The 288358-nt window shown below is 39.2% G+C and overlaps 8 protein-coding genes, 1 non-coding gene and 1 pseudogene across 15 annotated transcripts in view; 6 read left to right on the forward strand and 4 right to left on the reverse strand.

Annotated features, from left to right (window-relative positions):
* NUTM1 (NUT midline carcinoma family member 1) overlaps positions 1–7357 on the reverse strand; it is a 9685-nt gene extending 2328 nt beyond the window's left edge. Inside the window, exons 1-6 of the mRNA XM_060003539.2 lie at positions 7342–7357; positions 4638–5346; positions 2463–2591; positions 1204–1343; positions 405–691; positions 8–121 (exon numbers count right to left, since the gene is read on the reverse strand). Coding sequence (XP_059859522.1) covers positions 8–121; positions 405–691; positions 1204–1343; positions 2463–2591; positions 4638–5346; positions 7342–7357 — 1395 coding nt within the window. The remainder of the gene's footprint in view (positions 1–7; positions 122–404; positions 692–1203; positions 1344–2462; positions 2592–4637; positions 5347–7341) is intronic.
* A 1975-nt stretch (positions 7358–9332) lies between these two features.
* On the forward strand, positions 9333–12611 carry NOP10 (NOP10 ribonucleoprotein). Its single transcript, XM_060004933.1, has 2 exons — positions 9333–9475; positions 9776–12611. Exons 1-2 carry the CDS (start codon positions 9422–9424, stop codon positions 9914–9916), a joined length of 195 nt encoding a protein of 64 aa, XP_059860916.1. The 5' UTR covers positions 9333–9421; the 3' UTR covers positions 9917–12611.
* A 1343-nt stretch (positions 12612–13954) lies between these two features.
* Positions 13955–102465, forward strand: SLC12A6 (solute carrier family 12 member 6). 2 transcript variants are annotated; one of them, XM_060004934.1, is made up of 25 exons: positions 13955–15053; positions 58874–58918; positions 75372–75466; positions 76488–76619; positions 77386–77532; positions 78913–78967; positions 79456–79586; positions 80586–80827; positions 82919–83133; positions 84081–84239; positions 84416–84514; positions 84786–84843; positions 87652–87826; positions 88127–88245; positions 89461–89559; positions 91757–91876; positions 92883–92987; positions 93395–93563; positions 94880–95075; positions 95654–95823; positions 96749–96880; positions 97461–97568; positions 97769–97953; positions 98357–98490; positions 99720–102465. In XM_060004934.1, the coding sequence occupies exons 1-25, from the start codon at positions 14783–14785 to the stop codon at positions 99809–99811; spliced, it is 3453 nt and encodes a 1150-aa protein (XP_059860917.1). In that variant the 5' UTR covers positions 13955–14782; the 3' UTR covers positions 99812–102465. The 2 variants fall into 2 exon arrangements, with proteins under 2 accessions (XP_059860917.1, XP_059860918.1); XM_060004935.1 differs by lacking the exon at positions 13955–15053 and adding an exon at positions 32578–32906.
* LOC132419644 (retinitis pigmentosa 9 protein pseudogene) lies at positions 64731–66018 on the forward strand (annotated as a pseudogene).
* LOC132421368 (U4 spliceosomal RNA) lies at positions 81310–81445 on the reverse strand. The gene has a single exon (XR_009518630.1). It is a non-coding gene; the product is annotated as a U4 spliceosomal RNA (small nuclear RNA).
* Positions 102466–102467: 2 nt separating the features above from the next.
* EMC4 (ER membrane protein complex subunit 4) lies at positions 102468–107564 on the reverse strand. Of its 2 annotated transcripts, XM_060004940.1 has the most exons (5): positions 107368–107564; positions 106917–107031; positions 103763–103916; positions 103282–103442; positions 102474–103025 (listed from the first exon to the last, which is right to left on the reverse strand). In XM_060004940.1, the coding sequence occupies exons 1-5, from the start codon at positions 107451–107453 to the stop codon at positions 102990–102992; spliced, it is 552 nt and encodes a 183-aa protein (XP_059860923.1). In that variant the 5' UTR covers positions 107454–107564; the 3' UTR covers positions 102474–102989. The 2 variants fall into 2 exon arrangements, with proteins under 2 accessions (XP_059860924.1, XP_059860923.1); XM_060004941.1 differs by lacking the exon at positions 103282–103442 and having other exon boundaries at positions 102468–103025.
* Positions 107565–107609: 45 nt separating this feature from the next.
* KATNBL1 (katanin regulatory subunit B1 like 1) lies at positions 107610–171593 on the forward strand. 4 transcript variants are annotated; one of them, XM_060004936.1, is made up of 13 exons: positions 107612–107737; positions 108482–108562; positions 117666–117790; positions 158610–158740; positions 159675–159715; positions 161150–161429; positions 162602–162649; positions 165323–165441; positions 166176–166226; positions 166321–166410; positions 166754–166843; positions 167652–167745; positions 169520–171593. In XM_060004936.1, exons 4-13 carry the CDS (start codon positions 158624–158626, stop codon positions 169550–169552), a joined length of 963 nt encoding a protein of 320 aa, XP_059860919.1. In that variant the 5' UTR covers positions 107612–107737; positions 108482–108562; positions 117666–117790; positions 158610–158623; the 3' UTR covers positions 169553–171593. The 4 variants fall into 4 exon arrangements, with proteins under 4 accessions (XP_059860921.1, XP_059860919.1, XP_059860922.1 ...); XM_060004939.1 differs by lacking the exon at positions 162602–162649; XM_060004938.1 differs by lacking the exons at positions 108482–108562; positions 117666–117790 and having other exon boundaries at positions 107610–107666.
* A 31217-nt stretch (positions 171594–202810) lies between these two features.
* On the forward strand, positions 202811–214797 carry EMC7 (ER membrane protein complex subunit 7). 2 transcript variants are annotated; one of them, XM_060004942.1, is made up of 5 exons: positions 202811–203095; positions 206634–206753; positions 210579–210717; positions 212015–212095; positions 214310–214797. In XM_060004942.1, the coding sequence occupies exons 1-5, from the start codon at positions 202863–202865 to the stop codon at positions 214460–214462; spliced, it is 726 nt and encodes a 241-aa protein (XP_059860925.1). In that variant the 5' UTR covers positions 202811–202862; the 3' UTR covers positions 214463–214797. The 2 variants fall into 2 exon arrangements, with proteins under 2 accessions (XP_059860925.1, XP_059860926.1); XM_060004943.1 differs by lacking the exon at positions 206634–206753.
* A 14965-nt stretch (positions 214798–229762) lies between these two features.
* On the reverse strand, positions 229763–231364 carry CHRM5 (cholinergic receptor muscarinic 5). The gene has a single exon (XM_060003540.1). It carries the CDS (start codon positions 231362–231364, stop codon positions 229763–229765), a length of 1602 nt encoding a protein of 533 aa, XP_059859523.1.
* Positions 231365–244729: 13365 nt separating this feature from the next.
* AVEN (apoptosis and caspase activation inhibitor) overlaps positions 244730–288358 on the forward strand; it is a 193775-nt gene continuing 150146 nt past the window's right edge. Inside the window, exons 1-2 of the mRNA XM_060004945.1 lie at positions 244730–245341; positions 283845–284022. Of these exons, the coding sequence (XP_059860928.1) occupies positions 245096–245341; positions 283845–284022 (424 nt within the window). The 5' untranslated portion in view covers positions 244730–245095. The remainder of the gene's footprint in view (positions 245342–283844; positions 284023–288358) is intronic.

Here is a 288358-nt window from a genome sequence, read left to right on the forward strand (position 1 = left end):
GGTTTACCTGGACAAGACCGAGTCCTTCTTGTTCCAGCTCCTCAGTTAAGGCCAAGGGATCCCTCTGTTGTTCTGGGGACAGCAGATCTGCCAAAAATTGAGGGTGAATGACGGCCTCCACCTGGGGAAATGGAAGGAAAAGTGATGGGAGTTCTTGACAGGAGATAACGGGAGCCAAGAGGCTCTAGAGAAGCAGCGATGCACCTCCCTACTCACCACCCTCTCCCTGGGCTTTTAGAAAACACCAGCTTCACGCATCCACGTGTGTGTACCCATGCACACATATTCCTCAGCACGGAAGACAGTCGAGTCGCCCACTGCCTCGGGCAGAACCCTAGATTTTTGATTCCCTGGAGTTCCCACCCCAGGATCTGCTAGAAACCAGACACCCAGGGCCAGCCCACCTTGGAGACAAAGGCCTCCTGAGAACACAGTTCATCGATGTAACTCAGGAGATCCGCATCTGGATACATCCCTTCCTCCTGCCGCTGCTGCTCCTCCTCTTCCTGTTTTCCATCCGACTCCTCGGTGGCCAGGTGGCTCGCCAGCAGCCCTTCCATGATGTCGGTGTACTCCTTCGCCGCCTCTGGTGGGATCTCCTTGGGTGCCTCAGGAGCCGGAGGCCTCTGGGTCTTGCGCTGCCGCCGGCGGGGCCCCCGCGCCTTGGAGGCCGCCTTCTTGGGAATGTACACTGAGGGGGTGAAGCAGGAAGGAGAAATGGGAAGCGGCACCGAGGCCTCGGCTTCTGCCTCTCACCAGCATTTGTAACGGCAACCTGGGCACGTTGAGACGGTTCCAGACTGGAGCAGGCAGACCTGACACACGGTACCAGCCAGGGGAGGATATTTAGGAGCTGGAGGGTCTGAGAGAGAATCTGGATGAGGAATCTCAGAACCCCTGAAACTCCAAAGAGCCCCCTGATCCAGCCCCCATTTCTTGGGTGGATGAAGTATCATGTGCCTCAATTACAGTCTCTGAGAGAGAGTAGTTGGTTTACTTAGCCAAGATCAATACCTAGCTTAGGACAAAGGGAACCTGAGAACTCAGTCTCCTATGTATGTCCTGTTTGGAACATCAAATGCCCCTGCCTGGAGGGAAACTGGTAGAAGCACAGGCAATGCCTCCCCTGATCCGTGACTGGTTTCTGCACACCTCCCTTTGAGCTTCTGGCCCACGGTTCCTGTTGGAATTGGGCGGCCTTACCTGCCTGCTGGCAAACCTCGGGGGCTGGGGTCCCTGGAGGATCAAGCTTCAGAGGGGCTTCAGGAGGCACGCCCTGGGACCCATTCATTAGCTGCGTGTTCTGAACCTGCACCTCCTCCGCGGCCTCAAACTCCATGAACCTGCAGAGGGTGCCGAAGGCCCAGGCAGTGCTGAGAAGACCAAGATCCATTCGAAACTCAGACACAAGACCCCAGGGTATCTACTCACAGAGGGCCGAATAACAGTTCTGGGGAAAACTCACAAGGTCTCCACATAGCCCCCCTACCTGCAATCGTCACTTAGGAAGCTTGTTAAGAAAACAATCTAGAGCTTGTAGGCTTCACAGGACAGAGCCACGCATGGCTTTTTCATACGCTATCTCACCCAGCATCGGTGAGGGTATACAGCAGCGATTAATACAGGTTTGTTGAATTCAGTCAGGCCTATGCCACAACCTGGCAAGATCCCACACGTGGGCCGCTCCTCAAGGCCTCCTCTGCCCCTGCCTACAACCATAAAGGATGCCTGAAATCCCAAAGCAGGGCCTGGGTTGCAATTTAAGGCAGGTTCCCAGCAAGAAGCAGCGCTGAGATCCAGGAGTCCTGAGGCTGGGACTGGGGTCCTGGAAGGGTAAATCTAGGAGGTATGGGTCCAGATTTGGGGGAGAAAGTGATAGTTAAGCTCGGAGGGAAGGGTTCATTTTCCTGAGTTACTTTTTTAACCGAGGAGATTATCATGGAGAAATGGGGGATATGAACCAGAAGACCACTCTGGGCATCCAGGACCTTGCCCTGACAAACCTCTTCGAGAACCAGCCCCTCCCTAAGATGACGGGCTAAACTCTTTCCAGAGGAGTGGTGGCCCCAAGGTCTGCATCAGTAGTCACTTGCTACCTGGTCAGCGAGACAGGAAAGAACCTGCCTAGTAGGGCTTACCTCCTCATTGCTAGGTTCCCTTCAGCATGGACTTTTGACACCAACCGGGCTCCAATCCCATCCTAAGAGCTTCAATATCAAGGCCCCTATACAACTCAAGGTCTGGAGAAGGGAGAGCTTCCAAGAGGAGATAGGATAGAAAAGCCCAAGAGTCAAGATGGTGGAAGAAGCAGTGAGGATCCAGGAGACCCTATGCTAGTCTACACCTCTCCTCCAGCATCCCTTATAGTAACCATCCACAGCCCAGACCCAAGCCTCTCTTACCTGCTCCCACCCCTCAGCCACACAGCCCCCCTGGGGAGGATGAGGGTTGGTGGGACTCACTTTTCTGCCATCTCATAAAAGATCATCCGGTTAAAGTTGCTGGTACGTTCCCACTCCTGCACAGCCCTTGGCAGTCCCTCCTCCATGGTCATAGTGGGCTTCCGCCGGGCCGGGGAACGAAGCACTGGGCTAAAACCCCCATTGGGTCAGTCACAGTCTACAAGTGTACCCCCCCTCCCACCTGCCCTGACACCCACCTCAGTGCACACCCCCGGCCCCTCATCAGATCAAACATGCCCCACAGTCCCTGTCACATCCCACTGCTGATTAGATCCCAGACCCCCAACCTCACATCCATCCATTCACCACACTGGCCCTTCTTCCCACTGAAATTTACAAACCTCGCACAAAATCAGACTGTTTGTCTCCCCACCCTTTAAAATCAACTACCCTGAATTCTCACAGTGCTGTCCTCAACAAAACATGAGGAAGAAAGCGCTCATGTTACTCAATTAATGGGATTCATTGTAAAGTAGGCTGAACCCTGCCCAATGGCTCTTACATTTTTAAAAAGGCACTCCCTAACCCAAATGAATCTAATTAAAGGCTGTGTGGTGTTTTTATGTGTTGGTTTTTAAGTGTTTTTTTGCCTCTGGGATACCCGTCACAGGCAAATATCAATACTCTTTGAGCTCTTTATGATGCATTTTTGCCTTTCTGACTTCCCATGAGTCCTCAATCATTATTGTGTAGAATCACCTGGGGAAGCTTGTTATAACCATGGATGCCAGCGCCCCAGAATCCCAGTTCTGAGCGTCTTACCAGCCTCGCGGGTGACTGTGGCAGAGGGTCTGGACTGCACTTTGGGGGAGACCCTGCCCAGAGCCCCTGAACGTGGAGAATAGAAATAGGCCAGGAGTTAGCAATTCAGCCTGCCAGCCTCCAAGAGAGAACCCAGAGCTGTCTGCAGAAAGCGGGAAGTCGGTACGGTGATCTACACCAAGGACTTTGGGGGAGCCTTTCGATTTATTCACTCCAGAGTCAGGATGGAAGGGGGGATTCCTTTAGGGGTTCAGCCACTGGAGGAACAACAGGTACAGTTGTTTTTTTTTTTTAAGTCCAGTAAGATGTGGCATGCGTTATATGGTGGTTTACACAAAATGCTGAGAGTACAGTGCAGTTGAGAGAGACGGAGGGTCTTGGTGGGAAGAAAATTCCCCAGATGGTCAATGACTTTGCTTTATAAACATAACAGCCTATGACTCTGGGCTCCCAGGCCAAGCATCCGCTCACACAGACATTTTGGCCCTTTGTGAGTTCTTCTCCTCTTCTAGATTGCCTTTTAATGATAACAATAGCAGCTACCACTTAATGAAGCATTCTCTGTGCCAGGCGCTCTGCTGAGCATTTCACATACATTAACTCATTTCATCTTTTCAGCAACGTTCTGAGGAGGGTATAATCATCCCCTTTCTAGATGAGAAAACTGAGGGCAAAGAGAGTAAATGCCAGGGCCCAGGATGACAAATCTAGTGAGTGGTGGGGCCTTGGTCCTCGACCACTAAGCAAGCTCTACCGCCTCCCTATTTCAACTTGAATTCTCCTGAATAAAACAGGGGGCAGTGTGGGGGATTCTCTGGCGGTCCAGTGGTTAGGACTCGGTGCTTTCACTGCCATGGGCCCGGGTTCGATCCCTGGTTGAGAAAATAAGATCCTGCAAGCTGCGAAGCGTGGCCAAAACAACAAAAACAAAAATCGGGGGGCGGTAGAGAGGGTGGCACACAAGCTCCTCAGCCCGGCCGCACGCCATTCTCCCCTCCCAGTGCTCCTCATCCTGGCCAGTTTGGACAGCTCAACTCCATGCCAAAAGGTAGTAAAATAGAACGGGAGGGCCCTGGCACTCGGTATCAGAGACCCGAGTTCCAATCACTGCTCTGAGCTGCAGTCTTCTCATCCGTAAATGAGGATGACCATAAAAATGCCTGCCTGAACTCACAGGGTTGTGAAGATCACTTGAGAGGAGACACCTGAAAGCTCGTTATCATCTGGCACGTGGGTAAAGAGGCTTGTTATGGTTGTGGCCCTCGTCGTTATTATTTTCATTATCATAGCATCTCCAGCACCCTCATCACCTGCCCTCAAGTATTCCTAACTAGCCTAACCTCTTTTGTCCATCCCCAAATCCTCCTTATTTAAAAGCCTCTAGAATAATGAATCTCAGGTCTCTCCACTTACATAAGAAAGCAGGAAAGGGCCTCTGCATCAGGACTTTGGGATGAGTGCCTCCTTGCCAACGCTCTGTAGCGCTGCCAGCATTGGAAATTCTCATAAACACCCTTGGAGGTATAAGAGAGGTCATCCAGTGAGGGCTTGGATCGGGTAGCCGCAGGACCTCCTTCCCCAGTTGCCCCATGCGGCCCTGGCGAAGCCTTTTCCGGGGGCACGATGGGGGCCAGTTGGGCAGCTGGTAATGGAGCCTGAGTAGGAAGGCCTGGGAGGCCCTCCTGGCTCACCCCAACTGCCTTCGGGGGCAGAAGGGTCTTCACATTAGAGACTGTCAGGAATCCGGGGGCAGGACTCTCAGGGCCCCCGAAGGGAGCGCCTGAGGCAGTCCTGTTGAGGGCGGCCTGAGTAAGGATAAAGTTCTGAGTTTGGGAGGGCTCAGCTGGCCCTCCTTCTGTCTTGACTTTGACAGTGACCTTGCCAGCTCCAGCTCCACTGGGGCCAGGGCCCCCATCCCCTGTCACCAACAATGGGCAGGGGAAAGCAGAGAGCACCAGAGGGTTGCCTGCAGAGAGTGCTGAAGGCATGGGGTGCTGCAAGGGCGGCCCCCAGGGTGGTTGGTCTGATGGGCCAGGACCAGGCTGTGGGAAGGGAAGTGCAGTGAAAGGAGACAGGGCAGCGCCAGGTTTCAGGATCATGTCGTGTCCTGGCAATGGCGACGCTGCAGAGACAAAGAAAACGAGTGGCTGGAGAAGGAGAAGAGGAGACCAGAAGCTAGGTCATCTGAGTTCCACTCTAGTCCCTGAAGAATCAGAGCCCTGATTCTCAACAGGTGAGGGAGGGGGGACATGTAGAGTTTGCAAATGTCCCCCAAGTATTTCTGATGTCCCTTACTCCCTGCTGAGAATTAGTGCGCTAGGGAAGCAAGTTGCAAGGACCCTTAGGCCCACGAGTTCATACCCCATAACACATGTCACCCAGCATACGGGTACATTCCAAACACCCTCACGCCACCTGGATTCTGCTCTCAGCTGCTCTGTGGTCCCTGCCACCAGACGCAGAAGCACTGTTCCCAGGAAGGGGGTGTGTGTGCATTAGATGTTTTGTTCCCAGGAATTTTGTTACATAACAGCCAGGAATGACTAGAGATAAGAGCCAGGAAATGGGTAAGGGGAAGGCGGTGTGGGGAGGAGGTTTCCAGAGCTTTAAGGAGATGCGGGACCTATTAAAACGTTATCTGTGATCCTTCTGCTTGGAACACCTAATATCAGAAATTTAGGGTCCACTTTTGAACAAGGCACTGACAATGAAGTCTGAAACACAGTTCAGGGGCTATGTGGACTCTAGTCAAAGACACCAGGGATAAATACATAAAACGTGTACTTAATTAATCAGGATGTGTATCTCCTAGGACTTTATTTTTTTACGTTTTTTTTATTTTTTAAGATGTTGGGGGTAGGAGTTTATTAATTAATTAATTAATTTATTTTTGCTGTGTTGGGTCTTCATTTCTGTGCCAGGGCTTTCTCTAGTTGTGGCAAGCGGGGACCACTCTTCATCTCGGTGCGCGGACCTCTCACTATCGCGGCCTCTCTTGTTGCGGAGCACAGGCTCCTGAAGCGCAGGCTCAGTAGTTGTGGCTCATGGGCCTAGCCGCTCCGCGGCATGTGAGATCCTCCCAGACCAGGGCTCGAACCCGTGTACCCTGCATTAGCAGGCAGATTCTCAACCACTGCGCCACCAGGGAAGCCCAGGACTTTTAATAATAGTAGCAGAAGATCATCTGCCTAATTTCATGCTACTCTCCTCCCCCTCTTATAAAGAATATTCCACTGGTAAACTAACAACATTCAGCTTCCGCTGCTTCCTGATCATGAAGGAGACATGGAATACGAGCAAACCCTTCACCTCAACCACAGAGCAGAGGGCCAGGAATACTCCCCGAAGTATGGAACACAGTGAAATGGGTCTGAAGGCCTGAGTTCCACAAAAGGTAGAAAGACACAGCATCTCAGGGAAGCCCCAGTTCTCATCCCTGCTGGAGTGACCCACTTCCCCTGGCCCTGGGAAAGCAAGGAAAACTGCTCCCTGAACTAGAAGAGAAGCCCTCGCTGGGGCTGCAAGGAGCCAAGAGGCTCTAAGCAGAGGCACTTACAGCACCTTCTGGTCTAGCTTCCGAGAGGACATTTCTCTACAGACTTGGCAACAGATGACCCCACTGAACAGTTTTCTAGCAAAGGCTTCCACTCGCCCCCACCCGATAAGAGCGAGAGCAGCCCCAGCTCAGTTCTCTCAGGGCAAAATTCTAGAGCAGCCTCCAATTGCCTAAAGAAGACACCAGAACTTGGGTCTTCCCTTTGAAACCCTCTGTGTCCCTCGTAACACACACCCCTGCCCGTGCCACACAAACACATGTTGAAGGAATCCCTCTTCCAGAGAAGTAAGTTGCTAACTACCATCCCTTCTCTCTACTCAGCACTTTCTTCGGAGGCACTTTGATCTGCCACCCAGGGGGCCCTCTTCCTTCCCCAACCCATAGTCTTAATGGCACGATCTCCTTCCCCAGCCTCCCCAAGTGTGATGCCTTTGACGGGGTCTAGTGTTCTCACATCCCTCGAGGTCAGCCCAGAGAGCTGGTCCCCACGTAAAGTGTCAAGTTTTGAATCTCCAAGGGGGGAGCAGGTGGCAGGGACCTTCCCCCCACCTGCAGACTCACCTCCATCGGAAGACATCCTCTCAGGTTTGGGCACTAACCGCGGCTGTCTGGAAGCCTCCAGAATGAGACAGGCAGGTACAGGACCCAGAGAGTAACCTGGCTCCAGTAGATACACAAGGATCCAAGGAAGGGAGGGTAAAGATCAGATCAAAACAGAACTAGAATCTAGGACTCAAGGCATTCTGCAGTGGGGGAGGGGAGGGGGGATATAGGGTGAGGTTAGGGAGATATTCCATGAAGGGCTCTGGTATGTAGGCAGTAACCAGGAATTCCCTCCAAACCAGAGTATGGCAACCCAATTGTTGTGTATCTCTTTAGGACAACTTGCAAATTCTTTCTCAGATTCCCAACCGCATAGTTTTACATCCCTGTTCCCTATACAATTCTTTACCAATATATCTAGTTTTGTGCCTTTCAATTACACCCAGTTCTGGTAGCTGACTTCCTATTAATAGCAGGTTGTGGCGAACTCTTGACAATTCAATGTTGGCTGTATTTTCTAAACCAAATTCAGAGTACCTAGTCTGTATATTTAAGGATCAAGGGAACAGAATGCTTGAAATTAGGGTTGTCTCAGAAGATCAAGGGTGTTGAATTACTGTATGCATATCATTTCCTTGGAAAGCTGTCCTGCAGTTCCCAAATAAACCACTACCATCAGCTCTGCAGTCCATAGAAGGCTTAGCCTTACCCTTGGCTGAAAAGCCTCCCCCACTTTATCAAAAACTGCCATTCAGCCTAAAATTTCAAGACCAAAATGTCCTTCTTTTCATCTGTTAAATTATTTTTGTTGTTTTAAATTTTTGTTAAATATTTTTTTTCTTTCTTTCTTTTTTTTTTTTTTTGCGTTACTTGGGCCTCTCACTGTTGTGGCTTCTCCCGTTGCGGAGCACAGGCTCCGGACGCGCAGGCTCAGCGGCCATGGCTCACGTGCCCAGCCGCTCCGCGGCATGTGGGATCTTCCCAGACTGGGGCACGAACCCGTGTCCCCTGCATTGGCAGGCGGACTCTCAACCGCTGCGCCACCAGGGGAGCCCAATAATTTTAATTTTTTAAACGGGTAATAATACATCAGCACGGTTAAAAAGTCAAACTATGCAAAATGGCATACACAGCAAGTCTCCCTCCACTCCTTTCCTCTGGAACCGAGTTCTTTATCCCAGAGGAAACCAAATTTCTTCTGAATCCTTGCAGAGGTATTTTATGCAACTACAAGTAAACAGAAGCTATACTCTTTAAAAAAAAACAGCTTTCCGGTTTTTCTGTTAATAAAATTAATATATGTTACAATGTTTTTGCCGTTATAAATAGTACGGCAATGATCACCTTTCTAATGATATCTGGGTTCCAATTTTCATTTCTTTAAACTAGAGTCCTATAAGGAGAAATTGTACGTTCTTTTAAAAATTCGCAATACCTCTAGGAGGTGCATCTTATGCTATTATTAGCTACTCACCACTATAAGAAAGAACGTTGAATTTGTGGTAGAGACCTGAGTTTGAATCCTGGGTCGACCACTAAAACATACTTCACGAGTTTCATAAAATAACTTCACGCTTTCTTCGTACAGAATATTGAATACCCATCATGCACTCTTTGCCGCCAATACTTTGAAATAGGGCGAGGGAACCGGATGTAAAAACGGGGAGGGAAGAAAACCTTCTTTCTTCCCTGAGGTAAAAGGGGCTCTGGATCCTGGAGTCCTGGTTTCTCCAGGTGCTAGAAACCCATTGCCTCTGAAATGGGTGTGAATTTTGAGATAAAGACAGGATTCTATTCATTAATGTTCAATCTGTGTCCATCCCCACCCCCCTCCAATGCCTAGAAGAGTCTGGCACACAGTGGGCACACTCCACGTGTCTTAGAACGCCCGCCCGCAAGGTTGCGACTGGGTTGCAACGGGCCAAGTCCTGCGCTAGTGCGCCCCCATTCTGGCCTGCTGGAGAAAGGCATAAACTGGACTACATTTCCCGGCGCGCTTTGAGAGCGAGACTTCCCGGCTATCCCGGAAGGAAATTGACACGTGAGGCCTTCAGTTAAGAGGCGCTGCAGACTGAGAAGCCCACGCTTCTGTGTGGTCATGTTTCTCCAGTATTACCTCAACGAGCAAGGAGACCGGGTCTACACGCTGAAGGTGAGAGGAGGAAACAGGTTGTATATGGACATGGCGAGAAATGTCGTTGGGAGGAACGGTCGAGACGAGCCCGTCAGTTGCCGAGGTGGGTGGGGGGACCGGAAAGCCCAGAAGCCTGGCGTGGTAGAGGCAGGAGTGTGTGGCTTCTTGATCTGAGCAGTCGCGGCTCCTGTCTTCATGTTTACCCTTTTCGCGCGGCCTCCTCCCCATCCCAGCCTCCATTTCCCTCACGACGCCAGTGATTGGGTTTTCCCACGACTCCAGTACTGAGATTATGTTCTGTCTTTCCTCCTCGAGCAGAAGCTTGACCCCATGGGACAGCAGACCTGCTCGGCCCACCCTGCTCGGTTCTCCCCAGACGACAAATACTCTCGACACCGAGTCACCATCAAGAAACGCTTCAAGGTGCTCATGACCCAGCAACCGCGCCCCGTCCTCTGAGGATCTCTTGAAATTTCACGTCTCTTCTGCCGCCTGCTAGCTCTCAGGAGACTTTCTGAAACCAAGCTCTTCCATCTGTGAGCCTTGAAGTCTTGCTACGACCCTTGCTCCTTGCATCCGGTCTCATCCTTGCCTTTGATCATGCTTGTGGTGAGGCCATCATGGTAGCATCCCCTTTAAAGGGAAGATATTTGAATCTTCTTTGCATACTTTGAATCACTGCCAGGTTATTAAAATGATTTGAAAGAGCTCTTATTTTGTATGTTGTGGGAAGAAAGGAGTGGTTTAAAAACGAAAACGAGGGAGATGAGAGGGAAGAGTGCCCCAGGGGTACAAAAGACCACTTGGAAGAGAAACTTTGGTAGCTTCTGTAACAGGAGCAGTGCTGTGCTTTGAGTCTTAGAAGCGTGCTGGGGATGGGGAAGAGACCTTGAGAAAGACTCCTGTGCAGCTGTCAGCATCCACTGAAAAATACCCGTGTGCTCACTTAAGTAATTTTTTTGTCCATTGAAATGACATCTGACTGAAAATGGAAGAGTTGCTTGAAAAATAACAGCAGCTATATTGTAGAGAAAAGGCATTGAATTGGAAGCCAGGAGACCAGGATTCTCCCCTCTCTGTATACCTTTGAGAAAGTCAACCTGTTTAGTTCCATTTTTCTCATCATTTCTAATTGCTCTTCTAACTCTAATATTGATAGGGTTCAGTGGTGGAGCTTAATGTACCTACAGTGTTTGTCCAACCGTTGTGAATAGGAATGCCTTTATTTACCGCCCCTCTGGAAATATTCCCAGGCTTTTAGTTCTCTCTTCTTACATACACCTAACTTTATATTCTTTCTGGTAGCTAGCTGGTATGTGGAACTCTACATGGATTTTAATTTAGAAGATGAGGTATGAGAGATTCGAGCAGGGATTTTTGTTGTTTTTCAAGCTACTCTTGGGGGTTAATTTTTTTTTTTTTTTTTTAAATCCTGGAAGATTTCTTAGGACTTGAGCTTCTATTATGGGGCAACCATAAATTTTTAATCCAATTACTTCATATTAGAGGGATGATGAGGCAAAATATCGTATATAGGCATTCAAGAAATGCTAGCTTCTTCCTTTCCTTATCAAGTTAATCAAGTCAGTATTTCCCAATCTTCTCATTCATGGCCTTTGACATTGAATTTGAATGTTTGCTTAGTGCCACTGATTTTAAAATTGCTTTGTGAAGTTTGCATTCCAGTGATACAATCTTCTTTTTCTACAATATCAAAGATTCTAGACTCCAGAAGCAGATGTAACTTAAATCAGCACAAATTTGATTTATCAAGACTGGCCCTGGAAAGGAGTAAATATGTTTCTCATGGACTCTGATGTCTGACTGTCCCGGCAGAAAAGTTCAGGATAGTTGTTGACTGCTGAGAAAAAAACATCTCTAGACTTGGGTCATAGTTAATAGAAGACATGATTTTCAATCAGTTACTTAAATTTATGAGAATGGTGAAATGAGATAATTATTTCCTGTCAAGCAATTTTTTATTTCTTAGCCTGTTCACTGAACAAGGTTCTTAGCATAGAATCTGAGGGATTTTAAAGAGTCGTCCTATCCTATTAGGGGTTAATGATCGAAGAAATGTTAGAAATTCTGCAAATGACTAGGAAAAGTATCTGCTATGGAAGTTTTTTTTAAGAACTAAAGTCAGGGGAGTTCCCTGGCAGTCCAGTGGTTAGGACTCTGAGCTTCCACTGTTGGGGGGTTCAGGTTCGATCCCTGGTCGGGGAGCTAAGATCTGGCATGGCCAAAATAAAAAAGAAAAGAACCAAAGTCAGTAAACGAATGCTATCATTTTTTTAAAATGTTGACTGTGATTCTGTCTTTATAAGTTACCCCCCCCACCAAAAAAAGGATTAGCATTTTCCATGCTACTTACTGTGTAGACTGTAATGGAAAGGCAAATTGGTGTGAATATACCAAAAATTTTTTTCCTTAAGAGATCTCCTAGGTCTGAGCACATTGTGTGATGTGCTCAGAAATGGGAGAAGAGTCTTAAGAAGTATAGTATAAAGTGAATGAAAATCCACTGTGGTATGAAACAAAATTCGATGTTGTAGAAATCCAGGATTTTTTTTTTAAATGAAGGGAAAGTCTGTAAGATTTGAATGAACAGCAGGCATGCCTGAGGAGAAAACTGATCCCTCAGTAAATTTCTTCCTTGCTCAAGTAAGAAAGCTGTAAGCCTGAATGAATAATCACAGGCTTTATAAAGAATCAAGCTTTGAGGAGATTTACATTTTAAATAGGAATTTAGTTTCCATTCTGTTACCTGGATCTTTTAAACCGGACATTGGACTTTGTGTATCATTTGATAAAAGGGAATTTACTGGCTCACATCTTAAATACAGTTGTGATCTATTACTAGGGATGATCTTAAACATTTCCACTTGTGCTGAGCAAGGACCCAGACAAAGCCAGGGCCCAGACTGTTGAATTTAAATGTCTGGGTAAATAACAAGGTCCTGTGGTATAGCACAGGGAACTATATTCAACATCCTGTGATAAACTATAATGGAAAAGAATATTAAAAAAAGGATGTCTCTATGTGTATAACTGAGTCACTTTGCTGTACCGCAGAGATTGGCACAGCCTTGTAAATCAACTGTACTTCAATGAAAAAATAAAATTAATGTCTTGATCAAAGCTCTAGGAAATAATTTTCAGACAAAACATTGATGAGTCAAATTTATTGAACACCTATTCCTGCATTAAATAAACATTCTAAGAAAAATATTCTGGTGGCAGTAGTAGGGAAAACACTGAATGGAGTCAAGAGAAAGTATCTCAATGGCTTCTCCAGGTCTAAAATTAAAGATGCTTTCTTTAATGAAGCTTTCAGTCTGACTAGAAAATGAATACAGCATTTTTTTTTCCAGTTTTACTGAGGTAAAACTGACAAAACTGTATATATTTAAGGTGTACAACTGTGATGATTTGATAGATGTATACATTGTAAAAAAAACAGCACTTTTTTAAAGGACAAGAAAAAAAAAGGTAGCCCAAACTATGTATAAATTTGAGCATACAATGCTTTATAATAGACCACTACGTAAAAACTCCAATGAGGGTCATACCCAATGTATACCATATATTGGAGATATATGGTATTGAGAGGTTTGTAATTTTTAAAGAAATTATGAGTGGTATTTTCAGGGACACTCTTAGTAAAGAGAGATGGTTTCTGAGGGTCTGAGGGGCATCGCCTACCTCCAGAATGAGTTTGTGCAACACAGCAGGACCACAACTCAGCAGGACCAAGAGCGAAAAGCGTTTGTTTTCTCAGATGCAGGCAGCTCAGGACCCCACACCCAACTACAATTCCCGTCATGCTCCGGGCCTCCCACGCTCGGCCCCGCCCCTTGTCCGCCAGTCCCGCTGCGACCCGGGCGAGCGCATGCGCGGAGCCCTCTCCGCCACTTCGCGGGCTGCAGAGACTGGGCGGGGCTTTCGGGTGCTCGTGGGACTGTGACGCCCTCCGGCCGCTCCCCCAGGTTTCTCTTCGGACCGTTAACCTCGAATGAGGAACGAGCGGGGAGGAAAGGGAGGGGCTGCGGCGCCGCCGGCACAGCCCGCCGGGCCCGGGGCCGGGGGCGGCGAGGTCACGTAACTGCTGCTCTGGCATCTGACCGGGGAGGAGGCTCCCTCCCCGGCAACCCAAGCCCCCCGGCGCCCGCCGCGGCTCGGAAACAGTTACCCGCTGGTAAACAACAGCTGCGCGCGCATCCGAATCAGCTGGCGCCGGGATCCCGCACCTGCGACCTCCTCCTACCCTCATCCTCGCCGCTCCCTCCTGCTCAGCCAGGGCCAGCCTGCGAGGCCGTCTCCTCTTCTGTTAGGGCCCGAAGGAAGAACAGCGAAGGGGCTGACCTTGCGCCGGGGCCCTGGTAGGGGAGGAAAGCGTCTCCGGCAAAGGGGTGGCTCGTCCTGTCACACGCAGGAGAAACCCAGCAAACCGATCGGGGGCTCGATGGACTAGCAGCTACCTGCCACGACCCTGAACTGCAGTCCGCGGAGTCTCGATCCGCTAGCCGCCTCCTCCCAGATCCCAGGGACCTTTCTGCCAGAAGAGCGGGAGGGCCACCCCCGCAGACCTCTCGGAGGCAGAAATCCGCTTTGCCCCTGCAACCTCCTCTCCTCACCCTTGTCTCATTCTCCTCCATCCATAGTGTGCGATATTTTTCCCGTTATGCATGCTCACCTCTCCCACCAGACCCAAGTGGATTATCGGCCTCAAAAACATCGGGTGGCTCTACACACATCTCCTCCCAGCCAGACCTGTGGGGTATTCACCTGATACACAACAGGTGGTCGGGTGTACACCGTTTCGCAATCTGATCTATACTGTCTATATTCGCTTGATAAGGGTGGGCCTCTGCGCACTTTGCTCATCTAGCCGTGGGACATTTACAATTAAGGGACTAACTACCTCGGCAGAAACCTTAAGGTCGAGGAGAGAAAGGCTTCGTCACCTGCTTCTCTGAGACCATGGCTGTCTGCCCGCATCCCTGGACCAGGGGAGATGACTAAGATAGCTCTTCATTCTGAAGGAACGAAGTTACACGAGATTGTCATCGTTTGTCTTTTTTTTTTTTTTTCCTTAAATATTTTTCAGCTGCTGGTAGTGCACTTTTTAGGACAGGCGGCTTGAATTCTGAGTAGAAGGATTCTTATATATAGTGGCTTTTTGTGTGGTGTAAATCAAGGTAATTGAGAGGTTTTTTTTTTTTTTTAAGTTATCTTTTCTATTTTTGCAACCAAAATTGCTAGCGTAGGAGGAAGGGTTTTGCAGGGTTTTTTCTTTGTCCTTATAAAGGAAAAGAAAGAAAAATGCATCCTTCAGAAAACACCACCAAGATGGCTTCAGTTCGGTTCATGGTGACACCAACAAAGATCGATGACATTCCAGGTTTGTCAGACACCAGCCCGGACCTCAGTTCTCGATCCAGTTCCCGGGTAAGATTTAGCTCCCGGGAAAGTGTACCTGAAACAAGCCGTAGTGAGCCTATAAGTGAGATGTCTGGAGCCACCAGTTCACTGGCGACTGTTGCACTGGATCCAGCTAGTGACCGGACTTCTAACCCCCAGGATGTTTCTGAGGGTAAGTAGAAACACAGACAACAAAATATTTCCGTTACTGGCTTATTTGTCCAGGATGACAATATACTGGGAAATCATTTTTCCATTATAGAATAATCATCAGGAACCAAGGTACCTCTTTTTGAGATGCTTAGGAACGCTTTGGAATAATGGTTAGCATAGTGGATCTCTGCAATAGTAATTTGGCGTGTGCGAAGGTATATGACAAGAAGGAAAGTAGATGTATGTTTTGACTTCCTCATTCTTGTATTCTTAGAATTGAAATGGGTATTTTGGTTAAGGATGAATATCAAAGAATTTAACAATTTTCCAGCATGGAGAATCCTAAATTGTAAAATTTAGTGGAGAGTTGTCTTTGGGGCTCCAACTGTTACAGTTTGCTTTTAAGGCCAGTTATGAGGAGTAGTTATTGATCATATCTTAGTTACTGGCTTTCCTGTAAAGACTTCAGATACTGTATCACAAAATTCTTTTTAAAAAATTATATTTTACAGAGACAGTGGTTAGAGTAACACAGCTTACTCAGGGTGAGGCTGGGTAGATCTGAGGGGGCTATCCTGTCAAATGGAGATTTCTGATTCCCACATAATTTCTTCACTTTGAAGTTTAGATGGAATGTACTGAGTGCTGAGACTTTGTAGTCAGGAAGTAGCACACAAGCTACTTCTGACTTATATTGACCACTGCAGACGTTCAGCTTCCTAAACCAATTTGTGTCTGCGGGCTTGGAGGTTTTCATTGGGTTTAGTGAGAAAGAGGTGATGAGATAAAACAGAGAGGTCATAACATTTTTCGGACTCTGAAGTAGAAAAGTTTGAGAAGTGCCGTACTGCTTTATATATTTAGTTTTATGCTATGTTCTAACTAACGTAGATCTGTCAGGTAATGAAAACTTCTCTTAAGAATCTTCAAGATTCTTACAATGATATTCTATCCACATTTGAAAACCGTAGCTTCAGCCACTGAATTGCCATTTTCCGGTGTCAGGAAATATTGTTCCTCCTAACCTAAAGCGTGCAGGAAACCAGAATGATTTTAGTTCCTTATTTCTGTTTTTTAATGTCTGGAGACAAGGTAGATTTGGTAAAGTTTATAGTCCTGGAATTCACTTATCCTTGACTAATCTTTTTTTTTATGAAGACATTACAGGTCGATTCTTGGACTTTTAACAATTTTCAACTTCTTGACAGACTTTACACTATGTACCATGGTGTTAAAATTACATTATGGAATAAAAAATAATTCATCATTTTCTCTTCTTACAAATTAATTCTAAATTGTAGTTTTAGTTTTTACACATCATACTCTATTTAGGTTGTAAAAATACCAGATAAGACTGTAAGTGTTAATTTTTTTAATGCTGTAATTGTCATTAGGTAATTTATAGTTAAATGTTGTTGGGTTTGTGACTTATATATTATGGAATTGTATTTTTATTCTGTTTTTAAAAGTGGACTTATTTCAGTAATGTGTTAGTTAGCCTTGCAGAAACGGGATCCTTGTCCAGGCTTCTGTCCTTATCTATAAGCATTCTTTAAGGTCTAGAGTGGTATTGCTTTACACCATAAGGTAAAACTGGGGATGTGTGTAGGTAAAATCTATCTCATTTAGCTGGGTACAGAAGTTAAAGCTTGGTTCTCTACCTAACATCTTCCTTAATGTTTAAATAGTCTCTGGTACTAGAGAAAGGGAAATTAACAATCCAGCCATTAGATCGCACTTTTCCCTAGAGTATTCTTGGGAATCGAGTTTCCTACTTTCCCAATGACCTATTTTTCTCTTATTGTCTTTTAAAAAATTTCTTATGATGATCATCCTGTGATATATTTTCCACACCATCAGAGGGAACTGGTTAGAAATGTAATTATTTCACCTTTGGCCTTGTAATATGCAGATACCCTTACTGGACTTAGATGTTGATCTTCAAAGGATGCTGTTGTCAAGAAAATCAAGGACGTGCTAATCTACATTTGTCTCTGGGTTGGATTTAGTATAGGAAAACAACTACTTCCTCTTCTACAGTGGACTCTATCCTTAAGTTCATAATGTATTTCAGAATTGTGTTTGCTATTTTACCATTTAGAATTTTGTGATTTTTTTTTTTTTTGGTGGGGGGACCCTTTTTACATCCTTCAGTGATTGTGACATTGGTATCATTCTCTCTCCTTTCCCCACAATTCCCATGCCTCCCACATTTCTTCCCACCTTAAGTTTCTTATCGTGTCATATACCTTTTATTCACATTACATTGCACAACCAAGGTGGGGTGACACACCAAATTTTAAATATTTATTTCTATCTGTGTTTTAATTTTTTTCTACTGTTGGCCTTTTGAGTAGTAATTATCTTTCTGCTATCAAAGTGTTTATAGTTCTTTTTCATTTTGTCAAGGTTCCATTAGAACTTATGGGACTGTCAAGTTGGTAAATAAAATCAGCGATCTTAGCACTGTACTTGCTTATGCGTGAAGAATGCCTTAAAGGTACAGAAGGAACTGCTGAGAGTGGATACCTCTGGACAGTTATGAAAATAGGGTGGAGACTGGGAATTTTCCTTTATCTAAACAATTCAGTAGGGCATGTACAATCTTTTATATTGAGAGTGTATCACTTTTGTAATTAAAAAAATTTTATGAGCCATAGCATGTTAGTTAGGGAACCTCAGATGATCAAGAATCAAATTCTGGTCAAAGCCCATTTTAATAAGTGAGGAAACTAAGGCTTACAGAGATAGTTATTTGTAGATCATGAGTGGCAGAGCCAAGACTGAAATGCAGGCCTCCTGACTTCTGTCCAGGGCTTTCCATTACATCATTTTGCCTCTGCCATGATGAACATTGTTTACATTTGCCTCATCACCATTTGGTTAACTTAAATGATTGTTAAAATAATAATACCAAAATAGAGAAGAGGACATATTTTTATATGTCTTATACATTTTCTAATAACATTTCAACCTTTTACAATTCAACAAATGCTCCCTGAGGCTCTGATGTGTGTGAGGCACTCCAGTAGGAACTATAGGAAATGCTCAGGTAAAATATAGGTTCTGCCTTTGGAGCGCTCATGGCAATAGTGGTGAAAATGACAAGAACACTTGCACCAACATTTACTGATCAATTATTATGGGCCAGGCTCTGTTCTGGGTGCTAAGGATGCAGGACTGAGAAAAAGAATCCAATTACTGTTCTAAGGAAAGTTATGATCTAATAGAGAAAGCAAACAAATTTTCATATAAATTATAATGCTGTATGATAAATGCAGGAATAGAAGTATACATCAAAATACAAAAAAAAATACAGCAAATTTTAGAATAATACAGTAGAAAAATATAGTTAAGGAAAATGATGAACTGAGGTAAAATGGAGACACCGAGAGACTGGAGGACTTGATGAGGTAAAAGTGATAGTGAGTGATGTAGAGGGATTGAAGACTGTGATCAGATAGATGAATGTTAGGGTTAATGGATTCAGAGGTGGGGCAGTTCCAGTGTTAACATGATCGAGTGTGCAGCCTTGGGAGTGGGTTTCTGAAGTGGAGTAAAAATAAAAGCCAGTTGAGTCAGGACCTCTAAGTGTACCAACTTGGAGGCTGGCTGTCACCAAGTTTTACTGAGGGATGTTAGCTGGTAGAGATGCAAAAATTATTTAGATAAGCCCCTCCTTCATGGAGCCACCTCTGAAACCTTTTCTCATTCAACCCGACACCCAGATAGATCAGATCAGTTCTTTAAGTCCCTGTATCTCTTATACAGACTACTACTAGAGCACCTATTTCACTGAATTTTGTTTTTTTATTTGTTTGTTTACATATTATCTTCCTTGGTTAGGCTGTAGGTTCTTGAGGACAGGGACCTGAAGAGCATAATGCTGTCGACTGAAAAAAATGCACAACCTAAAAGTTGAGAATTACATTTTACTTGACAGACTTACTGAGGACTTAAACCCTCAGTAAGACAACCTCTCATACAGCTCTGAGGGACTGTTGTGAAGATGTAAGGGAGGAGCCAGGATATACAGGAGTTTTTGCAAAAAAAACCAAGTCGTGGAAACATCAAAAGATTACTGCTAATTAAAGAAAACCAGACATCTCAAGTTATTGAATTTAGTGCTGTTCTGTGTATGAGAAGATTCAGGACTCCGGGCTTATTGAAATTATTCCTTTGAGATGAGCCTTAGCTATCTAGGGCCAGTATCCTGTTTTTCTCCATCTTGAATCCCCTCAGGGTGCACCATTGGGGGTGGCTGCAGTGACTGATGGCTCTATGGCCTCAACATCCTTTGTTCACTGATATGGCAGGCAACATTCTTTGTCCACAGTATTTAAAAGCTCTTCAGCCAGAGTTGGAGACCATAGCTCAGAAGGGAAGAGGGATTAATCTTATATGCATGGGAAGAACTTTCCTACCTGAGGTGGGCTGCGAAGGGTAAGCAGAAGTTCACCAAGTGGACAAGGCCCAGCAGGCTTTTCCTTAAATGCCAGTAGGTCTTCCAGAGTATTTATCTGCACTTGGTGCCATTATATTACACATGGACGTTTAGCCCACTCTGCTGGTCTACCAATTCTGTGTGTTATTCGTAGGTCACATCAATCTCTCATGCTAGGGTTAAATAACGTTTGACTAAGAATCAGAATAATGTTGCAAAGCTATCTTTTTATTTTTCATAAGAGCATGTTTCAAAGTACCAAGCAATCTTTTTATACTTTTGGAAAAAAATTCTAGTTTTTTGCCCCAAGCAAAAATAAGTGAATTACATTGTATTGCCAATTGCAGGTGACTATTACCTTTCTTTTAAATATACCTTTCATATTATATGGTTATTGAATACTACCATTTCACTTTGACACACTAACAGAGAGCTGTAACTAACATTGTGTAACATAGTAAAATGGATAGTTTTGTAAAAACACTTCTTAGCTTTCCTGATAGCATCCTCTGATAGATTTTTTTTTTCCAAGCTCGATTCCTCCCCCCACTTTTTTTTAAAGACAAGTAGCACTTGTGTGAAACGTTTTGGTTACAGACCACCTCTGTTTTTTCCCCCTCTCCTCCATACTGCAAAGCCAATGATTAAACTTTATAATATACTACTTTACACCACAAGTAGCAATCAGCTAAATCCAGAATGTGGGAAATTTTATTGAATAACTAGACTTTTCAACAAATAAATGGCGTGGAGTGGAGGAGGAGAGAACAAAGGGGTGGGGTGGGGAGCTGTTACAGATAAAAAGCTGTCAACCAAATGCAATGTGTGGACTTTCTTTGGATCCAGATGTGAACAAAACAACTGTAAAAAGCCACTTTTGAGAAAATCAGGGAAATTTGACCACGTACTTGGTGTTAAAAAATACTAAGGAATTATTGTGAATTTTCTTAGGTATATTTATGACATTGTGGTACTATAAAGCCCTTATCTGTAGAGATACATATTGACATATTTACAGGTGAAACGAAGTGTACTCCACCCTCCCTCCCCCCACGCCACAAAACAGTTGAGGAGAGATAGATACGATTGGCAAACATTTATAATTGGTTGAATTGGATTAATGAGGATTCATTTTACTGTTTTCTCTGACTTTGTGTATATTTGAAAATATCTGTAATACAAGCTTTTAAAAGGTTGGACTGCAATCCAGAAAGTTACGTTATTTATTTATTTAAATAAATTTTATTTATTTATTAATTTTGGGCTGCATTGGGTCTTTGTTGCTGCACGCCGGCTTTCGCTGATTGCAGCGAGCAGGGGCTACTCTTCGTTGCGGTGCGCGGGCTTCTCATTGAGGTGGCTTCTGTTGTTGCAGAGCATGGGCTCTAGGCGCGTGGGCTTCAGTAGTTGTGGCATGTGGGCTCAGTAGTTGTGGCTCGTGGGCTCTAGAGCGCAGGCTCAGTAGTTGTGGCGCACGGACTTAGTTGCTCCGCGGCATGTGGGATCTTCCCGGACCGGGGCTCGAACCCGTGTTCCCTGCATTGGCAGGTGGATTCTTAACCACTGCGCCACCAGGGAAGCCCCAGAAAGCTACTTTAATAGAAAGGACTTTCTTTTATAGATTCTGTCCTAGAATACTCTAGATATTTGATTAAATATTAGTGATTGGAAGAGTGATTGCTTCAACTTATTGTCTTTTATCTTGGGTGGTCTCTTCTGTATCCTCACTAATTCTTTCCGTGCGGGGCCTCATTCTTTTCCTGTCAGAGGCATGTTTCTTGATTCCAGATTCTCATAAACTTTGCTTTGATATTACCTGTACTGGAATGGAAAAGAAGAAAGAGGACACTCCTGGGTACCTAAGAATCTTATAAAAGTCATGCTTTTCTAATGTTAAGGCTCTTAGAATAAGGGGAATGTTTCTAATGCTGACGTTTAAGGCAATTTGTACTGACCTAGAAGGATGATATTTGCTGTAAACTTTTGAATCGTGGTGCTCCTTTTGCCTCCTCTGCGTAATAAATACTTCTGGACTAGCCAGACCCCTTGCAAGCTTCACTGGAGACGGGCAAACTGGATTTCAGTCCCCCCAACGCCCTTGCCCTTTTGGCGTGATGTAATCTGCACAGCTGCACTTGGTGGGCTTGTTGACTCAGAATAGTGCAGATTTTATGTGTTTAAGTTCTTGGTGATGTGTTTCTTAGCAGTAGGTATGAAAATTTGGAGAGCCGTATTGTAGGAATTATGAAAGCATTTTATTTTGTGATTGTGTAAAACAATGTATTATTTTAATGAAATTTTATAAGTAAATGGAAAACCAAGAAGATATTCCCCATTAAAACCCTGTAATTAATGCTTTGGTGTACTTTGTAGAATCCCTGCAATTATGTATAAAGATATGAGCACAAGACTGCAGAACATACAATACCACACACACACACACAGCACCTTGCTTTAACTGCAGAAGTTTAATAGTTGATTAATAGGTAATATTATTACCATATTTGCTCAGTTCTAAGGTGTACATTTGTCATATTTTTAACATTTCTGATATTCAAGTGCATTTTACTTTTGAAGAATTTTAAGCTACTGTTAAATCATGAGTGGAATTCACAGTTAACAAGATTTCAGAATCAAACCAATATTGTACAATTAATAAGTCAATCTGAGAGGCTATGCAAAACTTGAAATTACCACTGGATGTTTTAACTGAAAAAATGTAAGGTCTAAAACTTTTTTTTGTTTTTCCTTAAAATTTAAGTTTTTGTACTTGGAAAGGACAGAAATAGAAAACAAAAGCTGTATTAAGTTGTTAGGAAATGGCAGGTATACTTAGGTCTTAATCCTAACTTTAGTTTTTTGTTTTTTTCTTTTTAAAATTTCGTATTATTTAACTGAGAGCTGGGTTTCGGTCTTCTGCTTTGTATTTTTGTTACTGCATTGCTAAGCCTTATTACATTTCATATGGCCTTGAGAAATCCGTGCAAGATATTCAGTTGATAGCATTCATCTGTTTACAGTTGGAACCATTTGGTAGATAGCTTTAATTTTTGGCAAAGTGGCGCCTAAATTTCTTCCATTTTACCAGACAAGGCTGTTTTTCCTTTTGGGGTAAGGGTATTCATTTTTCATATTGCTGATTTTACAAAAAGAAAACACTAAGAAGTTTAAAACTCTTGTATACACATGTACATTTTCACTTCGAGGAGCTATGATAATTGAATCCAATTGAAATTTATCTTTATTTTGAGAGCATTTGCTTTTAATATTTAAGCTCGTTTTTTTATATCCAGAAATAATACTTATTTTCACAACAGTTAATTTACATCCCAAGGTGCATGTAAAAAATTCTGCTTTTGATTTTTATTTTTTTAAATAAATTTATTTATTTATTTATTTTTATTTTTGGCTGTGTTGGGTCTTTGTTCTGTGCGCCGGCTTTCTCTAGTTGCAGCGAGTGGTGTGCGGGCTTCTCATTGTTGTGGCTTTACTTGTTGCAGAGCACCGGCTCTAGGCGCGCGGGCTCAGTAGTTGTGGCACATGGGCTTAGTTGCTCCGTGGCATGTGGGAATCTTCCCAGGCCAGGGATCGAACCCGTGTCCCCTGCATTGGCAGGCAGATTCCCACCCACTGCGCCAGCAGGGAAGCCCCCTGATTTATTTTTTTTCTAATTTAGCAGTGTTCTAATTTCCAAATAAAATTTTAGGAATTAATAGGAAATAGAGAACAGGCTTTCCTATTAGATGAGGTTAATTCTTTCCTTTGCTGAAAAATCATCAGTTCTGATACTTTTTCATTAAAAAAAAAAGTCATTTTCTTCTGAGCTAAGGTGGATTTCTTCTCCAGGAAAAAGCAGAAGCTGATAAGGTTAAGTAACCTGCCCAGGGTCATACAAGTAATAAATTGAAGAATAGTGATTCGAACCCAGTGTTTGTGATTCTAACACCAGTATTATTGTCATTACACTTCCTCTGCTAATGGTGGCTGGCTCTGTTGAAACATTTATTCAGCTTCAAATGTATAATAGAGCAAGCATAAGGAAATGCAGTCTTTATCTTCTGGGTACATTTTTGCAATTATTTTGCCTGGGATTGGGGGCATGAAAGGAAATGGTTTTTTAAAAAAGTAGTAAAATGACATGTTTCCAGAATAACTTAAGGTTCTGTGTTCCTAACAAGAAATCTGGCCTAACAATATGTATTTTACTGTCTTTTACACAAATGATCTCAGATAACTAGGGCAGTATAATAGTGCTGAATTACATGAACAGTTACTGATTTAGTTACATTAGTCCATCTAAAGTTAATGAATATTCATATTTTGACCCCTGTCTCGGTAGATCTATTTTAAAATGGAGTTTTGTTTCAGGGGAGGAGGGAAGCAATAACTTATAAAAACACTTGTTCTCTGAGGTGAAAATTAACAAGGAAATTTTGTTTCAAATTATGTTTTCATTTTCCTTTCTTTACATTTTTAGAAATATGTCCTAAGTTTTGACAGTATGGTGCTCAACATCAGTTTTATTTTCTATACAGTATTGGTAGCCTTGACTAGAATCCCATATAGCGTATTTCATAGTAAAAGAATGAAATGTCATACATCAGAAATGAGATTCTGAGTTACTGAGTAGTCCATGTTAGTAGCTGCCAGTGCTTACCTCTGGTTGGTGATTCTTGGGTCCTATCATACCTAGGGTATGATGACATTGAGATGAGCAGTCTTATACAGGGAATTGCAATATTGTGAAAAAGTTAGCAGTAGAAGCTGAGGGCTCTAAGTACTCAGAGGCTTTTGATAATGCCTTCTTTAGAGTTTGGATCAGTAACCAAAATGGAAGGCGTAGCTAGCAAATTAGCTAGCCATCAACTATCCTACTACATTCTTTCCTCTAGTGAAGACTCACAACTTTAGGTCCCCGTAGAAGTAACTGGGCAAGGTAGTGCTGTGTTGTGCTCTCAAGATTCTTTCTATGCTTATACTGTATTACAGTATATTGTTTTATATTGCCTTTTATTGTGTAGTTAATTGGATAACAAGACTGCGAACTCCTTGAGGGCAGGAGCAGTGTCTTGTTCTCCATTGTATTCCTGTTTCCTGGCACATAGTGAACACTCAAATATATATTGAATAAATGCATGATTCCTTCAGCCTCAGTAAAGAACAGATTTTTTCTGATGTTTTGATTTGGAGAACTCTTTGTCATCCTTACCCAACAATATTACGAATCCATCAGAAAATAATGTCTTTTATGTATTTACTGTCTTTCAGTCGTTAGCCCCAAAATACATTATTCATCATTCATGCCATTTTATAAAAATCTATTCATAGACAATTTTATGTAATTTTGAGATTTAGAAGTTTTAAGTCCTTACTATCCATGATAGTTGGTCCTCATCAAAGTAATTGATTCATTTAAGTCTTTTTATAATTGTCTACATAGTAAGGCAAGATTTAGTTTGTGATCATTTTTATATTTTAAATTAATATTTATTGTCCCAGTGTCTGAAGGAGAAAAAGGTTTTGCTGAGTACGGTAAATAGGAAATTTGTATATACATAATGAGAATCTGTATACTTTTCAGACTCCAACTATATCTCTAAATTTAGGTAGTGAACTGCTCATTCTCTTCTAGCAGAATGTTTAGATCATTCTCTAACAGAGCCATTCAGAGTGTTGTACGCAGACGGTGCTGGACCATGAGCTATTTATTATGTCTGTGAGGAGATGAGTTCAGAAATTCAGAGTTTTTAGAAACTTGCATAGCAGTTTGTTAAAGCAGGTTTATGTCTATTGAATCTAATAATAAAAATTGGAATTTGTGTTTTGTATATTTTTCATTTTCTAGTAATTTTTATTATTATTGGGATTTTTTTTCAAAATTTTTAGCCCACAATGAACTGGAAATTTAGAGGAAAATAGTCCTTTACCAGAGATAATTTGTAATGAGATTGTGTGGTTCTAGATAATTTGCATAACTTTTGTACAATACAGTTCTCAGTTTCTGCAAACCAAGAGGAAATACATATATGATTTGCTTTAAAATTGAATGGTTTTTAGTGATGGCATATAACAAAATATTAAAAACTGATAGAGAATCCTTATGTCGAAAATAATTTCCCACTGACTTTCCCTTGTTTCAGTCTTTTCACTGAACCTAATTTGATAAATGGGCTGAATAAAATAAAATGCTGGTTATCATGAATTGTTAGCCATGATGAAAAATTGAATTGTTAGCCATGATAATAGAATAGGGTAGAATGGTAAATTTTACTTTCAAAATATTACCCAAAGTAGACACATTCTTTTAAAGAATGGGCATGCTTTTTTAAAAATACAGACATAATATAGTCACAAGTGTTTTAGTGAAACTAATAAAATAAATATAATATGTATAATATTTAGCCTAATGTATAAAGCACTGTGGAAGTAATACCATAAGAAATGCCCTTTTTGCTGTAGCCTGGCCTTATATCTTACTGCTTCAAAATACCATAGATTTTTTTTTAAATTTATTTTATTTAAGTATAGCTGATTTACAATGTCGTGTTAATTTCTGCTGGACAGCAAAGTGATTCAGTTATATTATATATATATTCTTTTTCATATTCTTTTCCATTATGGTTTATGACAGGATATTGAATATATTAATAGTTCCCTGTGCTACACAGTAGGACCTTGTTTATCCATTCTGTATATAGTAGTTTGCATCTGCTAATCCCAAACTCCCAATCAACCCCTCTCTCACCCTCTCTCCCCACTGGCAAGCACAAGTCTGTTCTCCCATGGATATTGCTGTTGTGGTGGTGGGGTTTTTTGTTTTGTTTTTTGTTTTTGTTTGCTTCTTTGGCCATATGCCATGCAGGATCTCAGTTCTCCGACCAGGGATCGAACCTGGGAACCTGGGCCCCTGGCAGTAGAAGCGTGGACTCCCAACTGCTGGACCGCCAGGGAATTCCTTGGGTTTTTTTTTTTTTTTTAATGTGAAACTATAAATATTTCAAGCCTGTATGATGACTCTCATTTCAAACAATATTCAACACTCTAGAATCAGGAAAAGCATTTATGCAGCTGCCTGAATTTTATGTGAAATGAAATTTGACCATAAGTGACTTGTTTTATACTCAGATCCAAAGTTTTTTAGATTTCAGTAAACTTCATTCAGTTCATTATATTTTTTTCTGACATTTTTTTAATGAAAAATTTCAAACATATACAGAAGTTTAAAGACTGTATGATGAACACCCATATCCATATCCTCCAGATGCTACAATTAACATTGTGCTATATTTGTTTTTTTTTAAAAAAAACACATTTTAATTAATTTATTTAATTTATTTGGTTGCACCGGGTCTTAGTTTAGTTGCAGCCGGCGGGCTTCCTTAGTTGAGGCATGAATGTGGGATCTAGTTCCCTGACCAGGGATCATCAAACCCAGGCCCCCTGCATTGGGAGCACCACGTCTTAACCACTGCACCACCAGGGAAATCCATGCTGTATTTGTTTTATCACATATTCATCCCTTCCATTGATCCATCCATCTTTGAAGCATTTCAAAATGAGTTGCAGACATCAATGTGCTTCACACCTAAACACTAAAGTGTGCGTATAATTAATGTGTGATGTATAATTTCTAATGTTTTTAAGATTCAGCCATGTTGTTGAATGTATCAGTAGTTCATTCCTGGTTATTGTTGGGTAATAGTCTATTGTATGAATATACTATAGGTTGTTTATCTTGTGATGGATACCTAGGCTCTTTCCTGTTTGGGCTGTTATGAATAAAGCTGCTAAAAACATACATGTTCAAAAGTTTTTTTTGTGGATTTAGCTTTTATTTCTCTTGGATAGATACCTATAAAAGGAATTGCTGGGACTTCCCTGGTGGCGCAGTGGTTGAGAGTCTGCCTGCCGATGCAGGGGACGCGGGTTCGTGCTCCGGTCCGGGAAGATCCCACATGCTACGGAGTGGCTGGGCCCGTGAGCCATGGCCGCTGAGTTCCGCAACGGGAGAGGCCACAACAGTGAGAGGCCCACATACCGCAGAAACCAAAAAACAAACAAACAAAAAGGAATTGCTGGGTCATAGGGTAAGTGTATGTTTAAACTTATTAAAAAACTGCCAGGGCTTCCCTGGTGGCGCAGTGGTTGAGAGTCCGCCTGCCGATGCAGGGGACGCAGGTTCGTGCCTCGGTCTGGGAAGATCCCACATGCCGCGGAGCCGCTGGGCCCGTGAGCCATGGCCGCTGAGCCTGTGCGTCCGGAGCCTGTGCTCCGCAACGGGAGAGGCCACAACAGTGAGAGGCCTGCGAGAGGCCACAACAGTGAGAGGCCTGCGTACTGCAAAAAAACCCCACAAAACTGCCAGACATTCTTCCAAAGTCATCACACCAACATTCACATCAACATTTGCTCTACATCCTTGCCAACAGTTTTTTTTTTTATAGATTTATTTATTTTATTTATTTATTTTTGGCTGTGTTGGGTCTTTGTTGCTGTGCGCAGGCTTTCTCTAGTGGTGGCAAGTGGGGGCCGCACTTCTTTGTGTTGCGTGGGCTTCTCATTGCAGTGGCTTCTCTTGTTGCGGAGCACGGGCTCTAGGCATGCGGCCTTCAGTAGTTGTAGCACGTGGGGTCAGTAGCTGTGGCTTGCCAACTCTAGAGCGCAGGCTCAGTAGTTATGGTGTATGGACTTATTTGCTCCACTGCATGTGGGATCTTCCCGGACCAGAGCTCTAACCCATGTCCCCTGCATTGGCAGGCGGATTCTTAACCACTGCACCACCAGGGAAGCCCCTTGCCAACAGTTTTAATTGTGATTTTTTTTGTGTGTGTGTGTGTGTGTGTGTGTGGTACACGGGCCTCTCACTGTTGTGGCCTCTCCCGTTGCGGAACACAGGCTCCGGACGCTCAGGCTCAGCGGCCATGGCTCACGGGCCCAGCCGCTCCGCGGCATGTGGGATCTTCCCGGACCGGGGCACGAACCCGTGTCCCCTGCATCGGCAGGCGGACTCTCAACCACTGCGCCACCAGGGAAGCCCTTTAATTGTGATTTTAATTTGCATTTCCTTGATGGCCACTGAGCAGTTTTTCAAGTGCTATTAGCCATGTGTATAGCTTCCTTTGTGAATTGTCTGTTTGAATCTTTTGTTCATTTTCTTTTTTAAAAATTTATTTTATTTATTTATTTTTGGCTGCATTGGGTCTTCATTGCTGCGCACAGGCTTTCTGTAGTTGTGGCGAGCAGGGGCTACTCTTTGTTGCGGTGTGCAGGCTTCTCATTGTGGTGGCTTCTTGTTGTGGAGCATGGGCTCTAGGTGCACGGGCTTCAGTAGTTGTGGCATGCGAGCTCAGTAGTTGTGGCCCCCAGGCTCAGTAGTTGTGGCCCATGGGCTCTAGATCTCAGGCTCAGTAGTTGTGGTGCACGGGCTTAGTTGCTCCGCGGCATGTGGGATCTTCCCGGACGAGGGCTCGAACCTGTGTCCCCTACATTGGCAGGCAGATTCTTAACCTCTGTTCCACCAGGGAAGCCCTTGCTCATTTTCTGTTGAGTTGTCTTTTTATTATTAAGTTGTAGGGGATTTTTGTATACTCAAAATACAAGTCCTTTGTCAAGCATATGTTTTTTTGTTTTTTGTTTTTTTTTGGCGGTACGCGGGCCTCTCACTGTTGTGGCCTCTCCCGTTGTGGAGCACAGGCTCTGGATGCACAGGCTCAGCGGACATGGCTCACGGGCCCAGCCGCTTCGCGGCATGTGGGATCTTCCTGGACCAGGGCACAAACCCGCGTCCCCTGCATCGGCAGGCGGACTCTCAACCACTGCGCCGCCAGGGAAGCCCAAGCATATGTTTTATGAATATTTTCTCCCAGTCTTTGACTTGCCTATTCATTTTCATAATGGTGTCAGTTTATTGTATTTTTTCAACATTTTATTATGAAAAATTTCAAAAATACAGAAAATTGCAAGACTTAGAGTGAACACTTGTATACTCACCACCCAGAATCTATCATTAGTATTTTATAGTACTTTTCCTGTCATATGTCTATCCATTTATCTTAGTATATGCATTTCAAGGTTTCAAGGTTCAAATTGCAGATATCAGTTCATTTTTCCCAAATACTTCAAAATCAGATTGTTAGTTAGAATTCAGTATCTGTTTGCAGCTTTTTTTCTTTTGAGTTAAACTTTTCATACCATGAAATACACAATTTTTTTTTTTTTTTTTTTTTTGCGGTATGCGGGGCTCTCACTGTTGCAGCCTCTCCCGTTGCGGAGCACAGGCTCCGGACGCACAGGCCCAGCGGCCATGGCTCACGGGCCCAGCCGCTCCGCGGCAGGTGGGATCTTCCCGGGCCGGGGCATGAACCTGTGTCCCCTGCATCGGCAGGGGGACTCTCAACCACTGCGCCACCAGGGAAGCCCAAATACACAAATTTTAAGTGAAGATTGACTGAATTTTGACAAATGCATATACCTGTGGAACTTTAAACTCTATCAAGATGTGGAATATTACCATCACTCTGCGAAGTTCTCTCTTGCCCCGTCTCCACTTCCATTCCCCCAAAGGCAACCATTGTCCTGTTGGTTTTGCACCACATTACTTTTGCCAGCTCTAAAACTTCCTATTAGTGGCTCCATATATTAGGTACTCTTTTGTTTAAGTACTCTTAACAAAAAAAACATAAACAAAAACTTTTGTTTATGTACTCTTCTTTCACCTAGCATAATGTTTCTGAGATTCACCTATATTGTTGTAGGTATCACACTGGTTCATTCCTTTTTATAGCTGAATAGTAATCCTTTGTATGAATATATCAGAGTTTATCCATTCTCCTGTGGATATACACTTGGGTTTCCAGTTTTGGCCTATTGTTAATAAACTGCTGTGAACATTCTTATACTGTTTTCATTCAGGGGGGTAAATACCGAGGAGTGCAATTGTTGGATTATAGGGGAAAGTACCAGACCCCTTTCCAAAGTGGGTGAACCAATTTACACTCCAGTAACAATGTATGAAAGTTCCTTTCATTCCACATTCTCACCAAAATTGTCAGTCTTACCAGTTTTAGCCATCATGGTGGCTGTGGAATGGTATACTCTTTGTGGTAGTTTGTTGTACTTTAAATAGCTGTTTCTTACATCCCACCTTCTCTAACCACTGTTCCTATATAGCACTTACACGTCTCTTCTTTGCCACTTTCCCCGCCCGCAACGTTTTCTATATTACTTTAACCTTGCCTTGAATATTTTATGCCCCTGCACTGTTATCTACAGTCCAGTCTAGGAGAGAACTATTGGTAAGTTAGCTTTCTCTCAAGTTGGTAAATAAATTACTCATCGTTTTAACAGGAATTTGTTACATTCCTACTTGTTTAGTTTGGGGTTTTTTTTTAGAGGGGAGAGGTGACAGGATAACATTTGTACATAGGCTTATGTGTACAAGCTGTACATAGATTTATAAACATGAGTCATTGTTTCTGTCCACTGACTATAAAAGATTAGCCACAGTTCAACTCTCTTAATAAATTAAATATGAAAAGTAAGATCCCATTGGAAATATCCAATGGCACTAAGGTATTAATAAATTTGGAACCTAGAATATAATGTTGAACTCTGACAATTTGGTAGTTCCTTTGAGTAAATCAGCAGAGTAGCTACCTGAGTTGTAAATATGGAAAAATCACCAAGGGCGCTACCACACCTGATTTAGTTTCTATCAGAGATAAAAAGCAGTTTCAAAGGCTTCTCAAGTGACAAACGTTTCTCTTGTAGTATTGATAGTTCTCAACCTTGGCTGCCTGTTAGAACCACCTGCAGGAACTTTTACAGGTCCTTTTGCCCAGGTTCTACTCCAGAGGAATTATATCAGAATAGCTGGGATGGGACCAGGCATTAGTTGTTCTAAAATCTCCCCAGCTGATACCAATGGTGCTGCCAAGATTACAAACCAGTGTTAAACAGGAGCCCATGAAATAAAATGAGGTAAGTGTATATGAGTTTTCTTTCTATGAAACTTCTATGCTGCCTACCAACAAGAGTATTAGAGGTTTTTAAGTGGGGCTTCACCATTTACAAACTCTGTGACTTTGGGCAAGTTCCTAGCCTAATGTTTCTGTTGCTGTGATGATTAAATGAGATCATAACAGAAAGTTTCTAGTGCAATGCAGAGCACAGAGTAGGTCTTTAACAACTATTGGCTTCATTCTCTTTTAGAAGTGGTATATACTGGAATAAATGGGGATTATAAACCATCATTCTTCTTTAAATTTAGTACAGTCTTGTTTGTCAGGTGTTACTAACAACAAAGCCCTCATATTACATCATTAATGGAAAATAGCACAGAGCTCAAGTTACTGAACTCCCTTGTCTAGGTGCAGAGATAGGGCCTTATACTCTGTAGTTAAAGTCATCAACTGAGAACACAGTTATCTGATAAAGTTAAGTATGTTATTTTAAGTGTGTACTGAAGGAACTGTACACCTCTTAATCAGGGATTTTCTTGTTTTTTTTCTTTAAAACACAATGTTTAAACTCTGTACAGTACAAAAAATTCTGAACTCTTCCCTTTAAAAATATTTTGCTCTTTTAAACAACTTGGAGTTTCGGGAAAGTTAATGTCTCTTCTTGGATGTCCTTGTATACACTATAGCATCTAGAACTATATCTTGTATAAAATATATAGATATTCATTAAATACTTGCCAAGTGAATGTTCTTATCTGAAAGATAAGAAAAAACTTTTATTGATTTGTATGAGTAGTTTCAGTATGCTTTGAAATAAAGCAACAACAGAAGCTTACAAATAGTTTGATTTTCTAAATTAATGTAAGTGTAAGTCTTTCTTTAAAACGAAAAGTTTACAAAATGAACTGTTCCCTAATCTTCTTTCTCCTGTGAGATATGAGAGCAGAGGTTGAGATCCTGACGTGCAAATAACTTAAGGAAACAGGAGGGTGAGCACACAGTGGGCGGAGTTCCATGCATTCTGCCCACTCTCCAGCCATTGGCAGCTCTGGGAAAGCAGCCTAAACAGTTCTTGGGATTCTTAGAGTTTAATAACAATAAGCAAGAGGTGGAGTGCTTAATCCTTTTAAGTGAATGGTAAACACTGTGGAAGGCGTGTCTTCTAGGTTCCACTCCCTTGGGGCTGTAGGTCACGTGAGCTGAAAGTACTTCCCGATTCCCAGGCTAGGTCTCCTGTGGGCAGTGATCGGAGTCGGAAAGGGCACAGCAAGGAAGAGGTAGGCAGGGAAGGTAGACTGGAAGGAAGCTTAAATATAGGGAGGGCACGGGTTCCTAACTACAGCAATGCCGCACTTCACCGTGACTAAGGTAGAGGATACAGAGGAGGGGGCAGCAGCATCGGTCTCCCAAGAGGGGGAGCCCAGCTTAGCAGAAATAAAAGCCCGGATTCAGCCTTCAGATGAATCAGGTGAGTACTCAATGTGGGAGCATTGGGAAACGGGGGGTTTTCGTGAAAGAAATAGTAACTAAAATATTCAAAATGCCTCTTTTAAGAATGGAGAAAAGGTATTGTGGTTAAAGTACTTTTCAATCAACTGTTTCACTCCCTTGTATATCTGATAACTTATCTTACTTTTTTCACATTCTGGTTTGTTTTTCCCCACAATGAGTTCTGTGTTCATTACCTACAGGTGAAACTGAATCGGTGGCAATGTATGAAAAGCGTTTTCAAGCAAAAAGAAAGGCACAGTTAGAGGCAATTTATGCGGAATTTAGAATTCATCTTTTGCTCAGTTTAAATTATATCTGGAAGAGTACATAAACAGGGAGCCTGGTTCAGTAGTTTTGTACAGTGGACTTTGCACTTGTGACTTTGCAAGTTATTCAGTATTTTGCCTCAGTTTACCAGTTAAACAGTAACTCAATAGTGAATGGTCTGAGAATTCTTTAATGAAAGAACAAAAGTACAGTAGGTCATTATGGTGACTAACATAGCTTCAGGTTAAATAAATTTGACAAATGTGATTATCCCTATTATTTTCTCTAAATGGTAATGGTTACATTTACTGGGGGGAATTGTGGTTTTGAATTTTTAACATGCCATTAAAATCTGAGTTAACATTATGGTATTAAATACAGCCATAGTTTGAAGCCCTTTATATTTTAAGTCTGTAAGTTTCATAAATTGTCGAAAACTCTTCTAGTGCGTGAATAAAGGTTAAGGGAATAAAAATCTCTTACAATTCCTTTGGATTTCATGATTGTAACTGTCCCCTGTAGCAAGTAACATCACAGTTCTTTGCTGTAAACTGCTGTTGACCCTCTCTTGTCCTAGCAAGCATTCATGAATTTTTAAAAATCTCTAACTTAAAGATAAGGCTTATCAAGAAAAGTTCCGTTTGTTTATCTTTTCCTTTTAGTGAGAGAATTTACTAGGGGAAGATAAGAAAGGTTTGGTGGAAACTCTTTGCCCACCAGGTTATTTTTTTTCCCCACCAGGTTATTTTTCATTTTGCTAAATAAATAGGGTGATAAGTTGAAAGTAAGGTTAACCTCAACAAGGACCTAAGGTGTAGCACAGAGAATTATACTCAATATTTTGTAATAACCTATAAGGGAAAAGAATCTGAAAAAGAATACACATAAAAGTGTGTGTGTATATATATATATATAAACTGAATCGTGCTGTACAGATGAAAATAACACATTGTAAATCAACTATACTTCAATTAAAAAAAGACAAGAAGGTTAACCTACTTTGTACTTGAACCCGATTCTCTGCAAACTCTAGGTTAAAGAAGTTAGGTTCTCTTTTGTGATTGTGTGTTGGAAGCTGCACTTTCTTGATTGTTTGTGTTTGCTGTCCTTAGATTTTAATCCCATTAAGCTTTTGTTTTTGCTGTTGTCTCACTAATCCCACAAAACGCAAACAAGTGCATTCCTTATCACCTCTACTTTATTTTATTATTTCATCCTTACTGGTCCCATAATGTTTGGGGAAATCTGCTTTCTTCAGATTAGAACAGTGTTGAAATCATTTAATCTATTAGTAACCACCTAGAAAACTGGTAAAAAATTTTTTATAGCAACCAACATTGTAATAAGTGACAGTGCTAGGCTTAATTTATTTTCTTTCATAGTAATTGTTTTGGACAAGGAAGAAGTGACAGATATAATCTAACTCGAATTTAATAAGGCATTTTATTTTGGCGTTTTCCATGACAGCCCAGAAAGTATCCACTTGAATGAACTATTGTTTGGTTAAGTGAACAACTGATGGAAATCCATTATCTAAATTGTATACCATTATTGTAGGGTTAAATTAGAAGGGGGGGCGGGGGGGCGGAAGGAAGGAAACGTATATGGGGAAAACCTCAGTTTTTTTTGTTTGTGTTTTTTTGTTTTTGTTTTGTTTTGGTTTGGTTTTTGCTTAGTAAAATGTTCTTGAGGATAGATAGTGGTTTTGGAGCAGTTACTTGAGATGTGATAAGTTGTAGCCACTTGTTCTTCTGAGTTAAAATCCTAAATGGATTGTGGTTTTGTTGCAAGCACTTCTCATACTAAACAGTTATGGAACCAGTCCCTTTTTTTTAATTGTTTTTCCTTTGTGAGGAGAGAAAAATATGATGTACTGTCATATAAATTGAACATATTTAGAAAGCAGATCATCCTTTAAAATGTGTTTTTTTAGAAGATGGTATTTATTTGAACTAGACAGGTAATTTGATATAAAATAGAAATATAAATGTAGACATAATCTAAACTAATTTTAAAAAGATGTACGTTGTGGTGATCCTTTTGTAATGTATAAAAATATCACATCACTATGTTGTACACCTGAAACTAATATAATATTGTAAGTCAACTATACTTCAGTTTTAACAAAAAGTACATTCATCCCTGCCATGCCAGCTACTAGAATGCCAGTCTAGTAAAATCCTACTTAATTTTGGTTTTGAAGGGAAAAGCAGAAACTCAGACTTAACCTAACAACTTTCTTGACTATATTCCTCCTCCCATCCAGTTTAGGTGCCCTCTCCTATGTTTTCTCTGAAGCCTGTCCATAGAAATAGCATGTACCACACTGTATTGCAATCACCAGTTCACTAGTCTCTCTCCCAGATAGACTGACTGTAGGCTGCTTGAGGGTAGAGATTTTGTTGGATAATTTTGTACCTCCACGTCCAGGTGAATTACACACAATAGGCAATTCAGTGTACAGACTTGTTCTTTTCCTTTTTTTACTCACTAAACACATGTTCATGCCAGGTGTACTTTTTTCCTAAGGCTACAAAGGCAAAGGAAGTATAAGTTCCCCACCAAAGGCAGCAGAATGGCTTTGGAGCCATGCACCTGGCTTTGAATCCCAGTTCTACTAATTATTACTAATTAGGAGCAGTGCTAATATGTATTAATTATTACTTGAGTGACTTTGGGCAAGTTATTTAACTTTTCTAAGGCTTACTTTACTCATTGATAAAGGGAATAACAGTACTACTTACTTCACAGGGTGGTTGTGAATTAATGGGAAAATGAACATAAAGCACTTAACATGTGTGTGACACAACACTCAAAAATAAAAGCTACCATTTACTTATTATATTGTGATTAATGGTTTAATAAAAACAAAAAGAAACCACTTTGGATCACAAATTCTGGAGAGGATTATAATATTGCCCAGAGGGGACCCTGGACAGGTACCTCAGAGGACAGGACACAACTGATTCTTGAAGGCAGGTCTAGACAAGGAGATTGCAAGCAGTAGGAACAATTAGAAAGAATAAGAGGAAGGTGTAGAGCAAGAGGGAAACAGAAGTTTAAAGTAGTTAGCACATTGGTCATGTGGTAAAAAGAGCTAAGGGATGAAGCTACTTAGTGAAGTGTTAATCAATTTTATCCTCTCCCCATTCTGTGGGATAGTGGGTGTTATTGCCTTTTTTTTTTTTAAATCCCTGTTGTGGTGGTTTTATTTTTTTTAATATTTATTTTATTTATTTGGTTGTGCCGGCTGCAAGTGGCGGCATGAAGGCTTCTTAGTTGTGGGATCGAACCCCGGCCCTCTGCATTGGGAGCTGGGGATCGAACCCCGGCCCTCTGCATTGGGAGCTGGGGGGTCTTAACCACTGCGCCACCAGGGAAGTCCCTGTTATTACCTTTTCAGAGATAACGAAACTGAGGCTGTTGACAGCAACTTGCCTAAAGCTACGTGGTGAGTACTAGCAGAGCCTGTGTTCAAAATTACTAAATTTTATGTGCTTCCCATCTCACCATGATGCCAAGTCCTGGCTTTTGAAAAATAAGAGAACGTTGCTTTATCTCTTAATGTGCATGGGTCATAGGGTTTGATGTAAACATTATGCAATCTGTGATGTTTTTTTTTTTTTTACGGTACGCGGGCCTCTCACTGTTGTGGCCTCTCCCATTGCGGAGCACAGGCTCCGGACGCGCAGGCTCAGCGGCCATGGCTCACGTGCCCAACCGCTCCGTGGCATGTGGGATCTTCCCGGACCGGGGCACGAACCTGTGTCCCCTGCATCGGCAGGCGGACTCTCAACTACTGCGCCACCAGGGAAGCCCTGTGATTTTTTTTTTTACAGGAATAATGCAAGAGTTTTACTGTTTATTGCGTTTACTTAATCAGGTATAAATGTTACATTCATTCATTTATTTAAATATTTATTGAGCTTAAATATTTCTGTGTAATAATTGTTCCAGATCTCCCTCACTCATCAGATTTTTTTTTTTTTTTTTTAACACTGCACTGTGCAGCTTCTGGGATTTTAGTCCCCCGACCAGGGGTTGAACCTGGGCCTCTGCAGTGAAAGTGCCGAGTCCTAACCACTAGACCACCAGGGAATTCCCTCATCAGATCTTATAGTGTCTATGGATTGGGCAGATTTTAACTGCTGGACTTGCCTTCACGTGATACAGATAGTAGATTGAAAGATTTATAGGGAAATTTTCAGAGACGAACCTATAACAGAAAAGAAGGGAACTTTATATTGGTATTGAACAGCATCTCCAAACATTAACTCTTAGTAATCCAAATGGCATGAGTGCATATTATGGAGAGAGATTTCATGTTAAATGGAGTTTAAATTTTATTAAGAACCCTCAAGATGTTAAACTGTTACCTAAACATTAGTTCTGCTTGTTACCCGTGAAAGTTTATGTCCTAAGGAAGGTGATATGTCTACCTTTTTATTTACTAATATTAAAATAAGTTGAAATAGACAACTGAAGAGCTTCTTTGTATTGACAAAAAAATCTTTTCTGTAGTAAAGATTTAAAAGCTTTTTAACTATTCACATGGGTTTTTTTTTTTTTTGTCAACACAACTAACAGAAATTCAGATCTGCATATTTTAAAATCTCAGGGTCAAAAGTTTATCCTTAAACTCAGCTTCATGAGGCATGTTTTTCTGCCCCCTGCCCCGCCCCCCAATTTTCCATCATTGTCAGAGAGATTAACATCTCCTGAAATATCTTCCCAATTCTTTTCACCATGTTTTTTTTTTAAACTCTATCTAAGACTTTAATACAATACAAATTTGAGACTGATTGCCTTCAGTTCTGTACATCGTAAAACTTTGTTTAGATCGTTAACCCTTCTTTGTCATATTCATGTTATGCACAGACAATGAAAGTGACAACACTTTCGTTCCCCATTTCAATACTGTTGTCACCAATTTTTTGTTTATTTAGGGTTTTTTGGTTGAAGTATAGTTGAGGTACAATATTACATAAGTTACAGGTGTACAGTATAGTGATTCACAATTTATCACCGATTTTTTTAGAATCTCTCACTCCCCAGATTTTTCTTGCTTAACATACTGACCCTCTGTGTACTCAGCTACTTGTGCCGCATAGAAAATATACCAGGGATTTCCCTGGCGGCCCAGTGATTAACACTACATGCTTTTGAGCTGAAGTTCATCTTAGTCAGGCTGGATAAACCTTAATTATTTTCCTGTATTTTCAGAATAAATAGTTATGGAGTAGGTGCCACAGTAGTGACCAAGGAGGTTTTTTGTTTTGTTTTAATTCTTCCTTGTTTTTGAGTATCATTATGGGTTTAAGGTTTTTATTTATGTTTTGTATTACAATTAGTTAGGATAATGATTACTTTCAATATTCAGATTGTTCCTAATTTGTCCAGTGGAAGACAAGAGGTTTTTGTTTTGTTTTTTTAAAGAATGGGAGAAAATAAAAGTATGTTTGTATTCTTTTTTAAAAAATAAATTTATTTATTTTATTTATCAAAAAAAAAAAAAGACTCCATGCTTTGCCCCACAGGAAATATACCAGGGACTTCCCTGGCAGTCCGCTGGTTAAGACTTCACACTTCCAATGCAAGGGGCGCGGTTTCCATCCCTGGTCAGGGAACTAAGATCCCACATTCAGTGTGGTGTGGCCAAAAAAAAAAAAAAAAAGGAAATATACCAGAGTAGAACTGGTTTAAATTGATAAAGATAAAATTTCTCCAAAATATATACACATACATATTGCTTAATATTTTTATATTCTATACTCAAAGCAACATTTAGTTTAGGATTATAAAAACTTATTGAGTGTAATTTTAGCATATTGTAAAGTATTCAAAAGGTTTTCAAATTTCCAACTGAATTTGGACATACAGCATAGGTTACAAAATTGATTATAAGCTGGTAAGTTTAAAGACTGTAGCATCTCTTGATTTTGCCAGGTTGAAAGAGGAAACAAGTAAAAATGTCATCAGTACTATAGTAATAATTGTTGACCACCTACAAATGCTTTACAAACATTGGCTTATTTAATCCTCACAACAACCAGGACAGGTAACTATTATCATCATTTTAGAGATGAAGAAAGCGAAGTGCCAAGAAATTTAAGTAGTTTGTTTAAGTGGTAAATGTGGAATTCAAAGTAAGGTCTCTGTGACCTTAAAACAGTTTTTCTTGTCATCACACCACACTGTCTCTCTACTTTAAACACACGTTTAAACATGTTATGTTTTCTGAAGTAGGCTGCTCTGTTTTCTCAGTAGTTACTAATGCTTCTTAGGTTCTATTTCTTTTGTCTTTGTGGATTTTTCAAAATTAATTGAAAGTTACTTGTTGCTTCTAAGTTTCATGTGTTGGATTGCTTTTTTATTTGGTGTAGAATATTTCCAAATGTAGGATATCCTATCAAACGATGCTAAAAATTGAGAGATATGAACAGGTAAGGAACCTGGCTCAATCTGACAGTCTTTTAGTAGCCCTCCACTCCTTGACTTTCAGGGGAGATGCACCTAAGGGTTATTGGTGGGGAGAAAAACGAGCATATGGAATAAGTGAAAGAATTAAATTTTAATATAACTTTAAGAATAAATATGCTGCTAAAGGCATGAAAGATGTGTTTATTTTAGTGTATTAGAAAAAATTGTAATATTTCATTTCGTGGATCTTATTTAGAATGAATCTAGGTAAAAACACAAGTCTGTTTAAAGAAAAATACTAATATAGGTAGAGCATAGACATGGCAAAGATTGAATGTGGTACATAAATAACATAAATGATTTTGATCCATTCCAAACCCTCATACACTGAACTGGATCTCATTTCCTTTCCTGTGTGTTCTTTACACTGCATCATATAACCTTTTTGTGACAAGAGATTTCCATGGTTGTATTAGAAATGGTGAACCGAGTCCTTTTCAGAAACTATCTTCATTTTCTACCACCACATTGCCTTTGTCCATATATTTTTCTTCATATGAACTCTCTTCTGCTTTCTACTCCCTCTCTGCCATTAAAAAATTACACAAACCCACATTACCTCAAGACTAGGCTCATACTCATTTCCTCCAGGATGACTTGCCTGATCCTCTACCCCAGCTTTGATCATTTCATCATTCAGTATTCATCACCACTCAAATATACGTTGCAGTGTGCTCCAAACGTGTGATAGCTTTGTAAGTATATTTGTATCTCTTCAATTGTATTGTGTATTGTATGAGGGTGAGGGAAGGTGTTTTAATATTTTTTTGAAAATTATATGTATTTTTTATTATGGAAAATTTCAAACTCTCAAAAGCTCAGTAACTTTCTGTTCATTTCTCTTACCTGTTAGTGTTTTTCTTTATTTTTAGATTTTCTTTATATTTAGGGATATCAGCCCTTAGTGATGTAAATTACAAATGTTTTTCCCAGTCAGTACTTCTTTTGGGAATTCCCTGGTGGCCCAGTGGTTGGGACTCTGCGCTTCCACTGCAGGGAACACGGATTCGATCCCTGGTTGGGGAACTAAGATTCTGCAAGCCACAGGGCATGGCCAAAAAAAGCCCAAAAAACAAACAAACAAAAAAAACACTTCTTTTAAAGTTTTATTGAGGTATAATTGACATAAAATAAACTGCACATATTTAAAGTGTACAGTTTGATGAGTTTTAACATAACGCTCCTGTAACAATTATCATAGTCAAGATAACATTTTCATCACCTCCAGAAGTTTCCTCTTACCCTTTTATAACCCACTCACCTAATTCCCTGGCCCCCAGGCAACCACTGATCTGCTTTCTGTCACTATAGTACATTAGTTTTCATTTTCCATAATTTTATATGAATGGAATCATACAGTATGCACTTTCTTTTGTCTGATTGCTTTTATAAAACATAATTGAGATTCATCCATTTAGTCAATATCCTTTAAATCCAACTAACATTAAGGTCTTCCTTATTTCTCAGAGTTTAACATTTAGGACAGTAGCTGAACATGATACAACCCTCTGGACCTCACAGAGGCTTTTTAAAATGTTGACTTCTTTGCCAAGATTTGAATGTTTTTAGGATTAGTCTGTAACCAGGACTTACTTTTCAGAGAGGGTTCTGGGAAGGTGAAATCTCCCTATCCTTCTGTTACTAATTCCAGCCTGTATCTGCCACTCTTGAGCCAGATGACCCCTGGACCTGATGAACAAGTGAGGCCTGAGCTCTGTGGGAGCTCTATCAGGGAGAGCTGACCCAGGGCTTGTTCCTCAAGGGCTGGAAGACCCTCAGAGTGAGGATAAGAATGGCAGATCCAGAAAAGAGCTTGGCTTGGTCGAGATCCATGGACTCCCCTAGTGGGGAAAAAGGGAAAGAGGCAGGGTCTGCTATCTCCCTATCCCTGAGGATGGGAGATGTAAGGAGACCTGAGAGCCGGGAGCCTTCCTCCTGGGCCTCCACAGGGCTGGCAGCTGGCCTGCTGCCCTGCCCATCTACAGGGGTAGAGGCTGCTTTGCCTTTCTGTTCTCTTGAGACTGCTCCTACCGGTGGTCCTCCAACAATGAAACCTAAGCCCCTCTGAAGTAACAAAGAAAAAGTAGTCATCTGGGGAAGCCAGGCAACCAGAAAGAGAAAAAGCACTTAAACAATGCAGTAGACCAACTAAATAGAAATGCCAGAGGAGACAGTAACTTGAATATGAAAATAATAAACAATAGGAGCACTTAAGGAAGTTCAAGTGAAGTAAAAAAAAAAATTATGGAGCAAAAGCATGATTTCCCATCTAAATACTTATTACCACCTGACTTTCAATCCATGCACATACACTTAAAAAAAAAATCTCCACTAAAATGTAAGCACAATAAGAGCAGGAATATTTTCTCTTGTATACCTGCTGACCTTTTGTCAATGCCCAATGTCTAGAACACAGTCTTGTACATGGTAAGCACCCAGTACATGATTATTGAATAAAGGAATGAATATGATCATTTAATGGCCTGGAAGAGTCAAAGCCCAGAGCCAAAAATACAAATAGATTGAAAAAAAGTAAGAGACTTGGAGAATAGATTCAGGACACCTAACGTGGCTAATATAATTTACAGAAAAAGGAACAAATGGAAGAGAAGCAGTAATTAAATAAATAAATAAATTTTTCCTGAGCTAAAAACAGAGTTCATTATGCAGATTGATGTTCCAGGAAAGACGTCAGTGTTGGAAAAAACACACCTAGGCTTATCCTGGTAAGGTTTTTGAACTCCAGGGATTCATTTTGGAGGCTTCCAGACAGAACATGGTATACCTATAAAGTATAAGGCTCACATCAGAATTCTAATCCACAACACTGGGAATTAGGAGACAGTGGAAGAGTATCCACAGATTACCAAGAGAAAAAGGCTATAATCAGAAATCCCTATTTCCAGTGAAGATATCATCCCCTCTGCAAGGGGGAACCATATCATAAATGTAACTTTAGAGAGTGTATTACCCGCTTAACCTCTCTGAGAATATTTAAGAAAGGTTTTTAACCAAATAAAAATGAAAGGGATAGAAAAAGTGGAAAATGACAGACTCTTTGGGAATGTTATATGAATGCTAAGTAAGGACTCTAATCAAAAGGGACATACTTCAGGGAACAATTCAGTAATATTTATGATGTAAAAGTACTAAATAAGTCAAAGCAAAACCTCAAAATTGTGGGAGGAAAAAGAGGTAAGAGCTTTCCAAATGGGGGTGAGAGGAAAAAGTGCCAGTAAGCACATTTAAGCACATTAGTCATCAGGGAAATGCACATCAAAACCACAATGAGGTGCCACTTCACATCCACTAGGATGGTTCTGATAAAAAAAATGGACAATAAAAAGTGTTGACAAGGATGTGGAAAAATCGAGACCCTTATATACTTAGGTGGGAACATAAAATGGTGCAACCACTTTGAAAAACAGTTTGGCAGTCCTTCAAGAAGTTAAATATAGAGTTACCATATGATCTTGCAGTTCCACTTCTAGGTATATACTCAAAATGAGAATATATGTCCACACAAGAAATAGTACAGGAATGTTCACTGCAGCATTATCCATGATAGCCCCAATGATAGAAACAACCCAAATGTCCACTAAGTGATAAATAGATAAATAAAATGTGGTATATCCATATAATGGGGTATTATCTGGCAGTAAAAACAAATGAAATACAGATGCATTGCTACTATATAGAAGAACCTTGAAAATGTTATGCAAAATGAAAGAAGCCAGTCACAAAAGACCACATATGATTTCATTTATATGAAATGTCCAGAATAGGCAAATTTATGGAGACAAAAAAAGTAGATTCGTGGTTGCTGTGGACTGGGCAAGGTGGGAGTGAAATGGAGATTGACTGCTAATGGGTACAGGCATTCTTGGAAGGGGACAGGGGAACTAAAATGTAAAATTAGATTGTGGTGATAGTTGCACAACAATGTGAATATATTAAGAAACATTGAATTGAACACTAAGTGGGTGAATTATATGGTATGTAAAGTGTATCTCAATAAAATGTTTTTAAATAAAGGGACTAAGTACTGGTACATGAAACAACTTGCATGAATCTCCAAGGCCTTATGCTGAATGAAAGCAGCCAGTCTCAAAATAAAAGGTTACATACTGTAAGATTCCATATTTATATATATTTTTTAAATTATAGAAGATCATTACACATTTACTAATCAAAACACATATATGTATGTGTTCATGTGTATATTCACATACATACACACTAGAAACAGACTTTTTAAATTGCAGCGTGTACAGTAGTTTCTATTTTAATTTCTCTGTACGTTTGAAAATCTAGAAAATGTTAAATTCAGCTTGCATTAAGCAGTTGTCCTTTTACCAATGACATAAAATCAATAAAGACTCTTAAAATATCAGAAATGTTTACCATGTCCTCTTAGTCCCCATAATGCAAAGCTTCAGCTTCTTAATTCCTTAGCTCTGTAGCTCCTTAGAATTTGAATGTTTGGGTCAATTCCTTTCCCTTTTTGTTAAGGAGGTAGTCTATATGGTCAGGCCTTATTCTTCCCAAACCATCTTTTATTGTAAAATGAAGAAAACATGAAATATGTTTGTCTACAGGGCGTGAAAAATAATTTGGATCATCCATAAAGTCAAAGAAGGACGTAAGGTATCAACGATCTCTTGAATGTTTGCAACAATCCCCAAACAATCTTTTCCTCTTTGTACTTCGTGGTGAGGTTTTTCTATGATTTTTAACCCTCTTCTGTCATTTATACTTTTCTTGGCTAATCAGTTTGTGGATTTGGTCTAAGAAACTGTCTTTATCTTTATACTGTGAGCTTCATTAAATCTGCTTTTTGCTATTATTCTTGCTATCTTCCAAGTGTTATAGACTGCGTTAAAATCACAATCATGTTCATTTCACATGAGCTCTTCAACTTCCAGTGGATTTACTCCCATATATTTTAGAAGAGCTTTAACAAAACTTATTTGTTGAATTAATAGGTTTGTTAATTAAAAGACAATACAAGGCAGTATATACCCAACAGTTCAGAGGAAGATTAAACCTCAGGGTGGGGCTAAGGAAGAAGAAGCATTTGAATTGAGCCTTTGAAAGATATAGCAGTCAGGTAAGTGGAGACAAAAGAGAGGGAAATTTTCAATGAAAAAGTGATACAAACAAAAATGCATGCGTCTAGAATCAAGGCTCAAAGCATTCCAGAGAGTGTGGAGCAGAGAGTTCATGACTAAAAACAGCAAATGATAAGGTTAGAGAGGAGTAAACTAGTGCTAGATTATAAAGGGACTTGAAAGCCAGGATTAGGTTTTTGCAGTTCATCCTATAAGCCAAGGGATTCAAACAAGTAAACCGGGATCTATTTATGGCTGTTTAAGCCATTAGCCTCTGCTACCACCACCATTACCACTACTACTCCCAGCCTGAAAACTGACAGTAGGAGCGGAGACAGAGCCTGCAAAGGCAACCCTTTCCTTTCCGTGGAGGGACTTGAATCAGTACCCCACACATGATGTCACGATATATATAAACAAGAAGTGAGAATGATCGTCTCTTCACAAAATGGTTGGGCACTCCTGGCACTTTAACTTGGAGATCTTTGAAAGTGTTTATTTTTAAAACAATAAAGCAACCTGATAAAGGCAGAATTAATAGGGAGGAAAATGCAGGATTGTTTGACGATAGGAGAATCAGTGGCAGGGAGAATAATTGACTATTTTAGTGGTCCAAGGTGTGAAGAATGAGACTCTAAATGGTGGCAGGGTAATGGAAAGAAGAGTTGGTGTGGAAGCCACAATTGACTGGATTTGATGAATGAGACAGGGGAAGAATCAAAAGTTGGAAACATATATGCTGACTGGTTCTGCTTCTTATCTTACCCACTTTTTAAATCAATTTTAAAAATCTCCTTTCCTATCAATTAGGTATATATTATATGTTAGGTACAATACATTTATTTATATGTATGGTATTATAGACTAATATAACATTATATACTATTATATATTAGGTATAATATATACCTAGTATTGTATACAGGTATATTATTATGTGTATATTTCCTATGTTATCTCCAGAACTTCTCAATTAGCTATGTCCTCATTGTCAATCCCTCTGACTAAAACGTCTCCCCTTGTCCATTTTCTCTCACCCTTTCTGCTTTTTGATAAACTACCCATCCTTCAAGATTTAGCTCAGTTATCCCCTTGACATCATCCCTGATCACCACTTTATTTTGTTTAACTTCCTTTTTGATTCCCACAGTATTTGTACCTATACTATAACAATTATTTTTATTTTCATAATTATTTACATATTTCCTCTAGAAATTCTTGAGAACAAAGGGTTACTCTTTTGGTATCTGTAGTGCCTAGCACAGCACCTGACATAGAGTAGGCTTTCAGAGTATTGGTTGAACTAATACTAATAATAACAACCACCTAGAGACAGACCATGCTAGAGATGCGTGTTAGCACATGGAAAAACTACAGTGGCCTAGCAATGATCATGCCTGCTGATCTCTGATAAATCTGGAATTCATTTCATTTGCATATTACACTCTTATTTTCTTACCTAAAATACCACTTTTATTTTTAGACTTCCACACAGAGAATTTTAGTTGTTTTTCATCTCCCTTAGATGTCAAGACTTTTCCTGATAGGACCCAACCCTTCCAAGACGATCCCAGACATGTGCCGTGTTTATTCCTCTCCTATGATTTTGAGTTCTCCATGATTTTTAAGGTTTTTAAAAGTTTTACTTAAAGCTCCTACTGTCTCAGTCCATGTTACTCTTCTCCTTTGGACCCTTGCAGCACTAAAGGCAATACCACAGGTTATCAGCTCTACTACCTTGGGCAAATCATTTCCGTTTTCTGAGCTAGTTTCTTCTGGAACATGGGAATAATTCTTCCTCACAAGGTTGTTGTACAGGTTTGGTATGATGATAGTAGGAAAATTTCCCTAAATTGAGCCACTTAGAGACTATCTTTATAATCTTTCCATTTTTATGTATCATTTTTGCATTCTTTTTTTCCCTACACTGTCAGTGCTTTTCTGCTTTCTTTTATATAAGAAACTTTGTCACCAAATGAAATACCAGCAGTGCTTGCCACTCTATAAATAAAATATAAACTAAAAATAGATGTAATATAAATGATTTTAATCTTGCTAGATACTGTTGCCAAGCAGAGGCTCTGAGCCTGTTAAAAAAGAGATCATTGAATTTTGAAGAGATGTTACAGATATTCTAGACCAGACATAAGAAAATTCTATTTGATAAACTGCTTCAACTCCCAGGTAACAGGGTTAGTGGTAGGGGTGTAGGGAGAAGGTGGAATCACGTCCTGATAATCTAAAATCACAGTTATAAAAACTTACCAAGAGGGCTTCCCTGGTGGCGCAGTGGTTGAGAGTCCGCCTGCTCATGCAGGGGACACGGGTTCGTGCCCCGGTCCGGGAAGGTCCCACATGCCGTGGAGTGGCTGGGCCCGTGAGCCATGGCCGCTGAGCTTGCGCGTCTGGAGCCTGTGCTCCGCAACGGGAGAGGTCACAACAGTGAGAGGCCCGCGTATCACAAAACAAACAAACAAACAAAACCTGCCAAGATGTTTAGAACAAATGATTTTAATAAACTTTTAGTGTAAAATTATGATAAATATTTATGAATGCTTGTATTCTTACAGAAGTAATCAAAATATAAAAATAACGAAAGTGAAATAGTGTGGTTACTAAACGTTTTCAAATAGTAAAAATGGAACCATATTTACCATCCTAGGTAGGTGATCTTTATCTCTTCCTAATATCTCTACCCTTTCAGCCCTGACTCTGTCCATAACTGCATGGGCTTCTCTTTACTTTCTCATGCCCAGAGTGGGGGAGGGGTTCTTTTATAGTATTTTTATTTAATTAATTAATTTATTTTTAGCTGTGTTGGGTCTTCCTTGCTGCACACGGGCTTTCTCTAGTTGTGGCGAGTGGGGGCTACTCTTCGTTGCAGTGCGCGGGCTTCTCATGGCGGTGGCTTCTCTTGTTACGGAGCGCAGACTCTACGTGTGCAGGCTTCAGTAGTTGTGGCATGAGGGCTCAGTAGTTGTGGCTCAGAGGCTCTTGAGTGCAGGCTCAGTAGTTGTGGTGCGCAGGCTTAGTTGCTCTGCGGCATGTGGGATCTTCCTGGACTAGGGATCGAACCCATGTGCCCTGCATTGGCAGGCAGATTCTTAACCACTGTGCCACCAGGGAAGTCCCTCTTTCATAGTTTTTTATGTTGAATTTGACTCTTCCACCAGATTATGAGCGTCTTAATGTCAGGAAATATACTCATTCTTTTATTCCTCACAGTATCTAACAGTTTTAGGTATCTTTAAAACTTACTGAATTAAATTATTATTGTTTGAGTTGATGTCATTAATAAACTTGTACGGGGAATGTAGTACAGGCACTCTTGGATAATTACTATTGTACTTATCTAAAAATCTCAAATCATGTGTTAATGCATATTTAGTCCAAACTATAAATGTATCCAATTTTGAAATAAGTTGGGTGAATCAAACGATTAATACCATGTGCCCATACAATTTTAAGCCAGTGAACCCAAGGGTTCACCCGCATTACTTCTATATTTTCCTCAGTACTATTGTACAATTGAAAAATGTTTAAAGTTCCAAGAAATATCTCCAGCTACCTAAATTCTCATTTTTACCGTGATTATTTGCAGCATTACAATTTTTATTATTTCTCTTGAGGATCATTCCATGGCTCATCTCAGTTACCTTTATAGTTAGAATTTAATGCGTATCTACCGTCTCTAATCCTCACAGTGATTTTCTGTGGTGTAGTTTTATTCCTGTTGCATAGATAGTAAATTAAGGCTAAGAAATTATATCATTTTCCCAGAGTTACGTGAATAACATGTGGTAGAGCTGGGATCTCACCTGAGCTTTATCTGCTTCCAAATCCTGTGTTGTCTTTTCTTTATGCCTCGTGTTTTCTCCGGAACAGCTGCACAGCTATCACAGAGGACCTCCTTTCACCACCTGCATTCCTCGTCACCAGCACTGCTCTTCTCCCAGTCTTCCACAGCTCAGAAAATGGCATCTCTGTTCATCTAATTGCTTTGGAAAAAACTTTGACTCCTATCTTTCTCCTCTACCCCATATCCAATCCATCAGCATACTAATCTTGTGAATCCTTCCATTGAAACATACTCAGCATCTAATCACTTCTCAGCACCTCCACTACCACTGAGTTGATCCATGCTACCATTATCTTTTCTGGGACCATTGTGAAAGCCTTCTAACTATTTTCTACCTCCTCACTTGCCTCCTGCAATCTATTCTCCAGACAGCAGCTAGAGTGGTCATATTAAAATATAAATCAAAACCTTCCAGTGGCTTTTTAGCTCACTCAGAGGAAAATGGTAAGTCCCTACTATGTCCTACAAGGCCCCATATGATCTGTGCCCCTCCGCCAACACACACATTCATCTCTTATCCCACATCTTATCACTTTTATCTTGCTCTTCTGTTTGGTAACTTAGCTTCCTTGCTGTTTATTGAACAGGCCAACATGTACCTGCCCCAGGGTCTTTGCACTAACTGTTCCCTCTACCCGCAATGTTCTTCCTACAGATATTTGTATGGCTAGAGGCCTCACTTCAAGTTTCTGGTCAAATTATCACATGAGCTGAGAGATCTTTTTTAGATTCGGTGTCTAAACTATAAATAGGCACACAAACCATGCCCCCACTAATCCTCTGTCTTCTTACTCTGCTTTTCTTTTTCTGTTTTATAACTCTTATTACTCTTGACACGTATGTTGTTTGTTTATTGTTTGTCTCTTCCCCACTAGCATGTAAGCTCTTTGATGGCAGGGATATTGTTACTACATTTCTAGTAATTAGAACAGTGTTCCACATGTAGAAGGTGCTCAAAAAATATTTATTGAGTAAAAAAATGAAAAGAACTACAAATTTTAAAGTAAAATGGATATTAGCTTCGAAGACTAACTCATGAGCTCTCGTTCCAGAAGATATCATCAACCTCTCAGCTTTCACCATCTTCACTACAGTCATGATCATATCTTTCTAAGATTTCTGCAGTAGACTCCTGCTTGTTTCCCCCATTTCTGCTCTCGCTCCCTCCACAATCCACTCTTCAGCCAACAGTCTCCATCTTCTAAAAGGTTAATCAGACCTATCATACTGCTTTTGAAAACCTTCCAACTATTTCATATCATTTTTAGGATAAACTTCACACTCTTTACCATGGTCTGCAATACTGCAAGATGTATCTGCTACCTAATTTGCTAACCTTTCTTTCTTTCTTTTTTTTTTTGAAACCGCTTTCCTACTCACTGTGTTTTAGCCATGTTAATGTTTCCCAAACACGCCAAGCTTATTCCCATTCTAGGGCCTTTGTGTAGCTACTCTTATGCCCTGATCAGTCTCTGTCGAGATCCTCACATGTTTGTCTCCTTTATATACAAGTCTCATCTTAAAGGTTACCTCGTCAGAAAGATCTTCCCTGTGTACCCAATCCAAAATAGCCTCTCCAAAAAGAAAAAAATAAATAAATAAACAAAATAGCCTCTCCATTCACTCTCCTTAATTTTGGACTAGTGTTATAAAGAAAATAATCTTGTTTATTAATTTTCTTTTATTCTTTTTCTAAAATTAATTTTTATTGGCATATAGTTGATTGAAATGTTGTTAGTTGCAGGTGTACAGCAAATTGAATCAGTTATACGTATACATATACCCACTCTTTTTTGGATTCTTTTCCCATATAGGTCATTGCAGAGTATTGAGTAGAGTTACCTGTGCTATACAGTAGGTTCTTATTAGTTATTTATTTTATATATAGTAGTGTGTCTATGTCAATCCCAAGCCCCCAATTTATCCCTCCCCCGCTTTCCCACTTGGTAACTGTAAGTTTGTTTTCTACATCTGTGACTCTATTTCTGTTTTGTAAATAAGTTCATTTTAATTTTCTTTTATACTTTATCTTCCCATATCTGCGTGAGAAAGGACATTTGTCTTTTTTTACTTACTGCTCTATCCCTAGCACATAGAACAATGCCTGGGACTTATTAATCACTCAAATATTTGAACTGATGGATGGTTGAATGAATGAATGAAGCTTTCTACTAGTCATCTGGGGCCCTTCATAAATCTGCAGAATCTCAGCCTCCTCCCATGAGATCAAGTCATTAGGGTTAGTTATGTGACCCAGGGATTTGTAGTTTAACAAATATTCTAGATGATTCTTTTAACTAGGCAAATCTGGAAAATACTGATTTAATGGGAGTATTACGGAGTGAATGAATGAGTAAATGGGAGTGATGGTTCAGGGAGTTATATATATATATATTTTTTTTGGCGGTACGCGGGCCTCTCACTGTTGTGGCCTCTCCCGTTGAGGAGCACAGACTCCGGACGCGCAGGCTCAGTGGCCATGGTTCACGGGCCCAGCCGCTCTGCCGCATGTGGGATCTTCTCGGACTAGGGCACGAACCCGTGTCCCCTGCATCAGGAGGCGGACTCTCAACCACTGCGCCACCAGGGAAGCCCGGGGGTTCTCTTTTAACCTTAGTATATTGATATGAATTAGTTGAACATTTCCCAAAGTGTATACCGTAGAACACTAATTACACAAGATGTTTGATGAAAAGCAGGGTATCTCTTCTGATATATTTAGGAATGATGAATATTATATTCTTCTTTGGAGATAGGTAGCCTTTAGCATATTGGAGGGTCTGAGAAATTAAACATAGAAATCTACTTGACTATTAAATAGATTTGCCAAATTTATTTAACATTCCTGCTCCAAATCATTTTCTCCCCAAACCCCTATTAATAATAAGGAATATGCACCATACATGAAGTACAGTCCATGGTTCAGTGCTGCTACCCCTGCTTATTCTCTCCATGGTTAGCTGTCTACACAAATCATTTACATGGCAGATAGTTTGGACTAAACTATAAATTCCAGCAGAAACTATCTTTTTTTGACAGATACTTCTAAATACCTTTTAAAAATTATATTCCTATTAAAAGTTCAAATAAGGATCTTTTGACTTTCCTTTATGGCGTAGGCTTGAAGCATAAATAACTAATGATTTAATAACTTTTTGTATGCAGTGCTTTACATTTCCTTCTTATTGCTTAATTACTTTGCCTCAAATTACCTGATTTTTTTTCACCCGTATCTATTTACTTAAACCCAGCTACTCACATGTAAATTTTCTTAGGTCTGTCTAGTCTCATTGCAGTCAGTTCAAAATCTATGTAAAGAGGATAAGCTTTTCCGATTTTACCTTATTTCAACTTGTTTTCCCTCTTAAGTTTCCCACCAAAATTAAAACCTACTCATAATAGAGAGGCAGAATCTAATAAATGTGAATGTTAGAGTAATTGTCTTTTGTTCCATCTTTAATCATCTTTGCCTAATTCCAAGTCACAGTGGCTTCTTATGATGATGCTGCTTTGGTTTTTTTTTAAAAGTTGGAGTCCAGAAAATTAGAAATGTGTTAAGACTGGTGATTTCAGGTATTTGGTATCTTTATTTCTTTCTTTCTAAACTTTATTTATTTATTTATTTATTGGTTGTGTTGGTTCTTCGTTGCTGCACGCGGGCTTTCTCTAGTTGTGGCTCGCAGGCTCTAGAGCGCAGGCTTAGTAGTTGTGGCGCACCGGCTTATTTGCTCCACAGCATGTGGGATCTTTCCGGACCAGGGCTCAAACCCGTGTCCCCTGCATTGGCAGGCGGATTCTTAACCACTGCACCACCAGGGAAGACCTGGTATCTTTAAATAGTTTTTGTGGTATGTCTAGATAATATAGACAGTAGCATAATAAGCTAATTGTCCTGATGTATATGCCCTTGGTCATGCCTACTTCTTTTTCTAAATGTTTAGGCAACAGTTTCCACTATTGATTGCATTATTTTAATGAAATTACTGATCTATCTTTAATGAAGACTTAAACCTTTTACACTGAGTTTTAGATGCAAGATATAGGCTAGCTTTATTTGCTTCTAATTCTCTGCCAAGAGTAGTAGATGAAGCGATTATCAAAGGAAATTCAGAAAAAGACTATTGCTATGGGGAAACTAAGGGAGATAATAAGGCTCTTCAGAAAAACTATTTATAGAGGCAGTTTTGCAAGTGAATACCACCCACAATCATTTTTTTCTCTCTGTGCTCCAAGGCACATGGCAAGAAATTAAATAAAATCTCTGTTCTTTACCGTTTGCCCAGGATAAACTAAATATATTGAGCAAGTGCCCATTTTGTAAAACTACCATATCATTACTGTTACGAGGAATAGTTTCAGTTCATTTTTCTGATGGCATTTACCTGTTGTGAAAAGGTGTATGTTTCTATTTTTAATTTGAACTACCATTTTGCCTGTAGAGTATCACAGGCTTTTGTATATAATCTGGTTGTATTATGACCTAGGAGTGGCTTAATTTAGGAAGGCCATCAAAGGGTTAAAATAGTCACATTATCGGCCCATTGTTCCCATTACAGGAAGTAATTTGGTTAAAACAAGTATCCTTTTGAGTAATATTTAGGACAACACCCAGTATTAGGCAAACTTGGGTGTGCCCTCATTAGTGACACAGGCAGGAAAAATGTTAAATGGGAGAGTTCAAACATAGGACGATAGGGAGGTGCCCAGACACATCTCAGAGCACTGTTATCATGTTGAATACACAATTTGGATTTCGGCCCAGAAACGCCCTTCAACTTAAACCCATTTACCAATTGTGATTTTTTTTTACAGGCATGGCTAGTTTCATCCTGGTGGGTTCATGAGCTTAAATTTGCCCTTGTTTCAGCTTTTACATGTATTAATGAAGCATTTATTTGCAGGTCCTTGAGGTTAGTCTTCATATAACCAAATAAGTATCAGGTAAAGATTGCCCTGCGTTCCTTTAATTATAATAAATGAAAAAACTTGTGAGGAACTATACAGTAGACTTATTTCTACTCATCTCAAATACAGTCGCCCCTCGGAATCCAGGTGGGTTTGGTTCCAGGACCGCCCCCCACCCTTGAATACCAAAATCCGCAGATGCTCAAATCCCTTATATAAAATGGCGTAGTACGGTAGGCCCTCCAAATCCATGGGTTCCACTTCCCTGGAAACAGAGGACTGACTGTATAGGAGGGTGTTCAAGGAAGAGTCCTGGCTTGACTAGAAAATGCACATACATCATGTATGCACAGCTCAGAAGACAAGGAAATATACAGTAAAGAAGGTGGTAATTCTGGGCTTCCGTGGTGGCGCAGTGGTTAAGAATCTGCCTGCCAATGCAGGGGACATGGGTTCGAGTCCTGGTCCGGGAAGATCCCACATGCCACAGAGTAAGCCCATGTGCCACAACTACTGAGCTTGTGCTCTGGAGCCCGTGAGCCACAACTACTGAGCCCGCATGCCACGACTACTGAAGCCCATGCTCCTAGAGCCTGTGCTCTGCAACAAGAGAAGCCACCGCAATGAGAAGCCCGCGCGCCGCAACTAGAGAAAAGCCCTCGCGCAGTGATGAAGACCCAATGCAGCCAAAAATAAATAACCAAAAATTTTAAAAAACAATAGCCCTGAAAAAGTTATTAAAAGAAAGAAAAAAAGATGGTAATTCTTTTTAAGAAAAATAGTCATTTATATACCCCCCTCTAAAATCATACCTATTCTGTCTGAGTTATCTGAGATGTTTTTCTATTTTTTTTCATAGATACATTCCCTGGCAATTCCAGATAACTTGTTTTAGGCTATTGTATTTTAGAGCAAGAAAAATTAGAATTACAGAGTATTGAGAAACACGAACATAGGTTCTTAAACATGAAGACTGTATCTCCAACCTTTCTCTTTTGTCAGTAGTGTGAGATGTCTTTGGTCACTCATTAACCCAAGCATTCTTCTCAACTTTAGATGTTAAAATCCAAGGTTCTCAACTTTGTTCTGAAAGCACACCTGAGAGATAAAGGCATTCCCATTAGTGACAGTATCTGGGAATCAGAATCTTGAGAAGGGTATAGTTTTAGGGAGAATAGATGATGCTGATAACTCTTCTGCAACTTTGCCTTTGGAATCACTGGAGTAGATCTAGATGATGACCAAGTTTCTTCTGGTTTTGAAATTATATGATTCTTTCTGTGCTCTTCCTTTCATGTTATTATGTACCTGTTTCTCTATAATGATAGGGCCCAATTTTCCCCCTACATGAGGGGACGGGGAGAGAGAGAGAGAGAGAGCGATCTAATACATTAACATGCTATAGAACTGTTAGTCCTACTTTTGTCTTACGTACAAGAACAACCTATATTCTTTATTTAGATAGGAAATAAAACTAGTTTAAATTAAAAACTGAGAATTCACTTTCCTAGTATATTGGCAAAAATATCTTTTAAAAATTTGGAATTTCTCTTTTTTAAAACCAAATTAAGATGAAGAAAATCTTCTAAAAATATATCATTAAATGTTCACATAGCATTTAAAACTTTAGTTATAGGAATCAGGTTTTTACCTTATTTCTTCCACTATAATATAGACTATATACATCAGAAATCAGAATTTGTTTAGTATTCTGATTGGTTCTTTCTGTCTGGGATGCTTAAAGTGTTAGATTTAATTATATATATTTTATATTTAGAAATACCACGGAAAATGTTATTTGAATTTTGTTTCAAATAGTAATTTTTTATTTTATTTTAATTTTATTTTTTTTGTGGTACGCGGGCCTCTCACTGTTGTGGCCTCTCCCTTGGCGGAGCACAGGCTCCAGACGCGCAGCCTCAGCGGCCATGGCTTACGGGCCCAGCCACTCCGCGGCATATGGGATCTTCCCGGACCGGGGCACGAACCCGTGTCCCCTGCATCGGCAGGCGGACTCTCAACCACTGCGCCACCAGGGAAGCCCTCAAGTAGTAATTTTTAATCTTTTTTATATTTTGGACCTCTTTGGCAGTCTTTAAACCTGCTTAAAGCTAGCAGCCCCTCTAATAACTACCATAATTTCAAAATAGTGTGGAACCTAAAAGATATTATGAGATATATGCAACAACTATAATGTGATAGGAAAATATCAGATATTTGTTGTTGACAAAATCACCGGTACTTTTATGTAATTTGTTGCCTACATCATATTTGGAGAAAATACTAAACTTCAATTAGAGGTTAGTGAAAATGAGAATGTAATTTTTTTTTCTATTGTTCATAGACCCCCAGTCTAAAATTATTTTTATTCCTTAAACGCATTCAAGGAATCCAGATGTAATCCTCAGTATCTCAAGAGATCTACTCTTTTTTTAAAAATTTATTTATTTATTCATTTATTTTTGGCTGCGTTGGGTCTTTGTTGCTGCGCATGGGCTTTCTCTAGTTGCGGCGAGTGGGGGCTACTCTTCGTTGCATTGCGTGGGCTTCTCATTACGGTGGTTCCTCTTGTTGAGGAACACGGGCTCTAGGCGTGTGGGTTTCAGTAGTTGTGGCACACGGGCTCAGTAGTTGTGGTTCACGGGCTGTAGAGCACAGGCTCAGTAGTTGTGGCGCACGGACTTAGCTGCTCCGTGGCATGTGGGATCTTCCTGGACCAGGGCTTGAACCGTGTCCCCTGCATTGGCAGGTGGATTCTTAACCACTGCGCCACCAGGGAAGACCGAGATTTACTCTTTGAGGAAAGTGCAGCTCAGAGTCTTTTCCATATTTAGCCCTTAATGGTTTCCAAGCCTTTAAAATAAGCAAGTGATTGGTCGTTAAATGGCGACTGTCAGTATCTCTTGGATTAGGAACTTGGTTTATTGTCACTAATTTTATTATAGATTGCTGAAGAAAGAGATATTTATAAAAGCCAGTTTAGTCATTTTATCTGAAAGTCAAATCATAACATATCTGCTAGTAGTAATGAGTGCTTTACTTATGTCTTGACTTGCAACTGCTCTGGCCACATGTTCCTTTGTCATTAAAAACAAAATGTAATTCATGTCATAGGCCCTGAATCATCCTTCTACTTTATGGAACTAATATTGCTTGGCCAAATTTATGTGATTATTTGTTTAACTTTATATTGTAATAAAATATATATAACACAAAATTTGCCATTTTAACCACTTTTTAGTGCACAATTCAGTGACAGTAATTATATTCACAATGTTGTACAACCATTACCACTATTTCCAAAATTTCTCATCACCCCAAACTGAAACTCTGTTCTCTGTTGACCTAAATAAAGAGGTAAACTGAGGCAAGCTGGAAAAGATGAATTTATTCAGGAATAGCAGAGGAATTGCAATTTGGGACAAGCAAACTGTAGCAAGCTACAGGTGAGTCCGGTGAAAGTTTGGGGTAGGTTGTATTTATGGGCAGGGAATGTAAAGTAGGGAGAGTTCAGTCTGAGTCAGTTAAAATAAAAAACAAACAGAGACCAGCCTTGAAAACTTCCTGAGCAGACAGAATCAGTCTAGTCACACAAACAAAGCTCATTTCAGCCCACTTTGTGAGACTAACCCAACCTGGGCCATCTCTTGTTCATGCTTCTGGCGAAACTTACCAAGTTTGATAGGAGGCAACCTCAGATCAACCCCCATCATCTGAGAAAATTTTGTTTCTATAAATCAGGCATTTATGGGAAATCAGCCTCTTAGTTCAGTTTTGTCTTCCTGAGGGCACATGGATGAGACTCGCCATTTTATATCCTCCAGTTCTATTTGAGAAATTTTTTTACAACTTATTAAGCAATAACATCCCACTCCCCATTTCCCCCCCACACTCCCCAGCCCCTGGTAACCTCTGACCTACTTTCTGTCTCTATAAGTTTGCCCATTTGCCTTTTCTAGATATTTCATATAAATGGAATCATACAGTATTTGTTCTGCTTCTGGCTTATTTCCCGTAGTGTGATATTTTCAAGGTTTATGCATGTTGTAGCATGTATCCGAACTTGATGCCTTTTTATGGCTGAATAATATCCCATTGTATGTATATATAGATCTTCTTCGACTTACAGTAGGGTTACGTCCTGATAAACCCTTCCTAAATTGAAAATATTAAGTCGAAGTGCATTTACTATACGTAACCTACTGAACTTCATAGCTTAGTCTAGCCTACCTTAAACATGCTCAGAACACTTATATTAGCCTACAGTTGAGCAAAATCATCTAACACAAAGACTATTTTATAACAAAGTGTTGAATATCTCATGTAACTTATTGAATACTGAAATTAGAGAACAGAATGGTTGTATGGGTACAGAACGGTTTTAATGGTTGTTTATCCTCCTGATTGCGTGGCTGACTGGGAGCTGCGGCTCGCTGCGCTGCCCAGCATCACAAGAGAGTATTGTACTGCAAATCACTAACCTAGGAAAAGATCAAAATTCAAAATCCAGGGACTTCCCTGGTGGTCCAGTGATTAAGACTGCGCTTCCACTGCAGGGTGCAAGGGTTCGATCCCTGGTTGGAGAAATGAGATACCTCATGCTGTGCGGCGCAGCCAAAAAAAAAAAGTATATATGTGTATATATATGTGTATACATATATATGTGTGTGTGTATATATATATATATATATGTGTGTGTATATGTGTATATATATATATGTGTGTGTATATATATATATGTGTGTGTGTATATATATATATATGTGTGTGTATATGTGTATATATATATATGTGTGTGTATATATATATATGTGTGTGTATATATATATATATACACATATATGTGTGTGTATATATTCACAATCCAAAGTATGGTTTCAGCTGAATGCATATTGCTTTTTCACCATCATAAAACCGAAAAATCTTAAGTCAAACCATCATAAGTCAGAGACCATCTGTACCACATTTTGTTTATCCATTCATCTTTGGAGGACACTTGGATTATTTCCACCTTTTGACTATTGTGAATAATGCTGCTGTAAACATTGTTGTACAAGTATCTGAGTCCCTGTTAGCAATTCTTTTGGGTGTATACCATGGGTCACATGGTAATTCTGTTGTTTAATTTTTTGAGGAAGTTGTGGAATTATTTTTTATAATAGTTCTATTTTTAATATCCTTATGTTAATGTTTCTTGAGCATCATACTTTTTTTTTTTTTTTTTTTTGCTTATTTCCTTGGTTGACTTTTGCTGCTGATTCTTAAGAAATTATTTGTTTTGGTCATTCATTTTTCTTTTCTTTTCAATTGTTTGTTTTTCAGACCCGAGTCAGAACTCCATCACAGGGGAACACAGCCAGCTGTTAGGTATAGTATTCCTGTGGGAACTGACTCTCTCTAAAGTCACCCTTTTCCTGCTTATACTAAGAGACATTACTCCCTTCTCTAAGTCTATTTTCTGTACCCATTTTCTACTTTTTACTCCTCAGCTTTTTTTCTTGCTGTTTCTATTCCCAACTTGGTAAGTTTTAGGAATCTACTTCTGCAGTTGATTGTGAAGATTCAATTTAGTTACATTAAAAAGTAATTTTACATGGTCTATGGTTTAAAAAAAGGTCTGTAAGAGTTAGAGCTTCTTTTTTCCAGATAATTTTGAAAAGAAGATATAATATTCTATAATATCTTATGATCACCTTCGTTTTCATTCTTGAAAGTACTTCATAAACAGCACAACGTTCAGCGAGCCAAAGAAATTGATGTTCCAGTCCTTATCTGTGAAATAAGTTATGGAAATGAATTGATTTCTTCTAGGTATCATTTATTTAAATTGCACTAAGCTTGTAATTTGACAAGAATTCCACATCTCAGAACTGATGAGTTTTTTAAATATAAAAATAAAACATATGCTGGTGAGGAATTCAGACAATACAAAAAGTACATATAAAAAAAAGGAAAGGTCTTCTAAAGTATGTCTTCTCCCCACGACCTCACTTCTACTCCCCCAAGGTACTTGCTATTGACACTTTTTTGTGAATTCTTATAGAAATTTTTTATTACACATTTTTATATTATATACTATGACTATCTTTCTTCCTTTTTCTATCAGTGGAGTTATACTATACAGACTGTTCTGTGATTTCCTTTTTTTTCACTTAATATTTTATCTTGGACATCCCATATCAGTACATAAAGTTTTGCCTCATGTCTTTGTTTGTAGTAGAATAGAATTTCATTTATTCCTACACTGTAATTTTATTCATGAGCATTTAAGTTATTTCAAGGTGTTTTACTGTTACAGATTATGTTGCAATGAACATCTTGTGCATATATCCTTGCATTCTCATTGCCAGTATATTTTTAGGATAAATTCCTAACAGTGGGATTCCCTGGTCAAAAGGTATATATATTTTCAAGAAGATATATCAACTTATACCCACCAATGAAGAATGTGGAAGCATACGCAGGTCCCTATCATCAAAAGTAGATATTATCAATCTTAAAATTTTTTCTTTAACTAGTAGGTGGAAGTGGCATCTCTAGTTCTTATTTGTACCTCTTTAATTATGAGTGGATTAAGTACTTTTAAATATATTAACAGCTATTTTATGTGTCTGTCTTTTGATTTGAAGTTTATTTTGATTTATTCATTGTTGAACTTTTGACGGTTAGAATATATGCAAAGCAGCTGTGGGAAATATAAGGTATCAAAAAGTCCAAAATAGAGAAAGTACTTGACTTGTTTGCTTATTATAGGTTCAGAGTATTAGTTGAAGAAACTGGGATATTCCTTTTTTGCTCTTTGTATGTTAAGGACTTAAGTTTCTGGTCTTAATTCTCATTCCTTTGAGTGAGTTTATGTGCTGGAACACTGACACCTTAGGCACTCAATAAATATTTGTTAAGTAAATGGTTTGACATGAACATGTAGCTAGAATTGTGATCACCAGGGTCTTAGCTTTGTGGTATTGAGGCTGTCACTATTCTCTTTTTTATATTTTTATATTGGATAGTTTATTTAAACTGTTCAAAATTCGTCTTCTCTGTATAAAAATTTCATATTTGGACCAGGAATGGTTAAGATTTAATCGAAAGATTTTGGTAGATTTCCCCCTAAACTGTTAAATTGCTTCTGTCTCTGATACATGCCTGATAGGTAGAGATGTTTGGAGAGTGGTTCATCGTCTGAGCAGGAACACGTGTGTAATGGAGGGAGGGAAGGACTTAGTTAATGAAATGGACAGTGAGGGGAGTTGGTACTGTTCCAGTGTTACTAAGCTGGGTTTTGTTTCCAATTAAGCACTTGTAGTAAAAGATAGTAGATTAACTAATTGTGGGCAAAAAGAAATAGTATGTGATCGTGAAGAATTCTCTCAGTCAGTATTAGCTAAAAACCCTAGTATTTACGAAAAGACTACTCCAGACATTAATCTCATTTGGCAACCTACAATTGCGTTCAATTTTAAATAAACCTGGGGATTTATCCAGTTTAGGTAAGTTCATCCTGCTACCCTGTCTGTCTCCTAGGTTCATTAAGTCAAATTATATTCTTCTTTTTTCTCATGCTGTTAATAACTGTGATCCTCTGTCTCCCATCCTAAGTACATTTAACTACAGCCTCAAAATCCTTACTGGTTTATTTTTATTTTAATTAATTAATTTATTTTTGGCCACGCCACGCTGCTTGTGGGATCTTAGTTCCCCCACCAGGGGTTGAACCTGTGCCCTCAGCAATGAACGTGAGGAGTCCTAACCACTGGAACTCCAGGGAATTCCCCTTACTGGTTTATTTTTAAAAATATGGAGTTTGCAAAAGAGTGAAAGATAATTTTTGTTATATTTTCTAATCATCTTGTAGTTCCTCAGAAAAAGCTGTGGTAGCTTGAATTAAAATCTTGCCAGATTCTGTAAAAACCTCATTTAGGATAATTTGGCCCAGTAGTTGAAAAACGGCTTCAGTTGCCTTGCCTGCTGAAGGGAGTTTATAATAGGATCTTTTAAACCTTCTAAATGCTTTTCTTTTCCTGTCAGCAGAGTGAAGTTATTTTAATGTATCTACTGTTCCCACTGACTCATCAGATCTCTTGCAAAACTCAGGGTCAGGCTGAGGAGATGTATAGAAGGGTGAAACTCAGTCATGATAAAGAATTAAGCTGTAGGCTTATGATTTATGAACCCTTATGTGTGTACGTGTGTATAATTTTCAATTTAAAACATTTTAGAAAGCAAGCAAGCAAATGAACAGTGGGCCCTGGCATTTTTACAGTTTTTACCAGACATTCAAGGAAAAACCATTTCACTCTTCTACAGCTTCTCTCAAGGAACAGAAAAACAAGCAAACACTCCCCAACTCAGTTTGAGACTTGCATAACCTTGATACCAAAACTTAACAATGACAGTATGAGAACAGTATAGGCAAATTTTACTTATGAACACAGATACAAATATCCTAAATGAAATATTTGCAATTTGAATCAAGCAATATACAGTTGACCCTTACAATGTGGGTTTGAACTTCACTGGTCCTCTTATACTTGTTTTTTTTTTTTTTTTTTGCGGTACGCGGGCCTCTCACTGTTGTGGCCTCTCCCGTTGCGGAGCACAGGCTCCGGACCCGTAGGCTCGACGGCCATGGCTCACGGGCCTAGCCGCTCCGCGGCATGTGGGATCTTCCCAGACCTGGGCACGAACCCGTGTCCCCTATATCGGCAGGCGGACTCTCAACCACTGCGCCACCAGGGAAGCCCATACTTGTATTTTTTTCAATAGTAAATCCTACAGTACTACACAGTCCCTGGTTGGTTGAACCTGCGGATGTAGAGGAGGAACCTCAGATACGGAGAGTCAACTATAAGTTATACTTCGATTAACCCCCAGCATTATTCAGGGGTCAACTGTATTTTTAAAAATTACTCCTGTGACCAGTTGGGTTTCTGCTAAAAATACATGGTTGGTTTATCATTAAAAGTCAATTTAAAAAAAAATCAATTTATATAATTTAGTATATTAACATATTGAAGGAAAAACATCATATAATTATCTTAATAGATGCAGAAAAAGGATTTGATTTGAAACAATATCCAGTATTTAAATTCATGAGTTCATAAGAAACTGGTCACCATTGGAGTATTCTAGTAAACCAATTTATTATTCTGAGAATCGGTCTAAAAGGAAAGAATGAAGTATTTATCTTGTTTTCAACTATACGAGTGGGCAACCAAATAGTAAATTAGAGGGAATGTCTCTTTATAAAAATATTTCAGCTAATAAATTAAGGAAGAATAACAGAATATCACCATTTTGTAACCCCTCATAAATTAATGAATCTAGGCATTAATCATCAACAGTTGCTAGTATCTCAAAAAGAAAGACAGCCTGATGACATGTACCTCCTGATGGAAGATCAAAATACCACTTTGAAGGTGTTTTCCTCCCTCCCCCATAAAAATACTGAATGTGGCTAAGCCTCTAGACCCAATTACAAATTTATAGGAAATAGAAGAAAACAGAGCAACATGTTAAACAACATCACATGGATGCTCATTAAAATGGAGACCATCAGAAACTTTACTGAACACATGACATAGGTTCTTCAACAAATAAATTGCAAAGAAAAAGAGAAAGCAGTAGACTTAATTGAGAGATACAGCAACCAGTTGTAACATGCCTCTTATTTGGCTTTTTAAATATATATATATATATTTATTTTTGGTTGCATTGGGTCTTCGTTGCTGCATGCGGGCTTTCTCTAGTTGCAGTAAGCGGGGTCTACTCTTTGTTGCGGTGCACGGGCTTCTCATTGCGGTGGCTTCTCTTGTTGCAGAGTACGGGCTCTAGGCACGCGGGCTTCAGTAGTTGTGGCGTGTGGGCTCAGTAGTTGTGGGTCATGGGCTCTAGAGCACAGGCTCAGCAGTTGTGGCGCACGGGCTTAGCTGCTCCGTGACATGTGAGATCTTCCTGGACCAGGGCTTGAATCTGTGTCCCCTGCATTGGCGGGTGGATTCTTAACCACTGCACCACCAGGGTAGCCCTCTTATTTGGCTTTTGATCCAAACTAAAAATCAAAAACATAATTTATAACATTTGAGACAACCTTTCATGTTCACTTAGTCACATAGTTCAGACCCAAACCTGTGCCAAGGGAGATTAAGTACACTTACTGCTCTTGTTCTGCCTAGCTCAGACCAACAAAGGCCATTAGACAAGCTCAGGAGTCTAAGGGAGGAATCTGAGGTTTATCTTAGCTAAGCCCAAGTTGTAGCATAAGTGGTAATTGAAAAAAAGCAACATTATAGAAATAATAGCACCACAACAATAAAATGCTTATAAAGAGCAAGACATTTGGTATACCCTTTTTCAGCTTGCAAAAAAAGTATGCCATAACAAATGGAAATCTGAAATGTTCAATAGAGCCAATGGCACTCCTATCAGGTTTCATTTGAATTGTACAGTGAAACACCAGTAAGTTTCCCAATAATATCAGCATTATATGGTTGGTAAAATGAGAAAAAAGAAGCACAATAGTGACCTGGTGGGCTGTTTAATTCAAAGCATTACTGAGGCCAGTCTCAGTAGGTATCCTCCAAAGGAATCTTAGGATTCTGCATAATTCTAAAACAACCCTAGGATATGGGTTTGGTTTTTAGTTCTTGCAGAGTAAGGGTTATTTGCTATTCAGAAACCAGAATTTCCATTCCACTTGGGATTTCCTGGGGTCATAGTAGTGACCCAGACTTCTGAAGGCTGTACATCGGAAGCAGCGTGATTTCCAAGATATTCAGACCAAGAACTGATCCATGCCCTTCAGTATAACCACTGCTGATTTCATACCTGGTTGATCCATGCCTTTCTGTTGAGAGCTTTGCTCCTTGCCTAGAAAACCCTGACCTTTCCTAATTGAGCAGGAGCTCTATTGGACCCTCCCATTCCAAAACACCACCACAAGTAGACCCTGGGTAAGACAATCTGGAGGGGATTACTGGTTTCATAAATGCATGCAAAATCTCCAGGGACATTCTTCCACCCCCCCCCCCCACACCCCCCAAAATTAAGCAAGCAAGTGGAAGTTGGGCCAGAAACCTCCAGAACCAAAGTGTCTGAAAGTTAGGGTAGTTGCACCTGAAACCTGAGACTAGAGAAGCCCCAAACATAGAGGTTCAGGGGCTGCAGCAAGGGAAGCCAGAGCTGTGAGGAGGTGGCTTAGACCAGCAGGCAGTGGGATGGGGCAGGATGTTTATAAAGTCAGATTTTTATAACAACAATATTATAGTGCTACTGAACAGCAGGGAAGTAGTATGCTGAAGCTGGGCCTCCTTTCCTCCTGTAACCCTCGAGAGGGATGAAGTGCTGTTGAGTCTGGGATATAACACTATTAAATGTCTAAATCAGTGAAGGATGCAGGAAGATGAGCATGGTACTCAGGAATGAAAGACTGTTTAAAGCGAAGCAAAACAAATAGTTGCTGATATTTTAAAAATGAAGTCTTCGCGGCCCCACACGGGGCCGCAATGTCGTCCTGGCCCGGGTGCGACGACTCGGGGGCTGGGGGCACGCGGCGGCCGCAGGAGCCTCCAGAGCAGGAGCTGAGGCGGCGCCGGGAGCAGAAGCGGCGGCAGCTCAAGCACCTGGAGTCCTTTTATGAAAAACCTCCTCCTGGGCTTATCAAGGAAGATGAGACTAAGCCAGAAGACTGTATACCAGATGTCCCAGGCAATGAACATGCCAGGGAATTTGTGGCCCACGCACCAACCAAAGGACTTTGGATGCCACTGGGGAAAGAAGTCAAAGTCATGCAGTGTTGGTGCTGTAAACGATATGGGCACCAAACAGGCGACAAAGAATGCCCTTTTTTTAAATCAAAGGCAACCAAAAGTTAGAACAGTTCAGAGTAGCACATGAAGATCCCATGTATGACATCATAAAAGAGAATAAAAGACATGAAAAGGATGTAAGGATACAACAGTTAAAACAGTTACTGGAGGATTCAACATCAGATGAAGATGGGAGCAGCTCCAGTTCCTCAGAATGTAAAGAGAAACACAAGAAAAAGAAGAAAAAAAAGCATAAGAAAAAGAAGAAAAAACGAAAGCATAAGTCTAAGTCAAATGAGACTTCAGACTCAGAATGACAAGAGCTTGGCTTGTTCAGCACTCTCTTCCCAAAAATCAAACACTGTGGCCAAAGATCAGAGGACTGTGGAATCAGCGAGGAATAGGAGAGAGAAATACCAAGAGAGGAGGAGATTTGGTGTCACAGGTGTGAATTCTCACCTACCTTCCAGTAAAGATGTGACCGCCACAGGAGAGTGAGTTGTATCTTGCCAGGTGCTAGCTCTGGACAGCGGCTGATTTCGGGCTGGAAAGCTTTTCTCATTGTTCTCCTCCCTGCAGATCACTGTGGGTCCTGATTCCTTAGAAATGCCTCTGGTAGGGTGGCCAGACTAAGGGAATCTCTGAGGAATCTCTTCCAGGTGCTGCCACAGCTTCTACCCTCCATGGTGGGGCTACTTAATGCCCTTAGATTTCAGGCTTGACTTTCCTCTGTTGCTAAGGATAAAAGCTCATTATTTTATTTATTTAAAAAATACTCATTTATTTTTGAATCATAATAATGTACTTACATGGTCCAAATTTAAAAGGTATATAAGGGGAATTCCTTGGCTGTCCAGTGGTTAGGACTCGGCGCTTTCACCGCTGTGGCCCAGGTTCAATCCCTGGTCGGGAACTGAGATCCTACAAGCCACGAGGTGCGGTCAAAAAAAAATTATAAAAGGTATATAAGGTTTAATCATGAAAAACTTTCCTCTTCTCTTCCCCAGGTACTGAGTTCCCTTTCCCAATGGCTATCCATTTTACCAGTTTCTTGTGAAGTCATACAGAAACGTTTTGTGTATCACAAGCAAATGTTTTTTCTCTTTTTTAACACAAATACTAGCATACCATACACATTTGTCTGCATTTTTTTTTTCATTTTTTAAATCAGCAGTGTAAAGCATGTTGATCTTTGCTGCACACAGGAGTCTTGAGTTCATAAATCCCTGTCATGTTTGGTGGAGTTTTTTAGGGGGAAGTGCTACCCTATAATAACAATGAACAATCATGTCTATAACTTCCTTAGCGCTTATTGCCATTGTCCCATGATTATTATTATTCCCAGAATAAATTGATTCAGAAAACTTATAAGGGTACAGGAATTACTGTACTGGGTCAGCTACCCACATCCCCAAATCTATCCTCCTCCTGTTGGCTAAGCACAGCCTGCACGAGAACTTCTGGCTTTGACTGCTGCAGCTGAGGCAGCTCAGCAGGTTGGGATTGTGCCTGCATCTAGGAGAGGGCGTCTGTTCTTGCTGAGCCAAAGTGGAGCCAGATTTTGCTCATGAGCAAGCGTCTTCCCTCTCCACCAGGGTCTCTTGCTGTTTTCATCACTCAGGGTCCCAGGAACTCACTGTCCCCACTTCCTGCCTTTTTTCCTAGGTGTTGGATTCCCCCCTCTTTAAAGAATAACCGATGCGGGCCAGGCTGACTCCTTCCCAGTTCTCCTCAGTAACAGCTCCTAGTCTTGGCCTTGGAAAGTTTATCTCAATAACACAATTGGCTGGAATGGCCCAGGACTTGTTCTTCCTGAAAACCCTAAGGCCATTTAATTCAAGCAATGCCTTACACTTATCCTTGGCATTTCTAGCTCAGCATGCAGCAGAAAATTCTCCTTCCAGGCATTTTCTTTCTCCTGCTGGAGTCCCATTCATGATAAACCTATTCTATTACAATATGGAAGAATAATATCAATGATTCTTGAGCTTATGGTGCATTAAAATGACCTGGAGTGCTTGTTAAAACAGATTCCCGTGCCCTACTCCTAGTTTCAGAATTTCTGATTTATTGTACTAATTCTGGAATGGACTGTGGAATTTGCCTTTCTAACAAGTTCCCAAATGATGCTGATGCTGTCAGTTTGGGGACCAGATTTGAAGAACCACTGATCTAAATGTTTAACCTCTTACTAAAGCCTTTCTCCACTTTCTGCTTTAATGAGAATCTCTCCATCCACTGTAGCCCCTGCAAGTTAACTCCTGTCCCTTCTCCCTCACTCCAGGTTTCTCTGTCTTCTATTTCTGGCCTACATTCTGTGGTCCATCAGTTAAGCCTGTTATCTCCCTTGACCTGTGGTTTTTCTGCCCAGCTTACCCAAAAGAACCTCAAACCAAACTCCTCCTCCTCTGCTCTGATTCCCAGAGTGCTGAGCCCATAACGCTGTCAATCAAATTCCTTCATCCTAAAACCTCTTTCCTCAAACTCAGTACTCTCTACTATTAAGGAAGTCAAAAGAAGCCACCAGACCTCCCTTTACCAAGGTATCTTATCAGCCTGCCATCATGGTTGTGGTAGGCGAAATTATAAAACAGCCCCAAGGTTTCCTACCAAACCTGTAGAACTGTTACTTTAAGGGATTTTACTCCCATGATTAGATTATGTTAAAAGATAGTTTGGCCTTTTAACGGTGACTGTTTGGATGATCTGAACCAAATCACATGAGATTTTTTTTTATATAAATTTGTTTTATTTTTATTTATTTTTGGCTGCATTGGGTCTTTGTTGCTGTGTGAAGGCTTTCTCTAATTGCAGCGAGCGGGGGCTGCTCTTCGTTGCGGTGCACGGGCTTCTCATTGCGGTGGCTTCTCTTGTTGCGGAGCACGGGGTCTAGGCGCGCGGGCTTCAGTAGTTGTGGCATGTGGGCTTCAGTAGTTGTGGCTCGCGGGCTGTAGAGCACAGGTTCAGTAGTTGTGGTGCACGGGCTTAGTTGCTCCGCGGCATGTGGGATCTTCCCGGACCAGGGCTCGAACCCGTGTCCCCTGCATTAGCAGGCGGATTCTTAACCACTGCGCTACCAGGGAAGCCCTCACATGAGAATTTTAAAACCAGAGCTTTTTTTCTGACAGGCAGCAAAGTTCCCACAAACCAAACCTCATTGGTTCCCACAGAGGTTTCTGCTCCGGTAAGTTTTGACTCTGTATCTGCCCATCTCTCTAATTTTGGGGTCAGCGGTTTGCCCTGTGACCTCAATTCTCTGCTAGATTTAAGAAGATTTGATGATTAGTTTGTTCAGCTTTTTACTGGTTAGGACAGAGTGAAGACTTCTAATCTCTTTACATGCCAGACCAGAGACTGGAAGTTGATGGATATTGCTTTAAGCCACTACATTTGTGGTAATTAGTGCCTGCCCACGTCTGGAAGATTCTTGAGGGCAGAGACCATCTTGTTTCATGGTGTAGGCTCACCTTCTAACACAGTGCGTCATGCATGATGGTGTTCAGTGGGATTTTATTAAAAGTATGGTTACATTTAAAAAAAAAAAAAGGGGGGCTTCCCTGGTGGCGCAGTGGTTAAGAATCCACCTGCCAATGCAGGGGACACTGGTTCGTGCCCCGGTCTGGGAAGATCCCACATGCCACGGGGCAGCTAGGCCCGTGAGCCATGGCCGCTGAGCCTGTGGGCGCGTCCAGAGCCTTGGCTCCGCAACGGGAGAGGCCACAACAGTGAGAGGCCCGCGTACTGAAAAAAAAAAAAAAAAAAAAGGAGTTAAATAGTAGATTAGTAACAGGTGAAGGGTGTTTGTGAACAAAAAGAAAACTACACCTAGACGTATCTTAATGAAGCTGCAGGACACCTAAGAAAAGATCTTGAAAGCAGCAGAGAAATAAAACAGATCATCAAAGGAACGACAGAATGATAGAATTCTCAACAAACAGATAACAAAACTAATGTCTTAAAGTATTTGCAAAAATTTTATTATCCTAGAATTGTGTTTAGCAAGACACTTGGGATTAAGGGGAAAATACAGACAATTGTAGTTAAGTAAAAGCCAACAACGCTTTCTACCGTGAGGCTTGCTCTAAACTCTTGGTTTTCAACTAGGGACAATTTTGTCCCCCAAGGGATGTTTGGAGACAGTTTTGATTGTCACTATTGGAGATGCTACTGGCTTCTAGTGACTAGAGGCCAAGGATGCCTTTAAACATCCTAAAATGCACTGGACAATCCCCCACAACAAATAATTATATTGTCTGAAATTTCACAGCACTGAGTTTGAGAAACCCTCCTCTAAAGGAATTCTAAAGAATGTACTTCAAGTAAAAGGAAAATGATCCCAGAAGACTAGTATTCTGAAATGTAACAAAGAGTATTGAACAAATGAAATGGTAAATGTGGACCTTGACCCAAGTCAATGTTGTCAGTATGAAATAATTTCAGTGTCTTATTTGTGTAGTTAAAAAAAAAAGACTCCTGGAAATGTCAGATAGTAATATTATGTAAGTCAGGAGGAGAGAGTTGGAACTGACTAAAAGAATAGAAATAGAGTGTGGAAACTCCGAGAGAGGAGAGACAAGAAATGGAATAAGGGAAAACAAACCAGAAAATCCAGAGAGAAAATGAGAATGAATCATAGAGAAAGAAAGCCAAAGAGAAATAAAAAGATGGTAGAGTTCAGTCTGTATATATCAATTGCTAAGGTCCATAGACTTGACTATTAAGAAGACAGATTGTCAAATTTTTAAAAACACAGCTACTTGCTGTTTACAAGAGATCCACCTAAGGCATAAGGACCCAGGAAAAATGGAAAGTTGAGAGACAGAAAAGGACATTTAACCAAAAGACAGCTGGTATAGTTATCATTATCTTTTTCCTTCCATTGTCTTAGGATTTATTCTCCTTTCTAGCCTCTTAAAATAGGTACATGGCTCATAGAATTTTTATTCTTTTTACTTTGCTAATGTAAAATTTTAAAGCAATGACTTTCCTTTGAAGTGCTACTTTTGTTGCATCATACAAGTCTCAATAGGTAGTGTTTTCATTGCTTTCAATTTTTAAGTATTTTAATCTTTGATCCTTGAATTGTTAAGCAGTGTGTGGGGTTTTTTTTAAATTTCTAACTTCGCAACGTTTTTAAATTTATTTTTTTGTAATTAAATTCTAACTCGTTGTTATACACCAAGATCATGGCTTATATTATACTTGTTTGAAATTTGTTCAGTCTTCAAGATCTAGTACATGATAACTTTCCATATGTAAATTTTCCACGTATGTTTGATTAAAATGTATAGTCTCTAATTTTGCATGCCGAATGCTCTCTCTGTTAAGGCCAAGGTTATTCATTGTGTTATTCAGATTTCTTTACCTTTGCTATTTTGTCTGCTTCATCTATCAATTATTGAGAAAAGTATGCTAAAAACCTCCCTGTGTGATGGTAGATTTATTAATTTCTTGGTATAATTCTGTCCCTTTTGCCTCAAATATTTTGAGGCATGGATGGATTGGTGGGTGGACGAATGGATGGGTGGGTGGATATGGTAGGCAGCATTTCTCCCTGTGTGATGGTAGATTTATTAATTTCTTGGTATAATTCTGTCCCTTTCGCCTCAGATATTTTGAGGCATGGATGGATTGGTGGGTGGACGAATGGATGGATGGGTGGATGAATGGATGGATGGGTGGACGAATGGATGGATGGGTGGACGAATGGATGGGTGGGTGGATACGGTAGGCAGCATTTTTTTTTGGCTGCGCCTCGGCTTGCAGGATCTCAGTTCCCTGACCAGGGATTGAACCCAGGCCACACCAGTGAAAGTGCCAAATCCTAACCACTAGACTGCCAGGGAACTCCCTAGGCAGCCTTTTAGACTGACTCTGTTGATCCTTTCTTCCTGGTATTCATGCCCTGTGTAATCCTCTCTCCTTTGCGTGAGGGCTGGACTTTATGACTCCTTCTAATGATTAGAATATGGCAAAAGTGACGTCATTTTCAAAAAGACTGTGACATCTGTCTTGTACTCCCTCTCTGGCTCTTTGATGGCTTGCTTTGAGGGAATCCAGCTGCCATGCTATAAGCTGCCCTATGGAAAGTCCCATGTGGCAAGGAACTGAGAAAGGCCCTTGACCAACAGCCTGAAAAAACTGATTCCTGCCAACTATGTAAGTAAGGTTGGACGAGGATCTTCCCCAGGCCTTCCAATGAGACCACAGCCATGACAGGAGACTGAAGCAGAGGACCCTGCTAAGCCATGCGCATATTCCTAGCTCCCACTAACTGAGATGATAAGTATGTGTTGTTTAAGCCACTAAACTTAAGAGTAATTTGTTACACAGAAAGAGATAACTATAAACAATAGATGTATGTTTAAAATTTATATACTTTCTTAGTGAATTAAGTCTTCTGTTATATGGTTATCCTCTCATCCCTAATAAAGTTTTTCTCAAAGAAAAATTTATCTGCTAATAATAAAATTGTGTCAGCTTTATTTTGGTTAGTATTTGCCTGATATATCTCTTTCCTTTACTTTCAGCCTTTGTGTGTGCATATTATGTTTCTTGTAAACACTATATGCCTGGATTTTGTTGTTTAATCCAGTGTGTCAATCTTCATGTTTTAACTTGTAAATCTTGTCTGTTTGCCTTATTATAATTATTGGTATTATTGATATATTTGAACTATTCTGTCACCCTAAGTTGTTTGCAGTTTTTTCCACTTTTTGTTTCTTTTTTAATCCCTTACTTAAGAAAAAATGATGTCTATACCCCTGTCCCCCCCAATAAGGGAAATAACATTAATACACTCTCACATCACTCTCTCCTCGGCCCCAGCCCCCATGGTGGTGGTGTTATGTAGAATAGGTCGGTGGCAAAAGGAGGGACTACTCAATAAATGGATTCGGAAGAGCCATCCATTTGCTAACTACATGATCTGACTTCTTCCTGTCTCTCCAACCACTCTGTCCTTTCCTAGCTCTATTTCAGCCATGTTATCTATTTTGTTTTATGAATCCATTAAGATTGTTTCTGCTTTAGGCTCTTTTAAAATTGCTGTCCCTCTGCCTGAAAGGCAGGTTTTTCCTGACCACCCTGTGCCAAGGGTATGCTGCAGCCCGCTAGCTCGTACCAGCTCATGAGAGCCAATTACATGCATCTCTCCCCAAAACCACGTTCAGTGACTTCACATTAGTAGTTTGAAATTAGCATGTGTAAGTATTTGCACCACAGAAATTGGCAAATACTATAAATCAGTATATATGTTTTTTAATTCTGGAGAGCCTGCTTACCAGCACCCTAAAGATCTTACCGAAAGTTGTTTGTTCTTCCCATCCCCAGTCATAATCTATCCCAGTACATGGTTCATTTTCTTCACGGAACTTATCACTTTTTTTTTTTTTTTGCGGTACGCGGGCCTCTCACAGTTGTGGCCTCACCCGTTGCGAAGCACAGGCTCCGAACGCGCAGGCTCAGCGGCCATGGCTCACGGGCCCAGCCGCTCTCCGGCATGTGGGATCTTCCCGGACCGGGGCACGAACCCATGTCCCCTGCATCGGCAGGCGGACTCTCAACCACTGCGCCACCAGGGAAGCCCAATTATTATTATTTTTTTTTCCACTTTTTTAAAAGTTATTTTCTGTCTTCTGTGACTTCAGTAAACGCACAATGAAAGTACAGTCTTTAACTACCTTGTCTACTGTTGTGGTGCCCAACATATGAGAACTTAATACTTATCGAATTAATTGAATAAATGAATTATTCAAAAGTGGTGATAATTTTTAGCTGTGCCATTCTCTTTAGAATTTTCTGGAAGCATTAGAGAGGAAAATAATTGCATTTCTTTTTATGGCTTTTTATTATGGGAATTACCAGAGGTACAGAAAAGTAAATAGAATAGCATAATAAACCTCCGTGAACCCACCACCCAGTTTCAGCAATGTTGCAGATCTGTTTTCAAGCCCCCACCAAATTTTTTCCCAGAATATTTTAAAAAAAATTCCAGACATCATATGATTTTACTTACCCATTTTTAAAAAAATAACCATTCCATATTCATATTCCTCTGACTGTTTCCTGACGTTTGTTTTGAGTCAGGATTCTAACAAGTTTCACACCTTGCAATTGATGTGGTATGTCATCTTAAGTCTCTTAATTTATGAGTTCGCCTGTTTTCGTTTATGCCATTTATTTGTTGACAAAATCAGATTATTTGTCATGTGGAGTCTTCCACATTCTGAATTTGATGACCACATCTTTGTGGTGATGTTTAATATGTGCCTCCTTTTTTTTTCTGTGAACTGGTAGTTACATTTAGAGGCTTGGTGAGATTCAGCTTCCATTCTTTGGGTAAGAGTACATCATAAGTTGCACAGTGTATTTTTCATTGTATTTCATTAGAAGATTGTGTTGTCCCACTTTTAGTGATGTTAAGATTGATCACTGAGTTCCAGGTTGATCAGTGGGTTCCAGATTGATTAGTGGGTTATGCCTCAGCTTTTCACCTAATGGTTTTAGCAACCGTTGATGATCACTGCTCATAACCATTATTTTATTAGGGGTTGAAAACTGGTGATTTTTTTCTAATTATATCATTCCATCTGCATTTATTCGCCAGAATGTTTCTATAATGAAGAAAATTTCTTTAACTAGTTACTGTGAAATACAGTTGGTACAGGAAAGACAGGATAATTGCTTAATTCTTTACATTTATTATTTTTCAGACTTCGATGTTGTTTCCATAGCAACTCTGCGAAGGGGACTAGTTGTTTTTTTTTTGCGGTACGCGGGCCTCTCACTGTTATGGCCTCTCCCCTTGCGGAGCACAGGCTCCGGACGCGCAGGCTCAGCGGCCATGGCTCACGGGCCCAGCCGCCCCCTGGTATGTGGGATCTTCCTGGACCAGGGCACGAACCCGTGTCCCCTGCATCGGCAGGCGGACTCTCAACCACTGCGCCACCAGGGAAGACCTCATTGCATTATATATTTTTAATGTTCACATTATCCCATTTTTAGCCAGTGAGAACCCCTTCAGATTGGCTCTTCTGTCCTTTGACATGACTCAGTTATTTTGATAGCTTGTTGGCTATTTCCCAAGCTCATCTTACATATTTAAGGTTATAGGACTTTCAATTAATTTCTTTAATTTTTGTATTGACCTCTGTTTCTTCAATATTTAAAATCTTAGGGTTTTGGTGGGGGTTTGTTTTTGGACCGCACCGCGCAGCATTCGGGATCTTAGTTCCCCGACCAGGAATCAAGCCCATGCCCTCTACAGTGGAAGCGCGGAATCTTAACTGGTGTACCACCAGCGAGGTCCCTAAAATCTTAGTTTTTAATGACATTTACACAATTTTTAAAATTTTCTCTCTTTCTCTTCTGCCAGACAATTAGAACTATGTAACTTTTACAATAAAGAACCAAAGTTAAGAAAGCACTCAAACAACAGAAACTCTACTGTTTTAGGGAACCCAACCTCACTCTCTTTTTTTTTTTTTTCCTCATAGCAGGTTCACCAAATTCTTGTGGGGTGCCTCTTTTAACATAAAAAGATAGGTGGCAAATGTTTGTACAAAAATGTCATTTATAAAAGGTCAGATAGCCCTGAAGGCAGAGGGCTTTTATTGCCGTTATCCACAGCAACAGTGTGGAAAGTAGCCCTTGTCTAGCACAGTGTTGTACACTGAGCAGGTACTCAGTGACTATTATTTTTTCATCCTAGATTTGGGTGACATTAAGAGTAGGGTCTCTATAGGCTAGGATCTTAAACAAATAGTGTTTCTAGAGGTCTTCATATTGTTAAGAAAAGGAATGACCCATGTTTACTTCTTAGAAATTTGCTTTTGCTCCTGTTCAAGAGGGAGTCACATTCTCCAAGCAGTGCTGATTGAGTTCTGCCATTCTCAGATGAAAATCTGAATATGAAAATGGGTTCTGTTATTACAGGGGGAACATGCAGTTATTTGGTGCTGATGCTTCTTCAGTACCAATGAGAAACTAACTTGATTTACATTTTTTTCCAGATGATGGACATAAGAAAGCTCGAAATGCTTATCTTAACAATTCCAATTATGAAGAAGGAGATGAATATTTTGATAAAAATTTGGCACTCTTTGAGGTAATATTTGGGAGAAAACTAGGGCAGAGATTTCAGGAACAGAAATTTTAAGATCGCTGTTTTCCACCCCATTTAGTTTTAAAATAGTGCAGGTTGGATAATTTAATAACTAACTGTTAAAATACAGTACTTACTATAGCTTGTCACTGTAGTTGATTTAATCTATATAATCTAATTATTGCTAATTAATGAATAACCATTTAGTCAAATTTCTATGAAATAAAGAGGAATGTTGACATCACAGGCATGTGGAGAACCTTGCTGTCTAATTTAACTAGTATTTAAATCTCTGTGTTGTAATAATCTACTAACTGCAAAAATTTTTCAACTCTGTGTTTGGGATGAATGTCATTTACCTTAGAACTACTAACCAAAAATAAGGGTAGGAAGCAGGCTGCTGGATTAAGAGGACCTGAATGTCTCATCTGACTAAGGTAGCATGGACTCTGAGGGGATCTGTGTCCTGGTTGTTGAAAGGAGCCTGGTTTAGTCCAGCACTGCATTGTCTTACATTGGACAGTGATTCAAGTGCCACTTTCCTCAGTGTTCCTACTTTTTAAATGATATTTTCTCTTAACTTTCTTCAACAAAAGTTCTGAGGTGAATATTTGGTTCAGTCACAAAAGATTTGCATTGACCTGGCCATGCTTGGGGCTATAAGTAATAGCTATAAATGTTAGTAGACTGTTAGTAGTACTGTAGTTAAAGATTATGTTATCAGTGTTCTTTATGAGGTTACAGTTGTCTGTAGGGGCCAGTGTGGTTTTGTGTTTTCTGTAAAGTTAAGCTATTAGAAAGAATCATAAAGCTTTTCATTTAAGAATTTTATAAGAATGTGTGTAGCCCTGATTATATATTATAATATGGGAGGAGAATAAAGTCTCATTGATAAATTGTCTTAAAATGTTTACCTGTGAAATTTTTTCTTATTTACTTTGCAGTTTTCTGGTAGAGGGATCATTCTGATGCTTATTCCCAGTGTTCTTCAGTATTTCTTTCTTTCTTATTTCTGGCTCTATAGGAAGAAATGGACACCAGACCAAAGGTGTCTTCTCTCCTCAGCCGCTTGGCCAATTACACTAACCTGACACAAGGAGCAAAGGAACATGAAGAGGCAGAGAACATCACTGAAGGGAAAAAGAAGCCCACCAAGGTGAGGCCTTGGAATAACAAGGACAAATAAAAAGAGCCCCATATACAAGAAAGGAGGAAATGTCCAGGGCATCACTCTGTGCTCAAGAACTACTGAACGCTTGGTATATGCCAGGCACGTGAGGGAGTGAGCTGTGTAATTAGTAGTTGGGAGACAGGCATTCTGGGGAGATGGAATAGCACTTCAAAAGAAAAGTGTCCACACCCATCTACTGATGCCATCTTTCTGTTGTGAAGCTGTTGGGTTTTTCAAAGACCAAATATCAGTTTTTCTCAACATGAAAATATGGAAGAATATTACAAGTAAGCTTTCTGGTTGTTCAGGAGTAAAACGACCCTCAGATATATTTTATCAACTACGTTTACCAACTACTATGAAAGATTTATGCCAAATTCTGAAGGAATTCCATCAAATCATTATCCTTTTTTTTTTTTTAAAGAAAAAGCTATTGGCCTGAAGAACAGAAAATTTTAAGTTGTTGGGGATGCACTTAAAAGTTTATCTGTGATCAGATGCTTATGTAAAAATATGTGGAGAGCTATGTAAAGTTAAAATGTATATCTCTAGGAATAATAAAAAGTATGGTGATAAACATTTGTTAAGATGGAGATTTTATGTGCCTATTTAAAAATACTGCTTAAACATATCATCTCTGCTTTGCAATTAAAATGATAGGGTACGAGTTTTTATATAAAAGTAAAGGGATGAATCATCTCTTCTAGATGGCTACATGATTTTTTTCTTTTGTCAACATCTTTCTTTCCAGACCCCCCAGATGGGTACTTTCATGGGTGTTTACCTCCCATGTCTACAAAATATTTTTGGAGTGATCCTGTTTCTACGCCTTACATGGGTGGTGGGCACAGCTGGAGTTCTGCAGGCCTTTGCAATTGTCCTTATCTGCTGCTGTTGTGTAAGTCCTGAGTTGGCCCCTGAAGATCACCTGGAACATTGCAAGAGCTCAAGAGTATCATGCTTAACCTATTTGGGCATAAAAGAAAGAATACGTACTGGGGAAAGACTCATGATCTCAACAGGGGAGATTATTTTGATACTAAAATCTAAAGGATTTTCAGTTTTTTAGTGTCAGTTATTCACTGCTTATATCTGTAATATGATGTACTCAAAATTACAAGGAAAGACTTCTGTAGGAAGTAGAAGATACAGTCCCTGACTTCAAAAAATTCAGAATACAAACGATTTGAACTCGATAACACTAGTGTTGTGACAGAAAATATGTTAGAAAATGTGATGTGCTACTCCAGTGTGGTACCAATAAACAAAGCTGGTTGTTGTTTGGGGGTAAGAGGTATTCGTTTTGTTTTGTAGTCTCATCTGTTATCCCTTCCCCAGAAATGGGGGTGTTCTTTCCAGTTCTTCTTTCCATTATACTGAGAACGTTCTGGTCTTCCTTTAATTTAAACTCCTCTTATCTGTGTATCCCAGCCACATCTCTCAATTTTATTGTAAGTTGATAGATTATTATAAAAATTTTTATTTTGTTATTAAGCCGTCTACGGACCTCTTTTATTACTATCACCATTATACACTCCCTGTGCTCAACTGAGTGCCATGTAACGCAGGGTAAGCGGACATAATCCATATCATTAATAACTTAATGGTACCACCATTTTTTTCCCCCGTTTCTTAGTCTTGAAACTTCAGGGCCCTATTTGGCTCCTTGATTGCCTCTCATATCTCATCAGCTATCAAAGCCAGTCAGGTCTCCCTCTGAAATCTCTTTTGTTCAACGCTGTCTTTATATTCCCACTTCTACCACTGCAGTCCTTACCTCTCACTGAACTACCACAATAGCCTACTAACAAGTCACTCTGCCTCCATCTACTTCCTATCTTCAGTCCATTCTGTACTCTGCTGCTATCAGGTAACGTTTTTAAAATACAGTTCTCATGATCTCAGAAGTCTTCGGTGGTTCCCCTTCTTACTGAATATTATTCTTGTTATTGTAGCCGGTCTTTAGTCAGTTTCCAATCTGTTTACCAAGTTTTTAACTAGGAGACCAGGGTGAGATCAGTGGTTCTTGATAGCACCTAACCTACTGATTACGATGTAGGAGTGTTTTAACAGAGTACCCAAGACACCAGTAGTGTGACTAGTGTAGCGTGTTGAAGCACATCTCATTTGCATACCATTTGGTATGACAGGCAACTCCCTCCATAAAAGTAGGTAGAATTAAATATTTGATAAGTGCTCTGAGGTCCACAGATGGGGAAGTAGTACAGAAATGTCGTCTTTATACAGTAACAGTCTTCTCCTTTCTCTTTCTTTACAGACAATGTTGACTGCTATCTCCATGAGTGCCATTGCCACTAATGGAGTGGTGCCAGGTCAGTAGCTAAGGCTGGATTTCGGGGATTGTCATTGATTACTGTATATTTCTACTATAAAGCCAGAGGTGCAAACTTCCAAGGCACAGGATACTATTTAGTTAGTGGCCACAGGCACTAACACTATTTGACTTCAGAATACCTTCTTTTAAAACTCTCTGTATGTTTTAAGCTAGAATCCGTAATTTCTACTGCATTCTTAGCTTCTTTTACTTAGAATATATATTTTATTCATCTATCTCATGCCTGTAGTAAATATCCTCTGATATTTTTCTAAGTAATACTGACAAATTGTGCTGATTTATGTGGAACATTAGATGTGCAGTATGCAGGTTTCATCTTTTACTCCCTACCAGGAAATCTACTTTTTATCATATTCAGGGTTTTCAAAAAGCCTGAAACATTTATCCTTTTTTACGACTTGTTTACATTCCTGTTACTTACCTACTTTTTTTTTTATCCTGTTCACCTTCTGTTTTGCCTTTTAGCTGGGGGCTCATACTTTATGATTTCCCGAGCACTGGGCCCAGAGTTTGGTGGGGCTGTTGGCCTCTGCTTTTATCTTGGTACCACATTTGCAGCAGCCATGTATATCCTTGGTGCCATTGAAATTTTTCTGGTGAGTAATGACTTAATTGTGGTCTAAAGTATAGAAAAGATATAGATTTGGATTTATTTTGCCATTGGATATCAAAGCTTCTGAGAAATCGGCTACAGGAATCAATCAAGTGATTGACTGCTCACCTGTTATTCACCTTGTACTGTGAATATGAGTGAGAAAGGTTGAGGGTATCTTTTGCCTGCCTACTCCTTCCCCTCCACCCAATCACCAGCACCCTGCCACCTCAACCAAAAAGTTAAAGTCTCAGAGGCAAGACTTGGGCTAGTGGGGGAAAAGTAAAAGAAAGTTTATCTCTTTTGATGTCTTTATCCCAATGAAACAAAATGTTTTTCATTTATTTATTCACTAGGATATATTTCTTACTATTTAAAGTAACGATAGCAGAAGTAGGACTCAAGATAATCATTACAATTATTTTGTATAACACTTTAATTAAATTATTAACACATTCCTTGGTTTTCCATTTGGGAGTGTAAGTATTCAGAATGGCACATAGACTTTATTTTATTTATTTATTTTTAAATTTTTGGCTGCGTTGGCTCTTCGTTGCAGTGCACGGGCTTCTCATTGCGGTGGCTTCTCTTGTTGCGGGGCACAGGCTCTAGGCACGCGGGCTTCAGTAGTTGTGCCACGTGAGCTCAGTAGTTTTGGCTCCTGGGCTCTAGAGCGCAGGCTCAGTAGTTGTGGCGCATGGGCTTAGTTGCTCCGCAGCATTTGGGATCTTCCCGGACCAGGGCTTGAACTCATGTCCCCTGCATTAGCAGGCGGATTCTTAACCACTGCACCACCAGGGAAGCCCTGGCATGTAGACTTTAAAAAAAATCCATGATATCTCATTTCTATAGGCATTTTAGATCGAAATATGAATTAGGCTATGTCTCCAGTCATTTTCTGTCTCAGTTTTGCTTTCCTTCGTGAAAGTAAATGCAAACTACAACAGCCCTTTTATTTGATTAGTTTGAAATGACCTTATTTTCTGCTTCTTTTGCCTAACAGGTATATATTGTCCCCCAAGCTGCCATCTTTCATAGTGACGATGCACTCAAGGAGTCAGCAGCCATGCTAAATAACATGCGTGTCTACGGCACAGCCTTCTTGGTCCTCATGGTATTGGTGGTATTCATCGGTGTACGCTATGTGAACAAGTTTGCCTCACTCTTTCTGGCCTGTGTCATTGTGTCCATCTTGGCCATCTATGCTGGAGCCATCAAGTCTTCTTTTGCCCCTCCACACTTCCCGTACGTGTCTCTCTGACTAGCCATCATTATTTGGTAGTCATTAACAGTATCTGGTGATGTGATCATTTCAAGTCAGAATCTCACAGTTTCTCTGAGATTTCCCTCTTGGATAAGCCCAGTTAGCATCTGTGCGGGAAGCCTCCCAGCAAATTGTGTTGTGTTGATCCTCTTCTTTGTGTCCCAAGTATACATCTGGCAGCCATGGCAGTCGTTTGGATATAGATAGTGGGTTTTTCAAAACCTCCTGATAATGATTATGCATATTTGAACTATTCATAAAGGCCTTTTCAAACAGCGTAGTTTTGCCAGCAACCTTTATAAAGTATTTAAAGGTTAGATTCCTTTTATTGATGAAGAATCAAGAGATCAAGGAAACCTAGATTCCTACCTAAATATTTATAATTAAATTTTTTGTTCTGCTGTTAGTACAGTAATGGACTTTCTAGTCATAAAATAAAGGGAAATAAATGTCACATCTTTTGCATATATATCTTTCTATATATATATTATATTACATATCATAAGTAGTACAGGTACCTTAAGGTATATTTTTTCAATTAGCAATAATCGCTCCTCAGGTAAACGTCATTGGCTACGATACTGCCACTGCGCAAAGCTAAGGTATATTTTTTGAAGTAGAAATGGATTTGTACAGATGCGTGACTCACAGGCTCACCTGTTTTCCATTTGACTAGTGGCATAGGGACTAGACGGCACTGAGTGTTGTCTGTCACCTTATTACAGTGACTGTCTTTGAAAAGTCATCCTGATCACTCAGGGATCAAACTCATCAGTCTTATGTTGATTTAACCTGATTACAGAAAAATAGATTTTTGAAGATGAAAAGACAGGTCCATAGAGGTTAAATGACCTGCCCCAAAGTTAATAATTGTCAGAGCAAGAAAATGGATCCTGTGATTTCCTGATTCCCAGTTTAGTGTTTCTTCTGCTATGCTAAATGATGTCAGTAATAGATTCCATCATAAATTTTCAGTCTGCTTGTCTAGGGGCTGCCAAGCAACTGGAGACCCACTTGAAGGCTACATTCTGCCTATATCTTAACTTGGGAAATTCCATTTTGCCTCAAGTTCTCCTTTGATGCTTTTCCTCTTTTATGGTGGGCAAAAGTTCATGATGTGTGGTATTTTCGTTAAAATATTTCAGCAGAACAAGCCAAAAAACCTAGAGGAATGCATGAAACAGTACTGGGAAATGTTGAGAGTTGTTGAAGCTGAGTAATGGGTACATGGCTTATTGCATATGTATGCTATCATTTTGCAGATTTGAAAAGTTGCTTTTTTCCTCCTGAGAGGTATTTTTAACTGTGGGTGTATTATTCCTTTATTCATATTTATATCTCTGGGTGAATGAAAAAAAAAATAAAATCAGCAGTTTGTATTTGTATTATCCTTAACTACCCTCACCCCTACTGGGTCTGGGCTTAAGTTCAAAAACAGTTTTTTATTAAGCCATAGACGGATGGCCTAATTCTAGCCAAGCTGTCTTCCTTGAAACAGAAGACAGAAGCTCTGACCTTTAGCATAACATTTTCAAGGGAGTTGTTATGAACATAAGGCTTTTTCTTAGGCCAAACAGAAAGGGGTAGATTTGTGTGTGTGTGTGTGTGTGTGTGTGTGTGTGTGTGTATGGAAGAAGAACAAATGGACTCTAAGATTCTTTTAAGACCTAACAATTGGTTAATAACCTAAAAATTCTGGAAGATGACTCAGCACAGCGTCTTCAGACAGTTCTTCTATTTGAATTCTGTCACTACTGCCTACCACCTGTATGACCTCGGGCAGACTCCTTTTTCTCCCTAAACTTCAGTTCCTCCATCCACAATGTAGAAATACTAGTACATATTTTGTGAGATCGCTGTAAGGATTACACTGGCAGAAAATGTAAGACACCATTCACAGAGCTAGTCATTATTAGTTCTTTAACCATCTATGACAGTAAAAACTCTTAGAGATGAGATTTTTTTTTTCCTTGAGCATACCTATATACTAACCTGTTTCTAACCTATTTTCTTTTTTAAAATACTTTTTTCCCCTTGCTTCATCTTTCTCCTCCCTGTTTGTTTTCATTTAGGGTCTGCATGCTGGGCAACCGCACCCTTTCATCAAGGCACATTGATATTTGCTCGAAGACCAAGGAAATTAACAACATGACAGTACCGTCAAAGTTATGGGGCTTCTTCTGTAATTCAAGTCAGTTTTTCAATGCCACCTGTGATGAATACTTTGTTCACAATAATGTCACTTCAATCCAGGGCATCCCTGGATTGGCTAGCGGTGTCATTACAGGTGAGTTGGGAGGGTTGGGGACACATTTTTAAAATTTTTCTCTGAGGAGGGCTTTGCCATCTTGTTGAGCCTTTATTTTTATTTTTTGGTCATGCCACGCGGCTTGTGGGATCTTAGTTCCCCAGCCAGGCATCGAACCCACACCCCCTGCGGAGACTTAACCACTGGACCTCCAGGGAAGTCCCGAGACTTTGCCATCTTAGACTCATCTATTGTCCATCAATACTGCCACGGTGCCACTTCCCTTCTTAAGTTCAGCACACAGCTCTTAATTCAACATCTTTCTGCTTTTCTGTTAGTGATTTTATCCTTTTTCAGGACTCCCTTGCAGTGTTGTCTGCTAAAATGTACTGCTCTTGAATGCAGAGCTGAGCAAATGACTTTTTAACTTAAGATACTAAAGTATTCTCTGTGTTATTATAAAATTGCCAATGTTTTCCCCACAGTGACAGCTAGAATTATTTTAATGTCATCACATCCACATGTGTGTTTTCCTAACTCATCTAAATTTTTGAAATTCTCCGTAAGTGACTCCTACTTTAACTGTTTGGCCCACAAATTTCTTTGCACGTAAGCAAGTTTACACTAAGGTGTTCAAAATAGGATTGATGCCTAATTTTTTTTTTTAAATAGGTTTTATAAGGCATTTAGCTTTAGTTCGCTTAACTTTTACTAATTTGCATTGGTAAACTTAACTGCATTTGTATGTACCAAAGTATTTTGTCAAATTACATTTGAACCAGATGAGAAAAGGCATTAGGTTTTTATTTACGTGTGCTTTGTTATATGATATATATGTGCGTATATCTGTGCTCATGTAGAAGCAAACATACCCTTAAAAGCTATATAAATGATGAATCTGACTTAGAATGTTGTTGGCTAGAACCTTATCTAATTATGTCCTTTCCACAGTGCTGCTGCTTATATACCCTTTTTTCCCACTGCAGAGAATCTTTGGAGTAATTATATACCAAAGGGAGAGATCATTGAAAAGCCCTCAGCCAAATCTTCTGATGTCTTAGGCAGCTTAAACCACGAGTATGTCCTTGTTGACATTACCACCTCTTTCACTCTTCTGGTGGGGATCTTCTTTCCGTCTGTCACAGGTAAGCAGATGGGCTGTTGCCTATTTTACAAACAATCAGACCCAGGGAGTGATTTTCCTTACACGAAACTATATTCTCAGGATTCCCAGATTTGCCTGTAGTCTTTGATAGCAATGTGAATATCAAAAGTGTCCAGGAACTGAAGAAGTTAACTTGTTCTTTTTTCCTTTCTAAAGGTATCATGGCTGGATCAAACAGATCTGGAGATCTGAAAGATGCGCAAAAGTCTATTCCCATTGGCACTATCCTCGCCATCCTGACTACCTCCTTTGTTTGTATCCTTTTGATGGATCCAGTCTGAGTCTTTGTCATAGGAACAGCCGTAGAACAAGGGTGATCAGTATTTTTATCCTGGTAATAAAGATATCTGCTTTTTACCACCTCACTTCACATCAGATAATCTACCCACCTCATCTCTAAAACTCAAGAAAGAATTTATGAGATAAGTGAATTTAGCCACTCATTTTACTGATAGAAGAAGTTTCCTGAGTGTTTATATTCATATTAGAAGGTGAACATCAGTTTCCTTGACTCTCAATATCATAGATTTAAGCAATGTTGTCCTTTTTGGTGCATGTATTGAAGGTGTTGTTCTCAGAGACAAGTGAGTAGTTGATTTCTTTGTAACAATCGTGTGTCTATCTTCCATTATGTCTGATCATCCCACACAGCCCCAAGACAGTTATAAACTCAAAACCCACCTGAGATATATATCACAACTAACAATTAGAAAATACATGTATATAGGTCCCCAAAAGGGACCTGTATAATAAGGGCCAGTATGTTGTTGTATAAGATGCAGTGGATATAGGACTTCATAAAGCATTGAATTTGTCTGAATAATGAGGACTTTTCTGTACAGTAAAGAGAGCTGTTGGAAAACTAACAGTAAAGGAGGGCAAATCATAAAAAATAAAAATTTAAAAATTGTTTCTAGCATCTCCTCTATGAGACATAAGTGTCTCTGATTGGCATTCTAAATAAAATCTTGAAACTTACTTTCTTCATTTCCTTCATGAAGGCTGCTGAGTGTTTTTCCTTTCATCTGTGAATACACAAAAAAAGAAATGTTTTGCAAGAGATTTCTAGAAAACTCTTCCTCCAAAACCTGCTATATCTCTTCCCTTTTTCCCCATCTTGAGGAGTTAATAGCCTTACCATTCATCCCTTTCTCAAAACAGAAACCTAGGTGTCATCCTAGACTTCTTCCATCAATTCCCTCATCCAGTTGGTTTCTAAGCCCTATAAATTTCACCCTTCATTCTTACTAGATCTCATTCTTTCCACTATTTTTATCCCCATCACTCTGTACAGGCCTTCAGGATCTTTTGCCTAGATTATTGTAATACTCTCCCTTTCAGTTTTACTACCTTCTAATCTTTCTTCTACACTGTCACCAGAATGATTTTTCTAAAACACAAAATTTGATCATAGGACCTTCCTGCTCAGAGCCTGCCAAAGCCCCTTAATGCTCATTACTTTGGTCTTGCCCTCTACCTCTTTCTGATCTCATCTCCCACCGTTCCCTCAAAAACTCCCTAAGCTCCAGCCATAACACAGAGTAAATATTGTTGTTTCAACTCTCCATCCAGCCACATATTTGTGGGTGCAATGTTATTTGCTTAGAATGGGTTACTCCCACCTGGCAGACTTATATTCATCCTCTAAGACTAGACTAAGTGTCCTTTATCCTGTGAAGCTTTCCCAGACTCACACAACAGATAACCGCTCCTCCCTTTGTTCAGCCACTCTACTGAACATATTGTATTATTGCACTTAAAATACTGTATTGCAGCTACTTGATTTCATATTTCTGTCCCCTATACTAGATTGAATTCTTTGAGGACAAGAACTCTAATAGATGCTATATAAATATTGTTAACAAAAATAAATAAGTAACACAGTTTATTATTTCTATATGATTGTGGTTGAAAATGGGTTTATAGAGCTTTGGTAAATTATAATATAAAAATTATAGAAAGTGTAACTTAGAATACCACTTCAGAAAACTGTTGGACATTATCTCCTAAAGTTGAACATATGCATACCTGATGAACCAGCAATTCCACTACTAGGTATATCCAACACAAATGCATACATGTGTGCATTAAGAAGTGTGCACAAGGATTCTTTCAGTGGAATTGTTCTTACGAAGGAAAATCTGGAAATAGTCCAAATGTCCATCCGCAGTAGAATGAATAAATTATGTATTCATGTGATGGAAAACTATACAGCAGCGAAAATTAATGAACCACAGCTATGTACCAAAAGAAAAAAAGAAAAATTTCACAATGTTGAATCAAAGAAACCAAACACAAAACATATATACTGTTTCATTTATTTAAAGTTTAAAAACAGGTAAAACTATATAGCATTAAAAATTAGGAGAGTGGGGAGGGAGAAAGAGCTGGTGAGTGGGCATAAGAGAGGATTTTGGGTGCTGGCAGTGTGTTCTGTTCCTTGACTGGATGTTTTACGTGGATGTTTGCTTTGTGAAAATTTATTGAAATATGCATTTAGTTTTTGCACATTTCTTTTGTGTGCGTGATACATTGTAAAAAATCATTAAAACCATAAATAATTAAACAATGAGACGCCATGTTTTACGCATCAAGTTAGCAGTGACTTAAAATTTTAATACTCAGAGCTGGTGTGAAATAGGTATGTGCCGTAAGACATGAACCTTCATCTACTTCCAGTGCGAATAAATCCAGTATACCCTTTCTGGAAAGCACTTTGGTAGTGCTTTGAAACATTTAACGATGTTGAGCCCTTTTGTTGCAGTTATTCCCTCTTAGGAATCTACCATAAGGAAAAAAAATTTGAAATGTGAATGTGGATATGTGCATAAAGATGTCAATCACAGTATTTTCTGTAGTAGAAAATCAACACTAGAGGAATGGATAATGTAAATTATGATAATGTAAAGAAACGTGTAAAAATGTTTATTCATGAGTTTTTCATGACATAGGAAATTGCTTATAAGTTTAAAAAGAATACAGAAGGATAGGTGCAGTGTGGTCTCATCCATGTTTTTAAAAACATAGTAAACACTAAAATATGCAAAATGTTAGCAGTTACGTTATGATTATGGATTTCCTTCCTGATTTTTTTGTATTTTTCTATACTTTTACAGTTTTTCTGCAGAGTAGATATTTTGATAATTTGAGGGGGAAAGCTTTAATTAAAGCTTAGCTTATTTTCTGGCCCTACAGGTTATTTTCTTTCTTAATATAGGCTACTAGTGCCTTTTGATCAGATCTACCTACGTTTATATTTATTATTATTCATGTCTATCTCAATTTTGATTCTCTAAAAATTATAAATAGAAAAAATTGGGGGAATGTCAGTCTACTTGTTTCGTCTAAAGTTATTTCCAGGCCAAATTTCCTCACTCTGATTTCTCTCCCAGGTTTGGGGATGCTGTGAAAGGTAATCTCGTGGTGGGTACCTTATCTTGGCCATCCCCGTGGGTGATTGTTATTGGCTCCTTCTTCTCCACGTGTGGGGCTGGACTTCAGAGTCTCACAGGTGCACCGAGGCTGCTACAGGCTATAGCCAAGGATAACATCATACCCTTTCTGAGGGTGAGTGACCCTGTCCTATGCCCTCTTCCTGTTTTCCCAGGTTTTACAAGAAACAGTGTGATCTTCATAAGGCTTAGGAATTACTGGATCGTATAATATGAAGACGTGGGTTTTTAGCACAAGACCCTCTAAATCTCTAGTATGAGTTTACATGTGAGTGGGGTAAAGGCATTTAAAAGCTACCACAGTTGTAATACTATTATTTTTCAGAGCTGTGAAACTATAGCATAGAGGAATCAGGGAGCATTGACTCAAACCCTCCCCACACTCCTGTGTCTGATATTTCCCTTCTATGTACAGGTGTTTGGTCACAGCAAAGCCAATGGGGAACCTACCTGGGCTTTACTTCTAACTGCTGTCATTGCAGAGCTGGGAATCCTTATTGCCTCCCTGGATCTTGTGGCCCCAATTCTTTCCATGTAAGAGCCAGTTATTCTTTTCACTTACTCTTGCTTATGTGATGTATAATACTTGTTGATTTCCATCAGGCATGTGACAGTAGTGGTAACAGAGAGAACCAAGTATAGGTGTAACTTCATCTAAATAATAAATATTCCTGAGACTTTTCATGTAAGGCTAACTTCATAAGTTGTCATGGTTTCTTTCTACCTGCATAACTGCAAAAGTTCTTTGCCTTCATTTCTGATTCGTTATCAACTGATTGTAGCTTTTACTACTAGTCATTCAACTTATTGACTTATTGATGACTTACTACCTCCCTGGCACTGGGCAGTATGCTGAGAATAAGCATAAGGTGGCTGAGACACAACCTCAGAGAATTGGTGGTAGATAGATAAAGAAACCAGTGATCCCTGTCTAGTGTGATGAGTACTGTGGTCAAGGTGAATACTGAGCACTATATGAGCTCCAAAGACTGAGACTCAGGAAAGGTTTTCTGGAAGAAGTGACACTTGTATCTTGAAGGATTGCTAATCAGTGAAGGGGTCAAAGAGATCCCAGGCAGGGAATGTGTGTGAAGGAACCGAGAGATGAAATAGTGCAGCACATCTGGCGAAGCGAAGGTTTGGCTTTGATCGAGTGGGAGGTTGCGGGTTGGAGAGGTGCAGAGCGGGGAAATAGGTAGAGCCAGATCACAAAGGACCTGGAACTTCTACCTGAAAGTAGTGGGTAATCCTTTGAGAACAAAATTATCATGTTTCTGTTTCATAATGATCAATTCAGTATAAAAGAGAGGTTAGAAGGAGGCCAAAATTGAGCTGGGAGTGCCAGCTGGAAGCTTATTTCACTAATCCAACAAAGAAGAAATGAGAGCCTCAACTATGCTCATAGAAGTAGAGGTGGAAAGGAGGGGGGAAAGTTTAGAGATTTGTAAATAGGTAGAATCCATAGGACTTGATAAGTGAATTTGGAACAAGGTTGAGTAGTGAAGAGGAAACCGGGATTGTCCCAAGAAGAACTGGGTAAAGAGTGGTTGTGTCTTTCACCGAGAGAGAACTTCGGAGGTTGAGCAGGTTTGCGTGGAGGTTAAGTTCCTCTACACCCTAGTCTTAATTAAACGCTAGAGGCCTAGAACAAAGGCTTAAATATAGCGAATCTCTCTAGTTATCTAAAGTAACCTTTGAAGAATTATTTTACAGTAATAATCATTCCTCTTACTTATTTTATTCTGCCAGGTTTTTTCTCATGTGTTACCTCTTCGTGAACTTGGCATGTGCCTTGCAAACATTACTTCGAACACCCAATTGGAGACCCCGCTTCCGCTACTACCACTGGTAAGTCAGCTTTTTTTTCTTCTTCTTCCCCACATTTGGAGAGAACCCATCATTGAACTAGAAAACTAGGAGATTCTGAGTTCTCGATACAATTTTTTCTTGGTCACCCATTTCCTACTGTCTGTTGCAACTTCCAGTGCTCACATGAACTTCCACCATCCTGCTGTGGTTTTTTTTTTTATATATATGGTTTTATAATAACTTATAATACCCACTTGAGAATAAAGATCAAAACTGTGAAATAAATACTTCCAGGCTGCTGTGTTCTTCAGGTTAAAACAACCTACCCTTTGCATATCTGATTGCCTGTTTCCCTCTTAGCTAAGCACTGGGCTTCATTTCTTTCCATTTATCCTCGTATTCGCATCAGTTTTCATCAGTTTTGATTCTCAGACTCCCTTCCTTAATGTGATTTCATTTGGTAGTTAAGAGCATGAGGGGACTTCCCTGGTGGTCCAGTGGTTAAGACTCCACACTCCCGATGCAGGGGGCCCGGGTTCGATCCCCGGTCGGGGAACTAAGATCCCACACACCTCAACTATTGAGCCTGCGTGCTCTAGAGCCCATGTGCCGCAACTACAGAAGCCTGCGTGCTGCAACGAAGACCCAGCCCAGCCAAAATTAATTAATTGATTAATTTTTTTAAAAAAAATTTGAAAAAAAGGAGTATGAGCTATGGAGTCAGATGACCTGAGTTCAAGTGTCAGCTCTACTATTTCCTAGTTTGTAACTTTTAACAAAGCACATAACCACATAAAATTTCATTTTATTCATTTGTAAAATGGGACTAACAGTATTATCTATCTCATAGGGTTGTTTGGAGATAATGTAGAGTGCTGAGCACAGTGCCTGTACACTGTGCAGGTACACAGTAAAGCTCTCAATGAAATGTTGCTACAGCTGCTGCTGTTGTGTTCGCGTCTCCTCAGTCCTAAAGGAGCCACCACGTTTTTAGCTACCATCCCATTTCTTTCCATTTCTTTTCTGTCACAGCTAGAGGTTCTTTCATATGCCCTGTATGTACCTGTTGCTACATTCCTCTTTGCTGACTTTTTCCTTGATCCCTTTCTAGTTTCACTTACCAGTGGTGGGTAGTGATGTAACCTTTATCTGGCACAAATTTAGATCTTCAACTGATCTTAACACCTCTAATCCTCTTTCTAGCTTTAACTCTGGTTAAAAGTTCATTATGGGGCTTCCCTGGTGGCACAGTGGTTGAGAGTCCGCCTGCCGATGCAGGGGGCACGGGTTCGTGCCCCGGTCTGGGAAGATCCCACATGCCACGGAGCGGCTGGGCCCATGAGCCATGGCCGCTGAGCCTGCGCGTCCGGAGCCTGTGCTCCGCAACGGGAGAGGCCACAACAGTGAGAGGCCCGCGTACTGCAAAAAAAAAAAAGTTCATTCTGAACTTTTTTTGTGTTACTATTTTGCTTTTGTTACTTTTTCTCTTTCTCTTTACACTCTATATTTTCATTCATTAGATCCTAATTTTCTCCAGATTAACAACTGTTCTATTTGTTCTTTGAAATTTGTCGTACAACTAAGTTCATTCTGTACAGAAAACAACTTCAGTAAGCATAGTTGTCTACCTATTTGATCAAAACAAGAATTTCATTATTTTCTTCCAAGTTCCTTATGTAAAGTAAAGAAACTAATGGGAGATTTTTCCCAGTGGGTTCTGCAGTTGTGTTAATAAATGTTCATAAAGTTTTTAGTTATATTCACGTGAAATACTTTTTTAAAAAAGATCAAAGAGTTATTAATAATTCTGACTACACGTCCCATCTTTGCTTTCCCATGTAGGTATTAATTGTCCTCATAACTACAGATGACTTTCATAGCATCCCTATTCATTTATATGTTCTTCCAGCAATGGGAAACATCAGCGCTAAGGGTGGTTCAGGACTCAGTGCAGATCTATTGATTGTTGCCAGTCCATGATAAGACAACTATAAAAACTGAGAAAAAGCATTTAGAAACTTTATAGCAATTTGACATTGTCACAACATCCAAGCATATAACAGTTTTTCTAGTAATTCATTTTTTATTGCATTTTACAGAAGTTCTATCTGCAACATATTGGAATTTTTAAAAATAATAATTTCTCACCAGTTTAAGAAGCACCTTTGGCACAGACTTCTTTTGCAGCTGCTTAGAAACACATTAAAAAAAAATCTTTTTGTTTTTAATTTTCTAGGGCCCTCTCTTTCATGGGAATGAGTATCTGTCTGGCTCTGATGTTTATTTCTTCCTGGTATTATGCCATCGTAGCTATGGTAATAGCTGGTATGATCTACAAGTACATCGAGTACCAAGGGTAAGTCTGGATATACAACCTTGATTGCTGCTACAACTATCGAAACTGGCTAGTTTGGTTAGAGCCAGCCTGGTGAAAATTGCATTAGGGATCCAGGAGACTTCATTCATCTGTACCCAAATTTTGTACCCCTAATTCTCTTAGTCACCTTGCAGACATAAGCCATTGATCATAAAGGGAACCTGTTGAGAAAGTATGAATGGATCAGGGAAAAGATAACTAAAAGGATGTACTGAAATAGTAATGATAGTACTAAAGTATACTTTGCCGTACAGCAGAAACTAATACAACATTGTAAATCAACTATACTCCAATAGAAATAAAAATAAAATAAAATAACCAACAAGGACCTACTGTATAGCACAGGGAACTCTGCTCAATACTCATATATGTATAACTGAATCACTTTGCTGTACACCTGAAACTAACCCAACATTGTTATCAACTATACTCCAGTACAAAATTAAAATTAAAAAACAAAGTATAACACAAATATAAATATTCTTGCTTATCTCTTCAGGCAAGGAATTGTGTCTGAAATGGAAAATAAATTAGTCCTGAATTACTTTGTAACAACTAAGACTTCACTAACAACGTTCCAAAATTAGGAATAAATAACACTCTGATCTAGAAGATTACATTGAGTTTTGCTTTCTCTGCAATTATTTTTGAAATAATTTAAACTTGGGATCTGTAGTAATTTCCTAATCCAAATTGCTATTTTACATTATTGCTTTTGAATAGTTACATCGCAGGACAAGTTAAGTGACCCTTCCAGCCTTTATTCTGAACGGCTGTGTAGTGCAGTGTGTTGGTGAAGGGTAGTGTTGATCTGCTTACTGTGGGTTCATTATGTTAATAGAGATCATCATATAAATAATTAATATGAGCTTTAATATTCTACCTTGTGTGTATGTTACTTTTAGATAAAGAAAAAGTAAACTGTTTTTTGAGATTGTACTTATGGTTTAAATCTGTCTCTGCTCTTTTCTCCTCTCTCCCCCAGAGCTGAGAAAGAATGGGGTGATGGTATCCGCGGGCTGTCCCTCAGTGCAGCCCGATTTGCTTTGCTTCGGCTGGAAGAAGGACCTCCACACACTAAAAACTGGAGGTAAAAAAACCAACAGAGCTTAGTGGTGTTTGGCACAGAGTTACCACACAGAAAGGTGTGCTTCATTGATTACAGGATAAGGAAATTATGGGGCTCAAGGAATTCATGAAATGGACATGCTTTGACTGATTCTAAATTCTTGATCCTCTGTTCCCTTTTAATCATGTGCTATATGATCTAGACTTCTACCATTTTCATTCTTCCTTCAAGACTGATCAATTTGAGGTAATACTGGGAAAATTCAGAATAACTATGCAGCCGCACCCTATCATTTTCTCTAATCTCTTCCTTCTGTCAAAGTACGTGTTTTATACAGATCTCCTGAATTAAAGGGTAGACTTGTCATTCTGTCCCCAGACCCAGAGTGTTTTCTCATCCCACCCCCTTCCCCGCCAACCTCTTTACAGGCCTCAGTTGCTTGTACTGCTGAAACTAGATGAAGACCTACATGTCAAGCATCCTCGCCTCCTCACCTTTGCTTCACAACTTAAGGCAGGAAAGGGTCTCACTATTGTGGGCTCTGTCATCGTGGGGAACTTCCTGGAGAACTACGGTGAAGCTTTAGCCGCTGAGCAGGTAAGAGTCAAGGTTTATTGACCTCGTGGAATTTAGCTTATGGTTTTGTGCTGTTGAGTCATAAGACCTCGGATTTCTAAATTAATCCCTTTCCTGAGTGATCTAGGAGGTGTCCTTCATAGTGCTGACTTGAATGGTCATATTCTCCCAAATACTACGATGAACCAGAAGATAATTTATTCTTCCCATTTAAAAAGCATTTCTAAACTATAAGATTATCAAGGCTAAGCACTATTTCCAAATAGACTCCAGACATTGACTCAGCCCTGAGAGAAGTCATGTAAATAAATCATCCCTTGAACTATGGTGATGGTTCCTCTCAATCTTGTGACAACAAGGAGCGATGAGCACGTTTTCTTCCTCTTTGCTAATCTACATGGTGCTATGACCAAGATTCCTTTGCTACTTCTGATTAGCTTATGGGAGATTAAAGTTCTTCCTGAAGAAGAAAGTAGATTTCACTCTATTATAAATGATAGAAATCACCCTGGAGAAATTTCAGTTACATTTCAAAAATTTTACTGGATTTCATTTTGGAATGCTTTGAAACCCTAGAACTAGAAATGCTGAAGAAACATTAGTCCAGAGTGATCACAAAAATAAATAAAAAGCACAGTATTGGAAATCAAGAGACCCTGATTATCCTAGCTACACCGCTGACTTAATCTGTGCCTTTGGGAAAATCATATCCATTTTCCACACCATTATTCTCTCTACCTTTCTACCAAGAGAGTGAAGTAAGACTAAATGAAATATTATCTCCAGACTGGCTTGAATAAATAAAAGAATAGTAAAACAAATACAAGTTTCGCAAGTAATCACCATTAAAATATCAAAAGGGATGTGGAAGTAGCAAAAACAAAAATAGAAAACATACCTGAGATAATTCTAAATTGAAACTGAATCGTCATATTGAATTTCTAGTAATATGAGTCAGGGCCAGACTGGGACTAAGGAAGGAAGGAGATTATGTTCACACTCACCCTGGGCAATTAAGAAGGAATATTGAATATTCACTTTGTGACAATCCCTATTCTCAATTTGTTTGGTATGTTAGAAAGAAAAGCAGAAGAGAGGAAAAGGTAAAGGAACTATCAGTACATGTAGACAACTACCTACATATGTAGTAAGCACTTAGCAAGTGAAGAAGGCAAAGGATAATAAAATTTCATTGGGATAAATTAAACTTTTTGAATTGTTCTGTAGATCTTATGCAGAGTTTGGAAGGGGGAGGGGAATATAATACAGAGAAGGAGTAAGAAGTTAAAAGACCCAGGATGAAGTAATTCAGTGTTGAGATTCTGTCTCTCTTTCAGACCATAAAGCATCTAATGGAGGCAGAGAAGGTGAAAGGATTCTCCCAGCTGGTGGTGGCCGCCAAGCTGAGAGAGGGCATTTCCCACCTCATCCAGTCATGTGGCCTTGGGGGCATGAAGCACAACACAGTGGTGATGGGGTGGCCAAATGGCTGGCGCCAGAGTGAAGATGCTCGAGCTTGGAAGACTTTTATTGGTACAAAACATTTCTCATACTATCCTGAGGGCTCAAATAGAGGATATACCCTAACCCCACCCCCCAGCCTCCTAAAGTAGAGACGATGTCCTTGCTGAAGCATAGTCTCATAAGGGCACCTAAATAACTACTACTAGTAATAACCTGATTCTCTTCACCCCCTCCAGCCTTACATAATGTTCATCAGTTGTTTATCTTGCCAAGTCTTACATTAGGAACTATCTCTGAAATTGCCATATTTCCATGTGTGATCTCCCACATTGACATTCTCACAGGAACTGGAAGAATTGTTCTTCAGCATCAAAATCTCCCCAATTCATGTATCCCCCACTTAGAAATGTAGTAATCAGAATACACCTAGTAATGTAAATCATAGTTCTCAGTCTAATTCTGTTAGCTATTCAAATTTTTCTTAATGATTTTCGTTACTTGATTTGGTACAGCCTACTGTGTAAATAGGACACCTTGCTCAAAGAACTGTCAATGGCCATTATCCTTTCTTTGCTGACATGGTAGGAAGCAAGCTAAGCCTAAGGATTCATCTCTGCTTATCCTGATTCTCTCTGTTTTCTCCCTAGGCACAGTTCGAGTGACAACTGCTGCCCATCTGGCCCTGCTGGTGGCTAAAAACATCTCCTTCTTTCCCAGCAATGTGGAGCAGTTTTCTGAGGGCAACATTGATGTGTGGTGGATCGTGCATGATGGGGGGATGCTCATGCTCTTACCGTTCCTACTGAAACAGCACAAGGTATTTTGACACCTTTTTAAAAAAGTCTTTCTCTCTTAACTTCTGTCCTGGTTCACTAGACAGAGAGTCTTCCTTTCATTCTATAGTGTTGGGGCTTAGAAAACTTGGGGATTATTCTTGGCTTTCCGTGATTCCAGATTCAACGTTATAAGAAATAGTTTTCTTTGTAGTTGATACCTATTTCCAAGGGAAATTCAGCAAATTAATAGAACTCCATATGAGCCCTTGGAAAAAAACATTAATAAGTGAATTAAAAAAAAAAAAAAAGACTGGGGCTTCCCTGGTGGCGCAGTGGTTGAGAGTCCACCTGCCGATGCAGGGGACATGGGTTCGTGCCCCGGTCCGGGAAGATCCCACATGCCGCGGAGCGGCTGGGCCCGTGAGCCATGGCCGCTGAGCCTGCGCGTCCGGAGCCTGTACTCCGCAACGGGAGAGGCCACAACAGTGAGAGGCCCACGTACCGCAAAAAAAAAAAATGGAAAAAGATGAAAATACTGGAAACCTAAGAGGGTGTGTGTGTATCTTATACATATTTATGTTCATCCTTTGGTAAGACTGAAATTTAAAATAGTAAATATTACAGTCTGCACAGTGTCATCAGTATGCTACCTGAGTAAAGCACCCTCTTAATGTATCACGTGCCATCTTTTCTGTTTTGCCAGTTTTTTTCTTGTCATGAAGTAAAAACTCCTTTAAACTATATTTTATGTGTTCCTTGGTCAAGCTTTTGCCCTAACAATAATATAGCAAGTAAGTAAAATAAATAAATAAGTAAATAAATAATAATATGGCAAGTAAGAATCTAGGAACATATACCCTGAAACTGTACAAGATTGTTCTAGGCAAAAGTGCCATTTATTTTAAGAAATAACTCTTTTTTGCCTTCTTGCATTTAATTTTCCATGTATATGTGGTACTTTCTCAGGTGTGGCGAAAATGCAGCATACGGATCTTCACAGTAGCCCAACTAGAAGACAACAGTATTCAGATGAAGAAGGACCTGGCCACCTTCCTGTATCACCTTCGCATTGAGGCAGAGGTGGAAGTGGTGGAGATGGTGAGAAAGCTGAGTTCGAGATAAGAGAGACTACCCTGTCATTCTAGAACCTCTTCTGGTTTGGGAATTTCTTCAGCTGCAAATGTGGATTAATTCCTTAGTTCCAACAAAACTCTCATATGTTGATCTAGATAAGTACAATGCATATGTGATGTGTATTTAGTGGTAGTTTTTAATTTTTCCTTTCCTGTTTGTTCCATAGCCCTTCTATTTCTGCTAGATTCTTATCTGCTTAATACAGTTTTATTAAGTTTCAGTTCATATATTCGTGCTAAAATCACACATAGCTTTTTTTAAAAAATAACTTGTAAGTATTAAAAAAAAATAAGACTGGGGTTTTTGTTTTGTGTTTCAAGGAAACACGTATGTCATGGTTAGATTGTGGAAAAGACTCAGGGCTCTGGATTTGATCTACAATCCACAATATTATTATATTTACGTAGCTCAATGACTGAACAAAAACTAAAACCTAGGTTGATATTGTGATACTTTCTCTGGTGTAATTTAGTAAGTGGAAATGAAAATATACGGTTCTTTCTCTTTTGTGCTTATTGCCTACTCCGTGTGATATCTACGGCAGCATGACAGTGACATATCAGCTTATACTTACGAGCGCACCCTGATGATGGAGCAAAGGTCCCAGATGCTCCGGCACATGCGACTATCCAAAACAGAGCGTGACAGAGAGGTGAGATTTTGCTGCACTGACCTAATCCTGGCCCTGTGAAGTCTATCACTGAAAGGGATGATAGTATTGTTCTCAGCATGACAGATTCTTTCCTAATTGCTTTTTTGGTTATTCCACTATAACCACATTTCAAAATAATTAAAGATGAAGCATGAGAGAAAATTGGGTATAGAGTCATAGCTATGTTGGGCCTTCCTCAGGCACAGCTGGTAAAGGATCGGAATTCAATGCTACGATTGACCAGCATTGGCTCTGATGAGGATGAAGAGACAGAGACCTATCAGGAGAAGGTGCACATGACCTGGACGAAAGACAAGTACATGGCATCCCGGGGGCAAAAGGCCAAGTCAATGGAAGGATTCCAGGACCTACTTAACATGCGTCCGTAAGTTTTCCTACTCACAAGCTTATCACTTAACATAGTATCCTAGTTAGTGCCACAGATGTGGCACTGCCTGAATACACAGGACAGAATCTAGTCTTCATTTCACCCCAAATCCAGCCATCTTTCTATTGTTTGCCTATGCCTATCAGCTACCAGTTAATACTGTACACAAGCTAACCATCTTTCTTCCTGTCCATACTGTGTTCCTGGTATAAAACAAGCAAATGTAGAATGTGAAAGCTATGATATCAATATTATAAGGCAATCAATCATTTGTTCATTACATCAATCATAGTTAAAGCAAAAAATCTCTAAAATCTCAAGTTTTTTAAAGTTGACGATATGCCTAGTTTTCTCTTTGCCTTAACCCACCTGTTTCTTCCCCACCACGCTCCCCTTCCAGGGACCAGTCCAATGTGAGGCGGATGCATACAGCAGTGAAGCTCAATGAGGTTATAGTTAACAAGTCCCATGAAGCAAAGCTGGTTTTGTTGAATATGCCAGGGCCACCCCGAAACCCTGAGGGTGATGAAAACTGTATCCTTTCTGAGAGCAAAACTTCCAGTAGGGAAAATCTTAGCCTGTGTTTTGTTTTGTTTTTTAAAATTATTTATTTATTTATTTATTTTATTTCTATTTTATTTTTTTTTGGCTGTACGCCGGCCTCTCACTGTTGTGGCCTCTCCCGTTGTGGAGCACAGGCTCCAGACGTGCAGGCTCAGCGGCCATGGCTCACGGTCCCAGCTGCTCCGCGGCATGTGGGATCCTCCCAGACCGGAGCACGAACCCGTGTCCCCTGCATCAGCAGGCGGACTCTCAAGCACTGCACCACCAGGGAAGCCCTTAGCCTGTGTTTTAGATGGGACACTAAGTAACTGTAAAAGTCATTGTCTATGACTTCCTGTCTTGAGGAGGGAAGACTGTTAAAAGTCTCAGGCAAGGATCCTTACTTAGTAATACTACTCTCCTTCAGGGGAGTTGGGTATAAGATGTTCTCTCTGAACCCTAAAGAGACTTTTTAGGTGGCATATTTGCAACATGACTTTCAACATTCAGTGTATAGAACCCTTACTGACAGTCCTAGAGATGGAACACCCACAGCCCTTCTCCTTTCCAGGCTCTTCCCAGTTTGCAAAGCCTCTCTCTCTTGCATGGAGTTAGGGGAGAGGCAGTTGAAGTGGAAGTTCCCTCTGAGGGGGAAAGATAAGGTTCTTCTTCATACCCTAATTCCAGGATTGTTTTTATGGGACCCCTTCAGCACTGCAATGGCACAGACTGGTCCATTCCCACCAGTACCATTAAGGAAAAGAGGTTAAAAGAACGCGTAAATCAACTATATTTGAAGAAAAAAAGAAAAAGAAACTGGCAGAAAAAATCTAACTTGAGCAGGTTCACTTGGAAATTACTGGGATTCTCTCCTGGAATCTTACAGGCTGCCCTGTTGTGGCTTTTTCTTCTTTCTGCCTTATTTGCTGTATAGTAGTAACACATTACTTCTGGGTTTCCCCCATTTTAAAATAACATTTAGAAAAAAAATCTAACAAATGGGACAGAGTCTTGTATTATTTATGCAAAGAGGCTAGATCCCCAGATTACTTCAGAGTTCGATTGAATCCAGAGTTCAGACTTCTCCAGTTCTGAATATATAATAATTAAAACAAGCATGTTGATTTTGCAGCTTTGTAGTCAGACAAACTCAGATTATCATGATGCCAGGTTTTAAATTGTGCTCTTCTGCCTATTTGTCTCCTTGACAAATTCTGAAGACATGGAGTTCCTAGAAGTGCTCACTGAAGGACTAGAGCGAGTCCTTCTTGTCCGAGGTGGTGGCAGTGAAGTGATCACCATTTATTCATAATCTACCCCTGAATGATTCTGCTGGGCCTCACCTTTCCAAAAAGGCTTCCAACCTCCATGGAAGTGCCAGCTCTTTACTACCACTCCCATCAACTAGAGACCTGTGTTCTGTGTACATCACGCTGAACTCTTAATGAGCTGAGCCTCAAGTACTTGTGCAGAAAAGTACAAACAGATCTGCTCTTTGCTACCATATGACCTGCTGTCCTTAAAGAAGAAGCAGATATTCCCTCAACCTCAGAACAATGCTCAAGTCCTACAAGCCATGCCTGTACCAGATAAAGGCAAGTTAGAATTAACAAGCTAAACCAATAAAATGAATTGGCAAAAGGGATGCTAGAAATTCAACTGAAGACAAAAGTACACGTCTAACATTAAAGATGAGTCTCAGAAGTCATGATTCAATGATGACACCATGGGGGTAACAGCCAGAGAGACACAGCCTCATCATACTAAAGAATTCATGGCCAAGTACACAGGGAGCTAACATCTTTGTGGAGACATCCGTGGCAAGCCAAGATGACAATTTTCGTCAGTGTATCCACTGCTCTCCAGGACTCTAATTTTATGTTAGGGTACTAATATATAAAAACGGAAACATGAAACTGCAGCCCCTACTTCCTCCAAAATAAAATTCCCCCAAAATATGTTTAAGTACACATACTGTGTTGTATATTTCAGCTGTTTCTCAAACCCATCCTGTGGTTAGGATTGTAATACAGGCACTGTTACCACGGAAACTGTTTTTTAAAAGGTTGAGTAAAAATTATTTCTTTCAGGTTCTTTGCAAATGGACAAACTAAGCGAACTCCAAAAGGTAGCTATCAAGATTTACATAAATGCAGTCTGTGGTTACCTATGAGACATGGGCAAAATATATAAGCTGTTATCTAAGAAATGCAGATGATGATGCATACTAACCAATAGGTTCTCCTTTCCTTCTCCCTTTTATGCCCTCTGGGTTATAGGCACAGATCAAAAATCATAAGAACAAACACACTAGGAAGACTGGCTAAAATCCTTTGCTAAAACCTTTGGATTATCCTTCAAAGGGAGAATCCAGCAGTGGAATTCGAAGTTTATAGCCATATTCCTTCCATAGTGCCAAAGTTACTGAGCTGCTGCTACTCTTCTTACCTACTTCACTGAAGTGGCATGCAATTGGCATTGGCCTGTTTCAAGAAACTTATTTCATTAGGAAACCTGTGGACTCATTCCCAAAGCCAGCCATAATGAAGACTTGAGGGCATGCAGCTCAGCACTAAGTATGAGCATTTTTTTTTCAATTTTATTCATTTTGACTGCAGAAACTTGGATCTGAACTAAGAGATTACCCAAGGTAACAGTCTTCTATTTCAGTTTTGTTTTCAGAAAGCTCTAAATGTGTCAAGGAAATGCTTCTGCAAGCTTAGCTTTTTATTTCCTAACTTAATGATCACAAAACACCTGCTTTTCGAGCATAGGGAAACTGCCCTGTGTGACTGAGTGGTAATTTCATATATGTGAAATCTTCATTTATTGTACAGGATAGATAGGGTATTCCAAGAAACTATCTTGCCTGTATTCATGTCTGCTTTTGAATTTCATTTTATTAATGATAAATAGTACCACTCTTTCATTACCAGTAGGATATGGAGCAAGCTGACTTGCTCCATAGTCTGCAGACTATTCATCTGACCCTTATGGACAGAGGAGAAAAACCCTTCAATATGGCTTAAGAAACTGAGTCATTTTGGTTTATTCCCTTTGCTCTTCTCTCAGTGTCCCAGCCCAGTCAGGTAGCAAAGCAGACAAGATATTTTAAGTCTTTTTTTTCTGCTGCTTCCTGCAGAGGGTAGAAGCATTGTTTACAACTTTCATTGCAACACTCCATTGCTAAGTTGAGTCCAGCAGTAGTGGAACAGGTACCCTAGGACCCAAGCTATTAAAGACCCATGCTCTAAAGGTCAGCTTGCCCAGGAACTCCTTTACATTTACACAAAACCTCTGGCCAAATGGACAGAAAGTAAGGTTAGTTTTAGAAGAGCTTTTTGTGGCTGGAGCTCTGTAAGAATCCTTTAAAGGGATAATGGAATTAGTGGCTACTAATATAGCCCCTACTTTAGGCCCTAAAACACAATCACTGTTACATGGGGAAGTGGCTATTAGGCCAGATTTAAACTCATCTCTGTCTAGAGCATTTCATGTCTATGTGTTGCTTATGTTGTCTGCAAACTGTCTTGTCTCTTTTAATCACTGCAAATAAAGCAATACCGAAAACTTGATGAGAGAATGCACCTTAGGGGAAGGGGCTTTGTGTTTCATGCAGGAAGAGAAAGGAAAGACCTCCTCCTGCCTTTTGAAGAGATCCAGCTTTTAAGTCTTAGCTATGACTTTACCAGGGCAGGTTATGACAATATTCATTTTCCAACTGCTGGCCCTCTGCCTTTTATAGCTATCTTAAAAGCTTTAGTTTGAGTTGCAGCATCTGTCTGACAGGTGCCAAGTTCCTTTTGGCAGGGCAAAGACCACTACTTTGTATCTTCCGTTGCCTCAGATTCCTGTGGCCCCTGAGATCCCGCGAATCCTCATTCTCCCTAAACATGCTAAAAATCCATTTTTGTGGATACTAAAGTAGCAACTACACTGTAAGCATTTTATGTGTTTTGGTCTGGTTTATTTTTCTTTTCATCATGTATAATCTGAATTCAGCATTAGTTTCTCACATTTCTCTAGTATCTCCAACAGAATTTTTATGTCCCAGCTTGTGTTAAATAGAAGTGAAATATATCAAGGAGCATAGATTTAAGGGATACTTGTGCAACTTTTTTTTAAAGCACTGTTCTCAACCATTTAATTTATTAAAAGGAGATGCTGCTGTAGCTCTTGATTTATCAGCAACCACTCTTTTGTTTACAGAGTTATGGTTTCACTTGTTGTTTTGCTCTCTACTGGAAACATAAATAAAGTTTTCTACCTTATTTTCAGTCAAGAGTTGTGGTATAGTTTTTTTGTGTTTGTAGTGATATGTACATTGTCTTTCTAGGATTTGTCTCTTCACCATGGAGAAAAGAGACCTTTTGGTCCTTTTCAGTGAGTGATAATGTTAAAGGTTGGTATGCTGAGGAGGAGCCACTGGGCATGAAGGCGGCTGTAAACGAGCTCCAGATACATAGGCACCACGTGCTTCTTTCTCAGGTTCACAAAAGCAGTCCTCCTCCACTGAACTCCATCCTCTGAAAAAAGAAAAAAATGAATAAGTTAATGGTGAATGAGAAATAACTGAAATAACTTCCTGAATCAAGTACTTAATACTTTAATCATAAGCTCTACTTTGCTTTATCTTTAAAATATAACAATTTCCAAACTCCTAATGGATCTTATTTCTTAAGAAATGAGCTCTAAGAGCAACTGTGATCCCCCACCATCAAATGGATCAACTATTTACTGTACATTACATCTGCCCCAAATTTAACTTTCCTTTTGCCTTACCTCAGGGGGCTCAATGAAGGCTAACCAATCTGATGCATGTGTAGGCAAGAGTCCCATTGACTGGCACTTATAAACAGCCAATGCCAAACCCATAAGGTTCCCAATGAGATACACCAAACCCTGAAGAAACTTCTGGCTTGAACTTTCTAGCATCTTGAAAGCTGTTGGGGTAACAGAAAGTGTCAAAAACCAAAAAAAACTTTTTTTTTTCAATACGAATCAGGCCATATATTAATATATATAACACAGACAGTCCAGTCCCATAGTAAGAGTACAAATAGAACCATTAAAGGTGAACAAAAACCCACAAGCACCATTTCCTCCTCCATGCCACCACCACTGCCATCACCACCCTGCACACACTCCTACTGCAACTAGCCAAGAGCTAGCTGTGCCAAAGACTTCCCGTAATGGGTTCTGCTGAAGAATTTGCCTTTGATTCTTAAAGCTTAAGGAGGATTATTATTTCAAGAATACTTACTGGCTGAAATGGCCATAAGTGCTTGAATGGGTCGCCAAGCCATCATACACACCATCATAGTAGGGAAGATGGAGATAGTATTGCCTGCCATGTACATGATGAAGAGGTTCATGGGAATCTGTTTCAGGGGACCCAAGGCAATGTCCCAGCAGCGCTAAAACAAACACAGTTTTAACCTCTGATCACTATCCTCAGTCCTACGTTACATCACTGGCGTTAAAGTCAAATGAACACAATTCCCGACTTCGTGCTTCTGAGTGAGCTGACTCCTCAATTCCACCACCTCTGCCCTTCTCCCACTTTGCCACAGGAAGCTTGCTCTTCTAAAGATAAGGCATCTTCACCATTTCTGTTTTTCCCCATGGGTTTCCCAAATACCATTTTTCCCCAAGACTTGTGGTAAAGAGAAGACTTCCCTATTTTTGTTCTTATACTTCTGCATCTATCACTGGCCCATCTACAACTGAAGAACTAGATAAATCCACATAGTGGTAGATTAGCATACCTCAATAACTAATAGAACAAACAGACAAATCCAGATATAAAAGATCTGAATGATATTATTAACCCAATTGACAAATAGAACACTGCACCCAACAGGTGCAGAAATCACAGTCTTTTCAAACACACATAGGACATTTACAAAAACTGACAACTTACTGAGCCGTGGAGAAAGTGTCAATAACTCTGAAAGAACTCCAATCATACAAAGCATATTCTTTGATTATAATGCAATTAAGCTAGGAATCAATAACAAAAGGATAACTAGAAAATCCCCTATGTGTTAGAGTGAAAAAATGTGCTCTAAATGATCCACTAATCAAAGAAGAAATTTCAGTGGAAAACAAATATTGTTAACTGATAACAAATACCATATATTAAAACTGGGACACAGAGCTTTGAGAAATTTACACCCTTAAATACATATTAGAAGACTAAATAAAAGTAAGCATCTATTTCAAGAAGTAAGAAAAAGAATAAATTAAACCCAAGGAAATGGAAAGGAAGGAAATCAAAATGAGAGCAGAAATTAATGAAATTTTCTTAAAATCAACAAAGCCAAAGGTTTTTTCGAAAAGATTAAGAAAATACTGGTGAGCCTGATGAATAAAAAGCAAAATATTCAACAGCAAGAATGAAAAAAGGGACATCTCTATAGGTCTTCCATATATTAAAGTGATCAATATTATGAATTTGGGGGAAATGGCTAAATTCCTAGAAAATACAACAACTTACCTAAATGGCATAAGAAGTTGGAAATTTAAATAGTCTTATAACTTTAAGAAACTCTATAATTAAGCCCAAATGGTATCCCTTGGCAAATTCTTAACATTTAAGGAAAAAATAAAGCCAATCTTATACAAACTCAGAGAAGAAAAAATGAATTCATTACTGTAATATGGGACCTCATAAATACCAAAACCTGCCAATGACATTATGAGAAAAGTTTACAGACCAGTATCACTCATGAACCTAAATGCAAAAATCCTAGGGGCTTCCCTGGTGGCACAGTGGTTAAGAATCCGCCTGCCAATGCAGAGGACACGGGTTCGAGCCCTGGTCCGGGAAGATCCCACATGCCACAGAACAACTAAGCCATGCGCCACAACTACTGAGCCTGTGCTCTAGAGCCCGTGAGCCACAACTACTGAGCCCATGTGCCACAACTACTGAAGCCCGCATGCCTAGAGCCTGTGCTCCACAATGAGAGAAGCCACCATGATGAGATGCCTGCGTGCCATAATGAAGAGTAGCCCCCCCCCGCTGCAACTAGAGAAAGCCCGTGCACAGCAACCAAGACCCAACACAGCCAAAAAAAAAAAATCCTAAACAAAATATTTAAAGTAAATCTATGTATATAAACAGAATAATATACCCCTGTCCATTTGGGTTTATTCACATAAAGGAATAAATGGCCATGTGTAAACAGTTTCCTTATCTGTCATTTACATAGATCATTTATATGAGAGTTTATTTATAGAATTCTTGTTTTTTTTAAATTTTCTGGCCCTGCGGAGCAGCATGTGGGATCTTAGTTCCCTGACCAGGGATCAAACCTGTGCCCCCTGCTTTGGAAGCATGGAGTCTTTACCACTGGACCACCAGGGAAGTCCCTATCTGAGAGTTTAAATATCAAATCATCCATACAACAGAATTGCTCTAAAATATATATTTTATAATAATCTGCCTTTAAAATCACGCCATTTTAGTAATACCTTACTATCATGTATTTATTATTCATATTATGCTTTGATGTACCAAGATGAAAAATGACAGGACACTTATCAAGAGAATCACTGACAACAGCTCTGTCATTTTCATGTTGTGAAAATCACTGCATTTCATGAATCAAAGTTCATTTAATATTGAACAATATTAAGGCTGAGAGGAAAGTGCCAGGCACTGTTCAAGGGACTTGGGAGACAAAATCTTGCTCTCATGGAGCTTACAAGAGTGAAAAGAGAGATAATAAAATAAGTAAACTATATATGAATGATATGGAGAAATATATATGAATGAAATGGAGAAATATAAAGTAAGAACAGATAGGGAGTGCCATGAGGGTAGACTTCACTAAGAAGGTAACATGTAAGAGACTGAAAGGAGATGAGACAGCAAATCATAAAGGTATCTGGGGGAAAAGGAAAGAACAAGTACAAAAAGCCTGAAATAGAAGCTTGCCTGGCATATTTAAGGAGCAGCAAGGAGGCCGTTCTGACTATAGGAGTGAACAAAGGGAAAAATGGTAGAAGATGAAGTGGCTTAGACCAGGATGATAGATTACAGCAATAAGAATTAAGATTTTGAATCTATTTTGAAGGTAAAACCAACGGACTGTTCTGACAGGTTGGTTGTGTGGTATAAGGGAACTCCAGTAGAAAAAGATGACTTGAACTGGAACGCATTGCTACCAGTAGCTAATTTTCAACCTACTTCCTTATATCTTATGTTCAAACGTCTTTTATTTTTACAATTATTGAGCACTTTTGGATCTGATATGTCAACTAATGTAACAGTAATCTCAAGCGGTTTAGCTATCAAATATTCGGGATAAGGGCCATCTACAGTAAGACATTCATGTGCTGCGTGGGAGAGGGTGGGTGTGTAGGTCAGGACTGGCCCAAGGACTATAGTGACATCTATACCTCTGTACCTTCTCCACTAGGATCCGGTCTGTCTCTTGCACGCTGGTATCAGGCACTTGCTTGTCCAAGTAACCAACTGGGTACAGCGAGTCTCCCTGGCCACCGCCCCGGTCACTTCGGCTCCTAGAGACCAAAACCAAGAAACTAAGGTTGCAGCCTTCTACACTTCATATTCCACATTTCCCGTTCGAATCACAGGAATAAAGATCCTCAGATGCATCTACCCAGATTAGACCAGCCCTCTCGTGGGTTCGTCAGACCCTTGCCTGTAGGGAGGAATGAAATAAGCATCCTTTGGTCATAGAAACCTCTATGGCAGAGAAGCCGCTAGCTCCCCAGGAGTCGTTTCTGGGCCACCCATCCTTTTCACGGAGTTGGGCCTGAGGGTTCAGGTCCTATTCCTCTGGGGGTAGTGCTGGGGTGGGAGCTCTGATGTCGAACTTTGCCCAGGCACCTCACCTGCTGCCTCCTCCAGGTCCGCTCAGCTCAATCGCCCACTTGAAGCGCCGGCCTCGGTTGGCCACCAGGCTCCCCTGGGCCGTCATGGCAACGGCCGCCTCCCAAAGCTGCAGAGCTCCCGACCAAACTTCAGCCAGGCCTCAAGCCCAACAGCGTCCGCGACTTCTGGGGCTCACTCTGCAAGTCCACATCCGGCGCGTAACTATAGACGTCACTTCCGTCCCGGAAATTGTCAGGCGGCTGACCGAAGGGTGTGGTCGGAGGTACAGAAGGTGGGAGGGAAAAGAAAGAATGTAAAGGTACCTAAAGCGTCTTCCGCGCCTTCCCTCCTTTCTGAAGAAGGCCTGCAGGGTGTTCCCTCACCTCTGAGGTGCGTTTTATGGGACAAAGGGAAGTCCATACTGACTCTCCATTAGGGGTTGAAGCCCTGAAAAGCGTCTGGAGCTCTTACCCGTTCCCGGGAGCACAAGATTCAAATAATCTATTTAAATCCTGGCTTCACCACGGATTGTGTGACCTTGAGCGAGTTATTTAGTAGCTTCTGGGTGTTGAATGTCCACCGTGTACCAGGAACTTTATGTCTATTATTTCATTTAATTCTCACAGGAACCCTGCGACGTAGATAGTTCTGCCCCTACTCCGCAGCAAACCTAGGAGGCAGTGTGGGCATGTTAAGGCTCTTGGGCTCAAGATTCAGACGGTCTCCGTTTGAATTCTGGCTTCGTTACTTAACTGCGTGATTTTGGGCAAGTTAGATTCTTTGTGTTTCAGACCTTTCCATATGTACCTGCTTTCGAGGCTTGTTCTGAGGTTGAATAGAGTGCTTGCCACAAGTGCATGACGTGTTTTTTAATGTCATTAATCTCCAACATTATTCGTGGTGATCGGGTTTTGTATTCAACTGTATACCTATATCATAATTAAGCCTATCATTGGGTTTTTAAGTTGTTTACTGTTTTTTTCCCTTTTATAACCAATGTTGCTGTCACTGTCATTCAAATCATATATTCCTTCCCTTGTAAAGTACTCTCCTACTTGCTGTAAAATTTTTTAAGCTATAACAAAGTTTCTTTGGTCGCAAGGGTACTCCAGGTCTTTTATTCCTTTGTTCTAGGAATCCTCATAGTGTTACTTGCTAAAAACGTGTTCCAGAGAAGGTGAAGATGTTGAGACTGAACTGAGGAAAGGTTCCAAGGTCAGATAAGCTTGAGATATTGTATTCTAAACATACATCCCAGAGATTCTCGGTGCTACCGGTATAACATTAAAACCACAAGAAATAATTCAGTAAATAATCTCCTTTCATTTTGTTTCCCAATCTGCCTGAATAACAAGCCTCTTTTTTTTTTCTATCACATCTGTTAATGTCCAATGGAATCAATGTTCCATAGAACACAGAGGGCAACTTGCTATATATGTGCTAGAATTAAAGAGAAAGAAGAAGGCACTCTTTAAAGATCTGACTGATATTTTTTAAAGTTTGTTAGAATATCATTAGAAATAATAGATCCTTTATGGAAATGGAGTTTCAGATTGGAATTAAACTTTTTTTAAGGTTTAAAAATCTATAAAAATGTGTTTTTTTAACATCTTTATTGGGGTATAATTGCTTTACAATGGTGTGTTAGTTTCTGCTTTATAACAAAGTGAATCAGTTATACATATACATATGTTCCCATATCTCTTCCCTCTTGCGTCTCCCTCCCACCCTCCCTATCCCACACCTCTAGGTGGTCACAAAGCACCCAGCTGATCTCCCTGTGCTTTGCGGCTGCTTCCCACTAACTATCTACCTTACGTTTGGTAGTGTATATATGACCATGCCTCTCTCTCACTTTGTCACAGCTCACCCTTCCCCCTCCCCATATCCTCAAGTCCGTTCTCCAGTAGGTCTGTGTCTTTATTCCTGTCTTACCCCTAGGTTCTTCATGACATTTTTTTTTCTTAAATTCCATATATATGTGTTAGCATACGGTATTTGTCTTTCTCTTTCTGACTTACTTCACTCTGTATGACAGACTCTAGGTCCATCCACCTCATTACAAATAGCTCAATTTCGTTTCTTTTTATGGCTCAGTAATATTCCATTGTACATATGTGCCACATCTTTATCCATTCATCCGATGATGGGCACTTAGGTTGTTTCCATCTCCAGGCTATTGTAAATAGAGCTGCAATGAACATTTTGGTACATGACTCTTTTTGAATTATGGTTTTCTCAGGGTATATGCCCAGTAGTGGGATTGCTGGGTCATATGTTAGTTCTATTTGTAGTTTTTTAAGGAACCTCCATACTGTTCTCCATAGTGGCTGAACCAATTCACATTCTCACCAGCAGTGCAAGAGTGTTCCCTTTTCTCCACACCCTCTCCAGCATTTATTGTTTCTAGATTTTTTGATGATGGCCATTCTGACTGGTGTGAGATGATATCTCATTATAGTTTTGATTTGCATTTCTCTTGGAATTAAACTTTTGAGGATCCAAGTTTTTGCACAAAAATGTGTTTTGTAAGAAAAGTAAAGGGTAACATATAGTTTAATCCTGACTCCAAATGAACTTCTAAGAGAGGTAGGAACTCTCTTGGCCTACATTTCTTCATCTATAAAATAAGGGACTTGTACCAGATAACTTCTTAGGGTACCTTCTAGTTCTAAAATGTATTTTTTTGGAATACATATTTTGCATATTATTCTTTCATATATGGTATATTCATAGAAAGAAGACAAATCATAAACACATTAAGGAATAATGGGATTTCACATCATTTTTTAAAATTGTGCTTTCCCATACTTTTAGTAATTCTCTGCATTATGCGGGTACCACTTTTGGATTTAGAGAAATATAAATGTTATTAATTATAATATGACATGATTCTAAACCTAGAAGTGGAATGGTTCTGTCCTGGATTCAAAGGCGACTCATCTTGGGAGCCCTTAAAAAATACTGATGCCTTGGCCACACCCACAGAGATTCTAATTCATTTGCTTAGGGTGGAGCAAGGTCATCAGTATTTTTGAATGGCTCTCCAGGTGATTCTCCTTTGCAGCAAGGACTGAGAACCACTGACCTGGAGTGTTTGGTTGCTCTAAAATGACAAGGTTTGAATTTACACAAAGTAATTTAAGCAATCATTAGTTTTTAAGAGCCTCCTTTTATGCCTCCCACTGGGATAAACTTGAATTAGAAAATAATAGAAATACTGAAATTGTAAAACTAAATGTCAAACTTCCTTTACTTTGTGGCTTTGAGCAAATATGATTTTAATTAAAGAAACTGAGAAGGCAAACCATGATTCCACAGGTCATATGAGTTGCCTTGTTTGACTTTTACAATTTGTGCCACCTGCGCAGTTTTGGTATTTGTTTTTGTAACTATCTTCCCCGCCCCTGCCACCCCACCCCCCAACCTCTTTAGGAGTCTGAGAAGCTGACTCTTTCTAATACTTCATGCCATTCTCTTCAGAGCAGTTGCATTTGGATTGAAACTTGAACAAAGAAATTTCTATTTCACACGACCAGATTTGCGAGAATGGATCCCTTTAAAGGAAAAAAAGCTTTACAGCTATGTCTTAAGTTTTTGGTCTCTGCCATTTTACAGTGTCCCTATAATAAATCTATTGGGCTATCCTCAGCCGTCCAACCAGTTCCCCCAGCGTGCTCTAAAAGCTCCTAATCCTTTTGGCAGCTTAAATAAAATGGACTTCTATTGCAATCTCCATTTATTTGTGTTATTTAACTCTACTATCATTATTGCCTTCTGAAAAGGAACACCTTACTATTGCACCATTCATGATGCAGTTTATTCCATGTCAGTAATGGGGTTTTAACAAGAGGAAACTTTTTCCTCTGTTTTGTCTGTTTGCATTTTCAAACCTCTTAGTAAGATCTTAGTAAGATCCTACCTTGCTAGCTCTTGGGTATCTGCACTATTTCTATGCGGATTACAAATTTTTCAATTTCTGGTTCATGGCTCTGCAGTGTCATGAACTAATATGGTGCTGGGAAAAGATGTTGGTTAGTAATACCATTCTTCATTAGTAATTACCTTTTTTTAATGTCAGGAAGACTGTTGTGCAATTCACATTTTACCTGCAGTTCACAGGTTCCCATTATAGCACTTCCCTCCAGCACTTGCTTAGGAAGCTGGGAGGATTGCCATTCCCACAGATCCCATTGAAAGCTAAGAATGACAACTATAGCATAAGTCATAATGATATATCACTGATAGCCTAACATGTTTCTTCAAACTTGGTTACTCTGGATTCATGCTGGTGATTAATTTCAGCTGTCTTGGAGGTGGGCTAAACTGTCTCTACACCAAGGATCTGAATGACTAATCCAGGTCCTTTGTGGCATTTTTTCTTATGTGCTAATTTTAAAAAGCCTCGATTGGTTCCATTATAAAGCATTGTTTTATAGCCTGAGTTTTTTGTAAGGAGGATTGTCCTCGCAGAATTCATATGTTGAAGCCCTAACCTGCCATGTATTTGGAGATGGGACCTCTGGGGGGTAATTAGGGTTAGATGAGGTCATGAAGGTAGGGCTCTCATACTGGGATTGGTGTCCTTATAAGAAGAGACACAAGAGAACTTGCTGTGTCACTCTGCCATGTGAGGACACAATGAGAAGGTGGCTGTCTACAGCCAGAAAGAGAGGTCTCGCCAGGAGCTGAATCAGCCAGCACCTTGATCTTGGACCTCCCAGTCTCCAGAACTGTGAAAAACTAAATTTCTGTTGTTAAAGCCACCCAGTCTGTGGTATTTTGTTATGGTAGCCCAAGCAGACTAATAAAAGGATGAAGTGGGATTCAGAAGACTTGAAGGAGAACAATAAGTACCTTTTGTGTTTATTGAAGTGCTTTTGAAAGGTAGTCATCCGTTAAAACATAAAATAAATGTAGGATTGTTTAATTTGTAGAAGTTTATTACATAAGTGGAAACATATTAAACACTGTGCACTGACTTGTATTTTCACTTAATCCATCTTGGATGTCTTCCATGTCTGTCACTCAGATCTACCTCATTCTTTTTAAAGGCTACAGGGTATACATGGCATGGATGTACAATAACTTAGTTAACCAGTCCCTAATTGATGGGCATTTAGATTGTTCCCATTTGTCACTGTTACAAAAAAAAAATGTTACTATGAACATCCCTGGGTAATTTGTCAGCACAGTTCTGTAGGAGAGTGGTACAATTAAGATTGCTTACCACAGAGGTTATACAGTTACAATATTAATAAGTTAAAATAGGCCCTCCAAAATGTGCTAATTTACACTTTTAAGAGTTTGTGGACTAAATTATTTTTAGTCTTATAGTGAGTTATATAGTGTCCCCCCAAAATTCACATCCACCTGGAACCTCAGGATGTGACCTTAATTGGAAATAGGAACTTTGCAGGTGTAGTTAGTTTAGATGAGGTCATATTGGATTAGGGTGGGTTCTAAATGCAATAACTGATATCCTTATCAGAGGAGAGGGCACACAGATAGATACATGGGGTAAAAGTCCATGTGACAATGGAGGCAGATTGGATTACTGCAGCTACAAGATGACGATTGCCAGAGCCACCAGAAGCTAGGAAGAGGCAAGGAAAGAAAGATTCTTGCCTAGAACCTGCAGAAAGATCATGGCCCTGCCAACACCTTGGTTTTGGTTTTCCAGCCTCTAGAACTGTGAGAGACTGTATTTCTGTTGTTTTAAGCCACCCAGTTTCTGGTACTTTGTTACTATGGTCCTAGGAAACTAATACAAGTTTCCTTCTGAAAGAGGAACTCATTCAAATGAATTAGGCTAACCAGGGTTAGCTTAAGTGGGAAATAATAGCAAATACTAAAATAATATTGCCAAGGCTGCCAAATCAAATCCTAAACTTTAAAACATTTGCACAGGCTTCCCTGGTGGCGCAGTGGTTGAGAGTCTGCCTGCCGATGTAGGGGACGTGGGTTCGTGCCCCGATCCGGGAAGATCCCACGTGCCGCGGAGCAGCTGGGCCCGTGAGCCATGGCCGCTGAGCCTCCATGTCTGGACCTCAACAGGAGAGGCCACAACAGTGAGAGGCCCGCGTACCGCAAAAAAAACCCAAAAAAAACAAAAAACAAAAACATTTGCACAATTTTAATTTCCTAATTGCTGTAAATTAGTAAAGTGATTTTAAAAATTTATTTATTTTATTTATTTTTGGCTGCATTGGGTCTTCATTGCTGCATGCGGGCTTTTCTCTAGATGCAGCTAGTGGTGGCTACTCTTCGTTGTGGTGCACGGGCTTATTGCTGTGGCTTCTTGTTGCAGAGCATGGGCTTTAGGTGCACGGGCTTCGATAGTTGTGGCACACGGGTTCAGTAGTTGTGGCTCATGGGCTCCAGAGTGCAGGCTTAGTAGTTGTGGCGCATGGACTTAGTTGCTCCGCGCGCGGCATGTGGGATCTTCCCAGACCAGGGCTGGAACCCGTATCCCCTGCATTGGCAGGTGGATTCTTAACCACTGCGCCACCAGGGAAGCCCAGTAAAGTGATTTTTAAAAATTATTTTAATTAAAAAAGACATTTATTAGATAAAATGAAAAAATACAAATAAGTAAAAAAGAATTAACGAATCCTACCATGCAAAAAAGTGATAACAATAATAATTTTCGTGGACATTTTGATTTAGACTCTCCCAGATTCTTTGATTTATATTTTGACTTATTTAACATATGTTTTATAACACGCTCTTCCATGAAGGGCCATATTTTTATTTTTGTAAAAGGCAAAGGAAGAAGTCCGGCTGAATCTTTCAGTTTTCAAAAAAACTCTGATACTTCTGACAGATGTTCAGTTTCTGTTGCTTTCATCCAGCTCTGGCCACAATCATGAGGCACCACCACGATGCCACTCACCAATTTCCGCAGTCCTCCCCAACCAGCCTACAACTGGAGCCACACCCCATTTCCCAGGACTGGAACTGGTCCTGCTACCCTTTGTAGATCAGATTATTTCTGTAGAATATGTGTGCTCTCGCCTTTAAAGGATTCAGAGTTTAGGTAAGTTTGGGCAGCACTGCTCTATCTTTCTATTTGTATTTATTTATTTATTTACTTACCTACCTACCTCGCCACGCAGCTTGCGGGATCTTAGTTCCCCCCACCAGGGGTTGAACCCAAGCACTGGGCAGTGAAAGTGTGGAGTCCTAACCACTGGACCACCAGGGAATTCCCTTTCTTTTAGAGATTCACAATTAATGTTAGTATTTTAAAGACTGAGAAACGCTACAGTAAAGAAATATTTGTTTTATCCATCAGTTACTGAACTTCTTTGGCCAAGGAAGCCTTTTTTTCTTCTCCCTTTTTCCCTCTCTTTTCAATGTATCAACATCTTGCAGAACGGGTGTTCTGAAGAACACAGCTAATTTTGGATAGCCAGTTTAGGGTCAGACTCAATTTTGTTACTGCCAGAGTACTTTGACCGTGTGTCCGGCTCCAAGAAATGGACTTCAGTCTTAGTGATCTTCCTGTAGCTCCAGTCTCCTGAGGCTGTAGACCTCCTTTGCCCTTTCAAGCCCCCTTCCCAAGGACATTATCCTGCTTCTAATGCTTGTTGTCCCGCCCATTTCATTTCCTTCCTGCCTGCACCCTGCCCTTGAACTCCTCTCCGCTATGCCTGTTTGTTATGAGGGCCCCGGAGTATCAAACCCTCAAGCAGCTGCATGACTGGACTTGTTTTGTGAAAGGTCATAACTTTCAGATACCCTGTACTGACTACCAGGCTGTCGACACCACAGCGAGTCTGTCTCCACAGCATTGGCCCCCCTCCTGGAACTGGTCTAGTTCCAAGACTGCTTTTCCAAGGCAGTAGTCAACCAAATTGTGTTCTTCTCTATCTTAGAAAAATCACTGGACAGGTAAAGTTGGGGGTGGGGAATATTTTGCAGAGAGAGAGCCACAATCAGTGTGCTATATACTATTAAGAGTGTTTTACATAGGTTACCCTGTTTCCCAACATCCCCTAAGAGAAGAGTTATCCTCCCTCTGCAGTTAAGGTAAAGATGGTGTAGAAGGGCCCAAAGGCAGTGATCAAGGCTTCTGATAGAGATGAACCTTGCTCCAAAGTTAGTGTTCTTTCCGCTCTAACATGCTGCCCTCTACCATCTTCCAGGTGACAGTGTATGTAATTGCAGGAAATCTACTTGGGGAAGGAGAGAAACGGTCTCTTTGGCTTCACATTTGAAAATCTATAACAAATACCATCACCTGCTTTCCAGCTGTCGAAGTGCCACAGAGCTGCATCCAAAACAAACTGTTTTTAACAGGAGGATCCCCTACCATTCAACAGTCCCCCCCCAGCCCCCCACCCTCCACCTGCCAAACGAAATCTAGGAAGCTGCTGCTGCTTCCGCCACCAAGGCATCTGTACCGTGGTGGTATTTGAAACGACCGTGAATCTTGCAAACGGGGAGTCAGCTTTGCTCCTTTCCACTGCTACCGCCTTATCTGAAACTTTCCCTACTGCCATCCTTTCCTTCCACAGTCTACACAGGAAGGTGGGGAAGGGAGGAGCAGAATAAAAGCGATTGACTTCTCACTTTGACTGCCAAAGTCAGCTGGAATTTTCCAAAGGCTCTGAGGCTGAGCAGTAGATGTAGTTAGCTATGGAATGGATGAGCTATTGTGTTTTACGTCTCTTCATGCTCGGTCCTCTACCAGGCCTGGCATCAGTCTGAGGGGATGAGAATGGCATCACCACAGTAAATGCTCTGGCTTCCTGAACCTCCGGCCCAAAGGACAACATTTTCATGCCTAAGGCTCATGGGCTCCCTCCCTCCCACTAGTCATCTTGCATCCTGATGATAGATTAATCCTCCTAAAGTACTGATTTAATTCTCATTTCCCTGCTCAATGCCTATGCCTTGTTGTTTTGTGTCTTAAAGTTTCAACTGCCATTTATATTATTATATGCATTTATAGTGATTGGCATTTCAATTAATATTATATGGATTGATCTATGTAATATGATATTTATCATAAAAATGCAGTTTACAAAGTTGTAAGGATATGATCTCATTTCTTAAATGTAGGTACATTTGCATAGTAAAATGTCTGAAAAAACATATGTTCAAATGGAGACAGTGCTTGTCTGTGAGTAATAGACTTTTAATGGTTTCTAGTAGTTTTTTTCCTTCCCAAACACCTTTGCTTGATTATTCCAGATCTTCACAACCTGTCAGGTGACAGTCTTTCCTCCTGCTACTCCCCAGAGCTCTCCCCACCCCACTCAAACCGCGATAGACGGCGGTCCTGGAATTTATTTTGTACTTCCCCTGTCTGTCTGGAACACCCTGCCTGTCAAAATCCTGTCCAGCTTGTCAGGCCCGACTGCAGCCTTCCTGCATGATCCCTTCCCTGACTCTCCACTCAGAAGCATACATACAACTTTGCGTGAGAGTTCTTTTCTCACATGGGTGTTTATAGTCAGGGTTATTCTACACACCATCTCTGATGTCCATACCCCTGTGAGAGGGGGAATGTAGGGCAGAAAGGCTAATTCAGCTGCCTGTTCACTCAGATGGAAGGAATATCTAAGGCAGTCAGAGGAAGCAATGAGGGAATGGCTAGAGGGGTGCACTCCCTTGGAGACTGTCCACTGTGAGGGCTGGCAGGGAACCACCTTTCTGTGAAGGGCTGGTGGTGCAGGGACAATAAAAATATGTATGGAATGCACTCTTTTTTAATCCCTTAACAACAACAAAAAAATTTTGATTGCGCTCCAAGGGGAAAAAAAATTCAACTTTATTGACTGAAAAATATCAATGAAGACAACTGACCTGCATTTCATCACTAAAATGGTATATATTTCAAAAATAGCAATATGAAGGCAAATTTCTTTATTTTCACCTTAAGTTATGTTGACATTTGGCAGTCTTATGAGAACGATGGGCCAGAGATCTGTAAACCCCAGAACTAGAGTCTGAAGATGAACCTGCCTGAGACTCTTGCCCTAAGAAGCTCTAGAAATGAGAACATCAAGGTTCTCCTCTGGCCTTCAGACAACCTGGGACCTTGTTTGAGCTGAGATCCTTCTGTGTTAACACAGCAGATTCCCTGAGTCCTAGGACTCTGTTACTTGTCTTACCTCATCACCCAGCCTTCCTTGAGGGTAAGAACTGTTCCTTATACTCTTCACCCTCTTCTGGTGAGGGCCCAGCACAGTGCCTTTTGTATAGTGGGTCATCGAGAAATTCCTGTTTGTGACAATGGTGATGAAGAAATAGTTGGAGAGAAAGTGACTTCACCCATGTATGTTGAATTTTATTTTCTTTAAAACAGCACACCCACTTAGTGGAAGTTATACTCCGGGAGTGTCTACGCTGCACACCACTGGAACCCAGGGCTTCTGCTCCCTTCACTCACTCACCCTGCTGGAGTCTCTCAACAGTCCCCTCTGTTGACAGGTATGGCCCCGCACAGCGGCATGTGCCTGCTTGTGCTTGGTACAATCTGAGAAGCTTGCAAAGGCATTGCTCATGCAAAACATATCCTAAAAATATTTCTCCCGGGCTTCCCTGGTGGCACGGTGGTTGAGAGTCCGCCTGCCGATGCAGGGGACACGGGTTCGTGCCCCGGTCCGGGAAGATCCCACATGCCGCGGAGTGGCTAGGCCCGTGAGCCATGGCCGCTGAGCCTGTGCGTCCGGAGCCTGTGCTCCGCAATGGGAGAGGCCACAACAGTGAGAAGCCCGCGTACCGCCAAAAAAAAAAAATTTCTCCCATCAATCTAAAGTAGTGCCTGAAATTTTCACCATTACTTAATTTTTTTGTATTAAGTAAGGACCTTGTTACTAGAGGGGAAAAATACATTGTTATTACTACCTAATGATACTTTAGCTCTGATTAGTTTATCTGCCAGGCCTCCCATTGCTCTGAACTCCCACAGCCTCTAGGATATACCTTTTATCATTGCATTCACCACAATGTATTGGAATGATCTCCTTCCCTGTTTGTCCAAGCCACTGTGAGCTTCCGCAGGCTATCTCCTGGTACAATGTCAGCCTGGCACATGATGGGCCCGCAAAAATATCGTTAAACCCAACTTAGGTAGCCCTGGGGAGTTCTGAACAGAGTGCCTAAAGCAGTGAGTCCAGGGATGTGGAGTCTTGCAGTGAGCAACAGTTACACCAAATGCACTACTTGATAGGCTTCTGCAAGGGATGAGAGGCCCACCAGAGACAAACTTGCCCCTGTCACAATTTGGTTAATGTTGACCAGTAGCTTACCTGTGAAGATGGGTAGACTCTGTCTCCACTAAGATGAAGAGAATTATCCTCAGTAATTAAAAGCATGTCAGGGACAGATCCAACCCTAACCTCATCCTCTAGTGTTCACCATCCCAAAGAAACTGAGCCTGCTTCCTGGGGACAGGGTCCACATCATGCATATTTCTTGTGGTTTTTTTTTTTGCAGTATGCGGGCCTCTCACTGTTGTGGCCTCTCCTGTTGCGGAGCACAGGCTCCGGACGCGCAGGCTCAGCGGCCATGGCTCACGTGCCCAGCCGCTCCGCGGCATGTGGGATCTTCCCGGACTGGGGCTCGAACCCGTGTCCCCTGCATTGGCAGGCGGACTCCCAACCACTGCGCCACCAGGGAAGCCCTCTTGTGTTCTTAACAGTCCAGAACAGAGTCTGGCAAATATCAGGAACTAACAAATAAGAGCTAACAATTATATAGTGCTTACCATGTGCCAGATACATTCCTCTAAGAATTTTATATGTGTTAACTCATGTAATCCTCATAACGATGAGGCAGATACCATTAACATCCCCATTTTACACGTGGGGAAACCAAAGCTCATGGGAGTTTATATGACTTCCCTGAGGTCGCAGAGCTCCAGTCTACCCTTTTAAATATTTTGCCTTAGTGCTCTTAAATAGGAGTGAATGAATAAGTCTCTCCCTGCACCATATTTTTTAAAAATAAATTTATTTATTTATTTGGCTGTGTTGGGTCTTCGTTGCAGCGCAGGGCTCTTCTCTCTAGTTGCAGTGCCCGGGCTTCTCATTGCGGTGGCTTCTCTTGTTGCGGAGCACGGGCTCTAGGTGAGTGGGCTTCAGTAGTTGTGGCACACAGGCTCAGTAGTTGTGGCTCGCGGGCTCTAGAGCGCAGGCTCAGTAGTTATGGTGCATGGGCTTAGTTGCTCCGCGGCATGTGGGATCTTCCTAGACCAGGGGTCAAACCCGTGTCCCCTGCCTTGGCAGGCAGATTCCTGACCACTGCGCCACCAGGGAAGTCCCATCCCTGCACCATATTTTTATAGCAGATTATAGCAGATATAGCACCTCCTGGTGCAACACTTAAAGCACGGTTTCACCCACTAGACTGTGACTAGCGCAGGGTTATTCTTTGACTCTTATCCACCCTCAGTTCCCCGAGCGGTATTACTTGCCCTATCGTAGCAGGACTTCCATACGTACCTGTGTCCGCCAGGGGGCACTGTGTCCGCACCACCTCCTCCTCCCGCTCCCTGCGCCCCTGCGCAACCTGAGAGGGGCGGAGGCAGCGTTGGGCGGAGCCTCCGAGACGCCCTAGTAGGAGCTATCCCGGCGGGCCGCGCGTGCGGCCGCGTTTGAATGGCTCAGAGTGGGCTCGGCTGGGGACCTGAGGGATAGTCTGGGCTGCCGGGGCGCAGTCGGTCAGCGCCTGGGCTAGGCGGAGGCGCCGCGGTACCATGAGGCGCCGGTAAGTGACAACCGGGCCTGCGCCATCCTCGCGCCGGCGGTTGCCCTGCGGGGGCCAGGCCTCTCCTCGGGCCTGACCGCGCCCTGGGCCCACCTGCAGGCCCCGCGGCGGCCTCTGCTCGGCCCGGCCCGCGCAGGGCTGCAGGGGTCAGGGGTCGGGAGTCGGGGCGGTGGGGCCGCGGTCTCCCGTGGAGCTCCCTACCCGGCCGCGGCGAGGAGGGTCGGGGCGGCGGGCGCAGGAGCCCGCCCGGGTGGGCGCGAGGGGTCCGGGCCGGGAGAGGCGTGGACGGAACCTGCTGTCACTTATTTATTTGCGGATGGAGCCGACTTGTGCATCCCAGTGAGCGGGGAAGGACGCCGGCGTCTGAGGCGCTCTGTTTGAGGACAGGTTTTCCCGAGAGCCGCCTAGGCCCGGCTGTGGTATTTCCTTATTTTCTGTCGGGTCCTTGCTTCCCTGACACATAACCTTTTGTTCAGCAGGACAAAAACTTGACATAACTGCATAAGAATTGCTGATTGCAACTTTAAAAACCTCATTGTATTTTCTGAAAAGTTGTTCTGTAACAGTACCTAGGCTTTTCCCAAGGTCTTAAATGGGCTTAAATATGGAGAAAACAAAGAGTTGATTTGTTTCCTTGTGGCTTGTAAAATTCCTTGAAAACAGGGGTTTCTATGTCAGTTTCTTTGAGATTAAAAAAAAAAAAGAGAGAGACTAACAGAATTTAGGTCTGTAATAATCACCAGTTAAGCACTGGCAAAGATTATGAGAAACTAGTCCACCTAATCGCTTAAATTTGTGTAGTTTGTCCTGTTGTGTTGTTTTTTAAACCAGCTTCAGACTTGAATCAGAACTTTATACGTTGAGGCTTTTACTTGGCTAATAACTAGCGTTGTAATCATAACATTGGTTAATATTTATTTTGTGCTTTCTATATGCCAAGCACTCTTTTGAGAGCTTTGCTTTGGGACAGATACTATTATTATCCCCATTTTGACAAAGAGGAAACTGAGGCACAGAGACGTTAAGTAACTTGTACACGGTTACACAGCTAGTATAGTTGGGACCCAAGCAGGCTGGCTCCATGCTTTTAGCTATGCTGCTCTACTGCCTCATTTATATGTTGCTCTTTTTAGTTTACAAAGCAGTTTCATTTTATTTACTTCTCTCAACTGGGGAGATAATGTACGTGTGAGGTGCGTTTGTGTACATGCACACAGTACTAAATCGAGTTCTCTGCTCTTGTGGACGTAACTTTTGTGCATTGAGCAGCAAAATCCATTGGCTATTTTAAGATAAATAGAATTTATAAAGTTCATGTTTGTATTGTAGGTTATAGTTTTAATCCCTTTGTGTCATTTCCTAAAAGTGTAGAGAACAGTTTGAAACCTATGTAATTCCTTAAAATATACCATTATATATTAATGATTCTTTCTGAAAACTTACTGAGTGGTTACTCTGTACTTGGAATGATTAACTTAACTAATAACTCCATGACAAGAAATAGGATTCAAAAGCAATTAAGAAATCAGTTTACACTTATTTACAGCCGAGCATTTAAATTTTTAATTTCATTCATCAGTTATCAAGCAATGTTAGGCCCAATTGGTTATACAAAAGAAATGTGCTGGGGCAACAAACCTGAGGAAAGTTAGTTTAGTTTGGGATATAAAATTAACAACAATCACCACCGCCACCACCAAAAAAAAAAAAAAAGAAAGAAAGAAAGATATATGAGATATTCTTTATTAGTGCAGTGGGTGTATGATGAATTGAACTGAATAGATCAGTAATGCTTCTGCAAAGAAGCCAAACTGAAGCATGGATGTAGGGCATTGAATAGAAGTGTGAATGGGGAATTTTAGTGAGGAAACAGTGTGTTCAAAGACTTGAAATTGGGAATGAAAATGATTTTTCTAGGGAACAGTAAGTCTGGTCTATTTGGAAAGTTCCTGTTGAGAAAAATAAGATTATGGCAGACTATGAGGAATGTTATATAAGACATATGTCAAAGAAGTTTAGGTTTGACATATATATAAAAAGAGATATGATTTTAGAAGTTTAAAAACTTTTAAATCGGTGATTCTCAGCTGCTGGCAGTTTTGCCCCTCAGGGGACATTTGGCAGTGTCACGCCTTGCGGGGTGGGGTGCTATTGGCATCTAGTGGATAGAGGCCAGGAATGCTGCTAAACATCCTGCAATGGGTCAGCCCCTCCATGAGAAATAATTACCCCAAATGTCAGTGGTGATGAGGTTGAGAAATCCTCTTTTAAGTTGTTTGCTTATATGGCCAGCCTCTGTTTCCATGTGCTGTAGACAAATATGAATGATGAATTTTCAGAGCATGAGTACAAGCAATATTAAAGTTAAGGAGAAGCTGCCTCAGAGACCTCAAGAAGGCAGCTATTGTTGGAGTCCTGGGGGAAAGAAGCTATAAGGAATTAGGATAGGAGCACTGAGAGTGAACAAGTAGTGGTAAAAATGAGACAACTATTTAAATAATATTTTTTCCAAGTTTGAAAATAATGCATGTTCATTGTAGGAAATTTAGGAAATGTAGAGAAAGTGTAAAAAGAGCAAAAGCCGCTTATAAAATCCCCCAAGCAGAAAGAACAACTCTTAACATTTTCATGTGGTGTTTTCTTTCAAATCTTTTTCTATGTTGATACCTATTTTCCTTCATAAGACTAGGATTATACATTTTTCTCCTTGTGGGTTTGGTTTTTTTTGGTTTTTGTTATTTTGACTCAGCATATCATGAGTATTTCCCATTCTTAGAAAAATGTTCTTTTTCATGGTCAGTCTTCTTTGTTTTTTGTGTGTGTTCTTTTCAAGTTGGGGATTTTGCTTTGTATTCAAAAGACACATTTTGGAGGAAGAAATATTAGAACATGATGACTGATTAAATATAGGAAACAATAGGGGTAAAAGTGTATGGTATCTCCAAGGTTTTAAATCTAGGAAGCTAAAATAATGGTGCAGCTATTGAAATAAATTGGGATTCTCATAATACTTTTCATCTTAGGTATGGAAACTGCTGTTTACAGAGATACATAATGAGATTTTAATGAGGATCCTTGATGCCTATCAGCTTACATTTTTCCTAAAACCTCTATAATAATCTTCCTTTTCTTTTCTTTCTTTTTTTTTTTTAACTTTTTGTTTTTTGTACTAAGCTTATTTTTCAGTTCTTTCTTTGCAAGTCTTCCCCTTCTTGGAAAGGTTTTTTGAAATATGTTTTCTATTAGGGTACTAAGTAAGGCTCAAGTTTGTTGGTCATGAATCTTTACTTTGAAAGATTAAATGACTAGTTCGAGTTTTTAAAATGTATAGATTGCTAAAGTTTATAAGCAAGAGGTGAGTATAACTCTTCCAGAGGAGGAGGAATTATCTTTAAAAATGCTTGCCCACTATGGGATGCATCATTACATCACATCAGTCTATATTACATTGCTATTTTATCAATCATTATACTTGTTGATCTCTATCAGTTAATTTGGTGCTTTGTGGAAAATGTATTTAGGAAAGTAAATTTTAAAAAACCTTAAAGCTAATACAAATGGTACTTTTACTGGGACTATACGCTTTTCAAATTGGATAGGATATAATTTGACTTTTTTTTTCTACTGACTGTTTTAGTACTTCATGTTCATCCCCCACCCCCGGTATCTTCTCACTAATAGCTAATATCCATTAACTTTGGAGAAGTTTTGTAATTTCTTTGTTCTTGGGACATGATGAGGGTAGAGATGGGAGGAAAGGGTCTTCTGAAAGTTCCCCCCAGTTTGCCTCCCCTATAATCACCTGTCTCTCCTTCAGTTTTACACACTGCCTAAAATTCCTGAACAAGTCACTCAGGAACCTACCACCTATGTATGAATCATGAATACCCATTCTGGCATCTCTTCTAACTAGTGTAATCTTAAAACAGGCAGCCTGGTTATATGGGAAAGGCTGTAACGCTGGAAGTTACAGTTCTAAGCCTGGTTCTCCTATTAGTGGCTGAGTGTTCTTGGGCAAATGCCTTAATCTTATCTGTAAATTGAAATTATCTCCAAGGTCCTTTCCAAATCTTAAGAGTCTGTGAATCTGTGAAGTATTTGCTTTTGTAATTACCATGGGGAGACTATTAGTCTTTTACATTTCAGCATGAATTAATCATAGATCATAAATGATTTCTTCCAAAGGCATTTGTAAAAGCTACTCCCATATCATAAGACTGGGGGAGGAATTTTAGAATGGAATTTAAATGGCACTAGAATACAAGCTCCAGGAAGGCAGGGAACTTTGTTTTGTTCACTTCTGTTTTCCCAGTGCCTAGAGTGGTAATTAGTATATAACATGTGTTAATATTTGTTGAATTAGTGAAGGAATGGGTTGTTTTTGAGGAAAGACAAGCTTGTTGGAGTACTGTACAGATCCTCTGAGTACCTTGAAAGAACTCAGAATACAAATCAACCAGATTACAACCCAATCATTCCTACAATATAAAAATACCTCCTAGATGTTGTAAAGCATCCATTGTTCACTTGGCTGCTTTCAGAACTATTAAGTAATGACTGCCCTGACTGCCCTTCATGCTCACAGAGTGCAGTTTTGTCCATCACCAGATCTTACTTTAGTGCCAGCCTGATTTTTCAATGTGCCTTTTACTCTTATTTGCAAAAATCTATGCTCTGCCTATTCCCTATACCACTTAATATTATCATTAATAGTATGTTTAGTGTTATTGCAAAAATAAATTATATATATCGATTAAAAATTGTCTTTCATGTATGGAGGATTCATGGCACAGCAGTTAGAAACTAGTACTCTTAGCCTTCCTATTCCAGTCATCCTAATTCTACAACTGCCATATAAAATAATCTTCAGGAATATTTTTAATCATATGATATACAGAGCTTCTAAGTAAGCCTGTTTTGTCTACAAACTAAAGTCCAAGATTCCGGACCTGGCATTCAGTGATTCTGCATTTTAGCCAGTCTGCCTTTTTAGTCTATCCTAGTCTTTCCCCTGCAGTGACCTGGACTGTAACTTTTTTTTTTTTTTTTTTTTGCCGTGCCATGCGGCTTGCAGGATCTTAGTTCCTCAGGGGGGAATCTGGGCCCTTGGCAGTGAAAGCCCAGAGTCCTAACCACTGGACCACCAGGGAATTCCCTGGACTCTAACTATTTAATTATTGAATAGTTGTTGTAGATAATAATGAAACAAAAAACACAATTATTCTTACCTAGAAAGTATGTTTTCAGATAAGGAGAGGCTGACAGACTGTTTCTCAAGAAGCCTTGTATTGGCTGGCATTGATTATTTGGCTGAATTATTAATTTACTGAAAAATAACATCAAGGAACAAGAATCCTTAAAACTCTACATAAACAATTTTTTCTCTCCTTGTTGGCAGATGTATCTGGAAATTAAGTATATGTATAGTATATATATTTAGTGGTATTAATTGACTACTTAGTGAGACTGACTATATAATTCTGTGCCCACAGCATTGTTTGGATGGTTTATCAGTCTGGATGGGCTTGGTTATTTTGCAGTAACAAATAACCACCATACCTTAGTGGCTTAAAATAACAAAGGATTATTTCTTCTCAATTCATATTACATGTGAGTTGTCTGGGGGCTCTACTGTGTGTTGTCCTTGCTCAGGAGTACTGAGCAAGTCATATGACCATGCCTAACTTCAAGATGATGGGCAAGTATAAACCTATCATGTATCTGAAAGGAGAACTGGAATATCATGGCACAGTTTTAATGTTTACCACAGTTGGGGCACCCATTGACTTTTTTTTTTTTTTTTTTTTTAAGTTAGAGAGGAAAGGTTGCTTTATTCAGGAGGCCTGCAGCCTGGAGAGAAGGTGGACTCATGTCCAAAAACCAACTCCCCCTTTGACGTTTTTGAATGTATTGTTACTCTTCTCTCCTGTCTGACCGTTATCTTTCATGGTTGACATAATATTTCTTTAGATATGTTCCTTCATTTATCAGCTCTTCATTAAGTATCCCCTATATGTCAGGTACTATCCTAGATACAATGAATGTGGTTCCTGGTCTCATGGAGTTCACAGTCTAGTGGGAGGACATGGAAAATAAGCAAATAAGCAAGTTAATTTCAGACAGTGATAAGTGCTATGGAGGGGAAAAATAAGGTACTGCTATAGAGAATGGTTGGTGGTGAGGGTAGGGTTATCCTTGATCGGGTGGTCAGGGAAATCTGGGGTGGGTGACATTTGAGCTGGGAAGCAGCAGCCCTGAGGGTATATGGGAGAAATATTTTAAGCAGAAGGAATGCCACAAAATGGAAATGAGCTCAACATGTTTAAAGACAGAAGACCAGTATGGCTGGAGCATTTAGGAGAAACTGATACTATAGTCCAAGGGAGAGATGATGGTAGTTTGCTCTAGGATGGTGGTAATATATTCCCAAACTATGTTCTAGTTTGGGAATATATTATAAAGGCATAATCAATGTATTGGATATAGGGAGTTTAGGAAAAGAGAAATCGAGGGTGAATCCTCTGTTTTGGACTTGAGCAACTGGGAAGATGATGGTTCCATTTACTGAGTTAGGAACAGTTAGGAGGAGCAGCTTTGAGAGGGTGGATATTAAGGGTTCTATTTTCAATATATTAAGTTCAAGAATGATGACTCTTCGACACCCGAGTGGAACTGACTTGTAGGAAGTTGGAGATACAACTCCAGAGTTTAGAGGAAACATTGAGACAAATGATTTTTTTTATTAATGAGGCTAATATGTTAAATTTGGTTACAGTTAAGTCTTAGACCTGGAAGTCATTATATCTCCTTAAAGCAGTATGCAATTCCTCTGGAGAAGGGAGTATTCCCTAAGAGAAGGGGGCGTTTTCAAACTTCAGTATGGTCTGATTTCAGCCCAGGATAATGGTGGTAACAAACCTTGTAACTGATGGGATGTACGATAATCCTCACAAGCATTCTAGTGTAAGAAGCATTAAGAACCATTGCTATAAAAGGATGCTAGCATCATCTTCTGTTGATTTCTTCATTTGATTCTCAAAGGACAATCTACCCTAATATTTAGGGTCTTAGGGTATACTTCACTCTACTGATTTCAAAATTAGGAACATGAGGCTTCCCTGGTGGCGCAGTGGTTGAGAGTCCGCCTGCTGATGCAGGGGACACGGGTTCGTGCCCCAGTCTGGGAGGATCCCACGTGCCGCGGAGCGGCTGGGCCCGTGAGCCATGGCCGCTGAGCCTGCGCATCCGGATCCTGTGCTCCGCAACAGGAGGGGCCACAACAGTGAGAGGCCCGCGTACCGCAAAAAAAAAAAAAAAAAAAGTAAAAATTAGGAACATGTATTACAGCAGACTGGTAATCCTAGTCCAAATCATGAAGATAGGTTGTTAAAATTAGTTTATATCAGCTTGTCTTTTTTGAGTGTTATGTATCTTATTGGCATATCCTTTCACATATATAGAGTCTGTCTATCTTGAAAGCATCAGGAATAACTTTAGTAGCTAAACAAGGGGTCAAAAAGGATCCTTAAGATGATGTTGTTTTATATATATGTATATATATTTACATTTCTGAGTTTAAGAAGACAATTGGAAAGGATTAGAGTGGTTTTTCCTCCCTGTGAATATTTCCAGAAAAATAATGGAATGTTGTAACAGGGAGAGTAAGAGATATTCATCAGAACATGCTAAAATAATTATCTACGTGGCTTAAGAAACCCTAAGTCTTCCCAAAGATTCAGGTGTTTATATAGTCATAAGAAAAGAAATATATAATACATTTTAATTTAGTTAAAACATAATTAGAAGTTTGGGATTAACTCCTAATATATATACACACTACTATGTATAAAATAGATAAACAGCAAGGACCTACTGTATAGCACAGGGAACTATATTAAGTCTCTTATAATGACCTATAATGGAAGAGAATATATATGTGATATAACTGAATCACTTTGCTGTACACCTGAAACTAACACAACATTGTAAAATAACTATACTTCAATTTTTAAAAAATGGTTAAAAATGAAACATAATATTTGCATTTGATACAAAATTCAAAAAGTCCAAAAGGGAAGTCTCCCTTTCACCCCATCCCCCAGCCACACATATCCTCTCTCTAGAAATGACTTTTCTCCCCAGTTTCTTGTGTATCCTTCCAAAGATACTCAGTGAATATATAAGCAATCGCTCACGTACACTTTATTTTTCACTTAAGTAATAGCATACTGTTCTGTACCTTATCTCCCCGCCACCCGCCAACTTTTCAGTAAAAGGCATAAAGTCACTAAAAAAATTAAGTCTGTATGTCCAAAACTATTGATAAAGGTGACGATAAACAAACACCTAGTTATCAGAATTTAGCTAACTTTGTTTTCCCATTATTAATCTCAGTTCCTTAATGTAGAATACTCAGTGGACTTAATTATTACAACTGAGGAGTAGGGACTTGCCTGGTGGTGCCGTGGTTAAGAATCCGCCTGCCAGTGCAGGAGACACAGGTTCAAGCCCTGGTCCAGGAAGATCTCACATGCCGCAGAGCAGCTAAGCCCGTGCACCACAACTACTGAGCCTGTGCTGTAGAGCCCACGAGCCACAACTACTGAAGCCTGCGCTCCTAGAGCCCGTGGTCCACAGCAAGAGAAGCCACTGCAATGAGAAGCCCATGCACCACGCCCTCACTCGCCGCAACTAGAGATAGCCTGTGCACAGCAGCAAAGACCCAATGCAGCCAAAACAAAATATAAATAAATAAATAAATTTATTAAAAGAAAACAAACTGAGGAGTAGGTGGTGGGAATGGTAATTCCCACTTAGTATCAATTTTGTAATTTTTATTTCAGGGTGACTTAGTCATAAGAGAGTTGGAATTCAGTTTGGTCTAATTGATTGAAATGATGTATCATCATGTTGTACCCACTGAATTGCCAGAAATCTGTATTTTCACGCTTGACCCACCTTCCTGAATTTGACATTATCTCTCAAACCAGCCTTCCATGGGAAACTGAATTAAGAGAAGGTGATGTGTTGAATCATTTAGCAAATAAAAAAGCCCTTGGGGTTTACTCCAGGTACTAGGGGTTTGAGTTGTTAAGAACATGGAATCAGAATGGTGGTACTTAAGTTTTATGATTTGACTGTTTAATGATATTGGGCCCTGATAACTTGGTAAATTGATTTCCTCAATAGGAATAAACCTAGAAATGTACTAGAAAATCTGGGTAACTTGATGGGGCAGTCTTTCCCTGGACAGTGCATGAATAAGCACCGGCTGTATTTGTTTATGTGCTTCTCTTTTTCTTCTCCGTAATTGTTCACCTCCTCTCCCCCTGTCCCCAATCCATACCCCATCTAATTGACACGTTATTTCAAAATGTTAACCTTCAATCAGATTAGAATCTAGAAGGGATTAAAAGGCTCCAAACAAAATGAAACAAGTCAACACAATGTATCATTACTCTGACAGTGTAATAGTTTCTCATATAGTTTATGAAAAGCACAGTTAACATGCCATTCACTTCGTCACTTTGAGTAGTACAAGTGTCTGCTGCCTTTGGAAACCACACCCCACCCACCCACCCAAATATGCTAGATAAATCAGTGTCACAGTTAGGGGATCATGTAATCTGTTTTTGAAACTGGCTTGACATTAAAGTATGTTGTTTTAGTTCTTACGTGTGATAAGTTGTATCTGCTTTACACTGGGTCACATAGTCTGTTCAGTGCACCATTTGTGTTGAACGCCCTGTTGGAATAGTTATGAGAATACATTTTACATGTTGATTAAAATTTAGTTAAACACTCATTGAGAGTCACTGGGTGAGTCCTACTGGCCTAAAAGCTATTGTTACTCTGTAAAATGACTCTCTAAATAGCTTTGCTTAAAACCATTCTATTTCATATTTTAACTCAAAGAGCAATTTTTCCCCATAAGCTCTTAGATAAATCATATCACTATGCTTAATGTATTATAATTGTTTGTGTTTCTCCCACTGTAAATCTTGTGGTGATGGTGAGAATTTTACAGTAGGAAAGTTTGGGAAGTTTACAGTTATAAGCAGGAATGAAGCAGAAAACGCCTAGTTACTATGATGTAGTTGTATGTAATACCAAGAATTCTTCTACCTAAAGTGATTCAAGTCATGAATTTTACAATTTTGTGTTGCTTTACATAACTTAGGAATTTATGTGTTTCGAGGCTTAAGAAACTTTATTACGGTATTGTCCTCTTATGTTTGAAAAAGAAAGTTAATTCTTCTATTTAAAATGTGAATTTTTTTACTGTAGAAAATTGATACAGAAAAATAAGCCAAAGAAAGTGGTTCAACCTTAATACTGTAGAAAAATAAATAGGAAAAAAAAAGGATTCAACTATAATAGCACTCTTTAGAAAGAACTTTTATCCTTTCAGTCTTTTTTCTTTTCCTGTGCTATGTGTGCACATATACAGAAACATATAACAAATTTAGGAACTGGTATTAAAATTTGCTGACACCACAAAACATGTTTCTCACACCAAAGGCAATTTTCTTCACTAGTGATGTTTATGTGTAACTTAATAAGAGCTAACATTTACAGTGATTAACCATGTGCTAGACATTGTGGTGGGTGGATTATTTTATTTAATCCTCACAACTCTACTCTGAAAATAGGAGGTTAAGTAACTTGCCTAATATCACATAACTAGTAAATGGTTAAAGCAGGACTGAAACCCAGGAAGTCTGACTCCAAGACTTGTGTTTGCCCCTTACCACATACCACCTAGTCCTTTCAGTTTAATCAGATAAGAAAAATACAACTTATATTAAATATTTCAAAAGCAAACTAAAAATACATACAAAATCCTAAAGATGCCACCAGAAAACTACTAGAGCTAATCAATGAATTTGGTAAAGTTGCAGGATACAAAATTAATGCACAGAAATCTCTTGCATTCCTATACACTAATGATGAAAAATATGAAAGAGAAATTAAGGAAACACTCCCATTTACCATTGCAACACAAAGAATAAAATACCTAGGAATAGGGAGACAAAAGACCTGTATGCAGAAAACTGTAAGACACTGATGAAACAAATTAAAGATGATACCAACAGATGGAGAGATACCATGTTCTTGGATTGGAAGAATCAATATCGTGAAAATGACTATACTACTCACAGCAATCTACAGATTCAATGTGATCCCTATTAAATTACCAATGGCATTTTTTATAGAACTAGAGCAAAATATCTTAAAATTTACATGGAGACACACAAGACCCCGAATAGCCAAAGCAGTCTTGAGGGAAAAAAACGGAGCTGGAGGAATCAGGCTCCCTGACTTCAGACTATACTACAAAGCTACAGTAATCAAGACAATATGGTACTGGCACAAAAACAGAAACCGATCAATGGAACAAGATAGAAAGCCCAGAGATAAACCCACACACCTATGGTCAACTAATCTATGACAAAGGAGGCAAGGATATACAGTGGAGAAAAGACAGTCTCTTCAATAAGTGGTGCTGGGAAAACTGGACAGCTACATGTAAAAGAATGAAATTAGAACACTCCCTAAAACCATACAAAAATAAACTCAAAATGGGTTAGAGACCTAAATGTAAGACCAGACACTATAAAACTCTTAGAGGAAAACATAGGAAGAACACTCTTTGACATAAATCACAGCAGGAAATTTTTTGATCCACCTCCTAGAGTAATGGAAATAAAAACAAAAATAAACAAATGGGACCTAATGAAACTTCAAAGCTTTTGCACAGCAAAGGAAACCATAAACAAGACAAAAAGACAACCTTCAGAATGGGAGAAAATATTTGCAAATGAATCAACGGACAAAGTATTAATCTTCAAAATATATAAACAGCTCATGCAGCTCAATATTAAAGTAACAAACAACCCAATCCAAAAATAGGTAGAAGACCTAAATCGACATTTCTCCAAAGAAGACATACAGATGGCCAAGAAGCACATGAAAAGCTGCTCACCATCACTAATTATTAGAGAAATGCAAATCAAAACTACAATGAGGTATCACCTCACACCAGTTAGAATGGGCATCATCAGAAAATCTACAAACAACAAATACTGGAGAGGGTGTGGAGAAAAGGGAACCCTCTTGCACTGTTGGTGGGAATGTAAATTGATACGGCCACTATGGAGAACAGTATGGAGGTTCCTTAAAAAACTAAAAACAGAATTACCATATGATCCAGCAATCCCACTCCTGGGCGTATACCCAAAGAAAACCATAAATCAAAAAGACACATGCACCCCAATGTTCATTGCAGCACTATTTACAATAGCCAGGTCATGGAAGCAACCTAAATGCCCAATGACAGACGAATGGATAAAGAAGATGTGGTACGTATATACAATGGAATATTACTCAGCCATAAAAAGGAACGAAATTGGGTCATTTGTTTAGAAGTGGATGGATCTAGAGACTGTCATACAGAGTGAAGTAAGTCAGAAAGAGAAAAACAAATATCGTATATTAACGCATATTTGTGGAACCTAGAAAAATGATACAGTTGAACTGGTTTGCAGGGCAGAAACTGAGACACAGATGTAGAGAACAAACATATGGACACCAAGGGAGGAAAGCGGCGGCGGGGGGGGGCGGTGGTGTGATGATTTGGGAGATTGGGATTGACCTGTATACCCTGATGTGTATAAAATGGATGACTAATAAGAACCTGCTGTGTAAAAAAAAAAATAAAATTCAAATATTCAAAAATAAAATAGAGAAAGAGGTTAACACTTCCCAATTAATTTTATAAAATCAGCAGAAAGTAATGCCAAAAATCTGACAAAGCCATTAAAAAAAAAAAGAAAGGTAGTGACTTACAAGGAAGGTAAGCAGAGTACAGAATTCATGTTTGGCAGTTTTACAATCAAAATGCCAAAATTCAAAATCAGCTCAGCAAATAAAGACCATGTGCATTTGGAAAAGTTTACAGTCTCTCTGTGGTAAAGTGATAAAGTGGTATGAAAATAATAATACCTACTTCACTGATTTGGAATTAAATGAGTAAACACGTGTGAAGGACTTAAGAGTTCCAGACATTTAGTAAACACTCAAGAAATGTTAGCCGTTAAAATTACCTAAGATCCCATAGCTAGATGGTGACAGAGTAGGGAATTCAACCTGTCTTACTGAGAACAAGGAAGAGGGTAGGTGTCATGCTACCCCGGGATATGTAAATAGCACGTGTGTGCTCTAACTCCCCAATAAGCAGAAGGAAATGTCAGAATATTGTAAATTGTAAAGTCCTATGAACATACAGTATGATACTCTAAAATACATGTGTAAAAATGTGATGCATCATCTTTATAATTAAATGTTGCTGTTTAAAAAAAAAGCAAACTAAAACATGGTATTGTTTATTGTCAAATTTTCAAAGGGAAAAATTGATAATACAGAATCTTCTGTTATCCGGAGTGCTGATAGTGTTCATTCTCTACCTCTTTTGGCAGGAGTCTGAATCTAGAGGATCTAGAGGGTAGCTGTCCATTTCTGCCCCATTTGCCAAGCTTACGTAGTTACCCAGTGTAGAAAATATAAAAATTTAAAATAGGAGTTTAAAAACATTGTTTCTATGAAAACTAATTGGAATAGTTTGGATAGACTGGATGAAGGCAGGTGACTCAAAAACTTGCTATCAAATGCAGTGTAGGTTAGAAAGCTGAAGGTAAGTGAAGAAAATCGAACAGCTTAGGATTTTGCACTGATAATGCTTTGTGAGTATCATTGAGTTCTTGAGCCACTTTAAAGAAATCCAAAGTAGAAATCATAGATGATGCTTATGCATTATTTTTAGATTTTAAATTAAAATGTTTAAGGTGTATGTGTACATCTGTCACTTTTTTTCATGAACCCTCATTTTAAGTGATTTTTTAAATCATTTTAAAAATAAATTTATTTATTTATTTATTTTTGGCTGCGTTGGGTCTTTGCTGCTGTGCGCAGGCTTTCTCTAGTTGCGGTGAGCGGGGACTGTTGTTTGTTGTGGTACGCGGACTTCTCATTGCTGTGCCTTCTCTTGTCGTGGAGCACGGGCTCTAGCTGTGCGGGCTTCAGTAGTTGTGGCACGTGGGCTCAGTAGTCGTGGCTTGCAGGCTCTAGAGCGCAGGCTCAGTAGTTGTGGCTCACGGGCTTAGTTGCTCCGTGGCATGTGGGATCTACCTGGACCAAGGCTCGAACCCGTGTCCCCTGCATTGGCAGGCAGATTCCTAACCACTGCACCACAGGGAAGTCCCTTTTTAATCATGTTGAACGACCAACCATCACTCCCAGTCACATTATATGAAAGGGCTCTTACTATATATTTTAAGAGCTCGAAAACCATATTTTTCAACCCAGTAATATGCTTATCCAAAGGAAGTAATCAAATGGGTACAAATATTTGTGTATACAGATATTCATCAAGTATTTTCTGTAATAGCAGAAATAAAAACAAACAGCATCCATGTGATAAAATATATATTAATTCAAATCATTTTCAAAGAAACGTTTTCATATGTAGAAAAGTATATGTTAATGACAAAATGCAACATATAAAACTAACAGCATGAGAGGAGAAGCACCAGAATATTATTGGTGGTTGAATTACTGGTGATTTTTTATTTTAATTTATTTTAAACTAAGTAACATTTGTAATGAAATGCAAAATTTGGTATAAAGGGGGTTTAAAGTAAAAAGTTTCTCAGCCGGTCCCCAGCTTTGCAGTTCACCTCTGTGGAAACATTCAGTGTTTGCTGGAATATTCCAAAGTGAGAGAGATAATTTTTATCAATGTTTATTTCTGATTTTTTTTCTTTTATGCAGCACACTTCCTTCTACTCCCAAATCCAAGGATGTGGAGTGAGGGAGGGAGGGACAAGACATAGTCTTCCTGTGCACAGTTGTTGTTTCTATCCCTTTCCCCCTCCCCTGCCTCTTTCCCAGTACTGTTGTTGAGACAAAGCTGACTGCATCTACAGTCATTAGAGGAAATAACGCCTCTAGCCCAAAGAGCAAGGACATGGCATTTTAACTATATCTTTGATAACATTGCATATATACATATAGCCCACATATAAGCTTTGCTCACTGAAGTAGTCTAGTATCTTATCTAGTTCTTTTTTTTCTTATTATTTTTTTAAAATTATATTTTGGCCATGCCTCGCGGTATGTGGAATCTTAATTCCCCAGCCAGGGATCGAACTTACGCTCCCTGCAGTGGAAGCACGGGGTCTTAACCACTGGACCACCAGGGAAGTTCCTCTTATCTAGTTCTTATAACATGTAAAATTTTAATCATGTAGGAAAATAGAAAGGATGGTATCATGAACATCCCAATTACCCAGCTTCAACAGTTACCAACATTTCTTGTTTTATTGATTTTCCCTTTATCTGTGCAAATCTTGTACATCATCTCTTGTACATCATCTGTATGATGTATGTATCTCTGAAAGACTCTCTTAAAAAAAAGACATCACAATACCATTCAACTAGAAATAATTAATAATAATTTCTTACTCTCATACACTGCTGTTAGGAATGTAAAATGGTACAGCTTTTAAAAGATTGGCAATTTTCTTAAAAAGTTAAACATAACACCTTCCCTATGACCTAGCCATTCCATTCTTTAGGTGTTTACCCAAGACAAATGAAAGTATCTGTTCATACTAAAACTTGTACATGATTATTCATAGCAGTTTTATTAGTAATAACCAAAACTGGAAACAACCCAGGGATCCATCAGCAGGTGAATAGATAAACAAATTGTGGTACATCCATACAATAGAACACTGTATTGCTCTGCAGTAAAAAGGCATGGACTATTGATACATGTAACAGCGTGGATGATTCTCAAAATAATTATGTTGAGTGAAAGAAACCATCTCCCTCCAAAAAAAGAGAGTATATACTGTATGATTCCATTTATATAAATTCTAGAAAATGCAAAGTAGTCTGTAGTGACAGAAAGCAGATGAAGTGGTTGAGGAGAAATTAAAAAGGGGCACAGGAAATTTCTGGAGATGATGGGTAGGGTCACTATTGATTGTGTTAATGGTTTAATGGGTGTATATATATACATACACACACTTTAATTGTTTGCAGTTTTATTATATGTTAGTTATACTTTAGAGTTACAAACAAAAATTATCCTTAATATCACATATCCAGTTGATAGTCAAGTTTCCCTGATTCTAACACATCTTAACAGGTTTTTTTTTCACTAGGACACATACTATATTCAGTTGATACAGCCTTTTTTGATATGTAGGTTCCTCCTCTTCTTTTTTTTTTTCCTTGCAAAGTATTTGTTGAGGAAACTGAGTTTCTTGTCCCAAAGAATTTCTGTATTCTGGATTTTTTATAATTACATCCTCATGGTAGTGCTTAGCAGATTCCTCTCTGTCTAGTGTATTTCTTTTAAACTGGTAGTTGGTAACAGGTAGTTGAGGCTTGATTATGTTCAGGTTAGATTTTTTGACAAGCATACTTAATAGTAGTGTTGTGTAGTATTTCCTATTGTATGTATCACATCATCACGAGGCATATAATGTCTGGTTGTCTCCTTCTTTGTAATGCTAAAGTTGGTTAGTGATTTAGATGTTGTCAGCCTGATCTATCCGTTATAAAGTTCCCCATCAGCTTCTGTATCTTTTTTTGCTTTCTATTCATGCTCAAATTGAACAACCATTTCTGGAGAAGAACTGAAAATATGGAAACAAGGAAAGCTTTAGATTCTGATTTTTTGAGTACATACGAGTTTTAATTTTTTTTACTATGGTTGCTTAATAGGAGCTTTCCTTCATTTCATTTTCACAATTTCCTGTTTATCTTCAGGACTCAGATCTAGTGTAACCTGAGATACATTTCTGGGTATTCCACTACCCCTCAAATTAGATGTACTGCTAATGCTTTTTTAGCAACGTGTACTGTTTCTCTTGTATAACATTTATTGTTTTATATTTATTGGCTTTCTTTCCCACCAGGCTATGAGCTTCTTGAGAAATAAGGCATACACTTATTAAACTCTTGACACATAGTAGATGCTCAGTAAATGCATGCTGAATTAAATACATATGCTTTCTTTCCTTTAATCATCTAAAAAAATGAACCTTAAAATACTAGTATACTTTGATTTGTGATGATATTCATATGCTCACTGTTGCCTTATTGATTTTGTCTGGATGATTTGTCCATTGATGTAAGTAGGGTGTTAAAGTCCCCTACTATTATTATATTATTGTCAATTTCTCCCTTTATGTCTATTAATACTTGCTTTATATATTTACATGCTCCTATGTCTGCAAGTTTTTCTTATTCTTTTGGAGTAAGGCAGTAGTAAAACATCTTCACTTTTACGGATCAGTAAAATGAGGCTCTGATGTTCATGTAGTTGGTTAAGTGGGAAAGCTGAGAATTTGAACATGGGTCTGTTTGACTTAATCTTTTAGCTACACTAGCCTTTTAAGATTGGATGAGTCTCTAATTTTTCACCCAAATAATGAGTTGTGATTCCTACTGCATAGTGAGCAGAAAGATTTCTAGAGAGCTGAGTGAGACAGGAGGAGCCTTGAGGCCTTTGCAGAGTAAGCTTTTAACTCCCACTAGCCTCCAAGTGAGAGTACTCACCTCCCATTATCGCTCAGGGAGGGCACCGAGGGTATCTTGTGTCCTCAGGGCTGGACACAGCCCATATGGATTAGTAGAATAAAGAGAAAACCAGAAGGGGAGGCTTTAGTAATCATCTTTCAAAACAGATATATATATTCCAAATGCCTTGAGGAAGGTTTCTGGAACCTCTAGGCCTGAAGTGTGGATCTCAATATCTTGGAGAAAAAAGAATGGATGTGGGCCCCGAGCCATATTTCTCAGTTCCATCAAGTGAGTTCTGGGTGTACAAGGAGGCTAGTGAAAAGCTATTAATGACATGTGCTCTGCACTCCAGTTTTTTAAAGTCAGGTTATTGAGGTATTATTTACGTGGGCTTCAACATATGCACAGTTGTATAGTAACTACCACAGTCAGGATATAGAACATGTCCTTCATCACAAAAAGTGCCCTCTTTTTCCTTTAGAGTCAACATCTTCTCCCAGACTCTGGCAAGAAACTGATATTTTTGTTTCCCTATAATTTTGCCTTTTCTAGAATGTCATAAAAACGAGGTATAGTATGTAACCTTTTGAATCTGGCTTCTCTCATTTAGCATAATATGTTTGAAACTTATTTGTGTTATCATGTTTTTCAATAATTTGTTCCCTTTTTTTGCTGAGTAGTTGATGCAGAAAATCAATCTAGGGAAGTAAACATTTTAACTGGGGCAGGTTGGGGGTGACAGTGCATCCCAATTTGCTTGGGGTAAACCTGGTTTATGTCTGTTGACCCAGAGTAATTTTTAATAGTATTTCCTTTTACTCTCAAATATGTCCTAGTTTGGATGATAAATTATATGGCTGTTGTAAACTGAGTGACAAGATATGTTCATAGTTCATTGCTCTATAGTGTTGTCAGTTTTGCCTTCCAAAATACCAGAGTTGTATATATTTATATTTCATATAAATATTTTGAATGGTAACTTGCATGTAATCTTATTTTGATCTTCACAAGTCTCATTTTGCATTTGAGAAAACTGATTCAGAATAGAATAAATGATTTGCCAAAAATCATGAGATTAAAAGTGATAAAACCTGCATTGTCTATCTACACATTTACCCTTAATATCTCATATTACTTGAGAGACAGTATAGTGTATTGGTTAAGAGTGGAGGCAATGGTGACAGAATGCCTGGGTTCCAGTCCTGACTCTTACTGCTTTTTTGCTGTCTGACCTTAGGCAAATTATGTAATCTTTCTGTGCCTTAATTTCCTCGTCTATAGAAAGGGCATAATATGATATAACTACAATGCCTATGGCTAGCATGTGGTAAGCTTTTGATAAAGGCTGCTGTTATTTTTAATGATATTACCGTTCTTTCGTTAACACCATTGCAATAGAACCTCCCTCCCTCAACAAAAAACCTCCCTTTCCCCCATATAAAAAAATAGTACGGAATGTTTTGCTCAACTTCCTTTATAATTAAAAAAAATTATTAATCTCTGATAGCATGGTACCTGATTATGGAGGTCTTCGATATTTAGATAACTATTGATAGTTTAGTCTTGATGTAGTAAATCAATTCCACAAACTGTTCCTTGGTACATCTGCATCTTTCAAATTTTATATGTATTGGTCAAAATTTTTAAAATTTTTTTAAAGTAGGATGGTGGCTAAGTTTGGGAATCAGAGTTAAATAAAATTATGCAGGCTCCTCAGAGCCTTTTTAATGTATTTAATTTCCAAGAAGCAGATTTAACATCTAGCATATCTAAACTTTTGTGAACAGAGTAAAACATCGATTAAAATCTATGTGGCTACTCTAAACATAATTTGGGAAATTCTGTAGTAAACAGGAGGGACCTTTTAGCGATTTGGGGGTTTTGCCATCAATACCATAGCTTGCAAAGGTTGATTTATAGGAACCAGGAAGAGACTGGAGGCAGGAAAATCAAATAATTCATATAGTAATTAGGCTTGAAGTGATAGGGCTATCATTTTGACACTGGGAAAGGAAAGGTCCAAATGGGTCCGTGAAATATTTTGAAGAAAGATTCAAGAAGACTTAGTGATTGATTGGAAGGAAGGAGAGGGGAGTCAAAATAACTCCTAGGTTTCTAGTCTGAGAGAAATTTGATGGCAGTAATTTAAAATTTGGTAGCTAGGAGGGGCAGCTAGTTGTCCTGATGTAGGAAGAGATTGAAGAGGTTTGTTCTAGATGTGTTGACTTTGACCTAGCAGTGGCAGATCAAGAAGTCAGATGCCTAGAAGTTAGAGGAGAGTCAGGGACTACAGAAATAACTGAAGCTATGAAGGCATATTTTTCCAATTTTAGTGTAGCGAGAAGAGAGTTGTTGAAGGAAAAGGAACCAAAAAGGAGAAAGGGAACAAGGAGAGTCAAGATAGTGCTGTGTCCTGTGATCAGAAAGATTGAGGGTGGGAAAGATGAAGGGATGAAAAAGCTAAATGGTGATGAAGAATGAGCAAAGTCTGTAGAGTTATCGTGGCTGACCTAAGTGGGCATCATCAATGCTCCAAAAGGCTCCCTTATAGCTTCAAGTAACTTTGAAGGTGCAACTTTTTCAGATAAGAGGGCAGAGTAAAAACAAGGTTATAAAGGGTTAAAGAGAAAATGGAAACTAAAAAGCACTCATTGTAGAAATTTGGCAGGAAAGAGAAGTAGAGAAAGAGTATAGAAGTTGAGAGGGGAAACCTGAGCAAGTTTGAAAGCAGAAGGAGAGGAATCAGTTCAAAGGGAGACATTGAAGATATAAAAGTGTGTGCGGGAGCTAAGTCCCAAGTGAGGTGAGAAGGTGAGAATTGAGAAAGTTAGATGGAGTTGCCCTAATTTTGGAAAAGTTAAAATAAATTCTTCCCTAGAAATGTTACCTCTATGTGGTGGCATTTACACCTTTCTCACTTTTTTACTATAGGTAGTTATATAATTTAGCTGCCTTTTGCAAGATGGTGACTTCATTAAGTTAGAATAGTATTCATATTATGAAAATAGTTCATGTTCATTGTAGAAAATAGAGAAATGTGTAAATGAAGGAAAAAACCTACCTATAATTCCACCAGCAATAAATAACTTCTGCTAATTATTATTATTTTTTTTTGTGGTACGCGGGCCCCTCTCACTGTTGTGACCTCTCCCGTTGCGGAGCACATGCTCCGTTCGCACAGGCTCAGCGGCCATGGCTCACAGGCCCAGCCGCTCCGCGGCATGTGGGATCCTCCCAGACCGGGGCACGAACCCGTGTCCCCTGCATTGGCAGGTGGACTCTCAACCACTGCGCCACCAGGGAAGCCCGATAGCGCTCTTGAATGGATTGATTATATATATACATACAGCTTTTGAAACACCAGAATTATACTGTACATTCAATTTTCTGTCCTGCTTTTTATAATACTGTTATTTTTTGAACTTTCTTCCACGTCACAAGACATTCTTTGAAAATAGTGTTTTTAATATTCCATTGTAAGCACTGATCCAATCATTTGAGTCAGCTTTGGCATTCTCAATTTCTTTTTTTATCACCCTGTTTTTTAACTTGATCCAAATTCCATTATTCATCTTAAGTGCTAGATAGCAAAGCATTTATTGAGAGGCTGGTAGCTGAATTTTGGAGGAAAGAATCAGTATCCCCAGGCCCTAAAGATTGCCCCAGAAAATCTCATCTTTACCTTCTGTTTTTCTCCCCTGCACTGAAATTCTTGAGAGAAAAAGTCCACGTTCATCCTTCCCTTTCATTTTTTGTGGGGCAGCTGTGTCATGGGGAAACTTAAGATTTGTCCTTAAGCCCTATAAATTCCCTGATGGGTGCTAGAAAAGAAAAAGTTACCCTTATAGGACGAGGGAAGGTTGGAAAGTAGGGCTCCCTTATAGTTTACGTTCATTTGTCCCTGTCTTGTCATCTCCTCAGAAAAATTAGCACTCTCATCTTATTTGACTTTTTTGGCTATTCAGGATTGAAAATGTTCACTTTATTGTAGTTGGGAATGAATTGGATTCAATTAATGAAAACAGAGATGTGGTAGAATGGCATAGATTCTGTGCCGTACACTCTGTCACTAACCTAGTTAGTGTCTTTGGGCAAGTTACTTGATCTCTCAGGGTGAAAAAATTAGGCTGAAGCTTTAAATTCGAAAACCTCTTTTTTTACTTATATATTTTATTACTCTGCCATAGTGGTCAGTTTTCAGCCTCAAGACTCTTAGGGAATACAGTTCACGCCCTTTGTGATAGTGAGAGTTGACTCTATGGTGGTGATTGGAAGAGAATCACTTATACCAGGAATACTAATTATTCAATATTATAATTCTTTGTATAACCATGCTTTGCTTTCCAAGGCAAGGAATGAAATTGCCTAGTGAAATTGTAGAGTTAAATACAGTGCAAATAATTGATGTACTGTAGTATATTGATGTAAAAAGAAAGCTTAAGTTAATTTGATCTTGAGCTGTAACTTACTAGAGACAAAAGTCCAGACATGTTTCATTTCTGTATGACGAGCTTTTCTCATTGTCGTGAGTAGATAGGGAGTATCTATCTAAGTAACACTTAGAACTATTTAATCTTTTGATTTGGTAGCCATTGTAATAGATTATGTCAATAGATCCCTTTTCACCTTTCTAGTAGGAGATAAGTATTATATAAAGGGAATTCATCCCTCCAACTCCTTCTACATGCCACTATTCTTCTACCTTCTCAAGAAAATACCCATAAGCTATCACTTGAATGTCTTGATTTAAGAAAATATGCACTATATCCAAATTCAGAATAGTTATCAGTTAGTACTTTTTTCTCTTCTCAATATCTCCTAGCCCTTGCTTTTATTCTCTTAACGCCTTGTTTTCTTTTATTCTTTTTTCATTAAAAGATTTGTCCTTTCCAGTTTCTGTAATCACTGCCTTCAACCACTCTTAATCCCACTGCAGATTATTCTCTTTGTGTGTATTATCAAGTGGCACTTAGAAAACACCTAGAAGCCTCAATAATTGCTTTAAACCATTTGAATAGCACTATCTTATGCTCTTGGGGAAAAGGATGTTATTGCCCAAGAAAGGTGCTACCAAATGCATAAGACATAAAGCAAAATGGAATTTGTAGTGTAAAAAATCCTTTGTAATGAGACTTTAACTATTAGAACTTTGATAATTTCCTTCTCTTTTTTAAGGCTTTACTCAAGTATAATTTACATACCATAAAATTCACCTTTTTAAAATGTACAATTCACTGTTTATAAGTATATACAGAATTGTGCCGTTATCAACCCAAATCTAATTTTAGAACATCTCCATCGCCCACCATAGAGCCTTGTGCCCATTGGTAGTTATTCCCACTCCCAACCCAGCCGTAGGCAACCACTAATCTACTTTCTGTCTTTATAGATTTTACTTGTATGGGCATTTCATATAAATGGAATCACATAATATGTGGTCTTTTGTGTTTGCCTTATTTCACTTAGCCCAACGTTCATGCATATTGTAACATGTATTAGTACTTCATACCTTTTTGTTACTGAGCAATGTTCCAGACAGATATACTACATTTTGTTTATTCATCCACTAGTTGATAAACATTTGAGTCCTTTCCACTTTTTGGCTATTCTGAATAATGTTGTATGAACATTTGCATACACATCTTTGTGTAGATGTAAACTCATTTCTCATGAGTAAATACGTAGGAGTGGAATTGCCGGGTCATATGGTAAGTCTATATTTAACATTTTAAGAAACTGCCCAGCTGTACCGTTTTATATTTCCCATGGTAACGTGTGGGAGTGCCAGTTTCTCCACATCCTTCTCCACACTTGTCACTGTCTGTCATTTTTGTTGTAGCCATACTGGTGGTTGTGAAGTAATATCTCATTGTCATTTGACTTGCATCTTTCTAATGATGTTAAATCCTTCGCTCTTAAAAAAATGCAACCTTGTTCTTTAATAAACTATTTTAGGGAGTTCCCTGGTGGTCTAGTGATTAGGATTCTAGGCTTTCACTGCCATGGTCCAGGTTCATCCCCTGGTTGGGGAAAGTGAGATCCCACAAGCTGTGCAGCACAACCAAAAAAAAAAAAAAAAAAAACTGTTTTAGCCTATGAATAGATGAATATTTTTCCCATATGAAAGGGGGACAGCCTATCAATAAATAAATGCTATCTTCTAGAGGAAAAAATATTCAAATCTACAGACTTAATACATATATACATACACACGTTTGTGTGTAATAAACAGGGTTAAATCTGTGGATAAAGGATTCTGGTAGTCTGCTATGAAAAAGTTAGGCTAAAGACTAAAGGTGAAAGTTGTTTCAATTAATTATCATTTTTACATAGTATAGAATGGAGATTTTACTAATTCATTCAGTATATACACATAGAGCACTTTCTATGTGTCAGGCAGTGTTTTAAGCCCAGGGAATATAGCAGTGAACCAGCAGGCAAGATCCCACTCCTCATGGAGCTTACATTTTAGTGGAGAAGACGTATGATAAACAGACAAATAATATATGTCTAGTAGTGTAAATGTTATGAAGAAAAATAGGATAGGGTGAGAAGATAGAAGTGAAAGTAGGTGCTATTTGAGAGGAGAGGTCAGAGAAAGCACTCTGAGGAGGGCATATTGGAGCAAGAACCTAAAAATGTTGTAAGGAAGAAAGCCATAAGAATATATGAGGGGAAAGCATTCCTCAGATACAGAGTAGCAAACACACAGAGCCTTCCTTGAGATGAGAAATTTTGTAATCCATCATCCGCTGATCAGGCAAATTTAGGCCTCAGTAGACATAAAACAGCTTTGGTACATTAGACCAAGTTACTTACCTTCCCAAAACTTTATTTTTTTTTAAAAAAAAATGAGGATTGTAATTTCTGCATCAGAGATTGTGCTGATGATTAAATGAGGTAACTCAATATAAAGCAGCCACAGTTCTATGATATAATGATAGTAACTGTTATTTTCTTGGAAATTGTTGTTATTGTCACACTACCCATTTTAAGCTTTCAAAATTAGTTTTCCAACTACTATTCTGTAGTAAATTTTTTTGTTTAAAAATTTTTAGGATCTTAAACCAGATACTACCGTCTTAGAAATGTCATAGTCTTAATGAAACAGGACTATTCCTCCCAGCTTACAACTATTATGCTTTCAATTATCATTCTACTATATTTATTTATTTTAAAAATATGAATGACATTGAGAACTCTCTCTTTCAATTACTTTAATTTCCTAAGGTTTGTTTGTGATAGAGACAACTCCAGGTTTATTGATGAGTTGGATTCCAAAAAGTTGACTTTTTATTGGTTGTTTAGTAATCAGATTACATCTTTGACAGAAACAAAGGCCTACTCTAATAGGTGATTAGTTTCCAAGCTTAGGCCTTAATAGCCTGTTTAGAGCTGATCCAGTAGTACTATTAATTGGATTTCTATGGGAAAATGTAACTTGAATCCAACTCAGGATGCTAAAAATACTTTCTTTAATTTAGCATCTTCGTATAAGAAAAAGATGGAGGGAGGCACCTTGTAATAAATGCCTGTTGTATATAGTGGATTTAAATTTATTCTTTGGATACCTATACTGGTAAATAACCAAGTTATTCCCACCTTGTAACCTCGTACAATATTGAGATATTTGGTATTTTTCCTTAAGCTCTCAGTTCCTCCTACCTGAATCCAATCCGTTATCAAAAGTCCAATTTAAGCCTTGCTTCTTCCCAAGCCTTTCCTGATCATGGTGGTTTTCAGAAATACGCTCTATCCCTCTTTGAACTCATGTAGAACTTAATTTTCTATAAGTTTAGTCTGTATATTATGTGAGGTATACAGCCTGGTAGAATTAGATAACTATCATGTGATTATGTCATGTGTCTCTAATAGAGTAAGTTTCTTAAGGGCAAGAATATCATCTTTGTTTTCCTTTCATCATTTTGCTTCATTGACTCAATTATTTGTTTTAAATACTATATTGACTGTTCAAAACTTGTAAGCAGAACTTTATTTTCCCATAAATCCAGACACCGTTCTTAATATATTTGTATCAGATTACAAATTAATTCTTTTTTAGTAAGTGGATTTTAGAAATCTCTTCAAAGCAGTGCTCAGTTCTTTGCATACTGTATTTTTTTTAATGTATGCCTAATTCGTATCTCTTAGAATAGAGAAAATGAATTAGCTAGTTCCTCTCATGTATTTTCTTCTAGTCTCCAGTTTCATAGAGACTTAAAGCAGTTCGACATTTATCTTCATCTTTTTGACTGTGTATCTTGCTCATTTTTACTCTGTTGAGAGGGAAAAGTTTTGACTACCATTGCAATTTCCCTAGATACCTAGTTTGAATTCAGAACTTTTTGGTGGGGGAGGGAGTGCTAAAGTAAATGGTAATGTATTTTTAATTTCAAATTGCACTTGCTCATCGATGATATATAGGAATGTTATTGACTTGTATTTTAACCTTGTATTCTGCATCCTTGGTGTGATCACTTACTAGTTCCAAAAGGTTTTGGGGTTTTTTTGTTTGTTTTGGTCTGTTCTTTCAGAGTTTCTACATAGATGATCATAGCATCTGTGAACAAAGTTTTTTTCCCCCTTTCCAATCTATATATCTTTTCTTTCCGTTTCTTATTGCATTAGCTAGAACTTCCAATATGATATTGAAAAGCCGTGATGAGAGGGGACACACTTGCCTTGTGCCTAATCTTAGCAGGAAAGCTTTGAGTTTCTCACCATTAAGAGTGATGTTAGCTGTAGGTTTTTTGTAGGTGCTCTTTATCAAGTTGAGGAAGTTTCCCTCTATTATTATTATTATTATTATTATTATTATTATTATTATTATTATTTCCCCCCCCCGGTACGCGGGCGTCTCAGTGCTGTGGCCTCTCCCATTGCGGAGCACAGGCTCCGGACGCGTAGGCTCAGCGGCCATGGCTCACGGACCCAGCCACTCCGCGGCATGTGGGATCTTCCCAGACCGGGGCACGAACCCGTGTTCCCTGCATGGGCAGGCGGACTCTCAACCACTGCACCACCAGGGAAGCCCTCCTCTATTATTATTTTAATGAGAGTATTTATCATGAATGGGTGTTGAGTTTTGTCAAATACTTTTATGGCATCAATTGATATGATCATATGACTTTTCTTCTTTAGCTTGTTAATATCATGGGTTACATGGATTGATTTTCAAATATTGAACAAGCGTGTCCCTGGGACAAATGCCACTTGATTGTGGTGTATAATTCTTTTTTGTATTGTGAATTCCATTAGCTGATATTTTGTTAAGAGTTTTTATTTACAGCCTTGAGAGATATTGGTTTGTAGTTTTCCCTTTTTTGTGCTTTTTTGTCATATTTTTGCATCAGGATAATACATATTAGCTTCATAAATTGAATCGGGAAGTCTTCCTTGCTCTTCTGTTTTCTTGAAAAGGTTGTGTAGAATTGGTGTTCAGTCTTAAACGTTTGGTTGAATTTTCCATTAAAATCATCCAGGCTTGGAGATTTCTAGTTGGGGAGTTTTAAAATTATGAATTGTTTCCTTAATAATTACAGGGCTATTCAAGTTGCTTACTTCATATTGAGTGAGTTGTGGTGTTTCTTGAGGAATTGGCCTACTTCTTTTAACTTGTCAAATTTATGTTTGTAGAGTTGGTTGTGGTATTTTCTTATCCTTTCAATGTCTGTAGCATCTATAGTGATATCTCCTTTTCATTCCTGGTATTGGTAATTTGTTTTTTTTCCTTTGTCAGTTTCCCTGGAGGTTTGAAAAGTTTTTTGACCTTTCAATGAACTAGTTCTTTGTCTTGTTAATTTTTTCTGTTGTCTTTCTGTTTTCGGTTTTATTGATTTCTATTATTTATTATTTCCTTCCTCTGCTTGCTTTGGGTTTATTTTGCTCTTCTTTTTCTAGGTTCTTGATGTGGAAGCTTAGGTTATTGATTTGAGACTTTTCCTTTTTATGCATTTTAGTGCTAAAAATTTCCCTGAGCACTGTTTTAGCTGTGTTCCACAAATTTTAATATGTTAAATTTCCATTTTCATTTTGCACAGTGTATTTTATTGATTTCCCTTGAGACTTCCTCTTTAACCCATGAACTTTTTAGAAGTGCACTGTTTGGTTACTAGGCGTTTGGAGATTTTCCTGTTATTTTTCTTTTATTGATTTTTAGTTTGATTTCATTGTAGTTGGAGAACATGCTCTATATGATTTCGCTTATTTTTTTTTATTTATTTTTTTAAGCAGAGGTCTTCTTAGAAGCCCATATGATTTAAATTTATTTATTTATTTATTTATGACTGTGTTGGGTCTTCGTTTCTGTGCGAGGGCTTTCTCTAGTTGTGGCAAGCAGGGGCCCCTCTTCATCGCGGTGCGCGGGCCTCTCACTATCGCGGCCTCTCTTGTTGCGGAGCACAGGCTCCAGACGCGCAGGCTCAGTAGTTGTGGCTCACGGGCCCAGTTGCTCCGCGGCATGTGGGATCTTCCCAGACCAGGGCTCAAACCCGTGTCCCCTGCATTGGCAGGCAGATTCTCAACCACTGTGCCACCAGGGAAGCCCTATTTTTTATTTTATTTTATTTTTTTTTGGCATCTTGGAGTTTGATGTGTTTATATATATTTTTATTGAAGTATAGTTGATTTATAATATTGTGTTAGTTTCAGGTGTACAGCAAAGTGTTTCCATTATACATACATATATATCAATTTTTTTTTCAGATTGTTTTCCCTTACAGGTTATTACAAAATACTGAGTATAGTTCCCTGTGCTATACAGTAGGTCCTTGTTGGTTATCCGTTTTATATATAGTAATATGTATATATTAATCTCAAACTCCTAATTTATCCCTTCCCCCACTTCCCCCTTTGGTAACCATAAGTCTTTTATGTCTATAGGTCTATTTCTGTTTTGTATATAAGTTCATTTGTATCTTTTTTTTTTAGATTCCACATATAAGTGATATCATGTGATATTTGTCTTTGTCTGACTTACTTCACTTAGTGTGATAATTTCTAGGTCCATCCATGTTGCTGCAAATGGCATTGTTTCATTCTTTTTTACGGCTGAGTAATATTCCATTGAATAAATATCCCACATCTTCTTTATCCATTCCTCTGTCAATGAACATTTAGGTTGCTTCCATGTCTTGGTTATTGTAAATAGTGCTGCAATGAACATTGGGATGCATGTACCTTTTCAAATTGTAGTTTTCTCTAGATACATGCCCAGGAGTGGGATTGCAGGATCATATGATAACACTATTTTTAGTGTTTTAAGAAACCTCCATACTGTTCTAGATAGTGTCTGCACCAATTTACATTCCCACCAACAGTATCAGAGGGTTCCCTTTTCTCCACACCCTCTCCAGCATTTATTATTTGTAGACTTTTTGATGATGGCCATTCTGACTGGTGTGAGGTGATACCTCATTGTAGTTTTGATTTGCATTTCTCTAATAATTACCAATACTGAGCATCATTTCAATTATTTCAAATTGTTGTGGTTTGTTTTATAGCCTAAGATATAGCCTATCTTGGTATATGTTCTGTGGCATTTGAAAATAATTATTCTGCTGTTGTTGGTGGAGTGTTCTATAAATATTGATTTGATCCTATTGGTTGATGATGTTATAACTTTGCTGCATTTCTGTCTATTTGTCCTATCAGATGTTGAGAGGGGTTATTGAAGTCTCCAAGATTATTGTGGATTTGTCTGTTTCTCCTTTCAGCCATGTCAGGTTTTTTTTAATAATTAAACTTTATTGAGCTCTAATTCACATACCATACTTCACCCACTTAAAGTATATAATTCAATGACCTTTAGTATATTCACAGAGTTCTGCAGCCATCATAATCAATTTTAGAGCATTTTCATCACCTCCCGAAAGAAACCCCATACCCATTATAGCACTGCTGGACAACCACTAATTGACTTTCTGTCTCTAAAGATATGCTTATTCTGAACATTTCATATAAATAGAATCATACAATATGTGATCTTTCATTTCTGGCTTCTTTTCTTTCACTTAACATAGTGTTTTGAGGTGCATCTATGATTGACCATATATCAGGACAAAAATTCATTTTTATGGCTGGATGATATTCCATTGTATGGATTTTATTTATTTACCACATTTTATCCACTCATCAGTTGATGGATGTTTGGATAGTTTCCAATTTTTAGCTCTTACGAATAATGCTGCTGCTATGAACATTTGTGTACAAGTCTTTGTGACAAGTTTTATTTCTTTTGGATGTATATGGTCATATGGTAACTCTTTTTAAACTTTTGAGGAGCTGCCAAACTGTTCTCCAAGGTGACTGGATCCTCTTACATTCTCACCAACAGTATGGTGTTATCTGGGCTTTTGCATTAATATTCATCAGTAAAATTGGTCCATGGTTTTATTGTGCAATCTTTATTATATTTTAATAACACTGGTATACTGGCTTCTTAAAAGAATTTGGAAGCTTTTCTTATCTTTGGAACCACTCTAAGTTACTACCATAGTGCTACATTACACTAATTTTTACCCCCTTATTTTAGAAGTTATGATGAAATTGTATGAATTTGGATTTAGAATACTCTTTAGCCATATGTATAGACTTTAGTTCCAGGTACCAAATGTCTGTATTTTCAAAAGGGGAATTTAAAGAGGGTGCCACTCCAGAGAAGTAATGGTGGACCCAAAGACAGAACTGATTAAGAACATTCCCCACTGGATCACCAAGGGAAAGCAGCAACATCACAGATGAACCAAAACAGTATTTCATTCATATGTATTCCTTCAAACAGATTATCTGACCAACCTTGTTGATTTTATCCTGAAATAAAATTAATTTACATTCTAGTCTAGGAATAAGGCTAGGAGAAAGGTGAGGGAGAAATAAAATTAGATCTCAATGAAATTTTTACCCCAGAAGATCTGTAAGATTGATCAACTACATACAGTTGAGAGTTGACTGTAGGTGAGATCCTATCCTTTCTTTGTAAGTACATTATGTATATAAAATAAACAAGAGAATACGGTGGATGGAACGGGCTTTAATGAATGGAAATCTGGACAACTTTAAAACAATGAGCACTACAGTATTTAATGAGAAACTTTCAGAGAGAACTCTAATTCAATAGTTCCCAGGTGAGGTCTTCAGACCAGCAGCATGAGCATCACCCAAATGCCTGTTAGAAATGCAGAGTCTCAGGCCCCACTTCAGTCTTTCAGGGGATGGGGCCCAACCATCTGTATCATAGGGAGGTCCACAAATGATTCCGATGCTAAAGTTTGAGAACTGCTGCTCCAGCTTATCACTTCTATGTTTCTAGGCTGACTTTAAAGCTGGTCCCATCCTCTGGCTCCATGTTTTTACCTGTAGTTTAGCCGAAATAAACTTATTTCAGAGTCCAAAAGGAAGACATTTGCCTAATTTTAGGAACCCCTGTGTTGGTGACCAGAATATTCTATACTGGTTAAGGAGGACTGGTAAACAGTTTTGAGACCTTGGAATGTAAGGTACTAATGAATTATTTTACTAATTATGTTTTCCATTTCAAATATCTCTGATTCTATGATTATGTAAGCTGATTAACTTACATAGTAGCAAAACAAAGTGACAATAAAAAAATTATGCTAATTTAATAGCAAATTACAACTATGTGCCTTTTGATATGAAATCATAAAATTAATTATTCTTGGTGTTTTCATTTACCTTTCTTCTTTTTTCTTTATTTTTCAAACTTATAAACTTGCAAGCATAGTGCATTTTAACAGAGGAATTTTGCTATTTCTTGCCAATTTCAAATTATAACTTCCAGCCTTGTCAGTTTTTGCTTCATGTATTTTTCACCTGTGTTGTTTGGTGTGTACATATTTAAGATTGCTATGTTTTCTTGATGGTTTGACCCTTTTATTTTTATTTTTTTATAAATTTTATTTATTTATTTTTGGCTGCATTGGGTCGTCGTCACTGCACATGGGCTTTCTCTAGTTGTGGTGAGCAGGGGCTACTCTTTGTTGCAGCACGTGGGCTTCTCATTGCCGTAGCTTCTCTTGTTGTGGAGCACAGGCTCTACGTGTGCAGGCTTCAGTAGTTGTGGCACGAGGGCTCAGTAGTTGTGGCTCGTGGGCTCTAGAGTGTAGGCTTAGTAGTTGTGGCGTAGGGGCTTAGTTGCTCTGCGGCATGTGGGATCTTCCCAGACCAGGGCTCAAACCCGTGTCCCCTGCATTGGCAGGTGGATTCTTAACCACTGTGCCACCAGGGAAGTCCTGGCTCTTTTAAATTAATATTTGCATGATACATCTTTTTCTTCCTTTTACTACTTTCTTTTTTCTCCTGTGATGAGAACTTTTAAAGATCTATTAGGATCTTTCTTCTATGTTCTACTTTCCTTTATCATTATATTTGAAATGAATTTCTTATAGACAGAATATTGTTAGGTCATGTTTCTTAATGTACTCTGCCAATCTCTGTTTTTTAACTGATATGTTTAGAGCATTCATATATAATGTAATTATTGATATGTTTCTGCCATTTTATTTTTTGTTTATGTTCTCTCCATTTTTTTGTTTCTTTCTTCTTGCCTTCCTATGAGTTATTTGTACACATTTTAAACATTACATCTCAATTTATCTATAGTAGTTTTTACTATGTTTCTTAATAAAACAGTAGCAATAGCTTCTAGCAATGGTTCTAGGTATTATGTTACACATCTATAATTTATCACAGTCTACTGATGGCATCATTTTACAAGTTTGAGTAAAGTGTGGAAACTTTACCTCCCTTTATATATCCCTTTGCCCTTCCGCACTTACAACATAGTTGTCTTAAACATTCTTCTACATATACTTTGAACCACATCAGATAGTGTTATAATTTTTGCTTCAAACATAATTTACCTTATAGTTTTCTTTTTGTCTCCTTGATGTTCTAATATTCCTTCTTTAATTTCCTTTTATTTGAGAATGTCTTGGTTTCTCCTTCATTCCTGAAGGATATTTCCTCCACATAGGAGATTCTGGGCTGACAGTTCTTTTCTTTTGTCACTTGAAACATGTACCACTGCCTTGTGACTCCCTCAGTTCTCTCCATCTCCTCTCTAATGAGCCCCAGGTATTATAACTCAATTTCATTTATGTGATGACTTCTCCCTTCAGTCTGTTATCCCGCACCAATTGTTGTCATGTACTCCTGGTGCACAGCCATCATCCTGGGATCTTTGTTCATAACCATCATGAGAATTCCCTTCTCATTTCTCTTGTTGGCTCTCCATTTCTTGTATTTCTCATTTTTATTATTTCTCAGATTGCTGCATGAAGAATTTTTTTTGGAACTTTGAATTTCTGAAGATTTTTTTTCCTACACTTGCACTCAGGTGGTGACTAGTCTGGATATAAAATTTCAAGTTTCCTAAGAATTTTGAAGGCATTGTTCTATGCCTTTATCATTTGTATGTGACTTAGTTTGGATTTTAGGGGGAGTTTGTTTATTTGTTTATTGTATGTTTTCCCCTTCTCTGGCTTCTCTGGTGCTCTGAAATGTGACAATGTGCCTTGTAGGTCTATTTTCATCTGCAGTGCTGACCCTCAATGTGCCCTTTCAGTTTGGGAATTCATGGCCTTCAACCGTGAACAGTTTTTAATTCTTTGCTTTCTTATTTGTTTTTTTCTGTACTCTTTCTGAAATTCTGTTTATTTGAATGTTGGTCTCTATAAACCAATCCAGGTTCTTTTAAAAAATCTTTTTACCCTACGTTCTAGGAGATACCCTCAACTTCTTTTCCAACTTCTATTGAGTTTTTCTGCTATCTTATTACATCCTATTTTTAATTTCCAAGAGTCTTTGTCAGCTTGTTTTTTTCTCATTTGTGTTTCATGGATGCAATTTGTTCTTATCTCTAGAGGATTTTTTGAAAGTTGGGTTTATTGAGATGTTTACATGCAAAAAAAAAAAAATCATGCTATTAGAGTTTTGACAGGTAACTACTACCATAATCAAGATATAAAAAGTTCTTTGGGGACTTTGACCATCACTGATGTCAGTATTTTTAGGAGTGTGTGTGTGTGTGTGTGTGTGTGTGTGTGTGTGTGTGTGTGTTTTCCTCTGGGACTGATCAGAGTTCCCAAAGAAGCATCTTCAGTACTCTTTCCCTGGAGTATTTAAGCCTGGCTACAAGCCTCTGTGAGGCATGTGGTAGAAAGAAGGTTAGAGGTCTTAACATTTAGTATGTAAACTTTCACTTGATCGCCCTGTTTAGAATATGTTCCTCTCACCCACATTTGTGCCTGGTGTTTCCCATCCCAAGGACTCTGTTTTAGATTTTCCATACAATAAAACTCCAGTGTTTTACTGAAATGGGGAAGGGGATCTAGGACTCTTAACTGTGTCTTAAATGGACATTCATTCATTGTACTTGTTCTTAAGCCCACCTTTATCCCACTTTTTGAGGTCCTTAGTATTGCCAATTTCTGAACCTTTGGGGGATTCTGCTTTTCACCTTTCCTCACTGATGCTTTAGGATTTTGCTTTCTCAGATCTGCTAAGTCATTTACCACTTATGCTTTGCAGTTTCCAAAATGTTGTTGCCATTGCCTCATCTTCTATTCTTTGCCCTTATGGGGTTTATGCCTTTAAAATCTTCTTTACTGTCATTGTAATAGGGTTTCAGGGAAAGGTAAAAGTAATTGCACGTGTTTAGTCCATTATCTTTAACTAAAAGTCCCCCTTTCTTTCAAAGACAAAACAAACAAACAAAAAAGCTTACCTTGTGCACAGAACCCTTTATGATCTAGCTTCTGCCTATCTCTCCAGCCTCATTTCTCACTCTGCTGCAGCACACCCTCAGCCTAAGCTCTAGTCACATGCATCTACTTAACACATTGCCAGGCAAATTGCTTCATGCCTTTCAGTTCTACACATGCTATTTTCTCAATGTGCTATTTGCCCTAGAAGACTTTTCCTCAGTGGAGATTTGCTGACTTGCATGGGTGCCCCTCTGTCAGAGTGCTTATTGTATTACTGCAATTATTTATTTACTTTTTTAAAAGTCTCATCCTAGAGGTTTAGTAACCTGGGGGCACAAGTGGATGGGCTGTCCCTGAATTAGCTGCAAGAAATCGTAAAATACCCTGAAATTGATTGCAGAATTTCCTGTGTTCGTGCATATTTTTGGAAAATTCTCTAAGACAGATTTTTTTTTTTTTTTTTTTACTAAGAATATGTATCAGAAAAACCTGTGGGGAGGGGCAGGGAGGGAGAGGGAGGGAGAGGGATGGACTGGGAGTTTGGTGTTGGTAGATACAAACTATTACATTTAGAATGGATAAACCACAAGGTCCTAATGTGTAGCACAGGGAACTATACTCAATATCCTGTGATAAACCATAATGGAAAAGAATATTAAAAAAGAATGTCTCTATGTGTGTAACTGAGTCAGTTTGCTGCACAGCAGAGATTGCCACCACATGATAAATCAACTGTACTTCAATAAAAAATTTTTTTTAATGATAAAAATACCTGTGGGGCTTTTTAAAAATATAATTGTTTTGGGCTTTTTTCCTGATACCTGCTGAGTTATAGTCTGAAATTAGGGCCCAGAAAGATGTATTTTCAGAAAGCTTCCTAAATGATTCTTTAGAACAGGATCGCTGTCCGTCATCTACATTAACTCCAGGGCCTGGCATATAATGAATGCTCAATAAATGTTTAAAACAAGAATGAGGGAGGGCTTCCCTGGTGGCGCAGTGGTTGAGAGTCCGCCTGCCGATGCAGGGGACACGGGTTCGTGCCCCGGTCTGGGAAGATCCCACATGCCGCGGAGCAGCTGGGCCTGTGAGCCATGGCCGCTGGGCCTGCGCGTCCGGAGCCTGTGCTCCGCAGCTGGAGAGGCCACAACAGTGAGAGGCCCGCGTACCGAAAAAAAAAAAAAAAAAAAAAGAATGAGGGAGAAACTTGGTTTTCAGGGCATGACCTGAAGTAAATTTGCTTTGTGAAACCTGAGTGCAAGTGGGAAGGTCACTAACATCCTCTGTTACATAAATGAAGTCACAGCATCTATTTTCTGCCCTTTGGATATAATTGGAGGAGCAAAAGAATGTGGGTTATATTTTTCAAAGATGGAAGAAAGCTAGCTGCACGAATGAAAGAAAAATTTAAAGGTTGGGCATAAAACAAGTCAGATATATATAGTCTGATTTTGGTTCCCCTGGCTGCTTATGGTTGTATACGACCCAGTGATTTGCTTCCAAAAATTTAGGCTTCCGTGCATTTGAATTTCAAGATACCACTACTATTAGACCTGATTTCATAAACTTTAATAATATATGGCTAGTGATATGGAAAATGGGGAGATTGACATGTTGTGTTGGCAAAAAGTACATGCCATATTATTGTAACTGGTTGCAACTTAAGAATGAGAACAGAAAGAACTTTACTGGAATCCCCTGCCTTGTGCTTCCTCTATGTTTAAGGCTTTTAAAAAATGTATAACTTAGAACTACATTCATACCTCAGAGATATTGCAGGTTTGGTTTCAGACCACCTTAATAAAGCAAGTCACACAAATTTTTTGGTTTCCCATTGCATATAAAAGTTATGTTTACACTATACTGTGTGTAGTTTATTAGGTGTGCAGTAGCATTATGTTTAAACAAATGTACATACCTTAATTTAAAAATACTTTATTGCTAAAAATTGCTAGCCATCATCTGAGCCTTCAACAAGTCGTAATCTTTTTGCTGATGGAAGGTCTTGCCTCAGTGTCGATGGCTGCTGACTGATCAGGGTGGTGGTTGCTGAAGTTGGGGTGGCTATGGCAGTTTCTTAAAATAAGACAGCAGTGAAGTTTGCTGCGTCAATTGACTCTTCCTTTCACAAATGATTTCTCTGTAGCATGCAGTGCTGTTTGATAGCACTTTACCCACTGCAGAACTTCTTTCAAAATTGGAGTCAGTCCTCTCAAACCCTGCCGCTGCTTTATCAACTGAGTTTGGCAATATTCTATATAAATTCTTTCCCGTCATTTCAAAAGTTTTCACAGCACCTTCACCAGGAGTGGATTCCATCTCAAGAATCCATCTTCTCTGCTCATCCAGAAAAGGCAGCTCCTCATCTGTTAAAGTTTTATCATGAAACTGCAGCAATTCAGTTACATCTTCCAGCTCCACTTCTAATTCCAGTCCTCTTGCTATTTCTACCACATCTGTAGTTACTTCCTCCACTGAAGTCTTGAACCCTTCAAAGTCATCCATTAGGGTTGGAATCAACTCTTCCAAAATCCTGTTAATGTTGATATTTTGACCTTTTCCCATGAGTCACAAATGTTTGTAATGACATCTAGAATGTTGAATCTGTTCCAGAAGTTTTTCAATTTACTCTGCTATAGCCTTACAAAATATATTTCGTAAATAATAAGACTTGAAAGTCAAAATTACTCCTTGATCCATGGGCTGAAGAATGGATGCTCTGTTAGCAGGCATAAAAACAACATGAATCTCATTGTACATCTTCATCGGAGCTCTTGGGTGACCAGGTGCATTGTGAATGAGCAGTAATATTTTGCAAGGAATCTTTTTTTCTGAGCAGTAGGTCTCAACAGTGGGCTTAAAATCTTCAGTAAACCATATTGTAAACACATATGCTTTCATCCAGGCTTTCTTCTTTCATTATAGAGTTCAAGTAGAGTTGATTTATCATAGTTCTTAAGGGCCCTAGGATTTGGGGAATGGTAAGTGATCACTGGCTTCAACTTAAAGTCATCAGCCACATTAGCCCCTAAGAAGAGAGTTAGACTGTCCTTTGAAGCTTTGAAGCCAAGCTTTGACTTCTCTCTTAGCTATGAAAGTCCCAGATGGCATCTTCTTCCAACAGAAGGCCGTTTCATCTCCATTGAAAATCTGTGGTTCAGTGTAGCCACCTTCATTCATTATCTTAGCTAGATCTTCTGGATAACTTGCTACAACTTCTACATCAGCACATGCTGCTTCACTTTGTACTTTTATGTTATAGAAATGGCTTCTTTCCTTAAACCTCATGAGTTAACCTCTTAGCTTCAAACTTTTCTGCAGCTTCCTTACCTCTCTCAACCTTTATTAAAGAGAGTTAGGTCCTTGCTCTGGAATAGGTTTTGGCTTAAGGGAATGTTGTGGCTAGTTTGATCTTCCATCCAGATCACTAAAACTTTCACCATGTCGGCAATGAGGCTTTTTCGCCTTACCATTCATGTGTTCACTGGAATGGCACTTTTAATTTCCTTCAAGAACTTTTCCTTTGCGTTCACAACTTGCCTAACTGGTGCAAGAGGCCTAGATTTCAGCCTTCTCTCTTTTGACATGCCTTCCTCACTACGCTTAATCATTTCTAGCTTTTGACTTAAAAGGAGAGACTTGCCACTGCTCCTTTCACTTGAACACTTAGAGGCCATGGTAGGGTTATTCATTGACCTAATTTCAATATTGTTGTGTCTTAGGGAATAGGGAGATCCGAGGAGAGGGAGAGAGCGGGGAATAGCCAGTCAGTGGAGCAGTCAGAACACACACATTTATCAGTTAAGTTCACCATCTTACGTGGACAAGGTTCATGGTGCTCAAATACAACTACAGTAGTAACATCAAAGATCCCTGATCACAAATCGTTATAACAAATATAATAATGGAGAAGTTTGAAATATTGTGAGAATTACCAAAATGTGACACAGACATGAAGTGAACAAATGCTGTTGGAAAAATGGTGCCAATAGACTTGCTTGATGCAGAGTTGCCACACACTTCCAATTTGTTAAAAAAAAAACAAAAAAACACAATATCTGTGAAGTGCAATAAAATGAGGTATGCCCACATGTCCTTTGCTTTACTTGTAAGCCTCTTTTATATAGCGTAGAGCTGTTGTATTTTTATGTGTGTTAAGGAAAGGATCAGGCTCGTTTGCTTTTTGTATTTTCCATTTATTATTTTTATTTTTTGTCTAGGTATTTAAGAGATTATGGCATCTGAAACCCACAATGTTAAAAAACGCAACTTTTGTAATAATATTGAAGATCATTTCATTGATGTTCCTAGAAAAAGGGTCTCTAATTTCACTAATAAGAACATGAAGGAGGTAAGTAAGTCCATGGTTTCTAGGAATGGGTAAGACAGTATCTCAGTCTGTTTGGGCTGCTACACAAACAGAATACCATAGACTGTGTGGCTCATAAACAACAGAAATTTATTTCTCACAGTTTTGGAGGCTGAGAAGTCCAAGATCAAGGCCCTAGCAGAGTTGATATCCAGTGAGGGCCCACTTCCTGGTTCATAGATAGCTTTTCTCTACTTCCTCACATGACAGAAGGGGAGAGAGAGAGAATTCGCTGGGCTCTCTGTTATAAGGACACTAATCTTATTCATGGGGTTTTACTTTTATGACCTTATCACCTCCCAAAAGCCTTACTTCCTAATACCATCACTCTGGGGGTTAGGATTTCAACAGAGGAATTTTGGGGAGACACAGTCATTCAGTTTGACACAATTTAAACTGCTAAGTCTATAGATACTTCTGGTTATTAAAGTGTTTAAAAAATGGGAGGTTGACAGTTCGGCAATCTGCCAAAATTAAGTAGAATTAATAAAATAATTGAAATCTGTATTCCAAAAGCTCTGAAAACTTTTTGGCGGTATATTGTTTTGATATAGTATAATTTGAATATTTTAATTTAATTTTAGAGGAATCACAGAGATGCTTTTTGTTCACCCATTGCAAGGCTCATTAGCACTGATATAATTTCTTAAAATTCAACTCATTCATTTAGCACTCTGTATATATAATATGTGACTAGTAGCGTGGAAACTAGCCAGATGGGTATGTTGCGTTGTTAAAAATACCTACATACAGTGTTGTTGTAACCAATGATTGAGAGTACAGCATCAGTACAGTAAGAGCTTTAATCTGAAAAATTTAATAGTTCAATTTCAGACTTGTTGACATTAATCACAAAGTTTACATAGCTTTGTTAAGGAACTTAAATATGCTGCAACTATCTACTTTTATTTTTCAGGTTAAGAAATCTCCAAAACAGTTGGCTGCTTACATAACTAGGTAAGAACTTCTTTAAAGTTTGTGGGAAACAGCAAATATTGAAAACTGGGTAAGAGTGAAAATGGGGGGGGGGAGTATTGTCTTTTAGTATAATAATACTAATTTATTGTCAAACAACTCCTTTGTGCCAGGTACTGTGCTAAATATATCAATATTAGATAGGTGTCATTACCCCAAACAGTTGATGAGTAAAACTAAAGACTTGTGATTTCTTTAGGATTGTACATCCAGAAGGTGGTAAAAACGGCATTTACTGTCAGATCTGCCAAACTCCAAAGGCGCTTTCTACTAAACCACTGGTTCTCAAAGTGTGTGATCTGTGGACCCTGGAGGTCCCAAAGGCCTTTCAATGAGTTTGTGAGGTCAAAACTATCTTCATAACAATACTAAGACATTATTTACCTTCTTCATTTCCACTCTCTTACAAGTGTACAGTAGAGTTTTCCAGCAGCTACATGATATTTGATATCACAATATATGGAATGCAGAAGCAGATATGAGGATCCAGCTGTCTTCTGTTAAACCAGATATTAGAGATTTTGCACAAATGCAAAACAGTGCCATTCTTCTCACTATATTTTTTGTTCGTTTGTTTTGGAAAATAGAGGATTTAAAAAAATATATTCTATGTAATGAGTTTATCTTTTTCTTTTTCTTTTTTTGGCTGTGCTCTGAGGCATGTGGGATCTTAGCCCCGACCAGGGATTGAACCCATGCCCTCAGCAGTGGAAGTGTGGAGTCTTAACCACTAGACCACCAGGAATTCCCCCGAGTTTATCATCTTTAAAATTGATTAACAAATTTTCTGTTTTAGTTTCTGATTCATCAAATATCAGTAGATATTGCCCACATAAAAAAAATTCTTTTGAGACCTCAATAATTTTTAGGAGTGCAAAGCATCCTGAGGTCAAAACATTTGAGAACCATTACACTAAACCATGAGATGTGCTCAGTAGTATTTTATCTTATTCAAACAAATTAACTGTACTTCAGCTTAATCGAAATAAGTGTTCTCTTTTATATTAAAATATATATTCAGACTTGCCTGATTCAAATTAAAATATTCGAACTTGCTCACTTATTCTATCACTTTGTTAGAAAAAGATTAGGTGAATGGAAATTGTTAAAATTTTCATACTCCCTGAATGCCCTGTAGTTCGTTTTAAAAGCATCTAGTTATTATGCTTCTTCATTTTTTTTTTTCCTCTTTTGGTGTAAAGTACCATCCTTTTCATTGTTTTCCAGATGGTTTATAATTTCCCTTTTATTTTCCTCTTCAATCTAAGAGTTAAGATTTTAAAAAATTATTCTGCTTACTTCTAATTTTAGTGGATTGTGATCACAAAATGTGGCCTACTAAATCTTTCTCTTTAAAAACTTTTAAAGGTTTTCATATGGTTCTTTTTCATTTAAGAAAATCCATTCTTTTTACAGAACAGTTGGACAAGCTGTGAAAAGCCCAGATAAACTACGTAAGGTGATCTATCACAGAAAGAAAGTTCATCATCCTTTTCAAAATCCTTGCTACAGAAAAAAGCAGTCCCCCAACAGCGGGGGCTGTGACATGGCAAATAAAGAGAATGAGCTGGCTTGTGCAGGCCGCCTCCCTGAGCAAGTGCGGCAGGGTAGTCGACCATATCTGGTTAGCCCCAGTGATTCTGGTTCTTCACAGACAGAAAGCCCATCATCAAAATATAGTGGGTTTTTTTCTGAGGTAAGTCATTTATATAAGCTTAACTTTATTCCTGTTTTAATACTGGCTTTTTCCTTTGCGATAGTCTACTAGCAAAATAGTTCACTGCTGATTAAATTCAGACTATTTGAGAGACTGTAACACCCTGAGACAATTTTCTAGATTAATTAAATTTGAATCAGTTGTTTATTCCATTTTTCCAAGTTAATGATATCTGAGATGGAATGAAATGATTAACAAGCTGCTGTAAATATCCAGAATGGGAAGTTGGCCAGTAGAGACTTAAAGAAAAGGAAAAGAAGAAATCTTGCCTAACAAGTGAACCACGAAAGCCAGTTATCCAGGCACATTTTGCTGGGCTCTCAAAATTGCCATTGGAAAGTTTTTTAAGGCAAACCTGCTTAGTTTTGCTGTTCTTCTGGCTCAGGCAAAGTTAGTTGTTTGAACAGGTTCACGGGAACTGTTTTGGATGATAGAAATGTTCTAAAACTGGACTGTGATGATGGTTGCACAACTCCGTAGATTTATTAAAAATCATTGAATTACGTATTTTAAATATTTGTGAGTTTTATGATATGTAAATCATACCTCAGGAAAACCATTTTTTTAATGGTTATTTGAAAGAATGGTTTGTTAAAATTTATAAACACGAGTTTACAATAATAATTATTACATGTTTATTGTATATGTTATAGAAAATAAATCCAAAGGAAAAAATTATCTGTAATTTCAACATTTGTAAATAACAGTATTAAAGTTTTGATGTGTATTTTTTCTCCATATTGTTTGATAATTTGATTTTTATGTTTAATAAATTTGAATATTTTTCCATGTAATTAAAATAACACTTCTACAATTTTTTCCCTTCCAGTTTTATTGAGATATAATTGACATACAGCATTTTAAAAGTTTAAGGTATACACATAATGGTTTGACTTAACTACATCATGAAATGATTACCACATTAAGTTTAGTGAACATCCATCGTATATAGATACAAAATTTTAAAAATGGAAAAAAAATTTTTTCCTTGTAATGAGAACTCTTAGGATTTACTCTCTTAACAGCTTTTATATATAAAATACAGCAGTGTTAATTATATTTACCAAGTTGTACGTTACATCCCTAGTGCTTATTTATCTTATAGCCAGAAGTTTGTACCTTTTGACTGTCTTCCTCCAATTTCCCCTCAGCCAAGCCACGTCCTGCCTCTGGTAACCACAAATCTGATCTCTTTTTTTGTGAGTTTGTTTATTTGTTTGTTTTGATGTGTAATAGACCTACAACACTATGTTAGTTCCTGGTGCACAGTGTAGTGATTTGATATTTCTGTACATTTCAAAATGATCACCACAATAAGTCTAGTTACCATCTGTCACCATACAAAGATATTATATAATTAATAGATACATAACATTACATTGATTAAATTACCTTAATTTCTTTAACTATGACTTGGTAAACTTAGTATTGTTTCTATCTGGCATGACAGTTTGAAAAGCATTTTCTGTGGCATACAAGCAAAAAAAGAATCTTTTTATATTTAAATGGTCATAAGTATGTAGATGAATGAAAATGAGCATCATACGTAGGATAATAATTACAAGTAAATGATACAAAACAAAGGTAGAAAACAAAGTGTTATTAACTAAAACCATAATGAGATGATGCAAAGATTCCATTTGCCAGTGGAAGTGTTCCTGTGTAAATAAGATCCTGGGGGAGTTCCCTGGTGGTCCAGTGGTTAGGACTTGGTGCTTTTACTGACGTCGGACTAGGTTCGATCCCTGGTCAGGGAACTAAGATCCCGAAAGCTGCTCAGGGAGGCCAAAAGAAAAGATTCTGGAGTAATAGAAAGTTAGTAATGCTAGGAGAGATGAAGGAAGTGTGTATGGTATCTGTGAGAAAAGAGGGAGCAAGGAGAATTTAATAGTGAATTTTTTGAGCCCTGGAGAATAGGATACCTACAGGTACCTAAACCTTAGTGTTACAGAGGATCACTGTCATACTAAGTCATTCACAAATATTTATTGATTGCTCCCTGCTGTGCAGTGCATTCTGCAGGCTCTGAGAAATGGATTGGTGGGTGAAAAACAGACACTACCCCTACTTTCATGTAGTTATAGAAGTGATGAGGCCGACACAGATCAGAAAATCAAAGAAACTACATACCCTGGAGGAAAAGAACATGTGACTATATAGTCCAGAAATCTGGCCTAGATTGGGACCTAGGTTGGTTCTTCAGTTGAACTGAGGGAATAAACATTCTCAGTGAAAATGCCTTAAAGCTGCAGTTTCACATTTGTATTAGTGCCGCAATGTGGCATTTTTTCAAGGGCTTCCTTTAACCTTGCTCCCATTTCACTACTTTTCACAAACCTGCATTAACCTCAACTAATGGGTTTATTGATTGTTCTTTTGTTGTTTCAGACGTTTTTTCCTGATTGACTAGTGCCTGCTCTAAAAACCTAAATTTAAAAGTGATGCTATATTATTTTGTCAAAGTTCAAATATACATAACCTTTTCACCCGACAGTTGCACTCCTAGGTATATACCCAGAGAATTGAAAACATAAGTCCACACAGATATTTATGAACAGATGCTTATAACATTTTATAATAGCCAAAAGTGGAAGCAATCCAAATGTCCATCAATGGACTATGGGTAAATAAAGTGTCATATTCCATACAATAGAATATTATTTGATCATTAAAAAGGAGTAAAACACCAATATGCTACACTGTATATAAATCTTGATCTTTCACACATCATGCTATGTGAAAGAAGCCACACACAAAAAAAGGCCACATATTGTATGATTCAATTTATGTGAACCGTCCAAATTAGGTAAAGTCATAGGGACAGAAAGTAGATTAATCGTTGTGAGGAACTGTAGAGAGGGGAGAGTGGAGTCCAGAGTTTCTTTTGGGAGTGACGAAAAGGTTCTAAAATTCATTATGGTGGTGCTCGCACAACTCTGTGAATGTATATACTAAAAGTTACTGAATTGTACATTCAAAATGGGTATGTGAATTATATCTTAATCTGTTATTGAAAAAAATTGGATCTAGCTGTTCCAGTTCTAAAATTAATCCTACAGAAGGTTTTGTACAAGTGCACGTATTTATATACATAAGGATGTTCATTGATGCACAGTTTTAATAGGGAAAAACTAGAATCAATCTAAAATTATGATACATAAAGACTGGAGAATATGTAATTGTTTTTTAAAAATGAGACTGATCTATGTTCTGACGTTGAAAAATCTTCATAATGTATGTGAAAAAACAAGGTTTTCAAAAATATAGATATTAGAATATTTTAATTTTATATCTACCTAATTTGTCTTTGTCTAGAAAGTGGTTTGAAAGATACTTACCAGTCTGTTAACTGTGATTACTCCTGAGTAATGTTAGTTGTTTTTGTGGGCAAGTAGAGAATATTCACTTTTTATTTTATAAAGTTTTGTGCTACTTGAACTTTTTACAACAGGAATATATTACCTTAATTATACAGAAAAAAATGAATGAATTTAAATACTTGTCACAAAACTTAATTTCTGTGGTTCCCTACTCATGCTGTTCAGTTGGTAATGACTAGCCTATATGTTTACCTTTTTATTTAATACACATTATAAATTAAATCCTAGGTTTTTAGGTGAGTAAAAATAATTTATTCTATGAACTATTGAGATTTAAAAGGAAAATGGTAGCAAATAAGAAAAAGTATTGATAAAAAATAAACAGGTCCTAAATTTATTCAAATCATTTGTTTACTGTGTTCACTGCAATATTCCTTTTTGTGGGCCAGTAAAAGGAGTCATCTTTGCCTAATTTTAAAATATGTCTACCAGAATAATTTAATTGAAAAAAATGGTTTCATGTCATATCTTAATTAGATTCCTGCCTTTCAGGTTTCTCAGGACCATGAAACAATGACACAGGTTTTGTTCAGCAGGAATTTGAGATTGAATGTAGCTTTAACTTTCTGGAGAAAGAGAAGTATAAGTGAACTTGTAGCTTATTTGGTGAGGTAAGTGTGACCCTTTATGGTTTTGTTCAGTAAAAGTAATTTCCAATGTATTATGTAGAAGTGCCTCTACTTTTTTATGTTATACTGGCTAAAATTCTGAACTTCCTATGTTTAGCTTCAGTAGTAGCAGTATGGTTTAAATTACATTTATCTTCGGTCTAAGAGTAACCAAAATACAGAAAACCATCTGTTTTATCAGATTGAACAAAGCTGTTACCTTCTCTGATTAAGATTCTTATCTATAAAACTAAGAGATACCATTATGGGAAAACCAACCTTTAAAAATCCCCTTTGAGTGAAAATTTTAACCATTACCTTCCTCACTGTATTTAAGTCTCCTCAAATGTTACCTTGGTGAGGCCTTCCTTGACTACCTTATTTAAAAATACGTATTTCTTCACTCCCTATCCTTCTTTCCCATTTTATTTTTCTCCATAGCCCTTACCACCATCAACATGCTTTATATATTTCACTTGTTTATTGTCTGTCCCTGCCCTCTCCACCTCCTCCCACACTCACACACATATTGAAATACAAGCCCTATTTCTTTGTTCACGGCTAACAACTGACTCATCCCTAACAACTGACTCATCATAGACACTCAGATCAACAACTGACTCATCATAGACACTCAGATCATTTGTTGAATGAGTAAATTTCTCAAAAGCAGTGTGAAGGTTATAATATGAAAATAAATAAGGAAATCAGCTATCTAAGCAATTTTGTTCCCACAGGATAGAAGACCTTGGAGTTGTGGTGGATTGCCTTCCTGTGCTCACCAATAGGTATAAAGAATATTTTTCAGAAAAAAAGTACATTTAAAGAAGGACAAATGATGACCTGTTCATAATTTTATAACTTAGTATTTATTTACTTTAGTTTACAGGAGGAAAAACAATACATCTCACTTGGCTGCTGTGTAGACTTGTTGCCTCTAGTAAAGTCACTACTTAAAAGCAAATTTGAAGAGTAAGTGCTAATCTGAATCTCAATTCTTTTTTCTCTTTCAGCATCCTTGATCTTGTGCCTTATAAGTGCATAGTGGTAGACTGAGCTCCATGAGACATACATGGTTTCTGTTTTCCAGGAGCTTATAGTCCAATTAGGAAAAGAATATGGAATGACTAGAGAACAATTATAAAACTGTCTATAAACATGTTACATAAAGTATAGTTTTGTGAAAGTAGTGAAATAAATTTTTTAAAAGGGAAAGATAAGTGTGTATGTGTTTTTTGAGGGGGGTAGAGTGTCATCTTTTCTAAAGGCTTCTTGGATGAAAACACTTGAATTTTGTAATGAAATGTCATTTCAGATATATAATAGTTGGTTTAAACTGGCTTCAAGCAGTCATAAAAAGGTGGTGGTCAGAACTATCATCCAAAACAGAAATTATAAATGATGGGTGAGTATACCTTTAAACTCATACTAATAAAGTTTTTTTTCAGGAAAAGCAGCTTGATTAAGCTAGGTGAGAATTTTATTTCATGATTATCAGTATGTAATACTTATTCTCTTCATTTTCAGAGAAATATTAAATTGGGATACTGTTCATATGTGAAAAGTTGAATTCCAGAGCCCAGTAACCCCCTGTATATATTGTTCTGGCAGAATCCTACCCTTCATTTGGGGAGGCAAAAGCACAGCAGTGGTTTAACCCTTACATCCATTAGAAAGGAGTGAGAGAGAGAAAAAGAGATGGCTTTTAGTGGAATAAGATTGAGGCACAGGAATGGAGTCATCCTGTGGGGTCCTTTGGCTCCCAGACATTAACATGAGAGTCCAGTGTGGATGATTACACTTCTAAAAACTGTATTATAATCATAATTTGAGTATTGCCTTGATGTGAAAATGTGTGGGTATTCTACCAAATGAGCCAGATTATCATGAAATTACAAAAAAAAAATCTCCCAACAGTTTCCTTTAAATCCATAATTTGCTTTCTAGGCTCTCAGAATTTTCCCACTTTCCCACTTCATACTCGATTGTCTGAATGTTCCAAATGCCTGTTGTTTTCTTACTTCCTCTAACAACTAGGTAACCTTTAATTTTCATGATTGACATGTACTAGTTTAAAGATTTGCTTGACTTCAAATGGTATAATTGTATCCTGAAAAATACTTGAAAATTTTAAAGCTGTTTTCATTAAGTGTATTTACTACCAAAGTCCATATCTTACTATATTTGCATTTTTTCTTCTTTTTTTCTCCTAGAAATATTCAGATTTTAAAACAACAATTAAGTGGATTGTGGGAACAGGAAAACCATCTTACTTTGGTTCCAGGATATACTGGTAATATAGCCAAGGTAATCTATATTTAAGCTTAGTTAAAAATTAGACATAATGTAATAGTATTATACATTCATAAACGAACTCTTTCAAATGTCCAATTCAGTACTACTCTAATAACATCTAAAGTCAATTTCATATTCATAAACGCTTAAGGTCCTCTGGATATGAATATGACTTTGGCAAGGAATACAGGAATTAGTCATTGAATGTGTTTCAGATACAGCCACAGAAATAATGTGGTAGTAGGTATTTAATGACCTAGCTCCAATTAGAGGAAAATATTTGAAAAAAAGTTAAGAACCCAGGTTAAAAAGGCAACTGAAAAGACAGTGCTACTCAGAAGCAAGGGGTGAGGAACATAATCAGTTTGGGGGTATTTTTACTTGGCTTTTGCTAATGTCATGCTTTTTTGGGAAAGTTAAATTGCTCAAATCACAGTATGAATTTGACATCGTTCTTTATTGATTTGCTTGTCTCAAAGGAAAAGGTACAGTGTTATTTTGGATTTTAATATTTAAACTCCAAAATAGTTTTGGTAGTTAAAACATAACTGCAGGAAAAAAATCACTGTTAAGAAATATTTCCACCCTTGTATTGGGCATACTGCTATCATATAAATTGGTATTAGCCAGAAATATAAAAACTTTCTTTAGTTTAAAAAAATACAATATTTATATTTATGTCTTAGACTTACTTATAAAATTCTTCTTGGAATACCTTCATGAAAGGAAGCATAATGATGTCAATAAGAGGATTTATGTCTTGGACTTATAAAATTCTTCTTGAAATAACCTTCATGAGAGGAAGCATAATGATGTATCAAGCAAGTGTGTTACCACTGTGTATAATTTTACTGTGTAGAATTCTTTTTTTTTTTTTTTTTTTTTGTGGTACGCGGGCCTCTCACTGTTGTGGCCTCTCCAGTTGCGGAGCACAGGCTCCGGACGCGCAGGCCCAGCGGCCATGGCCCACGGGCCCAGCCGCTCCGCGGCATGTGGGATCTTCCCAGACCGGGGCACGAACCCGTGTCCCCTGCATCGGCAGGCGGACTCTCAACCACTGCGCCACCAGGGAAGCCCTGTGTAGAATTCTTAATGATGAAAATGTTATGAACGGAAATCAATTTCCTGAAGTTTTTTTATTGTTACAATTTTAATTGTTCTTTCGATAATAGGAGGGAAAATGAAGTAAAAGTTGATAGAAAATAGAATACGTGATATATCACCTTTTTCTTGTCTTCTTAGTAGTAGAACTGAAAAATTGTTTCCTTAGAAATTTGCTTTCAATTGTAATTTTTTATAAAGGGAGAAGCTTTATTGTGAACATAACCTTAAGATACTGTATTTATTATTGCAAACAATATTGAGTGATTAAAAGATCTATGAAGTTCCTTAAGCTATGATAAAACCTCTTTTACAATATTAAACCCTCAATGCAATTTTTTGAGGGTAGAAATCAGAACGGCTATCCTCAAGCTGGTCTAGAGTTTATATAGCACTGAAGGAGTTGCTGTGAATGATGTAATGATCTTGCTTACTCTATAAAAGCAGAGTTGTTTGATCACAGAAACTAAAACATTCACTAAGCACTTTGCAAACACTTATTGAGCACATGCTGTGTGCTACAAAAGTGCAGAGAAAATGTTGAGTAAGACAAATCTTTTGCCCTCAAAAGGTCACAAAGGGAAACAGGCAAAGCTAGTGACCAAAAGGGAGAAGAAAATGGGGTGTGTATATGTGTTGTATTTACAGTACTGGCTAATGAAATGTTTTTGTTTTATTCTCTAAGGATGTAGATGCTTATTTATTACAGTTGCATTGAGAGACTTCATCTACTAAATAGCATTTGGTTATTCAAAACACCTCTGGACTATATGATTTCCCCAAAAATGTCTCAACTGAGAACTGTGAACTGTGGAAGAAATCAAAACCATTTTTTCCTTTAAAAAGCCACATAATGAAACCACTAATGAAACGCTAAGGATCTACTTCACATTGAAGTGGAAAAATATCCAAAAGGAGCAGCTTCAACTTCAGTGAGGTGAAAGTGCACTATGAAGATTGTTCACCTTTGCTGCAATTTGGGATTTATATGGTTATTTGGTAACATTGTTTAAGAACTACTGGGTCTTAATGCAATCCTGCATAAGAATATAATTTATACTATGTGAAAAATAAGACAGGACTTATTACTAGGAATTATAAAGACCAATCATCATTACTTTTTTTAAGATTGTGTTTTATAAAAAAACACTTAAATGTGTGCAGCTACTATTTTCTTATGTTGAAAAGACTTTGAAAGTTTAAACCATAGCAGATAATCAATACTAAAAGTTTTTTGTTCACACTGAGATACTGTGTATGCAGAATGCCTTAATTATTAATAAGCCAATGTGTATGATACCAATATCTGTTTAAGAAAATTAAAACCAACCATGATTCTGGCATGATAAAATCATGGAATTAAATCAGGGGTTTCCATTCATGTAGAATGTTGTTGTTTAAACTTATTCCACACCATTCTTAAAACTTGAGAATATTTTTAGTATCTCTGATTTATTTTTTTTTGCCAGAATCATCATGTCATATGTGTATGTGTTATCCCCATACATAAGAAAAAGGTGACTGTGTATTTGTATGAATGCTTAACTGGAAATGTCCATGGAGTTGGCTAATTTATATTCACTTTTTATTGTATATAGATTTCTAATATTTTCAGTTCTGTATCATTTAAGTTTTCTTCATTTGAGTAAATTCACTAAATATTTCTATTTTTTGCTTTTTTAAATTCTGATTTTATATGAATTCTGATTTTTTTCACTACATATGTTTAAAGAATTGCATACAATGCTTTAGAATTGTTTACACTTAGTGCTGACCTTGTATTTTAAATTCCAACACTTTACTACCTCCTCCAAAGTTTGGTATGAAATGCCAGCAGACTGTATGAGGTCTTTTTTTTTTAATACCACTCTTAGTATCAGTGAATGTCTTAACATTCTGGAATGTCTTAACAGCTGTATGCATTATCTTGAAAGTGGCTGGGGTTAAATGCCACTCTTGGTGGTTCATACATCATCTCATCTTTAATAAGCCTGAGAGACGTCTGAGCAAAGATTTTGAGTAATTGAATTTCTGTGCAGTAATCCTTCCAGCACTTGAATGTAAATCTTTAGCATTTATCCAATTAGCCACTACTGATAAGAATCCAAAACAAGCATCTTTCTTGCTTTAAAACATGTTATTTTTTCACTGAGTTCTATTTTTGTGTAGCTATATTTTGTATAGCTATGTATTCCTTACAGTGAACATCAATTGTAGTAACTGGTTATTCTCTAAAGTTTTTAGATTAGAATAATTTCAGATTACTGCACTTCTGAGTTTTGAGAGTTATTTAAGAAGTCATTTTTCAGGAGATGGGAATTTGAATTGTAAACCTGCATCATCTCTGTGAAACCTTAAGATGATGAAATACAACCCTCCTTTGTTCCTATTCCTTTTAGTTTGCTCTCTTATCTAACAGTTTCAACCAGTCAACGCAGTTGGTGCATGGTGCTAATGAGGCTAAGGACAAGAGTTCAATCCTTTTAGGTGTTTGTTAACTGTACACACATACACAGAACTATTCATGGCTACAGACTGCACCTTCTCTTAGGTATCCATCTCACAAATTCACTCTTGGTCACAAGGAAGATGGTGTGTATAGCATAACACAAACCCTTCACCTCAAATGGAAAGATAACTAATAATTGGCACATGGGATACTATAGACTTTAATCTAATATTTAAAATAATATTAAAAATAATGTAATATCTAAAATTCTGTGTCAATATAGTTTTCTCTGGGTAAGTTCAATGACTAAACATTGTCCTCTGAAAATCAAACTTAATCAAACTTCAGTAAAAATTAGGTACAAATACAAATGAAACATAGTAAAAAAAAAAAAAAAGGTATTATCCTGTTAATGCTGAGTTTGGGTTTGTTAAAGGAGAGTAGATAATACTTCTTTTTTACATACTCAGAGCCATATAAGGCAGCAGTCTTTAGCTCACAAATATTATTCAATGGCACACACTCCCAATTTCTGTTCTTGGCCTTTGCAGTTTACCTTAGTACCTACCTCTCTCAGTTACTGAGTTATGATTAGTATTAGCTGATTTTAAGATTCTTGGATAAAAGGTGTTGGATAAGTAAATATTGATGAACTCTTAGGTTGTTATCAAGCCCTTCTCATGCTGTTTAATTAGAACAGTGTTGATCTCCAGAAAGAGCCAAAGAAAGTGTTTACAAAGTATTTTGGCTGTTGTATTGACCTAGATTAGGACAATTGCTGTCTGTCATCGCTCTTTTGTTGCCGTGTTGCTAAGCAGTATAACTGAAGGACTACCCAAGGTCTCTATGCCTTTCTACCTCTTCTACCTTCTTCAGTTTTCTGTTCATGACTTTCTAACTTTGCAAGTCCAGGGACAGGTAGTTTTTTGAGATGGTAGAGGGTTATAATCAAGTAATTTGCTTCTTCTAGAGATAAAGTAAATGGTTTTATAATGAGTGTTCAGAATAAAAGTTAAAAGTTAAGAAGCAAGCCTTGTCAGATGGTTTTTAAAACTAATCTTTTGGCAGTAATTTCAAAAGTAATTGACATACATTATTTACATGAATCCTGAGGTATGAGAATTTGGATATAAATATCTATATCTACTTTGAGGGATCATTAATATCAGCACTGAACTCTAAGGGCTACTGAGGAAGTAAATCCTAATGCCCCTAAACATACTTGGTACATGTCATGTCCTAACCTTAAAAATCCTTGTGTGGGTTCAAAGCTATATATCTGGACTTTGAAATAGTTTCTCTCAAACTTAGAACATTTCTATATTTGGCAAGTTGTTGATATAATTACTATCAATGGAAAACTAATTTGAGTAATAATTATTAGCTATGAAATGCTGATAATAGAAATTATATCTAAATGTTTATTTAGTTACTTAAGTTAGTCAAGGAATTTGAAAAAACAAAATTTATGTTAATATTTTGGTGGGTCATTCCCAGTTATTTTTCTTCCTATTTAAGAACAAAATGGTAATGTCAATTGCCTTTGTTGATTTAAAGAAAAAAAAATAGAATCACAAGCAGCTGACTCAACTGGAGTGATCTATTTGGATACACTACTTATCTTTCAACACAGACTTTTATTTTCTAGATTATTTTCAGATGAAAATAGTATTGCTGGACATTTATTGGTAGGTATTTACTCCTATGTTATTCTTTCTCCCTTAATTTTTAATTCTTCTAGCTATGGAAATTGTCATAGAACTTTGTGACACACTATTTCCCCTCCTTTTTCATCTGTAACAGGCACATAGAATAAAAAGTTCATCCTTAAACACTGTATGGTTCTAATTTGTAATATAATTTGATTGATTCAATAACAGCACCAAGTATAACAATAAAAATAAATACTGCATATCATAAAACCAGGATACTGAGTACATTTTCCAATGCTGTACTTAATATATAGAATATTGTAGTCATCATAATTTTCTCTGTGTCAGATCATTGACTTAACAGTAAATGCTAAAATCAAACCTCAGTAAAAATTAAGTACAAATACAAATATATACCACAGTATTTTCTCTTACAGACTATAATTAATCATAAAACATGAAAAAACATAGTTACTGTGTACCAGTAGTTCTATGAAAGGGCAGCCCCACAGCTGCCAGTATTTTTTATAGCAATGCTTATTATATATTCTTTGATATACAGAATTACTATTCTCTGAACTACGAAGAACTTTTCTGTTGGTAGATGCCATGAGTCTAGATAAGGAGTCAGCCCCCAAATGTACGTTGTGTTCAAGTTCTGTGCTTTACAGTGTTCTGTATTTTCAATCAGATTTAAACCAGGATTTTTTTTTTTAAAGGTCCTGGACCTGGCCAAGACGGTTGTGACACTATGGATTTATACAAAAGCTCAGAAGAGTTGATCCAGCTAGAGTGAGAGTCCTGGGATACACTGAATTGCTACAATTACTAGCTTCTAGAATTACTGTATTGCATTTATTAACCAAACTTGCAACATGGGGCCTGGATTGGAATTAGACTTCACTTTCCAGAAGTCAGGAGCAGAATTTGCATCCATTTACTTTTCTACTTTCATTTGAAAAAGAAAGGGGAAGGAGGAGAAAGAGAGAGAAATGTAAAAACTTCATTAGACCTCTGCATGAATTAGTTGAACCAGTGAATGAGGACCTGCGTCACCTCTCATTTGCCCTGCAGTAGCCCGCTGGTTCCTCTGTACACATGTAGCTTAGGCCCAACGACAGCAAGAGAAATGCAAGTTAACAACCTTCCTTTTAGGTAGGTTCCAAAGCTTACAAAAGGTTTAGAAGATGCTTATCTTTCCCCCCCTTTGCCATCCAGATTCCTTTCCCCTTACTTAGAATATAGATGACAAGAAATCAGTGAAGCGGAGAAACCAGTTCACTTTTCAATCTCTTGAAAGCCCCCCCCACGCCCCCTCTCCCTTAGACATAGGTATTCTTCAAGGTTCTGTCTTAGGTTCTTTTCTCTTCTCCCTCTACCATTTCCCTGAAAAAAACATTGTTTATTCCCATGGCGTCCTTTATCATCCACATTAATTGTTCTCATTTGGGGAACAGAAGGGAGGTCATTTTTTGACTGATCAAATAGGCATGGATCTTTTTTTTTTTAAGGTTGAGAAAACACTGAATTGTATGTTTATCATCCTCAAATGTATATCTTGCTCTAAACCCAACTCAGCGCATACACTATATATCCAATTGCCTACTGGAAACATCCACTGGGATTATCTTGTAGACATCCTAAATAAAGTGTATCCAGAATTGACCTCATTCTCCACCTCCACTCCCTTGCCCTGAACCTGCCCCCAACCCCCTCTCCTACCACCACTCAGGGAGATAAAAGTGTTGTGTCTGGGTGTTGGATTTCCATTCTCATTGAGTATTCCTAATATCAACAATTATCAAGCCACAACCCCATGAGTCATCTTTGAATCATCTCCAAATCGCTCATCACATCCTGTTGGTACAGCCCCCTAAATTTCTCTCATCTTGCTGTATCCCTCCACTTCTGCCATTACTTAGTCCACATTATTCCAGCAGCCTCCTGACTGCCCTCTCTGGCATTTATCCCGCATCCCTACAACCTATTCTCCACACATGCTCCCCCAGAATAGTCTATAGAGCACAAATTTTTACCGTGTCACTCTTTAAGGCCACTTAGGAGAGATTCTAAACAGTATCGTTTACAATCTCGACAGTGCCACCTTTTTCCCTTCCTCTCCCGATGCTATAGCTAGAATGAACTTGTTTCAGTTTCTGAAAAACATTACACTTCCTCTGCAAGGGTGGTTTGCCTGAACACTCTTCTCCCAAAGTTCACCCATTTATCATGTTCTTAGCCTTCAGGTCTTAGCTTAAACACCGTATTTCTCGGAGACTTCTCTGAAGCCTCTTCAGCTGTTAGAGGACTCTGCCACAAGTCTTTCACCTCAACCCTGTTTTTAACTCTGTGTAGTGTATTGTAATTGCTTATTATCTGTCTTCCCAGGTAGACTGATAGCCTTATGAGGCCAGGGTCTGTGTTCTCTGTCATATCCCCAGTACCTAGCATTTACCTAGCCTACCAGTAGTAGGCATTTAATTCTTAGGAATAAAAATGCAAGGGTGTGGCATCTTTGGGCATACACTGTGGGAGGAAGTAATTTAGTAGTCCAAAGCTATTGTGCGATAGCATAGCAGCTAAAAATGAGTAGTTATAGAATCAAAATATCCAATTTTCTTCTCTCGTTTTTTTGTTTTATGAAATTGGTTTATAAATGTTCATGCTGCAACAAAATACAACCTTAGCTAAAATGTGTTTCTTTTTTAAATTATTTTTGGCTGTGTTGGGTCTTCGTTTCTGTGCAAGGGCTTTCTCTAGTTGCGGTGAGCGGGGGCTACTCTTCATCGCGGTGCGCGGGCCTCTCACTGTCGCGGCCTCTCTTGTTACGGAGCGCAGGCTCAGTAATTGTGGCTCACGGGCCCAGTTGCTGCGCGGCAAATGGGATCCTCCCAGACCAGGGCTCGAACCCGTGTCCCCTGCATTGGCAGGCAGACTCTCAACCACTGCACCACCAGGGAAGACCCATGTTTGATTCTTAAAAGATGTTACATTTATTTCTCTATGGTATGGTTTTACACTCCACACAGGACCCACGCAAGTAAGGACCGTCTATAAAAAAGTTCAAAATTAAGGTATTTTCATGTAATGCGTAAAATACATAAATTTTCCTGGAATTGATGTTTTGTGTTTCTCTTCTGCTTTTATCTTAAAACAACTGAGAATCATGTGAGGGTTTTTTTTCTATTAGTTCCTTTTTAAATTACAATAGTAGTTCATACTTACTTTTGAAAATAGAATAAGAAAAAGAAGAAAATTAACTACCCATAATCTCATCCACCTGGAGAGGAAACTGTGTCTATCTTTCCAGATTTTATTCCATATGTATGCATATTTTTAATGCAAATGGATTCATACTCTACATACTGATGTTTGGTATATTGTTTCCTACTTTCCATATCCTGGAAAAGCTTGAAGGTAACTGAAAAACTTTTTTGCCTATTAAAGCTATGTCTTAAAAGCTATTAATTTCTTTGGGGAAATTGGAAGAGGTGAAAAAATATTTCGGAATTACCTTTGAAGAATTTTTAGTATAGGATTCTGTTTTGTTTGACCATTACTAATCATTACGTACTTTTTAAAAAATTTTAGGAAGAGAGCTTATAAGGAAAAAGAATATAATTTTCTGTATTTTGAAAAGAAACATAGGTTTGTTTAAATGATTCTAAGTATTTTGGAACAAAATTTCAAAATTTCAACTTCTACTGTAGTGTATTTCCCCTAGCCATCAAACTTAATTTTCTGAATAAATAGTAGTTCAGTCCTTATTTATGAAACTGACATAACATTAAGCAGTACTATAAATGTTGAGTCAGTATAGAACTAAGATTTGATATTTAAGATTCAGCCCTATCCAAATAAATGAATTCCAAATAACCTGACTCTCTCTTAAAACATTTTCGACAGAGTCCATCTAATGAGGTGCTTCTAAGTGAATAATTTTCTCTTCTGCCTAAATAATTGTTCGTTAGATTCTGTATTCTTAAATAAAAAGTAATCATTGCACTCTGTCCAGGAAGAAAATCACTTAATGCTGGAAATGGAGAAAAAACTAATGGTGAATAGGAACAGAGGTAGGTAAAGCTAGTTAATTATACATACACATATATATATAATGTGAATATTACCCTATGCCTAGGATCAACCTATTATCCTATGCTGTGATCAACCATAAAGATTATTATATCTTTATGCAGAGTAAAGGGAGAGGGGTTTTCTTACAAATGGACACATAAATGACTTATTGAATGAACATTCTCCAGTAATGGTTTAGTGTGTTTACACTGCTAACTAGGTGAAAGTCCTTAGTCTTCATCAACTCGCAAGATCACACTTTATATTGGCTTGCTTTCACAAAGAACCATTTAAATGTTTGTTTTAAAGAACAGCAATAAAATTTTATTCTCCACATTATTTGAAAAGTTATTGGTGATTTAACCTAGTATAGTTTTGAAAAGTTGTTGGTGATTTAACCTAGTATAGTTTTGTTTTCTTTCACTTGGCACTTTTAAAGCCAATTAACAGCAAAAGAGATCAATAGAAAGTTATTTAGTACCCTTCTAATAATTTTTGAACATTCGAATATAACTTATTTTGTCATTTATGAGCTTTTTAAAATAAAGACAATTTTTAAAGGTGACTGGATAGCAATTGAAACAAACCTAACATGTTAGGCTTTCAAGAATGTCTGATAATATTGATTCAGGGCCATGTTATTGTTGCCTTAGTCTAATAATTTAATCAGTAATTTCTGCTTAGTCAGAATGTAGTTAGATTATTGTGTATAATGACTTCATTCTACAAATCTTCAAAATATGAAATAGCAAAAGTTTGCTTTAAAAGTTTCTCATGATAACTAGAAATTATAGATTGGTCAAATTATTTAAAGTAATCTTCTGTAAATTTTATTATTTAAATATTGACGTAAGGTTGGATTTAAATAGGGAAAACTATAGTTACAATAATCAACATGTGTTTGTGTAGTCTTCAAGAGAGTAGCTAATGTTTTAGAAAAGTATGAAATCATATACTTAAGATTTTCTTGGACAAATGATACACTTTTGTAATTTGAACTAAATGAAAATAAAGACTTTCTTTTTCCGCTTTTATGAGGTAGTAGGACCTATTAATTCCTTGCAAATACAAGTTGATACGGGAGGACTCAGTTATAAGATTTGTGTTTAAATGACACAGCTTAGTGCTTTTTTTTTACATGTTAATTCAGCTGTTGACTAGTGTATTTGAGGAACTGCATTATATCTTTGAAATCAAATACTTTAATTAAAAGATATTTATAAAATATACACAGCTTCCATGAGCTGCTTGTAGCAGCTGGCCCACCCCCATTTGTCAAATCACATGTGTGAGTTTCATGTCTGCTACTTTTACCTCTTGATCATTCTTTTCCACCTCTTTTAAGTAAAAAGCAACAGCTGACTATATGGAAGGAATAGCTTCCTCAAATACATACTAGTAATATTTATTAGTAGTGATCTAAGTAAATTGTAACACTGATAGTTTAGAAATATATGTATACAACCACTATAAACAAAATGTTTACAAATACCAAAGAAACATTTGGTTCAACGTTCAACAATTAAGTTGTTAACAAGTGTTTAAATTTTTATAAAGTAGAATCTGTGGAATATTTTTTTTCCTCAAGAAAGACTAATACAATTTTTTTTTTCTCCTGTTCCTCATTCTGATTATACAGCTCCCTAAAAGTCATATTTCAAGTAAGTTTCCTAAAACTTTTATTGGAAAATTAAAAAGTTGGTTTTATGTCCCAATGGATGCTGACAGGTATGATTGAGGCTATGTCTAAAGTTCTCTGTTTACTATATGTCATTGTTTCCAGATGCTAAACAGAGGCTTTAAGCGGTCAGATACCCAGTGGGTAATAAGATGTCAGCTGATTGAGGTAGGGAGGCCATCCATAATCAACCGGTTACTTGCTATATGCTTGTTGATGTTAAGCAGAAAGGTTAGATACAGTCCCTGTCCTCAAGGAGTTGTTTTAAAATACTATATAAATGTACCATGATTCTAAAACTATACTATTGGGAAAGACTTTGAAAGATTTAGTTATTATCTATATGTTTTAGGGTGACTGACATGTAAGCAATTTCATACTCAAATGCATAAGGTAGTATATTGAACATTTTAGTGTTTTTTTCTTTATGTAGTGTATGTTACTTTTTACTAGATGACTAGCTGCAGAAGAGGGAAGCTATTTGCCCTAGTGTCAACAGATGACTCAGACCTTTATAATCGAAACCCAAGTAATGATTAAGCTTAAAAGAGAGTTTTGTATACCATGGCCATTCCTGTTTATTTCTAAGTTAGATGTATGATATTTATACTTATGTATTATTGTGCTGCTTTCAGCTGAATGCTCTGTATATATCAGTTAAATCCATTTGGTCTAATGTATAATTTAAGGCCAGTGTTTCCTTGTTGATTTTCTGTCTGGATGATCTGTCCATTGATGTAAGTTGGGTGTTAAAGTCCTCTACTGTTATTGTGTTACTATTGATTTCTCCTTTTATGTCAGTTAATATTTGCCTTATATATTTAAGTGCTTCTATGTTGGGTGCATATATATTTACAATTGTTATATCTTCTTGAATTGATCCCTTGCTCATTATGTAGTGCCCTTCTTTGTCTCTTGTAACAGTCTTTATTCTAAAGTCTATTTTGTCTGATATAAGTATTGCTACTCTGGCTTTCTTTTAATTTCCATTTGCATGGAATACCTTTTTCCATCCCCTTGCTTTCAGTCTGTCTGTTTCTTTTGAGGTGAGTCTCTTGTAGGCAGCATATGTATGGATCTTGTTTTTGTATACATTCAGCCACTCTGTGTCTTTTAGCTGGAGCATTTAGTCCATTTACATTTAAGGCAATTATCAATATGTATGTTCTTACCACTGTTTGTTAATTCTTTTGGATTTGTTTTTGTAGGTCTTTTTTCCCCCTTCTTTTTTCTTCTTTTGTGATTCAATGACTATGTTTAGTGTTATAATTGATATATAGAGAGCATCTTATCCAAAAGCAGCAGAATATACATGGAATGTCCTCCAGGATAGATCACATGCTAGGCCACAAAACAAGCCTCAGTAAATTTAAGAAAATGGAATCATATCAAGCATCTTTTCTGGCCACAATGATGTGAAACTAGAAATCAGCTACAGGGAAAAACTGCAAAAACATCCCAAAAACAAATATGTGTTGGCTAAGCAATATGCTACTAAAAAACCAATGGATCACTGAAGAAATCAAAAAATCTAGAGACAAATGAAAATGAAAACACGACAATCCAAAACCTATGGGATGCAGCAGAAACAGTTCTATGAGGGAATTTTATAGCAGTACAAGTTTACCTCAGGAAACAAAATTTTCAAACCACCTAACCTTACACCTAAAGCATCTAGAGAAAGAAGAACAAAACCCAAAGTTAGTAGAAGGAAAGAAATCATAAAAATCAGAAATAAATGAAAGAGACTAAACAATAGAAAAGATCAATGAAACTAAAACCTGGTTCTTTGAAAAGATAAACAAAATTGATAAACCTTTAGCCAGACTCATCAAGAAAAAAAGGGAGAGGGCCCAAATGAATAAAATGAGAAATGAAAAAGAAGTTACAACTGACACAACAGAAATACAAAGGATCTTAAGAGACTACTGTGAGCAGCCATATGCCAATAAAATGGGCAACCTAGAAGAAATGGACAAATTCTTAGGCACAATCTCTCAATACTGAACCAAGAAGAAATAGAAAATATGAACAGACCAATCACAAGTACTGAAATTGAATCAGTAATTTTAAAACTTCCATCAAACAAAAGTCCAGGGTCAGATGGCTTCACAGGTGAATTCTACCAAACATTTAGAGAAAAGTTAACACCTATCCTTTTGAAACTATCCCAAAAAGTTACAGAGGAAGGAACACTTCTGAACTCATTCTATGAGGCCAGCATCACCCTGATACCAAAACCTGACAAAGATATCATAGAAAAGAAAATTACAGGCCAATGTCACTGATGAACATAGATGCAAAAATCCTCAACAAAATACTAGCAAACTGATTCCAACAGTATATTAAAAGGATCATACACCATGATCGAGTGGGATTTATTCCAGAGATGCAAGGATTTTTCAATATCCACAAATTAACCAGTGTGATACACCACATTAACAAAAAATTAAAACCATATGATCATCTCAACAGATGCAGAAGAAGCTTTTGCTAAAATTCAACATCCATTTTTGATTAAAAAAAAAAAAACCTCTTCAGAAAATAGGCATACAGGGAACATACCTCAACTTAATAAAGGCCATATATGACAGACCCACAGCTAACATCATACTCAATGATGAGAAACTGAAAACATTTTCTCTAAGATAGGAACAAGAGAAGGATACCCACTCTCACTTTTATTCAACATAGTTCTGGAAGTCCTAGTCACAGCAGTCACAGAAGAAAAAGATAAAACAACAATCCAAATAGGAAGGGAAGAAGTAAAACTGTTTCTGTTTGCAGATGACACAATACCATACATAGAAAATCCTAAAGACACCACCCAGAAAACCACTAGATCTCATCAATGAATTCAGTAAAGTTACAGGGTACAAAAATAATATACAGAAATCTGTTGCATTTCTATATACTAAACATGAGATATCAGAAAGAGAAATTAAGGAAATAATCCTATTTACCATCACATCAAAAAGGATAAAATACCTAGGAACAAATCTACCTAAGGAGAAAAAACCTGCACTCAGAAAATTATCAGACACTAATGAAAGAAACTGAGGGCAACACAAACAAATGGAAAGATGTAACATGTTTTTGAATTTTAAAATGACCATACTGGGACTTCCCTGGTGATGCAAGCAGTTAGGAATCCGCCTGCCAGTGCAGGGTTCAAGCCCTGGTCTGGGAAGATCCCACATGCCGCAGAGCATCTAAGCCTGTGTGCCACAGCTACTGAAGCCCGTGTGCCTAGAGCCTGTGCTCCGCAACAAGAGAAACCACCGCAATGAGAAGCCTGCAAACCGCAATGAAGAGTTGTCCCCACACACTGCAACTAAAGAAAGCCCGTGTGCAGCAACGAAGACCCAACACAGCCATAAATAAATAAATTAAATAAATTTATATTTTAAGAAATGACCATACTACCCAAGACAACCTACAGATTCAATGTAATCCCTATCATAATACCAATGGCATTTTTAAATAGAACTAGAACAAATAATTTAAAGATGTGTATGGAAACACAAAAGACCCCAAACAGCCAAAACAATCGACAACAAAGAATAGAGCTGGAGGAATCACACTCCTTGACTTTGGGCTATACTACAAAGCTACAGTAATCAAAACAGTATGGTATTGACACAGAAGCAGGCACATAGATCAATGGAACAGAATAGAGAGCCCAGAAATGAACCCACCTTTATATGATCAATTAATCTACAGCAAAGGAAGCAAGAACATACAATGGAGAAAAGACAGTCTCTTCAAGTTCTGGGAAAACTGGACAGCTACATGTAAAAGAATGAAATTAAAACATTCTCTAACACCATATACAAAAATAAAGTCAAAATGGATACTATAAAACTCCTTGAGAAAACATAGGCAGAACAATCTCACATAAATCACAGCAATGTAAAACCAGATAGTATAAAATTCCTATAGGAAAGCATGGGCAGATCACTCTTTGGCATAAATCACAGTGATATCTTTTTGGATCCATCTCCTAAAGCAAAGAAAATAAAAGCAAAAAAACAAACGGACCTAATTAAACTTAAAATCTTTTGCACAGCAAAGGAAACCATCGACAAAATGAAAAGACAGTCTACTGAATGGGAGAAAATATTCGCAAATAATGTGACCTATAAAGGGATTAATATCCAACATATATAAGCAACTCATACAACTTAACATCAAAAAAAAAACAATTAAAAAATGGGCAGAAGAACTGAATGGACATCTTTCCAAAGAGGAAATGCAGATGGCCAACAGGCACATGAAACAATGCTCAACGTTGCTGATCATAACAGAAATGCAAATCAAAACCATAATTAGGGCTTCCCTGGTGGCGCAGTGGTTGGGAGTCCGCCTGCCGATGCAGGGGACATGGGTTCATGCCCTGGTCCGGGAGGATCCCACATGCCGCGGAGCGGATAGGCCCGTGAGCCATGGCCACTGGGCCTGCGCGTCCGGAGCCTGTGCTCTGCAACGGGAGAGGCCACGTCAGCGAGAGGCCCGCGTATACTGCAAAAAAAAAAAACAAAAAAAAAAAACCATAATTAGATATCACCTCACACCTGTTAGGCTGCCATCAAAAAGAACACAAATGACAAATGTTGGAGAGGATGTGAGAAAAGGAATCCCTCACACACTTCTGGTGGGAATGTAAATTAGTGCAGCCACTGTGGAAAACTATGGAGGTTTCTCGAAACACTAAAAATGGAACTACCATATGACCCAGCACTTCCACTCCTGGATATATTGTATATCTGAAAAAAACAAAAACACTAATTTGAAACAATTCATGCAACCCAGTGTTTCTAGCAGCATTATTTACAATTGCCAAGATATGGAAATAACCTAAGTGTCTATCAACAGATAAAAGGATAAAGAAGATGTGGCATATATATACACACACATACATACACACACAATGGAATACTACTCAGCTACAAAAAAGAACTAAATTTTGCCATTTGCAGCAACATGGATGAACTTGGAGGGTATTATGCTAAGTGGCGTAAGTCATACAGAGAAAGACAAATACTGTATGATATCATTTATGTGGAGTCTAAAAAATAAAACCAACTAGTGAATATAACAAAAAAGAAGCAGACTCAGATATAGAGAACAAATTATTCGTTACCAGTGGGTAGAGGGAAGGAGGGAAGGGTAATGTAGGAGTAGGGGAGTAAGAGGTACAAACTATTGTGCATAAAGTAAATTAGCTACAAGCATATATTGTATAACATGGAGAATATAGCTAATATTTTATAATAACTAAAGGAGTATAACCTTTAAAAATTGTGAATTGCTGTGTTGTACACCTGTGACATACAATATTATTCGGCAAGTATACTTCAATTAAAATAACATATGCCTATGTATTAGTTAATTGTCCATATTGATGTTTTTGAGTACTGGCTTTGAGTACAGGTGAAGTACTGGCATCCAGTGGACTAAGGTACAACTTTAAAGGACATTTTGTCTTGGGTTCTTTCCACCCTTCCCTGCATACTATGACTTGTTTAATGAGTAGATGCTGGGACGTTTTCCTTACAAGAATTTGACCCAGAAGAACTCTTGATTACATTTCCAGATCATTTTTAAACTTATTTTAATTTTTTACATCTTTATTGAGGTATAATTGATATACCAAAACTGCACATATTTAATGCATACAATTTGATGTTTATCATACCACAATCAAAAAATAAGCATCCATGGGATTTCCCTGGAAGTCCAGTGGTTAAGACTTCACCTTCTAATGCAGGGGGTGCAGGTTTGATCACTGGTTAGGGAGCTAAGATCCCACATGCCTTGGGGCCAAAAAACCAAAAAACATAAAACAGAAGCAATATTGTAACAAACTCAATAAAGACTTTAAAAATCATCCACATCAAAAAAAAATCTTAAAAAAAAAGAAAAGCATCCATCACCTCCAAAAATTTCCTTGTGTCCTTTGTGTGTGTGTGTGTGTGCGTGTGTGTGTGGCAAGAAAACTTATCACGAGGACTATCCTCTTATCAAAATTTTAAGTGCACAGGACTTCCCTGGTGGTGCAGTGGTTAAGAATCTGCCTGCTGGGCTTCCCTGGTGGCGTAATGGTTGAGAGTCTGCCTGCTGATGCAGGAGACATGAGTTCGTGCCCCGGTCCGGGAAGATCCCACATGCCGCGTGCGGAGCGGCTAGGCCCGTGAGCCATGGCCGCTGCGCCTGTGCGTCCGGAGCCTGTGTTCCGCAATGGGAGAGGCCTCAACAGTGAGAGGCCCGTGTACTGCAAAAAAAAAAAAAAAAAAAAAAAAGAATCTGCCTGCTAATGCAGGGGACACAGTTTCGAGCCCTGGTCTGGGAAGATCCCACATGCTGTGGAGCAGTTAAGCCCGTGTGCCACAATTGCTGAACCTGAGCTCTAGAGCCCACGAGCCGCAACTACTGAAGCCCGCATGCCTAGAGCCCGTGCTCCACAACCAGAGAAGCCACCACAATGAGAAGCCAGCGCACTGCAACAAAGTGTAGCCCCCGTTTGGCACAACTAGAGAAAGCCCATGTGCAGCAATGAAGACCCAACGCAACCAAAATTAATTAATTAATTTTAAAAATATTTGAAGTGCACAGTACAGCATTATTCACAATAGCCAAGATAAGGAAACAAGCCAAATGTGCACTGACAGACAGATGAATTTGCTGTATACATACAATGGAATATTAACTCAGCCTTAAAAAAGAAGAAAATCCTACCATTTGCAACAACATGGTTGGACCTGAAGACATGCTCGGTGAAATAACTCATTCTCAGAAAGACAAATACTACATGATGCCACTTCTATGAGGTATTTAAAATAATCAAACTTAAAGAAGAAGAAAATAATGATGGTTACCAGGGGATGGGGGGAGGGGGGAAATGGAGACTAGTTGTTCAATGAGTCTAAAGTTACAGTTATACAAGATTAATATGTTCTAGAGGTCTGCTGTACAACATAGTGCCTATAGTTAACAATAATTGTCTCATTTAACCATTAATACCTTTGGAAGCTGAGGAGAATGCGCCCTTAAAGAAACTAATTCAAATTTTTGCTAAAAATATTCTTTTCACCTTCCTTTTTGATATTTTGCTTTTTAATTTTTTTCCACATGTCATGAACATCCTTGTTCATATTCATTTAGATTGTAAATTGCTAGTCTCCATGTGCCCTCAGTGCTTGTGTCCTGTATCATCTGAGTAAATGGCTACTTGGTAAATTCTAAGTATCTGTTTTTCGCTTTTTCTTTCCTGAATTGTTGTATCAACATTCTTTCTAAATGGCTACTTTTGGCTCTTCAGAGAATAGTCCCATTTTAATTATAAATGGTTTGTAAAAGCAAAACTGTAGCTCTCCTTTGGGTTTGTCATGCCATTATCTTTTATAGAAAGTTATGTATAAATTAGGTAAAATCATAGCCTTTAAGTATACCAACAACTCACCTCCTCCCTGAGATAACTATTTTAGCTAAAATACCATTGCCTCGTGAAACTGGCATTGTACAGTAGTTATGCAATGACTGCAGATTGCATTCCTAATGCACAAGATGAAGCCATATGCCAAAAGCACTTCCTCTGCAGGGGTGTGGTTAGCCTGAAATAAATACATTCCCTGAACTATCTCAAATGAAATTGCTGAACTTTTCATTCCAAAGTTGCTTATGTTCTGGGGAAGTTGAGTTTTTCCTTTTAAGGATTCAGAAGGAAGCTGTTCCTTAGCACATGCAGAGTCACAAGTAGTGTGGCAGAGGGGAAAGAGTACTGGATTAGGATCAGGGGACCCTGAGTTTTAAACACTTGACAACAGGCTCAGAGAAATTATCAGGTGAAGTAGTTTTCATTTATGTGGATTAGGAGAAATGGGTCTGACTTTAGCTCAATACCCAAAATAATAATTAACTCTGGTCCATGACAATTAGTCCTCAGCATGCTATACAACTTCTGCTTTGGCTCCACAGAGAAAAAGTATCTTGATAAAGCTATGTCAAATTTGGTTTGGAAAGGCAGATTTACACACCATTTTATATCAACTGAGACTTCTTTTTTAATATTTCTGAATGCTGTGCCAGAAAATGAGCTAAATCCTTAATCCTTAATAAGCTTAGCTCCTTCACTGTAGCCTGATCTTCCCATTTTTTGTATATTAAGATATTAAAGATCTCAATAAATACACAACAGCTAGCTGATTAGTTTTAAGTTTCTGTATTTATAGAAATATTACAACACTTTATTTGCAAGAGTACTCAATAAATGCATTGCCTTCTAACAGGATTTGCTGAGTCACTTGATTCGATTTGTGATCCCTTCAGCCCTTTTAGGGACTGCGTTGGGTCACCGTTGCTGTGCGTGGGCTTCTCTAGTTGGGGTGAGCGGGGGCTACTCTTTGTTGTGGTGCGCGGGCTTCTCATTCCGGTGGCTTCTCTTGTTGAGGAGCATGGGCTCTAGGCGCGCGGGCTTCTGTAGTAGTGGCACGTGGGCTCAGTAGTTGTGGCTCACGGGCTCTAGAGCACAGGCTCAGTAGTTGTGGTGCACGGGCTTAGTTGCTCCGCGGCATGTGGGATCTTCCCGGGCCGGGGCTATGAACCTGTGTCCCCTGCATTAGCAGGCAGGTTCTTAACCACTGTGCCACCAGGGAAGTCCCTTGCAGCTTTACCTTAATAAACATTTTTCTAATCATTTGACTTCTTGTTGATATTGTGCATATGTATGTCTAATTGAAGATCAGAAGTGATAATGCTAAGGAACACAAATATTTCACCCTTTTTAGAAGCCCTTGTTTTAATTGAAGGCCCTCAGAAGAAAAAGTTTCTGGAGATGATGATATCTAACACTTACTGAATACTAACTGTGTGCCAAGCAGTGATCTGAGCACTTTACATGTATTGATGTTAACTCATTTTGTCCTCACAGCCACCATATGGTAGGTTCTGTAATTGTCCTTATCAGGAAATGGAGGTACAGAGAGTTTAATTGACTTGCCCAAGACTACACAGCTCATAAGTAGCAAAGCAGGCAACTAGACTCTAGAGTCTGTGCTCTTAACCATAGAGCTATTTTCCTCCCCTAAAATAGTAAGAGAAAAGAGGTGGGCAAAAGGGGTGGAGGTGGGGCAGTCTAAGCAAAATTTGACATTTGAATATGGCATTTAATTAGGTATTACTATCATGCCTGACATATGTGAATTTTGTGATTCTTCAAAGAATGTTTTAGTCTCCCAAAATATGTGTCTAATATTTTTATGATACATATTAATTACAGATGTTTTTGATCAGTTTCTGCTGTTTCAGTTGTTCTTAATAGCAGTCATTTCTCTATAAGATCTAAAATATATCTGTGTGTTCATACCTGTTATGTATACTTTTAACCATGTCTCTCTGCTACTGCAGCACTACACATCATTCCCATGGTGCTATGCCTTTTCAGTTATAGGTGGAGCAAGAAAATTTCCGTTTAAAATTTATTGTGCTAAATATAGCAAGAAATCAAAGGTGTTCCTGCTTATATTTTTCCTTAACTATGGAGGTTGTAGTAGACATCAAAACCTCCTTTGCATCAAAATTGGCAAGATCAGGTCTAATCTGTGGCTAAATTATAATCTACCAATACCCTAATAAATATAAGCAAAACTATTTAAGAAAATTGATGCTAAAATAACTCTAATAAGCCTGTGCATTAAGGCAGAGAAAAGGAACAATTATGTTGCTATTATATCTAAAGTACTTTGTTTTTACCACAGTTTAATTTAGATAATTTGTCTCATTGTACATTCCTTGTGTATGTGAAACATATTCATTATTCAAATATAGCCATAAAGCAGAAAATCTGTAAAGAGTAATATGGAAAGTCCTTTTATCATTCATTCTGTTTCTAACTAGGACGCTGTATAGTAAGGGTCACAAAACGAAAATAAGGCTCCTAATTTACGAGTTGTATCAGCCTGGAGGGACTAAGGTAAAGTGTAAACAATCCAAATGCTCATCAACTAATAAATGAATAAATAAAATATGTATATCCATACAATGGAATATTATTTGATAATAAAAAAGAAATGACACACTAATATTTGCTACAGCATTGATGAACCTTGAAAATATTATGCTAAGTAAATTAAGCCAGTCACAAAAAGCCACATTGTATGATCCCATTTGTATGAAATGTCCAGAACAGGCAAATCAATAGAGACAGAAAATAGATTATTGGTTTCCTAGGGAAGGGTTTTGGGGAAGGATTGGGAAATGATAGCTAAAGAGGAAGGATTGGGGGGAGTGGTAATGAAAATGTTCTAAAATTGATTATGCTGATGGACACACAACTATGAATATGCTAAAAGCCACTGAATTGTACACTTTAAATGGGTGAATTTACATAGTATGTGAATTAGATCTCAAATAAAGCTGTTTTTTAAAAAAAAAACCACTTAGTGGCTTAAAACAAAACTATTTTATTACTCTCACAATTTGGGGAGTCAGGAATCTGGGCAGAGCACAGCAGGAACAGATTATATCTACTCTAACCATGACTGGATCATAAGTGGGGGTGAATCGACTGTCTTGAGTTGGTTGGTATGGCTCAACTGTGATCACATGCAATGGTATGCTGCAACCAGCTTGCACCAACTTCTGGAATAGCCAGTTGTGCACATCCCAACTCCACCTTCCCTTCAGTGGCATGACATAATAATTGTCATTGGTCATGGTGAGAGTATTTATACCACAAATATTAGAAAATACTACAAATTAGGATTTCTTAATTTGAGTATTAGAGCTAAGTACAAAGAAAAAATGAAATGGAATGATATCAGAAGCCTCTCTAAAAGAAGCTTGCAATCATTTTGTGCTTTGTTTTTCTTTGTTTGTTTCTACCTAATATTTTAACATAAGAAATAAGTTGTTAATGTGTATCTCTCCCTAAGATGGCAGAATGAAAATTAAGCCTAGAACATTCTCATGTTGCAGTAGGCAGCCTTCTGCCAACCTCTGTCTTAGGTTTTCCATGTGACCTGCTCTTTCAGAAAAGTAAAGGATAGTAGCCTAAGTCAGGAGTACCACAGAGCACCATGAAAAGCCCAGGAATCTATCATTTACTCTTCAAGGACAGCAATTATCATTTTGTTACTGAGTCAAACTTGGGTCTGCTCACCCATGTGCAGTACAGCCAATTTACTGACACCAGATTGTGGTGAAGGAAAGTGCAGCATTTTATTGCAAGGCCAAGCAAGGAGTACCGGCGGCTTGTGCTCAAAACACCCGAACTCCCTGATGGCTTTCAGGGAAAGGTTTTTAGAGACAGGCTGAGGGAGAGGGTTGCAGGATGTGTGACCAGCTTGTGGACATTCTTCTGATTGGTTGGTGGTGAGGTAGACGGGAGTCAACATTATCAACCTTCTAGTTCCAACTGGTCTGGGGTCTACGTGCTGGTGGTCAGCATGCAGTTAACTTTTTCCACCTCGTGGGGGTTTCAGTATTCACAAAATATTCTGGATATGGCCCAGAATATTGTCCATAGCCCTTGAGGAGGAACTAAAGGTCCTTGACTTTGTTTAATGGCTTAAATATTATTTTGCCTTATTTGACTGTTTCCTTTGTTTCTGCATTTTCTCACTTCTCTGATTAAATTTGCTCTTTGGAACTCAGGGAAGGCCTAGGAGGCTAAAGTTTTTCTACTAACAGGAGGCAGGCAGAGGACATGGAAGCCTCTTTCCCGGGAAGGCCCCATAGGGTCCGATTACTTTAGTTTGAAGGAATCTGGGAAACATGGTCTCTGTACTCAAATTGGCAATTTCAAGCAGTACATACCAAATACCAAATTTGTTCAGATGAAACCTTTATCAACTTACTGTGGATAGAAATTCTTTATGTGCTAATTGGAATAGTTTTATTACTGATGTCAACCAAACTGCTGTGTTCTTCATATTTTACAGTTGATTGGGATAGATGGGCTTGAGAAAGGTAAGAGGTGAACGCATCAACAGCTGCAGTGGAAACAAAAATGCCTAACCCCCTTCAGTCTGGCTCAGAATCTGCTCAGATTTAATCACTTCAACTCAATGTTGCAACTGACCTCACTGGACCTTCCTGGCACCTTCACATGATTTTAGTAAATTTGAAAATACTAAGGTAAAGCTTTATGAACCTATTTGGCAAGTTGTCTTTGAGGGAGGAGATGAAGGAAATTACTAAATCTTCTCCCTTATCTTTTGTAGCAAATAGCTAGAGGGATCTTTCTAACATGCAAGAAGATCAAGATTTGAAATACTTCGTAGTTGTCCATTGCCTCAGGATAAAATACTTTGGCTTACTAGGTCCCTCATGTTCTTGGCTTTGCTTTCATCTCCAGCCTCATCTCATCTTGACATCATACCCCCACTGGGGGCCAGTTTTTTCTTCAGCTAGTTCATCTGACACATCCTGCAATTTCAATTCCAAGCTTTCAAACTCGCTGTTCCTTCAGCCAAGAACACTCCTCCCTCCCCCTCTGTTTTTTCCCTCCAACCACCCTCTCCACCTCCTCTGAAAATAACCCTTCCTTGAATCTTTGCTTCTTAGCTTACTCTTCACATTTTTGTTTGTTTGTTTGCGCCTTGTGGCTTGGGGAATCTTAGTTCCCCAACCAGGGATTGAACCCAGGCCCTCAGCAGTGAAAGCACAGAGTCCTAACCACTGGACCACTAGGGAATTCCCCCAATTTTTGTTTATGTCGGGTGATCCTCTGTCTGCTTGGAGGGTATTCTGCACTGCTCCTACCATGGTACATAAATATTGATATGATTGGCAATACTTCATTTTATTTACTTTCTTGTCAGTAGCTCTTAGGTAGTATCAGTCTGTTTAACTCACCATTGTATCCTCAGGAACCAGCTCCATGCATCCTAAATAAGAAGTGTGCAATACAAATCTGTTGACTAAATGAGTAAACAAAGGAACAAAGGGCTACTGGGTGTTTTTTACTGAACCAGAATATTCAGATAAGATCCAGGTGTCTGCACGTATCAGTCATCCATTCTTCTTGGCTGTAGCCGCCTAGCCGCCAACTCGCACCTGTTTTTCTATCGGGGACAATTCATTCAGTAACAGAATTCCTGTAACAGGACCCTGCCATGTTGTCATGAACACATCTGCAAACCCTCCTCTGTTACTGCCATTGGGATTTGCTGCCTAACACATGGATCATTAATTGTAAGACTGTATATTTTGTTGCAGAATTAATGTAAAGTGCTTGCTCAATAAGGTACCCAGCACATTACCCTTTACAGTTTCACTGTTTGGTAGATGTGTGCTGATAATTAGGATAAAACCCAGGGGACCTCCAGCAGCTCATCCGTATTTCTACTAGTAGATCAGGCACGAATGTTTTTGGTCCCACCCTATCTGTTTCTCCTCTGACAAGTTCCCACACAGGGATGGGAGCAGGGAGCTCAGTAATTCTATTGTCAGCACTATCTACCTATGTTCAGGGACTTCACTGTTAGCTCCTGGGCCTTTTCTGGCCTCACCTCACACCCCCTCCTACCCATGCAAAATCATAGTGTCTGGAAATGAAAAGGTGTTCTTTTAGAAAAAGATTGGGGAGCTTTGAGAACCAGAGTTGGGTAAGTCTGGGATAGGGGAATTGAACTGCTCTATTGGAAATCTAGTTGCTGAAGACTGTCTGAAAATTGTGCATATTCATTTTAATGTAATGGGTCAAAGTACTCCAGCTGAAAGAACAATGATTAATGCTGTTTGCTGATTACTGTTATCAATTTTCTCTCTAGAATTAGGACATAAGCCTCTCACCACTGTAAGATTACTTTATTTTTTGTTTTAGAAAAGCATTCTGAATCTATAAAAATATTGAATCACTATGTTGTACACTTGAAACTAATATAATATTGTAAGTCAACTATACTTTAATTTAAAAAAGAAATTAAATGCTTAATTAAAAAAAAAAATTCTGGTTTTGAGGGAGAACTTTGGTCTGGGATATAAAATTAGTCTTCCAAATCTTGGATTTCCATAGCTTGTGTCTGCTGTGTGGCCTAGAATATCACACAGGTGGGCATTTTAGGATATTAATTTCTTTCTGTAAAATGATCTCCTTATGTGACTGTAAGGGAGTTTATTTCTAAGTGATACAAACAAATGAAGAATGGAAGAGATCTGATAAAGTTACTTTAATATAGATAAAACATTTGATTGTACTGTGTATAATGGAAACACATCTATGTTTCACCCTTCCCTGGAACAAATATATGGTCACAGAAAGCTCATTAAATTGATTCTATTTCTTATCCTGCATTAATCACAGCAAGGTCACACTGAAATCATCTAGGATTGGTCACCATAATAATAACAGTACTTCCATTTATTGACTAGCTGTCACTTCCATTATCTCATTTAATCCTCATAACAACCCTGTGAGACAAGTACCCTAATCCCTGTTTTTTCCATATGAAGAAATTGAGACTCAGCAAAGTGAAGCCACTCTACCAAGGTCTCACTGTTCGTAATTGACAGCCAATACTCAATCCCTACTTTGACTCTAAAGCCTGTGTGTGCATTTTTTTTTTTTTTTTTTCCGGTACGCGGGCCTCTCAGTGGCCTCTGCCGTTGCAGAGCACAGGCTCCGGACGCACAGGCTCAGCGGCCATGGCTCACGGACCCAGCCGCTCCGCGGCATGTGGGATCTTCCCGGACTGGGGCACAAACCCGTGTCCCCTGCATCGGCAGGCAGGCTCTCAACCACTGCGCCACCAGGGAAGCCCTGTGTGTGCATTTTTAACCCCTAAAGTGTTTTTTTGTTTGTTTGTTTTTAACTTTATTTTTGGCTGCATTGGGTCTCCTTTGCTGCCCGCAGGCTTTCTCTAGTTGTGGCGAGAGGGGGCTACTCTTTGTTGTGGTGCGCGGGCTTCTCATTGCAGTGGCTTCTCTTGTTACAGAGCACGGGCTCTAGGCGCGCGGGCTGCAGTAGTTGTGGCGCATGGGCTCAGTAGTTATGGTTCACGGGCTCTAGAGTGCAGGCTCAGTAGTTGTGGTGCGTGGGCTTAGGTGCTCCACAGCATGTGGGATCTTCCCGGACCAGGGCTCGAAGCCGTGTCCTCTGCATTGGCAGGTGGATTCTTAACCACTGCGCCACCAGGGAAGCACCCCTATGGTGTTGTAAGTGTTGAGTTGGAGCTGGAGGGAAATTAGTATCCTGATATATGGACATCATAATTTCTGCTTCTGGAAATTTGCTAATAATTAATAGCTGCATAGGAAGCATTCTGCTTAAAAGAATAAAGCTCAGCATTTATATTATACTTTGTTGTCTAAGAGCTTTACTAGACTACTTATTTAATGCAAATGCTTTCTCCTGAGATAGGTCAGCAGCTCTCAAACTTGAGGTGCATCAGAATCACCTGGGGAGCTTGTAAACGTGAAAATACCCAGGGTCCCATCCCAGACCCACTAAGTCAGAATCTCTGTGGGTAGGGACTAGGCATCTGTTATTTAAAAGGCTTCCCAAGTGATTCTGACACACATAGAAGTTTGAAAATCACTGATGTCTGTGAACAGTGGGAAGATTTTTTTAGGAATGATAATTCTCAAGTTTGTAAATTTACTTAGGGCCTCACAGTAGTTTGGGAATGGCTAAATTATAACTCATGAATTCCAAACCATCATCCTGTCTAAATTCAGATAATAATTGTTAATTGGCAATGTCTATGTTATGACCTATCATAATGTAACTGATTGTCATCTCATTCTTCTTTTTTCCTGTTTTCTTTTTTCCTGATTGTTTATTAGTGATAACAACTAGCACTCTGTTTTGTATGTGTTGAGTCTTTTTCACTTGGTATGTGAAAGATATTTCCTGTAACCACTATTAATAAAATCTCAAGCAGTTTAAAACAACAACTGTTCAGACTCCAAATAAAGAATCACAAAATCCCGAGATTAAAGCCATCGTGTACAGCCATATGTTACTTGAATTCTCCTTTACGGCATCTCCACCAAGTGGCTAAGTGGCTTATTTCTGCTAGATAGCTGGTTCTTCCTGGGAACAGCCTGTTCTGACTTAGGAAAATTTTCCCTATAATGAAGTGAAATTGATTTCTCTAGGGCTTCCTACATTGGTCCTAGTTCTAACCCCCTTATCAGAACTTCTTAGTCAAATCAAATCAGCCAAAACAAAACCTTTGGTCAAGAAAGTCACTCCCTGATTGCTATTTTCTGAAAGTTCACAGGATGCCTCTCTGAGACTGTTTGTTCCATGGTCAGGTCATCATCTGTCAGACTATTTTCTGTAGAGTTGCACTTACAATTATAGGACTCATTACATTCATTGATTCATATTGGTTTTTTAAAAAATAACTTTTAGTAATTCTATATATGGGTATTTATTTATTGAAGTATAGTTGATTTACAATGTTGTGTTAGTTTTATGTGTACAGCAAAGGGATTCAGTTAAATATATACATATACATATATATACACACATATATATACATATAATTTTTCAGATTCTTTTCCCATATAGGTTATTACAAAATAATGGGTATAGTTCTCTGTGCTATACAGTAGGTCCTTGTTGGTTATCTATTTTATATATAGTAGTTTGTATTGGGGGTATTTAAATATAGAGGCCCATATGACAGGAAAAGAAATGTGATCTTACATTTTGTTAAAGCATTCTAAGTGTTCCATTTTATGTTAATGTCATTAGCATGATATATTAGATGTAGTAGCCAGATTTAAAGTTTAACACGTTGTTTACTTTCTCTGTGAGTTGTTCAGAACCTTCTAAAAACCTGGTAGTTGTTAATATGTCTCTTCTAAACGAGAAATATACTGTACATCAAGTTCCTATGATTCATTTGTTCCTTTGAAGCTCAAAAGAAAAAGAACGTTTGTGTCCTCACTGCCCAAGAACTTCTGATTCTAACATTCCTTCTTTGAGATATACGTTTCCTTTTCACCATCCTTTCCCACAGACCAGAACTTGATCTGGAGCCCAAGAGAAAAACAGCGAATGCGTCACTAACCAGTGGTGCAGTTGCCACCAATGTTAACTTTTAATGGTCTGGATTCAATGAGAGTCAAATACAGGTAGAAGCTAAGATAGTAAGTTAGGTCAGTGTTGGGAAGAGACATTTTCCTAGGACTTCCTTGCTGTAGGTACTCTTGGATATAAAGTCCAAATTTTAGGAGATAAGCAAGACAAATGTTAGTTACTAATATGACCATTCAGATGGGCTGGCCAGGGTGAAAGAAACTTTAATACACTAATCACAGATGGAAACAACACTCTATATTAGCATATACTAGCATAGAAAATCTGCAGTTCAATTACAATTTATGGTAAAGGTTAGCTGTGTCCAAGAGACAGTCCCTTCTCCAATATCCTTTTCCTGGGGCCAGAGTGAGAGGCCAGCATTCTCCTCTATCTCCCCTGATGCGTCCAGACTTTTGTCCTTCCATCATGGATCTTCTTTCCTGAAATTATTGTGATCTCTTTTTGTCACTTTTAACCAACCTATTCAAGATATTTTGCCACCACCTTTTTAGCATCTGGTTCTCTCTAGACTCCTACCATCATTGATGACATTTTCAACATTCAAGTTGATTCTTCAGATGTAAAACAAAGTACAAGAAAAACCATTTTGTCCCTTGTATTTATTTTATGAGAGAAGAATATGAACTTATGGACAAGCTCTGACAACCGAAAATTTTACCGTGGGAAACTATACACCTGTTTAGCAAAAAGGGACTGAACGACATTTGAACTATAATAACATGTATCTTATCTTAAAGTCTGAGTTTTGGAAAATCATAGGCAAAAATATATCGATTTGTATCATTAAACTTTCTAGGGTTAATTCCCACACAAACTAACAGATAAAGTGTACTAACAGTAATTTATTATAAGCAAAAAGTAGGATGAGCAACAATTGAAAATTATGACGAACGCACAGCACTGCTAATGTGTTTCAGACAGCATCCCGTCTGAAAATTGCAGGAATTCCAACTATCTGCCTCTGCTCATTAATTGTGGGAGCTCAACAATCTGCCAAGTATTGTATGGCTGCCGGTCTTCCTCATGGAATTCTAATTTAGAATCTATGGTAAACCAAGGCCAACTCATGTATTAGACACAGTAGACACAGTGCCTAGGGCCCAGGATACTCTTAAGAGCCCACAAAGGTCTTAATATCTTTTAAAATAGAAGAAAATAAATAAAACAATAATGATTCCACAATAATGAATCTTCCTGGATTATATCTGTCTTTATACCAATGCAGTCATAAAATAGAATTTAAAATTTTTTTATGGAGGAAGGGGTCTACAAAGGCAAGAGTGCCTAGGGTCCCCTAAAATCATGATAAGGCTCTGTTGTAAAGTCTAATACTCTGCTAACGTTGCTCACGGATCCACATTTTAATGGCTCTTAATAACTCACAAAACATAGCAATTAATGCTATATGAAATTCTACGGAACTGCTTGTCACATGATAAGAATTAAAGAAAGAACTTGTACTTTCGCATCTGAATTGGAAGATTGTCATAGACAACTCATGAACAGAGGGCCATACTTTGATGATCACAGCTCTCCCCCACACCTTCCTACTCAAAGTGTAGTCCATAGGACAGCAACTTAGGCCCTACCCAGGACGTGCTAATCAGAATGTGCATTTTACAAATCCTCAGGTGATATGTATGCATGGGAAAATTGAGAAGCACAGTCAGTTTTAGAAGACTCTGTACCTAGGAAATATTCTGCTTTCTAATAGGGAGGACTTCTCCAAAAGTAATACAATTGAGTTTAAAAAAAAAAAATCCTTAATCAACAGCTCTACCCATCAAAAATGAGTAGTTTAGATTTTACAAGAAGCAGAGAAATCATCCAGAAAATGTGGAAGATGGTCAAAAAAGACAGTAATAAAACTCTTAGAAGAAAACACAAGGGAAAAGCTTCATGACATTGGATTAGGCAACGGTTTCTTAGAGATAACACCAAACGAAAGTAAAAATAATCAAATTGGACCACATCTAAATTAAAATCTTTTGTAATACATCAAAGGACACTATCAACAGAATGAAAAGGGAACTCATGGAATGGGAGAAAATATTTGTAAGTCATATATCTGATAAGGAGTTAATATCCAGTTATATGAAGAACTCCTACAACTCAACAACAAAAGAACAAGTCTCTTGAAAAATGGGCAAGGGATTTGAAAAACTTTTCTCCAGAGAAGATATGCAGATGGCTAACAAGCACTTGAAAAGATATTCAACATCACTAGTTGTCTTAGTCCCGCTATAACAAAGTTGCACAGACTGGGTAGCTTATAAACAACAGAAATTTATTTCTCACAGTTCTGGAGACTGGTTAGTCCAAGATCAAGGCACCAGCATGGTCTTGCTCTGAGGCAGTCCTGCTTCCTGGTTCATAGATTGGCCATCTTCTCACTGAGTCTTCACATGGGGGGAAGGGTTAGAGATCTCTGTGGGGTGTCTGTTGTAAGTACATTAATCCCATTCATGATGGCTCTATCCTCATGGCCAGATCACCTCCCAAAGGCCCCACCTCCTAATACCATCACCTTTGGGAGTTAGGATTTCAACATATGAATTTTGAGGTGACATTAACATACAGACCATAGCACTAGTCAAATCAAAACCACAATGAGATACTGCTTTTCATCTACTAGGATGGCTATTTAAAACAACAACAACAAAACAGAAAATAAGTGTTGTGGAGGATGCAGAGAAACTGGAACTTTTGTGCATTGCTAATGGGAATGTAAAATGATGCAGCTGCTAGGGAAAACAGTATTGTGCTTATTCAAAAAATTAAACGTATAATTACCATATAATCCATCAATCCTACTTCTGGGTATGTACTCAGAAGAAGTGAAAGCAGGGACTTGAATACATATTTGTACACCCATGTTCACGGCACCACTATTCACAATAGCTAAAAGGTGGAAGCAATCCAAAAGCCCATCAACAGTTGGATTAAAAAGAAATGTAGTACATAAATACAATGGAATATTATTCAGTCTTAAAAAGGAAGAAAATTATGACATACTACAATAAGGATGAACCTTGAGGACATTATACGATGTAAAATAAGCCAGTCACAAAAGACATATACTGTATGATTTCACTTACGTGAGCTATCTAGAGTAGTCAAATTCATAGAAACTGAAGGTAAAATGATAGTTCCCGAGGCTTGGGCCTGAGGAAATGGGGAATTATTTGATGGGTATAGAGTTTTCAGTTTTGCATGTTCAAAAAGTTCTGGAGATTGGTTGCACAACAATGTAAATAATACACTTAACACTACTGAACTGTACAATTAAAAATGGTTAAGATGGACTTCTTCGGCAGTGAAGTGGTTAAGAATCCGCCTGCCAATGCAGGGGACATGAGTTCAAGCCCTGGTCCAGGAAGATCCCACATGCCGCGGAGCAACTAAGCCTGTGCGCCACAACTACTGAGCCTGTGCTTTAGAGTCCGTGAGCCACAACTACTGAGCCCACGTGCTACAGCTACTGAAGCCTGCGCACCTAGAGCCCGTGCTCCACAACAAGAGAAGCCACTGCAATGAGAAGCCCGCACACTGCATCGAAGACCAAATGTGGCCAAAAATAAGTAAATATATTTTTAAAAAATGGTTAAGATGGTAACTTTTATATTATTGTATTTTACCACAATTATTTTTTAAAAAGGCAGTTAGACTCAAATCAAGGCATGAAGACTATCCAACTTTCAGGCTTATTATGCACAGATGTAAATAGAAGGCTACTGCTTTGTAAGGGCTGGCACGTGAGGCAGGCAACACAGAGGAGGCACCAGGTAGACTTGGGGATGACTTGTTTGAGCCTAGAGTTCAACTACCGTTACTTCTCAGGTACTGTGACTGGTCTTGGAGCCAATCCCTTAGCCTTGGTTCCTGTGGTGCATTGAACATTCCTACACTGCAGCCACAAGCCAGTGGGAAGTGGGTCTACCAGGCCTGAAGAACCCAAAAGCACAGAGGGCAGTAAGTGTTACATAACACCTTTATTCTAACACTTTGGCTTCTTTTTCACTATTGTTCAAATACACTAACTAGCAGTATGTATATTTTAGCATTGACAAAACACTTTTGCTAGAACATCATGGGATGTTTAAATTTTTGCCTCTTTGCCTTTGCTTAATATTAAAGATGATTGTTTTCTCCTCATGTTTATAAATTGTTTAGCGTATCTTCACACTTCCCTACTTTATTTTACTTATTTTTTCACAGAATTTGGTAGAAGGGATGAGAATTTAGGGTAAAACAAGAAAAGTGAAATCTTTCCATTGTAATTTATTTTTGTAGGACATTAAGGCAAGTTAGATGCCTCTTGAACTCCATCTAAGTCCATTTCAGAAGGCTTCCATAGGGAATTTGAGAAAGCCAAACCTCGGGTCCTAGTGGATGATAGGCATTTTTAAATTGGCTCCAGTTTACTTGAGTGAAAAAGATTAGCTTATCTACTTGAAGTAAATGAGGTTTGAAAACTCAAAGGGCAAAAATCACTTAAAGTAAGTAGCAGGGTATTTGGGGATTACCACAGCTAAAGTTTCCCAAGCATTCAGGTAGTATTACTCTATTTTTAAAAATAAACCCACTGACTTAAATATAAGCAAAGCAGCTAAGGGTATGATCCCCATTACTTTGTCATCACACCTTATAACCTACTATGACAGCCAAAGTGTGAAGAATAGTTTGAAAAGCACCGTGACACTGAGAGATGCTGACAAGCAGAATACTGAGATGGGGAAAAAAGATAAAAATCATCACCAAAGATGCCACTTTAAGTGATCATCAAAACTCTAGATAAGAATGGCAACTGTTTTTTGGCTGATTCAAATTTTAAGAGTTCAAAGTAAATACTATTATATATAGTTTAGCAATTTTAGCTTCTTTTATTTTTAAAAATAGCTTTATATTTTAATAATTTATATATTTATAATATATTTATGATTATAAAAATATTTCAAAAAATCAGACACATAACTCTTTGAAAAAGAAAAGAAAGATTACCTGTAAAACCCAGAGTCAACCTCAGTTGGTATAATCCAACATTTATAAAAATTCCTTGTGTGGTTTTTTTGAGTGTTGTCTCTGTCCCTATCCTTGCTCACCCCCTTGCGGCCATGATATGAAGAAGCCAAGAACCAGGGAGCAAAAAAGGAAGAGAAAGCAAAAATCCTGAATGATAAACTGATCACCTCTCACTTTAACAATATTTTCCATAATTAAGATAACTAGGTCTGCCTGAAATCCACATGGGTCAGGACCTTTGAGGAAATAGATGGAAGACTTAAATGGTGATTGTAAATTATTCCTTCATTAAACTTTCTTGGAAGTATGGGCATTGGTAAGGGAAACTGAAAGGGATGTCCTACTCATACTTCCTATTGGCTGAACCCAACTGGAAGCACTCAGAGGGCAAAGGAACCAAGCTTTTGCAGTCCTTCAAGGTCCAGCCTTCCAGGGCACAAGGCAGAGTGAGGGGTAGAAAGTGGATTTGACTGGGCAAACAGAGCAAGTCCAGTACAAAATCTTTCTAAAATATTTCATTATAATTATAGTTTCTTTCATAAGGCACGAGTCCAAGGGCTACTTTATGGAATAACTCTTGTATAATTTGGAGCTGAATATCTATGCAATTCCTGTGGTTTACCTGGAAAACACGAGAGATAACAGAATTTCACACCACCTGAAAACATTACTTAGGCTTCTCTCCTCCATCTAACGCCTCTGCGGAGGTATAAGCCTGGCAATTGAGGGGTCAAATCAGTGGATACTTTTGTATTAGAATGACTATAAGGTAGGGGCAGAAAGAGAAAGGCAGAAATGGGGATACAGAGGGTTCAGTTCCTGTGTGCTGCTGGTCCTCTCCCACCATTTGCCCCACAGAAAAAGTAAACTTCCCAGCTTCTACCTGGAGTATTAAGACCAACACTGATGACCTGTTAGTCAAACTGAACGTGTGCCTTAGACACCAGCAAAGCAGTGTCACCAAAAATATGTGAAAGAAAATAAGAAAAATTTGGGATGAAGCTATTTCTATTTCTGTAAATTTGTATCATTTTAGAAAAGTGAAATTTAACTTTATAATTTAGCATAGTTTTGACGGTTGGTGTTGATGGGGAGGGTTGTAGCACATGATCTTTTTTAGAGCATCCCTCCTCCTTCCAAAGATTAAATGTGAAGAAGTGGCCATCTTCAGAAGACTCGGGGAAAGTACCCCTAAAGCAGCAGAGGCCGACGCTCAGAAGAGAGTATGGGGTGGTCCCCGAGGGCTGCGTCACTACCCCACGCCAGGGGTTCAGAGTCCTCGGCTCTTTTATCTTTTTTCAATTTTTGGTTACTCCTCTCTGGGAAGCTAACTCTAAGAGTGGCAATGTCTAAGGCCACCAGAAACCCTGGTCAAGCCACTTTCCTTTCTATCATCAAGAAATTTAAGGATTGGAGCAGATGTTCTCTGAAATCTTGGCTTAGCCCTCTTGATCAACATTGGCAGGTTCCCCCCACTCATCTGTTATCACGGTAAAGCATTCAAAACTGGACGAATGGTGGATTATAGATAAATAAATGCAGATAAATGTCCTCCAACTCCTTCCCTTTTCACCAGACGCAGCCCTTAGTAAACAGTTTACGTATTTTTCCAGCTATTTTTCTATGCAGAAGTGGTATCTCCTTCAAACACTCAAGCGGGAGGCTTTTCATCTTATACGTCTTGGGGAATCTAGAAGCTTTTTAAACGCTCTCTTCCGGACTTGTTTCTACCTAAGTCGGCGCCTCGTTTGCAAACGCTACTTAAGATCCTCGTTCCTCTCGGTTTTAATCATCTTTCACTCGCGTGAGGTCCTCAGCCCCCGGCGGCCACAGCAACACACACTTCACTTTCTCCTTGTGGGCGGCCCCCTTAAGCGGCACTCTTCACACCGCACTCCAACCCGGACCGCGCGGAGGTATCCGCAACTCTTCCGCCACGCAAGTGGATTAGCTAAGACTCCTGCGCTCGGGTTTGAGCCCACAGCTGGTGCCCGAACCCGGCGCGCAGGGATGACGACATCAGCCTGCGGAGACGGCGACGGCGAGAGACGGGGAGGGCTTCCGGGGCTCCCGGCCTAACCGCCGAGAGCTGCAGTCATGGCGGCCGCAGTGTGGGGCTTCTTTTCCTTCCTTCTGCTGATGCTCTCAGGGGATGCCCAGAGCTCGGAGGTGTCTGGGGCTACCTCCGAGGGCTCAGGAGGGAGTGGGGTCAGTATCGGAGATCGCTTCAAGATTGAGGGGCGTGCGGTTGTTCCTGGTGTGAAGCCCCAGGACTGGATCTCGGCGGCCCGAGTGCTGGTAGACGGAGAGGAGCACGTCGGCTTTCTTAAGTGAGCATCCTGAGGGCAGCGCGAAAGTGGTTGGGTTGGGAGCCGGGAGGGAATTCCCCATAGTGGAGCTGAGTGTCAAGACCTGACGACGTTGCTGTCCGAGGGTGACCCTTGCGAGGCAGTCGACGCTTTCCCCTTCCCGGTCCCGTACCTTAGAAATGAGGATGGCTGGCGCTCGTCCCAGGGCCGGAGCAGTGGAGTCGCTTATCTTCAACTCCATTTTGGCCCTGAATGGGGATGACCACTCCTGGGCCCTGGGCACAGATGGACCCCTTATTTGTCTTTTGCTGAATTCTTTCTTTTGCATCTCATCTGGTTTCCCTGGAATCTGGACCCTTTTTGCATCCATTTCAGTCTTTTGGTAGCTTCGTGTTGTGTAGAAAGATACTAAGCAAGTGGGAATTCTCAAAGCCCACAGGGCTTTTAGTGATGACACAGACTGGGAGGCTAATGTTGCTGCTTCTAAAATTAATGGGCCCTGAAGTCCCTAATCAAAGCACCTTTTTTGCCTGGAGGTGAGATTGTTCTTCTTTTTTACGCTTGAATTCATCGAGGGATTTGCGACATCACTATTGTCATTTATGTGAGACTCTACAGGGCTTGCTTACTCCCTTCTGTCCTTTCTAGCTGTTAGTAGAAATAGGATTTGAGCCTATATTAAAAGACGTGGTAGATTTATTAGCAGTCCAGTTCTGCAGCAGCCTGCTTTTCAGATGTCTAGGCACAAGTATAATGTTTTAAATCTTTCAATTGCTGCTTGGAAAGTGAAACTTTGAACTGAAAATTCATTTGGTAAAGGAAGCGTTTCTCTGGTAGGTTTGTATACCAAAAAGTGGTATCTGAAAACCAGACAATTTAAGTGTGGACATTTAATTCTAAATCTGTTTTGGAAATATTCAGAGTATCCAGGTGCCTTTGAATGAAATTTCAAGCTCAGATTAATAGTGACAAGCTTACAATCATTTTTAAAGTGCTGTATATTCTTACAAATATGGCATTAGGGCATTCTTTAAGTTTTACCCTAATATAAATGAACTTTTAATAATAAAACTCATTAAGCTTTAGAAAATTAGCCATAATTAACCATTTGACCTCTTGTTTTTCTTCTGCAGTATACAGTTTTTTAAAATAAACATTATTTTTATTTGAAAATAATATATATGTGATGTGTCTATTGAAGAAAATGTAAACAAAGTAGAGATAACAAGCCTTAGCATTTTATTGTATCTCTTTGGAATCACATGACCTACGTTTTTAATAGTAATATACAATATACAGTGCTTTGTAACATGCTTTTTTTCATTTAATATTTTGTGAGCAGCTTCTGATACCATTTCATGTTCTTTCATTTGTATGTAGAAAGGTTAATTGAGAATTAATATGAAGAGCTTATGGTGGCAACCTTTTTGGAAGAGGGATAGGTAATTTGTCTTGTACCTGTTATGCATAAGTAACATGCAATTTTGACTATGTTTATGCTTATTGGAGGTGGCTTGGGACTTGGCTAAATGGACATCAGGGGAGTTTCAACTGAGGACTCCCATGCCACTTCTTGCTCTCATCACTGTGTATGTAAACCATAATTTATTTATCTAGTCCTCTGTTTGGGGGCACTTAGGTAGTTTTCAGTTTTTTGAAATTATGTGCTATGCATTATGTACTATACGTAAGATTACATACTATAATTTTTTGAACTTTTTCTTATGGAAAATTACAGACATACACTAAAATAAACAGAATAGCTTAGGAACCCATCACAATTTACTGTTTGATTTTATATCTCCTCTGCACCTCATTAATTTCTTTCTGGAATATTTAAATATGATGATCTTAAACATAATATAATTTCACTTATAAAAACACTACTATGTATCTCTGAAAGATAAGGACTTAAAAAAAACCCCACAGTACCGTTATGGATTTGACAAAAGAAATGATAATGCCATGATATCATCTAATACCCAGTCCATTTTTATGTTTTCCCACTTATCTCAGAAATAGTTTTATGTGATTGTTCTTTCAAATCAGGGTCCAACAAGGTCATTGTATTGTAGAGTACATTTTAAAAGCCAAGTTTTAAAATTTCATTATACAATGTCTGTGTTATCTTTTAAAGCAAAATATTTACCTTAGGAGGAAAAATATATTTGCTTTTTCTTTACGCCATTAGTTCTGGTATTATTTGTGTTGTGCTGGAATTAATTCTCTTTTTTCTGGACCTAGGAAAATGTTTTGAAATTCATTAAGTTAGGATCCCATCAAGAAACTGAATAATTCAAGGAAAGTTTAATGAAAGGATTAACCAGGGTAGTCATGGTGTAGGGAAACAACCAGATTATGCAGTACTCCAGAGTTTACAACCTCAAGGCTATTGTCACCTCTAAGCCTGAAGGGAGGCGGGGAAGTAAAGGTTACTGGAACCTAGAAAAGAGGAAAGAACTGCCTTAAAAGGAGCTGTGTCCCTTGACAAAGCCAGTTAGGGGCCTCTCACGGGAGAGAGCTGGGGGAGAAAAGTATACTAAGCTCATTTTCTTCCCTTCCTGCTGTGGGGAGAGACGGGTGGAGAATGATCTGAAGGGCAAATAGAAGACATCCAGCTCAGGAAGAAGTTAACTTGATGTTTGCACTTTGATTCTGTTTCAGCTCAGTGTGTACTTTGAAGTAGTAAGGAACTTTTTCCTCTTACTTTTTAGTAAACATTGTGGATGTGACAGAATCAGCTATTCCTTTAACTGTGAAAGAGCCTAATGATTTAAGGAGCATTATTTTAACATTATTGTGAGACTGGCAATTCTCTGATAAAGTCAATCCCTTTAGAACCATTTGTTCTGAATCAGAAACATCTTTTTCCTCGGAATGGCAGTTTCTCATTAGCAAAACAAATTAATTTTGGTCTGTGAACATGAAATTATCAGTTCTTGATGGGGTGGTTTTCTAAGTCTAGAAGTTTAGAAGAAAGCAGTAAGGAAATGGTGGATGGTTTTAACTACATAAACATTTTAAATTTCTACATACCCAAAAAGAAGTAACCAAGGTAGATGGGAACTATTTGTAACAAGTGGAACAAACAGTACTTAATTACCTTTTCCATAAAAAAGAAAAAAAGGAAAGAAAACAAAATGCAAATTAAACCTAGGAAAAAAGGTCATTTTTAATTAAGAAATTGTTGGAGGGGATCTGCAAAATTGGACCCCTAAACTTGTAGGAATGACATATATTATTCATTCCCTTGAATAAAGACATGGCTTTAGAATTGGACCTGTGCTCCTGTCACCTGTCATCTCTATTTCACAGAAGGAATAGAAGTACTTTCTATGTCTCTGTGGAATGGTCTGGGGCGTTTTCAGAACTCGTGCAGTGTTAATTATGGAAGCTGAAATGTGGGACAACTCTTGCCAGTTTGGGTTTTTTTTTTGCTAATTACTCTGACTGTCATTTTGGGAGGTGTTGGTTTGGGAGTTAACAGATGGTTTAAAACATAAGAAAAGAATAAGCTATTGATCAGAAGTGACTAAATATGATAATTTCATTGTTCCAGGACAGATGGGAGTTTTGTGGTTCATGATATACCTTCTGGATCTTATGTAGTGGAAGTTATTTCTCCAGCTTACAGGTTTGATCCTGTCCGAGTAGATATCACTTCAAAAGGCAAAATGAGGTGAGGACAACTGATTTAATTGTTACCAAAGGCTAGGCTACTGAATACCTCATTATATATATTCCTTTTAGAATTTATAGTTAAGGTTGGAAAGTTTCCTATTTAAACTACAGGTATTCCTTAAAATATTTAAAACATCCTTATATTGTTCTAATCTGAGCATTGATAATATTGTACAGTTGAACTTTCTCCTGCTCTGGCTTAATATTTATTTTAAAGCTCCTAATATGATTATATAGAGAAGAGGTAAGGTTACTTACTATAGGAGCAAAAGCACTGTGAAAGTTTTAATTGAAATGTGATTATTAAAGTTGGAAATAATTTAAATTTTCTAAGTTGAAAATACTCATCATTGGGATATTTTGATGATACCTCTTAGTATATTTGATAGTATGTTGATCTAGAAATTTCTATAGTTTTTCCTGTCTGGAACATTTAGTGTGCAATGGAAATTTAGTATTTCTTTGGAAAAAGGTAGATTACATCATGGAGTTTACTTCAAAGTGAGGATCATAATAAAAAAAAGAGAAGTACAGTATTAGAGGCTGGAAGACTAGGGAAAAGTTTCAGAAGTTCTAAGTAGATGAACACATGCTTTGAAGTCGAGGTGAAAAGAATTTTGGACTAATTCAGGCTCTGATCCTGTAATACCACAAACCCATTTGAAGTTAGAATCAGTTGTATAGATTTCCACAGTGTTCAGATTCAGCCTTATGCTCTTATAACCCCAATTTATTTATTTGTTATTAGTCTCATGCCAATAGTGCTCTCTTTAGTCTAATCTGACCAGGAAGTATAGGAAGCAGTTTTCTTGCTTGCTTTATTGAGGTGTAATTGACAAATACCAAACAATTTTAAATGGTAATGTCTCTTCTTTGTTTGAGCTATCACAGAATTACTTCATGTTGCAGTAATAACGAAGAGGTCATGCAAAGGCAAAAATAATTTGGGGGTTAGAGGAGCTGTATTTTACTACTGACCTTTTTGTTATGTGCCTAGCATATTTAGGTTGATTTGTAGAGACCCCAAATAGAGCTGACATAAGAGAGATGTTCGGTTAGTACTGTAATATTTATATTTGAGTTAGTGTTTACTCCTAAAATGCTTTCCCTCTTCCTTTGTTTTTTTTTGGTCATTGAAAGTTTTTAAAGCGTAATGTGTAAATATGCTATAATTAAAATAGTGAGTCATATATTGAGCTGCGTCATCCTTTAATATCAGCTGCATATTAGTCCAGTGAAGTCAGCTCCTGTTGACAGTTTCCTTTTTCGTCTTTTAGGATGTGTAGTGAACAGAGATGGTTATTCTGTGGTAATTTAAATTCTTGATATTATTACGAAACCAATACTGTGATGCTACTAAAAACACGTTCTTTAGAAACAAACTACTTTCCCCTCTATTTTTGAAATTAAATTGTCTTAGAATATTCTACTTTGTCCAAATGCTAATATTTCTTGCTATTGGCTATTGAGAGCAAGGTGGAGCATGAATTAACGGTAATACCTTGCAAATATGTTTATAAATATTTTTGATGTAATAAATGGATTGTTTCAAAGTAACTGAACCACATTAGCTATTGACTTTCTCATGTCTTTTTAGAGGCATAAAAGTTTTTTAAAATATATGTATAAAACTCTAGTATGTTAAAATCTAAACTGTAAAGGACTTATCATGACTTTTTATGTATTTTAGAATTGCAAGCTTGGAGATGGGGGTGGTTTGTAGATTTACCATATGAACTTTATATAGGTTTAAAAGTTTTTTAAAAATACTGAAAATACTGGGAGTTCCTTGGGGTACAGTGGTTAGGACTCTGCACTTTCATTGCGGTGGGCCCGGGTTCAATCCCTGGTTGGGGAGCTAAGATCCCACAAGCCGCGTGGCCTGGCTCAAAAAAACAAAACAAACAAAACTGAATACTGGAGAGAATGAAAGTTGTTAAAGGGGGATACTTGTCGATTAAAAACTATAATTTATTTTTATTTATTCTTTTTACTTTGAATTTTGAATAAAGTAGTCTAAGCAATTAGAAATATTTTTCTAAATATAAAGTTTTATTTGCTTTTTCACTTTGGGTAAAGAGTACTTCCTGCTTTAGTATTTAAGGACTGGTTGCAGCAGTTGGATTCATGTTCTCAGATCCATCCCTGATGATTGGATGCCTGAAACATAGGTAAAAAAAACAAGGCCCTTATCATTTTAATAATTGGGGAGGACAGAGTAGAGAACAAAGAGGGATCCATATAAGATACTAATATTCTTGACCAATATTTTGTATTCTTGACCAATATTTTGCAGAAGTTAGTTTCAAATATATGTGAGACTTACATTTCTGACATTTTGTCAGAATGAAAAATTTTAGAAATGCTGGGTAAAGCATGATAAACATTTCCTTTTAAATGTATAGCTCCCAAAAAAGTAAGGGAAATCCTCAGAGGATAAACTGTAAACTACTTTCCTACCTGGGGGTTTTGTTATTCTCTCACCAAAAGCCTTAGATTTTATTAGCAGTGTGTAGGTGGGAGGCAAGCCTGTGCATGCTTGGAGTCAGAATTAGATCTAAGACTTGGTTTCCCCTTTGACCCTTGGCCTGAAATCCAAAAGATCAGATTCCCTGGCTTTTGGAGGGAAAAATCTATCCTGAAAATTGATAGTCACACCCTCATTGAAATTTGGATATGAATTTGTTCTTGCATGATCCAGAAACTTCCAATCTGAACAATTAATAAGATGGCCCCTGGTCATAATCCCCCACTCCTGGCAGAGACAAATGCACAACTCTCTGTCCCAGTCCCATGCAAAAATAAAGTCTACTTAACTTATAAAATACCCAAGAAAACAATGTACGTGGAGTCAGCAGATGAATCAGACCTCTGAGAACTCTAGTTAGTAGGCTTATTGGATATAGACTATAAAATTGTTTAAAATATATTTAAAATGCTTTAAACAAATAAAAGAAATGCTTTTACCATAATATCGAAATAAGCCATAGATATTTGAAAAAAGAATAAAATTGAACTTTTACACTCAGTATATGCTTTGGAATACAAAACTCAGTGGATGTGCTAAGCAACTGAACAGAGGTTTGATGAGCTGGAAGACAGATCAGAAAAATTACCCAGAAAGCAATACAGATAAAGGAAAGGACACTGTGAAAGTGAGAGTTTAACAAGATGTGGAGTAAAGAATGAAAAGGTCTAACATGTGTCTAATAGAAGTTCCAGAAGGAAATGATAGAAAAAATAGGGGAGGCAATTTTCAAAAAGTAAACTGGAATATGTCTGAACATGGCTGATTAAAATTACTGGCATGTCTGGTAAAAATGTAATGTTACCTATGGCACTGTTGCAGGACTTTCTTAAATCATTAAGTTTTTCTTGCAAAATACCCTTTAAAATTAGGTGTACTCAACAATGCATGTTTCAGACAATCAAAAAAATTCCAGCATTTTTGTATATTTATAACAAAATAAATTTATTATTAATCAAAGAGCTTTAGAGCTAGAAGAATTCCAGGAGAACTTCTGATATAACCAGAAAAGTTAAGAACTTAAGACCACAAGCCTAGGTAATAACAGAGCTATAGCTAGAAACTAGGTCTCTTGATTCCAAATCTAGTGTTCTCCCTCTACATTTTGCTAAGTATTTTAGACATACAGATAAAGCTACTTTGATCAGATTTTCAAGATCAAAAGTTTAGATGCCAAAGCATTTTGGAAAAAGCTAAAGGTAATTATAAGGCATTGCTAATATATTATAAGCATTTCTTTTAACTAGTAATGCTTTTAGTAGGATTACTGATGCTTTTTTCATGTTGCTTTATCAGAGCGAGATATGTGAATTACATCAAAACATCAGAAGTGGTCAGACTGCCCTATCCTCTCCAAATGAAATCTTCAGGCCCACCTTCTTACTTTATTAAAAGGGAATCTTGGGGCTGGACAGACTTTCTGATGAACCCAATGGTATGTATCAGGCTACAATAAAGTATCTTTACTAATCTGTAATTTGCTTCCAGGCAGTTGAAAAATTCTAACCCCTGTGAAAGGAAAGCTAGAGTCAGATTGTTGGATCAAAGGATTACTGTGAACAATTCATGAATTTCATGAAAATAGTAGCTTTGGGAATACATAATAAAAGATAGTGAGAATGACACAGTAGATTTGACATTGAAATGTGCAGCAGAAATTAGATAAGTACTTACTTTTAAAATTAAAATAGAGTAAGAGTATGTGGTAAGTCACACATGGAGCTAGCTATCTCATCCTTCATACTACCTGAATGTTAGTCCATTGATGAATGTGCCATCAGTTAATAAATTTCCCCTCTTGATGGCACAAGTAAGGTTTTTACAAAGGCTTTTTTTTTTGATGTGTTATGAACAGAGAAGTTATTCTGTAGTAATTTAAGTACTTGGTATTTTCATGAAACGATTTTATGGTGTCCACTAATATAAAATACTAATAGCATATTTAGAAACAGCTTGACTTTTTTTTCTTTGCTGTTTTTGAAAGTTGAATTATTACCTTAGAATTATCTAAATGTTGATCATATTTCTTGCAGATAGCTATTTAGAACACAAATAGGGACGTTTCAGGCTGTACCTCCTTTGAGAGGAATAAATTAGTACCTGGAATCTGCAGTTAGGCATAAAGAGGCAGGAGGGTAGAGTGGATGGGTGAAGTTAGCAATGAGACTCCAAAGCTAATTGAGAAATATCTTCCATGTTCTCATTTCTGAAATTCCATGGGAACATGCAGTGGTAGAAGCTCCTAGGTCATTTTTTAAAACTTGTCTGCTATAGTAGTTGCCTAGTGGTATATTGTACATTAGAGGGGGGATGTGGTGTTTTCTCCAAGAACCACAAGTCATCTGGAAAGACTTGTGGATCCAACCTGATGGTGAGCCATCAGGATCACCAATCTCAATGCCAGACTGCAGACTGAAGAAAGTGAATGAATAGTTCAGTTTGCAAACTATTTGTGTTAGATAAAACTCTAAACTCTGCAAAATGATAGGTAGCACAGACGTGAAGCAAGGTGTCTATATAAAGTCCACACACTTATAGGTAAGACTCTTATATTACAACAGTCAGATACTGAGGAGCACCTTGCTGTCACCAGGGCTCGTTCAGTAGAATTGAAGTGGTGGCTGCTAGTTTTATTCTGTTTACAATATTTAATTCCATCATTGGTTGTTAAGTGCAGATTTTGTTCTGCAGTTAAGTAGGAAAAACATTTTCTGAATTTTTTTCTTTCACAGGTTATGATGATGGTTCTTCCATTATTGATATTTGTGCTTCTGCCCAAAGTGGTCAACACAAGTGATCCTGACATGAGGCGGGTAAGATGACTGAACTATGTTCTGATGCCTGGTCTGTCCGTTGTGGCTGAATGGCTTGGGTTTGTTCAGCCTTATCCTAATTACCAAGCCAAATTCATCTACAGGTTGTGTTGATACAGTATTATGTTCCTGGCATTTAATTAATTGTTTCCACTGGACCAGATAAATTCAGTTGGTTCTGCCTGATAAAAGCCTGGGTCTTTTCATATAGTTAAAACATTCTGCTTAGTACTTGCCTCTTTGCACCTCGCTTGTTTAATAGTTGAAAAGCATAATAATTCTGGTATACCTAATCCAAATATTTCACAAAATGGTAGCTTCTTATAATCTATCTTTACTTTACAAAACTCTTCAAAGTACACATTTAGTTTATGTGTTCAGACACACAGAAGAAATTCGGATAGACCAAGGGAGAAAAATAGAATAGTGGTTTTCAAACTCTCTACCACAAGATCATACTGTTTGGCAAAGGGGAGAGGAGTTGCCAAGTAAGATGCTTCAAATTTTTAGTGCCACCACTTTGTCTCTTTTAAATATTTGCTTCCGTATAAAATCTTCAGAATTAAAAGAAAAAAAATTATCTATTCTTCCACCCAAAAACCATCAACAGATATCTCCTGAATTCCAGGTTTTTCTGTTGTATTTAATATATATGTATTTACACTTTATTCATCACTGAATAAACATTTATTAATCAATTTTTAGGTTCTGGATACAGGGGACACAAAAATGGACTATATGTCATCCCTGTTGTCAACAAGCTCATAGTCCAGTTAAATGTAGGAAGTAGAATGGATTTATAAAGCACTCTTCTTGCCATCAGAGGATTGTGTTTGTGTGTATGTGCGCATGTGTGGGTTTAAATGGAAAAATAAAATATACATAAATAAAAAATGTTTGCTGAGGTACTAGGTGATTAAGTTCTGTAGAAGGTAAGACACTTATCCCAAGCTGGAATGGCAGAAAAAGCTTCATGAAAAAAGAAAACTTTATGATGTTTCAAAATGTATTGTTGCTAAATTTTGGCATCTTTGCCTCAGTGTTGGTCAGAAAGTGTACATCCTATATCCTTGTATCTGTTAAGGCAGTTAACTCTCTGTGGTATCAATAGAAGGAAACATTAGAAGTCACATTGGATTAAAAATTCATTTCTTGCAAAATGCTTTGCATATATAGTAAGCAGTGTAAAAAGTTGTTCATTCAAGAGCTTCAGAATTGAACAGTTTCAAAAATAGAGTTGATGATATATTTTTGTGGGGATTCAAGACCTGTTATATTTAAAATAAACATTTAATTCTTGATTACTAGGGCATGTTAACATAATGTTTCTTTCCTGGCCATATTTGTAAAGGTGATTTCTCCCTGAAAACTCATGTATATATTCTACATTTGGGGAGAAAGCCCAAGCTAATAATTGAACAAAAAATTCAATTTTAAATAATAGATAATAGAGTATTTGCTATTTTTTTCATGTCCGAACTAATACAATTTTAAGTTCACTTTTGGAATGTCACATATAATTCAAATGAAGCAGACATTACATTAATATTGTCAAAAATGGAACAGTACTTTATAGATTGTTGGCTCAGTAAGGGGGAGGACAAGAACCTCAAAATAAAAGTGCCATGTCCTTAGGTCCTGCCAGTGACTGTTTGTAACATTTTAACATTGATGTTGCTTGCTTTAGATGCTGTAACTGAGGTCACCCAAGTCATACAGTATTCATAGATTTACTACTAAGGCCCTTAAGAATCAAGTCTTGGAAATGCTACAGTTACCTTCCAGACTTTTCTGATACCTTGATACATGGTTAAAGATTGATGTTCTGGTTATATGCATCTAGAAAAAGCATGAGTTTAAGAAAACACTTGTTAAAACAATAAGAAAGCATTCTGATCAGAAAACAAAATAAGGTGGCAGGAATATGATCACATATGTCCATTATCCGAGAAAATGCTCTTTATATATATATATTCGGCTATATAAGCCGAATCAAACCCCAGGCAACACTTATCGGACATTTACTAAGGGTTGAAATGCTTAGTGATATAAAGGAGGCATGAAACATGGTTTCTGAAATGCTGTTGGGTATGACATTACATCATTGCTCAGAACCAGTACCTTTTACCTGTTCTATTTCTCTCCTCCTTCCTTAAGGGAAGTGTTGTTAAATGACGTGTGCCTTTCATATCATTGTGCTTTGTCTTCCCACAGGAGATGGAGCAGTCAATGAATATGCTGAATTCCAATCATGAATTGCCTGATGTTTCTGAGTTCATGACAAGACTCTTCTCTTCAAAATCATCTGGCAAATCTAGCAGTGGCAGCAGTAAAACAGGCAAAAGTGGGGCTGGCAAAAGGAGGTAGTCAGGCAAGCCAGAGATGGCATTTGCACAAGCATGGCAACACTGGGTGACATCCAAGTCTTGAGGGAGAACCGTGTGAAGCAACTACTGTAAACTTGAGTCATCCTTAAAGTTGATCTCGTATAACTGTTGTATGTGATAACTCTTCAGCACATGTTTTGTATTTGGTACACAAGAAAACCCAGCTTTCATCCTTTGTCTGTATGAGGTCAATATTGATGTCACTGAATTAATTACAGTGTCCTATAGAAAATGACATTAATAAATTATATGAAGTACTATACATTATGTATATTAAAATAAGTCTTAATCCAGAGATAAAATTATCTTGTCATTTTTTTTCCACTTAATGTTTCCTTTATTTCTGACAGTTTTCTTCTATCTTTCATTATCGGAGGCTTGAAATTGATTTTTTTCCTGTTTAAAAAGAAGTGGTTGATATTTTTAGAGCAGCATGCACTGTGGGTTTTTGTGTAACTAGACCTTTCAAAATTCTTAGTCCTGCCCTGCCATTTAAGATTCCCTGATATTTGAAGTAGAACCACATGTTCCTGATGTAGTTTTAATTTTTATTATTACAGTTAGTTTCAGAGTGTGGGTATATGAATTAGGATAGGTGTTAACCAATTTTTAAATTCTGGTTACCATCTCTGGTTTCATTTTACAATTATTGAATATCAGCTATGTGCTGTGATTCAAGGTAAGATACAGAGATGGATGGTATCCAGTGCCTGTCCTCCGTAGAGCTTATTATGTAGGGAGGAAGCACAAATAATAACAGGGAGTGAATGGCCAGGGGAAAGAAGTGCAGCAGTAGGAGAGCCTTGTAGAGTCTGAGGATGGAAAATCAACCTTAGAGCTCCATATTGTAATGTTGGTAGTATAGCAGAGGTAGCTTATAAATCCCCTCATCTTCCCCACTATTGATTCTCAGAGATGTTGGAATATCCAATCAGGATATCTCATATATCAGGAGTGTCTCAAAACCTTTTTATTTCAGTAAGTTACAACACCTTTTCTTTTGGACTTTGGTTGTTTTTTTTTTTTAGCAATCTTTTAAGTATTTATTTATTTATTTATTGGCTGCGTTGTGTCTTCGTTGCTGCATGCAGGCTTTCTCTAGTTGCCGCGAGCGGGGGCTACTCTTCGTTGTGGTGCGCGGGCTTCTCATTGCGGTGGCTTCTCTTGTGGAGCACAGGCTCTAGGTGTGCAGGCTTCAGTAGTTGTGGCTCACGGGCTCTAGAGTGCAGGCTCAGTAGTTGTGGCGCACGGGCTTAGTTGCTCCGCAGCATGTGGGATCTTCCCGGACCAGGGCTCGAACCAGGGAAGCCCTGGATTGTTTTAATTAAAGAATGCTGAGGCTGCAGTATTGCTTCTATTAGGGCTCCTATCCTCTCCTATGTTAGAGAACTCCCCTGTTGCTTTCTTGGGGTTATTAAATCAGCAAAAAAAAAAACAACAAAAGATTGGTTCCAAACTCTTATTTTCCCTTTTATTATCCTATTATAGGTGCCATTTTTCATTTTGAAATAAGGTACATGAGTTTTCTTTTAAAGAATTGAGTTCAAAAAAAAAAAAAATCAAAGGGAATTCGGGACTTCCCTGGTGGTACAGTGGTTAAGAATCTGCCTGCCAACGCAGGGGACACCGGTTCGATCCCTGGTCCGGGAAGATCCCACATGCCACGGAGCAGCTAAGCCCATGTGCCACAACTACTGAACCTGTGCTCTAGAGCCCATGCGCCACAACTACTGAAGCCTGTGCGCCTAGAGCCCGTGCTCTGCAACAAGAGAAGCCACCGCAATGAGAAGCCTGCACACCACAACAAAGAGTAGCCCCCTCTTGCCACAACTAGAGAAAGCCCACACACAGCAATGAAGACCGAACACAGCCAAAAATAAATAAATATTTTTTTAAAAAAGGGAATTCACTTGCAGTCCAGTGGTTAGGACTCTGGGCTTCCACTTCAGGGGGCACAGTTTCGATCCCTGGTGGGGGAACTACAATCTACAATCCTGCATGCTGTGTGGCGCTGCCAAAAAAGAAAAAAGAAAAAAATAAGTTCCAATGCAGGACATTTTAAAAGCTGTATCTCTGATTATATTACATACACTAAAGCTACCATGCTGGTTAAGCTATGAATGAATAAGGTGGGTAAACTGGTTAATGGTTAGAATCCTTTAAAATAGTTATTTACTGAAAATAACTAAAATATTAGAACACAGATTGCATAAAAGTTGAAATTCAAAGCAGCCAGAATATAGTAAGAGTCATAGTTGTACAATCAGAAATCATATTAAAAAATTTCAAAATTTGGATTGTCAAAATTTGCACATGGAATACGTAGTAAACTAGAAATTAGAAAGCACTTCCAAGGAAATTACCATTTCATTTGCTAATTAAAAAACTCTTTATTTTATGTAGGTTTTAACACTGAATATAATATAAACATATACCTTATTACAGAATGTTATTACATCAATTGTATATGAAAATCTTATCTTTGCACAGCTCCTTCATCAAATGCTTAGTGTATTTTCAGGTACAGAAAAGATTGTATATTATTAGACAATTTGGAGTTGAGTGCAAGCAGCCCGTTTAGTTGCTAACTTGCTTAGTGAATTTGGGCAAGTCACATTCCCTCTTTGGACCATGTCTTGTCTTGTTCATTGTTGTATTTCCAGCATTGAGCATGTAGGCACATAATAAATGTTGTTGAATGAATAAACAGGCCTCAAGTTTCATCATCTATAAATTGAGGGATTTGGATTAGACCTGTAAATCCCTTTTCAGATCCAAAATTCCAGTATAATTTTAACCCAATACTATTATTTCCTACCTTTGAGAACCATATGATTGGTGCCAAGTTTTTGAACTTCCTTGGGTTCTTTCTGCTATTCCTCTCTCAGAGACAAAGTGTTTTGCTCTTCCTTAGGGTATTTCTTAGATTCAGTTTACATGTATCTCCTTTTAAATGTAAGCTTTGTGGTTAAAATTTTTTCAGTTCTGCTAAATTAAACCTGAGTAGTAACTTTGTGCAAAACAGATCTTTGTGGCCCATTCTTGCCAGGAAGCCCTGAGTGCCTGGGATGGATCCATAGCTCCCAAGTTTCCAAGCATTTTTTTAGGAGTCAAATCCTCAGAACTCATCTCGAGACTGGTTAACATTTTGAAAAAAATGGGCATTTTACCTAACATGCCCAGAGTAGTAAAGTCTGTTATCATTTTTTTTCTTATGTTTCCTCTGACAAGAGAGAGGAAGCAACCATTCAGCATACTTTTCAGTAGCTGGAAGAGTTTCGAAGTCCTGATGAGGTCAATAATAAAGAAGACCTTTTTCATTTAAATAGTTACTCAAACTTTCAGAAAGTTTGGGGTTTTTTTAAGTGTTCAACTAAAAATAATCTATTGAAAATATTTTTATTAAATATCCTAAAGAAAAAACTAAAACAACTATTTTCATTTTTTAGAATTGCCTTCCAGGTCAAAAATAGTCATATTTTTGCATGGTTACAATCAGTTCTTTAAAAATTGGGCAAAAAGTTCACCTTTTAGGATGGTTTACATATGCATTTTGCATTTTAACCCAACAAAAATTCTGCTAAGCACTAACATTAGGGAACACAATAGAAGCTAGCGACCCAGTCCTTTAGTGTTGTTCAAAGAGTATGTTGAGGCAGGACCTAGTTGTGCTCTCCCCTTAGCATTTTAGGTGTGATTATTGTCGTCACAGTCAATTATTTTTTAATTTGAAAAGTATATGAGAATATCCAATTGGTACAAATGTTTATAATTATTTAGGAGAACTTGAGGGTAGGTTTTGCAAAATTCAGATGTTGCCTATAAATTATGAACATTGTTTTAATATTCCTGAAAAAAAGATGATGAAATACTAAAATAGCTATTTTAGATAAAAATCCCCCCTCCCCCAAATAGCACCATGTATTAGCTTATCTCCTTTCCCACAGTAACACAGCTTCATCATGGGAGCATAGGGAATTGAAGCTTTTCACAGCGGCTGCAGTCTGATAGCATTGAGCCAGCCTGGGCAAACCTGAGAAGAGGGAGGAGTAAATTAATAATGTCAAGTGGTAAACAGGAGGAATGGGTAGGGCCGTAAAAACTATCTGGGCACAGCATTTCCAATAGAAAACTTTGACAAGGCATTTAATTCCACTAAAATTTAATGAACTAGTAATGACTGAAGATTTGTATCTGTACCTCCTTAGTAAACAAAAATTTCCATATACATATGGAAAACATGTATATATAAAGTAATCCCACTCGAAGTAATCCCGCTCCTACTACATATATTTGGATATTTTAAAGCATATTTCTAAATAACTGTAGTTAAAAAAAATTAGAAAATCTTCAGAATTAAGTGATCATGAAAATTTGGCATGAAGATTAAGAAACGGAATCATTCTAAAAGTTTTATGAGGTGATTCATAAGGGACCATGAGAAGATATGTAAGAAAAGCTTCCTTGCAATCATTGCTGTCACGGTATCTTGTGCATTATACACAAGAAAGAAAAATTTCATTTTGCATTTGTCTCTTCACAGGCCTGGATGGACCTGCCTTCCCATCCACAGCTGGTTGGACTGAGGGTGGGACTTGAGCCAGTCAGTTGGGTGGTACTGTATCAGAGAAGCTGGTATGTTGATCCTGAGCCACAGGTAAGCAGAATCAACAGTCTAAGGAATCTGGCCCACAAAGAGAGTATGGCAGAGATTGGTGGAGCAAGTAGCTGCTGGACAACCTTTCAAGTCCATGGAGGTTCAGCTGCAATTCGTGCAGGGATTCAGTGAAAGCCTCTTGAATCCCTTCCCCCACCATCTCCAGCCTAGCCCCTTACTTATCATTTATCCTGATTTGGAGAGTACTGTGTTCAGTTTTAGCCTCTATAATAAGATATATAGAGCAGGTCTAGAGAAAAGCTGCCAGCGATTAATATTCATACTTTTCTATACAAATGATTCTACTGACCTCATGACTATATTAACTAGATATACTTTAAGAAGGATTAAAGTGGCTGTAATTTTTAGTTTGGTAAAGAGAATGCTGAGGGGATTTTTCAAAGGCTTGATAATCCCTTTAAAGCAAATTCTGATGAGCTGTGTACCACTCTGTGAAGTCTGAGAAAGGAAATGGACTTAAATACAGCAGAAGGAATTAGTTTCTTGTGAAGAGGAATTTCTTGGCATAGTAAACAAGATTGTGAGGTGCCAGTGACCGTGAGATTTACTTTTCTTGGCGTTGTTAAAAAATTGGGCAGAAGTCACCTCTTAGGAGGTTTATATGTGCACCTACCTGATGGTCTCTCAAATTTCTTTCTATCCCCAAAAGTAAATTATTTTATTCCCAGAATGTGAGGAATGGTAGGATTGAATCTTTATGGAGGAGAAAATGAGATATATTAGCACAATTGGAAAGTGGGGAAGGGCAGAGGAAAATCTAAACTCTGACAATGAGAGCCTGCCTTCCTTTAATGTACATCTGTTGAGCTGTCGCCCAGCTTACCCCTGTAACTGGTTCTCCCCTGAGAAGGGGGTGCAAAGATGTTGTCCCAGCAACCATATTTGTGCTGTGCGGCTCTGCTTTTATGGGCATCTCATCCAGGTTAGGCCAAAGGCTGTTCCTGGGGAATTTAAAATGAAAACTCAGGGACTAAACGCGTAGATTGCAACATATAAACTTGCAAGCTGTTCATGGCTCTTTATTCTACCATGTACACTACAGAAAAGGAGAAAACAGGTTCCAAGCTGAAGTGGAAGATGAAATCTGAGAACTGTACCTTTTTTCAAATCCTTTCCTGAGGTCGCTGCGTTCTTGCCCTTGCGTTCCACGGAGCACTGGTATATCCTCTAGTATAGTGTTTATGTGTTTTACTAAAGCTAGTTCCAGTAGGTGTCTATCACTTGAACCCAGTGTCCTGACTTATGCACTTATCCAGAACGGACCAAAATGATCTCCAACCTGCTGAAAGCCTTCTCTTTTTCCCTCAGTCAATGCAAAATTGGCTGTGTTGCCTCCATATCCATCTTGAATGAATGGGTCAGAAGGAACTTTCTAACTTAAGGGAGAAATTGGGTGAATACATGTCCTGGCTCCGTCACTTACTAATTGTATGATCTTGGGAAAGAAACCTTTCTGAGCCTCAGTTTCATCATGAGTGAAATGGATCAAAGGTTCAGCTGTAAAATGGGGGAAATATCTACTTCATAAGTAGAACTGTTTAGAACACTTTACATGTATTATCATCCCACTTAATATTAATACTAACCCTATTCATATAAGTGCTCAGTGAAAGCTCATAATTATTAATATTCTTACTTTTCAGATGAGGAAACAGAGGTTAAAATTTTCCCAAGCTCACCTGCTGGTAACCTAGAGCAAGTCCTGTTAACTACTTCCTACAGTGCTTCTCTCATAAGCTAAACTAAAAAAACTAAACATTCACATACCCATGATCAACACATAGCCATACATCTATTCACTTGCCCACCCTCTGCCTACAGCTGTTGGCATGATCTGGGGACTTGCCTCTCTCCTTCCAAACACTCCTCAGAAGGGGTGGTGTAGTCAAGAGAAACTGACTTCCAAGGCAAAGCAGTTCTAGTCCTAATGTCTGGTGCCTAGAGTTTCAGACACTGTAAACCTAAAGATCTTTCTAAAAGGCAAATCCGACGGGGTCATTCCCTTATTAAAAACCCTTTGTAGACTCTCCATAGACTTCAAAATATGGCACCCTGACCGTGGTCCCTCCAGATTCACTTCTTGCCACTTTGATCCCACTTACATCTTGAGTTTTCCTCATTTCCCCACTCTTAAGTTCTATATGTTTGCTCACCTCTGGACCTTTTTGATTATTTCTTCCTCTCAACTGTCTACCCCACCCCCATCTCTTTCCCTTGTCTACCTCTTACATTTTCTTCAGGACTTAGTGTAGAAATCACCTTTGACAAAAATCTTCCAGATGCCCCAAAGGCTTGGATAAGAGCCTCTTTTTTGTCCCCTTTCGTGCCTGTGCTTACACCGTTATAGAATTTCATTTTATCGGATTACCTGTTTACTTCTCTGACTTTCCTCTCTGGACTCTAAGCTACCTGGACTGGAAAGCACTAGTAATACAACAGTCCTGTTCTCAGGGAAGGGTGGGAAGAATCTTAATTTCTCCACTATAACAGTTCTGGGTGGCTGCCACATACAGCTTCATCATTTTTAGGGATCCCAACTCAAATCAGACAAAAATGGAGATCAGAGACTCGTGGTGAAATAAGCTACTTCTCAGGGAAGCACAAAGATACTAACCATGCTAGAAAAAACCCAGGAATCTTACCTTGCAACCATCGCTTATCTCAGGTATGCACTTACTGTTTAGTAAAGACTACATTGTGAAGCACCTATACTCTTGAATGTGCCAAAGGCTATTAGGTGAGGGGGCACAATGATGAGCAAAACAGCATGACTCTGGCTTCAGAGCTTAGAGTTTAGTGGGAGAAATAGACATGAATAACCAAACACATAAATATATGTAATGAAAACCTTGATAGGTGCTCCACGGAAAAGTCCTGGGTGCTATAAAAGCTCATAACATGGGAATCTGGATGAGAGGGTAGAGGGCCAATGTAGGACCACTTTGCTGAGAAAGTGACCCGTGAGGTAAGACGAAAGACTACATAGGAATAAACTAGGCTGAGGCTGAGAAGAAGGGATGAGAATGAGGGGCTTCCCAGTGTGAGCTGAGGTGGGAGGGAGGTTGGCCCCTGAAGGAACTGAGAGAGCCATATAGCTGGACCACTTCTGGAAGAGGGGAGAGGAGAAGGCCTGGACAGGTAGGCAGAGGCCGCCTGGAGGCCTTGCAGGCCTGAATTCGCCTTATCTTCTCGAGGACACACCTCGCTCCTCTCAGGACAAACAGTAAGGGAAAATCCTGTGTGTGGCGTTCCATGGTCACCTGGTGTGACTGATTACTGTTAAGCAGTCTCTAAACTAACTGTGGTATATGAAAATCACTGCCCCAAAGCCTAGAGTCTTTCGTAGAAACCTCAGGTACCCAAAACCTTTGAGATAATATGTTAATGGAAGAAAAACAAGCTTTGCCTTCCCTCCTGACTTGCTCTCCGGCCCAACCTCACATCTTTAAATGATGTGGCCCAGCAGATGTCTGTGACATAAAGCAGCTTCTCTTTCCCTTCATCTTCTTTGGGGCTGGTGGGGATTGGTTGGGAAGGAAGTTCCTGCTCTTCTTCAAGGCGTCTCGAAGGACTCTGAGCTCCTGGTAGGCTCTCAGCCCTCCCACTCTGAACCAACTGCTTGAGGCTCTTTTCCATCCTCACTGCTTCAAGTTTTATGTATGTAAATATGTGTGTGATTGTATGTATTTGATTTTGAAAGTGTCCTTGCAGAATCCTACTGACAACTTCTCCAATTTCTGCATTCCTACCTGACCTCTACCTTGAGAAGGGATTGGATTATGGAATAGGAAGGTTAGGCTGTATCCTGACAGGGCAAGACTCCTTTCTGAAAGGCCTGGGAACCAGACTGGATAAAAAAAGACCAGAGGATTGCTTGTGAGAGCTTCTAAGTGGAATGTTGGATATAATCCACATTCATCTTGTTACTCTTCACTCACTTTCTCTTTTCAATCATATAAGGGTTCTACCCTCTGCAGTTCAGATTTTGGTGCTAGTTTCCCCTTCTGCCAAAGAGCAGGGAAAAAAAGAGGCCTAGAGAAGGGGAATGTTTGTGCTTGGGGAGGAGGAGACCTGGAGGCCTCCAGCCATCACTGGGGTGATTCTCTTTGTACTGTCCCTCATTCTGTTAGTCTGTGTTCTTGGAGGCCGGGACAGTGTCTTGTTCCCCTCTGAAGTCACGTGGTTCCCACAGAGATAAATAATTATCTGCTGAACAAATGAGTAACCAAACAAAGGAGTAATCAGGTTGCCTGGATGATGGTTCTTGGATCTAAGAAGATGGTGAAGGAAAGAGGGTACAAAGATTTGGGGCATTTGGAGAAGGTGGCGCCAGTGAAAAATAGAGGAAAGAAAAACAAAAACAAAATGACTGTGAGTAAAAATGAAACAAGGGTTACTGATTGTTTTTTTAACGTTTAAAAAAAATAAATTTATTTATTTTTGGCTGCGTTGGGTCCTCGTTGCTGTGCATGGGCTTTTTCTAGTTGAGGCGAGCGGGGTTACTCTTCGTTGTGGTGCATAGGCTTCTCATCGTGGTGGCTTACCTTGTTGCGGAGCATGGGCTCTACGCGCGTGGGCTTCAGTAGTTGTGGTGCATGGGCTCAGCAGTTGTGGTTCATGGGCTCTAGAGCACAGGCTCAGTGGTTGTGGTGCGTGGGCTTAGTTGCTCCATGGCATGTGGGATCTTCCCGGACCAGGGCTTGAACCTGTGTCCCCAGCATTGGCAGGCGGATTCTTAACCACTGCGCCAGCAGGGAAGCCCCTGTTGTTTGAATTGCAGATGTCAATATGAACTCATTGTTTTTAGTAAGTATACACATATACATATTTTTTAGTTCCATCCACTGAAAGGGCCTAATAGCAATGAATACATACTGATTCTAGAACTGAGTCAGGTACCATTCTCTACTTAATGAAACCAGGGCTCCTTGAAGAAATGGCTGATTCTTGGGTTGGGGTGGGGAGAGTAAAGATGAGCCTGGAATATCTTCTTGTACCAGAAACTAAGGGAGTGCTCAACAAATGTTTGAACTATGTCAAAGGGTCACAGGAATCATCTTGAAGGGGCTCTTACTGCATAAATTTGTGACAATTTTAACATTGAAATAATGACAGTAATGGGTTTTAACCAATTATTATGAGTTTGTTAGTCTATAATAGTAATAAATAAGTAAATAAATAGATAATAAAGAGGGAACAAGTCTTCCTTACAGTGGAATGCCAACCACTTGGCAATCATCTTAGGAATAACTTGATGAGAATAATAAAGATACGCTACAATTATTGAGTGAAAACCTGATGACCCATAGGACGTTTATAGAGGCTTAAAATCTCTTTCTCAAAATTATTAGTTGCAGAGGGAAAAATAGTAAATTTATAGTGGAGAAACGTGGAGGGGTGGATGGAAGGTACACTTTAACCAAGCGATCCATGTTAGCGTCACCACTACTGGGATAAAACATCATGTCTTGCTAATGTGAGGCACTGAGGACACAATATCACATTTGTGACATTCCTGCCCAAATCAAAACAAACAAACTGAATCTGATGTGAAACATCAGACAACCGCAAACTGATGGAAATTCATTTTTTTTTAAACTAACCCTTTAATTGATTAATTAATTTTGGGGGCTGTGTCGGGTCTTAGTTGCGGCATGCAGGATCTTTGTTGTGGTGCACGGGCTTCTCTCTAGTTGTGGCGTGTGGGTTTTTTTCTCTTCTTTAGTTGTGGCGTGCATGCTTAAGGGCGCTTGAGCTCTGTAGTTGTGGCGTGTGGGCTCCAGAGCGCGTGGGCTCTGTAGTTTGCAGCACGGGAGCTCAGTAGTTGTGGTGCGAGGGCTTAGCTGCCCTGTGGCATGTGGGAACCTAGCTCCCCGACCAGGGATCGAACCTGAATCCCCTGCATTGGAAGGCAGATTCTTTACCACTGGACCACCAGGGAAGTCCCTGGAAATTCTTTTTTAAAAATTGGATTGAATGTACACTAAAGAAATGACCATATCATAAAAGACGAAAGAAAGCTGAAGACCTCTTCCAAATTAAAAGAGTCCAAGAGACATGACAACTAAATGCAGTGTGTGGTCCTGGATTAGATCCTAACTGGAAAAGAAATTCTTATAATGAAAATTGTTTGAACAACTGGTAAAAGTTGAGTATGGACTGTATGACATAATTATGATTCACATAATAATATTACTGCAATGTTGAATTTCCTGATTTTGTATTTGTATTGTGGTAATGTAAGATAATTCCTTGTTCTTAAGAAATACCCACTGGAGTATTTAGAGGTCAGTGGATGTGATGTCTGCAACTTACTCCAAATGGTTGAAAAAAAAAAAAAGTATACTCACACACACAGCACAAATGTGGCAAAATGTTAACAACTGGGGAATGTGGGAGAAGGATATCAGAGTACTATTATTGCAGCTTTTTTTCTAAGTTTAAAATTATCCTCCCCCCCAAAAAAAGTTGTATGTTTTAAATAATTTTTCTTCTGGTTCCTTCCTGGATGCTTAAAAAACGTATTTCCCTTCCTCCTCACTCTCAATCTGGGGCTCTTATCGGAAAGAATTATATAATCTCAAACTTTACTGGTAATATGAGTGGGGGGAGGTGGGAATTAGTATCCCTTACAATGGAATGAAATGACTGGGGCACCAGCTCTTCGAGCAGTTGGAGAAGAAATGCTGCAGTTCTGGTTCGTTGCAGGGTCTGTATTGGCTAACGTGCCCTGGATTGAGGTCTGCCTCACCTCCCTCGTCCTGGAGGGTGATGGGATCATTTTAGTCACAGGAATCTTGTCATCATTATTTCATCTTAATTTGGTCATTTGGTAACTGAGAGGAAAGGGGAAAATCACAAAGGTGGCAAGAGGGACATGTATCTACATTGTATATCAACCCCTGCTCCCTTAAAAGGCCAGGCAATGCGAATGTGTGTGGAATCTCTAACATAGATGGATCTGTCAAGCTCACTGAGACCATTTTCTTTCTTTTTTTTTTTTTCAAATTTATTTATTTAGTTTATTCATTTTTGGCTGCATTGGGTCCTCGTTGCCGCATGGAGCCTTTCTCTAGTTGCGGTGAGCGGGGGCTACTCTTGGTTGCAGTGCGCGGGCTTCCCATTGAGGTGGCTTCTCTTGTTGCAAGAGCACGGGCTCTAGGCGCGCAGCCTTCAGTAGTTGTGGCACATGGGCTCAGTAGTTGTGGCTTGCAGGCTCTAGAGCACAGGCTCAGTAGTTGTGGCGCACGGGCTTTGTTGTTTCATGGCATGTGGGATCTTCCTGGACCAGGGCTCAAACCCGTGTCCCCTGCATTGGCAGGCAGATGCTTAACCACGGTGCCACCAGGGAAGCCCGAGACCATTTTCTTATTTAAACACTTTGCGTTGGACTACTGTGTGGTTAAATTTCTTTAATATCTAGAACAATGCTAGTATGATACAGAAAAGCAGTCCAGTCCCCACATCCTTTGCTGTGATTCCAGTATTTACAGTAGACAATGGGATTTTTCTCTCCAGAGATTAGGTACAGATTTCACAACGACAAAGAGCCAAACATCAGCATCACCCTCAAAAGACATTCACCAGAGGAGCAAAGCAGAGACCAGGAATACTGACAAAATGCTTTAACCAAACATTGTACTGAAAACAGATTCCTCGACAAGCCATCAAATTCACAGCGAGGAGAAACAAACCACAATGTTAGCAACATAGCAGTATCCAACAGGCCACTAATCAAAGCTGCACATAGTGTACCACAAAGAGAGCTTTGGAGACGGGGCGTAAGACGGCCTAAGATCCAAAGTCAGTCCACACCCTACCCATCCACCCATCAGGTCCCTGTAGTTTACAGTTGGATCTGTTCATTCTGAGGACCCCACCAGAAGCCCTATTCTAAAGAAGTCTCCTTTCCCCTAGTAGTTCGGGGCATTCTTTTTGTCTTTGTCAAGGGGCATAGGTAGTCTTCATAACTGGTTGCCTCCCAAAGCCCGTGATGTAGGAGGCATAGGCCTCTCAATGAATTTCACAAAAGACAAAAAAGGCTTAGTTCTAGGCAGTTGTGGAGTGAGAAAAGTGTGCCTCCACCAGCCCACCCCCTCAGTTCTGTGTTCTTTTGTTTGAATTAGGTTGTATCTCTGTCTACTGTGAACAGTGAGTGAGCTCAAAGTGCTATTCTCTTGGAGGGATTTTCACTTTTGTCAAAGCCTTAAACTCAAAGAATCAACTGTTTATCCAGAGCTTATGAAGCCACGTCCTGTTGGCATCTTGTAGACCTGGGAGTCTCTGTCTTGGGGAATTGAGCCAGTTAATATTCTCTACCAAATTCTTGGTGGGTGTCAACCTGCCCTTCATAAAGCCTCAGCAGCTACATTGCTTCAAAGATGTTCCGTCTCAACATCAAGTCCCTACAGGGATGGAGAGGCCTGGGTTTCCACTTCCCTGAAGCGTCCTTGGTACTCTGTAGAAGAGGCCAATTCACTCTTCAGTGGAAAGCTTGAAACTCTCCTATACTCAAGTACGTACCAAAGTCCCAGGACAACTAAACCAGCTATTTTTACATCCCTTTAGCAAACGAGGCTGAAAAAGAACTGGCCCACATTAGGTGAAAAGAAGCCCAGAGATTTTTATATACAACTGCAGATGTAATTAACAGGTTAAATACTGAGTTTCTGTCTGACAGGAATGTTTCATCTTTAAAATCCTTGTTGTATGCTATACTGATGCTTTCTTTGTGGCCTGTTCATTAATTTTATGCATTTTTGTATTGTTTTGATTTCTTGCACATTGGTTTATTTTCAGAATTATCAAAGAAACCTCTTAGATTTGGTCTGTTTATATACACAGAGATTTCAGTTAAAATTTGGTTTTTGGATAATCCTGATATTTAAATGTATGTTGATAACTTTTATTTTTATACATTATTATGGCCTACATTTTGTTTTTAAAGAAAACATGGTCATTTTTAATGACCATGAGGTCATTACTGGACCTCAACTGTATTTTTCTGGGCTTCTCATTTTTGTGAATTTGGAGAGGAATGACTAAGTAAGTCATTTTTTTAAAAAAATAAATGTATTTATTTATTTATTTTTGGCTGCATTGGGTCTTTGTTGCCGCACACAGGCTTTCTCTAGTTGAGGTGAGCTTGTGCTACTCTTCGTTGCGGTGCACGGGCTTCTCATTATGGTGGTTTCTCTTGTGGTGGTTTTTCTTCTCATTATGGTGGTTTCTCATTATGGTGGTTTCTAGGTGCGCAGGCTCAGCAGTTGTGGCTCGCGGACTCTAGAGCGCAGGCTCAGTAGTTGTGGCACACGGGCTTAGTTGCTCCGCGGCATGTGGGATCTTCCCAGACCAGGACTCGAACCCATGTCCCCTGCATTGGTAGGTGGATTCTTAACCACTGTGCCACCAGGGAAGCCCAGTAAGTCATTTCTGAGCCATGATTTGGAGGACCTATTTTTTTTTAAAAGAGCCTTTCCCCTGCTGTCCCTCTAAATAGCATTTCTGGCTGGAGACAGCAAAGTGACCTGCTTGTGCCTGGGTGTGAATTGAGGGTCTGGATGAGGGCCTGCAAAAGGGCCTGGAAGAAGTTCAAAAGCATGGAGCGAAACCAGATTTGTTTTGCACATTTTGCCTCAGGTTTGCCTTGTGAAGAGATTAGAAAGTAAGACCTCTGAAAATAATTTAAGAGAACCATGATTAAACAGACTGGAGAAGGTCTTTACCCAGTGAAGAGCTGTCATACAATTAGTCTTCCTGAGGACACAGCATAAATAAATGGGTTCAAAGGGCACAAACTACAATACATAATATTTGTTTACATAAAAGGAAAAAAATCCCCACTGGTAAAAACAAAATAAATGACTGTGGAGACCTGATCGCCTTTATTAGCAGAACAGAGGCTTCTCTGTAGGACTGGGTGTGATCAGGTTCCAGTGTCCTTTCAGACCCAGGACTCTGAGAGGAAGGGTGGTTCTGTGGGGACCAGCCTGGCCTCAGTGGGTACCAGGAATTGGCATCAGTTGTGAAAAGGAAGAGCAAGAGCTTTGCTCAGATGTAGGGACAGGAAAACATACCACAGTACGGAACACATAATAGCTGCATAATAAATACTGATCAGTTCATAAAGAAATAGAACCTTAGAAGCCAGTTGAATATCACTCTTGTTAACAGGTGACACTGACTTACATTCTCCTCGTTCTCACTGAAATGAGACAACTTCACAGACACATACATACTGCACAAAACTCTGTGACAGGTTTCCACCGGTCCTGCTGTTGCCCACAGAAGGTTGGACAGGAGCTCCCTCAGTTGTTGTTTGCTGTGACCAACTGCTCCTCCTCCTGTGAAGGGTCATGAGTCTGTCTCTTTACTTTGGTGGCAAACACTCCAGCAGCATCAGGCGACCCTGGTCATGGATAAGAATCATTCAATATGGCAGTAACTGTGGCAGCTGTGACTCTTTCCTTCTGGCGACGGACCTCGAGGCTTTCCATGTCCTCAGGGACTCAAAAGGTCTTTTTGAAAAGTAAAGCAGAATCAGCTCACCCGTCCTCAGAGGACCTTGACCTTGGTCATTCTTCTGAGGGGAGTCGTTACTTTTCAGGGGAGCTTGCTGTTCCCCTGCCAGTACAATTTCTCTTCCACTTTTTTCTTTTTCCATCGGCAGAGAAGCAGCATCTTAAAGGTCTTCCTGAAGGTTCTGTTGCAGAGGGCATAGCAAATGGGGTTGACAGTGCTATTGACATAACACAGCCAGTAGCCCAAGTGCCACAGGGTGACTGGGACACACTTGTCGCAGAAGGTGGAAACCAGGACCATGATGTTGTAAGGGGTCCACGTGACGATGAAAGCCAGGAGAATTGCACTCAGGGTCTGGGCTGCTTTCCTCTCTTTGACGAGGACCATCCTCTTTCGTTTGGTCATCTGATGGCTGAGGTTGGGATCAAGGCCTTTCGTTGAAGGGTCCTTGGACACCGGGAAGGAGCAGGGCATGATTTTCACCTTGCGACAGCCGTTGTTGGTATCCTGGGTCCCATCAGCTTTCACCACCAGTCGGAACTTATAGGCCATGCCCTTCTGACTCTTGGGTCGATGAGCAGCAGCTGGAGACAGGAAGTATTTTTGGCTGTCATAGTCATTTTTTTCAGTTTGAGCGTTCACAAAAGTTTCCTTGACCTCTTCAGCACTGAATTCTTCCCTTGGGCTTTCCTTGGCCTGACTCTTGTAGACCACTTGAAAGACAGGGTCAGTGGTGGGCTTGTCTTCATCTTCTGAGGATGGGTAGCTGCTACAGGTGGTTAGCTGCTCAGCTTTGCCCCACTCAGTGCTCGGGCCAGTGGCTCGGGATGGCTTCCCAGTGACGGAGGTGCTCCTGCAGGAGGATGGCCAGGAGGCTTGGTTCCTTTCCCTCTGGGCCAGTGTGGGCTGGGGGCAGCAGCTAAAGCAGGACGTGAGCAGAGCCTCGTGAGCTGGCTTTCTCTTCTCAGTTTCAGCCACGCGGTCAGAGCCCTGGAGGTCGGCCAGGTCCTTGGTTCGCTTCTCTGTTTCCCGGTAGATTCGGCAGTAGAGGATTGTCATCACAGAAACAGGGATGTAGAAAGCAGCGATGGCAGTGCCAAAAGTGATGGTGGGCTCCGAGAGGAACTGGATCTGGCACTCATCTGGTGGGACCGTCCGCTCCCCAACCAAGTACTGCCAGCAGAGGATCGCTGGGGCCCAGAGGATGAAGGAGATCAGCCAGGCCAAGCCAATCATGATGCCAGCCCTCTTTGGGGTACGCTTGGCCCGATACGTCAGGGGTCTTGTGATAGAAAAGTATCGGTCAAAACTGATCACCAGAAGGTTCATGACAGAAGCATTGCTGGCCACGTAGTCCAGTGCGAGCCAAAGGTCACAAGCCAGACTCCCGAGAGCCCAGTGTCCCATGAGGATGTAGGTGGTGTAGAGGTTCATGGAGAAGATCCCAATGATGAGATCTGCACAGGCTAAGCTGAGCAGGTAATAGTTATTAACTGTCTTCAGCTGGCTGTTGACTTTGAAAGAGATCATGACTAAGACGTTGCCCACGACGGTGATCAGGCTCACCACAGCTGTCACAGCTGCGATGGTGATGACTTCCCACAACCTGTGGCGTTCCAAAGGCTGGTGATTCACTGGGGTGCCATTGACGGTAGTAGCATTGTGGTAAGATTCCCCTTCCATCCTGGTGCAAGAGTTTACATTAGGAGTAAGTCTTAGGTTCTAGACTGTTCTCTTTTCTATCTCATTTCTCTGGCCAGTTTCTGGAAGAGAGGGAAATACATTAGCTCCACTCGCCAGCATGAATTTCTTTTCCACTCATTGTTTATAATTTCTAACAGAACATTAAATGTGGTTCCACATCTATTCAGAGCAAGATGCTGAAATCTCTAAAGTTTTGATAACACTTTTTATAAAGGCATCTCCTCCCTTTGCTTTTTATGATTACCAATGCCTGAGAGCCTTTCTTGTACATGAGGCTGCTGCCCTCTTGTGGTTCTAATGGGCAATTTTTAAAAAAGGGCTGGGAAGACGACAAGGGCAAACAAAAAGAAAAGAATCAGATTGTTGGAAAGCAGGGAAGAGGGGAAAACAGGTGATGTTAAGTTATCTTAGACTATGGCCTTGAGGTCAGACCCTCTGTTTTTTGGGGTTTTTTTTTTGCGGTACGCTGAGCCTCTCATTTTTGTGGCCTCTCCCGTTGCGGAGCACAGGCTCAGCGGCCATGGCTCACGGGCCCAGCCGCTCCGCGGCATGTGGGACCTTCCCGGACCGGGGCACGAACCCGTGTCCCCTGCATCGGCAGGCGGACTCTCAACCACTGCGCCACCAGGGAAGCCCCAGATGCTCTGTTTCTTAAGCTCCTGGTGATAAGTATCTATTTTGTCATTCACTTGGGAAAAAGACAAGTTGTATCTACTTTATAGTCCAACTTTATTGAGTTTAATTATAAATTCAGTTATTAAATATTACTGAGGCACTGTTGTGAGCCAAGGCTGTATTAAAGCACTTCTCCCTGACTTAATGCACACACTCCCCATGAGTACCTAGTTTTCATCTAGAGGGTTTAAAAGTTGCCCCAGCTGCTGAAGATGATGACCCTCCCTCCTTTTTGGGGCTATTTGCGTTGTCACAAATGTTTTAAATTATCTTTTTTTCCTGATTATAAAGTAATATGCTCCTTGTAAACAATGTCAAACAATGTCAAAATATATAACTTAGAAAGCGAAAGTTTCTTCTAATTCCATCTTGCCAGGGTAATCAACGCTAACAGGTGTATTTTGACAGCTTTTCCCTATGCATATACATGCTAACAGGTATTTAAACACATTTTTTTCTAATGGGTGGATTTTTAATGTTTACACTCTAAATTTTGTTTTTTACTTAAATAATCATCATGGACATCTTTGGATCAGTACATCTTTTGGATCAAAGCTATCTTTCTCATTTTAATGACTGTACATTATCCCACTTAATGGATGTACTATAATTTATTTAACCAACAGCCCATTGACAAATTCCAACTTTTAAAAATAAAATAAAAAATTTTCTTTTCTACATTAAAGATTTATGTACATGATAAAAAGCTTCAGTGGGTACAAAAGTGTAAATGGTAAAAGATAGGTTTCCCTCCCACCTCTGACCTCCAATCTCCTAATCCCCCTTTTCCAGAGGTAACCACTGTTACCATGACTTATCTTTCCTTCCAGAGATATAATATGTGCATACAAATTATATGTGGTGATATACGAAAAGTACCATTTTAATTACATTTCAGGTACCTTGACATGATGATAGATCGTGAAGGAGAAGAGTCTTTTTGATGACCCTCAAAGCACATCGTATAGGCAATACCGGTTCTGCCTACTGGCTAGTTTTGACACTTCTCTGATAACAGGAATTGATATAAATAATTTGTGAAGGACTGTAGATCTTCTTGGCTTTGTTTTATATTTTCAGCTGTATTTTTAGATGCTTTCCTAATACCTCCAATTCAGTATGGAATTGACGATATTGTCTTGTACCAGAAATCAGATTCTCCCAGCTTCCTGATCTTGCACGCTTCTCCTTCACATCCCAACGAATGGAGTCCAAATTAGCCATGAAACATCCCTTTATGGGTCCCTTTCCATTCCTGCTGCTACCACCCTGGTTCAGCTTCTTGTTACTTTACACCGATAACTCCCTGGTGATATCAATGTCCAAATGACGGCAAAACAAAACCCCAGGATGCCAGGTCACTTGATAGAGACTCCCTAGCACCTGAAATGACCAAATTTGCTCTACCCCCTGCAGTTCCCTGGGCAAATTTCATCACAGACTGTTTCTAATAGTCAGATCTCAGTCATGCAGTGCAAGATAGGCCCTACAGAAATCCCTTCCTTTTTCCTTCATTCCTCCTTTTCTTCCTTCCCCCAATAAACATTTATTGAATGTCTTTTATGTGATACACTCTAACATTGGGGATACCATGCTGGGGATACCATTAGTGGGGATATAGATAAATAAACAGTACATATCAGGGGTTGGTACTGCATGCCATAGGGGTGCATGGGAAGGACATCTAACCCGGTCTGGTAGGGGCAGGGGCATTACCTGAGGAAAAGATGTTTCAGCTGAGACTTAGCATGACTGGGCTTTAACCAGGCAAAAGGGGTGTGTGTGTGTGGAGGGGTAGGGGGTTGAGGAAAGAGTGCCGCAGACAGAAGAGCATGTTTGCAAGCCCAGAGGCAAAAGGAGGCATCAAGTTGGAGGAAGCCTGAGAAGTGACAGGTGAGACTGGAGAGGTTGAGGGGGTGAGTAGGAGGGACAGGAATGAACTTGAGAGTAAGTCCGCTTTTGGGGAGAAAAGTGTCAGCTATTTCCAGACTCCCCATCTGCTCTGAAAGTAGTCCCCACATCCAGCATGTGGGAGCATTAGCCTGGAGAGAAGTAATAAAATGGACTGTTTGCTGAATTTTCTAATCAAGTCTTCAAAATAAAAATAAATGGTGTTTTGGAGGGATTTAATTTTTCCACTTAATTGTATTAGAAGGTAGTGAGCAACTTATGAAAGGTTCTGCGAATGTGGGTGTGCATGTTCTCCTGTGAACGCATGTGTATCACTGGGTGCCTATCCCTTCTGATCTGTTTTCTCATTTGCAAAATAAGGAAATTGGACTATGCAATCTAGGATACCTACATTTTTAAAAATTTTTGTTTATTACATAGTGTGATGGTTAATTTTAAGTGTCAACTTGGCCAGGCTACAGTACCCAGCTGTTGGTCTAACACCTGAGTCTAGGTGTTGCCGTGAAGGCATTTTGTAGATGTGATAACATTTGAATCAGTAGACTTTGGGTAAAGCAGATTGTCCTCCATAACGTGGGTGGGACTCGTCCAATCGGTTGAAATCCTTAAGGGAAAGGACTGAGGTCCCCAGAAGGAATTCTGCCTCCAGATTGCCTTCAGACTCAAGACTACAGCGTTGACTCCAGCTGGGATTTCCAGCCTGCTGGCCTGCGCTGCACACTGCAGACTTGTTAGCCCTCACAGTCCTTAAACATTTCTCCAAAAGCTCTCTCTCTGTCTCTATCTCTCTGTCTCTGTCTCTCTCTGATAAATGGAATACACTCTGATAAGTGGAAAAGAAGATCATTTATAGTGGCAACATCATGTCATAATCACATAACTGAATCTGGCATTGGGCAGCTTCAGGTTCAAAACCTAGTTCCACTACTTACTGTATGACTTTGGACATGCTACTTAACCTCTTTTAAGTCTCAGATTTGTAAACTTTAAAGTAGGGATACTAAGAGTCCTTACCTCATAGGATTGTTTTAAAGATTAAACAAGATTATCTGGGTAAGTGCTTTGCCTAGTGCCTGACACAGGGATTTGCTCATTACAAAGTAGCAAACCAGCAAGAAGGACATCACAATGACTTCCTATTGGGGGAATGGGTCTGAGGCACGGTCTATTAAGGGACAATGTGGAATAAAATGATGAGGCCATACTTTTGCAGCCTTGAGCTGACTGTTTTAGATGTCTTGTGGTGCTAATGATACTTTTCCCTTTAGTTATTATAGTTGGTGCCCTAATTCTGAGGGCATAACCTTGTTTCCAACCCCTCAAGCAGAGTAGCCTACAGTCCTCCTCAAGGTCTGCTTATTTGAATAGGACTATTTCCAGATTCTTGACTAAAAAAAAGTGGTTCCATAGTCAAATAAGTTCTGGAAATGCCATATATTACATAAAGCTCTCAGAGACTTGGAGGACACATGAGCCCAGTGAAGGCCGAGAAGTCGTGAGGTCAAGGACACTATTGAATTTGTTTTAACCCACATGTGGCTTAGCATATCTAACCTTTTTCAGTGGAACATCTGTTAGTATCTTGTGGAATCCCACAAGATGGATCATGCGTGGGAAATACAATTTAGTGGGAAACATACTGAACTAGGAGCGTGGAGATCTGAGTTCTCATTTCAGCTAAAATTTGTGGTTTGAGACAAATCTCTGGGCCTCAGTTTCCTCACATATAAAATTAAGAGATTGGCATTGGTGATTTATCCTTGAAAATGAGTTCAGGTTTTTCCTATAGACTCGCAGTGGAAAACACTGGATGTTGTATTAACTTTAGACCTCAACTTTCCACCATTCTCAACCAGGGAAATAGCAGTTATTTAGCTGCGCCCTAAGTTAGTGTCGTGAAAGCAGCTCTCAGCTAATTTTCTTGTCTGTTAAACAGGTATAACAATATCTGCTGTATCTACCTTACAGAGTTGTTTTGAGGACTCCCAAATGAGATAATGTAGGGAAACCACCAAGTCCTATTCTAATGGCAGTTTGGGGTTTTAATTATTAAAAAATGAAGAGTTAGTCTAGGTAAATGGATCTCACCACTGGCCACTTGTTAGAGTCATCTGGGAGCTTTTGAAAAATCCTAATGTCTGGGCCCCACCCCAGACCTGTTAATTCCGAATCTAAGTAGGAGAGACTCAGGATCATGTTGTTTTGAAATTCCTCAGGTGATTCTCACTTGCAGCCAGGGTGGAAAGCCAGTGCCTTCTCTAGATCCTTGCTACTCAAGGTGCGGTTGATAGAGGGGCAGTGTCGGCATCACCTCAGAGCACATTAGAACTGAAGGATGACCAGGATCAGTGCTTCTCAAAATGCTCACGAATTACCTGGAGGATCTTGTTAAATTGCAGAAGGGCAGGGCTTGCAATTCCACATTTCTCAAAACCTCTCAATGCTGCTGAGCCATGAGCCATACTTTAAATAGCAAGGCTGAGGGTAATTTCTGAACTTCTTAGAAAAGGGGAACCATAGCTTACAATTTGCTGTTGAAACCAACTGAAATGTTCGGTAACAATTCGGATCCCCCTCTGCCTTCCAAGGACAGTTGAGGGACTTCCCTGGTGGTCCAGTGGTTAAGACTCCACACTTCCAATGCAGGGGGTGTGGGTTCGATCCCTGATGGGGAAACTAACATCCCATATGCCGCGCAGCCAAAAAAAAAAAAAAAAAATTAATCACAAGGACAGTTGAGTTCTTCTTATTTGGAATTAATACATATTTCCTTTCCAGCTTTGCTTCCCTCTATTCTTTCCTTTTTTTCCCCTGCCTCATTTTTTTTTTTTTCCCCTGCCTCATTTTTTTTTTTTTTCCCTGCCTCATTTTTGAGAGTGATTTTCCTGATTCCTAAACTGCTGGGAATGGACAGACTTTCCACAGACAAAGGCATCTGGGACATGAGGTAGGTTCCATGACTGAGGATTGATTTCTTTTTGTTCTGATAGCTGGATGATAGTTGAGGGTGAAAACTGAGTTTCAGGCATCTTAGTCTTCCATAATAAACTTTATGAATCATTAAAATGTTTTTGACTGAAAGATTGTATTTATGGAGGGGAAACTCAATGTTTTTGTGTGTGTTATGGAGGCAAATGAAATAGAAGTGGTTATGGGGAGGAGTGAGAATTCTTCTGAGTTCTTATTTGGTCACTCAAACTTTAAAAGTTTCCATTTTTCACCATAGTGTCTAGAATATGTTTATTTCTAGGGTGCCTGCATCAGCAGAGAACAGATAATCATCCCTGGTTTATTTTCCACTACTGAACAGAAAACAAGAATCTCAGAGTAATAAAAGTGTCCTTGTTCCCAACCTTGGTAGATTGCTTCTTGCTTCTTTGTTGTCAAATTACAAATGGAGCAAAACAACATAAAAACCGAAAAAGGTAACACTGTGTACCAAATGAATTCCTTTCCTTGTGGAGTGGACTTGATGACTTCTGGGGCTTTGCTTTTCTCTGAGAAGCTTTATGCTCAAACCACTCTTCACTGTTTCCATAGCAACCACAGTGGAAACCGTTAACAGCATCTACAATCCAGTGATATCAGGACACCATCATCACCAGCTTGTGTTGTTATGCAGACTATTCATGTGCAGCTCCTCCTCTCCTTTATTTTCAAGGCTAAATCATAGAAAGTAAGCTTAGACTCATGGTACCATCGGGTTAGATATCAGGAAGAACTTCCAGTGACACAGTGTGTGAGTAAGGGAGGTTCTGGACTTGTCTTTTTTGGTTTCTACTTTCAAGTAAGATCTATCTAACCTTTGACTGATAGAACAGAATGCTGTCCAAAAACGTAGGGCGATTAAGAAAGGACTTCTCGGCCACTCTCGCCTCCTGAGACAGACTGCATCTGCCTATGGGATGTGTATCTCTCTAAATAAACCTGCTTTCACATAAAAGAAAAAAAAAAGACAATGTTGCTGAAGCAATAGTATCTGGCACAGAATTTTATTCTGACATATTTTAAAAAATATGTTCTGTGTTCACCACTGTGCTAGGTGCTGCAGGGCATGTAAGAGGGATATACAACAGGCCTTGAACTGAAGGAGTTAAACTTCTACAATTCTAAGAAAAAGAGTATATAAGAATTACTGAGCCTTTGCACCACATTTATGCGACAGAGAAGTCTATGACCAAGGCCATCAAATGACTGTATTTTCATTGTAGCCCAAGAAAACAGAGGTGGGTTGCTTTACATGAAGGCATACATTGGAGCCATTCAAAGCATGTGTTGTGACCCTCAGGCCTTGGAGTTGCCTAGGTGGGTTGTCTTCTGTTGGGGTCGGTCTTGTCTCCTTATCCCGAAGTACGGGGCAGGTGTTATCATCTTTTTACGTGTGCCTGGACGTGAAAACGTCTGGGCGGTACCGCCACAAATGGATTTATGTGAGACTCTGGAAGTCCAGAAGCTCTTGACGGTGTTGTCCAAGTCTTCCTAACAGACTTGGCGGCATGGATCATATATTCATCTTTGAATTCCCAAGGATAGTGTGTCATTCTGGAAGCAACAAGGGAATGTTTCAAGGAGGGGGGAGTGATCGATCAACGGTATCAAATGAAGCTGATAAAACAAGAAAGATTAAGACCGAGACCTGACTAGTGGATGTAGTTACATGGAGAGCGTAAGTCATGTTGGTAAAGTGGTGGGCACGAGAGCCCTGTGGGGTGAATTCAAGGCTGAATGGGAGGAGAAATGAGACAGTGCCGTAGATGACTCTTCTGAGGAGCTTTGCTGTAGAAAGGAGTGGAGAAATGGGGCAGAAGCTGGATTAGAAGGTGGGACCGAGTGTTTTAGTTTTTGTTTTTAAGAAAGGTGTAAATTATAGCAGTTTGCAGCCTGATGGGAGCGATCCAGTCATTAGAAGAGAAGAACTCATGTGTAGGAGAGAGGAGGGGTAGTTGCTAGAGAGATGTCCTCCGATAGGTGAGCAAGGATAGGACCCAGCGCCGTACTAAAGGCACTGACCTCGCACTGGAGCAGAGGCCCCTCTCAGGAACAGGAGAGGAGGAAAGGTGTATGTGTGCAGGCACAGGTAGGCTGGGAGTTGTAGTGATGGCAGTGGTGGAGAGTCTTTTCTGATTGCTCCCATTTCTCCGTGAAACAGAAAGCAGGAGTGGGAGTGAGGATGGAGGGAGAGAGGAGAAGGGATCAAGTCATGAATTCTGTATGTTCGGAGTTTGTTCCGTTCATTTTTGGGAGTTCTCTACCCTTGACACCAGCTCTGGAAGCCAAAGCACCATTGTGAGCTGACAGGCGGTTCACTTGCCCTCATCATCCGCAGGTTACAGGCTGGGGAACCTGGCCTGAAAGAATGACTCCTGTCAGACTCCCTCCCCCTTCAGCCAGAGAGCACCCCTCACTGACGCATGCTGCTGTTCAAAACACAAAGTAAATAAACAGACATAAGAGACCTTAACAGTGTTTTCCAATTTGCATTGTTCATAGACAAAGCATCAACTAGACTGTAGAAAATCTGCCTGCCTATAAAGAGAAGAATCAGGAAGACGCTTTTTTTCCCCATAAGAATTCTATTTGCAAGGGCACAGTGCCTTTTAAAAAAAATCCTATCATAACAGCTACTTTCTGACAAATACCATATGATATCACTTATATGTGGCATCTAAAATATGGCACAAGCGAACCTATCTACAAAGCAGAAACAGACTTGTAGACACAGAGAACAGACTTGTGGTTGCCAAGGGAGATGGGGGGAGGGAGAGGGATGGACTGAGAGTTTGAGGTTGGTAGATGCAAACTATTACATTTAGAATGGATACACAACAAGGTCCTACTCTATAGCACAGGGAACTATATTCAGTATCCTGGGATAAACCATAGTGGTAAAGAATATAAAAAAGAATGTCTATATGTGCATAACTGAGTCCCTTTTCTGTACAGCAGAGATGGGCACAACATGGTAAATCAACTGTACTTCAATAAAAAAAGTTGAAAAAAAAGAAGAAAAATAACATCTACTTTCATCAAACAGTGAGAGTTTATAAAATCTTGGACTAGGAATTAGGAGGTATTCTTGTGGTGTTTAAATGCCCAGTACTACCTTGAGATGGTGATTCTCAAACTTGGGCACGCATCACGATCACCTGATGGGTTTGTGAAACTCCTGATTGCTGGGCCTTATCCCCAGAGTTTCTGATTCTGGGGTGAGGCCTGAGAATTTGCATTTCTAATAAGTTCCCAGGTGATGCTATGCTGCTGGTCTACATTTTGAGAACTATTACCTTAAGGAATTGGCTTCATTTAAAAAAATTAGGTCATATATATTTTATTTTATTTATTTATTTTTGTTTTGCGGTATGCGGGCCTCTCACTGTTGTGGCCACTTCCGTTGCGGAGCACAAGCTCCAGACGCACAGGCTCAGCGGCCATGGCTCACGGGCCCAGCCGCTCCGCGGCACGTGGGCTCCTCCCGGACCGGGGCATGAACCCGCGTCCCTTGCAATGGCAGGTGGACTCCCAACCACTGTGCCACCAGGGAAGCCTGGTCATATATATTTTAAAATATGCAACAAGTGCGGTTTATTTTCTTAGGAGTTACCTATGTAATTCAGGACTTTGTTTTAGATATCTCATGAATACTACCTAAGGGAAAACTGAATTTTTTATTCATGCAATGGCGTATATTTAAAATCAGGACTATCATGTCAAATCAGTTGCAGAAAATCCTCCTTCCCTTTGTTATTTATAAAACTAAAAGCTCTCTGTTGTTTTTTGTTGCAGTGCAGTAGGTACTTGTGTGCCATTTTCATCCTTGATGACACTTTTCCCATGTGGATCAGAATCAAATGAGGAAAGCATTCTCAACATACTGGTTAAAAGAATTTCTGTCAGTGATGTCCTCCAATTAGGAAGTATTAGCAGGAGACCTTCAAATTCTCCATATCCTAAACACTCCTGGTTGAATTGAAAAAACCTTGAACTCATAGATGGGGAGGTCAGAGTAATGTAGTCCCTGGACTTCTGATGGCATCCGCAGCATAGACATAAGGGCACAGATTCTGAAACCAGACTGACCAGGTATGAATCTCAGTTTTGTCACTCAAAGCTTGAGCAAATGATTGAACTCCTTTGTGACTCAGTTTTCTTATCTGTAAAATAGGAATAATAGTATTTACTTCATAGAAATATAAATGAAGATTAAATGCGTTAGTGTGTGTAAAGTGCTTGGAATTGTGCCAGGCACAAAGTAAATGTTAAATAAATGTTACCTGTTACTACCCACAAACAAGTCTCTCTGCTTGAACGAAGTTGGCTTAATCTGAAACCCACTGATCTTATTTCCCCGACCAGGGATTGAATCCACGCCCTTGGCAGTGAAAGTGTGGACCCCTAATCACTGGACTGCCAGGGAATTCCTGCTCCCCCCGCCTCCACTGATCTTTTCAATGTCATAATTTTGGAGGCTTCTTGAGGGATAGTTATACAGTTAAATCCATTTTTGCTAGTGGTTCTCATGCAGGGTGATTTTGCCCCTTGGGATACATGTCTGGAGACATTTTTGGTTGTCATAACTGGGGGGAGGGAGGGTCGCCAGTGGGTAGCACCTAGTGGCTGGAGGCTGGGGGTGCTGTTAAATTCTACAATGCTCGGGACAAGCCACCACCACCACAAAAAATGACCGAGTCCTAAATGTGCCAGAGTTGAGAAGCCCCGATTTGTGCTGTCTGGTGTGAGATTAATATGCGGATCTTCATCTTGGTGACAGCCTGAATCTGTGGTGTGTTGATCAATATTTAACAACCTGTTTCCACCCCCACTGATTTGCAGAATTTTGCCAATTTCCGTGGTGTAAAAATTCCCACTGTAACCCGTTTCAAGCAACCAACTTTATGTCACTGCACGTAGAATTAGGAAGAGATAACGCACCAGACCATTACAGTTCCTGGCCACATAGAGGATGGGGGCCCAGGCTGTCCAAGGGGTTCTCCTATTGGTTCCTTTATGGGGCGCAGAGAAAAGGATAAAATTCTTGTTACTACTCCCATCTGCTTGTTTAGTGTTTCTCTAGGGGTGGGATTATGAATTTGAGCATGAGGATGAATAACTTAATTCTGAGTGCCGTTGACAGTGTTAATTTCACACAAAAAGATAAGGTAGAAAAACAGAGAAATAGGATGTGGAGGAATAAAAAATGGGAAGAGTAGAGAGGGAAAAGAAAGAAAAATTGATGTACTGTGTGAGAAGTGACAGTGTCTATTGACAAAAATGTTAACTATTAAGACAATGAATAGAGAAAAATATATAATACAGTGTTAAAAAAAATACTATTATCCTGACACATCTCCTCTCCCAACCCTGTATTTCCTCTCTTGACTAATAGTATCATTAGCTACCTGGTCACTCAAGCAAGAAACCTGGGCATCACCCCTAACTTCTCACCCTGACCTCCCCACTTAGAATTGGACACGAAGTCCTATCAGTTCTCCCATCTCCTATCTGTCCCATTATCTTCCTTCTTAGCTCTCAACTTAATTTAGGCCCTAATTATTTGTGGCTTGGACTCTTCCAGTAGTTTCCTGATGGCTGCCTGGAATTCTGAGTCTCCTCTACAGAATGGTTTTCTGAGTACAGTGGTTAACAGCATAGAATCTGAAGCCAGACTGCCCTGGGTTCCAATCATTCCATTACTCACTAGCTGTGTGATTTGGAAGTTACTTTACGTTTCCGTCTTAGATCCCTCATCTGTGAAACAGGGATGACACTAGTAGTACCTCATAAGGCTGCTGTGAGGTCTAAAGGAAGTGCTATATGGGAAGTACTCAGAACTGTGCTCTGCGTTACTTTGTTCAAGATTGCAGTTTACAACCCTTCAGCAGTTCTCTAGTCCCACTTATCAACCAGGCAAACTCCTGATCAACCATCAGGATTTGGCTCCTGGGTCTGTTTCTCATGAAGCCCTGGGAGACTCATTTAGGCAGTTTAACTTTTCTTCCTTCCAGACTTCACCTTGAATCTCTCACTGCACTCAGCACAATAGTGCAATCACCTGCTTACAGAGTTATTATCTTCCTTCTGGGAAGTGAGCTATTCATACTTGAGAGCAAGGATTGTGGCTTTTCTTTCCTTTCTTTTTTTCTAAATCTTCAAGACCAAGCACTGCGCCTAACACAGAGTAGATAATTAGAAGCAATGAACAGTGTTAACTATGTATGAATGTAAGAAAGCGACAGAAAGGATTGGGAAAAAGACACCTGTTTCACCACACTGATTGGATGATGGATGTTTTAACCCTTCTCTGTATTATTTTCATGTGGTTTCTACAATACAAAGTTTTTTTAAAAAAATAATTTTATTTATTATTTTTGGCTGCATTGGGTCTTTGTTGCAGCGTACGGGCTTTCTCTAGTTGTGGCGATTGCAGGCTTCTCATTGCTGTGGCTTCTCTTGTTGTGGAGCACGGGCTCTAGGGTGTGCAGGCTTCAGTAGTTGTGGCTCGTGGGCTCTAGAGCGCAGGCTCAGTAGTAGTTGTGTCACACGGGCTTAGTTGCTCCACGGCATGTGGGATCTTCCCAGACCAGGGATCAAACCTGTGTCTCCTGCATTGGCAGGTGGATTCTTAACCACTGTGCCACCAGGGAAGTCCTAGTAATACAAAGTTAAAAATGGCTCCCATGTAACAAAAGGCCCTTTTCCCCCTCGGTTAAAATAGACTGGATCCATAAAAGGAACTACTGCTTAGCAATAAAAAGGAACAAAATATTAAATCATAAGATATGGGTGAGTCCCCAAAACTGTCTACTAAGTGACACTGACACACAAACATGAATAGACTGAGCTTGCCTGAATTAGAATGTCATTTCCACCACTACCGTAGCTGTGTCACATCAGACAAGTGGTTTAACTTCTCTAGGGGTATTTCCTTATCTGTAAAATAAGGATGACAGTAGTACCTACCTCACAGGGCTGACAGGAGAATTAAATGCTCATGTGCTCAGTAAGTGTGAGCTAAAGCAGCCATTTCTATAAAAATTCTTTTGACGTCCTGGGAGCCCCTTCTGTCCATGACAGGCTGCACTGTTCTCTCTACTCCCAGTGGCTTGTTGCAGGCCACACCTCTCACCTGAGGGCTGCCCCCCCCTTCCTTCATACCTCCTCCTGAACCCAGAGGTATGAAGGAATTTTAATAATTACACCTATTCATTTTTGATGATCAGAAGACTAAATAGGAAAAAAAATGGAAAAATTAACTCACTGGAAGTCTCACCCCGCAGTTAACCACTAATGTAATAGGGAAGAACCTTCTATTCTATTACAAGTTAGTCACTAAAGGGCTGTTGCCTGTAAGCTTCAATTATACATAATGGCCCATCTCTGGGAACCGTGCCTCCCAGGTAGTGAGCATTAAGCTAAAATACCTTTTTTTTAGCTCACAAGATAACATCCTGACCAGGCCCACCTGTGAATGACTGCAGGGAGGAAGAGAACCTGTTTGACTTCGCCCGCCCTCTCCCGTTTTAGTATAAAAGAAGCCTGAGTTCCAACACAGGCAGCTGGTTCCTTGGGGGCAGAAGTCCACTCTCTTCTCGGTTTGCTGTGTCTCCAAGTAAGTCTTCACTCCTTGCCCCAACAAGTCATCTCTCGGATTCATTGGCCTGTCCTCTGCAGCGGGCACCAGGAGCTTGGACTCGGTAACACTAATGTTTTGGTATATACTTTTTAAGACCTTTTCTTAGGCAAATACACCGTATCAGTATGTCTTTCTTATTTTAATTAAAAAACGAATTCATATTATATAAACTTTATTTTATAACCCATCCTTTTACTTATACTACGGCCCTTCCCCCAGAAACACCACTGTCTCCCACTTGCAGCTTCTACTAGTCAGGCCTTATCCTCTGAGCCCCCGGCCGTGCCGGAGACCAGGTTCCGGCCCCACCTGCCAGGCCCCGGGGCCGCCCCGCCCCCGCCGCGGCCAGCTTCATACCCGGCCCCGCACCCCGCGCTCGCTGTCACCGGGGGCCCGTCGCTCGCGGCTCCTCCGTGCGGCCCGTTTCCGGTGGGGCAAGGGCGTCTCCGCGGCGGCCCGGCTCCCGCGCGCTTAGCACCGCCGGCGGCGGCCAAATGCAGGCGGAGCGAGGAGCTCGGGGCGGCCGAGGACGCCGACCCGGCCGCGGCCGGCCTACCGGGGATCGCGACCGCGAGCGGGCCGGCGCCCCGGCGGCGGTGGCGAGAGGCGGCGGCGGGGATGGAGGCGGCCGCCGGGGCCGCGGCAGGGGCTTCCGGGGCAGCCGCGGAGGCCGAGGAGGAGGAGGTCCGCGAGGCGGCCGCCGAGAGCCACGAGGCTGGGGCGCTGGGGCCAGTGCGCCGGTAAGAGGCGACAGCTGGTGGGATCCTGGTCGGGGTCGGGGTCGCGGCCTCGTGGGACCGGGGCTGGTGTGGGTCCAGGCCCGGTGGGGGTCCGGGCCCAGAGTCAGAAGCCGCGAGCGGCGTGCAGGGAATGCGCGAGCCGGACGGCGGCAGCGCCTGCGCAGGGCGGGCGGAGGGCGGCGGGGGCGTGCGCTGGGGTGCACACGTGGCGTGGGGGGTGGGTGTGCGTCCCTTCCTCCCTCTCTGCTGGGCTGCGCTGAGGTTCAAGGCCATAGGCTTCCCCCGCCTGCCCAAGAGGTCTTGGGCCAATTATTAAAGAACCCAGCGGCCGCGGCTGTGTCCGCAAGTCAAGGGGGCCGGTTGGGTTCGGGTGCGGGTGTCAGTGTGATTAACCCTTTTGGGGTAGGGACAACCAGGGCTTGGTCTCCCAGTGCCTAACCTCACAGGGAGACATTCCTATTATTAAGAAGGGAGGGATTTGGGGGTCAGTTTTGTTCACTGCCTGTGCAATGCGTGGCACACAGTAGGCACATAATAAATGTTTACTCAGTGAAAGAATGACCCCGACAAGCTGGACTCTATAGTATTTGGGGGCGGGATCGGATGCATAGTTCTCTTTTTTTTAATAGCATAGTTCTCTTTCATTGTATATGTGTAGGAATCAGGGGGTGGTGGCCTTCGTCTATTTGAATTTTCTATCTGTAAATGTTTCAGCAGTCAGGTCTCAATTTTACTAGCAATATAATCGGCCATATTCACACATTCATAATTGGAAGTGTCTTAGAGCTTGGAGCAGGGAATGGTTTGGGGGCAAACTGTTACTCTACTGATACCCTAGCTAAAGGAGTTAAATTACTTTCTTTATGAGCTGTTCTGTTATTTTAACATTTGTAGTACAAAACTGTCTTTATATTTTGAATTCCCATGTGCATAGATTAAAAAATTATTTTGGGTTGAGTTAAATTTCCTATTACTGAAGTATTGATATTTGTAACATCTTAAGGGCATAGTAGGTAGGATGTCCCTAAAGATAGGAGTTGTGTACAGAAGTAGAGTTGGAAAAAATACAAAACTTAAGTGTGCCATGTTTAACCTTGTTAGGATTAAGGCAGGTAATAAGTAAAATTTGAGAGAGGTATGAAGAAATTCTTAGAGTCAGCTCATCAGGAAATGAAGGAAACTGACGAGTCTAGTGCACATTATATATCACATCTTGTTTTTATAACATTATTTACCTATATAACTTTATTACAACTTAATTTTTTTAGTAACTTGAAAGTTGTTTAAACAACTTGATAACAAATTTTTTATATGTATATTTTATAAAATCTTCATTTTTATAGGTTAACTGACTTGCCTAAGCTGTTGAAGCCAGTGGCAGAGCTGGGATTTATACCCAGCTGCCTTTGACTTGACTGTTTTATCTCTTACATTTTTGTGAACCAATCACTGCTTTACTGAGAATAAAGGGGACACTCCTTGGTTGCAGGGATCATGTTTTAACAGTAATTGTAGTAATGGTACCTTTGGTATTTGGTCTCTGTTGGACTAAATTGAATGAAATGATGGTGTATCGTTTAGAGATGAATAATGTATTTTTTGATTTATGCTAATATTGTAACCATTGTATTAAAACTTTAGGCTTTTATCCTTTTTTACAATGGTCTGAAAAATTCCATCTTGTGTTTTCTTTTAGGATTTTCTCACTTCACAGTTTAATGATTCAGTGTGTCAGTGAATGTAGATGCTTTGCACAGTGCCTGGGGCATAGCTGCAGCCACTGTTACTACCACCATCATATTTTTAGGCAGAGGTGGATGAAGAGTGGTTGGAAAGATTATTCCTTCATTTTGGTTTGGGTTGGTGGCCTGTAAGGTCACTTCCACATCTCAGATTCTGAAGTGCTCTTCCTGTTTAGGCTTGCTAAGAATACCATTTCTTGGTGCCTAAAGACTAAGTGGGACAAGGTTGATTAAGGTGCCTGAGGCCTCCTTGCTCTCATATCCTGTGGTGCATTTGTGCCCCAAATGGAGATTAATTGAAATGATTAGAAAGAAAAAAAGTTCACAGTGGAGTTTTAGCTGTGTAAGGACCAGGTACCTAACTCCAGAATTGAATACTGTCTATTCCCTTTGCTACCGTAGACTACTACGGATACATGGCTTATAAGTGGAAAACAGGCCAAAATAAAACGAAACCAAACAACTTCTTGATATGTAATACTCCAAGGTAACTTAGTTGAGTACATTGCATCTGCTAGTCTCTTGCTCTTAAATCATTTCCTCTATAGATGGTATGAACCCCAAGCCTATGGAGTTTGGGTAAGCATGTCATAAGGCTAATTATCTTCATTGAATACCCACTAGGTGTAATATTATACTTAATGCAATCATTAACTTAAAAAAAACCCAATACTAGGATTTGCTTAGTATTATATTAATATTTTTGATGAACTGTTAACAGAGAGGAAGTCAAGGCCTATTGGCAGTCCTTGGAAATTTTTTTCTTCCCTGTAATATTAATAGTAACTTACATTTATTGAGCACTTAGTATGAGATGAGAAAACTGAGGCACAGTTAGATTACTCACAGTTAGGAGAGCTTAGGTGATTTACCCAATATCACTCAACCACCAAATTAAGGAGTCTGAATTTAACCCAGGCATTTCGGCTCCACAGCTGAATCTTTTAACTACTACCCCAAATTGCATCTGGAGTGATTCAGAGATGTGAAGAGCGGATGTATGGATGACTTGAGTGATACCTGTTTTCCTGATGTTTTGATATGATTATAGGTTTTAAGGTAATACAGATACCATATTCAATTATTGTGGGTGTCAGATCTTTGCTTTCTTGCTCCATGTTAATGTGTCAGCTGCTCTTATTCATTTTTTTAAATAAATTAATTTTAATTTTTTTTTTTTTGGCTGTGTTGGGTCTTTGCTGTGCGCGCGGGCTGTCTCTGGTTGCGGCGAGCGGGGGCCACTCTTCGTTGCAGTGCGCAGGCTTCTCATTGCAGTGCTTCTCTTGTTGTGGAGCATGGGCTCTAGGCGCACAGGCTTCAGTAGTTGTGGCTTGTGGGCTTCAGTAGTTGTGGCGCATGGGCTTAGTTGCTCCGCGGCATGTGGTATCTTCCCAGACCAAGGCTTGAACCCGTGTCCCCTGCATTGGCAGGCGGACTCTTAACCACTGCGTTACCAGGGAAGTCTCTGTATTGACTTTTTAAATAGAAGTGTCACATCATTCTTATGCATGGAGTCTAAATACTATAGTCATTTAATATTCGCCATCATTATCTATTTTTCCACCTTTTGCTTTTTTCGATGTTATTATTTTTTAAAATTTTCTTTTCAAGGTTTTCTGTTTTTAAAAAAAATTTTATTTTTGGCTGTGTTGGGTCTTCATTGCTGCACACGGGCTTTCTCTAGTTGTGGCGAGTGGGGGCTACTCTTCGTTGCGGTGCATGGGCTTATTGTGGTGGCTTCTAGTTGCAGAGCACGGGCTCTAGGCATATAGTCTTCAGTAGTTGTGGCACAAGGGCTCAGTAGTTGTGGCGCACGGGCTTAGTTACTCTGAGGCATGTGGGATCTTCCCGGACCAGGGCTGTAACCCGTGTCCCCTGTATTGGCAGGCAGATTCTCAACCACTGCCACCAGGGAAGTCCCTCGATGTTATTTTTTTCTCCAGTTTGAGTTATAAATGATGTATAGCACTATATGAGTTTAAGGTGTACAGCATAATGATTTGGTGTACATACATCATGAAATGATTATCACAATAAGTTTAGTGAGCAACTGTCATCTCATAGATGCAAAATTAAAAAAATTATTTTCCTTATGATGGGAACTCTTAGGATTTACTCTGACTTTCATATATAACATACACCTGTGTTAATTATATTGCTCATGTTTACATTATATCCCTAGTATTTATCTTATAACTGGAAGTTTGTACACCACCATCCATTTAAGAATCACATTAATATTAACAGTGAGAAGACTTACATTATTCCTTATTCTTTTTAACTTGTTTTTTAATTCCACATCTCCCTTAGAGCTTGACCCAGTGTAATATATATATATATATATATATATATATTTTTTTTTTTTTTTTTTTTTTTTGCGGTGTGTGGGCCTCTCACTGTTGTGGCCTCTCCCGTTGCGGAGCACAGGCTCCGGACGCACAGGCTCAGCGGCCATGGCTCACGGGCCCAGCCGCTCCGCAGCCTGTGGGATCCTCCTGGACCGGGGCATGAACCCGTGTCCCCTGCATCGGCAGGCGGACTCTCATCCACCGCGCCACCAGGGAAGCCCGTAATATATTTTTGAACTTGAAAATCTTCTAGTGATTACCCTTTTTGCTTCCTTGTAACAACTTGTGATTTAAAAAAATGTTCTGTAACCTTAAGGCTTGGGTATAAATTTTTCTTTTAGATTAAATTAAAATCACATTGATTTATATACAATCTATTTTAATTAGCAGTTGTTAAACATGTAAAATTTTATGTAAAAATATCATGTAAATGATCTTTTTCCCTAATGAGTTTAGTTGGGTATCCATGAATGAATATTACTTATTGCCTGAATGAGACAGGATTCACTGTCAATTCTCTTCCTAATTTTTCTTTTTATAGGTGTAAGTACTGAGAAACATAGTTCTCATAAATTGGTAGATGGGACTGGTTGGAGTTTTGTCATGTAAGTGTCACTCAATTCTTTGAACACCTTTCTGATTATATGCTGAAATCATTATGATTATATGCTGAAATCATTACTGTAAAACATTTGAATGATCTGTCAGCTGACGACTAGATTAGGTCCTCCTTCAATTTTGTTGAAAACAAGGAATTGGAAACTACTGATTTGTGAAAGGTCTCAATACTTTCCCAGTATCTACACTTGTATTTCATTACCCTTTGCTTGGGCTTCAGGGAATGCACCACAGTCAGACTGAGAATGGCCGAGAAGGGGTTGCCTTGTCCTCAAGTGCTAAGTGTCCTGTATTTCTGAGATAGACTGCTCTTAGGAAAGAGTATGGACATTGAATATCTGGAACTGGAACTTGATTCTTTTAAAAACGTGCTTGTTCAAAAACCCTTAGGAAAATGTATATGACCCCCGCCCCCAGGCCTATGCCTGCTCCATCAGGGGCCTGCTGAGATCACATTACTTACGAGCTCTGCTTCCTATCAGGAGCCTGTGTAGAGCCCTGTGAAAAAGGGTAGTACCAGGGAAAAGAGGAAATCGATATGTGAAGGCTCTGCTAATTGCACTACTGTCAGAAGGCCCTGTTCAGGATCTCCTTCTTAGGGATGATTTCCACTCATCTCCTCGTGACCTGAACCCTCTCTCTCACTGCCCCGTCTTTGAGCTGCCTTAGCCCTTGACTTTCTGCTTTGTCCTAGAGGACAGGAGCTTGTGTTGTTCACTGTTAAATTGGAAAAAAAAAAATCACATTACTTACTTTTTTTTTTTTTTCTTTCCTTAGTAAGATAGTTTATTGCATGTATTCACCCAGAAGGTTGGAGTGTTTTTGTTTTTCTGGGTTTTTTTGGGGTGGGTTTCACACTATGCAGAGTATGGTTTCCAATTTTTTGTCATTCTTAGTAGTGTTACTGTCTCTGATTTAAACTAGTGCTAGAATGGAAAATGGCAAGCTCATAATTCAACACGGCTACATTTCCTGGGGAATTACGTAGTAAGCCTTTTCTGCTTTTTCCTTTTTTCTTCAGAAAAAGTAGTGATTATGTTTCACAGTACCGGTCACTGTGCAGGTGACCTCTAGAGAGGCTGTGTAAGAAGTCATTTGGTCTTAGCCACACCACAGCATGACTGACAAGGCTTTTTTAAGAAATTAATTTAAGTGGTTGTAAAGGTGTTTTCTCTTCAGATGTCGCTATTTCCTGATGCACTTTGAAATACCAAAGGGAGAAATAAAGACCATACTGACACAATTATTTCTATTTTATAGAAGCTCCCAATTAACTTATTAGGGCACTACATTCATTCTCTTTAAAATTTCTTTTTCTTTTGTTAGAGCCGTTTGTGCGTGTGTGTTGAGGTACCAAGAATAAATTCTTTAATACTTTTTCCTTTTGGATGGAAATAATCAACAACTTTGTTGGTCTGAATATTTTCTACAGAGTTTTCATGGGGCAGTGCATTGATAATTGTTATAGATAATATCACACTTTGAGTGGATTTTGTCAAAGGGTGTTGAGAAGTACAAATTGATATGCTTAGTTTTATCCTGATGTTGCTAGGATGCTGTTTTTAGAATTTGACTAACCTGATGTCTGTCAGCCTTAAATTACTTAAAAGACAATTTCTGTAAAGAACAGTACTCCCAAGGATGCCATTTCTACCATCCATGCACATCATTGGTATGTGCACATAGCATGACAATTAAAAAATTTGTAAGAGACTGATAGAATGAATTCCCCATTGTACATATTTAATTCGCCTTTTTTCTTCTTGCTATTAAGGACTGATACAAATACGTCTGATCCATATTTCTTTAGTACCAAGTCAAACCTATACTGAGGGCTAGCAAACACATTTTAATATTAACCTAAGCAAAGTATTGGGGTGACAGGACTGTTGCCCCCAATTCATATATACTCTTGGATTATCAGTGCTGTGATCCCTCCATTTCTGTGTTTAGCTGTGGGAAGTTACTAGCGCTGGGAGATTTTGTCAATGGATGTGTATTTTGTGAAATAATTAGTCGCCAAATTTAGATGTCTGTAGTCTCTGGCTTGAAAGGACCATTAACAGCTGCATTTTGGGAAAATGTAAAATACTTAGCCTTCTCTCTCAAAGTCTAATGCAGTGTGAATTTCATTTAAATCATGGGTTTGGCTCTGTGGTTCTATTATGAATCTAAAGTTCACCTCCCAGTAGCTGGATTCACGATATTGAAGACTAGGATATTTTGCTCTCATTTTTTTTTCTTTTACTACAATGCTGATGATAAAATAACATGTCTTTGTTTAATACTTGGACTAACTAACGCCTAGTCTTATTTTATACTACTGAAGAAGGCTTAATCCCTGTTGCAGATACACAAACTTCAGGTCCTTCTGAAGAACTTGTGAGTTCTCTGGGAGCAAAGCCTGATTAAGAAATGAGTATTTTTCTAAAGGCAAAGCTTGGCTTCCTATTTTCCTTTACTGTCCTTCACCCCACTCCCAGGTTGTATTTTGGTTTACTGCTTCTTTTTTTATGTCAGTAGTATTATGATTTTGTAGAGCAATTCCTATTAAGTTTCTCTTAATTTTTATTTTATATTGGAGTATATTTGATTTACAGTGTTGTCTTAGTTTCAGGTGTACAGCAAAGTGATCAGTTGTACATATACATATATCCTTTTTCAGATTCTTTCCCCATATAGGTTGTTACAGAATATTGAGTGGAGTTCCCTGTGCTATACAGTAGGTCCTTGTTTACCTATTAAGTTTTAAAAAGTATTTTTTTTCACAGTCAAGAGAATCATTGAATTAAGAGGTTAATAGAAAATGTTATTTTAAGAGCAATTATTTTATGTATATTGGAGGGGAAAATTAAGCAGATAAGTTGGTTTTTCATTTTTACCGTATGGAAGTAGACTTAAAATGGAGGGTTTTTAGACAGAATTGGCAGGGAGGGGAGCTTCAGGTTTGCACCTCATCTGTTTCCTGAGTGGCTTCGTGGGGGCAGGGAGGAGAGGGGAAAGTGCTGTTGAAGCCTGAGGATGGGTGTCCATGCTGGTGGGGGCATCATGGTGATCCCATGTGGGATGGGGTCTCTGAAAACATAAGTATCAGAGTTGAAGCATTATGGACAAATAGGAATTACTGTTTCAAGGTGGTAGATAACAGGACTTGAGAGACAAATGAATAGTTAGGGTATAACTTCTCAAAACCCACCTAAGTTCTGCTTTTTGCCTGTCTCTCTTCCTTCCTTTCTCTCCTCCCCCCCAGCCCCCACCCATGTTTTTTGTTTTCTGTTTTTTCATTTTCCTTTCAGGGGCTATATCACATGGCGGTCAGTGATGCGTGTTTTGCAGTGTAGCCGACTGGTTAGAAACCTACCTTCCAAACCCCTACTTACTAGTTGTAAAACCTCAGGAAAGTTGCATAAGCTTTCTGAAACTCAGTTCCCTTACCTGTAAAGGGTGACTAAGAGTGTCTACCTTACAAAGTTGTAAAGATTGAAATTAGATGAACACAGTCAAAGGTGGTTCTTTTATCTACAGTCTTGCTGCTGTCCTCCCTCATGCAGAGTGTTAATCTTCTTAGAGTATGCAGGTCAAATGCAAAACTACACTTAGTCACACACAGGAACTTACAGATGTATAGAATATTTAGAATTTATATTACTTATTGAATAAGGTATTATCTTTTTTCATTTAGAATTTCCTTAAAAGCTTTGAAGCAGTAAGTCTCCCAGCCTTTACTGAGAGGCTCTGTGCGTGTGTTTTTGGGTATGTTTTCAATGCTCTATCAGGAAATTTACAGCTCTGCCTTAACGTTCACTTTCTGCTTGTGCAGAGCCTCAAGGTTGGCCTGAGGGAAAAGATTAGGGCCTTCTCAGATCTTTCCTGGGCATGCCCACAGCTTTGCACATGTGCGTGGCCTCCTAGATTCTCAGGAATATGTCAAAGCTTTACAATGCCCTCTTGGGCATCTCATTCTCCAGTTTTACCTTATAAGTTTCAGCCTCTTTTGAGCCCACCTGGTATCACTGCCTCAAGTGGCTATGATTTTAAACTTTTGCTGCTGATTTTTTTTCTTTTTTTACAAACTTCCTGGTTATATGACTGTTTACCCAGGGTGAGTTCTAAGTCTGCTCAAATAAAAACAAGATCTGAGGGCTCCCCTGGTGGCGTACTGGTTAAGAATCTGGTTGCCAATGCAGGGGACATGGGTTTGAGCCCTGGTCTGGGAAGATCCTGCATGCTGTGGAGCAACTAAGCATGTGTGCCACAACTACTGAGCCTGCGAGCCACAACTACTGAGCCCACACGCCTATAGCCCTTGCCCTGCAACAAGAGAAGCCCCTGCTCACTGCAACTAGAGAGAGCCTGCGTGTAGCAATGAAGACCCAACACAGCCGAAATAAATAAATAAAATAAATTATTTTAAAAAAAGAGCAAGATCTGAGAATGGAGCCTTTCACAGAGCTTCCAGAAAAGTCAAATAGTGACAGCTCTCTGGGGATGGGACTTTGGCAAGCTCTTCTACCCTATCCAGTGGCTGCAAGGCTGCTGGTTTTCACAGTCACCATTGTAGTGAGGCTTTTGGTTTTCAGGGCTATTGTAGAGCTGGGTAGAGTGGGATTGGAATAAGCAAGTTGCTGTTCTTACAGAAATTTAGCTGTTTTCCTTGAATAAACACTCATTGGGTTGTTGCAAAGTTTTGGTTAATTTCCATAGTTCTGAAAGTGTTGGTTTTAACAATTTTTTGTCAGTGTTCTTGTTGCTTTTGTGGCAGAGTGGATATTCGGAAGTCCCTACTCCACCATTCTGGAAGTGCTTCTATCCTGTTTTTTGAAGCAGCCGTTGCTACTCTTTCTAATTGTTGGAAACTTCTTTTTCTTTTTGTGACAAAACTTGTCTTCCCTTAACGCTGTTATGTGTAGGACAGAGTTCTGTTCTCTGGAACAACAGAATTTTTTTTTTTTTTTTTTTTTTTTTTTTTTTGCGGTACGCGGGCCTCTCACTGTTGTGGCCTCTCCCGTTGAGGAGCACAGGCTCCGGACGCGCAGGCTCAGCGGCCATGGCTCACGGGCCCAGCCGCTCCGCGGCATGTGGGATCTTCCCAGACCGGGGCACGAACCCATGTACCCTGCATCGGCAGGCGGACTCTCAACCACTGCGCCACTACGGAAGCCCCAACAACAGTGTTTTTGACTGAGCCAAAACATAGGAAGAATTCCCTTGAGACTAAAAAAAAAATGCCCTGGGGGACTTTTTAATGTTTAATTTGAGAGACTTTTTTTTTTTTCCCTGAAACTCAACTTGGGATTGACCACATATAGTCAGAGTATGGTAAGTAGGCAAAAATGAATGATTTTTAATTGTTTAGTCAAATATGATATTTTATCATTTTATGAGACTATTTTCATGATTGATTCCTCTGAAGATTTTGGCACCTAATTTACAGTTTATATTTTTTAGTACATCCTGGGTGACACTCACTTACATGGGATTGATACACACCACATCATGGTCTCTATCATGTGATTTCTTCAATTCTAAACTTCTCAAATTTGACTTCCAATATTCCTCCCTATGTTGTCAAAATTAATCTGTTTCTTTTCCTTCCCTTTTGTATCAGAGATACAGGTATCTCCTAAGATCAAAAGTTCTACCTGTTCTGTTAAATAACAGAAAAATACCAAGAAGAAAATAAAAATTATGTGTAATATCATTACCCAGAAATAATCAGTCAACATTTTGCTGTATGGTTTTTTGATATAAAACTGGAAAGATGTCATGATAAGACTTTAAGGAAAAAAGATAATATGTATTTATGTCAAAATTATAAGATGTGTACATTCATTTAAAATCCTGAGAGGGTGTGAATACGTATCAAGCTATTAATCTGTGTTTGGAGTGGGGAAAATATAGGGACTATGTGGAACTTTGTCTTTCTCTTTATTCAAATTTTTTATAGTTGTATATTATTAGCAACATAAATACATTGCATTTGAAAAGAGGATTCTACAAATAAACTTTGATTAGAAAATATGACAAGATGGGCAGGCAAGATGATGCATATACAAATAATAGGGATTATCTCTGGGTGAAGGGACTGTGTGGTGTCATGCACTGTACAAAGGACTTTGTGCGGAAGACAATCACTTTAGTTTGGACAGGTTATATTCCTGTCCCTCTCCTATTTCTCTCTCTCCACATACACACACACTATTGTTTTTTTAACATCTTTATTGGACTATATATAATTGCTTTACAATGGTGTGTTAGTTTCTCCTGTATAACAAAGTGAATCAGCTATACATTTACGTACATCCCCATATGTCCTCCCTCTTGCCTCTCCCTCCCACCCTCCCTATCCCACCCCTCTAGATGTACACAAAGCACCGACCTATTTTGTTTTTTCTTAAAGATTTTATTCTGAATCTTTAAGAGTGAATGGTAGACATGATGTCCCTTCATCCCTAAACACTGCAGTATGTATTTTCTTTTTTTAAAAAAATTAATTAATTTATTTTTGGCTGCGTTGGGTTTTTGTTGCTGCTCGCAGGCTTTCTCTAGTTGCGGTGACTGGGGGCTACTCCTGGTTGTGGTGCGCGGGCTTCTCATTGCGGTGGCTTCTCTTGTTGCTGAGCTTGGGCTCTAGACATGCGGGCTTCAGTAGTTGTGGCTCCTGGGCTCTAGAGCGCAGGCTCAGTAGTTGTGGCGCATGGGCTTAGTTGCTCTGCAATGTGTGGGATCTTCCCAGACCAGGGATCGAACCCGTGCTGCCTGCATTGGCAGGCAGATTCTTAACCACTGCGCCACCAGAGAAGCCCTGTATTTTCTAAAAGCAAGGAAATCTCGTACATAACTATAGAACAATTATTAAAATCAGGAAACTAAATTGATACAATACTATCATCTAACTTGATTGAGATTTTTCCAGTTGACCCAATAATGTCCTTTATTAGGCTTTGAATCTTGAGGAAATGACATATAGATGTAGGATAATTAGAGATTATTTGCTATAGCAATGATCATGGCATCCTCATTATTTCTGTTAGGTGACTGAGTTCTTAGTTGCTCGTTTCCTGCTTGGGTGTTTTGGGTTTTTTTTTTTCCCCCAGCCTCTAGACTTCTTATCTATTTTATAAGCTACTCGAAATTCTTTTAGTAAATTCATTTGCTGCCCAGGTTTGCCAGAATTGATTTCTATAGTTTGCAACCCAAACTTTGACTGATATATTACATTTCTCACACTCTCTGGTTTTCAAAATCTTGTTCATCCTCACATGCTAGTTCGAATGCCACCTTCAGTGAAGCTTCCAGTTTTCCTCAGTTAGCAATGTGGTACTTTGTAAATAGAGCACTTATTTTTAGTCTTCATTTTATTATAGTCAGTTATTTACTTGTATGTCTCCTTCATTAATTGTAAGCTACTTGAAGGCCTGTACATGATATAGCACTGTGGTGTTCAGATGAGTGATAGGATTTATCAATAGAAGGTAATTTAGAAGGTAAATGGAGCAAGCTAGAGAGTGTGTGTTTTTAGACAGTGTCATTTGGGAGTTCAGGTCAGGGGAACCCTTTATGTTTCATTTGCCTTTGTTATGCTATTTTTGAAGTACCCTTCATTGGTGGTTGAGAGCTCAGTAACTAAAAAGTTATTGCTCTCCCAAGGGCCAGATCTACACAAGAGCTTTAAATCACATTGGATTTTATATTTTCCTTGTTCTAAATCTTTTAAACTTTCCAGTGTAATGCAAACCACAGATTTTTTAGACTGTGAGAATAAAACAGGAATTATAGTATCCAGAGGTCTTATATGTATAGCGCCCCTTTTCACTATTTTGTTTTCTATTTATGTTTTAAACTCATTTGTTGTATGTATTATTCAGACTTGATTCTTATTTCGTCTATACTTTGGAGTCCTTGCCACTTTTATCTTTGCCATTTTTTTGGTCAGTTATTAAATAGAAAAGTTTTTTTTAAAGCTGTGTGATTTATATGGTTCTGTATATTTTAACTTATATTTGAAATGTTAGCGTCCATAAGAAATTTTAGTGTTTATTTTTCTGTTTTTTCTTAACTATTTCCTAATCTGTTACTAATGAATTGACAAGAGTACATGTTAAATTTAAAGTAGAATTTATTTATAAAAATGTGCTGTGTTAGTTCTATGTATAGAATAACGGGATTGGAGAAAAAAAATTTTTTTACCTAGCAGGGAATAATGAAAGTAACTAGCTTTTTAGTAGTGTTTCTTTATGCTGTAAAATTAGGTCAGGACTAACCTAGGACAGAGCATTTCTTGTGCCCTAATTTTATTATTATTGTTACTTTTGTTTCTTTTGCCAAGTAGAAATTGTAGGTTCTTTATTTGCTTCAAAGAGATGGTAGGAACATAAATTAGGTTGCTTACAAATATTTAAAAATCTGTTAGGGACTTTGCTGGTGGCTCAGTGGTTTAAGAATTCGCCTGCCATTGCAGGGGACACGGGTTCGATCCCCGGTCCAGGAAGATCCCACATGCTGCGGAGCAACTAAGCCCGTGCGCCACAACTACTGAGCCCACATGCCACAACTACTGAAGCCCGTGCACCTAGAACCCCTGCTCTGCAACAGGAGAAGCCACCGCAATGAGAAGCCTGTGTACCGCAACGAAGGGTGGCTCCGGCTCACCGTAACTAGAGAAAGCCCGTGCGCGGCAACAAAGATGCAACGCAGCCAAAAAAAAAAAAAAAAAGATGTTAATTTCCTTGCAGATAAACTTCCTAATGAAAGCATATACAGAAAGAACCTTTAAAACTACGGTTTTTAAAAAAGTGTTGATCATATTCAATACTTAGATAATCTTCTCTTGGTGGGAGTTGATACAACTCACTAATGAAACCATTTGACATCAGGGTTTAGCCCGTGACCTTAGATACTCTTCTCTTGGTGGGAGTTGATACAACTCATTAATGAAACCATTTGACATCAGGATTTAGCCCGTGACCCAGCAATTCCATGTTAGCAATTTATCTTACAAATATGTCTGAATAGTTAGCAAATGTAAGTAGATGATTGTTCTTTGCAACACTGTTTAAAATAAGGAAAATCTAGAAACAACTTTCTAAATGTCTGTTAAGAAGGACTGGTTAAGTAAATCATGGTATGTCTATGCAGAGGGATACCATGTAGCTATTAAAGAATGGGGTAGATGTGGAAAATGTCTAATATCAAGGGAAAAAGTTACTTCAGAAAACTTAGTGTTACATTTGTGTAAAAAGATATTCATACAAAGGCATACAATGGAAGGCTGTATAAGAAACATGAAGTGGTTACCTTTGGGGAATAAGAATAGGAGAAAAGGAGGATTTTCCTTTATATCTTTCTGTACTATTGAATTTTTATTTTGTTGCCATGGACATGCATTACTCATATGAGTAAAGAAACAAGCATTAAGTTAAATTACCTAGAACTGCTTCTTCGTAGGCCCTGAAAGGCATCCTTACATTTAACTGATCAGAACCTCCCTGTGAAGGAGGCTGGCAGTGTTAAGTGTAGTTTTGTTTTTTTTTAAAAATTAATATTATTTTTGGCTGCACTGAGTCTTCATTGCTGCATTCAGGCTTTCTCTAGTGGCGAGAGGGGGCTACTCTTTGTTACAGTGTGTGGGCTTCTCATTGCGGTGGCTTCTCGTTGCAGAGCACGGGCTCTAGGCCTGCAGGCTTCAGTAGTTGTAGCGTGCAGGCTTTAGTATTTGCAGCATACAGGCTCGGTAGTTGCAGCACACGGGGTCTAGAGCTCAGGCTCAGTAGTTGTGGTTCACGGGCTTAGTTGCTCTGCAATCTTCCCTGACCAGGGATCGAAACCGTGTCCCCTGCATTGGCAGGTGGTTTCTCAACCACTGTGCCACCAGGGAAGTCCTAAGTGTAGTTTTATAGATGAAGATATTAGTAGTTGGGTGGATTTAGGCCTTTTAAAAGATATAGTGAGGTAGTTGGTGGTGGAATGAATACCTGAGGTTTCTAACTTCTAGGATGGGACAAGTTTTTTGTTTATGAATGAACAAAACAATGAATTGTGAATTGTTTTTTTTCCCCTCCTAGAAGGGGGGTTATGTACTTTTCATGCTCTCCTATCAAACATATATATCTTTTCTAATATAGCAAATGGTTAGGCTATATTGAATTGTAGTTTATCCCTTAGATCTGTTGACTTTTTTTTTAGTTTATTCAATATGTATCTCATTGCTCTTAGAGATAGCAAATGTGGGGTAGTAAAATGTGGAGATGGGAATTTAAGATTTTCACCAAATGACACAAATGGAGGTTTCTGCCCAGTATGCTAGGTCTACGTGTGTGGCTTCACCACACTGTACCCCCTAGGCTGTAAGAAGCCATGCTTCTATCCCTCAGTTTCTAGTTCCTTAAACATAAGGGGTTCTAAATGGGCTGCTGTGATATTAAAAAGACTGGGAAACTTTTAGCATCCCACTTACCTTCCCTTCTCAGTTTCTTTTTCTAAAATTGGGACCTCTATAGCAAACAAGTATTTATTCATTCTCATTCTCTCTCTCACTTATAAAACATTTAAGTGTGAAAAGCCTTTAAGAGACCACTCAGTTTTATAATGTCATCATTATAGTTTATAATCAATTAAATCATCCTGTAGCTTAAAAAAAAATCGTGTAAGATTCCGATTTGCTCTGTAAGTCCACATTCTGGAAGTGCAGACTGCTTACAAGTGACTGTGAAATGGTGACGCTTCATTTCTCTTCACAAAAGTTAAAAGGATTTTTTTTTTTTAAATAAGAAGTGAATAGTAGAGAGAAAAGCAAATGTGTAAGTGCTCTTTGGCCTAATCAAATAAAGGACAATTGAGCCATCTGTCAAATGCAGGTTGAACTAGATGTATGAACTCCAGTGCCCTTGTCCAAAACAGGAGTGAAAAGAAAATTCCAGGCCACTCCCAGGCATCATCTGCTGCACAGAACGTGTGTCTGCTCGCAGCTGACGTGAAACCAGCAGCCAAAGTACAGTTTTAGCCTTGAACAGCAGGTGGGGTAAGCAGTGAAACATTTTTCCAAATGGGAGTAACGTTCATTTCATACCTAGTCATTGATTGAACAACCACGGAATGCGTGCAAACCCGAGTGGGTTCAAACCTTAGCTGAGTAGACTAAAACAACAGCAACAGCAACAAATTCTTCACTGTGATTATAAATCTTCTCAATTCTATTTCCTAGATTGTTGATATCATTTCAAACCAGACTGGAAATCTGAGAAATGATGTACACTCACGATTCTCTTTTGTGTTCTTCCTCCCCTTGTTTTGTTAGAATCATACCGTCTTACCCATAGAGGAAAAAAGAGTGGGAATCAGAGAGACAAGTTGTAGGAGAAAATCTTCTTTATTGAGGGAGTTTCTTATCTCTTGGGTGTGTGGGCTTTCTCTCTGATTGTTGGTGTGTATGTCATGGCCAAGGGTAATTCAGGCAAGGATAATTAGCAAATGTGTAAGCTTAATAGGCTGCTTAATATTTTATCCTTAACGTAGGTATTTCTAGATGAAAATGTTGCCTGAAACGGACTTTTGCAGTATAAACTCCAGATCTGGCATGTATTATCATATTTGTGAAATTTCAATATAGTTTCATTGATTTTTCAGCATTAGTGGCTTAGAGTTAAGGTAGAACTTAGAGAATAAATTTTGTGGAATAAACAACAAACTTAGGGAGTTGTTCTTTTATTTTGCGTTGAGTCTCTTCTGATATATGGACTTTCGTTTATGCTACTTCCTTCATTTTCTGTATTGTAGAAACTGAGTTGATATTTGCAGTTTATATATATATATAGTGACTTTTGGTGCCACAGCCATTGTACTTCTCCACTACCAAAGCTGGTATATCTTTAAATACACATTTATTTTAAAAGAACAAATTAAAGGGGCACCTTTCTTTTTTAGTGCAGGAGCTGACCGTCTGTGTTCTGTCAACACCCACAACCGGCATGTGGCCCTCTCTGTATCTACACATATATATTCATTAACATACTCATATAAGTTGTATATTAATATGCTATTTGGAAGTGCTTTATACTCCCAGTTTTTTCCTTTTTGTTTATGGTAATTTATATGACTTAATAGTTTTCCCTAATGAATATTCTCTGGGCAAAATATCTTTCTTTTTTGTTTTCTGACCTAAATAATGATTACTGATGATGTTATGAAGTGAATGTTTCTGTTTCCCCCCAAATTCCTATGTTGAGGCCTTAATTCCCAGGTGACTGTATTTGGAGATAGGGCTTGTGAGGAGGTGATAAATGTTAAATGAGGTCAAAAGGGCGGGGCCCTAATCTGATAGACCTGGTGCTCTTGTCGGGAAAGGCAGAGAGACCAGAGCCCTCTCTCCTTGACATGTGAGGATACAGTGAGAAGGCAGCCATCTACAAGTTAGATAGCCGGTCCTCACTAGACATCGTCTGCTGGCACCTTGATCTTGGACTTTCTAGGCTTCAGAACTGAGAAATAAATCTCTGTTGTTTAAGCCACATGGTCTGTGGTAATTTGTTTGGGTAGTCTGTATGGCTAATACAGATGGCTAACTTCCTAACCATAAATAAATAGGTATTTTTTATAGTGGGTAATGTGAATACTTCAGATGAAATAGATTAAGAAACTGATGGGAAATTTAATGCAAACTAAGACCACTAAGACTGTTACTGACGTGAATAGCCCAGTCTGCTTTTTGTTGTAGCTTACATATATCAATTCTTTTAGATACTGATCTTCGGATTTTCTTATTTGTGATTGTTGACTTCACATGCGAATGACACATTTTTTCCCCCTTTCACTCGTCTGTGGTAAAGACACCCCCTGATACTGGGTTAAAAAGGGCTCTCTCCTTGAAGCAGGAGAGTTCTTTTTAGAGGAGGCGTATTTTTTTTTTTTTTATTGTTGCTGTAACAACTTGCCGTAAAGCTTAGTGGTTTAAGACAATACAAATTGATTATCTTATGGTTCTGGAATCCCAACGTGGGTTTCACTGGGCTAAAATCAAGGTGTCTGCAGGGCTGCATTCCTTTCTGGAGGCTCCAGGGAGAATGTTTCCAGTTTCTAGAGGCGGCCAACGTTCGTTGGCCCTTGGCTTCTTCCTCTGTTTTCGAAGGTAGCAACGTAGGGTCTGTCTCACTTTACTTCTGTGGTCACATCTCTTTTCCTTTCTCTCCTTTTTTCTGCCTCCCTCTTCCATTTGTAAGGATTCTTGTGATTACAGTGGGCCACCTGTATAATCCAGGGCAGTCTCCCTGCTTTAAAGTGGACTAGTTAGCAACCTTAATTCCCTTTTGCAGTGTACCCTAACATTCACAGATTCAGGGGATTAGGATGTGGGCATCTTTGGGGAACGATTCTTCTGCCTATCACAGGCAGAAAGTGTTATATTTAATAAAGTATGAGAAAACTTTGCTTGGAAAATTATTGGAGCTCTTGTGTTTCAGCCTGTCTTTTATTGGAAGATTCATGGTCTATTTTTCAACTATTTAAACCTATGTCCTCTTTTGAGAAACAAACCTCGTCTGTTCTGCGGTTGATAATAAACATATTTGTTTTTTCCCCTCTAAAATATTCACATAACCCCCGCATCCCCCAAGTGTTTGAGCTAAATAAGGTTTGTCACACCTGTACTTCGCCTATATCTGGGCCATTGTTTCAGACTTCTGGAGTATTTTAGGCTCTGGGATATAACATTTGCCCTTTTGTTTGACTTAAAAATCTGCCTAGGGTTTGCTTTATTCTTATTACCGGCTCCATTTCCCCCATAATAGTAATTATTTGCTATTGCTATCGTGAACTTATTTAAAGAGGTAAGCATGCCTAACATATTTTCTAAACATGTCCATATACTTAAGAGGTAGGTAGAGTATGGACAGTGCTTGTTCAAAAGAAGTGAGTATCTGCAATCTTAATTGCTTAGTTGATTGGAAGCTAATTTTCAGTTTCATTGTTGTATCAACTGAAATAACTCATAGCAGTAGGATAAGGTGATTGCTTTTGTTGGTATGTGGTTTCAGAGCATATATCCTGCCCTGAGATTTTATATATTTATCAATATATGGAGATTTTATATATCTCTGTATAACTATGTATTACCTCTAGATAACTATATATGACTATATCTATATATACATAGTTTTAAAATAGACTTTATAGACTTTTTAGAAGAGTTTAGATTTACAGAGAAATTGAGAGACTAGTATAGAGAGTCCCCATAGATCCCATACCCAGTTTTTCCCGTTATTAACATCTCACATTAGCATGGAACATTTGTTACAATTAACGAACCAATATTGATATAGTGTTATTAACAAAAAGCCATGATATCAATTTTGTTTTTTAGTAGAAAAGGAATAATTTGGCATTTGAGAATATTACTTATGAAATATAAATAATGTGTTTTTGGGGGGTGAGTTAATTATGCTTTATTCATCTTTAACTTTGTGATTTGACTTTGTATTGGCTTCTTGATCTGTGAAGACTGACCATGAAGTGGATTTGAATGTTAGATTTAGCTCTGAGTTTGAAAGTAATTTTTCTGGTTAGGACTGAGAGATGGTCAGATTACACCTTGCACTTTTCATGTCTTTATGGATCTGCCTTCCCATCACATTTAGAATGAAATCTGAATTCCTTACCCTGCCCTATAATGCTCTTCTCTGACTCCTGTGAGCCTCTTAGGCCTCATTTCTTCACTCTTTCCTCCAGGTTCAATGCAGTGTAGCCGGGATACTGGCTTTACTTCTGATTTTTTTTTTTTATTTTTGCGGTACACGGGTCCCTCACCGCTGTGGCCTCTCCCGTTGCGGAGCACAGGTTCCGGACGCACAGACCCAGAGGCCGTGGCTCACGGGCCCAGCCGCTCCGCCGCATGTGGGATCCTCCCGGACCGGGCCACGAACCCATGTCCCCTGCATCGGCAGGCGGACTCTCAACCACTGCGCCACCAGGGAAGCCCTTTACTTCTGATTTTTGAATGTGGCAGGATTGTTCTCTCCTGAGGGCCTGGAATGTTCTGCCTTTCTGCCCCAGATCCCAGCATGGCCTCCTCCCTCATTTATCTGGTTCTCTGCTTAAATGTTCTGTCTGAAGATGTTTCACTGATGATTCTGTGTAAAATAGTGCCCTCATCCTTCTCCAAGCCATTACCCTGCTTTATATTTGTAGGGTTTTATTTGTCACTACCTGAAAGCACAGTGTTTTATGCATATATTTATTCAAACACTGTCTATCTATTTATCTGTTGGTTGGTTGACTCCTACAGTAGAATGTCAGCTCCAGGAGGGCAGGGAATGTTCCATGCACACCAAACAGTGCCTGGCATAGTATAGGCTCTCAATAGATAATTGTTATGTGAGCAAAGAGTGGGTTTTGTGTTTAAGCATGGCATTAGAATATTCTGGAAATATTCACATTTATTTTTTGTTAGCAGCTTTATGCTTTTCCTATTACAACTGAAAGTAGTGAAGGGAGGCTGGGTGTAGCTGTAGTAACTCTGAAACCAACTCCACTCTCTGGGCTCCTCTCTGCATTATAGTCCTCTATTTTGCCATCCCTGAAAAGAGCCAGAAGGAGTTTAAATGCCTCTGCCAAAGAAATAAGCATCTGTCCGTTTCCAACAGGTGTTTTGTCTTTCAATGCCCTTAACAGGGGGAATGTGTGTAGATTACTTTTCTTTAGTCTCTAGCAACATACCTGATGAGCAGCTGTTTACAATGAATAATTACCCCCCCTCCTGGCCTCTTAAACCCAGCCTGAGTGGCAGGGAAGGTAAGAGGTGAGGCTTACAGAGTGGGGACTGGAAGAGGAGAGTGTTCCAGAGGTCAGGAAGTTTTGGTTTTCTTTCTTTCTTTCTTTTTTTGTTTTTTGAGGGTATTAGGTAAATTGTGACACCTAAGAGGAGAATAAGAAATGTGCACGAATATCACGGTTTCATAAGAGTCAATAAAATGGCGATACCATCAAATGGAAGGTGAGAAATGGGCTGGCCCTCAACTCAGGTGTGTGGAAGCTCTCATAATCCGAGAGGTTGAGAGAGATGCTGCCTCAGCAAACCACGGTAGAGTCACTGGGCAGACACTACCAAGGTGGAGTTGGCCCACTACGGCCTGTTTCTTCTGCTGAGTGCAGCTCAACACCATGGACAGATTGCCCGAGGACTCAGAAAAGCAAGGAAAAGCTGGCAGGTGGTGAAGGGAGTGAAAACCGGGGTAAGCGACCTGTATGGGGACCAGGGAGGCGAGTTTCTCATCGTTTTCCTTTTCTCTCTGGCCTTGAACCAAAGGCAGGCTCTCAGCAGAGCTGCAGCCATGGCGCGGAGGTAGCCAAAAACCAAGAGAAAGTCCATCTTTCTGACCAGAAGACTAGGAAAATGCAAGTTGGGGAGTATGGGGTGGGGGGTCCCCTCCTTCTTTTGAATCATGGGATGAGCGCCGGGGTCGGGGAGCATCAGACCCTTTGGAGAGTCAGGCTGGCTGGTGGTGCTAGCAGCTAAAACGTGTAGAAGTCTGTTTTTCTGGCCAGAGGACAAGGAAAATGGGTTCCTGCAGTCAAAAGAGTATGGGAAAATGCCCGTTGTTTTTGTTTTTTGTTTTTTGCGCTACGCGGGCCTCTCACTGTTGTGGCCTCTCCCGTTGCGGAGCACAGGCTCCGGACGCGCAGGCTCAGCAGCCATGGCTCACGGGCCCAGCCGCTCCGTGGCATGTGGGATCTTGCCGGACCGGGGCACGAACCCGTGTCCCCTGCATCGACAGGCGGACTCTCAACCACTGCGCCACCAGGGAAGCCCCCGTTTTTTTTTTTTTTTTCCTCTTTCTTTTTTTTTTCCCCCTTTCAGCTTTGCCCTCTGAGGGGCAATGTGGGCGGCTAGAACTCTAAGAGAAACCCGACCTTTGGGCCAGAGGATTGGGAGAATCCTAGAGAGGAAAGAGCTGGAAGGGGATCCTCTCTGTGTGTGAAATGTCCAAAGGCAGGGGCTCACCCTGAGCTGCACATCGGGGAGACAGACTGGAAGTAGCAGTGTAGCAAAAGCCTTGAGAAGTGACATGGGAACTGTTGCCCACAGGAGATGAGACAGAACTTACTGTCTGGATCTAACCAGATTGGTTGCCTGATAAAATGGAACAAACAAAACCGTAACATTCTCTGGAGGATTTTTAATGGGATCCAGAGTCTAAACACCTTCATATTCACAATGTTATTCTACATCTAAAATTTCACAGTACACCAGCAAAATGTGACCAATTCTTGAGGCAGAAGACAATCAATAAATGCCAACCCCAAGATGGCCCAGATAATGGAATTCTGAGCCAGAGACTTTAAAGCAGTTATTATAAGTCTGCTCCCTCCATGAGTTAAAGTATCTTGACATGAATGGAAGGATAGCTATTCTTCTTTTAGAAGAAACCATAGGAGGAAATGTTCGTGACCTCGGATCAGGCAAACATTTCTTAGGTATAGCACCAAAAAGATGATCCGCAAAGAAAACAATTGCTAAGTTGGACTTCCTGAAAATTAAAAACTTATGCTTTGGGAAGGACACTGTTGAGGAAAAAAAAAAAAAGCGACATAGGAATATATGGGAAATTGCTGTACCTTCCATGTAATTTTTCTGTGAACCTAACATTGCTCTAAAGAATAAATTCTATTAAAAAAAGACAAGCCACAGACTTGGGAGAAAATATTTTCAAATCACATATCCAACAAAGGACCGGTAGCCAGAAAACACATAGAGCTCTCAAAACTCAGTATGAAAGTAAACAATTTGTTTAAATCTTTTCCCCATTTTTAAACAGATGGTTTACCCAAGAAGATATATTGATGGCAAATAGCACAAGGTGGTCGACGTCATTTGTTATTAGGGAAATCCAAAGTAAAACCACAATGAGAAACCGCTTTATGTCTATTAGAATGGCTTAAAAAAAACCCTGACAGTACCAAATCCTAGCACTTTATTATCAAATTAAACGTACGCTTTTCATATGACCCTGCAGTCCCACTCTTAGGTATGTACTTACTTACCTCGAGGAAATGAAAACTTTCTGGACATGAATGTTTATAGCAGCATTTTTTTCATAATTGCCAAAAGCCAGAAACAACCCAAAGATTCTTTAACTGGTGAATGGAGACACAAACTATCCACGCAATGGTCTACAACTTGGCAGTAAAAAGGAATGAACCACTGTTACTCAAAACAACATGGATGGATCTGCCACTAATGTACTCGGTTAAGTGAAAGAAGCTTGGAGGGTGGTATGAAGGGAAACTTTGGGATGATGGGATTGTTCTGTATCTTGATCGTGGTGGTGGTTATATTGATTCCATTTGTCTAAGCTCACAGTACTTTGTATTTTACTATATGGAAATTGATAAAATAATTATTGGGGATTATCTAGTTATAATTTTTAGCAGATCCTAAAAAGGTAAGTATTCCAGACCGAGAGGGCTATTATTTTTCACATGATATACTTTGGCTTTGAGGTAAGTCATCAGCCCTCTTCAGTGGTGAGAGAAGAGCATGTCTGTTTAGTAGACCTGTAAACCTGTGATGTCTTTTTAAGTGAATTGTGTGCCTCAGCTAACGAAATCTACCACTCTGGATCTTACTGCTTTTTGAGTGGCTTCAGGACCATTAGAAACAATGAGAGGAATTTCCCTTTTTCTTTTTAACGTTTAGTGCAGTGAATTGCTGTGAATAATGCCTGAAGGCTGGTCTCGGGATTGTGTGCAGAAGGAGGCAAGGTTTATCTTGCTGGTGATTGTGACATTTTCTTTGGGACAGACCCAGGGCCTTCTTCCTGTTGCTTCTGTCCTCTAGGGTTGTCTCTGAGGTGGCCTGTTCAGAACTATCTTTTTTTTTTTTTTAACATCTTTATTGCAGTATAATTGCTTTACAATGGTGTGTTAGTTTCTGCTGTATCACAAAGTGAATCAGCTGTACCTATACATATATCCCCATATCCCCTTTCTCTTGCATCTCCCTCCCACCCTCCCTATCTCACCCCTCTAGGTGGTCACAAAGCACCGAGCCGATCTCCCTGTGCTATCTTAATGACAAGTCACACTCCAGACATTTTCTTTTCTTCTCCTCTTGTCAAAATTGTGATAATGACAGTGTGTTACTCTCAGGGAAGGGCTTTGAATTTCAAGTTTTTTTAATCTAGTCAGTGTTTGCCTTTTTAGACATCCGGTGGGGACACTATTTGGGGACACTTTTTGTGCTGAGCATATTATGGAAAGATACAGCATTTTCCTTCTGCCAAGCCTAGAGCTCATGTTCTAATAGGCAGTAGCTTTTTCATATTTATTCCTCTTGAGAGTTTCGATTACGATTTTAAACTCACAGGCTGCCGCGTTAGAGGAAAGCAATACTACGAGTTTAATTTGTGCTTCCTCCACAAAAGAGTATTTGGACACTGTGGGTGGGGGTCTAGAGAAGGTGGAATTAAGTGTTGCTTTACATTTCTATGAAGCGGAGATAGTCTCACGCTTACACAGAAGATGAGGCACACGTCACGTCAGTATCGCTAACTCCAAGGGAATTTTGCCGACACGCGATTATTCAGGCTCGCTGTTCCGTGGCCCAGCTTCAAGGCCCTTGGCTTGTGTGCACTTCATAATCCTGGTCCTGAGATTTGCGTTTTGTCCTTGTGGATTGAGGGCTTTGAGAAAATCCACCTTTCTCTAATGCAAGGTGAAAAGCTCTCTCCCTTCCTTATGTGTCTTTGCTGCCCTTTCTTTTAATTAAAGTTTTTTCCTCCCTAATGTTGGAAGAGCTTCCTAAAGGTCACACTTGAAAAGAGCTGCAGAAGGGAAATGCTGATTATAGTCTTCTGTCCTTTCACAGGGGAAATTGTCTTGCGAACCTTTCTGCCTCCGGAAAGTGCATTTTCTTTTTCTCATTTCTCAATTTTGGTTAAAGTGGTGCGGATGGGAAGGAAAGAGTTTTTGCTGACATGTAGCCATGATGTCATTCTGTTGATGGCAGAGGAACAGAGACGGCAGTTCAGCCCGAAAAGAAGAGCGTGGCGGCTTGAGCTCCTTGCAAATGTCACGCATTATGGGGCAAACGTAAGGCTTGCGTTTAACGCAGGCGTTTGTCTTCATTGCAAACAATGCCATCTACAAAATATTTGCCCTTGAAATCTCTAAATACGATGTTTGTAGAAGTTGTCATCCGATTTTTATGGATGTTAAGGGAGCCGACTGACAAGAGTGCTCCGAGTGTCCCAGTCCTTTTCTCTTCAGACTAATGTTGTCATGTGTAAGTGCTCTTGAAGATAAAAGATTTTAGTGTTAAAAAAAAAAAATCAGCCAGCCCACAAAAGAGAAATGATATGCATTTTGTACAGATTCTATTCATCAGGGAAGAACTGAATAGGGGGATGAATTCAAAAGAGGCACTTCAAATGGTAGAAAGCGAGAGACCGTGGAAGCATATGTTAAATTATGTGTCAGATAAAATACATGCACAAAGAAACACTTTTCCAATGATTGGTCGAGTGATTCATTCCTCCTCATTCGGTCAGTGTGTGCATGGGCTGCCCCACATCACGTAAGGTAGGGACTTAACAGGAAGAGAATTCTCTTAGGTCCGTTTGTTCTTTCATGTGAAAGGGCAAATTCAACAGCTTTCACTGGGTAGGGCCTGGGTTTAGCCCTTGTCTTTAAAGAGAGAACAGCTAAAAAGGGTAGCTGTTGTCTTCAGAAATTTGACCTATAGGTTAAATTTATAGGTTAAGCTTATAGGTTTTTGCCACAAGGAGAGTAAGACTGTAATGCAGTCAAGGGATCTAAATGAGGTGATGTGCAGAACTTGTATGAAGGCCCACAAGTTTCTAGCTGCACAGCTGTAACTTAGATCAGTCACTAAGGAAAGTGCAGTGAAAATTGCAGTCCACTTGACTGAGTTGTGAGGTGGTGTGAAGTGTGTTCTACCAGATGGTAGCATTCGTCCTTTAATTAATATAGATTGTATAAGATGTAAATCACACCTATTTGCTTATTGTTTCCTTTTCCCCACATTTTATCAGTTTGTCACCCATTGACATCATCTTCTATTTTAGTTTCGACAATTTTTGCAAAAGCTCATCAACTCCCCTGTTTAATTGCATATTTTTCTTCATGTCATTGATGTAGGGAAGGTAGTTTCACACATCAGAAGATGATTCTTGAACTATCAGTCTCTGGCTGGTTACATCTCTTCTGCCCGTTAAACAGTCTCATTATTTTTCTCTGTTGGTAGTTAGGAGTTTTGAGCAGGACCTTCACAAAAGCTTTAGAAACTAAAAGACTAAAAACATTAGAATGATTTGTTTCACTAAGATTTTGCTCAGTGAAGACACATATTTGCAAAAGCACTAAATTGCATCTCAGGCAGATTGTCATTCTGCCTCTGCCAGTAAGACCTTGGGCAAGTTCTTTTCTGAACCTCATCTCATCTCCAAAGCCTTGGGGCTTAAACCAGATGATCTACAAAGATCCTTTAAGAGAAATGCTGTTATTTCAACCAAATTTTCAATTTGTCTCCTTGGGTTGATAATTGTGGAACAAGTTTGTAAAGGTATTGGTAAGAAATTCTGTTCTAAAGGTAGAAAATGACATTATCTAGTAGTAAAACGTGTTTTGAGGCATGGAAAAGGGTAGATGACTTCATTAAAAAAATAAATTTATTGACTCTTATGTGCACAGGATAAAGTACAGCAGCATACAAAAGAACTGTATATGACTTTGTGCTTCTTCTAAGTGCTGCTGGAATAAATGGTTGCCAGGTAACAGTTTTCAATCCTTTCAGAATCTCTGAATAAGGCTTACTGAAATCACTTACCTTGGTAATTGGCATCTTATTAGAATTAATAGCTACGTGATAACAGGGACATTGTATGAAAAATTAAGTGATAAATGTTTCAAAATAGCTAACTTCTTTGAGGAAGCCGCTTAGCATTACTGAAACAAGGATGAGATCTCCACGCTGTTTAAAAGGCAGGTGGAGGCGGTTACTTTGTCTCATTTCGTAGGGAGAGTGTAGCACTCCATTCTAGGCTCTGTGATGAATTGTTAACAGGTGGACTGTGGGTGAATTTGGGATGGGTGGGTGTGTGCGTAGTTGGTGAAGAGACACTTGGCAAATCATACACAATATTTTGATAAGCCCAAGAGATTATTTATAAGGCAGTGGTTCAGAACTCTGAACGTAAAGAAGACAAAAGCCTTGCTTTTGTCTCAATACCTGTGCTCACCAGAGGAGGGTATTCACTAAGTATTTAAACTGTTTCTTCATTCTCCCGGACTCTAGCGCACAAGCACCCAGAGACACTTGGGTTTAGCTCACAGTGGGTTCACAAGTTTGATGGAGAAAAGTTTGTTAGCTGGACCAAAAACTGGTAGAAATATTTTAGAAGAGATGCAGTTTCATTTTGCGGCTCTGGAGATAAATAGTGCTTGAGCTAACTTTTGACTAAAGTGTAATATGAAAGAAAGGGGGCAGCTTGTGAGCAAAGAGACTGCCCCATGCAAAGAAGGAAGTAACAAGGAAATGTGACCGTGTGAGACAGATACCCATCAGAGTCCATCTCAGAAGCTATCTTTAATATAACGTTTATTAGGTAATTTTGAAACAATCTGTTGTGCTGATCCGATAGTGCTGGGAACTTCATTCTGATAAGGAACCTAGGAAGTAGAAAATTTCGCCCCATTTTGTGTTCGCATAGTGGTTACTGTTCAGATCTGGGGTGTATCGTTTGAAGGAAAGGTGCAGAGCCTCTGAGGAGCTAGGAATGGAGATGAGCGGTATGGCCCCAGCTTCTTGATTCTGCTAACAAATGGTAATCAGTTTTTCATACCTCATTTTTATCAGACTCTGAACCAAAATAACACCAATGAGAAAGATTTAACCTGGAGAAGGAAAGGGATGGCATGAAGGGCCCCATGAGCCGAGTCATTAACAGTTGCTTCATGGGTTGTTTTACCTTTTTTCTCTGTTCTCAGATTCTTTCCGCCTCACTTTTTTTTTTCTTTTCATGTATTGACATCTCTGAGCAACACTGAGACTGGACAGCTGTTCTTTTTTATCCTTTGCCCCAAAAGACTCGGTAGAATTTCTAGTTACATACTTAAAACAGTGAAATTGTATTACGATAAAACACTTCTGGATGCTGTGTGGGATTTATTGTAAAAATGCGCTTATCCTTAGTATGTTTGTCCTTTACAATAACAACTTTGTATGGGATTTGATCATGATCCTCGGTTGTTCCTGATTTTCATGTGAAAGCAGTTTCCGGAACTTTTAAAAGGGAGACACACTTAAGGTTGGCTTTTCAGATTTCATGTCTCTGGAGCCCCCTCTTCTGTTATTTTGTAGTGTAAAAATATGGACATCTTGGGCTTCCCTGGTGGCGCAGTGGTTGAGAGTCTGCCTGCCGATGCAGGGGACATGGGTTCGTGCCCCGGTCCGGGAAGATCCCACATGCCACAGAGTGGCTGGGCCCGTGAGCCATGGCCGCTGAGCCTGCGCGTCCGGAGCCTGTGCTCCACAACGGGAGAGGCCGCAACAGTGAGAGGCCCGGGTACAGCAAAAAAAAAAAAAAAAAAAAAAAAAAAAAAAATATAGATATAGACATCTCACATCTGGTATATCCCTGCGTCCTCACCACCCCTACCCCCAAACCTGGCCCTTCTTTTCCCTCCCTCCCTCCCTCCCCTGTTCTGCTCAGCTGTGCCCCTACATCCAGCAGTTTCTCCAGAGTGGAGTCTTGTCCTGCAAAGGAGCTTTGTTTGCCCTGTTACTTTTGAGAGTTCATAAGGCCCTGGCTTACTCAGCCCCTTCAGGCTTTCCTGTGAACGCCTTGTACACACCCACTACTGGAATACAAACGACCCAAGATTCTTAGCCGCTGCTCTCCACGGACCTCTTCTGGTGAGCACCTGTTGTTTATTTTGGGATGCTCAGGTCTCCTAGGTGCTCCATTGCTCTCTTTGCTTCCTCTCACAGGTGCTGGTACATGTGGGGCTTGTGACTGCTGGTGATTGGTTTCTCCCTGTTCATCTCTGTCACTTTGTGGCCGTACCTTGCCACCTAGGTTTTTGTGGATGTTTTCTGTGTATTTTTGATTTTTCTGTCCTCGTGGTTCTGTGTGGACTTTATGAGGAGATTTGGGAAGACTAAAAAACTGCTACTACTGCTACCATCTTCCTCGAATCCTCAAACATGTTTTTCTTTTTTACCCTTTCCCATGGTTGACCTCCCTGGGCTGTGCTTTGAACAGCTCTCATCCCATAGTTAGAAGCATGTTTTTTGCTAATTCTCCTTGAACCTGGGGACCGCCTTCCAGCAGGAGATAGCAGCTGTTTCCTTTACTAGACTAATCTCAGGCCATGTGTTCACAGCTAGAGCCGAAGTATACCATTCCCTCAACCTTCTTGCCTTCCCTGAAGTGCAAGACTGTTCCTGCAAACGTCCCCCATCCCTCTCCTTCCTCCATTTCTGATGCTCTCTTGCTCCCATAGCGTCTTAGGTTTTTTTTCAAAGCACATATCACACTGCTTTAAGTGTATGTTTGCTTCTCTGATTTCCCCACAGAACAGCGGTTCTTAAGGCTAGGGACCTTGTCTTGTTTTTTATATTCCCAGTGCCTGAGCTGGTGCTTGGCACTCAGCAACTACTCAAGAAATGCTTGTTGAAGGAACACTCGCAAACGAGTGGTGCAAGGAACAACAGCAGCCCTCTTCAGATATATTGTAAGATAGACAGAGGGAAAGGAAAGTGCCACTTAGGCTTGTATTTAAAGAAAAAATGTGTCTTGGTATGGAACTCTGAAGATGACTATTTTAATTTTAATTTTCAAAATTTCCGGTGGGGAGAGGGTGGCAGTGGTCAAACCACATCTACCAAGTCCATTTTGATTATAACCACGAAAAATGGTCATGGGGAATTTAAGAGATGTAGAACAATCAGTGATAATGATTAAGGAATCATAACTTTGTCATTATGAAGGAAGAAATATGATTAATTTAGGTAGAGAACATAATCATAGACCCAGGTAGACTGGCCCAATGTGATTTCTACATGATCTTGCTTGAGGGCAGAGGGTGGACCAGGGCTACCCAGGTTCCCTTTAGCTTGATAATTACTAATTTAATTAAGTTCTCTCTGGTGTTTTGAGGGTTTGGGGAGTGTCTTAAAGTTGGCCAGATAAACAACAGCTATTTAGTGGTCTGTGATTTTTCTTGAAAATGAAAGGTGATGACATTAAAACCTCAGTAACTAAGGAAACCAACCCTGTGCTGGTAGAGAAGTGAGATGAAAATTTAACTGAGACAGAGTTGAAAGAAAATCTGGCCTATAGAGAACACACTAGTGGGGAGGGGGAAGAGGAGAGGGGCAAGATAGAGGTAGGGGTTTAAGAGGTACAAACCACTGTGTATTAAATAAATAAGCTACAAACAAGGATATGTTATACAGCACAGGGAATATAGCCAATATTTTATAATAACTATAAATGGATATAGCCTTTAAAAATTGTGAATCACTGTGTTGTACACCTTAAATTTTATAATATTGTACATCACTCTACTTCGATCTAAGAAAAAGAAAATCTGATTTCCAGCGTTAAGCCCATGCAGTGTAATCCCTGGGACGATGGGACAGAGGCAGGTGCACCTGAAGTACCATTTGCCTTCTTAGGAAGAGTAAACTGTCAATGGCTGTGATAGAGGGGAATATGTTTTGTACACTGAGCTTTACCCAGGGATGCTTGGTCTACATGCACTCTTTGTACGAAGGTTGATTATTTTTGTGTATGTAAAACCTTTTAGTCAAATGTTTTGGTAAAGCAGGGTTCTTACTTGAAGGCCTCTTAGTTGCTTTTCTGGTTAATTTGTGTGACTTAGAGCATAACCACAGCAAGAAGCAAATTGTCTCCCTTATAGTTGCATTTAGTGCCTTCTCTACCGGAAAAATTGTTGATGTTACTTCGTAGAATTTTACCTGGGAGTTGGGACTTACAAGGTGGATTAATTTGGTAGTGTTTCAACCTTTTTAAGCCTGAATTCTTACATGGAGCTCAAGATGTAAAGCAGATAAAGCGAAACTGATTCGTTCTGTTGCCACTCCCACCCTCCTTTCCATAAGGACTCTATAAAAGGACAAACACAAAGTAGAGTTTAAAATCACCAGTTGGAACGAATGGATAAATAAAATGTGGTCTATACATACAATGGAATATTATTCAACAGTAAAAGGAATGAAGTACTGACACACACTACAACATGGACGAGCCTTGAGAACATTATGCTAAGTGAAAGAATTCAGTCATAGAAGTGACTTCATTTATAGGAAATGTCCAGAATAAGCACATCTATAGCGACAGAAAGTATATTAGTGGTTTTCTAGGGCTTTCTAGAAAATGGAGAGTGACTGTTAATGGGTACAGACTTTTTGGGGTAATGAAAATGTCCTAAAATTGATTGTGGTGATTGTTACACAATGTTGTGAATATACTAAAGACTATTGAATTACATACTCTAAATGGGTGAATTGCATGGTATGTGAATTATACATCAATAAAGCTATTATTTTAAAATTTGAAAAAAATAAAATCACCAGTTGGCCCAATGAAAGTTACTGCAGTCTAATTTCCCAGACTGCCCTTAAATCATGGAAGCAGTAAACTCTCAAGGTCTTAGGTGGGCTGCCAGCAAATGGTAATTGGCTTTCTGTGCCTCCTGTTTTTAGGCAATGTGCTGAAACAATAACACAGGTGAGAAAGAAAGACTTGAGAAAGAAAGATATAAGGACTGGGGTGAGTGAGGGGGCCTGTGGAGAAGTGTCACTGAACAGCTGCTTTGAGGGTTGGGTTACCATTTTCTCTGTTCTCAGATGCCTCCACCCTCTCTTCTTTCCCGTATACCGATCACAAGGAGGGACAAGAAAAGAGGCTGTATATCATTCTCTTGCTAGAGAAACAAGCAAATTGAATACAAATTGAATGTGAATACAGTCTGGATCACTTTTTTTCCCATTCTTAATGGCCACAGTATTTTGGAGCTCAAATACTCCGTACGTTGTTCTGGGCTCAATAGATAATTTATATATATATGCCATATATTGCATTTACTAATTTTTTCAAGTATGATCATGCTGTAATGTGTATTTTATTTAATACACAATGACAAATGGAAATGTCCTTCTTAGTATACCTGTATACTAGGTATATACTATATTTTTTATTCAATCATTTATTAAAATTTAGCTTCTTGAAATGATATATAAAAGTTATTTTTGCTAGCACACTTTTCTAATACCGAAAGCTGTCATTGAACTCTTTAACCATGATGGCGTGTGAATTTTTTTTTATTTAAAGCATAATTAAAAAAAATAGTGATGCCCAACAAGGGCCTACTATATAGCACAGGGAACTATACTCAGTATTTTGTAATAACCTATCAGGGAAAAGAATCTGAAAAAAGTAGATAAATATGTAGGTGTAACTAAATCACTTTGCTGTACATCTGAAACTAACACAACATTGTAAATCAACTACACTTCAATAAAAAATAGTGACGTATCAGTTGCTGCTTAGGGTCCAAATGATTATGTGAGAAAAAAATAACCTTAATAGGGTTAAAAATATAAAAGTTGGCAACTAGATTATTAACTAATGATATATTTTAAAGCTTGATAACATTTAAAAATTTTATAGTAGGATGAATTAATATAATTTTCAAATTATACACAGTGTAACATTTTTGGTTGGATATATTTGACATTATTACTTAATTACTGAAATCAGTTTCCAGTTACTTTCTGTAGGAGGGTTTCCTTAAAAGTGTTCTTTCATATTTTTCTATCCCACCTGTTCGCTTCTGTGGTATAATTACATTTTGTGAGAAACATACGAGTTTGTTGAAAAATGTGTGATTGACTATTTTCAACCTCCTTATTAGGTTCAAAGCAGGAAAGCTTTTTCTACACCCATTTACTCCAGAAGAAAGTAGAACAGGGACCTTCAAAAGCTAGGTTCCTGAGGATAAAAGGCTTTAATTAGGATCTGTTGTCTAGCTGTTATGTATTAGTAACTTCCCAGATTTTACTGGCTTATCTGCAAGCTCTTAATGATAAACATAATCTTTAAAGACTGTTGCTTTTTTGAAAGAAAAGGTAAGAGGATATTTAAAAAATAATGTTGCCCAAACATGATGTTCATAGGCTGGCCAGTTAAATTAAGCTGATTGCAAGTTAATGTAAATTATTGTCGCAAGTTAAATAGGACTACAGCTTCAGTGAGTAAACATTTTTATTTGTTCTGCTGTGTGCATTGGTACCTTTTGTCTGGTTGCTCTAGCCATTATCAAAAATGAGGTGTTGAAGTTTCCAAATATTGTTGAACTATTTTTCCCTTCAATTCTGTCAGTTTTTGCTTCATACATTACGGGGATCTTTAGGAACATATGTTTAAGTGTTTACAGTTGTTATCTTTCTGATAGATTGACCCCTTTTCTCCTTGTATAGTGTCCTTTTTTGTCTCTTATGACAGTTTTGCCTTGAAGTCTGTTTTGTCTCATATTTGTGTAGCCACTCTAGATCTCTTTGGCGAACTGTTTTGCATAGAATATCTTTTTCCATCCTCTTACTTCATTTTAATGATATTTTTATCTTTGAATCTAACATGTCTAGCGTAGACAGCATATAGTTGGATTTTAAAAAATCTGTTCTGCTAGTCTCTGCCTTTTTGATTGAATTGTTTCATTTAATCTATTCATATTTAATGTTATTATTGATACAGTTGGATATTTGTATCTGCATTTTACTTTCTGTTTTCCACATGTCTCATGTATATCATTCCTCTGTTCCTCCTTTACTGCTTTCTTTTGCACCAAGTGAATACTTCTAATGTAACATTTTAATTCCTTTAATGATTTTTTTCACTTTTTTGTAGTTATTTCCTTAATGGTTGCTCTAGGGCTTACCATATACCTTTTAATTTATTAGAATCTGCATCAGATAAGTTAATTCCAATGAGATATAGAAACATTACTCCAATACACTCTAGTCCCCATTTCCCCTTCTTGTGGCATTGTTGTTATACATATTACATCCATGTTACAAAACCAGTAACACATTGTTATAATTATTGCCTTATATAATTTTATATCTTTTAAAGAATATGAGAGAAGAAAGAAGAGTAAGCATATATTTATGGCTTTTGTTACAAGAGCCTTCTTATTTCCTATTTCTAGTCTTTTTCATTTGTTTTTGTGTATTCCCCATATAGAGTTATTTCCTTAGACTAATACAGTTTTGCTCCCACTCACATCCTTTTTGCTGTTATTGGCAAATGTATTGTTGGGTCTATAACGTATAGAAATATAATTGTGCACATATTGTTTTGTACAGTTGCTTTTAAAATCAGTTATTGGAAGAGAGGCTGTATCAGATATGATTTGCAAATATTTCTCCCATTCTGTAGGTTGCCTTTTCATTTTGTTGGTAGTTTCCCTTGCTGCGCAGAAGCTTTTTAGTTTGATGTAGTCCCACTTGTTTATTTTTACTTTTGTTGTCGAATCCAAAACCTCATTCCCAAGACCTATGTCAAGGAATTTATCACCTATGTTTCTTCCAGGAGTTTTATGGTTTCAGGTATTACATTCAAGTCTTTAATCCATTTTGAGTTAATTTTTGTGTATGGGGTAAGATAAGGGCCCAGTTTCATTCTTTTGAACGTGGCTCTCCAGTTTTCCCATCACCATTTAAAGAAGAGATTGTTTTTTTCCCCATTGTATATTCTTAGCTCCTTTGTCATAAATTACTTGACCATATATGCATGGGATTATTTCTGGGCTCTCTATACTGTTCCATTGAGCTATGTGTCTGTTTTTATGCCAATACCATACTGTTTTAGTATGGTATTGGCATAAAACAGACACATATTGGTATAGCTTTGTAATATAGTTTGAAATCAGGAAGTGTTATGCCTCTAGCTTTGTTCTTCTTTTTCAAGATTGCTTTAGCTATTTGGGGTCTTTTGTGTTCCCTTACGAATTTTAGGATTGTTTGTCCTATTTCTGTGAAAAATGCCATTGGAATTTTGATAGGGATTGCACTGAATCTGTAGATTGCTTTGGGTAGTATGGACATTTTAACTATTAATTCTTCTAATCTGTAAACATGAACTGGCTTTCCATTTATTTGTACTGTCGATTTCTTTCATCAGTGACTTATAGTTCACAGTATACACCAGACTTATTTCATAATGATGAGGTTAACATAATAATGATGCCTTCCTATTTAGTTTTCACATTGCTTTCATCAGTATTTTCTTATTTGTTCTGTTCTTTCTCTCCATCATGGGACTATGCATATTTTATTTTTTGTCCCAGATTTTTGCCAGATGAACCAAACATAAAATCTCTAGGAGTTTTTAAGATACACCTTTCTCTAAGTTACATCAAATGTATTCTAAACTTTATTACTTTTACTACCCTCTTGTGATGGAGGCTAATGACGACTTTTCTTGTCTCCACTGTTGGGTGGAGGTAATGAGATTCTTGCTCAGTGATTCTTCTAATTTGGGAATTAGTGAGTCATTCAGCTGTGTGAGGCCCAGCCTATTATAAACACTCTGTAAATATTAAATGAGGTGATGGCAGGGTCATTAATTCTATCTAGGTCTCCAGTCTTCCATTTCAGTGGTTATTTCTGTGTTAATACTTCCTTGGGTGTTTCAGATCGTAATCCTTTCACATCAAGCTAATTATTTTGCTCAGGGTTACATTTTTGCTATGGCTATATCTGTGTTCAAAGTTTTTTACTAACTGGAGAAGACTCTCTGAACTCTGTTCACCCAGTGGGTCAGCAAAAGAATATTGGATTTTCTCAAATTAAACCCTGCAAGTATTTTTCAGCTGTAGTTCTATTCCCCAAATTCTCATCAGTTGGGAAGCTATTTTCTTTGGAATGTTCCTGGTATTTGTTACTTATATAGCAGGTATCATTCAGTCACATACCTTTAATCTGCCAGCATCTTATGGTTCTGAGAAACTTGCAGGAATGGTAGGAAACCTCTAGGTTTCAGGCAGTGTCTGCAATTTCTAGAATATAATGTGGATTGCCATTTTTTTGTGTGCTGTCAAGGAGGTTTATGATGATATTTGAGTGCTGAAAGTGATTGTGAAAGGTCAGTTACTCCATTGTTTCATGAAAACTTACGAAATTTGATTCAGGTGAGGACTGTTGCCTACTGTTAAATTTGTTACGTGAATGGTTGATTGGGGAACTAGAAATTTGTAGTGGACCAAAATAACACTACACAGACAATTTCCTAGATGTAACAGGGAAAACATATCCATACAGTGGGTGGATCAGGCTTCATCATCCAAATTCATTGGTTAATCTCAGCTTTACTTATGTTGGCTTAGCCATTTATCAGCTGTCATTTGATGTGATGTAATATAAGGTTCAGAGCACCATCTGTGATGTATTTTAGCCAAAAAATACCTGACTCTATTGGGTGTTTAGATTAAAAAAAATTTTTTATCCACTATTTCCTGTAAACTAATATACTAACACCACAAGGAATCAGCCAGACAGAAGATGGGTCCTTTTGCATTCTACCTGTACTGGTCTCTTCAATAAATCAATGTCATAAAAATAGAGGTTGTACTAGATTCAAAGAGACTTAAGGGACAAGCACTGAGATACAACGCATGATCTTGAATTGGATACTGGCTTAGACAAACCAACTGTAAAGGAAATTTTTTTGGTCAGTTAGGGAAATTTGGAAATAGTCTGGATGTTACGTGAAATGAAATTTACTGAAATGCAGAAGTGGAGAATAACTCTGGTGACCAAGAAAAAGTATATATAAATATTTATATAGTAAAAGATCTGGAAGTATATACACTTAAGGTGTTAGTAATGGTACTCCCAGGTGATGGGAATGTGGGGTTTTAATATTTTTACTTGTCTTTCCCTCCTAATTTTCTGCAATGTACACGCCTGTTTCTGTGTTATTAAAAACTTACTTTAAAAAAGTCTAACTCATCCTGTACAGATGGATTATTTTAATATATTTCACAAATTCTTTTCTTGGTAAGGATTTTATAATCTTTGGGATACTCCTTTGAATTGTATCTTTAGATTCTATATACAGCTTTTTAAAAATTTAATCTTTTTTTTTTTTTTTCGGTACGCGGGCCTCTCACTGTTGTGGCTTCTCCCATTGCGGAGCACAGGCTCCGGACGCGCAGGCTCAGGGGCCATGGCTCACGGGCCCAGCCGCTCTGCGGCATGTGGGATCTTCCCGGACCGGGGCACGAACCCCTGTCCCCTGCATCGGCAGGCGGACTCTCAACCACTGTGCCACCAGGGAAGCCCCTAAAATTTAATCTTTTATTATGGAAAATTTCAAACACATATTAAAATAGAATAATATAATGAATTTCCATGTACTCATCATCCAGCTTCAGAAATGATCAGTTATGCCGTTTATTTCATCTCTACCCACAATTCCTCTCCACCTATTATTTTGAAGCAAACCCACATGTCATATCTTTGCATCCATAAATAGTTCAATATTTATTTCTAAAAGATAAAAACATTAAAAAAATAATGGTATCACACCAAACAATAAGTAAATAAAATAACAATATTTCCTTAATATAAGAAAATGTCTTGTTCACATTTCTTCAATAGTCTTATAAGTGATTTTCTCTAGTTATAGTGTTTGAATCAGAGTACAGATAAGTTCCCAACATTACAATGGTTACGTGTCCATTAAGCTTTTTTTTTTTTTAGTGTTTATTTATTTTTACTTGTTGACAGTTTGCTTTATTTATTTATTTATCGCTGTGTTGGGTCTTCGTTTTTGTGCGAGGGCTTTCTCTAGTTGTGGCAAGCGGGGGCCACTCTTCATCGCGGTGCGCGGGCCTCTCACTATCACCGCCTCTCTCGTTGCGGAGCACAGGCTCCAGATGTGCAGGCTCAGTAATTGTGGCTCACGGGCCCAGTTGCTCCGCGGCATGGGGGATCTTCCCAGACCAGGGCTCGAACCCGTGCCCCCTGCATTGGCAGGCAGATTCTCAACCACTGCGCCACCAGGGAAGCCCTAAGCTTTTTTTTTTAAACATTTTTATTGGAGTATAATTGCTTTACAATGGTGTGTTATTAAGCTCTTTTAATCTATAGGTTTCTCCCTCCTCCCCCATCATTTTTTTTCCTTGCAATTTATTTGTTGAAGAAACTAGACCCTTTATCTTTTGTAATTTCTCACATTCTGCATTTTTCTGCATGCTGTCTTAACATTTTAATGCCCAAGTCTGGAAACTGTTCTCTGGAATGCATCTGAGTAGGTTCCCATTTAAAGCTTATAAAATATACTTACGGAATGTGTTTGTAAAATCTGTAAACTGGAAGAACTAATTTCCATCCTAAAGTCTTTTGAATTTAAGACTCTTACAGCCTTGACTATTTCAGTAAGAAGAAACAACTCTTGAAATAGGATTACATTGGGGGTAGACTTCAGTGATTCAGTTACACAGATTTTAGGTAGGATCTCATCAGATTTCCTTTGAACAGCTAAATGAAGAGTTTACACTGAAAGTACATTCTGATGTAGTGGGGTTCTCTTGAAATATTATTTAATACTTGCATAAAGCTTGGTTTATAAGATGTGCTCTTTATACCTATGTACTTTTTTTTGTTTTCATTTGTTTTTAAAAATTTTTACTGCTAAGGCTACTAAGGTTAAGATTTCCACTGCCTGCTTATCGATTTGTCTCTAATGATTGCAGGTCGAAGATGACAGTGATGCAGAGACCTATGGAGAAGAGAATGAAGAACAGGGAAATTATTCTAAAAGGAAGATAGTTTCTAACTGGGATCGATATCAAGATACTGAAAAAGAGGTCGATAATGAAAGTGGAGAATCACAGAGGGGGACAGATTTCAGCGTTCTCCTCAGCTCTGCAGGTATGAATTCCAGTTGCGTGCGGACTGCTTAGTGCTATGAAAGTTGCATAGGCATTTATGTTCCTTTTTAAATAGCATTTTAATAACTAGAAATTCATTGTTTGTTCTTTGGATTTTAAATCCAGGTAAAGGACAGTGTGTCTAATGGTTGGCAAGGAAAAAGTGACATTTCTTTAAATGGAAATCTGGGTTTCCGTGTACTGATGTAGAAAGACTTCAGTCATGGTTGAAAGGTAAAAGGCTTTATAGGAATGAAAAATGCTAAACTATGACCCTCTAAATTGGGTAGGCTGAGAAACAGAAGTGTTTTCTTTGATTTCAGAGGAATTAGTACTGAAGTTTATACAAAGGTTTACAAAGTTTCTAGAATATACATTCTTTTTTCCTTTTATACTCAAGAACGTACATATTAGTGGGTAGGCACATATTGTAGCCATATGTGTCTGAATACTGATACTTTCTTTGTTGGTTTTGGACAGTCTTCTCTGTCAGCAAGGGGAGACACTCATCCCTTCTTTGACCAGCTGTTTAAGATTGACTCCGTTGAGCAACGCACAGCAGTGTGAAGCCTGAGAGTAGTAACAGGAAATGGACCAGAGCTGGTTGTATAGAGGGCTGTTCCCTACCAGCGTGTGGCATAAGAGTTCAAAGGAAAAATGGTGGCTAGACTTTCGGTTTTCAGGAGTTACGGATGGGGAGTGGGTGGGAGGTGGATGTGCTCATGAAAGGGCAACACGAAGGATCCTTGCAGTGCTGGTACCGATCAATATCTTGATTGTGGTGGTGGACACACAAATTCTTACATACACACACGTAAAAGTGAGTGCAAATAAAACGGGAAATCCGAATGAGATTAGTGGATTCTATCTATGTCAAATGTCAATTCCTGGTTGGGATATTATACTATAGTTGTGCAAAATGTTATCATCGGGGCCAACCGTGTAGGAGATCTTGCTGTATTATTTCTTATAACTATCTGAATTTACAATTACCTCAAAAAAGTTGCCAGGTTAAAAAAAATTTAAAGGATGAAGCTATGAGAAACGGAAATAAAGTGAAAGTAATATTTTCAGACAGTTGGCTTTGAATTTCTTCTTCTCCCCAGCTTTTATGTTGCTGTTGAGTTGTGCCTTTCTTTTTTCTCATCTGCCTGTATTTTTGAATGTCTGCACCAAACTAAGTATCATAAAGTGATGAATTGTCTTCCAAGTTAATAGAATAAACCCTTTGAGTAGGAAACGAAGAGGTAAGTGGAGAGAGTATTAGATTTGAGTAGGAGAGCAGATTCAGCCTGGGGTCGTTATGTTTATGCCACGTAGCGTAACCCCCTTGTTTGGATGATGGCATCCAACTCGTTGTTCAGGGACTGGTAGCTCATCTTTTTGCCACTCAGATGAGTGTTTCCCTCTCATTACCTGCATTTTGGCCAGTTATGGATTTATAAGCACTTTTTTTCAAGATAGGAGAAGGATAAAATGTGGGCTCATCAGTTTCAATTTTTACCAGCTGTCCCACTAAAAGATTTAGGGGGCAAATTGAAGTAGTGCATAAAATTAACATGTGGACTGCCTACCAGTGGATTTAATTGAATCAGTTGTGTAGTCAAGTTACTAGGACGGTATCTGGCAATAAAAGAGACTGCATAAATGTTTGAAAGCAATTCAGAATGCTAGTTTAATCCAACAGTTATGCACATTGGCTTATGATTTTGGTTATTTATTGTAGCGTTTTATTTATAACTAAAAGCCTGGCATGGTTTGGGTCTTATATGTATATTTTTCTTGTAGTCTGTCTTTGCTTACTGATTTCTTAAGTGGTTTGTTTATCGGTGATTAGTTTCTTGGGAGATCACAACTGTCACATCTTGATATGTGCTTACATTTCTTTCCCAGTTTGCTGCTGATCTATCATTTTCTTTTCACTACAGCGTAAGCCTGAGAAGAGCTTCCGTGCTTTCTTCCTCTATGGTGGGGTAGGCTATATTGGATTACTTTTGAGAAGTGGAGTTCATTCTGTGATCATAAAATATTAAGAATGTCCTCTAGATAGGCTGACCATATTCCTTGGAATGATTCTGATTTTTAGTATACTGTCCTTATTTGTATAAATACATATACAACCCAGAAAAAATATCACTGACCATACTCCTTGGAATGATTCTGATTTTTTAGTATACTATCATTGTTTGTATTAATAAATATACAACCCAGTAAAAACATCATAGACATGCGCATCATAAACTTTCCTAGATATTGCCAAAATGCTCTCCAAAGAGGAGATGAGCTGAACTTCCTAGGGTCCGCTGTCTTTGCCAATATGTAGCACTGTTAGACATTTTTTTTTTTTTTTTTTTTTTTTGCGGTATGCGGACCTCTCACTGTTGTGGCCTCTCCTGTTGCGGAGCACAGGCTCCGGATGCACAGGCTCAGCGGCCATGGCTCACGGGCCTAACTGCTCCGCGGCATGTGGGATCTTCCTGGACCGGGGTACGAACCCGTGTCCCCTGCATTGGCAGGCGGACTCTCAACCACTGCGCCATCAGGGAAGCCCTGTTAGGCTTTTAAAAAATTTTTTTATTGTGGCCAATTGATTGAGTGGTATCTAGTTGAGGCTCCTTCAATTATTGGAGCACCCACCATTTCCAGGTACCGTTTCAGAGGCTGAGCATACACAAGTGAAACAGAACAGACACAAACACCTGCCTCGTGGAGTTGACATTCTAGAGGGTGCAGACACAGAATAAAGAAAAGGAAACTATGTAAGATGTCAAATGGCTATAATTGCTTAGGGTAGAAGTGAAGTGAGGAGGGGCCTTTACAATTTTAGAAAGGTGGCCAGAGAAAGTCTTACTGATAGGATGACATTTGAATAAAAGACCTGAGAAAGGTGAGGGAGCAGGCATTGAGGATATCTGTGGGAAGAGTGTTCCGGGCAGAGGCGGGAGCAAGTTCAGAGGCTTTGAGATAGGAGTAAAGGAAATAGCAGAGAGGCCAGCGTGGCTGGAGCAAAGTGAGCAGGCAGGCGGTGAGGTCAGAGATGCGTCGCGTGGCCAGATCGCCTGGAGGCTTGTAGGCCATTATAAAGATGTTGGCTTTTACTCAGAGTGAAGTGTGCAGCCACTGGAGGGTTTTGAAGAGAAGAGTGATATAGCTAACTCTTGTTTTAACGGGATCATTCTGGCTGCTGAGTTGGAATAACCTGAAGACTGGTGAGGGAGGGAGCAGGTAGACCAGTGAGGCTACTGAAATACAGTTGTTCCTCGGTATCCATGGGGGTTTGGTTCCAGGACCCCCAGTGGATAACAACATCTGTGGATGCTTAAGTCCCTTGCATAAAATGGTGTAGTAGAGCTAGCCCTCTGTTTCCGTGGGTTCTGTATCTGCAGATTTCTGTCTGTAGTTGAATCTGCGGATGTGGAACCTGCAGATATGAAGGGCCGACTGCAATGCAGACAAGTACTGATGGTGGCTGGGGCTAGGGGTGGTAGCGGTGGAGGTGGTGAAACATGGTTGAGTTTCGGATCTATTTTGAAAGAACTGCAAATGTAGGGTATAAGATCAGACTTGCACATGTGGGGTGTGAGATTAAGAGATGCACGAGGATGACACCAAGATTGTGGCCTGCAGAGCTAGAAGAAGGGGTTTGACATTAAATGAGATGGATAAAACTATAGGAGGTGCTCAGTTTGCACGTGTTAAAATTGAGATGCCAGTTAGACATCTGTATTAGTCCAAATCCTGTAGGAACTAGATGGTACAGTCAATATAATTATAAAGAAGTTTTAATGAAGGAAGCATTTCCAAAGTTACAGGTAGCACGTAGGGAAAGCACAAAGATAGTACAGCATTGGGAGGGCAGGTAAAGGCAGAGATGTTACCACCCCTGTTACTAGAACTCTGAAGGAGAGCTTCATGTGAGAAGTTTGCCTTGAGAGGATGAATCACCTTTGGTCTAAAGATGTAGCCAGCAAAGGTGACTCTACAGGGAGAGGGACAGGGGAATAAGTGCTCTGGTCTTAGACTCCTTTTTTCCTTCATTCTCCTTCCAAAGCTCCCCCATAAGCCTAACCTACTGGAAGTCAGAAGGCAAGGGAAGCCTGAAGCTGTGATCCATATAGATCAACCTCCTAGGGCAGAACAGAGAGGGGACGGGGTGGAGAGTGAACCTGGAGTGATAACTGCAAGAGACCTAGCACAACACCCAACAAGGAAGTATTGGAAATATTTCCAAGTAGCTTGTTGGATAAAGGTAGCTGGGGTTCAGGACCCGGGTTTGGACAGGAGATAAACATTTGGGTGATGCCAGATGGTATTTAAAGTCATGAGAATGCGTGAGG

Source organism: Delphinus delphis, chromosome 2 (genome assembly GCF_949987515.2).
Source record: "Delphinus delphis chromosome 2, mDelDel1.2, whole genome shotgun sequence".
NCBI classification, from domain to species: Eukaryota; Metazoa; Chordata; class Mammalia; order Artiodactyla; family Delphinidae; genus Delphinus; species Delphinus delphis.

Excerpts from the sequence above, each read along its gene's own strand:
- SLC12A6 (XM_060004934.1), top strand. The coding sequence starts at position 14,783 with ATGCATCCTTCAGAAAACACCACCAAGATGGCTTCAGTTCGGTTCATG. Across the intron at positions 88,246-89,460 it reads GTGGCCCCAATTCTTTCCAT|GTTTTTTCTCATGTGTTACC; the intron begins GTAAGAGCCAGT and ends TTATTCTGCCAG. Across the intron at positions 97,954-98,356 it reads GACCTACTTAACATGCGTCC|GGACCAGTCCAATGTGAGGC; the intron begins GTAAGTTTTCCT and ends CTCCCCTTCCAG.
- NOP10 (XM_060004933.1), top strand. The coding sequence starts at position 9,422 with ATGTTTCTCCAGTATTACCTCAACGAGCAAGGAGACCGGGTCTACACG. Across the intron at positions 9,476-9,775 it reads ACCGGGTCTACACGCTGAAG|AAGCTTGACCCCATGGGACA; the intron begins GTGAGAGGAGGA and ends CTCCTCGAGCAG.
- EMC4 (XM_060004940.1), bottom strand. The coding sequence starts at position 107,453 with ATGACGGCCCAGGGGAGCCTGGTGGCCAACCGAGGCCGGCGCTTCAAG. Across the intron at positions 103,917-106,916 it reads ACCGGATCCTAGTGGAGAAG|CGCTGCTGGGACATTGCCTT; the intron begins GTACAGAGGTAT and ends TGTTTGTTTTAG. Across the intron at positions 103,443-103,762 it reads ACTTATGGCCATTTCAGCCA|CTTTCAAGATGCTAGAAAGT; the intron begins GTAAGTATTCTT and ends TTACCCCAACAG.
- EMC7 (XM_060004942.1), top strand. The coding sequence starts at position 202,863 with ATGGCGGCCGCAGTGTGGGGCTTCTTTTCCTTCCTTCTGCTGATGCTC. Across the intron at positions 203,096-206,633 it reads GAGCACGTCGGCTTTCTTAA|GACAGATGGGAGTTTTGTGG; the intron begins GTGAGCATCCTG and ends TCATTGTTCCAG. Across the intron at positions 210,718-212,014 it reads ACTTTCTGATGAACCCAATG|GTTATGATGATGGTTCTTCC; the intron begins GTATGTATCAGG and ends TTTCTTTCACAG.
- CHRM5 (XM_060003540.1), bottom strand. The coding sequence starts at position 231,364 with ATGGAAGGGGAATCTTACCACAATGCTACTACCGTCAATGGCACCCCA.
- KATNBL1 (XM_060004938.1), top strand. The coding sequence starts at position 158,624 with ATGGCATCTGAAACCCACAATGTTAAAAAACGCAACTTTTGTAATAAT. Across the intron at positions 161,430-162,601 it reads ATAGTGGGTTTTTTTCTGAG|CCAAGCCACGTCCTGCCTCT; the intron begins GTAAGTCATTTA and ends ATTTCCCCTCAG. Across the intron at positions 166,844-167,651 it reads ACAGAAATTATAAATGATGG|AAATATTCAGATTTTAAAAC; the intron begins GTGAGTATACCT and ends TTTTTCTCCTAG.